At 56.1% G+C, this 285,311-nt stretch overlaps 1 protein-coding gene across 1 annotated transcript; it reads right to left on the bottom strand.

Annotated features, from left to right (window-relative positions):
• Positions 1-134,596: 134,596 nt before the first annotated feature.
• LOC134429068 (Fc receptor-like protein 5) lies at positions 134,597-263,667 on the bottom strand. The gene is made up of 11 exons (XM_063176158.1): positions 263,637-263,667; positions 262,952-262,972; positions 262,633-262,863; positions 255,734-255,750; positions 179,736-179,982; positions 171,542-171,811; positions 171,151-171,453; positions 170,985-171,071; positions 163,064-163,125; positions 157,212-157,323; positions 134,597-134,763 (listed from the first exon to the last, which is right to left on the bottom strand). The coding sequence occupies exons 1-11, from the start codon at positions 263,665-263,667 to the stop codon at positions 134,597-134,599; spliced, it is 1,548 nt and encodes a 515-aa protein (XP_063032228.1).
• Positions 263,668-285,311: the final 21,644 nt, after the last annotated feature.

Below are 285,311 nucleotides of genomic sequence, written 5' to 3'. Positions count from 1 at the left end.
GACAAGTATGTGGCAGAAGAAGCCTTGGGGCTTGGGGACTGTGGGAATAGGGACAGGGGAACAGGGATACTGGGACATGAATGTGGCCATGTAACAATGCAGATGTCACCTGGCCATGGGGAAAGGTGCCATTGGAATGGGATCATGGGCACAGGACCATGGGACTTCGCCGTGGGGACAGGTGCTGTAGGGCTGGTGGAGGTGGGCAGTGCAAACATAGGGTGTCCACAGTGTCCCCATGACCCTCACCAGCCCTGTCCCTTTTCCCTTCCAGCCCAGACCCTCAGCCTCGCTTGTGAGTCCTCGGGGATGCCATGGCCCCACCCCACTGTCCCCAACCCTGCAACAGCCCTGGCAGGCTGGTGTCCCCTGTCACTCGCAGGTGCCCAGACCACCCAGCTCCTGGTGGATCCCCCCTGGAGGCCGGCGGTGCTGTGGGACCGGGTGACACTGACCTGCCAGGGCTCGGGGACTGCTGGTGACACCACCTGGTACAAGGATGGGCAGCGCTGGGGGCAGGAGGGAGGCAACAACTTCCCTGTCACTGAGAATGGCACCTACACGTGTGAGAGACCTGAAAGTGGGTGCAGCACACCCGTGATTGTCTCAGACGGTGAGGGTTGTTTGTGTCCTCAGCTTTGCACCCACGGGAACCCCGGGGATGCTGGATGAGCTCTACTCCATGGGTCACCCTCTGGTGTGACCAGAGCCTGTCCCCTACAGAGGGGGACATCCCAGAGCATCCCACTATGGGGGGACCCTAGTGTTGAAATTGGGGAAACCTTGTGTGCTGGCTTTGATCCAATATGGGGGTCCTGATGATATCAGAACCCTCCAGACCCCTGTGATGCGACAGCACCCCTCTGCCCCCCAGACCAGGTGGTGCTGCAGGTGCCAGCACGGACACTGCTGGAGGGGGAAACGTTGACACTGCGCTGCCGGTACAGGCAGGAAAAGTCGGCAACTCCGGTGTTCTACCGCGAGGAGACAGAACTGAGAGTGCTCCACAATGGGACCGAGCTGTCCCTGTCCCCTCTGCAGCGGAACCACAGCGGCCGCTACCACTGCAAGGCCTGGGTATCACAGGGATGGGAGGAGTCAGTGCCGGTGACAGTGACAGTGCATGGTGAGCACCTCACAGCCGCCACCCCGACAGCCCCATAGCGCCTCCCCAGGGATTCAGGGTCACTGTTTCCAAAGCCCCCCAATTCCTGCCCTGAGCTTGTCCGGGGACCAGTGCTGGAGGGTCCCCCCGAGCCCACCCAGGGGTCCTCGCTCACTCTCAACTGCCTCAGCACCCCCAGACCCCTGTGGCCCCGAGCTCCCCTCCTGCACGTGTTCTACTGGGATGGGCAGGTGGTGGGGGGCCTGCAGGGGTCCCCGCAGCTGCTGGTGCCCGTTGTGGGGGTCTCCCACTCAGGGAATTACAGCTGCCAGGTGCACTCCCAGGGGGGCCGTGCGGAAAAGCAGAGCCCAGCTCCGTGTGACGGTGCCCAGTGAGTGCGGGGATGGGCACGGGGAGCCCTCAAAGCCTCCTCTAGTCTCCTTTCCTGGGCATCTCCATGTCCCTCAGACACCATGCTTGTTTCCTCCGCCTCTGCTCTGTGTCCCCTCACCCCTCTGTGGTGTGACCCCATCCCCAACATCCCCCATCACACCCACCCCCCTTGTCCCTACCCACCCACACCAGCTGCCAGCCCCTTATGTGCTCTCAGCCCAGTCTCTGTCCCCACAGTGCCCGTGGCCAATGCCACCATCACCCTTGGCAGCCTATCACACCAGGTGTGTGCAGGTGACCCCGTGACCCTGCGCTGCTTGGTGCAGGTAGGCTCAGCCCCTGTCACCTTCACCTGGCTGCACAATGGGCAGCAGGTGTCCCAGGGTCCCCTCCTGGAGCTCAGGGCAGTCGATGTGGGACATTCGGGCACCTACCAGTGCATAGCCACCAACGAGCTGGGACAGGACGGACACCATGTGTTCCGGGCACACAGCCAAGAGTTGGCCCTGTTGGTGAAACCGTGGGGACATAGGGACAAAGGTAAGGTCACACAGGGTCATTCGGGGTCGAAGGACCCTTGGGGTTCTGGGTGATCCTGATGTGTACCCCTCTGTTTCTTGCAGTGGCCGCAGGTGTTGGTTGGGCCCTTTTCTTCCTGCTGCTGCTCGTGGGTGTCATTGTGGCCTGGCACCGGTGGCACCGTGTGGGTTGGTGACAATGGGGGGACAGGGGGTCCTAGGGAGCTGTAGAGGGCCCCAGAGTGTGGGCATGATAGGGCAGCACCCATAGCCCCAGAACTGTCACCTTGCCTGGGGGCCCTGTAGGGTTTGGGGAGGTGCTGGAGGATCCTGCAAGGATGTTGGGGGTTCTTTCAGGGGCCCTGGCAGTGTTTGGAGCATGTCTGATCCTACTGAGCTTTGAATTCTTGAGGCTGAATTGGCCCAGGGCACTGGGGAGGCTCATAAACTGGGGGGCTTTAGAAATGCGTGGGGGTTTTGAGAGGAATTGAGGGTCCTGTGGGGGTTCAGGAATCCTGAGAGGAGGCAGGGCCCTGGGATCCCACAGTCACCCCTACCCTCTTTCCTTTGCAGCTGTCAGGAACCAGCAGAAAAGGTGAGTGGGTTCTTCAACCATGAGTCCCCTTTCTCCCACATGTCCCAAGTCTCCATCGCCTCCCACACATTGTCTTTTTCCTCACAGCCCCCCACCCCGAACCCCTGGCCCTCCCAGAGGAGGGAGAGGTTGTGTACACCCACGTTGTGAGCACCAAACATGTGCAGCGTGAGTACTGTGGACTGGGGGGACAGGGACAGTGGTGTCACCCCTTCCACTTTGGTCCCCCCAACCATTCTGTCCTGCAGGGCCATCAGGCATCACTGACCACCAGTAACCCTGGGTGGCCTACGTGGAGCTGCGGGGATCCCAAGGACGACCAAGAAATCCCAGTGACATCAATGAGGTTGTGCTGTGACACTGGGGGCAACTGGGGTGCACTGGGTGTCCCCACCCATGGGCGCCCACTCGTGTGTGTGCTGCCACTAACAACTGCCCTCCCTGTGGAGGCACAAAGATCCCAAAGGGCTGAGAGAAGAACAATTTCCTGAAACAGCAGAGAGAGAGAATAAAACCAAAAGCTACAGCAACAATGTTCAGATTCCAAATTTTCACAAAAAGATCAATTTCCTTGGGAAGTCCCCAAAAGGAACAAACCCTGGAAACTCTCCCCTTCACAATTCCTCCACCAGAGGAACCTGCAACTTGCAACTTCCTTGCTCTGATGGCCAAAGTGGCCTTCAGGAGGCTCTGGATTCTCTTGTGCCTTGTCCCAAACTCCTCCTCTGCCCTGTTGCCCCCACAAGGATGTCACAAATGCCCTGTGGGGGTTCCAGAGCCTCCCCCTTCTTCAGAGCAGGTCAGGATCCGGCCATGGCACAGGGTGGGATGTCAGAGACAAGAACAGTTTGATGTCTGGAGACATTGTGGAACAGCTGTGTGTGGCAGGGATGGGTCAGACTTTGCTTTTGGTGAGATAGGGCCCCATCTGTCCATCAGTCTGTCAGCCGTGGCACACTGGGGACAGTGTGAGGCTCTGCCAAAGCCAGCTCCTGAGTGGCCGGGTGACAGAAGTGCCACATGGAGAGAGGGACCTTGGTAGCCAAACTGGCTTACAAAGCAGAGCATGAGGTTGCCAAATCCCAGACCCTGTCTTTCTTGGGATGTCTGTCTCATCCCCGGAGTTGACAACTCATTTAAATGAGAAATGTCTGCCAAGGAAAGTGGGAACTGTCCTGGAATGAAAAGAAGACCCATGCTAAAACTTTTATTGATTTCAAAAATGATGGGGCTTCCAGGCAAAAGTGTAGAAAAAGGAATAACAGCTCTTTAGTAGGAAATTTATAAACCAGAACAGAACAAACAACACAAACCCAGAACTTTCCCTCCCACTCAGCGCTGTTGGTTTTTGTGGCAGTTATAACCGCGGCCAGCAAGGGGCGCTGCAGGGAGAACTCCCGGCCAGCAGGGGGTGCCCCGGTCCAGCTCCATACCCTCAGGGGCCATAGCGGCCTCGGGCAGGAGGGAGGAGGGGAAATCGCTCCTTTTGCAAACTCATGGACACCAATCGCTCCCGGCGCCACCACCGGCAGTGGGCAGAAGCCGCCAAGGCAGCAGGTTGGATCCCAGTGCCCACTGGCAGCGTAGCAGTGTCCCGGGGCAGGCATACACCCTGCACAACACCCAGGACCACTCTCCATGATCCTGAATGGAAGGAAGGCAGCACCTGACCCCAGGCAGGTCTCAGGTCCACAGCAGCACCTCTGGTGGCTTTACACCACAATTTCTGCAAACTCTCAGCCTTTCAGTCAGGTGAGGAGGGCAGGGATGGAGCAGCTTTGAGACCACCTGGAATCCAGACAGGGTCACTCCCCACAGCCCCACCATGGCTGTGGGTGAGCGCTGTTCGATATTTCCACACTGTTCCCTCATATCTAGCAGCCATGGTCAGAACCCAAAGATTCTTCTCAGGCTGTTACAAAGGGCTGCAGGTTTGAGACAGGAAGGATAATAGACCTGATCAGGTTTTTGAACAGATTGTTGTTGCCTTTGAAGGGTATTTGGGGCTCTCTCAGAACCTTGGGCAAAGGGAGAAAATGATCAATTGCTGCATTTCTGGACTGGTTCTCCCACAGCTGCCCCTGCAGGGGTTTTTCCAGCCAGGCCTGCTCTAAAAACCATCAGAGGCCCTCGCAGAACCGCTGCATGGGCTCCCTTTGGATTTTGTGTTTCTTGCAGGGTTGAGCAAACCACAGGGATGCCTTTTTCCCCCACAGAATTCTCACCTCTGCAGCAGCTTCACAGATTCAGAGCCCCTTGGAATCTGTCTGGGGTGACACCCTGACTGCTGGCACCTTGTGGAGGCTGTGCTGGGCCATGAGTCTCCCAAAAATCTGAGGCACCCAGGGAAGGACCCTGAGACCCATGGGTCGCCCCAGCCACTGCCCATCCCTGGGACTTCCATTCCCTTGGAAATCAAATCTTGGGAGTCCCATTCCTATATGTTCTGCATTGCATGGGACCTCTACCCCATTCCCCAGGATCTCTATGGCCCAGTATCCCATTCCAAAAGAACCCTCTCCTACTCATTTCATCCCCTGAAATCCTCCTTTCCCCAGGACCTTGATTCTCCAAGGACCCCAGTTCCTACGGGACCCCACATTCCCCCAGCATCCCAATTGCATGAACCCCAAATCCTGGAGCCCACATTCCCCTTGGACTCCCATCTCTGAGTCCTCCCATCCCTGGGGACCCCCATTCCCGTGGCACCCCCTGTCCCTGGTGATTCCCCCTCTTCAGGATCCCCATTCCCATGGACCCCATCCCTGGGACCCCACATTCCCCTGGACACCCAGACCTGGCTCCCAAAACTCTCTGAGCCCTCCACTCCTGAGAACCCCATGTCCCACTGTGTCACACCCAGGCTTGTCCCTATCCTGTCCCCACCCTGCCCACAGCCCAGGCCCAGCTTGTGGCCACCCTGCCCCCACCAGGTGCCACCTAGGCCTGGGGATGAGACCTGACCTTGCTTCCTTCCCCTTTGGCCAAAGAGCCACCACCCAGGGGATAGACAGTCCCGGCAGCAGTGACAGCCAGTCCACATGGCTGGGGACACCCGGATGGCTGGGAAGGTGGCGCTTCTTCTGTGAGGTGAGTACCCCATACATAGGCCTGACACCCCGGGGATGGGGAGGGGACGGGGCACAGGGGGCAAAGGGCTCCCTGAGCTCCCCAATGCCAGCAGAGCCAGTCCATGTTTCTCACAGCAGACCTTGATGGGACTCTGACTGATGTAGGATTTTGGGAATGGGGATGTGGGAGACAGGAATGTGGGGACTGGAACCTTTGGGCTCAGGTAGCTCTGGGTATAGGGACAGGGAAACTGGGATGTGGGGACAGAAGGGGACAAGAACAGTAAAGTTGTGGCTATGGGATGTGATCATGGTGATGGGATCATGAGCTGGTGGGGGTGACCTGGGCCAGCATGGGCTGTGTCTGTGGTGTCCTTATTCTCAGGGTGTTCTCAGTGCCCCCATGCTCTGACTCAGCCCAGGCTTCAGTGTCCCTGCTCCCAAGGTGTCTGTGCCACATGGACTCAGTGCATGGGTGGCTGTGACACAGACATGTCTCCCTGCTTCAACAAATAACTTTTGGGGACCACCATCACACGCTTTCCCAGTGGGAGCTGCTGTCCCCATGGGGATAGCTTGGGGAAGCCATCATGACCTGTGCCCCAGGTGACTCTGTCCCCACAGTTCCATCCCCACTGAGCCCTGTCCCTTCTCCCTTCCAGCCCAGGCCCTTGGCTAGCTGGTGAGTCCTCAAGGGATGCCATGGCCCCACCTCGCTCTCCCCAGCCCCACGCTGGCCCTGACAGGCTGGTGTCCCCTTTCACCTGCATGTGCCCAGACCACCCAGTTCCTTGTGGAGCCCCCCTGGAAGCCGGCGGTGCTGTGGGACTGGCTGACACTGACCTGCCAGGGCTCAGGGACAGCTGGTGACACTACCTTGTACAAGGACAAGCAATGCCTATAGCAGGAGGAATGCGACCACTTCACTGTCAACATGGAACCACCCACATCTGTGACAGACCCGGCACTCGGTGCAGCCCCCCCATGGCAGTTTCAGACAGTGAGGGGTTTTAGGTGTCCCCAACCTGGCACTCATGGGGACCCCAAGGGCTCTGGGTGGTCTCTGCTCCATAGGTAATCTCCTGAGTGACCAAAGCCCGTCCCCTGCTCTGTGGGCATCCCAGAGCATCCCAGTGTGGAGAACCCCATGTTGGAATTGGGTACCTGATGAAGTGAAGGGAGACGACCCATCCTCTGATCAGCATCGAACTCCGATTCATTGATCCACCAGGCACATTTTATAACAGTGTTAATTAAGCTCATACATATTGCAAAACCCGAGCTCATCATAGGTTACAGATTAAACATTAATCCCTCCTTTTGTTTTCAATACCTGTGGCTTGTTATTGAAGCCAAGATTTGTGTTTTCACCCTGATATGAATGGTTCTCAAGGCCTCCATGTTTGTCACTTTTGCTTTCCGTAACAGCCAAGGACAGAATGTTTACCTGTTATGAAAAAACAGCCTGAGAACTCTGCTGTTTATAGAAATGTGCCTTAGAAACAGGCTTGAGACCTAGCTGCTTACAGCTGCCTTTTACTTTTCCATCAGCTGTATATTTTCATGGCCTTTTTTCCTTCAAGCCATGTCTGAGCAAAATTCTCCAAAAGGTACCCCTGGTGCCCTGGGTGTGACCCAATGGGGGGACCCTTATGAAAACGGGAGCCCTGGTGTGACGAGACCCCTGTGTCCCGCAGCCCGTTTGGTGCTGCAGGTGTTGGCATGGGCACTGCTGCAGGGAGACACGGTTACACTGCACTGCCGGTGCTGGCGGGACATGACACTCACAGAGGTGCAATTCAACCATGGGGACAAGGAGGTGGGGAGGTCCTGCTATGGGGCCAAGGTGTGCCTGTCGATTCTGCAGCTGCACCACAGTGGCCACTACACCTGTAGGGGCTGGGTGGACACCGAAATGTCAATGTGGGCACAGTCGGTGCCAGTGACAGTGACAGTGCATAGTGAGCACCCCCACGGCTGCAACTCCAATATCTTGACACTCCCAAAGTCACTTCCCAGCAGACTCAGTCACAGTCCTCACCTCCCCTCTCCTTCCCTGAGCTCTTCTCTGTGCCGGTGCTGGAGGGTCCCCCGAGCCCACCGTGGGGTCCCCCCTGACTCTCAGCTGCCTCAGCACCCCCAGCCCCCTGCAGCCCTGAGCCCCCCTCCTGCACGTGTTCTACCGGGACGGGCAGGTGGAGGGGGGCTGGCAGGGGTCCCTGCAGCTGCTGGTGCCCGTTGTGGGGGTCTCCCACCTGGGGAATTACAGCTGCTAGGTGCGCTCGAAGGGTGGGGCCGTGTGGAAGAGCAGCGCCCAGCTCCGTATCACGGTGTGCAGTGAGTGTGGGGATGGGCACGGGGAGACCCCACAGCCTCCTTCGGCCCCCAGCACTGCATGGGGACTCCCAGCGCTCCCTGACACCTGCCCTGTGGCCCTAACCTTTCCCAGATCTGTCCCTGGCTCCCCTCCTTTCTCGGGTCTTTCCCCTGATCCCCCAGCCCTACATGGATACCCCCATCCTTCCCTGACATCTTTTCCATGTCCTGCCCTCCCTGCCCCAGGTCCCTCCCCAGGTGCCCCATTCCTCACCCATGTCTCCCTATCCCTCACCGGGTGCCTTCAGTCCTTCTTGCTTCCCCCCACCCCTCTCTGAGGTCCCCGCACGTTCCCCAGGTCCCTCCATCCTCTTCCTGTGTCCCCATACCGTCCCTGGTGTTGCCCCACTCCCTCTCCAGGTGTCTCCCCTCCTGAACACCCCATTCCCCTGTTTCCAAGCCTTCCCATCTGTGTGCCCCCTCTCCCACACTGGGGTCCTGCTGCCCCTCTCTGACTGCCCCGGGTCCCTCACTGTCTTCTGCTGTCCCCCCGTCCCACAGGAGTCCTGCCCTCGGGGGTGTTCCTGTCAGCACAGCCCCCCAGGATGACAGGTGGCACTTGGGGAAAGCCTGGTGCTCGGCTGTGTGGTGGGGACAGGTCCCCTGTCCTTCTTCTGGAACCAGGAGGCCTCAGCGGCACTGCTGGGCACTGGCCCCCACCTGGAGCTGTGCCACATTGGGGACAATGACAGCTGCCAGTACTGGTGCCGGGTCAGCGACGGGGACAGCGTGGCTGAGAGTGACTCCCTGAATGTCACCGTCCTGGGTGAGCAGGACCCTCGGGCTGGGGGTGACCCCTCCCATGGCACCCCCATCCGACCTCGCTCAGTGCCAGCCTTGTCTGTGACCCCACAGTGCCCGTGGCCAATGCCACCATCACCCCCAGTCCCCTGTAACATCAGGTGCATGCAGGTGACAACATGACCCTGCACTGCTCAGTGCAGGTGGGCTCAGCCCCTGTCACCTTCACCTGCACAATGGGCAGCAGGTGGCCCGGGGTCCCCTCCTGGAGCTCAGGGACATTGATGTGGGACATTCAGGCACCTATAAGTGCGTGGCCACCAACCAGCTGGGACAGGACGGGCACCGCGTGTTCTGGGCACTGACCCCAAAGCTGGCCCTGGATGTGACACCTGGCTCATCCTGGGTCACAGGTGGGGTCACACAGGGTCACCGGGGTGTTACTGACCCCCATGGTTCAGGGTCACCTCAGTGTGTCCCACTCTATTCCCAGCAGTGGCTGTGAATGTTGGCAGGACCCTCCTGCTCCTGCTCCTGCTCCTGGCTGTTATCGGGGGCTGTCACTGGTGGCACCGCATGGTTGGTGACAATGGGGGCATGGGGGGTCCTGGAGTGAGGGGGAGACCCCAGAGTGGAGTCAGAGTTTGGCAGCACCCAGGGCCCCTGAGCTGAGGGAAATTGAGCCTGCAGTGACCTCGGCTGGAGGTCTTGGGCATGTGGGGGGAATTTGGAGGGTCTTGGTTGTGCTCCAGGGTCATCGCTGGGTGGGCTTTGAGGAACATTGGAGTGGCACTGGGAGCTCCTGGAGAGTTTGGCAAGCTCCTGGAGGGCTGTGCAGGGATGTTGGAGGACCTTTTTGGGTCCTGGGGGAGTTTGAAGATGCCCCTCCCTCCCAGGCTTGGGGTTCCAGGGACAAAGAGGGTTTGGGGCACCAGGGGATTAGGGTCCTGCGGTGGTGCAGAATTTCTGGGGGAAATTTCTGGAGCTGCTGAGATCCCAGGAAGGTTCAGGGGTCCCAGTGTCCCCTCGGTCCCCTCGGGGTCCCAGTGTCCCCTTGGTCACCCCCTCCCGTTTTCCTTGTTGCCACCAGGAAGCTCCAGGACAGGTGAGTGGGAGGCTCAGGCTGGGACTCCCCTTTCCCCCTCCCCAGACACCACCAGCACCCCCCCTTATCCCCACAGGACCCCCCAGGAGGAGGGGGCTGTGCTCAGTAACCATATCGTGGGCACCGAGTGAGCGAGGACTGAGCATGGGGGGGCAGGGACTCATTTGTTTTGTGGAGAAAAGAAAAAGTACTCCACAACTTCTTGAAAGTGTTAAAGCTGGTATGTTTCTTACAGTGCTGGATGCATGCAGAGATTGCTCTCCTCAAAAAAGGCATGTGGACCTCTGAGAACTTCAGGTCTCCTTTTATCTCCCTCTCAAATACATATGCATACAGTTTCACAATATGGTTTATGGGTTTTGTGGGACATTTGCCTCTAGTTCCTTTTTATCAGAAAGAATTCCGAGGTCAGGCTGACTTGCCCTTACAGCAGTCCCTGTCTCTCTCTGTCATCTTCTGTCTCCCCCCCTTTATCTCTGTCCTTCGCTGAAATAACTTCACTGAGCTTAGGCCTTGCAGTCTGGCTAAATAACTACAGTTTCTAAATGCAGACTTTACTAAAAAATGTACATGTCACCTAAATTAAAATGAATTTCTATCTTGGAAAATTTTCATTTTGCCTCATTCTCCCCTTGCCTAAAAGGGGGAAGTTAATGCTTTTACTTTGTTCAAATTCTTATTTGTACAAAGTAAAAGAACAAGTGTACTTTAGTGCTTTACCATGTACGTTTCATAATGGATAATCTTAAACTTATTCTAACTAATATTAACAAAACTACACTAGGATGACACAACTTATTAAAGATTCTATTTGCAGTTGGTGACTACTTAAAGACCACATCTCACCAGTGATGATCTGCATTTTGCATTACTCTGCAGAATTCTAGCTATTTCTTTTTGTATCACATTGGACAGTTCTCTCTGCTTCTTTGAGTTTTTCTTTAGGATCTTTAGTAGGTCTTGGTGCTTAATTAATTGTTTTACTAATCTAAGGTCCATTCTAATAGGAGTAGGTGATAGTCTGTGATTCATTGTGTAATTGCTTTCAATCAGCTGGTGGGATGTCACTCGGTCTAAGTACGAAAAACTACACTTGATAATCTTAACAAATTACAAATACAGAAATTAGAATGATTTCTACTAGACAAAATAACATCATTGCTATCAATTTTTACAGCAGCACAAGCAGTTCTCAGGCACACACACTCTTTTCTAGCATATACGAGCACTGTTTTTGGTCAGTGACTGGATGAACTTCGAAGTGACAAATACTCTGTTCACTGTCTAAACACACATCCTGGGCATTAATAGTATTGCTTTCACAAATGAATCTCATCTGTTCTCTAGTAATGCAGGATTCTAAGTTTACTGTCTGCACTTTTCATTCATCTTTTGTGCCCACACTCTATGTTCTGAAGGGTAGAGTATTGTTTTTTCATGGTTTAATCTTAGTGCAATGATGGGATGGATAACTGTCGTGGGTTGACAGCCTTTATCCCAATATAGTGTGTTGTGTCTGGCAGCTGTGCCTTTTCTCTCTTCCCCCCCCCCCGGCCGTCTTGCTGCGGCGGGGCGGGGAAGAGAGGACGGAGTGTGACCGGGCACTTTCGCTTTTGGCTTTTGGCTGCTTGGCTTGGCTAGCTGCTTGCTTGCTTGCTTTCTGCTTTTTTGCGCTGTTTTTTTCCTTTTCTTTTGTTCCCTCTTTCTTACCCTCCCCTGAAGATACTGGACCGGCTCCGGACCTGACCTGAGACGTCCAGGACACCCAGAGCTTGTGAGAGAAGCTCAGCGCCCTTCACAACACAGTCTGGTTTTCTTTTCTTTTCTTGTGTTGGGGAGTGTTCTTCTGTTACTTGTAAATAAATAGGTTTTGTTTTCCACTTTGCTCCTCCGAGAAATTTCTTCCCGAACCCGGTGTTGGGGGAGGGGCGGTTGGAGGTTTGTTTTGTTATGGGGGCTCCCTTTTGGAGATTTCCCCTAATTTGTCCTAAACCAGGGCAATAATATAATGCCAATAAACAGTGGCATTACATATAGTAAGCACAAAGGCAGTGGCCACATTAGAAGCAGGATCATAGGTGAAATTCACCAGTCTACCAGGATTGAAACTTCCTTTCAAAATCAATTGCATTATCTCAAACAATTTTCTAAATTTCTGCAGGAAAATTACTTTCACCCCTTTCCCGTATGATCAGAGCTGCTGTTGTTTGCATCTATAACTGTGCTTGTATACAACTGAAAGCTAAAGACACATTATCCTGAACTGTACTAAGTGCTTTTGCTATTAACTTGTAGTCTTGGTCCCTGGCTTTTTCATACTTTCTTACTTTGGCAGTACTTTTGAAATCTGCCACTGGCTAGTTCTTAATGCCAATAGAGATGACTGTAAGGGCTGCTTCAATTTTGTTAGGCTACCTGCTGCAGTGGTCAGTTTATTCATCAGTATTTTTGAATCAATTCCATTTAAAACTGTTAATCTTGTCCTTAATATCTCAGTTAGATCTTTTCTTATTCTGCTCTGGAGATATAGTTGTCTTTGTAACTTCGTTGTCTAGCCTTCAAAGGATGTTTTTAGGAAGGAGGAGCAGGCTGGTTGGATTTTTGAGATGTTAATTTGCATTAGCAACTCAACACTTTTGAGAGACCATTCTGGATTGAATAATAGTTGTTGTTCTCTTACATTCTTTACTACGTAGGGGCCTATTTAATACACTTTAGGTTCAAAATTGGGGGAGAGTCTGAACTATTTGAGTCCTAGTATGGATTGTATAAGGCCCTGCTGTTGTAAAAAGTGCAGTGTCTACTTTGAATTTAAATGAAAGTCTGATAGCAACTCGAGCTCAAAGGCAGGTCACTTCTACAGGCTGTATTAAGGTGAAATTACACCAACAGTCTGATTGACTTAGGCTATCACGAACTTCCTGTTCATATACACCGGGAGAGGTTGAGTCACTAATTGCATCTGGTCTCTCATAAGCCATCTTATTGATGACCTGGCACCTTACTTTGATTTCTTCTCCTCTGATTCTTTGAAGTGCCCATAGTTCTCATTCCTGTCATTCTTGCTTCTCATATACGCGATTCCCGTGGATTACTACAGTAGATACATTTGAATCTTTTATCTCAGGAAGTTCTCTCATGGATCCAGTATACTGATTAAAAGCCTGGGACCAAGGCCATTCAGCATTGCTTTGGATAGAGGTACTCTCTAGTTCTGAAACTTCAGTTATAATTACATACAAAACAATTCTGTAAACTGTGGTTCCAAAGTCATCTCTGTAAGAGACTTAACATATACATCATCCCCAGGCTAACTCCTTGCTCTGAGTTCCAGCCACATGTTTCTCAAATTCTCTGAGTTATTTGCTTAAAGCCACCATGTAGGTGGCCAGTGTTATCACCCTAATGTGGGTGGACCTTCCTTTGGTATTCCATATGGTCTTCTATAAGGCATTTCAAAAGGATTCAGCATTCCTTTAGCTCAAGTTTTAGTTCAAATTCACAATAGTGCCAGTGGAAGAGCTTGGGGCTAGGGTAGATGAACTTCTTGTCCCAGTCTTACAATCTGCTGCTTAATCAAATGATTCATTTTCTCTACCTGGCTACTTGATTGGAGCGGTATGGAGTGTGAAGTTCCTAATCTATGCCCAGGTGGCTACTAATGTGTTGCACTGCTTTGGAAATGAAATATGATTGTCTCTCTGAGGATATTGTGGCTGGAACTCTGAAGCGTGGTATTATTTCTTGTAACAATACTCTGGGCACCTCTTGAGCTTTGGCAGTTCTGGTGGGGAATGTTTCTGGCCACCTTGAAAATGTATCTATCAATACTAGTAAATAATGATACCCCCCTTTCCTTTGGGAGTTCTGAAAAGTTAATTTGCCACTGCTGTACAGGCCCGTGGCCTCTCTCAGTCTGACTGAATTTTGGCCTGGGGTATTTTTGGGGCTAGTCTGGAGGCAAGGATAACATTGTCGGCTTACCTGAGTGATAGTGGCATATAAATTCCTGACAACAATAAATTCTTTCAATCAGATGTATGTTCTAGAAAGCCTGTGGAAATTACTACTTCAAAGTCAACACTTCATTTCAATGCACTCTGTATCACTGGCAGCCTTGGTCATTTTGGGAAAGGAGCCACACTCTATAAAAAGCTTTTAAGCAGTTAGGCCCTAGTGTGTTTTGTAGTGCTCTTCTTTCACTAGTAACCATGAAAATGGGAAGGGATTACTAGCTCTCTTTCAATGGTAGCCCATCCCTTGTAGTTGTATGTCTCTTTTGATTAGTATTATTGTATTATGGCTTACCTTTGAGGAAAATCTGTCTATAATTACCTCACCCTTTGCTGCTTTCTTTGCCTCTCCATCTGCCAGCTCATTTCTTTCTTCAAATTTTAAGCTCACTCTCTGGTGTGCCTTAATATGCTTTTTTAGGTAGCTGAACTGCTTCCAGCAGCCGCATTGTCTCTTCTTCCCTTGTGAGGTTAGCAGTCCCCTCTCCTTCCAGATGGCTCCATGTGCGTGCACAACTCTGAATGCCTTTTGCTGTTTCTAAGGCATGGGTCAATGCATTTATCTCAGCCTTCTGTGCAGAGGTACCTGTTGGTAAGGGTCCAGACTCTATTACCTCTCTGCAGGTTGTCACTGTGTACTTTGCATGTTGCTTTCTGCTGGCAATGTAGCTCCTCCTGTCAGTGAACCAGGTCTCGGCATCATCTAAAGGAGTGTCCTTTAAGTCTGTGCGGCTGGAGAAGGTAGCTTCAATGGTTTCTAGGCAATCATGGTGTACTGCTTCTCTTTGATTCCACTGAGAAAAGAAGCTGGGTTGACAATATTAGTCACCACTATCTCTACATCATCTTGCTCTACCATGATGGCCTAGTATTTCAGAAACATCTGTGGTGAAAGCCAGTGACCACCCTTTACTTCCAGTACTGTGGACACTGTGTGGGACACTAGCAACAGTCATTTTTGTCCTAGGGTAGAATTGGGTGCCTCTTGAATATTCAGCACAATTGCTGCTACACCTCTGGGGCAACCTGGCCATCCTTTGACGGTTGCATCTAGTTACTTAGAGAAGTAAGCAACTGCCCTTTGGTATGGACCCAAGTCCTGTACCAGTATTCCCAGGGCAATTCCTTGCATGGAAAAATAGAAAGGATGGTTTACTTACATCTGGAAGTCTCAAAGCTGGAGCTGACATGAGGGCACTCTTTAACTGGTGAAAGGCCCATGTGGCTCCTTTTGTCCACTGGAGATCTCTGTTTCCATTGGCAAGAAGAGCATAAAGGGGTCTGACGAGCAGTCTGTGATTATAAACCCACAGCTGACACCACCTTGCCATGCTTAAGAAGGTTCGGAGTGCCTTTGTTGTCTGGGGTTTTGGGGTTTGGCATATGGCTTCCATGCCTTAAAGTCTGCTGCTCAACACTCACTTCTTTCTCCAGGTAGATTACTTTCTGTTTCACTACCTGTGCCTTTTTCTTTGATATCTGTAGCCTTGGAGTCCTAGGAAATACAAAAGGCTTACCATCCAGGCTTCCCTTGTCCAAGTGGTGACTAGAAGATCATCTATGTACTGCAACAGCCTCCTTTCCTCTTGTGGATCTTCCCGGGACTCTGGGTCTTTGCAAGCTGTTCTCCAATTGGAGTGGGGAATTTTTGAAGCCTTCGGGCACATGGACCATGTGAGCTGTGTTTGAATGCAAAAATTTTCTGGCTGGCTTTGTGGATAGGGAGGCAAAAGAAGGCATCTCTTAGGCCTAAAACAGGGAACCAGGTTAGCTCAGGTGTTAAACAAGTTAGTAAAGTATATGGATTTGCTACCACAGGGTATAAATTCTGTGTTATCTTATTGACAGCCCTCAATCCAGTGCTATCAATTATTGGGCTGATTCCTTCCTTATCTTCCTTTTGAGGGTACTGCTCAATTCTCACTGGTTGTGTTCTTTCCTTAAGCTTGATTACTATGTGGGGGCATTTTTCACCGTCCCTGGTACAGCAGAGGCCCATACCCTCGAAAACACTTATTTACTTATTCTAATATCTCTTTACTAATGTCTTTCTTAATTTCAATGGCTGTTAATGTTAAGCCTAACCTCTTTATATCATTTGCCTCCAGAGTAACCTTTCTCATTTGAGACTGTTTAGCGAATTGAGCTGAATTGTACAAAAGCTTCTAAGTACATATAGTACACATGTTACTTTAAAGGTTTGCAAAAGTATTCCTTCTCAGACTGGCCAGTTGTTCCCCACACTACAGCATAAACATTCTCCACAGGTACTAAAGCTTTATTTAAAACTGAATATGTGGCTCTTGCATTGACTAAAATACTACCCTTTTCTTTCTTCTGATCTCACTGCCCCCTCTAACAGGGGTCTTTTACCTCCTGGTTCTGGATGAAATTGAACTGCCAGGAGGGGGATGGGTTCGAGTGGGTATACTTTTGGAGCCTAAGTCTTCTTCCCTTTTGGGGAGGTCATCTTTATCCTTCCTCCCTTACCTTAGGAGGAGCCTTTAACAAATCATATGTACTCATTTTACAAACTGTAATTGCTTTGCTTTTCAGCATGATAATCTTTGTCTAACTTCATACATTGCTATCTTATGCTGCATGCTGAACAACACGTTTGATTTGCTTTCTCTTTGCCTTGTTTTCCTTTTCAAGGGCCAAGACCAGAGGGCGGTCTGATCTCACAGTCTCTGCCATTCTGGTTGTTTTCTTAAAACAAAAACACATATCAGCAACCTTCCTATTTTAAAACAGTTTAACTGCAATGAAATATTATAAATCTTATTTTCCGAGCTGCTCCTACTGGCAGCCTTCTCCCAGTCAGCCCTCCTAAAAGGGGCTAATTTTGGAACCTCTTTGCTCTGGTCAGTTCTCATTATCTCTTTCTCCTTGCCCTATCTCACTTCCACCCCAACTTCTCTTTACAAAACTTCACAGCAGTTTCTTAGTCTTCCTCCCACTCTCCCAAAAACAGCTCCAGGTAGCAGGTATCAGATGTGATTTCTCACACATGAGCTTTGAGATCTTAGGCTTTGAATCAGCTTGATCAGAAAACTTTAATTTAGACTTAGGGCATGTGCCCTGACGCGTATTAGAACAGCAATACCAGCGTCTCCCATAAACTCTGCACTGCAATAATACTAACGCAGCGTGACAGCCTCTTGATCCACCAAAGGCTCTCAGGAATTGCCTGCAGAGGCAGGTTATTCTGTTTATTACAGAGAACTCTAAATCCCCTACGGCAGGCTGCTCCCAGTCCAGACTTGCTATAGTACCAGCTGAAGTCTACAAACTCTTTCATGTCCTCTGTCTAAACTCTGTTTTACAAAATATCAGTCTTTTCTAGTTCTCTCCTTGCACAATCTAATTAAGCACTGTGTCTACTTACCCTCGTTTTACTGCCTTGCAAAAAGGCTGTGCTTGTCACAGCAGAAACTATGATATGCCCACAGACACAGACACATGCACCCCCCCCCTCCCCCCTTATCTCAAATTCACTAGAGCAAGGCTTGAATTGCTGTGGAGGGGAGAATTCTTGGAATTCCTTTAATTTGCTTTACCATAGTTAAACATAAATCACCATACCATAGTTCTTCTGTGTAAAATGCTACCCTTGTTTCAAACAAAATCTTAAAATCTCCACAAACACCACTATATAATTCGAGAATCAAATTGCCACAATGCAGTGGAAGAAAATCACCACACAAAATCACTGGGAAAGGGCATATCTCTCAAAGTGCCCACTTTTCTCAACACAACACATCATACGATAATGCAGCATTTACTCCCATCGGTTTTCCCTGGACACAATCAAAATAACAGCACACAGTCCAGAGATCAAGTCCAAACATCCAGGGTAAAGGAACTCTCTGAGCTCGTACTCATGGTTAAAATATACCAAATCTACACAAATCACTGCATTTAAACACAATAAATACTGTCACTGATGTTCATCCACTCGTTCCGCTTCTCTGCGGGGCAGTACCCCCCCACACCCTGCTGCAGCTGGCACCTCAGGCCTCACTCAGCTGCTCAAACATGGGTAGTACTCACATCCCCGCGCCATGGGTGACCTCACTTGTTTGCTTTCTCTTTCACATACCACACACTCACACAATTACAGACACATTCACATTAACCACACAATACATTAGCCATATAATGACACAGTCTCTGACACACATACGCACATAGAGATTCACTCGACCCACCCCCAGGGTCCACCCTATCAGTCAATGAACCCCTGTCGCTAATCCAGCTGCTCCATCAACTGCATCCATAGGCTGAGCACCCAGACGTCTCTGAGTGATTTACTCCCTAGCTCACTTGTCCCCTGGGGGCCCCTCAGTACATAATGTATCTGCCACAGGCCAGCAGGTCCTTGTCTGTCCTCACAGGAGGCAAGTCGAGATGAGCAGAGCCCCACCAAGACAAAAAACCCTAGGGCGTGCCTTGGAGGTCTGTCTATCTCCCCTGCCCCTGCGGGGACAGAGAAGTCCCATCTGGGGTGCCATAATGTTTTGCGGAGAAAAGAAAAAGTACCCCACAACTTTGTAAAAGTTGGATCCCAGTGCCTACTGGCAGCGTTGCAGTGTCCCGGGCTCAGGCACACGCCCTGCACAACACCAGCGACTGCACTCCATGAGTCCAAATGGAAGGAAGGCAGGGCCCGAGGCCAGACAGGTCTCAGGTCCACAGCAGCACCTCTGGTGGCTTTATGCCACAATTTCTGCAAACCCTCACCCCTTCAGTCAGGTGAGGAGGGCAGGGATGGAGCAGCTTTGGGGACACCTGGAATCTACACAGGGTCACTCCCCACAGCGCCACCATGGCTGTGGCCAGAGCCCCTGCTTGGTATTTCCAAACTTTTCAATCCTTTCTGCTGGCCATGGCCTGAAGCCAAACATTCTTTCCATGAGGTTCCAGAAGGCTGCAGGTTTAGTTCAAGAAAGAGGGTCCTGGTCAGGTTGTTGAGCTGAGTGTTGTGGATTGTGCAGTAGTTTTGTGGTTCTCTCGGTACCTTACAAAGAGGAACAAATGCACAATTGCTGCATTTCCAGACTGGTTCCCTCTCAGCTGCCACTGCATGGGCGGTTTCCAGCCAGCCCTGCTCTGAAAACCAAGGAGAGACTCTCAAAAGAGCCACTCCTTGGGCTCCCTTTGGAGTTTGTGCTTCTTGCAGGGCTGAGCAAACCACAGGCAGGCCTTTTTCCGCCATCGAATTCTCACCTCTGCAGCAGCTCCACAGCATAAGAGCCTCTTAGAATCTGTCTGGAGTCATACCCAGTCTGCCAGCAACTTATGGGGGCTGTGCTGGGCCCTAGGTCACACCAAAATCTGAGGCATTGAGGGAAGGAGTTGAGACCCATGGGTCCATCCAGGCACAACCCATCCCTGGCACTCCTATTCCCCTGGAAACCAAATTATAGGAGTCCGATTCCTTAGGTCCCACCATACCTGGGACTCCCATCATAGTCCTCAAATTCCCCAGGATCTCCATGGCCCAGGACCCCATTTCAAGGAACCCACTCCTGTTCATTAAAACATTTGAAATCTCCCTTTCCCCACAACTTTGATTCTCCCAGGACCCTCATTCCCACGGGACCCCTCATTTCCCCGGTATCCTCATCCCATGACCCCAAATCTCGGGAATCCCATATTCCCCTGGGACTCCCATCCCTGAGTCCCCTCAGCCCAGGGGAACCTCATTATCATGGCAACCCCATCCCTGGTGACTCCCCTGTCGCAGACATTTTTCCACAGAAATCCTTTCTTTCAGATTTCTGTGTCTTCTGGAAGGCAGAGGCCTCCGAAGAGAAGGTAAACAATTATTATCAGATGCTGTGGAATGCAACAGGGACACCTTGATTGGCTCATTTTCTATGTTTATAATTAAGGGCCAATCACCAGTGCAAGCCAGGGGACTGAGTCCCTGGACACAACTTTGTTTGAGATTCTTTTCTATCTATTCTTAGCTTAGCTAGCAGCTCTGCAAACCTCTCTCTATATTCTATTTAGTATAGTCTTAATGTATTATATATAATATCTTAATAAATCAGCCTTCTGATCAAGATACAAGATTCACCGTCTCTCTATCATCAGCTGCGACCCACACAGGTCGCTGTAATATCTGGTGACCCCTCGTGTCAGGGCAAAAATTAATCTAATAAGACCAGAGGAGCAAAATTGCTGCACTGGGTAAAAATCCTGTATGTGTGGCATTTGATGGTTGCTTTGAAGTGACCACAAAAGTGGATTCAAGCCAGGAGCTGAAGAACTGAAGATTTGGATAGAGTTCACAGCCAAGGCTGACCACAACAGAACTTTCTTCTGGAAAACCATCAGGAAAGATGATGGAAAAGAACAGCAGACCTGTGGAGCTGGCCAGAGAAAGCTGGACTCTTTCAAAAGGTACTGTTCACTTTTCTATCCCTGATGAACCACCCCTTCGTAGCTTGTGGCTGTTCGTATGGCAGACCCATGCCTTGCCAGAAGAGATTCAATTCTCCCCTTCAGAGGAGAAAGTCATGGCCCTCTGGAAACATTGGTGTAGAGAAGATGGTTTCTTTTTGTCAAAAACAGATATCTATGAATTCTTTCGATGGGCAAAGCTTTTTGGGTTCTTTGCTGATGTCTTATATGCTTTAGATGTTTTTGTCTGGGAGTGCATGGACTCGCTTATCCAGCGCGTCTTCAGTAAGGGACGCGTGTTGCCTTCTATCTACCCAGCATTTATAAAGCTTTTCCCAGTCCTGAAACGCAGAGCAGCTTGTTTTCAATGGATCTCTAATTGTTATGGCCAAGCTCCGTTTCCACCACCTTTGGCAGAAGACCCCGTGGGTGATGATTTTGGGCTTTTTTCCCCCCCCTGCTTCGCGGCGGGGGGGGCTGAAACTTCGCGGCGCGAAGAAGTTTTTTTTACTCTTGCTCCGGAGCATGCTCAGATGGAGTCTTCTCCTTCCCCCCCCTTCTCTCTCTCCGGGGGGATGGGAGTGGCCGCTCAAGCCAGCGCCGGCCTCTCAGACTCCGCCTTCAGACATGGGGCCGGCACCGGTCTCTGAGGCTTCCTCCACGCCCCTGCTAGAGCCGTCACTCCAGGAGATCCCGTCTCCGCCTCTCCAGGAGGTCCCGCCTGCGGTTTCACCGGCCGCCCTGCCCTCGCCTGTGTCGGAGACTGAAGAAGCACTTTCAGCGAATGACCTGTGTCTAAGCAACAGTGACGCTCCGCCGCTCCTCCCAGCTCCGCTGGTGCCCGTGCCGTGCCCGCCGCCGCTTTCAGAGCCAAGGGACGCAGCAAAAGCGTGTTCCCTCGCATCCCCGCCGCCTCCGCAGTGGACCCCAGAGTCAGCGGCAGAAAACGGCGTTGAGCCTGCGGGACCCTCGGAGCAGCCCGCGGCGGATCCCACGGTTCCCTCCCCAGTTCCGGCTCCCCCCCCGCTGCTTCCACCGGACGTCCCAGCGGCTTTGCCATTGTCAGAGACTGCCCCGGCGGGGGGTCTCTCCTTCCGTGGAGCGGGGGCTGCCCGCCAGCTCACTGTTGTGGCAGTCCAGCTGCCTGTTTTTAAGATCAGCATTCTCGGCGGTTTGGGGGGTGGTTTTTCGGGGATTGTCCCATGGAGGCCGCCGCCTCTCTTGTGCTCTGGTGGCATGGGGGGGCAGGTGCATCCAGAGAGTTCTGCCTCTGATCCCCAGCCCGGAGGGGATGGGGATGATGCCATGGGGCGGATGAGAGACAAACCCGATGCATTGCAGAAGGAGAGGGCACAGCTGGAGGAGACCATAGCTGGTTTGCTGTGGGAGACAAACATCTCCAGACCCCAGATGGGATTGCTGGGGAAGGCTTCTATTTCCCTGCTGCAGGCATGCCTCAGTGGTTTAGGGGAAAGGAAGTGTCTCACTACCCGTGCTGCCATTGTGCTGGCAGCAGGGTTCAGGCCTGTGGATATGCACAGCCTTCCTTATGAGTTTGGCCTGGGCCGTTGGGCTCAGGAGGTTCCTGGGCCAGGGCCATCACTTGGCCTCCTTATGTTTTTGGGGATTCTGGTTTGTCCTACCGGTCCGGGTCCCCCTGTGTGAGCCAGTTTTGGGGTTCCTGGTCCAGCAGGGCCTTTCCTTCTTTGGCACTGCTCTGCCTGGCTGCTGCTCTTTTGTTTTTCGATCAAAAAAAAAAAAATTAAAAAATTAAAAAAAAAAAAGATTGAAAATAGTGGGCAGCAGCTCTGAAGCGCTGAAGCACTGAAAGGCCAGAAAGGACATTTCAAAATTGTACAAATTGTTTAAAATTGTATTTAGACTGTCAATGGTTTTTGATAACTATTGATGGAACTCTTTTGCAGAAGTCTGTTTCAGGAACAAAAGGACTCTCACATATTCCAAAAGAAACAACTTCAGCTGATGGACTGTTCCTGAAATTCATCTGCATGGACTCAAATTCTCTTTACATTGTATTTTGCATTTTTCTTATATTATAGCATTGTTTTAGTGATTTGTTAGTTATTGTATATTTTATAGGTGAAGGAATTTCCTGTTCATTCCACATCAGCATTTTTCTTTTATTTTATACAATTTAGAAAGGTGAGATGTCGCAGACATTTTTCCACAGAAATCCTTTCTTTCAGATTTCTGTGTCTTCTGGAAGGCAGAGGCCTCCGAAGAGAAGGTAAACAATTATTATCAGATGCTGTGGAATGCAACAGGGACACCTTGATTGGCTCATTTTCTATGTTTATAATTAAGGGCCAATCACCAGTGCAAGCCAGGGGACTGAGTCCCTGGACACAACTTTGTTTGGGATTCTTTTCTATCCTTAGCTTAGCTAGCAGCTCTGCAAACCTCTCTCTATATTCTATTTAGTATAGTCTTAATGTATTATATATAATATCTTAATAAATCAGCCTTCTGATCAAGATACAAGATTCACCGTCTCTCTATCACCAGCTGCGACCCACACAGGTCGCTGTAATACTCCCCCACTTCAGGATCTCCATTCCCAGGGACCCCATCCCTGGGACTCCCTATTCCCCTGAATATGAATCCCTGGCTCCCTAAAGCCACTGAGCCCCCCACACCTGGGAACCGCATGTCCCACTGTGTCACATCCAATCTTGTCCCCATCCTGTTCCCACCCTGCCCACAGACTGTGCCCAGCTTGTGGCCACCCTGCCCCCACCAAGGGCCACCTACACATGAGGGTGAGACCTGACCTCGCTTCCTTCCCCTTTGGCCAAAGAGCCACCACCCAGGGGACAGCCACCCCCAGCAGCAAGTCACAGCCAGTGCACATGGCTGGGGATACCGGGATATGGCTGGGAAGGTGGCGCTGCTCCTGTGGGGTGAGTGCCCCATGCATGGGCCTGACACGCTGGGATGTGGAGGGGAGGGGGCACAGGGGGGCTGCAGGGTCCACTGAGGTCCCCAATGCCAGCAGAGCCAGTTCATGGTACCCAGAGTGGACCTTGGTGGGGCTGGGGATGTAGGGTGGCTTTGGGGACAGGAAGACGGGGCAGGAATTTGGGGATGGGAATGTGGGGACAGGAATGTGGGGACTAGCACCTTTGGGCTTAGGGAGCTCTGGGCATAGGGACAAGGGAACTGGGATGCAGGGACAGAAGAGGACAGGAAGATGGGGCAGGAATTTGGGGATGCGGATGGGATCATGGGGATGGGATCATGAGCTGGTGGGGGTGACCTGGGCCAGCATGGGCTGTGTCCGTGGTGTCCTCGTGCCCGGGGTATCCACAGTGTCCCCATATTCTGCCTCAGCCAAGGGTGGCCTTGGTGTCCCTGTTCCCAAGGTGTCTGTGCCACAGGGATGTGGTCCACAGGTGGCTGTGACACAGACATATTCCCCCTGTCTTTCAAAACCTTTTGGGGTCCACCCACACATATTTTCCCATAAGAACTGCTGTCCCCACGGGGACAGTTTGGGGACAGCCCCCACCCCCTGTGCCCCATGTGTCTCTATCCCCACAGAGGTACCCCCACTGACCACTGTCCCTTCTCCCTTCCAGCCCAGACCATTGGCCTCGCTAGTGAGTCCTCAGGGGATGCCATGGCCCTACCCCGCTGTCCCCAGCCCCACAGTGGCCCTGGCAGGCTGGTGTCCCCTGTCACCCACAGGTTCCCAGACCACCCAGCTCCTGGTGGAGCCCCCCTGGAGGCTGGCGGTGCTGTGGGACCGGGTGAAACTGACCTGCCAGGACTCGGGGACCACCAGTGCCACCACCTGGTACAAGGATGGGCAGCACTGGGCGCAGGGACATGACAACGTCACTGTCACCGAGAGTGGCATCTACAAGTGTGACAGACCTGGCACAGGGCACAGCTCCCCCGTGAGCATTTTATATGTTGAGAGGATGTTTGGCTGTCTCCAACCTGGAAACTGTGGGGACCCTGAGGGTTCTAGGTGGGCTCCTCTGCATGGGTCACCTCCTGTGTGACCAGAGCCCATCCACTGCTCTGGGGACAGCCCAGAGCATCTCAGTGGGGGGGGGGATCCCCTTGTTGGATTTGGCGATCCCTGGTGCTCTGGGTGTGACCCAATGGGGAGTCCTGGTGCCATCAGGTGTGTAAGGACCCGTCTGTCCCCCAGACTCGCTGGTGCTGCAGGTGCCGTTGGGGGCGCTGCTGGAGGGGGACACGGTGACACTGGGCTGCCAGGGTTGGCAGAACCGCACGGTCAAATTGATGTCCTTCTACCTCGAGGGGAAGAAACTGGAAGGGGCTCGGCGATGGGACCAAGCTGTCCCTGTCACGTTTGCAGCTGAACCACAATGGCCACTATCACTGCGGGGGCTGGGTGAGGTCCTGGTTCTGGGAGGTTCAGTGCCGGTGACAGTGACAATGCAGGGTGAGCATCCCAGAGCATCTCAGTGTGCGAGGACTCGTGTTGTAATTGGGGATCTCTGGTGTGCTGCGTGTGACCCAATGCGGGGATCCCCATGAAAATGGGATCCCCAGTGTGACAGGACACCCATGTCCCACAGCCTGGTTGGTGCTGCAGGTGTTGTTGTGGGAGCTGCTGGAGGGGGACACGGTGACACTGCGCTGCCAGCACTGGCAGGACATGTCAGTCACTGGAATGTGACGCTACCGTGGGAACAAGGAGGTGAGGAGGTCCCTCAATGGGAATGAGCTGTCATTATCCCACCTGCAGCTGCACCACAGCAGTGCTACAGCTGCAGAGGGCTTGGTGGACTCTGAAATGTCACCATGGGCACAGTCGGCACCAGTGAAAATGACAGTGCATGGTGAGCACCCCCACGGCTGGAACTCCAATCTCCTGCAATCCCAAAAGCCACTTCCCAGCAGATTCAAAGTCAGAGTCCTCACCTCCCCTCTCCTTCCCAGAGCTCTTCTCGGTGCCGGTGCTGGAGGGTCCCTCTGAGCGCACCATGGGGTCCCCCCTGACTGTCAGCTGCCTCAGCACCCCCAGGCAACTGTGGCCCTGAGCGCCCCTCCTGCACGTGTTCTACCGGGACGGGCAGGTGGTAGGGGGACCTCAGGGGTCCCCACATCTGCTGGTGCCTGCCGTGGGGGTCTCCCACTCGGGGAATTACAGCTGCCAGATGCCCTCTGAGGGAGGGGCCGCTCGGAAGAGCAGTGCCCAGCTCTTTGTCATGGTGTGCAGAGAGTGCAGGGACGGGCACAGGGAGCTCCGACAAGCACGCTGGATCCCCTGCTTGGGCACCTCCATGTCCCCCTGACACTTTTTGGGGTCCCTCCACCTCTGCCCTGCGTCCCCTCACCCCTCCCTGGTGTGACCCCATCCCCAACATCCCCCATCACACCCATCCCCCCCACCCCTATCTCCCCACACCGGCTGCCAACCCCTTCCTGTGGCATCAGCCCTGTTTGTGTCCCCACAGTGCCCGTGGCCTATACCATCATCACACCCATATCCCTGTCACACCAGGTGTGTACAGGTGACAACGTGACCCTGCACTGCTCAGTGCAGGTGGGCTCAGACCCTGTCACCTTCACCTGGATGCACAACGGGCAGCAGGTGGCCCAGGGTCCCCTCCTGAACCTCAGGGACATCGATGTGGGACATTTGGGAACCTACCAGTGCATGGCCACCAACCAGCTGGGATAGGATGGGCACCGCGTGTTCCAGGCACTCAGTCTTGAGCAGGCCCTGGAGGTGACACGTGGGTCACCCGGGGTCACAGGTGGGGTCACACAAGGTTGCTAGGGTGTTCAGGGCCCCTGTAGTTCAGGGTGACCACAGTGTGTCCCCCTCTGTCCCCAGCAGTGGCTGTGAATGTCGGCAGGACCCTCCTGTTCCTGCTCCTGCTCCTGGCTGTCATCAGGGGCTGCCACTGGTGGCACCACTGGGGTGGGTGACAATGGGGGAATGGGGGCCCTGGAGTGATGGGGAGCTCCAAGAGTGGGGGCAGAAATCAGCAGCACCCAGGGCCCCTGAGCTGGGGAACACTGAGCCTGCAGTGACCTTGGCTGGGGGTCCTGGGGATTTGGGGCATATTTGGAGAGTCTTGGTTGGGCTCCAGGGCCATCCCTGGCTGGGCTTTGAGGCAATTGTGGTGCACTGGGAGCTCCTGGAGGGTTTGAGAAGCTCCTGTAGGGCTGTGCAGGAAAGTTGGAGGATCTTTTGGGATCCTGGGGGAGTTTGGGGATCCCCCTCTCTGCCATGCTTGGGGTTCTGGGAGCTCAGAGGGTTGGGTGAACCAGGGGGTTGGGGTCCTGGGGTGGTGCAGAAGTTCTGGGGGCTTCAGGACCCCCGTGACTACGAGAGTGTGCTGTGACACTGGGGGTACTGGGGGGAACTGGAGGGCACTGGGGGCCATTGGGGGCATCGATTTCCCTCAGGGGTCTCTTCATCCTTTTCACTGCACCCCATGGGGCTCCTCATTCCCCCTACCAGTTTTGAAGGAGCACACAATGTTTTTCTGTCTTATTGTACTCAAAATTTTTTGGTCAAACTGTGTGAGAAACAAGGCTCACTCTGTAAATTTCTTAAATGTTTAATAAGGGATAAAAGGGTCAGTAAACAGCATGCTGGGAGCTTGGCAACTGCCAGAGGCACATGGATAACTACAGCAATTCTTCTTACATACCTTTTCATTGTATTGGCGAAATACATACTCAGGAGTGTTATACATATTCAAACATTCTTTCCAGTTCACATGTTCTGGGAATTCTTATGCTTGGTTTGGTCTTGATTCATTTTCATGAAGTACATGCCAAACTGAAGATTAAATTTATATATTTCATGTCCTCACAAGGCTCCCCTGTTCTGTGGTTTGACAGTTCGTGATAGCCCAAGAGTCAGTGGTAAATTCCTCTTTGCATTCTCTTTTTGGATGTTTATTTATTTGCTACTTTTCAATGTGTTCTTCTCATACAGATGAGATACTCCTCCAGTACCTTAAATGAACAATATCTATTTCAAAAATTATCTGAGTTATTCTCACCGTTGTCACTTAGTTACACAAAAAAAGGCATTAGCTACTTATGCAACAGTTAATGTTGCAATGCACATTGTCTCTATCTTGATATTTTGGGAGAGCCTAAACTACAATGTATTTATCACACTAAAATATATGTTCTACACAGGGATTAGGGTAAACAGGCTGACAAATTGTCAAATCAAAAGCAGTGAAAAACTGATTCCAACCTGTATTATATCAAAATAATTTGGAAAAACCAATAGAATAGGGAAAACAAAACACTACAAAATTATTCATAACAGGGAGAAGGTACATGGAAGGGTTTATTTGACTTCTCCTTATCCTGTTCTGATTATGTCAGCAATAAATTCAATTCATATCTCTAATTCTGAGGCAGTTTTACACGTGACAGGATTTGATGAGTGATCTCTCCTGGTCCTTGTCTCAACCCAGGAACCCTTTGCTCAATTTTCTCTCCCCATCCAGGTGTGGAGGGCAGTGAGAGAGCGGCTGTGGTGGGTGTGGGGCACCCGGCCACTGTCCATGCACGGCAAGGCAGGGAGGAGGAGTAGGGTCCAGGTCAGGTTGTTGAGCAGATTGCTGTGGGATTTGCAGTAGTTTTGTGGTTCTCTTAGTCCCTTAACAAGAGGAGCACATGATCTGTATGGAGCTGTATTTCCAGAGCCACTGTTTGGGCTCCCTTTGGGTTTTGTTCTTCTTTCATGGCTGAGCAAACCACAGAGAGGCCTTTTTCCCTCCCACCGAATTCTCACCTCTGCAGCAGCTCCACACACCCAGAGCCCCTAGGTATCTTTCTGGGGTGACCCCAGGCCACCAGCACCTTGTGGGGGCTGTCCTCAGCCCTGGGTCACCCCAAAATCTGAGGCACTCTGGGACGGAGCTGGGACCTATGGGCCCATTCAGCCACTGCCCATCCCTGGCACCACCATTCCCCTTGAAATCAAATCATGAGTACCCCATTTCTTATGTCCACACTCTCTCTGAAACCCATATCCCAGTACTGACATTCCCCAGGAACTCCATGGCCCAGGAGCCCTCATTCCCATGGAACCCTCTCCTACTCATTCCATCCCCTGAAATCCTCCTTTCCCCAGGACCTTGATTCTCTCTGGAACCTCCCATTCCCACAGGAACTCCCATTCCCCCAGCATCCACATCCCATGACCCCAAATCCCTGGAGCCCACGTCCCCATGGGACTCCCATCCCTGAGTCCCCTCAGCCATGGCAACCCCATCCCCAGTGACTCCTCCTCCTCCGCACCCCCATTCCCAAGGACCCCAATTCCTTAGGGACCCCCCATTCTCCTGGACACCCATTCCTGGGACCCCAAACCCCCTGAGCCCAACATTTCTTGGAATCCCATGTCACACTTTGTCACATCCAGATTTGTCCCCATCCTCTGCCCTCCCTGCACACAGCCTGTGCCCAGCTTTTGGCCACCCTGCCCCCACCAAGGGCCACCTACGCATGACGTGACCTCGCTTCCTTCCCCTTTGCCCAAAGAGCCACCATCCAGGGGATAGCTGCCACTGGCAGTGAGTGACAGCCAGTCCACATGGGTGGGGACACCCAGATGGCCGGGAAGGTGGCGCTGCTCATGTGCGGTGAGTGCCCCAGGCACGCGCCTGACATCCCGGGGATGGGGAGAAGAGGGGGCGCAGGGCTGGCTTGGCGGTCCCCTGAGGTCCCCAATGCCAGCAGTGCCAGTCCATGTTACCCACAGTGGACCTGAGTGGGAACAGGGAAGGAGGGTGGCTTTGGAGACAGGAACAGGGAGGCAGGAATTTGGGGATGGGGATGTGGGGACAGGAATATGGGGACTAGCACCTTTGGGCTCAGGGAGCTCTGCGGATAGGGAGAAGTGAACGGGAATGCAGGGACTGGAAGGGACAAGAACAGTGAGGATGTGGCCATGGGGGTGGGATCATGGGGATGGGCCAGCATGAGCTGGTGGGGGTGACCCGGGCCAGCATGGGCTGTGTCCTTGGTGTCCTTGTGCCCGGGGTGTCCACAGTGTCCCCATATTCTGCCTCAGCCCAGGGTGGCCTCAGTGTCCCTGCTCCCAAGGTGTCTGTGCCACATGGACATGGTGCACGGGTGACTGTGAAGTAGACATGTCCCCCTGCCTCACTAACTATTTAGGGGAGCACCACCATGCACTTTCCAACAAGAACTGCTGTCCCCACGGGGACAGTTTGGGGACTGTCCTCACACCCTGTACCCCTGTGCTGCTGTCTCCCTGGTTCCACCCTCACCCAGCCCTGTCCCCTCTCCCTTCCGGCCCAGACCATCGGCCTCACTGGTGAGTCCTTGGGGGATGCCATGGCCCTACCATGCTGTCCCCAGCCCCACGCTGGTCCTGGCAGGCTGGTGTCCCCTTTCACCCACAGGTGCCCAGACCACCCAGCTCCTGGTGGAGCCCCCCCTGCATGCTGGTGGCACTGTGGGACCGGGTGACACAGACCGCCAGGGCTTGGGGACCGTCAGTGCCACCACCTGGTACAAGGACAGGCAGGACTGGTGGCAGGGACAGAACACCGTCCGTGTCACCAAGACTAGCCACTACACGTGTGACAGACCCGGCAGTGGGCTCAGCCTCCCCGTGAGAGTCTTAAACGGTGAGGGGATGTTTGGGTGTCCCCAGGCTGGCACACGCAGGGACTCCGAGGGCTCTGGGTTGGCTTCGCTCCATGGGTCACCTCCTCTGTAACCAGATCCTGTGCCCTGCTCAGGGGACATCCCAGAGCATCCCAGCGTGGGTGGAACTCATTTTGGAATCGGGGAGCCCTGTGCACAGGGTGTGACCAAATGGGGGTGTCCCAGTGCTCTCCCCCAGAATGGCTGGTGCTGCAGGTGCCAGCACAGGCACTACTGGAGGGGGACACGGTGACACTGCGCTGCCGGGGCAGGTGGGAAAGCACGTTTTCCTTGGCGTCCTTCCACCGAGAGGAGATGGAACTTGAGGGTGCTCTGCGGTGGGACCGAGCTGTCCCTGTCCCCTCTGCAGCTGAACCACAGTGGCCACTAAAGGTGCAGGGGGTGGGTGGGATCCTGGGGGTGGCAGGAGTCAGCACCAGTGCCAGTGACAGTGCAGGGTGAGCACCCTACAGCCACCACCCTGACACCCCCAGAGCCCCTCCCCAGGCACTCGGGTTCTCCAATTCCCCTCTCCTCCCCTTCCCAGAGCTCTTCTCGGTGCCGGTGCTGGAGGGTCTCCCTGATCCCACCATCGGGTCCCCCCTGACTCTCAGCTGCCTCAGCACCCACAGCCCCCTGCGGCCCTGAGCCCCCCTCCTGCACGTCTTCTACCGGGATGGGCAGGTGGTGGGGGGCCATCAGGGGTCCCTGCAGCTGCTGGTGCCCGCTATGGGGGGCTTCCCCTAGAAGAATTACAGCTCCGAGGGCAGGGCTATGTGGAGCAGCACCTCTCGGCTCTGCATCACGTTGCCCTGTGAGTGTGGGGATGGGCACGGGGAGCGTCCAGAGACCTCCCAGGTCCTCTGGTTCTGCACCTCCATGTCCCCCAGAAGTATTTCTTTTGTCCCCCCACATCCCCAGAAGTATTTATTTTGTCCCCCCACATCTGCCCTGGGTCCCCTCAACCCTCTGTGGTGTGACCCCATCTCCAACATCCACCAGCACACCCATCCTCCCGTCCCTATCCCCTCACACTTGCTGCCCTCCCTCCAGCCTCAGCCCTGTCTCTGTCCCCGCAGTGCCTGTGGACAATGCCACCATTATCCCCAGTGTCCTGGAGGTGACACCGCTGGAGACAGGGAAGCACAGGGACACAGGTGGGGTCACTCAGGGTCACCAGGGAGTGCAGGACCCCTGGGGTGATGGGTGACCCTGATGTGTCCCCCCCTGTTTCCTGCAGTGGCTGCAGGGGTTATTGGGGCCCTTGTGTTCCTGCTCCTGCTCGTGGCTGTCATTGTGGCCTGGTACCATTGGCACCGTGTGGGTGGGTGACAATGGGGGGATGAGGGTCGTGGAGAGAGGTGGCAAAGCCGCCAGAGAAGGGGGGCCATAGGGCGGCACCCACGGCCCCTGACTTGGGAGGAGCTGAGCCCCCAGTGACCACAGCTAAAAGCTGTTGCAGGTTTCTGCAGGGATGTTGGGGGTTTTCTCAGGGGTCCCCCTCCCTGCTGGGCTTGGGTTTCTGGGGGCTCAGGGTGTTGGTGCAAGTGGGGTGGGTTAGGGATACTGCAGGGGCATCAGGGATACTGGGGTGCCTGGGGAGAATTGTGTGTCTGGTGGTGGGTCAGCATTCCCAAGAGTGGATGGAGGCCCCTGGGTCTCCAAAGTCACCCCTCCAGTTTTCCTCTGCAGATGCCAGGAAGCACCAGAAAAGGTGAGCGCAGCCTCCAGCCATGATACACCTTTTATCCAAACTCCCTGCACCTCCCATCCCCTTCCACACACCCCCTTATTCCCACAGGGCCCCCCAAGACCCCCTGGCACCCCCAGTGGAGGATCCTCAGGCAACGTACATGGAGCTGCAAAGACAACCTTGGGAACCCAGTGACATCTATGACAATCTACACCAAATGTTGTGATGCTCTGGGAAATGGGAGGCACTGGGTGACACTGGGGGTGCTCCCTCCATGCCTCCTGTGATTGCCCATCCTTCCAAGGGAGGTGGTCATTGGTCAGTGGGAGGCTACACAGGGCGTCCTGTGCTCCCCATTTCCTCTCCCAGTACTCCTAAGGACCCACCATCCCTTTGCTCGTACTTGCAGGAGCCCCAGCCCCATCCAAGTGCTCAAGTACCCTCAGGGACTGCCCCATTCTCTCCCCACTACCGTGCTTGCAGTACACCCAGGGCTTCCCCATTCCCCCTCCCACTACCCCTGTCTCATCCCGCTGTAAAAGGGGGAGTCGGGGAGGATTCTTGCTGAAAGGTTTCTAAGGTGAAAATGAAACACAAACATGGCAACATTATATCTGAGAACTCTTTATTGATGAAGGAGGGTAAGTGTTCTTACTGAATGTAGAGAGAAGGGAGTAGAGAGGGAAAAGGATAGAGACAGAAACAGAAGACAGGGATAGCATTACCGCAAGGAGCCCGGGAACTCTGTCAGCATTAGTTGGGCAGATGGAGTGTGTGTGCTGCAAGCCAGGGTGAGCCCACATGGCTTTTGTGAGTGGCTGGGCGTGATTTCCAAGGACGGCACCTGCATGTCTCTGGCATGGGCGAGCGATGGCTGCAGGCTGGCTGCTGCGGGCTGGCTGTGGGCTGGTGCTGTGGCACTGGTGGCTCTGGGCTGGCTGCTGCGGGCTGGGGCTGCGGTGGGCAGGTGCAGCAGGCTCGGTGCTGTGGGCAGCATGGGAAACATGGCAGAGGCAGTGGGTGGGTCCAGGCAGCATCCACTCTGTAGGGGAGGCAATGAAGGAATGTCCAGGATGAGTAGGAATGAGCTTCCTCGGGGAAGCAGCGATGCAGGGAAGAATGGATGCAGGGAGGGAAGAAGGAGCACCGGAGGAAAACGCAAGGGACGGGAGTATCGATGATATTTTTACCACATGTCCAGGAGGAACGATGCATCTAACTCCATCTTATCAGAAGGCTTTTTAAGTACTTTATTATGCAATATTATTCTATATTATATTCCATTACATCTAAACTGAATCTGCCAAGCACTCAACTGCACTCCACTGCACACAATCTCGTGACTGTCAGCCAACAGTCCCCACACACACACCTCAATTAAATTGGTCAGTGAATCAAAACACTCACACCAGAATCCAATTACCAATTCCCTTCAGGTAAACAATCTTCCACAATGCATTCCACGTGTGAACAACACAGGAGCAGAAAATGAGAAAAGATTTATTTGGATCATTCTTTGTTTTTTTCACTGCTTCTCCCAGGTTCGGAGATGTCAATCCCACAGGGGAGGAGGGCCAAACTGACCCTCTGTGCAAGCCCCTGATCCCTGCAAGAAACCCAAAGGAAAACGCTCCTGTTGTGTCACAGTTTGCTGCTTTTATTTGTAAAGTCTCTTCTCACAGCCCAATTTCCTGGGAACTTTTCCCCATACATTTTTCCCAGGCCTCTGTCCTACGAGCCAGTGCGTGTCACAACCACAGAGTCATTTTTCACCTCATGTGTAGCATATGTTGAGACATAAATCAAAATCAGATTTGTTCCTCTTACCTCCCTGTGCTTAGTAGCTCTGCAATCCCCCTCCCAGTGCTCCCACTAAAGTGGCTCACATGTGCCCATCCCAGTTCCAAGAGGGCACAGAATCTGGTTCCTTGCTCCTGGGACAAAAATGCAGCTCTTTGGTTAAACTGGCAGAAATGGTGTTTCTCTTTTCAGCTGAGTCAAGGGAGGTGGGAACCTCCCTTGCAATGGAAAATACGACCCCCTTCTCTCTGACCTATTATAACTTTGAAATTATGGGGCTTTTAGGAAAAGATGTGGGAGGAGGAATAACTAGTTCTTTACTAGTATATATTGAAAGATACAAGATATTGGAAGTTGATTTTCGCTGGATATTATATGAATTGGTATTATGTTATTGATTATACTGTTTATTAAATATAGCAATATTGTTCGGATAGTGAAAAATATTGTGGAGTGGCAGATGTTGTTGGAGTGGCCATCCAAGGGTGGGGCCCAGCCATGGCCCAGCCCCACTGCACAGGGATGGCCACTACACAGCCCTGCTCTGTCCAGACCCAGGTGGCAGCCAGCACCTGAGGATCCCCCCTGCCCCTTTGGCTTTGATTCTGGCAGCTTTAGAGCTGCTGCAGAGGTGAGAATTCTGTGGGTGGAAAAAGGCCTGCCTGTGGTTTGCTCAGTTCTGCAAGAAGCACAAAGCCCAAAGGGAGCCCAAGCAGTGGCTCTGTGAGGGCTTTGGTGGTTTTCAGAGCAAGGCTGGCGGGAAATCGCCCCTTGCAGGGGCAGCTGTGGAGGAACCAGTCCAGAAATGCAGCTATTGATCATTTTGTCTCTTGCGCAAAGGGTCTGAGATAGCCCCAAAAACCTTGCATATACTGCAGCAATCTGCTCAACAAACTGACCGGTCCCTGCTCCTTCCTGCCTCAAACCTGCAGCCCTTTAGAATGGCCTGGGAAGAATGTTTGGCTTTTGTGCGTGTTTGCCAGACAAGAGGGAAAAGTGTGGAAATATTGAGTTGTGGCTCTGGCTGCAGATGTGGTGGGGCTGTGGGGAGTAATCTTGTGTGAATTCCAGGTTTCCCCAAAGCTCAATCCCTTCCCTCCTCACCTGAGCGACAGGGTGAGGCTTTGCAGGAATTGTTGTGTCAAGCCACCAGAGGTGCTGCTGTGGACCTGAGAACTGCCTGGGGTCAGGCGCAGCCTTCCTTCCATTGAGGATCATGGAGAGCAGTCGCAGGTGTTGCGCTGGGTGTGTGCCTGGCCCTGGGACACTGCTACGCTGCCAGTGGGCACTGGGATCCAACCTGCTGCCTTGGCGGCTTCTGCCCGCTGCTGGTGGTGGTGCTGGGAGCGATTGGTGCCCTGGAGTTTTCAAAAGGAGCGATTTCCCCTCCTGCCTCCCGTCCGAGGCCGCCATGGCCCCTGAGGGGATGGAGCTGGACCGGGGCGCCCTCTGCTGGCCGGGAGTGCTCCCTGCAGCGCCCCCTGCTGGCCAGGAGTGCTCTCTGCAGCCCCCCCTGCTGGCCACGGTTATAACTGCCACAAAAATTTATAGCGCTGAGCCGGGGGGATAAGAGCTGGGTTTGTGCGGTGTGTTCTGCTGTTTTATAAATTTCCCAGGAAAGAGCTGTTATTCCTTTTCCTTCACTTTTGCCTGGAATCTCCATTATTTTGGAAATCAAAAAACATTTTAGGCATGGGTCTTGTGTCTGTTCCAGCAACATTCCCAGTTTCCTTTGCAGACATTTCTCATTTAAATGAGTTGTGAACTCCTGGGTTCCAGAGCGGATAGGACAGACACCCCAAGAGGAGACACGGTCAAGGCCTTGGCCATGTCATGCTCTGCCTTTTAAGCCAGTTGGGACATCAAGGGCCCTCTCTCCAGGTGGCACTTCTGGTTACGCGGACGCTAAAGAGATGGCTTTGGCAGAGCATCACACTGCCCCCAGTGTGCCATGGCTGGCAAACTGATGGACAGACAAGGCCCTGTCTCACCAAAAGCAAGGCCTGACCCACTCCTGTGCCATGGCCTTATGCTGGCAAAGGGCAGAGGCTGGCAAAGGGAGAGGCTTTGGAACCCCCACAGGGCCATTTTTACGTCTTCGTGTGGGGAACACAGCAGAAGGTGGTTAAGGATAGGGGACAAGAGAGTCCAAAACCTCCTGGAGGCCACTTTGGCCATCAGAACAAGGTAGGTCCAGGGCCCTGCAGGTGGAGAAAAGATGGCGGTACAGTCATCTGGGAGTTGCCTCTGTTTTGGGGGCTTTCCCAGGAAATCATTCATTTTCTGACCCTTAGAACTCTGAACCTTGTTGCTGTTGCTTTTGGTTTTATTCTCTCTCATTGCTGTTTTAGGAAATAGTTGTCCTCTCAGCCCTTTGGAATATTTTTGCCTCCATGGGGAGGGAGTAGAGCAGTTTTTGGTGGCAGCACACACACAAGTGGGTGCCCATGGGTGGAGACCCCCAGTGCTCCCCACTTCCCCCCAGTGTCACAGCACATTCCCGTAGATGTCACCAGGTTCCCGCGGTCACCCCTGGGGCTCCCACAGCTCTGTGTAGGTCACCTGCGGATCCTCGAGGATGGTGGCACGGGGGGACACTGCAAGAGACACAGGCTGCGGGGACTGGGTGGGGTGACACTCGTGGGTGATGTTTCCCTCTGCATGTGTCTCCTCCGTACTCATCCCCTCTCCTCTTGGTGACCATGACGTGGGTGTACAGCACCGCCCCTTCATCTGGGGGGGGGGGGATCTGGAGGGGGGCCTGAGGGAATAAAGGGGATGTGAGGGAGGGAATGGGAGGTCTTGGGGGTTGGGGTAAAAGGGGAGAGTGTGGTTTGAGCCTCCCACTACCCTTTCCCATTCCTTTCTGGCAGCTGAAGGGAAGAGAGGGTAGGGGTGACTGTGGGGTTCCAGGGCCCTGACCCGTCTCAGGATTCCTGAACTACCATGGGATGCCCAAGCATCCCTGAAGCACCCCAGAATTTATTAACCTCGCCAGTTCCCCCAACCAACTCAGCCTCAAAAACCCAAACCCAGCTGGGACAGAGACCCCCCAAACACCTCCAAGGCCCTTGACAGAACCCCCAACAGCAACTACCCAAGCCCTATAGGGCCCCCAGCCAAGGTCACAATATTGGGGATTTGGGTACTGTCCTATCGTTCCCCAACTCTGGGGGCCTCTGAATCTCCCTGGGACCCCCGTCCCCCCATTGTCACCCACCCACACTGTGCCCTTAGTGCCAGGCCACAATGGCACCCACAAGCAGGAGCAGGAACAAAAGGGCCCAACTGACCCATGAGGCCACTGCAAGAAACAGAGGGAGACACATCAGGATCACCCATCACTCCAGGGCTCTTGCACCCCTGAGTATCCCTGTGTTACCCCACCATTGACCCTGTGTGTCTCTGTGTCCTGTGCTGTCACCTCAAGGGCCAGCTCTGGGCTCAGTGCCCAGAACTGGCGGTCCCCGTCCTGTCCCAGCTGGTTGGTGGCCATGCACTGATAATTGACTGAATGTCCCACATCGATGTTCCTGATGTCCAGGAGGGGACCCTGGGCCACCTCCTGCCCGTTGTGCAGCCAGGTGAAGGTGACAGGGCCTGAGCTCACCTGCACTGAGCAGTGCAGGGTCACGTTGTCACCTACACGCACCTGGTGTGCCAGGGGACTGGCGGTGATAGTGGCATTGGCCACAGGCACTGTGGGGACAGGGGTGGCACTTGGCAAGGTGGGATGGGGGTGCAGTGGGTGGGGTCACCACCAGCCTGAGGGTCCCGCTCACCCAGGATGGTGACATTAAGGGGGTCACTCCTGGTCACACTGACCAGTACCATTTCGGACCTGGCATTGGTACTGGCCACTGTCGCTGTCCCCAAAGTGGTGCAGCTCCGGGTGGGATCTGGTGCCCAGCAGTGCCCCCGAGCCCTCCCGGTGCCAGAAGAAGGACAGAGGACCTGTCCCCACGGCCACCTCACAGCTCAGCACCAGGCTGTCCCCAAGTGCCACCTGTCCCCTGGGGGGCTGCACTGACAGGGACACCCCCGAGAGTGGGACCCCTGCGGGAGCGGGGAAAGAGAAGGAGACAGTGAGGGACCCAGGGATCAGTGAGCAGGACAGGGATCCCAGTGAGGGAGAGGGGGTGCAGAGATTGGGAAGGCTTGAAAGCGACTCCAAGGAAGGACTAGGGGTTCAGGGAGGGGACACCTGGTAAGGAGGGGGCTGACACTGGAGAGGGTACAGGAATCCAAAGGAGGGGACGGTGAGTCCTGGGGAATGTGATGGGACTACAGATAGCGGTGAGGTGACCTAGGGAGGTATAAGGGACTCAGTGTGGGATGGGGTCTCCTGGGACACATGGAGGTCCCCAGATGGTGATGGGGGACCCTAGAAGACTGTGAGGGCTTCCCGTGCCCATCCCTGCACTCACTGTGCACCCTGACATGGAGCCAGGCTCTGCTCTTCTGCATGCCCCCCCACCTCCCACCTGCCCATCCCAGTAGAACACGTGCAGGAGGGGCGCTTGGAGCCGCAGGGGGCTGGGGGGGCTGAGGCAGCTGAGAGTCAGGGGGGACCACTCGGTGGGCATGGGGGGACCATCCAGAATCAGTGCCATGAAGAGCTCAGGGAAGGAGAGGGGAGGTGAGGACTGTGACTTTGAGTACGCTGGGTAGGGGCTTTGCAGGTGTCAGGAGATTGGAGTTCCAGCCTTGGGGGTGCTCACTGTGCCCTGTCACTGTCACTGCTGCTGACCGTGACATAAAGAACCTCATCAAGCCCATGCAGCTGTAGTGACCGCTGTGGTGCAGCTGCAGAGGGGACAGCAAAAGCTCGGTTCCCCTGAGGGAACCCCTCAGATCCTTCTCCACATGGTAAAATCGCACCCTGGTGACTGTGTTGTCCTGCCGGTCCCAGCAGTGCAGTGTCACCGTGTCCCCTTCCAGCAGTGCCCATGCTGACAGCTGCAGCACCAGCTCATCTGTGGGACAGGAGGGTCCCATCTCACTGAGGGGCTTGAGACAGGTCCAAGGAGGGTGCTCATGGCACTGGGAACATGTGGGTGCACTGGGATGAACTGGGATGTTACTGTATGCCGTGCACCACACAAGGGGTGTGAGGCCACCCATGGAGTGGAGCCCACCCCGATCTATCAGCGGCCACCCAGATGATTTAAGATCTCCACTCACCATCTAAGACTCTAAAGGGGGGGCTATGCCCACTGCCAGGTCTCTAATATGTGTAGATGCCATGCTTAGTGACAGTCAGGTGGTTGTGTCCCTGCTGCCCCCAGCGCTGCCCATCCTTATACCAAGTTGCGGCACCGGTGGTCCCTGAGCCCTGGCAGGTCAGTGTCACCCGGTCCCACAGCACCACCGGCCTCCAGGGAGGCTCCACCAGGAGCTGGGTGCTCTGGGCACCTGTGGGTGAAAGGGGACACCAGCCTGCCAGGGCCACCATGGGGCTGGGGACAGCAGGGTGGGGCCTGACATTCCCTGAACACTGACTAGCGAGGCCGAGGGTCTGGGCTGGAAGGGGGAGGGGACAGGGCTGGGTGGGGGTGGCACAATGGGGACAGAGGCACACCAGGTTCCGGGGTGTGGGGGCTGTCCCGAAACTGTCCTTGTGTGACATGGACACCTTGGGGTCAGGAAAACCTCAACCACCCCTTATTCAGGCACGACACAGGGACACTGTGGACACCCCTGAACTGGGGACGCTACGGCCACCTTGTGCTGGTGCAGGTTACCCCCACCAGCCCCATGATGCCACCCCAAATCTCGGTCCTCCTATTATTGTCCCCACATTCCTCTCTCCTCTCTCCTGTCCCCACAGCCATGCCATGCCTCCGGTCACATCATTCTCTGCACTGCTGGCATTGGGGAACCCATGGGACCCCACAGTCCCCCTGTGCCCCCTCCCCATCCCCAGGGTGTCAGGCCTGTGCCCGGGCCACTCACCCTACAGGAGCAGTGCCACCTTCCCGGCCATCCCGGTGTCCCCAGCCATTTTCACTGGCTGTCACTCGCTGCTGTGGCCTCCCCTGGCTGGTGGCTCTTTGGATGAAGGGGAAGGAATTGAGGTCACGTCAGTCCCCATGTGTAGGTGGCCCTTGGTGGGGGCAGGGTGGCGACAAGCTGGGGACAAGCTGGGGACAAGGGTGGGTGGGACAAGGTGGGACATGGGGTTCCCATGAGTGGGGGACTCAATGGGTTTGGGGAGCCTGGGATGGGTGTCCAGGGGAATGGGGGGTCCCAGCGATGGGGTCCCTGAGCAATGGGGGTCCTGAAGAGAGGGAGTCACCTAGGATGGGGTGGGGAGGGGCATGGGAATGGGGATCCCCAGAGCTGGGGAGACTCAGGGATGGGAATCTCAGGGGAACGTGGGCTCCAGGGATTTGGGGTCATGTGGTGGGGGTTGTCCGGATGTGGCAGGTTGGGGAATGGGGGTCCTGAGAGAATGAAGGTCTGGGGGAAGGGAGAATTCAGGGGTTGGAATGAACAGGAGAGGGTTCCTTGGGAATGGGGTCATGGGCCATGGAGATCCTGGGGAATGTCAGTACAGGGATGGGGCACTCAGGCAAGGTGGGACATACGGCATGGGGGTCACATGGTGGGGTTCCCAGGGGAACGGAGGTTCCAGGAATGGGCAGTTGCTCGATGAACACAGGGATCTCAGCTCCTTCCCTGGGTGTCTCAGATTTTGGGGTGACTAAGGGCCAAAGACTGTCCCGCTGGGGTGCTCATTTCCTTGGTAGGCATCACATGGGGGTCCTGGATAGATCTGCCTCTGTGCCCTCCCCTGCCCTTGAAATTTTCCACTCTTTATTTCTTTTTTTTCCTTATTTTTCTCACTTTGAGCCAGTTTCCCTCACTCCTAGTTCCTGGATAAGCAGTCCTGGAGAGCACCTGAGCAGGAAATGGATTGGGGGGAGCCAGGGCAGGGGGAAAATGGGGAGCAGGATGGGAAGGGTGGGGAGGCTGTGGGGGAAGGAGGTGTTGGGCTGTGCCCCCTCAACCCTTTCACTTTCCTTTTCCTGAACAGGAAGGAAGAGGCTGTTTGTGCTGAGAGTCAGATGGGAAAGGGAGGGTTCTGTCCTGGGGAGGCACATCCAGGGGGGTCCTGTCCTGGGAGGATCCTGTCCCAGGGGGTGACACATCCTGGCATGGGGGGTCCTATCCAAGAGGGGGACGGTTCCAGAAATGTCCCTGAACATTCCTGGCTGGGTACCTGTCCCAGGGGTGGCACATCCTGGGGACCCCTGTAAATGCAAGGGTGGGGCCCAGCCATGGCCCAGCCCCACTGCACAGGGATGGCCATTGCCCAGCCCTGCTCTGGCCAGCCCCAGGTGGCAGCCAGGACCTGAGGGCCCCCCATTTCCCCCTTGGCTTTGATTCTGGCAGCTTTAGAGCTGCTGCAGAGGTGAGAATTCTGTGGGTGGAAAAAGGCCTGCCTGAGGTTTGCTCAGCCCTGCAAGAAGCACAAAACACACAAAGGGAGCCCAAGCAGTGGCTCTGCAAGGGCCTTTGATGGTTTTCAGAGCAGGGCTGGTTGGAAATCCCCTCTGCAAGGGCAGCTGTGAGGGAACCAGTCCAGAAATGCAGCAATTGATCATTTTGTGCCTTTACCCAAAGGACTGAGAAAACCATAAAACTACTACAAATTTAACAACAATCTGCTCAACAACCTGACCTGGACCCTCTTTCTTGAGGGAAACTCCCAGAGAGAATGTTTGTGTCCTGCATGTGCACACCAGAAGAGAGGGAAAAGTGTGGAAATATTGAGCAGAGGCTGCACATGAGTGGCTGGGGAACAGGGGTGTCACAGCAGGAGCAGGGAGTGCCCAGGCAGGGGAATTCAGGGCAGGCTGGAGTGGATTTACCAGGGAATCAGACCCTGAGGCACACATGGGCATTTCCACAGATTCCTGTGCACTGTCCCAAGGATGGACAGTGCCTCCCTTCCTCCCTTCTTCCATGGGAATTCAGTCAAGTTTCAGGGTGGGAATGAGAAAAATGGGAAGAGTTCCTAAATGTGGCCCCAAGAAAAAGCTTCATTTAAGGCTGGGTTACTGCCAAGCAGGCAGGGAACAATCCCATGGAGCTGTTGGACACTCAGGGAGATTCCACACTGTGTTATCCACAAGCAAATACTGCTGTGGGATGTACCAATGGGCTCCTAAAGGGAACAAGAAAGTCTCATTTTTTTGGGATTTGTTTTTGTGTATATTGTGCTAGATTGGTTGGGAAAGTAATGGATTCTCTAAACCAGAGCATTTTATACCTTGTCAGTTTTATTTTTGCTGAGTTTGTTCTTTATTGGGAAAATAAGTGGTGTGGGAAACATTTTTGCTTTTAGTCAATGGATGTGTAATTTTGTGTCAAGCAATTGGGCATCCAATGTTTCATGGGATGGCTGACTCAGGAAATGGGGGTACCTCACCCAGGGGTGTGTGGGGCAGGGACACAGAGACTCCCAGGGCAGCCCTGGGGTGCCCTAGTCTGGGGACTGTGCTGGGCTCTGGGTCATCCCAAAATCTGAGGCATCCCATGAAGGAGCTGTGACCCCTGTGCCCACCCAGCCGCTGCCCATCCCTGGCACCCCCATTCTCCTGGGAAGTCAACTTGGGACCCCTATTGCCTTGGTCTCTCCTCCCTGGGCACCCCTATCCCAGGACTGCCATTGCCCACCACCACCATTGCCTTGATCCCATCCCATGGGCTGCTTCTTCCCTCAGAACCCCTATTCCCGAAGGTCCCCTTTTTCCCCCTGCACTCCCAACCCTGGCACCCACATGCCATGACCCCAAATCCCTGGGGACCATGTTCCCACAGCACCCCCATCCCTGAATGTCCCCAGGCATGGAGAACACAATTCCCCTGGACCCCCATTCTCCTCAACACCCATCCTTGGTTCCCCTCATTCCCTGAGACCCCTACTCCTGGCAGCACCAACCCCAACCATGTCCCCCGACTATCCCATCATGTCCTCAGCCTGTACCCAGCTTGTGGCCACCCCGCCCCCACCAAGGGCCACCTACATGTGGGGACAGACGTGACCTCGCTTCCTTCCCCTTCATCCGTAGAGCTGCCAGCCAGGGGAGTGGTGGCCACAGCAGCGAGTGACAGCCAGTGCACATGGCTGGGGACACCAGGATGGCCGGGAAGGTGGCGCTGCTCCTGTGGGGTGAGTGCCCAGGGAATGGGCCTGACACCCCGGAGATGGGGAGGGGAGGGGACACAGGGGGGCTGCAGGGTCCCCTGAAATCCCCAATGCCAGCAGAGCATGGAGACCAGTATGACCAGATTTGTGGGGTGGCTTAAGAGCCACAGGAAGAGTGGAACCGAGATGTGAGGACAGGGAGAGGAGGATGGAGTTGTGAGGACAAGGATGGGGCAGAAGGACCCTTGGGGCTGGGGCAGCTGCGGGAACAGGGACAGGGACACAGGCGTTCAGAGGCAGGGACAAGGGGACAAGTACCATGTGTTTTTACCATGGGACAGGTGCCAATGGAATTGGACCATGGGCACAAGGCCATGTGTGTGTGGCTGTGGCGCCGGTGGGGATAACATGTGTGAGCATGGGGAACCCGTGCCTTAGTATGGGTTGGCTGCTGTGTCCCTGTCCTTGAGACATCTGTGCCACACCAGTGCCCCCACTGAGACCTTTCAGGGGCAGCCCCCATGGCCAGGTTCCCCATGCTGCTGTCTCTGCAGTGCCACCCCCACTGAGCCCTGTCCCTTCTCCCTTCCAGCCCAGACCCTTGGCCTTGCTGGTGAGTCCTCGGGGGATGCCATGGCCCCAGCTCACTGTCCCCAGCCCTGCACTGGCCCTGGCAGGCTGGTGTCCCCTGTCACCCACAGGCACTCAGAACACCAAGATCCTCGTGGAGCCCCCCTGGACACCACCTGTGCTGTGGGACCGGGTGACACTGACCTGCCATGGCTCAGGGACTGCCAGTGCCACCACCTGGTACAAGAACGGGAAGCGCTGGTGGGAACCAGGACTCGACCACCTCACTGTCACCCTGAGTGGCACCTACACTTGTGACAGACCCGGCAGTGCACTCAGCCCCCCTGTGAACATCTCAGATGGTGAGGGTGTTTGGGTGTCCCCAGCCTGGCACCCACGGGGACCCCGAGGGCCCTGGATGGGCACCACTCCATGGGTCACCTCCTGGAGTTACCAGAGCCCATCCCCTGCCCTGAGGACATCGCAGAGCTTCCCAGTGTGGGGAAAACCACGTGGGAACTGGGGTCCCCTGTGTGACCTAATGGGGGCGTCCCAGTGCCATCAAGTGTGACAGGACCCCTCTGTCCCCCAGACTGGCTGGTGCTGCAGGTGCCAGCACGGACACTGCTGGAGGGGGACACGGTGACACTGCGCTGCCGGGGCTGGCGAAACAACCCAATCACCTCAATGTCCTTCTATCATGAGGAGAAGGAACTGCGGGTGGTCTCCAATGGGACTGAGCTGTCCCTGTCCCCTCTGCAGCTGAACCACAGCGGCAGCTATCACTGCAAGGGCTGGGTGAATCCCTGGGGGTGGCAGAAGTCAGCACCAGTGACAGTGACAGTTCAGGGTGAGCACCCCACACCCCCCACCCCGACACCCCCAGAGCCCCTCCCCAGGCACTTGGGATCATCAATCCCCTTCCCCTCTCCTACCCTGAGCTCTTCCTGGTGCTGGAGGGTCCTCCCAGTCTCTCTCAGTGGTCCCCCTCTTACTCTCAGCTGCCTCAGCCCCCTGCGGCCCCAAGCCCCCCTCCTGCACATGTTCTATCAGGACGGGCAGGTGGTGGGAGGCCTGCGGGGGTCCCCGCAGCTGCTGGTGCCCACCGTGGGGGTCTCCCCCTCAGGGAATTACAGCTGCCATGTGCGCTCCGAGGGTGGGGCCGTGTGGAAGAGCATCGCCCGGCTCCATGTTGTGGTGTGCTGAGAGTGCGGGGATGGGCACAGGGAGCCTCCATAGCCTCCTTGAGTGCCCTGTCTGGGCACCTCCATGTCCCCCAGACACCTTTACCAGGTCCTGCCATCACTCCTTGTGTCCCCTCGCTCCTCCATGGTGTGACATCATCCCTGACATCCCCCACCACACCCATCCCCCTTTCCCTATTATCCCATTCCTGGCTGCCAGTCCCTCCTTGTGGCATCAGCCCTGTCTGTGTCCCTGCAGTGCCTGTGGACAATGCCACCATCACCCCCAGTGTCCTGGAGGTGACACCGCCGAAGACTGCGACACACAGGGACACAGGTGGGGTCACACAGGGTCACCAGGGTGTCCAGGACCCCTGAGGTGATGGGTGACCCTGATGTGTCCCCCTCTGTTCTTGCAGTGGCTGCAGGGGTCGGAGGGGCCCTTTTGTTCCTGCTCCTGCTCATGGGGGTCATTGTGGCCTGGCACCGGTGGCACCGTGTGGGTGGGTGACACAGGGGGAATGGTGGTGCCAGGGAATTGTAGAGGTCCCCAGAACTGGTCAATGATATGGTGGCATCCACAATCCCAGAGTTGTGATGTGTTCTGGGGATGCTGCAGAGCTTGGGGAGATTCTGGAGGGTCCTGAAGGGATGTTGGGGGTTTTTTCAGGGGCCCTGGGGAGTGTTTGTGGGGAGGGTCTCTGTCCCTGATGGGCTTTGGATTTTTGAGTTTGAATTGATTTGGGGAACTGAGGATGTTCATGAATTCTGGGGTGCTCTAGGGATTCTTGGAGGACCTGTGGAAGACTGAGGGTCCCATGGGAGTTCAGGAATCCTGAGATGGGTCAGGGCCCTGGGGACCCCACAGTCACCCCTCTCCTCTTTCCTCTGCAGCTGCCAGGAAGAAACAGGAAAGGTGAGTGGGGGACTCAAACCACACTCTCCCATTTTACCCCAATACCCAAGACCTCCCATTCCCTCCCCTACATCCTTTTTATTCCCTCAGGGCCCACCCATTTCCACCAGCCCCTCCAGAGGAGGGGGAGGTGCTGTACACCCATGTCGTGGTCACCAAGAGGGCAGGGGGTGAGTACAGGGGGGGACACGAGCAGAGGGACACGTCACCCACGAGTGTCAGACCACCCAGATCCCAAAGCTTGTGTCTCTTGCAGTGTCCCCGCATGCCACCACCCTCCAGGATACCCAGGTGACCTACATGGAGCTGCAGGGGCCCCAGGGGCGACCGCGGGAACCCGGTGACATCTACGGGAATGTGCTGTGACACTGGGGGGAACTGGGGGGCACTGGGGTTCCCCACCCATGGGCACCCACTCGTGTGTGTGTGCTGCCCCTAAAAACTGCCCGACTCCCTCCCCATGAAGGCACAAAGATTCCAAAGGGCTGAGAGAAGAACAATTTCCTGAAACAGCAACGAGAGAGAATAAAACCAACAGAAATAGTAACGAGGTTCAGAGTTCAAATTGTCACACAAGGAACGATTTCCAGGGAAAGCTCCCAATAAGGAACAAATCCCAGACATTTCCCCCTGCACGTTTCCTCCACCAGATGAACCTGGCAGGGCTCTGGACCTTCCTCACTCTGATGGCCAAAGTGGCCTTCAGGAGGCTCTGGATTCTCTTGTCCCCTGTCCCAAACCCCTCCTCTGCTGTGTTCCCAAACCAGGATGTCACAAAGGCCCTGTGGGGGTTCCAGAGCTTCCCCTTTCCCAGGGCAGTCGGGATCAGGCCATGGCACAGGGCAGGGTGTCAGAGAAAGGAAAAATTTGAAGTCTGGAGACATTTTGGAACACCTGTGTGTGGCAGGAGTGGGTCAGGCTTTGCTTTTGGTGAGACAACGCCCTCAGGGTCTGTCCATCATCTGTCAGCCATGGCACACTGGGGACAGTGTGACACTCTGACAAAGGCAGCTCTTGAGTGGCTGCGGGACCAGAAGTGCTAATTGGGGAGAGGACTCTTAGTGACCCATCTGGCTTAGAAGACAAAGCATCAGGCGGCCAAGTCCTTGACTATAACTTCTCTTAGGGTGTCTATCACATGCACATTGGAACCTGGGAGTTGGCAACTCATTTAATTGAGAACTATCATCCAAGGAAAGTGGGAACATTCCTGGAATGGAAAGAAGACCCATGTCAAAATTGTTTTATAATTTCAAAAACTATGAGGCTCCTAGGCCAAAGTGTAGGCAAAAGAATAACAGCTCTTTACTAGGAAATTTATAAACCAGAACAGAACAACACAAACCCACAACTTTCCCTCCCCCTCAGCGCTGTTGGTTTTTGGGGCAGTTATAACCGCGGCCAGCAGGGGACGCTGCAGGGAGCACTTCCGGCCAGCAGGGGGCGCCCCGGTCCAGCTCCATCCCCTCAGGGGCCATGGCGGCCTCAGACAGGAGGGAGGAGGGGGAATCGCTCCTTTTGCAAACTCACGGGCACCAATCGGTCCTGGCACCACCACTGGCAGCGGGCAGAAGCCGCCAAGGCAGCAGGTTGGATCCCAGTGCCCACTGGCAGTGTAACAGTGTCCTGGGGACAGGCATACGCCCTGCACAACACCCACAACAGCTCTCCATGATCCCAAATGCAAGGAAGGCAGCACCTGACCCCAGGCATGTCTCGGGTCCACAGCAGCACCTCTGGTGGCTTTGTGCCACAATTCCTGAAAACCCTGAGCCTTTCGCTTCTTTTTCCTTTTTCAGCCTTGGTAGAGCATCTCTGGGATTGTTGAATTGCCCTGGGGCATTGAGAAAGGCTGGTGCTCGGTGCTGACTCTGCCAGAGCTCATTTGGACTTCCTGCTCTTCCTTGGCCACTGCTGATCCCCACACAGTAGCCCCAGCTGAAGGAGGAGAAGGAGTGCAGAGCCACAGCCCCGAGGGCTCTGCAGCTGCAGCTGGAGCACAGGGAAAGCCCAGAATGGGAGCATTGCCTTGGGACGACAAAATGGGGCAAAATTGGATCTGTTTCGGTCAATACCCCTGTTATGCTCTGGGAGCTGCAGACCCTTACAGTGTTGTTGTAATTAGGGACGGGATTCCTATAGTTTAGCCATTCTCCTGAAGCATCCCTGTGCACAAACACACAGCTCTGCTGCCTCTCCTGGGGATTTTGGGATCCCATGGCTGAGGCAGGAGCGGCTGGAGCAGGTGGCCCACGGGAACAGCACCTGGCCATGCAGCTGGAGCAGAAGCACTGGGAATTCTGCAGGGCACTGCAGGAGAGGCCGGGACAGGCCATGGTGGGGCATCACTTGCCATTCCTGCTCTCCCCAGATTTTGGGACAGAGCAGTGACACCCATCGGGCTCCCAAACCCCTCAGGGCTCAGGCGCAGCCTCATAGGAGGTCACGGCCCAGGCTTTGGGGATGATTCAGGTGCTCCTGGGCTCATTCCTGACCAAGGGCAGCCCTCCAGGAGCGGTCGGCACATCCTGAGGGAGCAGCCCGGGGCTGCTGGAGCCCGAGTGCTGTGGGCAAGGACGGTGTGAGGGAGCAGGGCCTCGCTCAGCTGGCGCTGCCCCAGGAATGTCTCATCCTGCAGGGCCTCGGCAGCCTCTGCCGGTGCCGGCCCCGGGGCTGTTGGGGGGCGCGGCCGGAGGGGCCGGGGGGCAGCGGGTGGGAGGGGCTGGGATGGAGGGACCGGGACCCCACTGGGGAGCCCCGAGCATGGAGGGAGCGAAACGGCGGAGGGGAGACACCGGAACAGGGGGGAGCAGAGACCGTGTGGTGGGGTCTGTGGAAAGGAGGGACAGCAATGGTGGTCCCAGAGCACCAGGAAGGGGCCCAGCTGCCATCGTGCTGCGAGTGCCGGGATGGTCACAGGGTGTCCGAACCGACTATGGCAGCGTCCAAAGCCACTGTCGCGACGTGTCGCGACCGAGTGTTGCCAGGGTAAGGGCCCCACAGCTCCGGTAAGTGGAGGGGTACCCTGAAAGGGGTGCAGCTGGTATGGGGCAGAGCCCTGCTTATTCCCTATGCCCTGTGCAGGTGAGGAGGGCAAGGATGGAGCAGCTTTGGGAACACCTGGAATCCAGACAGGGTCCCTCCCCACAGCCCCTTCACAGACATAGGGCAGAGCCACTGCTCAATATTTCCCACATTTCCCACTTACCTGGCAGCCGAGCCAGAACCCAAACTTTCTTTCCATGACGTTCCAAAGGGCTGCAGGTTTTGTTCAAGAAGGAAGACCAAGTCAGGTTTTTGAGCAGATTGTTGTGGAATTTGCAGTAGTTATCGGGCTCTCTCAGTCCCTTGGAGACAGGGATTAAATGATCAATTACTGCATTTCAGGACTGGTTCCCTCACAGCTGCCCCTACAGGGGGTGGTTTCCAGCCAGCCCGGCTCTGAAAACCATCAAATGCCCTCACAGAGCCACTGCTTGGGCTCCCTTTGGGTTTTGTGCTTCTTGCAGAGCTGAGCAAACCACAGCCAGGCCTTTTTGCCCCCAAAGAATTCTCACCTCTTTAGCAGCTCTAAAGCTGCCAGAATCAAAGCCCAGGGGACAGGGGGGACCCTCAGGTGCTGGCTGCCACCTGGGGCTGGCCAGGGCAAGGCTGCGCAATGGCCATCCCTGTGCAGTTGGGCTAGGCCGTTGTTATAGGTAAAAGTTAAGTTAAAATAGGATATAGTTCAATTATATTGTATTAATTATGTTATGTTATTTGTATTATGTTAAAGGGGGGAGGGCTTATTAGAATGTGCTAGAAGGGTCCAGGGTTTGGTGAAACAGGGGTCTGATGGGGCAAGGCAAGGTCGAAGAGAGATTGGATGAAACTTCTGGCCAATCATTCGAAGTCCTGCAGAAACGACTGGTCCAGAATGAATGGTGGTAAAGACCAATGAGAAGCCTGGAAATGGACCAATCATCATGAGGATCCAAAATGCACTAATCCTGGACTCGAGGGGGACTACAAATGTGGGGAGTTCGTTTGGGTCGGGGCTCTTCTTCTTTTGGGATATCTGTTGTTTGGGAGAACCCATTGCACTTGGGGTGAGCGCACTGTTGTCGTTTTTGGCTCACTGTGTGGGTGCCTGGGCTTATCCTGGGCACTCCGTTCCTTGTAGCTATTTTAATAAACGAGAACCTCTTTGTCTGGAGAAAGTTTGGCCTCGTTCGTATCCATAATACCATGGCTGGGCCCCACCCTTGAATGGCCACTGGCTTCAAGGAGCAGGAGTTTGGGAGCTCCTTCCTGCCCCAGGTCTCCATTCCCCAGCTGCTCTTGCAGGCTCAGATCCTGCAGGGGACGAGCAAGAATGGAGAAATCTGGACCACCCCTCTGGAGCTGCCATCCCCCAGGAATGGACCCCCTTGTCCATCATGTGTCCCCCCAGGACAGGATCCCCACAGGACAGAACACCCTCCCCACCCCCCCCGTGTGACACTCAGTACAAATGGCCTCTTCCTTCTTCGGCAGGACAGAAAAAATGAAAGTGTTGGGGGGCACAGCCAGACGCCCTCATCCCCCACAGCTTCCCCAGCCCTCTCTGTAGACCCCTCACTGTTACTTGCCCCACTGTGGGGTTCCCCCAACCCATTCCCTACTCAATTGTTTCCCAGAATAATCAAGGAACAAACTGGGGAGTTGTGAAATTGAGGAATCAAAGGGAGGAAATGGAAATGAAGAGTGGAAAAAGCCCCTGGGAGCTGGGGGCACACTGACTCAGAGCCCCTCGGAATCTCCCTGGGGTGACCCCCAGGACATCGGAACACTTTGGGGGCTGTCCTGAGCTGTGGGTCACTCCAAAATCTGAGGCACTCAGGGAAGGGGCTCCAAATCACGGACCCACCGAGCCACTGCCTATCCCTGGCACCCCCATTCCCCTGGGAACCCAACCATGGGACCCCCATTCCTTCAGTCCCCATGTCCCAGGGACCCCACGCCAGTACTCACATACCCCAGGATCTCCATGGGCCAGGACCTCATTCCCAAGGAACCCTCTCCCATTCATTCCATCCCCAGAAATCCCTCTTACCCCAGAACCTTGATTCTCCCAGGAACCCCCATGCCCACTGGATCCTTCATTCCCCTGGTACCCTCATCCCTAGGACAACCATCCCTTGACCCCAAATCCCTGGAGCCCTCATTGTTCTGTGACTCCCATCCCTTAGTTCCCCCAGCCCTGGGCACCCCCATTCCCATGGCACCTCCATCCCCGGTGACACCCCCTCCTCGGAAACCCTATTCCCAGGGACCCAATCCCTTGGGCTCCCCATTCCCCTAGAACCCATCCCTGGCTCTCCAAACACTCTGTGCCCCTCACTCCTGCTAAGCCCATGTCCCACCTTCTGCCACTCTGTCCTGTCTCCATCCTGTCCCCTCCCTGTTCACAGCCTGTCCCCAGCTTGTGGTCACCCTGCCCCCACCAGGTGCCACCTACGCATGAGGATGAGACCTGACCTCTCTTCCTTCCCCTTTTGCCAAAGAGCCACCACCCAGGGGACAGCCACCCTGGCAGCGAGTGACAGCAAGTCCAGATGTATGGGGACACCGGGATGGCCGGGAAGGTGGCGCTGCTCCTGTGTGGTGAGTGCCCTGGGCATGGAGCTGACACCATGGGGATTGACCCCAGTGAGGCAGAGACCACTGGGGAGGGGGCACAGGGAGTGGGAGAACATGTCAGTCACTGAGGTACGATTCTGCTATGAGGACAAAGAGGTGTAGGGGTCCCTCAATGGGACTGTGCTGTCCCTTTCCCCTCTGCAGCTGAATCACACTGGCCGCTACTGCTGTGGGGGCAGGGTGAGCTCCAACGCGTGCTCGTGGGCACTCTCAGTGCCAGTGACAGTGACAGTGCACAGTGAGCACCCCACGACTGGAGCTCCAATCTCTGGACACCACCACCACCTCCCAGCAGACTCACAGTCACAGTCCTTAGCACCCCTCTCCTTCCCAGAGCTCTTCTCAGTGCCAGTGCTGGAGGGTCCCCCAAGATCACTGTGGGGTCCCTCCTGACTCTCAGCTGCCTCAGCACCCCCAGCCCCCTGTGGACCTGAGCCCCCCTCCTGCACGTTCTACTGGGACGTGCAGGTGGTGGGGGGCCCGCAGGGGTCCCCGCAGCTGCTGGTGCCCGCCGTGGGGTCTCCCACTCGGGGAATTACAGCTGACAGGTGCGCTCCGAGGGGGGGCTGTGCGGAAGAGCAGCGCTCGGCTCCACATCACGGCGCACAGTGAGTGCAGGGATGGGCACGGAGAGTCCCCAGAGACCTCCCGGGTCCCCTTCCTGGGTACCTCCATGTCCCCCTGACACCTTTATTGTGTCCCTTCACCTCTGCCCTCAGTCCCTTCACTCCTCTGTGGTGTGACCCCATACCCAAAGTCCCCCATCACACCAATCCCCCCGTCCCTATCCCCCCACACCAGCTGCCAGCCCCTCCCTGTGCCTCAGCCTTGTCTTTGTCCCCACAGTGCCCATGGCCAATGCCACCATCACCCTAAGTCCCCTGTCACATCAAGTGCACGCAGGTGACAACATGACCCTGCTCAGTGCAGGTGGGCTCAGCCCCTGTCAGCTTCACCTGGCTGCACAACGGGCAGGAGGTGACCCAAGGTCCCCTCCTGGAGCTCAGGGCTGTTGATGTGGGACATTCGGGCACCTGCCAGTGCGTGGCCACCAACCAGCTGGGACAGGATGGACACCAGGCTCTCAGCCCTGAGCTGGCCCTGGAGGTGACACCTGGCTCACCTTGGGTCACAGGTGGGGATCACACAGGGTTACTGGGAACCCCAGGGTTCAGGGTGATCCTGGTGTGTCCCCTCTGTCCCCAGCAGTGGCTGTGAATGTTGGCAGGACCCTCCTGTTCTTGCTCCTGCTCCTGGCTGTCATTGGGGGCTGTCACTGGTGGCACCACCAGGATGGGTGACAATGGGGGGGGGGGGGGGGGATTGGGATCCTGGAGTGAGGAGGAGCTCCCAGAGTAGGGGCAGAGATCAGCAGCACCAAGGGCCCCTGAGCTGGGGAACACTGAGCCTGCAGTGACCTCGGCTGGGGGTCCTGGGGGGAATTTGGAGAGTCTTGGTTGGGCTCCAGGGCCATCTCCGGATGGGCTTTGAGGAACACTGAGGTGGCATTGGGAGTTCCTGGAGGGTTTGGAGAGCTCCTAGAGGGCTGTGCAGGGATGTTGGAGGATCTTTTTGGGTCCTGTGGGAGTTTGGGGATCCCCCTCTCTGCCATGCTTGGGGTTCTGGGAGCTCAGAGGGTTGGGGGCACCAGGGGGGAGTTGGGGCACTGCAGTCATACAGAAGTTCTGGGAAGTTCAGGGGTCATCAGAGTGTCCTGGGGGAATCAGGGGTCCAGTGGGAATCAGGGCTGCGGTGGGGATTTGGGCGTCCCGTGGGTGGTTGGAGCTGCCAAGGTCCCAGGAAGAATCAGGGGTCCCGGTGTCCCCACGGTCACCCCCTCCCCTTTCCCTTGCAGCCGCCAGGAAGCTCCAGGACAAGTGAGTGGGGGGCTTCGGGTGGGACTCCCCTTTCCCCCTCCCCAAACACCATGCAGACCCCCCATCCCCACCGGATCCCCCCGGAGAAGGGGGCTGTACTCAACACCCACATCATGGGCACTGAGTGGGCAGTGGGAGAATTCCAGGGGGGTACAGGGACACATCACCAACATGTGTCACCCCCCCTACCAGGTCCCCACAACCGGTGTCACTCTCAGGGCCCCCACAGGTGTCCCCCAGCCCTGCACCACCTTGGGATCCACAAGTGACCAATGCAGAGCTGTTGGGACCCCAGAAGTGACAACAGGACCCACTTGACTACAAGAGTGTGCCGTGACACTGAGGGCACTGGGGGGAAGTGGAGGGCTCTGGGGGGCACTGGGGGCATCGATTCCCCTCAGGGGTCTCTTCTTCCTTTTCACTGCACCCCATGGGGCTCCTCATTCCCCCTGCCAGTTTTGAAGGAGCACACAACACTTTTCCATCTAATTGTACCCAAAATTCAGTTTTTGGTCAAACTATGTGAGAAACAAGGCTCACTCTTTATATTTCTTAAATGGTTAATAAGGGATAAAAGGGTCAGTAAACAGCGTGCTGGGTGCTTGGCAACTGCCAGAGGCACATGGACAACCACAGCAATTCTCCTTACATACCTTTTCATTGTATTGGTGAAATACATACTCAGGAGTGTTATACATATTCAAACATTTTTTCCAGTTCACATGTTCTGGGAATCCCTTTTGCTTGGTTTGACCCTTGATTCATTTTCATGAAGTACATGCCATAGTGCAGATTAAATTTCTTTATTTCATGTCCTCACAAGGTCCCCCTGTTCTGTGGTTTGACAGTTCTTCATAGCCAAAGAGTCAGTGGTAAATTCCTTTTGCATCCTTTCATTTGATGTTTATTTCTTTGCTACTTTTCAATGTGTTCTTCTCATACAGATGAGATACTCCAGCAGTACATTAAATCAACAATATCTATTTCACAAATTATCTGAGTTATTCTCACCGTTGTCACTTAGTGACACAAATAAAGGCATTAGCTACTTCTGCAACAGTTAATGTTGCAATGCACATTGTTTCTGTCTTGATATTCTGGGAGAGCCTAAACTATAATGTATTTATCACACTAAAATAGATGTTCTCCACAGGGATTAGGGTAAACAGGCTGACAAATTGTCAAATCAAAAGCAGTGAAAAACTGATTACAATTTGTATTATATCAAAATAATTTGGAAAAACCAATAGAATAGGGAAAGCCAATGACTACATTGTTATTCACAACAGGCAGAAGGTGTATTGATGGGTTTATCTGACTTCTCCTTATCCTGCTCTGATTTTGTCAGCAATAAATTCAATTAATATATCTCATTTCCGAGGCAGTTTTGCCCATGAAAGGATTTGATGAGTGATCACTCCTGGTCCTTGTCTCAACCCAGGAACCCTTTGCTCAATTTTCTCTCCCCATCGAGGTGTGGAGAGCAGTGAGAGAGCGATTGTGGTGGGTGCAGGGCATCTGGCCACTGTCCATCCATGGCAAGGCAGGGAGGAGGAGGAGGGTCCAGGTCAAGATGTTGAGCAGATTGGTGTGGGATTTGCAGTAGTTTTGTGTGGGATCTCAGCACCTCAGGATGAAGGTGCAGAGTGACCGAGACCACCCTTGGGGGGCTCGAGAGTCCTGGAATGTTGCCAGAAGTGTCTGGTGGCTGGACTTTGATCCTACACAGGAGATGACATCTGTATGAGGACTGGGAGGATTTTACTGGGTGAATGGTGAAGGGATAAGTTAGTTAGAGTATAAAACACAGGGTTTAGGATTTCTGTACAGGGGGGTCTAGAGAAGTAAGATGGAGGAATTGGGGCGTGTCCTTCCTTCTTCTTCTTCTTCTTGGCCTCCATCTTCTGTGGTGATGGTGGCACTTTGGGATTGGTCTTTACTAGAAGTGCACCGGTTAATAAGAGTAGAAGGTATTGGGGAAAAATTATAAATATTGTATACGTAACTTCGGGTATAAAGATAAGTGACCGCCCCGGGGGCTCGCAGTGTGCCCATGGCTGACTTGCTGTGCAGACCTCTGTCGGGCTGAAAGAAAATCTTTTAGATAAACAATTAATAAACACCGAGACCGAAACAAGATCAGAAGTCTCTCCTCGTCCTTTGAAGCGCTGGGCTGCCCAAGGCCACTCTGGGCCTTTCCAGGCCACCTGAACAGCCGAGAAACCGAGCAAGTGGCATCCCTGAGCTATCTCCGGTCATAAATCAGCCTAAATCAGCAAAGAGAAACATGGAAATCGACAGTTTTGTGGTACTCTTAGTCCTCTACCAAGAGGGGCAAATTATCAATTGCTGCATTTCCAGACTGCTTCCGCCACAGCTGCACCTGCAGGGGAGGTTTCCAGCCATCCATGCTCTGAAAACCATCTGAGGCCCTCACAGAGCCACTGCTTGGGCTCCCTTTGGGTTTTGTGCTTCTTGCAGGGCTCAGCAAACCACAGCCCGGCCTTTTTCCACCACAGAATTCTCACCTCTGCAGCAGCTCCACACACCCAGAGCCCTTCAGAATATGTCTGGGGTGACCCCCAGGCAACGAGCATCTGGTGAGGGCTCTGCTCAGCCCTGGGTCACCCTAAAATCTGAGGCACTCAGGGAAGGAGCTGGGAGCTATGGGTTCACCCAGCCACTGCTCATCCCTGGCACCACCATTCTCCTTGAAATCAAATAATGAGTACTCCATTTCTTATGTCCTTACCCTCTCTGAAACCCATATCCCAGTAGAGATATTCCCCAGGAACTCCATGGCCCAGGAGCCTCATTCCCAAGGAACCCTCTCCTACTCATTCCATCCCCTGAAATCCTCCTTTCCCCAGGACCTTGATTCTCTCTGGAACCTCCCATTCCCATGGGAACTCCCATTCCTCCAGCATCCCCATCCCATGACCCCAAATCCCTGGAGCCCACGTCCCCCTGGGACTCCCATCCCTGAGTCCCCTCAGCCATGGCAACCCCATCCCCAGTGACTCCTCCTCCTCCGCACCCCCATTCCCAAGGACCCCAATTCCTTAGGGACCCCCCATTTCCCTGGACACCCATTCCTGGGACCCCAAACACCCTGAGCCCCACCCTCCTGGGAACCCCATGTCCCACTGTGTCACCTCCAGCTTTGTCCCCATCCTCTCCCCTCCCTGCCCACAGCCTGTGCCCAGCTTGTGGCCACCCTGCCCCCATCAAGGGCCACCTATGCATGACGTGACCTCGCTTCCTTCCCCTTTGGCCAAAGAGCCACCACCGAGGAGACAGCCACCCCCGGCAGCGTGTGACAGCCAGTCCACATGGCTGGGGACACCGGGATGGCCGGGTAGGTGGCGCTGCTCCTGTGGGGTGAGTGCCCCAGGCACGGGCCTGACACCCCAGGAATGGGGAGGGAAGGGGGCATAGGGGGGCTCTGGGGTCCACTGACGTCCACAATACCAGCAGTGCCAGTCCATGTTACACACAGTGGACCTGAGTGGGAACAGGGATGTAGGGTGGCTTTGGGTACAGGAACAGGGAGGCAGGAATTTGGGGATGGGGATATGAGGACAGGAATTTGGGGACTGGCATCTATCGGCTGAGATATCTCTGTGGATAGTGAGAAGTAAACGGGAATGCAGGGACTGGAGGGGACAAGAACAGTGAGGATGTGGCCATGGGGATGGGTTCATGAGCTGGTGGGGCTGACCTGGGCCAGCATGGGCTGTGTCTGTGGTGTCCTCAGACCCCATGTTCTGCCTCAGCCCAGAGTGGCCTTGGTGTTCCTGCTCCCAAGGTGTCTGTGCCTCATGGATGTGGTGCACGGGTGGCTGTGACACAGACATGTCCCCCTGCCTCTCAAAATCTTTTGGGGACCACCTCCATGCACTTTCTCAAAAGAACTGCTGTCCCCATGGGGACTGTCCTCACACCCTGTACCCCTGTGCTGCTGTCTCCCTGGTTCCACCCTCACGCAGCCCTGTCCCTTCTCCCTTCCAGCCCAGACCCTTGGCCTTGCTGGTGAGTCCTTGGGGGATGCCATGGCCCCACCATGCTGTCCCCAGCCCCACGCTGGTCCTGGCAGGCTGGTGTCCCCTGTCACCCACAGGTGCCTATACCACCCAGATCCTGGTGAAGCCCCCTGGAGGCCAGCGGAGCGGAGGGACCCGGTGACACTGACCTGTCAGGGCTCGGTGGTCGCCGGTGCCACCACCTGCTACAAGGACAGGCAGGACTGGTGGCAGGGACAGAACACCGTCCGTGTCACCGAGACTAGCCACTACACGTGTGACAAACCCGGCAGTGGGCTCAGCCTCCCCGTGAGAGTCTTAAACGGTGAGGGGATGTTTGGGTGTCCCCAGGCTGGCACACGCAGGGACCCCGAGGGCTCTGGGTTGGCTTTGCTCCATGGGTCACCTCCTCTGTAACCAGATCCTGTGCCCTGCTCAGGGGACATCCCAGAGCATCCAAGTGTGGGTGGAACTCGTTTTGGAATCAGGGAGCCCTGTGCACAGGGTGTGACCAAATGGGGGTGTCCCAGTGCTCTCCCTGAGACTGGCTGGTGCTGCAGGTGCTGGCACAGGCACTACTGGAGGGGGACACGGTGACACTGCGCTGCCGGGTCTGGTGGGAAAGCACATTTACCTTGGTGTACTTCCACCGAGAGGAGATGGAATTGAGGGGTGCTCTGCGGTGGGACCGAGCTGTCCCTGTCCCCTCTGCAGCTGCACCACAGTGGCCACTAAACGTGCAGGGGCTGAGTGGGATCCTGGGGGTGGCAGGAGTCAGCACCAGTGCCAGTGACAGTGCAGAGTGAGCACCCTACAGCCACCACCCTGACACCCCCACAGCCCGTCCCCAGAGACTCGGGTTCTCAAATTCCCCTCTCCTCCCCTTCCCAGAGCTTTTCTCGGTGCCGGTGCTGGAGGGTCTCCCTGATCCCACCATCGGGACCCCCCTGACTCTCAGCTGCCTCAGCAGCCCCGGCCCCCTTCAGCCCCAAGCCCCCCTCCTGCACGTGTTCTACCGGGACGGGCAGGTCGTGGGGGGCCATCAGGGGTCCCTGCAGCTGCTGGTGCCCGCTATGGGGGGCTTCTCCTCGAAGAATTCCATCTCCGAGGGCAGGGCCATGCCGAACAGCAGTGCCCGGCTCTGCATCTCGGTGCCCAGTGAGTGCGGGTATGGGCACGGGGAGCGCCCAGAGAGCCCCCAGGTCCTCTGGTTGGGCACCTCCATATCCCCCTGAAATATTTCTTTTGTCCCCCCCACCTCTGCCCCGGGTCCCCTCACTCCTCTGCGATGTGACCCCATCTCCAACATCCACCACCACACCCATCCTCCTGTCCCTATCCCCCCACATCAACTGCCAGCCCCTCCCTGTGCTCTCAGCCCTGTCTGTGTCCCCGCAGTGCCCGTGGACAATACCACCATCACCCCCAGTGTCCTGGAGGTGACACTGCCGGAGACAGGGACACACAGGGACACAGGTGGGGTCACTTAGGGTCACCAGGGAGTGCAGGACCCTTGGGGTGATGGGTGATCCTGATGTGTCCCCCTCTGTTTCTTGCAGTGGCTGCAGGGGTCAGTGGGGCCATTTTGTTCCTGCTTCTGCTCGTGGCTGCCATTGGGGACTGGCACCGGTGGCACAGTGTGGGTGGGTGACAATGAGGGATGGGGGTCATGGAGAGGGGTGTGAAGGTCCCCAGAGAAGGGGGGCCCATAGGGCAGCACCCACAGCCCCTGACTTGGGAGGGGCTGAGCCCCCAGTGGCCATGGCTCAGAGCTGTTGGAGGGTCCTGCAGGGATGTTGGGGGTTCTATCAGAGGTCCCCCTCCCTGCCAGGCTCGTGGTTCTGGGGGCTCAGGGTGTTGGTGCAAGTGTGGTAGGTCAGGGATAGTGGGAGGGCATCATGGATACTGGGGGGGCATGGGGAGAATTGTGTGTCTGGTGGTTCAGCAATGCCAAGGGTGGATGGGGGCCCCTGGGTCTCCAAAGTCACCCCTCCAGTTTTCCTTTGCAGATGCCAGGAAGCACCAGGAAAGGTGAGTGCAGCCTCCAGGCATGATACACCTTTTACCCAAACTCCCAGCACCTTCCATTCCCTTTCCCACACCCCCTTATTCTCACAGGGCCCCCCAAGACCCACTTGCACTCCAAGTGGAGGATCCTCAGGCGATGTATGTGGAGCTGCAAAGACAACTGTGGGAACCCAGTGACATCTATGACAATCTACACCAAATGTTGTGATGCTCTGGGAAGCGGGAGGCACTGGGTGACACTGGGAGTGCTTCCTCCATTGCTCCCATGATTGCCCATCCTTCCAAGGGAGGTGGTCAGGGGTCAGGGGAAGGCTACACAGGGCACCCTCTGCTCCCCATTTCCTCTCCCAGTACTCCTAAGGGCCCACCATCCCTTTGCTCGTACTTGCAGGAGCCCCAGCCCCATCCAAGTGCCCAAGTACCCTCAGGGACTGCCCCATTCTCTCCCCACTACCGTGCTTGCAGTGCACCCAGGGCTTCCCCATTCCCCCTCCCACTACCCCTGTCTCATCCCGCTGTAAAAGGGGGAGTCGGGGAGGATTCTTGCTGAAAGGTTTCTAAGGTGAAAATGAAGTACAAACATGGCAACATTATATCTGAGAACTCTTTATTGATGAAGGAGGGCAAGTGTTCTTACTGAATGTAGAGAGAAGGGAGTAGAGAGGGAAAAGGATAGAGACAGAAACAGAAGACAGGAACAGCTTTACCGCAAGGAGCCCGGGCACTCTGTCAGCATTAGCTGGGCAGATGGAGTGTGTGTGCTGCAAGCCAGGGTGAGCCCACATGGCTTTTGTGAGTGGCTGGGCGTGATTTCCAAGGACGGCACCTGCATGTCTCTGGCATGGGCAAGCGATGGCTGCAGGCTGGCTGCTGCGGGCTGGCTGTGGGCTGGTGCTGCGGCACTGGTGGCTCTGGGCTGGCTGCTGCGGGCTGGGGCTGCAGTGGGCAGGTGCAGCAGGCTCGGTGCTGTGGGCAGCATGGGAAACACGGCAGAGGCAGTGGGTGGGTCCAGGCAGCATCCACTCTGTAGGGGAGGCAATGAAGGAATGTCAAGGATGAGCAGGAATGAGCTTCCTCGGGGAAGCAGTGATGCAGGGAAGAATGGATGCAGGGAGGGAAGAAGGACTACTGTGAGGAAAAGGCGGTGTGAGGGCAGTATCAGTGGTATTTTTGCCCAACGACCAGGAGGAATTATGCAGCTGACTCCATCTTTTCAGAAGGCTAATTAATGACTTTATTGTACTATATTATTGTATATTATATTCCATTACATCTAAACCGAATCTGCCAAGCACTCAGCTGCACTCCACTGAACACAATCTCATGACTGTCAGCCAACAGTCCCCACACACACACACATCTGGATTCAACTGGTCAGTGAATCAAAACACTTACACCAGAATCCAATCACCAATTCCCTTCAGGTAAAGAATCTTCCACAATTCATTCCACATGTGAACAACACAGGAGCAGAAAATGAGATAAGAATTGTTTAGATCATTCTTTGATTCTCTCACTGCTTCTCCCAGGTTCAGAGAATGTGAATCCCACAGGGGAGGAGGGCCAAACTGACCCTCTGAGCGAGCCCCTGATCCCTGCAAGAAACCCAAAGCAAAACACTCCTGTTGTGTCACAGGTATCTGCTTTTATTTGCAAAGGCTCCTCCCACAGCCTGATTTCTGGGGCATTTTTTCATAGATATTTTTCCTCAGGCATCTGTCCCACCAGCCAGTGGGGGTCACTCATAGCCTGATCAGCTTTCTCTCCGCTGATCATCTGTTGTGTGAAGCCTTGCCAGGGACAGGATTCCCAGCACATGTACAACCCACAGAGTCATTTTTCACCTCATGTGTAGCATATGTTGAGACATAAATCAAAATCAGATTTGTCCTTCTTAACCCCCATGTGCTTAGTGGCCCTGCAATCCCCATCCCAGTGCTCCCACTAAGGGGGCTTACTGGTGCCCATCCCAGTTCCAAGGACGCACAGGACCTGGTTCCCTGCTCCTGGGACAAAAATGCAGCTTTTTGGTTAAACTGGCAGAAATGGTGTTTCTTTGTTCAGCTCTGTCAAGGAAGCTGAACCAGGTGGGAACGTCCCGTGGAATGGAAAATACGATCCGCTTCTCTCTGAACTATTATAATTTTTAAATTACAGGGCTTTTAGGTAAAGATGTGGGAACAGCAAAAACAGTTCTTTACTGGTATATATTGACAGAAACAAGTTAATGGAAGTTGACTTTTACTGGAGATTATATGAATAGATATTACATTATTGATTATACGGTTGATTAAATACTGCGATGCTGTTCAGATAGTGAAAAGTATTGTGGAGTGGCTGATGTTGTTGTTGTGGCCATCCAAGGGTGGGGCCCAGCCATGGCCCAGCCCCCCTGCACAGGGATGGCCATTGCCCAGCCCTGCTCTGGCCAGCCCCAAGTGGCAGCCAGCACCTGAGGGTCCCCCCTGCCCCCTTGGCTTTGATTCTGGCAGCTTTAGAGCTGCTGCAAAGGTGAGAATTCTGTGGGTGGAAAAAGGCCTGCCTGTGGTTTGCCCAGCCCTGCAAGAAGCACAAAACCCAAAGGGAGCCCAAGCAGTTGCTCTGCAAGGGCCTTTGATGGTTTTCAGAGCAGGGCTGGCTGGAAATTCCCCCCTGCAGGGGCAGCTGTGCAAGAAACCAGTCCAGAAATGCAGCAATTGATCATTTTGTTCCTTGCAGCAAGGGTCTGAGATAGCCCCAAAAGCCTTGCATATCCCGCAACAATCTGCTCAACAACCTGACCAGGTCCCTGCTCCTTCCTGTCTCAAACCTGCAGCCTTTAGAATGTCCTGGGAAGAGTGTTTGGCTTCTGGCCATGGCTGCCAGACAAGAGGGAAAAGTGTGGAAATATGGAGATGTGGCTCAGGCTGCAGCTGTGGTGGGGCTGTGGGGAGGGATCCTGTGTGGATTCCAGGTTTCCCCAAAGCTGCTCCATCCCTGCCCTCCTCACCTGAGCGAGAGGCTGAGGGTTTGCAGGAATTGTGGTGTAAAGCCACCAGAGGTGCTGCTGTGGACCCGAGATGAGCCTGAGACCAGGCGCTGCCTTCCTTCCATTGGGATCATGGAGAGCAGCCACGGGTGTTGCGCAGGGCGTGTGCCTGCCCCTGGGACACTGCTACGCTGCCAGTGGGCACTGGGATTCAACCTGCTGCCTTGGCGGCTTCTGCCCGCTGCCGGTGGTGGTGCTGGGACCGATTGGTGCCCGTGAGTTTGCACAAGGAACGATTTCCCCTCCTCCCTCCCGTCCGAGGCCGCCATGGCCCCTGAGGGGATGGAGCTGGACCGGGGCGCCCCCTGCTGGCCGGGAGTGCTCCCTGCAGAGCCCCCGGCTGGCCTCAATTATAACTGCTACAAAAGGCAACAGCGCTGAGTGGGAGGGAAAGTTCTGGGTTTGTGTGGTTGGTTCTGTTCTGGTTTATAAATTTCCCCCTGAAGAGCTGTTATTCCTTTTTCTACAGTTCTGCCTAGAAAACCCATCATCTTTGAAATTATAAGGAGTTTGTGATATGGGTCTTCTTTCCTTTCCAGGAATGTTCCCACTTTCCTGGGCACACAATTTTCATTTAAAGGAGTTGCTAACTCATGCATTTCAGTGTGGATGGGACAGACACCCGAGGAGAAGAAACAGTCAGGGACTTGGCCACCTCATGCTTTGTCCTTTAAGCCAGTTGGACCACCCAGGGCCCTCTCCCCAGGTGGCACTTCTGGTCACCTGGCCACTCCAGAGCTGGCTTTGTCAAGCGTCACACTGTCCCCAATGTGCCATGGCTGACAGACTGATGGACAGATGGGGCCCTGTCTCACCAAAAGCAAGGTCTGGCCCGGCCCTGCCACACATAGCTGTTCCAAAATGTCTCCAGACATCAAATTTTTTCTGGTTTCTGAAACTGCACCCTGTGCCATGGCCTGAACCCAACTGTCCTGGAAAAGGGGGAGGCTCAGGGACCCCCTCAAGGCATTTGTGAGATCCTGGTGTGGGGAACATGGCAGAGGAGGGGTTTGTGACAGGGGACAAGAGAATCTAGAGCCACCTGAAGGCCACTTTGGCCCTCAGAGCAAGGAAGGTCCAGGGCTCTGCCAGGTTTCTCTGGTGGAGAAAATGTCATGGGCGGGGGTGGGGGGGAAGTGTTTGGGGATTGTTCTTTGTTGGTGACTTTCCCTGGAAATCGTTCCTTGTGTGACAACTTGGAGTCTGAACCTTGTTGCAGTTGCTGTTGGTTTTATTTGCTCTCATTGCTGTTTCAGGAAATTGTTCTTCTCTCAGCTCTTTGGGATCTTTGTGCCTCCATGGGGAGTGGTAGGGAAAGGGGCAGCAGCCCCTGGTTTTTAGTGGCAGTGCCGAACTGGAGAATCCCATTCCTAAAGGCCGACGAAGCTGAACAAACACCATCTCTGCCAGTTTAACCAAAGAGCTGCATTTTGGACTAAATAAGAAGGAAATGGGTCAGGTGCTCCCCGGAACTGGGAGGAGCCTGGGAATCCATGGGTATACTGGGAGCACTGGGAGGGGGAAAGGGGAGCACTGGGGGCCCTGTGCAGCCCCCCTGACCCGTGATCAGCACCCCAGGCAGGATGGGCCACCACGGGAGCCATGGGATGGGGACTCCCATTGTACCCCATTGTCACAGCGCATTCCCATGGATGTCACTGGTGTCCTGCAGTCACCCATGTGGGCCTGGCAGCTCTGCTTGGGTCACATGGGGGTCCTTGGGGGGGACAGTAAGAGACACCTGGCTTGGTGTGACACGCATGGGTGACATGTTCGTGTCCCCACCCATCCCCCATACTCACCCCCTGCCCCCTCATGTCCAGCCCCTCCCCCACCTCCAGGGGATAAGGGGGTTCTGGGGGCCCCTGTGGGGATAAGGGGGGGTCTGAGGGGTGTCTGGGGAAGGGGTCAGGGAAGAGCCATGGCTGGAACTCCCATCTCACCTGTCCTGGGATTCCTGAGAGCTGCAAGAAAAAGAAGATGGGGTGATCATGGGGTCCCCTGGGATCCAACCCCACCTGGGACATTTAAATGCCCACTGGACCCCTGAACCCCCACCAGACACTGATTTCTACTGGACTCCCAGGCCCCTGCACCCCAAAGCACTCCTGAGGAGCCCCAGAACACCTGAGGCTCCCAGGTACTCCAACCCCCTCCCCAGGAACCCTGAACCCCTGAGCACCCCTCAAGCCTCAAGGAACCCCAAAAATGGAATGCAGGGAAGACCCCAAACTGCTCCAGGATCCCTCAAGAGCTCTTAACATCCCTGCACAGCTCTCCAATACCACCCTAAAAGCCCCCAGGAGATCCCAGTCTCACCCCAATATTCCTCAAGGCCCTTCCTGGGACAGCCCAGGACCCTCCGAAAGGCCCCCAAAGCAGAGGTCACTGGGAGCTGAGCTTCCTCCAGCTCAGGGGCTTTGGGTGATGCTCCAATGGCCCCCCCAGTGTATGGGGCATTCCCCCGATTCTTGTAGGACCTTGTGCCACCCCTATTGTCACTCACTCCGTTGTTACCACCAGTGCCAGCCCCCAATGACAGCCAGGAGCAGGAGCAGGAACAGAAGGGTCCTGTCAACATTCACAGCCACTGATGGGGACAGAGGGGACACATTGGGGTCATCCTGAACTGCAGGAGTCCTGACCACCCTGGTGACCGCATGTGACCCCACCTGTGACCCAGGGTGAGCCAGGTGTCACCTCCAGGGCCAGCTCAGGGCTGAGTGCCCGGAACACCGGTGCCCGTCCTGACCCAGCTGGTTGGTGGCCACGCACTGGTAGGTGCCCGAATGTCCCACATCGATGTCCCTGAGCTCCAGGAGGGGACCCCAGGCCACCTCCTGCCCATTGTGCAGTCAGGAGAAGGTGACAGGGCCTGAGCCCACCTGCACTGAGCAGCGCAGGGTCACGTTGTCACCCACATGCACCTGGTGTGCCAGGGGGCCGGGGGTGATGGTAGCATTGGCCACGGGCACTGTGGGGACAGAGATGGTGCTGGCACCGTGCCAGGTGGGATGGGGGTCCCATGAGTAGGGTCACCCCCAGCCTGAGGGTCCCGCTTTCCCAGGATGGTGACATTCAGGCGGTCACTCTTGGCCACACTGTCCCCGTTACTGACCCGGCACCGGTACTGGCCGCTGTCATTGACCCCAATGTGGCACACCTCCAGGCGTGGGCCCGTTCCGTGCACTGCCCCTGAGCCCTCCCGGTGCCAGGAGAAGGACAGAGGACCTGTCCTTGTGGCCACCATGCAGCTCTGCACCAGGCTGTCCCCGAGTGCCACCTGTCCCATGGGGGGGCTGGGCTGACAGGGACACCCCCGAGGGTGGGACCCCTGCAGGAGCGTGGGGACAGCTGTGGACAGTGAGGGACCTGGGTGGTCCGGGAGGGGCAGGAGGATACCAGTGAGGGAGAGGGGGGACAGAGATAGGGGGGGATTGGAAACAGGGGGATTGGGGGTTCTGGGAAGGGAATCCTTAAGAGGGATGGAGGTTATCTCCGGGAGGGTTTGAGGACACAGGGAGACCATGGTCGGACCTGGGAAATGTGTGGGGACCTCAGAGAGGGGTGGAGGGATGCAGGGAGGGGTCAGGGGACCCAGTGAGGGATGGGTGGACACAAGCCAGAAATGGAGGGACCTGAGGAGGGACCCGGGTCAGCAATGGCAGGACACGGAAAAGGTGCCAGGGAAGGATGGGGGTACCCATGTGGGATCTGGGGAGGGACCAGAGAAAGGAACAGGGAAGCCAGGGAGGGACCCGGAAACTTAGGTGCCACAGGTCATGTGTCAGGGAGGACTGGGAGTCCCCAGGCAGGGCTGGGGGAGCCGTGGAGGCCGTGGGGGCTCCCTGTGCCCATCCCCACACTCACTGCGAAATGTGATACGGAGCCGTGCACTGCTCTTCTGCACGGCCCCACCCTCGGATTGCACCTGGCAGCTGAAATTCCCCGAGTGGGAGACCCCCACGGCGGGCACCAGCAGATGCGGGGACCCCTGTGGGCCCATCACCACCTGCTCATCCTGGTAGAACACGTGCAGGAGGGGGGCTTGGGGCCACAGGGGGCTGGGGGTGCTGAGGCATCTGAGGGTCAGGGGGAACCCCATGGTGAGCTTGGGGGGACCCTCCAGCACTGGGACCGAGAAGAGCTCTGGGAAGGAGAGGGGAGGGGCATTTGTGAGCCTGAATCCCTGGGGAGGGGCTGTGGGGGTGTCGGAGTGGGGGCTGTGGAGTGCTCACCCTGCACTGTCACTGTCACCGGCACTGACTGCCACGACTTCTCTGATGTCCCGAATTTCACCCCGCCCTCGCACCTATTTCTGCCACTGTGGTTCAGCTTCAGAGGGGGCAGGGACAGCTCAGTGCCATCAAGGAGCCTCCCCAGTTCCTTTCCCTCTCGATAGAAGGACGCTGAGGTGACAGTTCTGTTCCACGAGCTCCGGCAGTGCAGTGTCACTGTGTCCCCCTCCAGCAGCGCCCGCCCCGGCACCTGCAGCCCCTACCAGGCTGGGGGACAGAGGGGACCTGTCACATTTGATGGCACCAGGATCCCCGTATTGTGTCACACCCAGCACACCAGGGGTCCGCAGTTACCACAAGGTTTCCCCTACTCTGGGATGCTCTGGGATGTCCCCAGAGCAGGGACAGGCTCTGGTCACACAGGAGGTGCTCCATGGAGCGGAGCCCACCCAGAGCCATTGGAGTCCGCCTGGGTGCCAGGCTGGGGACACCCAAACCCCCCTTACGTTGTAAGACTGTCAGGAGGGGGCTGTGTCCGGTGCCGGGTCTGTCACACCAGTAGGTGCCAATCTCGGTGACAGTGACGCGCTCCTGTCCCTCCTGCCACAAGCGCTGCCTGTCCTTGTATCAGGTGGTGGCACTGGTGGTCCCCGAGCCCTGGCAGGTCAGTGTCACTCGGTCCCACAGCACCGGTGGTGTCCAGGGGGGCTCCACCAGGAGCTGGGTGGTCTGGGCAGCTGTGGGTGACAGGGGACACCAGCCTGCCTGGGCCACCAGGGAGCTGGGACAGCAGGGTGGGGCCATGGCGTCTCCCGAGGACTCACCAGTGAGGCCGAGGGTCTGGGCTGGAAGGGAGAAGGGACAGGGCTGGGTGAGGGTGACACTCCTGGGACAGCAGCACGGGGGCATGGAGTGTGGGGCAGTTCCCGAAAGGTCTCAGTGGGGGCAATGGTGTGGCAGAGATGTCTTGGGGACAGGGACACAGCAGCCAACCCTTGCTCAGGAATGGGGACCCTGTGCTGGCACAGGTCATCCCTGCCAGCCCCACAGCCACCTCCCCATGGCCCTGTGCCCATGGTCCATTTCCGATGGCACCTGTCCCCATGGCCCATCAACATAGTGTTTGTCCCCTTGTCCCTGTCCCTGCATTCCTGTGTTCCTGTCCTGGTCCCCACAGATGTCCCAGCCCCAAGGTTCCTTCTGCCACATCCTTGTCCCCACATCTTCATCTCCCTGTCCCCACATTCCTGTCTCCTGTTTCTGTCCCCAGAGCTAACCCACAACTCTGGTCACACTGGGCTCCATGCCCTGCTGGCATTTTGGGACCTCAGGGGACCCTGCAGCCCCCCTGTGCCCCCTCCCCTCCCCATCCCCGCGATGTCAGGCCCTTGCCCGGGGCACTCACCCCATAGGAGCAGCGCCACCTTCCCTGCCATCCCGGTGTCCCCAGCCATGTTCACTGGCTGTCACTCACTGCCAGGGGTGGCTGTCCCCTGGGTGGTGGCTCTTTGGCCAAAGGGGAGGGAAGTGAGGTCAGGTGTCACCCTCATGTGTAGGTGGCACTTGGTGTGATCAGGGATGCCATAAGCTGGGGACAGGCTGTGGGCAGGGTGGGGATAGGATGGGGACAAGGCTGGGTGGGACACAGTGGGACATGGGGTTCCCAGAGGTGTGGGGAGGCTCAGGGGGTTTGGGGATGTGAGGATGGGTGTCCAGGGAAATGGGGGGTCCCAGGGATGGGTTCCTTGGGAATGGGGGTGCTGAGGAGGGGGAGTCACTTGGAATGGGGGTCCCCACAGCTGAGGGGTCTCAGGGATGGGAGTGCCAGATGAACATGAGTTCCAGGGATTTGGGGTCATGGGATGGGGATGCTGGGGGAATGGGGGATCCTGTGGGAATGGAGGTCCTGTGAAAATCCAGGTCCTGTGGGAAGGGACTTTTAGGGATGGGATGAACAGCAGAAGGTTCCTTGGGAATGAGGTGTCCTGGGCCATGGAGATCCTGGGGAATGTTAGTACTGGGATATGGGTTCCAGAGAGGGGGAGACATAAGAAATGGGGTACCCATGATTTGATTTCCAGGGGAATGGAGGTGCCAGGGATGGGCGTGCCTGGGTGGGCCCATGGGTCTCAGCTCTTTCCCTGGGAGCCTCAGATTTTGGGTGATCCAGAGCCCAGCACAGCCCCCACAAGGCGCCGGCAGCCTGAGGGTCACCCAAAACAGATTCTGAGGGGTTCTGGGTCTGTGAAGCTCCTGCAGCAGAGGTGAGAATTCTGTGGGGGAAAAAGGCCTGCCTGTGGTTTGCCCAGCCCTGCAAGAAGCACAAACTCCAAAGGGAGCCCAAGCAGTGGCTCTGCGAGGGCCTTTGATGGTTTTCAGAGCAGGGCTGGCTGGAAACCCCCCCGGGAGGGGCAGCTGTGGGGGAACCAGTCTGGAAATGTGGCAATTGATCATTTGTTCCTCTTTGTAAGGGACAGAGAGAACCACAAAACTATGGCACAATCCACCACATTCTGCTCAACATCCTGACCTGGACCTTCCTTCTTGAAGAATACCTGCAGCCTTCTGGAACCTCATGGAAAAATATTTGGGTTTGGGATGTGCCCGCCTGATAAAAGGGAAAAAATGTGGAAATTCTGGGCAGGGGGTCTGCCCCATGGCCGTGGTGGGGCTGTGGGGAGGGATCCTGTGTGGATTCCAGATGGCCCCAAATCTGCTCCATCCCTGCCCTCCTCACCTGAGTAAAAGGCTGAGAACTTGCAGGAGTTGTGGTGTAAAGCCAGCACAGGTGCTGCCGTGCACTTGAGACCTGCCTGGGGTCAGGCGCTGCCTTCCTTCCATTCGGGATCATGGTGAGTGGCTGTGGTTGTTGCGCAGGGTGTGTGTCTGGCCCCGGGATACTGCTACGCTGCCAGTGGGCGCTGGTATCCAACCTGCTGCCTTGGCGGCTTCTGGCCATTGCCGGTGGTGGTGCTGGGACCAACTGGTGGCCGTGAGTTTGCAAAAGGAGCGATTTCCCCTCCTGCCTACCATCTGAGGCCGCCATGGCCCCTGAGGGGATGGAGCTGGACCGGGGCGCCCCCTGCTGGCCGAGAGTGCTCCCTGCAGCGCCCCCTGCTGGCTGGGAGTGCTCCCTGCAGCGCCCCCTTCTGGACGCGGTTATAACTGCCACAAAAACCAACAGCGCTGAGTGGGAGGGAAAGTTGCGGGTTTGTGTTGTTTGTTCTGTGCTGGTTTATAAATTTCCCAGTAAAGAGCTGTTATTCCTTTTCCTGCACTTTTTCCTGGAAGCAACATCATCTTTGAAATTAAAAAAATTTTGGACATGGGTCTCCTTTCCATTCCAGGCACCTTCCCGCTTTCCTTGGCAGATAATTCTCATTTAAACCAGACTCCAGCTCCTGGGTTCCAATGTGCATGGGTCAGACACTCCAAGAGAAGACAGGTTCAGAGACTTGGCCACCTCATGCTCTTTCTTTTAAGCCAATTGGGCCACCCAGGGCCCTCTCCCCAGCTGGCACTTCTGCTTACCTGGTCACTCAGGACCTGACTTTGGCAGAGCATCACACTGTCCCCAGTATGCCATGGCTGACAGACTGGTGGACATTTGGGGCCCTGTCTCAGCAAAAGCAAGGCCTCACCCACCCTTGCAACACAGCTGTTCCAAAATGTTTCCAGACATAAAACGTTTCCTGTCTCTGACACCTGGTCCTGTGCCATGGCCTGATCGTGACTGCCCTGGAAAAGTAAGAGGCTCTGGAACCCCCACAGGTCCTTTGTGAGATCCTTGTGTGGGGAACAGGGCAGAGGACGGGTTTGGGACAGGGGACAAGAGAATCCAGAACCTACTAAGGCCACCTTCGCCATAAGAGCAAGGAAGTTCCAGGGCCCTGCAAAGTTCTACTGGTGGAGGAAACGTGCTTAGGGGAAATATCTGGGGGTTGTTCCTTATTGGTGGCTTTCCCTGATAATTGTTCCTTGTGTGACAATTTTGACTCTGAACCTTGTTGCTGTCACTGTTGGTTTTATTCTCTCTTGTTGATGTGTCAGGAAATTGTTCTTCTCTCAGCTATTTGGGATCTTTGTGCTTCCATGGGGAGGGAGAGGCACAGTTTTTAGTGGCAGCACACACACGAGTGGGTGCCCATGGGTGGGGACCCCCAGTGCCCCACAGTTCCACCCAGTGGCACAGCACATTCCTGTAGATGTCACCGTGTCCCGCAGTCGCCCCTGGGGTCCTCGCAGCTCTGTGTAGGTCACCTGGGGATCCTGGAGGGTGGTGGCACGGGGGGACACTGCGAGAGACGTGGGCTGTGGGATCTGGATGGGGTGACCCTTGGGGTGTCCCTCATGACGTGTCCCTCTGTGTGTGTCCCCCCTGTACTCACCCCCTGCCCTCTAGGTGAACACGAGGTGGGTGTACAGCACCTCCCCCTCCTCTGGGGGGGGGGCCGAGGGATCCGGAGGGGCCATGAGGGAATAAAGGGGATGTATGGAAGGGGATCGGAGGTCTTGGGGGTTGGGGTAAAATGGGAGAGTGTGGTTTGAGCCCCACACTCACCTTTCCTGCTCCTTCCTGGCAGCTGCAATGGAAGCAAGGGAGGAGTGACTGTGGGGTCGCATGGTCCTGAACCCTCTCAGGATTCCTGTACTCCCATGGGGCCCCAAAGTATCCCTGAAGCCCCCCAGAATTCATGAACCTCCCTAGTGCCCCCACCCAAATCAGCCACAAAAGCCCAAAGCCTGCTAAGGACAGAGACCCCCAAGCACCCCCAGGGGTCCTTAAAGAACCCCCAACATCCCTGCAGGACCCTCCAGCTCCTCCCCAAACTCTACAGCACCCCCAGATAAGGTCACAGTTCTGGGGCTGTGGATGTTGTCCTATCGCTCCCAAATTCTGTTGGCCTCTACAGCTCTCTGGGACCCCCGTCCCCCCATTGTCACCGACCCACGGTGCCACCAGTGCCAGGTCACAATGACACCCAGGAGCAGCAACAGGAAGAAAAGGGCCCCACTGACCCCTGCTACCACTGCAAGAAACATAGGGGGACACATCAGCGTCACCCATCACCCAAGGAAGTCCTGCACTCCCTGGTGACCCTGAGTGACACCACCTGAGTCCCTCTTTGTCCCTTTGTTCAATAGAGTCACCTCCAGGGACAGCTCTGGGCTGGGTGCCCGGAACACGCAGTGCCCGTCCTGTCCCAGCTGGTTGGTGGCCACGCACTTGTAGGGGCCCAAATGTCCCACATTGATGTCCCCGAGCTCCAGGAGGGGACCTTGGGCCACCTCCTGCCCATAGTGCAGCCAGGTGACAGGGGCTGAGCCCACCTGCACTGAGCAGCGCAGGGTCACGTTGTCACCCGCATGCACCTGGTGTGCCAGGGGGCCGGGGGTGATGGTGGCATTGGCCACGGGCACTGTGGGGACAGAGACAGGGCTGAGGCCACAGCGCAGGACTTGCAGCCGGTGTGGAGAGATAGGAACGTGGGGATTGTTGTGATGGGGGATGTTGGGGATGCGGTAACACCATGGAGGTGTGAGGGGACAAAGGGTGTGATGGAAGGGTCATGGAAAGGTGTCTGGGGGACATGGAGGTGTCCAAACAGGGGACCCTAGAGGGCCCTGGGATCTCGCTGTGCCCATCCCTGCACTCACTGCACACTCTAACGCAGAGCCGGGTGCTGCTCTTTCACACGCCTCCCCACCCCCCCACCACCCCCACTCCGGAATGCATCTCAAAGCCATAATTGCCCAAATGGGAGACCTCCATGATGGTCAACAGCAGCTGCAGGACCTCTGCATGCCCCTCCTCTCCCCCACCACCACCTGCCCGTCCCAGTAGAACACGTTCAGGAGGGGGACTCAGGGCCACAGGTGGCTGGGGTGCTGAGGCAGCTGAGAGTCAGGTGGCACTCAACGGTGGGCTTGGGGGGATCCTCAAGCACTGGTACTGAAAAGAGCTCTGAGAAGGAGAGGAGAGGTGAGGACTGTGACTCTGAGTCCACTAGGAAGGGGCTTTGGGGGTGTCAGGAGATTGGAGTTCCAGCCGTGGGGCTGCTCCCTGTGCACTGTCACTGTCACTGCTGCTGACCGTGACTGCCAGGACACCACCAAGCCCTCACATCTGTAGCGGCCGCTGTGGTGCAGCTGCAGAGGTAAAAGGGACAGCTTGGTCCCTCTGAGGGACCCCCCGAGATCTTTCTCCTCCCGGTAAAATCGCACCCTGGTGAGATGGTTGTCCTTGCCGGCACCGGCAGCGCAGTGTCAAGGTGTCCCCCTCCAGCACTGCCTGCGCTGGCACCTGCAACACCAGCTGGTCTGTGGGACAGGAAGGTCACATATCAGTGATGAAACTGTTCGGAGGTGGGTGCCCATAGCACCGGGAACATGTGGGTGCTCTGGGGTGCTCGGGGATGCACTGTGATGTCCCTGTGTGCAAGTCACAGGCTCTTGTCACACGAGGGGTGTGAGGCCATCCATGGAATGGAGCCCACCCTTACCGCTCTGGGGCCCCCATGATTATTCAAGGTCTGCCCTCAACATCTAGGACTGTCAAGGGGGGGCTGCGCCCAGTGCCGGGTCTGTCACATGTGTAGGTGCCACTCTTGGTGACAGTGAGGCGGTTGTGTCCCTCCTGCCACCAACGCTGCCCGACCTTGTACCAGGTGGTGGCACCAGCAGTCCCCGAGCCCTGGCAGGTCAGTGTCACCTGGTCCCACAGCACCGCTGGCCTCCAGGGGAGCTCCAGCAGGAGCTGAGTGGTCTGGACACCTGTGGGTGACCGGGGACACCAGCCTGCCAGGGCCAATGTGGGGCTGGGGACAGCAGGGCGGGGAAATGCCATCCCCCGAAGAGTCACCAGTGACGCCGAGGGTCTGGACTGGAAGGGAGAAGGGACAGGGCTCAGTGGGGGTGTCACCATGGGGACATAGGCACATGGGGTACAGGGTGTGGTGGCTGTCCCCAAACTGTCCTAATGGGGAAAGATGCTCTTGTGGGAAAGTGTGTGGGTGGTCCCTAAAAGTCTGGACGGGCAGGGGGATATGTCTGTGTCACAGCCACCCGTGTACCACATCCATGTGGCACAGACACTTTGGGAACAGGGACATCAATGCCACCCCGGGCTGAGGCAGAATATGGGGACACTGAGAACAGCCCGGGCACAAGGACACCACGCACACAGCCCATGCTGGCCCAGGTCACCCCCACCAGATCTTGATCCCATCCCCATTATCCCATCCCCATGGCCACATCCTCACAATTCTTGTCCCTGCATCCCAGTTCCCTTGTCCCTATCCCCAGAGATACCTGAGCCCAAAGGTGTCAGTTACCACATTCCTGTGTCCACATCCCCATCCCCGAATTCCTGCCCCTCTTCCTGTCCCCAAAGCCACTCTACATCCCCAGCCCTACCCAGGTCCACATGGACTGGCTCTGATGGCCTTGGGGACCTCAGGGGACCCCACAGCCCCCCTGTTCCCCTCCCTATGCCTGGCGTGTCAGGCCCGTGCCCAGGGCACTCACCCCACAGGAGCAGCGCCACCTTCCCGGCCATCCCGGTGTCCCCAGCCATGTGCACTGGCTGTCACTCGCTGCTGTGGCCACCGCTCCCCTGGCTGGTGGCTCTTGGGATGAAGGGGAAGGAAGCGAGGTCAGGTCTCGACCTCATGCGTAGGTGGCCCTTGGTGGGGGCAGGGTGGGCACAGGCTGGGGACATCGGAGGGTGGGACAAAATGGGATGTGGGGGTTCCCAGGAATGGGGAACTCGGTGGTTTTGGGGAGGCAAGGATGAGGTCACTGGTAAATGGGGTCCTGAGGAGGGGGAATATCCAGCAATGGGGGTGCCATGTAAGTGGGCATCTCCATACCTGGGGGGACACAGGGATAGGAGTTCCAGGGGAATGTGGGCTCCAAGGATTTAAGTTCATGGGATGGGAGAATTGTGGGTCCTAGGAAGATTTCAGGGGATGGAATGAACGGGAAGGGGTTCCTTGGGAATGGGGTGCTGGGCCATGGAGATCCTAGGGAATGTCAGTGTTGAGATGGGGGCTGCAGAGAGAGTGGGACATAAGGAATGGTGGTCCCATGTTTCCGTTCCTGGGGGAATGGGGATTCCAGGGATGGGCAGTGGCTGGGTGAGCCCATGGGTTGCAGCTCCTTCCCTGGGTGCTTCAGATTTTGGGGTGACCCAGAGCCAGCACCAGCCCCACATGGTGCTGGTGTCCAGGGGGTCACCCCAGACAGATTCTGAGCTGCTCTGGGTCTGTGTCCCCCAGCCTCCAGTGATTTTTCCCTCTCTTTATTCCATTTCCATCATTTTACCCCTCAATTTCACATCCCCCCAGTTCGTGCCTTGATGGTCCTTAGGGGGCATCTGGAGCAGGGAACAGATTGGGGGAAGCCCAGGGTGGGGAAAGCCCAGGGTGGGGGAAGCAGGGGTGAGGTGTCTGCAGGGAGGGCTCGGGAGGCTGTGGGTGGTGGGGGAGTGCAGCTTTTACCCCCCAACACTTTCACTTTCTGTCTCCCGCAGAAGAAGGAAAAGGATGTTTAACACCTTTCTCACATAGGGGGGAAGGGTTCCGTCCTTAGGGGACACATCCAGGGGGCTCCTGTCCCGGAGGGATCCTGTCCCAGGGGGGACACATGCTGAGGAAGAGGGTCCTGTCCTGGAGCTTGGTAGCTTCGGAGGGATCCAGACTTCTCCATTCTTGCTCGTCCCCTGCTGGATCGGAGCCAGCAAGAGCAGCTGGGGAATGGAACCCTGAGCAGGAAGGAGCACCCAAACTCCTGCTCCTTGAAGCCAGTGGCCATCCAAGGGTGGGGCCCAGCCATGGCCCAGCCCCACTGCACAGGGATGCCCATTGCCCACCCCTGCTCTGGCCAGACCCAGGTGGCAGCCAGCACCTGAGGGTCCCCCTTGCCCCCTTGGCTTTGATTCTGGCAGCTTTAGAGCTGCAGCAGAGGTGAGAATTCTGTGGGGGCGGAAAAGGCCTGGCTGTGGTTTGCACAGCTCTGCAAGTAGCAGAAAACCCAAAGAGAGCTCAAGCAGTGGCTCTGCAAGGGCCTTTGATGGTTTTCAGAGCGGGGCTTGCTGGAAACCCCCCCGGCAGGGGCAGCTCTGGGGGAACCAGTCTGGAAATGCAGCAATTGATCCTTTGTTCCTCTTTGTAAGGGGAAGAGAGAATCACAAAACTACTGCAAATTGCACAACAATATGCCAACAACCTTCCTGGGAACCTCCTTCTTGAACAAAATCTGCAGCCTTGAGGAACCTCATGGAAAGAATGCTTGGATTCCCACTTTGCCCACAAAAATAGAGAGAAAAGTGTGGATGTATTGGTCAGTGGCTCTACCCGTGGCCATGGTGGGGCTCGGTGGAGTGACCCTGTGTGGATTCCAGGTGGCCCCAAAGCTGCTCCATCCTTGCCCTCCTCACCTGAGTGAAAGGCTGAGGGTTTGCAGGAATTGTGGTGTAAAGCCACCACAGGTGCTGCTGTGCACGCAAAACCTGCCTGGGGTCAGGTGCTGCCTTCCTTCCATTGGGGATCATGGAGAGCAGTCATGGGTGTTGTGAAGGGCATGGGCCTTGCCGCGGGACTCTGCCAGTGGGCACTGGGATCCAACCTGCTGCTTTAGCGGCTTCTGCCCGCTGCCGGTGGTGGTGCCGGGAGCGATTGGTGCCCGTGAGTTTGCAAAAGGAGCGATTTCCCCTCCTCCCTCCTGCCCAAGGCCGCCATGGCTCCTGAGGGGATGGAGCTGGAGCGGGGTGCCCCCTGCTGGCCGGGAGTGCTCCCTTCCGCGCCCCCCGCTGGCCACGGTTATAACTGCCACAAAAACCAACAGCGCTAAGTGGGAGGGAAAGGTCTGAGTTTGTGTTGTTCATTCTATTCTGCTTTATAAATTTCAGAGTAAGGAGCTGTTATTCCTTTCCTTGCACTATTGCCTTGAAGCCCCATGATTTTTGAAATTTAAAAAATTTTAGAGATAGGTTTTCTTTCTATTCCAGGAATGCTTCCAATTTCCTTTGCAGCTATTTTTCATTTAAATTAGTTGTCAAATCCTTGCTTCCAGACTGGATGGGACAGACACCTTTAGAGCAGGCATGGTCAGGGACTTGGCCACCTTTTAAGCCAGCTGGGCCACCAAGAGCTCTTTAACCAAATGGTACTTCTGGTCATGTGATTGCTCAGGAGATGGCTTTGTCAGAGGGCACACTGTCCCCAGTGTGCCATGGCTGACAGACTGGTGGACAGACAGGGCCCTCTCTCACCAAAAGCAGGGCCTGACCCACCCCTGCCACACACAGGTGTTGCAAAATGTCTCCAGATATTAAACTTTTCCTGTCTCTGACAACCCAACCTGTGCCATGGCCTTATCCCAACTGCCCTGTGAAATGCAGAGGCTCAGCAACACCAACAGTGCCTTTGTGTCATCATCTTGTGGGAAACAGGGCAGAGAATCCAGAGCCTCCTGAAGGCCACTTTGGCCATCAGAGCAAGGAAGGTCCAGGGCCTTGCCAGGTTCCTCTTGTGGAGGGAAACATGCTGGGGACAGTGTCTGGGATTTGTTCCTTTTTAGTGGTTTTCCCTGAAAATCGTTCCTTGTGCAGCAATTTATACTCTCAACAATGCAGCTGTTGCTGTTGGTTTTATTCTCTCTCATTGCTGTTGGGATCTTTGTGCCTCCACGGGGAGTGGGAGGGGCAGTATTTTCTGACAGCACACACGAGTGTGTGCCCATGGGTGGGGACCCCCAGTGCCCCCCAGATTCCCCCAGTGTCACAGCACATTCCCATAGACGTCACCAGGTTCCTGCAGTTGCCCCTGGGGTCTCCGCAGCTCTGCGTAGGTCACCTGGGGATCCTGGAGGGTGGTGGCATGGGGGAACGCTGCGAGAGACACGGGCTGTGGGATCTGGGTGGGGTGACACTCGTGGGTGACGTGTCCCTCTGCTTGTTTCCCCCCCGTATTCAACTCCTGCCCTCTTGGTGACCACGATGTGTGTGTACAGCATCTCCCCCTCCTCTGGGGGGGTCAGGGGATCTGGGGGGGCCCTGAGGGAACACAGGGGATGTGGGGAAGGGAATGGGAGGGTTTGGGAGATTGGGATAAAAAAAAGAGAATGTGGTTTGATCCCCCTACTCACCTTTTCTGCTGCTTCCTTTCAGCTGCAGAGGAAAGAGGGGAGGAGTGACTGTGGGGTCCCCAGGGCTCTAAATCCTCTCAGGATTCTGGAACTCCCATGGGACCCTCAATTTCTCACAGACCCTCAAGCTTCTCTGAAGCCCTCAAGAATTCATGAACCTCCCCAGTGCCCCCAACAAACTCAGCCTCGAGAACTAAAAATTGTCCTGGTTTAGGGCAAATTTGTTAAAGAATCTGCAAAGGAGGGCCCCTCCAGAAAGAAAAACCCACAGGGCCCCTCCCCTCAACCGGTTCGGGAAAAAATTCCTTGGAGAGAGGTGAAAAGAACCTGTTTATTTCAGGCACAGCACCCCCCAGCACACAAAATGAACAATACCCGATGACACCACTCTGAGAAAGATGACAAAATCAGAAAGTCTCTTTCGGGGATGGTTGCTCTGTTCTCAGTCCCTCCGGCACTGGGCAGCTGCTGCAGCCAAACGGTGCAAACCCTCGGTGTTTCCCAGGTCCCAGTCTGGAGCAGATTCGAGACGGTCACAGAAACAGGAGAGGAGAAACAGTCTAGGAAGGATTGTGGACTGTTTAGCTAGAACTAGCTAATAAGCAGAGGCCAAAGCAGAGCAGAATTGAGAGCAGAAAAGAGAGCAAGCAAAGCAGCAAGCTGAAAGCAAGAAGCAAAAACAGCCCTATGTACTGCCCGTCTCTGTGTCCCTGATAAGAGAAACCCAAACAAAACTTCCACTCTTCAGAGCCGGTCTTAAAGGCACAGAACAGATGAATGGGGATACAAGCATCATAACGTCACCCCAGGACATTCCACCCCTTATCCCCATATCATCAACATACTACAACACAACGTGCATTATTCATACAAAATTTCCATCTGTTCCCCCAAAATTACAAGCAATACCCATCATGCCTTCATCACATCCCCACACTGGACCACTGAATCCATGCCCTATAATATAGAGCTGCAGGATTCCCCCTTTTCACTTTAGTCACTTAAAGCTTCATCTATCACTTTCTCAGACCTTTGACACTTACACATTTCCTTCTCCACCTTCCACTTGCCCGGACCTTCAACACTTACACATTTCCTCCTATCTCATGTCTGTATGGTTTAATGTACAGACAATGGCAGTAACATCCAATGAACAGTGATATTGCACATCATTCTTAACCCACAATCAGATCTCCCTGAGGTACACATCGTGTTGTTCCATCTCTTTGCATTATCCACCACGTGCAACCTGGTCCCTGAGCAAAGACAACCCCACGAATGGGTTTGTCTGTACTCGAGGCAGAATTGATCCACACAGTCTTCCCTAACAAACCTCTGATGTGTACCACTGGGTCTTTGTCTCCTTCTATTATATTCAGGGACTCAGACTGGGCAGGACCTGCTTGGTTGGTGGAACCTCGGGTATTGACTAACCAGGTGGCCTTTGCTAAATGCTGCTCCCAATTTTTGAAAGATCCCCCACCCAAAGCTTTCAACTGGGTTTTTAGTAGTTCATTGTACCTCTCCACCTTTCCTGCAGCTGGTGCATGGTAGGGGATATGGTACACCCACTCAATGCCATGTTCCCTAGCCCAGGTGTTGATAAGGCTGTTCTTAAAATGAGTCCCATTGTCGGACTCGATCCTCTCAGGGGTGCCATGTCTCCACAGAACTCGCTTTTCAAGGCCCAGGATGGTGTTCCGGGCTGTAGCATGAGACACAGGGTAGGTTTCCAACTATCCAGTGGTGGCTTCCACCATGGTCAGCATGTAGCGCTTGCCCTGGTGTGTCTGGGGTGTGTCTTCACTTGCTTGCCTGCACACGTCTCACAGTCATGGATAACCTGAGAAATACTGTCCATGGTTATATCCACCCCTCGGTCTCGTGCCCGTTTATAGGTGGCATCTCTGCCCTGGTGGCCTGAGGCATCATGGGCCCATCGAGCTAGGAATAACTCTCCCTTATGTTCCCAATCTAGGTCTATTTTGGACACCCCTATCTTTGCAGCTTGGTCTACCTGCTCATTGTTTTGGTGCTCCTCATTGGCCCTACTCTTGGATACATGGGCATCTACATGGCGGACTTTCACAGGTAGCCTCCCTATCCTGGTAGCAATGTCTTTCCACTCATCAGCAGCCCAAATTGGCTTCCCTCTACATTGCCAGTTAGCCTTTTCCACCTCTCCAGCCATCCCCACAGAGCATTGGCTCCCATCCATGAATCAGTGTAGAGGTAGAGCTTTAGCCACTTCTCTCTCTCAGCAATGTCTAGGGCCAGTTGAACATCTTTGAGTTCAGCAAGTTGGCTCGATCCACCTTCTCCTTCGGTAGCTTGTGCAACCTGTCGTGTGGGGCTCCATACGGCTGCTTTCCACTTCCGGTTCATCCCTACGATGCGACAGAAACCATCAGTGAAAAGAGTGTAGCGTGTTTCCTCTGGTGCCAGTTGGTTATAGGGAGGAGCCTCTTCAGCACGTGTCACTGGTTCTTGTTCCTCTTCATCTGTGACACCAAAATTCTCACCTTCGGGCCAATTTGTAATTACCTCCAAAATCCCAGGGCGATTCAGTTTACCTATACGGGCGCGCTGAGTGATAAGAGCAATCCACTTGCTCCATGTAGCACTGGTGGCATGGTGAGTGGAAGGAACCTTGCCTTTGAATATCCATCCCAGCACCGGTAGTCAGGGTGCCAGGAGGAGTTGTGCTTCAGTGCCTATTACCTCCGAGGCAGCCTGAACTCCTTCATAGGCAGCCAAGATTTTCTTCTCTGTTGGAGTGTAGTTGGCTTCAGACCCTCTGTAGCTTTGACTCCAAAATCCCAGTGATCGACCCCGAGTCTCCTCAGGCACCTTCTGCCAAAGACTCCAGGACAAGCCATGGTTCCCAGCTGTTCTTTACCTCTGGTCCTGTCCTGACCGGGCCAAGGGCTACTGAATGAGCAATCTCCTGCTTGATCTGGACAAAGGCTTGTTGCTGCTCAGGGCCCCACTGGAAATTGTTCTTCTTGCGGGTGACCTTTGTTGAGGTAAAGAGGGCTCACAATCTGACTGTACTCAGGAATATGCATCCTCCAAAAACCTATTGCACCCAGGAAAACTTGTGTCCCTTTCTTATTGGTGGGTGGAGACATTGCTGTGATCTTGTTGATGACATCTGTAGGAATCTGACGCCGTCCATCTTGCCACTTCACTCCCACGAACTGAATCTCACGAGCCGGTCCCTTTACTTTACTCTTTTTAATGGCGAAACCGGCTCCCAGGAGGATCTGGATGATTTCCTTCCCTTTCTCAAACACTTCCGCAGCTGTGTTCCCCCACACAATGATGTCATCAATACACTGCAAATATTCTGGAGCCTCACCCCTTTCTAGTGCAGTCTGGATCAGTCCATGGCAGATGGTGGGGCTGTGCTTCCACCCCTGAGGCAGTCGGTTCCAGGTGTACTTCACTCCCCTCCATGTGAAGGCAAACCGAGGCCTGCATTCTGCTGCCAGAGGAATGGAGAAAAATGCATTGGCAATGTCTATAGTGGCATACCACTTTGCTGCCTTGGACTCAAGCTCATACTGGAGCTCTAATATGTCTGGCACAGCAGCACTCAGTGGTGGAGTCATTTCATTCAAGGCACGGTAGTCCTCAGTCAATCTCCATTCTCCTGCAGATTTTCGCACAGGCCAAATGGGGCTGTTGAAGGGTGAGTGGGTCTTGCTGACCACCCCTTGGCTCTCCAGCTCTTGGATCATCTTATGGATGGGGATCACAGCATCTCAAGTGGTCCTATGCTGTCGTCAATGCACTATGGAAGTGGCAATTGGCACTCGTTGCTCTTCTCCCGTCAGGCGTCCTACTGCAGATGGATTCTCAGACAACCCAGGCAAGGTGTTCAATTGCTGGATGCTCTCTGTCTCTACAGCAGCTATTCCAAATGCCCATCTGAGTCCTTTTGGGTCTTTGAAGTACCCACTTTGAAGGTAGTCTATGCCCAAAATATATGGGGCCTGTGGGCCACTCACAATAGGATGCTTCTTCCACTCATTTCTCGTTAGGCTCACATCAGCCTCCACCAAAGTGAAATCCTGGGATCCCCTGTCACATCAGCAATAGAAACAGACTCTGTCCCCACATGTCTTGATGGGATTAATGTGCATTGCGCACCAGTATCGACCAAAGCTTTGTACTCTGTGGTTCCGATGTGCCAGGCCAACGAATCCACACAGACCAGAAAACACGATTTTCCCTGGCCTCTACCTGCCTAGAGGCAGGGCCCCTCTAAGCCTGGTTATCCTTCTTTCTCTGGGCATATGTTTTGGATGTTCCTTCAAGGGGGATCAGACATGTCATCATCATCATACCTGGCCGTTCGGCTACGGGCAACTGGAGCTGCTTTCCTCCTGGTGGCTTCCTTCAGTTCAAGCACCCATCGTGCCAGAACAGCAGTAGGTTTCCTATCCCACCTTCTCATGTTTTCCCCACAATCACACAGGTAAAACCACAGCTCAGCTCGTGGGGTGTACCTTCTCTCACCATCTGGGAAACGTCTGCCTTGGATACCAGAACCTCGGATCTGTACTGCTGAAATTTGGAGAAGGTCTTCTTTAATCTCCTCTCTAAGCTTCTTATGATTCTCCTCTATCTTATCCTCTAAATTCTGCAGACGTGTTTCTACTGCTGCGATTCTGGCATGTGTCGGGCCATGTACAGCATCTGCATGTGCTCGGAGCTTCCTTGCCCTGTCAAGCACAGTCTCATCCCTCTCATCCCTCTTCATGATGGCTAAGGCAGAAGCATATTCGTGTGGCCCAAGTCGTACAAGTTTTCGCCACATCACAGACATGCATGGTACTAAGTCTGGGTTCCTAGTTGTTACATCATCTGAGAAGATAATCTCTGCCACTGCCATTTCTCTCAGGCGTTGGATCCCTTGCTCTATTGTCTTCCACTGAGTTTGCTGCATATAGAGATCGTCTGCGTACAGGTATCTTTCTGCTACACTTCTTAGGAACCATTCCCAGAGGCTGTGAGAGTTAGCCCCCCTCATCATTCCTTGGTAGATAACAGGATCCTGTGACAGGGATCCCAAATGCCTGGCTTCAGTGCCGTCCAGAATTGTAGCCTCACCTGCAGCATCCCAGAGACGGACCAGCCAACTAATTATGGATTCATCAGATCTTCGAGTGTAATCCTTCCGTAGGCCATGAAGGTCCTTCAGGGAAAAGGACTCAATATTTGCATCTGATCTTGCACCTGCTGCTTTGACTCCTGATTGTATGTCAGGAGGCATTGAGGTTTCTTCTCCTTCATCATCATCATCATCCTCCACTGGTCGATTGGTCTTGTCCGTGCATTTCCCACTTCTAGTGCTGGTAGCAACAGCCATGGGTTTAGATGCTGGCTTTGAGCCTGGGCTGTTGGCTGCAGCCTGAGTCACCGGGACAGTTGCTGATTTATCTCCCTGCCCCCCTGCCTCTTTCTGCTGCGTGACAGTATCTAGCAGTGTGCGATAAGCATATGCCAGGGCCCAGCTCACTGCAATGACCTTCCTCTCCTTAGGCTCATCCTGGTACTTCTCTTTCAGATATTTCCCCACTGTCCTGTTCTCGACTGTTTTTGATGGCCTGGAAAGGCTCGGGATGGCCTTGGGACAGCCCGCGCTCCAAAGGACGAAAAGAGTCTTCAGGCTTTTTCTCGGTCTTCAGTGTTTATTAGTTTTTATCTACAAAATTTTCTCTCAGCCCGACAGAGGTCCACACAGCACGTCGGCCATGAGCACACTGAGAGCCCTCGGGGCAGTCACTTATCTTTATACCCAAAACTACGTATAAGATATTTACCTATTTTCCCCAATGCCTTTTACCCTTATTGACAAGTGCACTTTTAGTAAGAACCAATCCCAAAGTGCCACCACCACCACAGAAGATGGAGGCCAAGAAGAAGAAGAAGGAGGACAGAACACGCCCTAATTCCTCCATCTTGTTTCTCTAGACCCCCCTGTACTGAAATTCTAAAACCTGTGTTTCACACTATAATTAACCTATCCCTTCACCATTTATCCCCGTGTGATCCTCCCATCCTCATACAGGTGTCGTCTCCTGTGCAGGATCAAAGTCCAGCCACCAGACACTTCTGGCAACATTCCAGGACCTCTGAGCCCCCCAAGGGTTATCTCGGTGACTCTGCACATCAGGACTGATGTGCTGAGATCCCACACCCCACCTCAGCTGGGTTCTGGATTTGTTCATGGGGAAAATCCCAGACTATAGGCTCAGAGAATTCCTTCAGGATTTGGCCGATATCCTCCCATTTCCCACACCACTTAGAATTTTCCACACCGGGGTTTACTCCTGAGTCAGGGGTCTCATCAGCCCATCTAGAAATCTCAGCCCACATTCTAGAGAAGCAGCAGGCTGTATAGAGAACGGTTACCAGATTGAATACCAGGAAGATGGTTTCTTTAACATTGAGGGGAAACTGAACATCCTTCACTAGTGATGCAACTGATTCATAGGAGTGTTGGAAAAGAAATGAAATTTAGCAAAATCTTTAATTATAGTGAGTTGTGTGTGAACTGGTTTGTTAAAAAGTAGTTTTGTAGCCGTTGAAAGTGTGTTGGGTTTTGTGTGTAACCTAGCAGGTAGTCTTAGGGATTTAATAAATAATTAAACTAGTTCAGGAAAGTAAGAATGCTAACCTGTCTGGAGGCAGCATACAATGCTCTTAGACTAAGATAAGCAGAGGATTAATGATCTTGTTTGTGAACCAAGGAATGTATCACAAGGGGTCTGTGACTAGGCAAGGGGAACGGGGAACTGTTTCTTGGAGACTTTGTTGTGAATTGCATGTATAAGAGGGAAGCACTCATACGTGAATTTGGGGGCTCGGACTTTGGGACGTGAGTCCCCCAGTTCCCCGGGCCCTTAATAAAGCACCCACAAAACTTATCCGAGTTTTGTGTCATTTATCAATCGGGCAACAGTTTTCTGGTGACCGCGGCAGGACTCCAAAGGCTGCTGGGGCGGTTCGCGTCTCGATCCACTCCAAGCCGGCACCGAGCACTTCTCGGGGAGACATCGGTCGTGCCCGACCCCCTTGCGCCTGTTGGACAACTGCCAAGGTAAGCCCGAAGGTGCTTTATATTGGAAAAAGGTGATAATTGGATTTGGATTTGGTGGTTGGTAAAAAAGCCTAGTCTCCGGCCATAAGACGTCTAAAGACGCAGGACCGGAACTCGCCTCCTGTTTGTTTTAGGGAAGGACGGCGAGAAGGTATATTGGTTTAAGGTATATTGGTTTATTGGGATTAAAGGTGGAATTAAAGGCTGTAATATGATGTCTTTTAAAACTTTTAAAACCTTAGTGCAAGCCAATGGTAAAATACCTGGAAATACACCATTAGGTTGTATATTGAAATGGTGGAAAAGTGAAGGGTATTCCAGAAGAAATTGAGCAGGCTGTAGTACCCTGGGTATGGGAGTCAGGGGTCCCCGGAAAATCTAAAGCTGCGCAGCCAGTAAAGGTGGAACTAAAGGAAGGGGCCTGACCAGTGAGGATAAAGCAATACCCCTTGAAGCTTGAGGCAAGGAGGGGAGTAGCCCCGTTAATTAAACAATTTTTGGTTCAAGGAATATTACAGGAATGTGAATCGGAGTATAATACTCCAATTTTTCCAGTAAAGAAACCTAATGGTAAGTACCGTTTGGTACAGGACTTAAGGGCTATTAATGAAATAGTGAAAGACATACATCCAGTTGTTGCTAATCCTTATACCTTGTTAACATCTCTATCGGAGGAGTTTAAATGGTTCTCAGTGATTGACCTTAAAGATGCCTTCTTCTGCATCCCACTGGCAGTAGAGAGTAGGAAATATTTTGCCTACGAGTGGGAAAGTCCTGATTTTGGGAGAAAGAAGCAGCTTACGTGGACCAGAATCCCACAGGGATTTAAAAACAGCCCTACTATTTTTGGAAACCAACTGGCCAAGGAGCTGGAGGAATGGAAGATAACCCAGGTAACAATATCCCCATCCTTGTATGTAGTCCTGCAGTACGTGGACGACATTTTTCTGGCTACTAAGGAAAGGGAAATGTGTGTGGAATTAACAATTAAATTACTCAACATGCTTGGCCAAGCAGGGTATCGGGTTTCTAAGGAAAAAGCTCAATTGGTCAAAAATAGTGTTATTTACCTCGGTTGTAAGATCACACAAGGGCAAAGACGTTTGGGAGTAAACCGAATAGAGGCAATATGTGCTATTCCTTTGCCTCGTAACCATCAGGAATTGAGATCTTTTCTAGGAATGGTGGGATAGTGTCGACTGTGGATCATGAATTTCGGTCTCCTAGCCAAGCCACTGTATGAGGCCTTGAAGCAGCATCGGTTGGAGTGGACGACACAGCAAAAGAAGGCCTTCCAGGAATTGAAGCAGGCACTAAAGGAGGCCCCAGCCCTAGGACTCCCTGACCTGACCAAGGAATTCCAGTTGTACGCGAATGAGAGGCAAAAACTGGCATTGGGGGTCCTCACCCAGAAGGTGGGATCCTGGAAGAGGCCAGTGGGATACTTCTCTAAACAACTGGATTTGGTAAGTTCCGGGTGGCCCTCGTGTTTACGAGCCGTGGCGGCAACAATAATTCTTATTCAAGAGGCCCGGAAATTGACTTTGGGGGCAAAAATGAAAGTGTTTGTTCCCCATATGGTCATGGCCGTTTTGGAGCAAAAGGGGGCTCACTGGCTATCATCCAGTCGAATGTTGCAATACCAGGCCATCCTGAGAGAACAGGATGATATTGAAATAAGGACTACTAATCATGTTAATCCAGCAGAGTTTTTACGCAGTGACCAGGAGGCTGGGGGACTGGTGCACGATTGCGTAGAGGTAATTGAACAAGTATATGCCAGCAGACCCGACCTAAATGATGAACCATTGGAAGAACCTGAATGGGAACTATACACTGATGGATCCAGTTTTGTCGAGAATGGGACTCGCTATGCTGGGTATGCAGTGGTAACATTGGATCAGGTAATAGAGGCAAAGGCTTTGTTACCTGGAACTTCGGCCCAGAAGGCAGAGGTGATTGGACTCACCAGAGCCCTGTATTTGAGCAAAGACAAAAGGGTTAATATCTGGACAGATTCTAAATATGCCTTTGGTATGGTTCATGTACATGGGGCATTATGGAAGGAAAGGGGGCTTTTGAATTCACAGGGAACCAACATCAAGCACCGGGAAGAAGTGCTACAGCTACTGGATGCGATACACAGTCCCAAAGCAGTTGCAGTAATGCATGTTGAGGACATCAGACTGCGGAAGCAGATGTTTACAGAGGAAATCGATTTGCTGATGTTACAGCACGGCAAGCTGCACGGGAAGTATGGACTCAAATGGCATTGGTACCGGTAAGAACAAATCCGGCTACCCCATACCTGAATCAGGAGCCCAAATATTCAATAGAAGATGGAAAACTTGCTAGGGGCACAGAGGAATCAACTTGGGTGGTACGTTACACCAATGGGACAAATAGTGGTACCTACCCACATAATGAAATTTATTTTGGAATCAGAACATAATAAATGTCATTGGGGGGCAGAAGTATTGGTAAAATTTTTGAAGAATGAGATAATCTCTAATCAGATGTTAACAATGGCAAAAAGTGTTAATGCAACGTGCCCGGTATGTTTGAAAAATAATCCAGTAGTTAGGAGACAAATACAAATGGGAAAGTTGCAAGTCAGGCCACAACCAGGAGATTACTGGCAAGTTGATTTTTCTGAATTGCTTAGGGCACAGGAATACAGATACCTGTTAGTGTACGTATGTATGTTCTCAGGGTGGCCGGAAGCTTTTCCATGTAGAACTAATCAGGCTAAGGAGGTGGTAAAAACCTTATTAAAAGAAATAATACCAAGATTTGGAGTACCTTTAGGATTGTCATCAGATAGGGGTCCGCATTTTATAGCTGGGGTAGTGCAGGAATTAGCGCAAATGTTAGATATAACCTGGAATTTGCATACCCCCTGGAGACCTCAGTCTAGTGGACAGGTGGAAAGGATGAATCAAACCCTGAAAGGACAAATCAAAAAGATTTGCCAGGAAGTTAAACTGCACTGGCCTCAAGCTTTGCCTTTGGCCCTACTCAGGATTCGAATTAAACCAAGGGAAAAGGTAGGCGTAAATCCATATGAGATATTATATGGCAAACCATATCATGCAACTGTATTAAAAGGGGAGGTACATGTGAGTGGGGACCAGGCGATTGCAGAGTATGTTATGTCACTTAATAAGATCTTGAATTCTTTAAGAAATACGTTACAGTGGAATAGACCGCTCACGCTGGAGAATTCTGTCCATGACATCCAGCCTGGGGACCAGGTGTACGTCAAGAAGTGGATCACGGATCCGCTACGGGAATCATGGAGTGGACCCCACCAGGTGATGATGACGACCTACATGGTGGTGAAGGTCCAGGGGATGGATGCTTGGATCCATTACACCAGGGTAAAGAAGGCACCGTTCCAATGGGAAACCCAGATAGTGTCTCCAGCCTGGATGATCTTCCGCACAAAGCTGCCTTCTTAATTATATTACTGCTAGTGATCATGAGACTAGTACCCGTTCAAGGATCTACTCTAGTACAGGTTGAAGAAACAAAGGTTACAGTCATGGAAGGGATGGATGTTCAATTAACTTGTGTTATCTTTGACAGCCAGAAAGTTGAGGCTGGTGAAGTTATTGCAATATGGCAACGGGGGGCTGAAAGAAGCCGAGGCAAGATAGGAGTCGGTTGGGATCAGGTTAAACAATAAGGAAACACGGTACTGAATCTTACCAAAGTAACCACAAACGATACGGGAGAATTTACATGTTTGGTCAAAATACGGGATAGTTTTGATTACAAAAGAGTGAGTATGAGGGTTTTGCCATGGACAGGGGATCATGCTGAAAACATAAAGGTTAATCCAGTATCAATGGCAGTGGACATGTGGGATGGGCCACCTCTCAGAATAAATTGTTCCTTCCTAGCAAGATCAAGATATCAAAGGAACCTTTGGGTCAAATGGTGGAAGCAAAATAGGGAACTGACCTGGGACAGAATAGGGGACAGGACCAGTTGGTGGGAGAAGGAAGGCAAAGGTTGTGGGTGGTTGAGTGTCACTAATCCTAGAATAGGAAATGCATGGTGGAGGCATGACAGAATGATGTTATCCTTACAGAGACACAGTAGAAGGAGTAGACGGGAGGTTAATGATACAATAGAACGAAATACTGAGCAGGAAAACTTAGTGGTAGGATTAATCAGAGATTTTGGGATCATGCAGAATGTGACTAAAATAACAGCTTGCCTGCCATTACCACAGGCTGCAGGTGAACCAATTCCCTGGGGAATAATACCGGTAACCAAAATGCCTGAAACATTCAAGAATGTTTCATGGTCCTGCCAGTCAGTTCCCAAACCAGTAGATGTATGGAGGGATTTGTGTATGACCATTCGGGCTATGACTAGAGAGGAATGTGAAAAGAAATCCAATCATTATGGTTGGATTCAAAATACCAGGAGGTGTTTAATTGCAACCCCAATAGATGAGCCATGCAATACAGTACGAATAAGAACGAAATCCCAATGAAATTAGATGAGTTGTCAGAATGTCACACAGAATTTTGACACCTGGAATAGTTGGAAGACATTATGGGGACCGAGTGTTTTGGAACACTATAATTACCTTGGGGAAGTACAATGGTGCATCCAATGGTCAGGAGTAAAGAATCAGTCACATTATAGGGCCCTTATCACGTCTACATCTTCCCGAGAGTTCAGACCGCAGAAAGAGGATTGGAATTATACTGAAGTTTTTACATGTGATACACCGGAAGACCGAATCGGATTGGTACCAGTGAAAATGGCATTAAAGTGGGGATGCGAGTGTAGGGGGTATGATCACACGGTTAGCAGAGAGTCCATGGATGGACCTATAGATTGCAGATATACTACTGTGCATAGCCCTGGAAATTTAGTCTGGGTGTTGGGACATGGACAGTGGACCACGCATTTACCTCTAGATGGATCAGTAACACAAATCACACTAGGGGTTCCCACATTGTGTCCATACTGGAAACAGAATAGATTGATCCAAAGGAAAGGACTCAGAAAGAGGGAAGAATCCCTAGAGGAGCAGTGGCATGAACCTGGCTCAGGAGTACAATTTGGATGGATATTGGAGTCATTATTCCCTCCGGTAGCGACATATCGAAACAGGGAAATGCTCAACAATTTGTTAGGACAGACAGAAAGGTTGGCAGCAGCTACTAAGAAGGGATTTAAAGATCTAAATTTGCAATTTCAAGCTACATCAAGAATGACCCTACAAAACAGAATGGCATTGGATTTGCTACTGTTAAAGGAACATGGAGTTTGTGGTTACCTGAGTAGGAGAATAGATCATTGTTGTGTACACATTCCAAATGTTACACTTGAAGTTGAGAAAGATATTTCTCAACTGGCAGAAGTGGAAACAAAAACCAAGGAAATTGAAAAGGATGCACAGCATAATTGGATAGGAGCAGTATTTGATTCTTTGGGGCTTCACCTGTCTGGCTGGATTACGTCTGCTATACAATATGTACTAATGTTTTTAGTATTTCTCGTGACTATATGGATTGTATATAGATGCCTCTTAGGGGTGATCGAAAAGGAAAAGAGGCGATCTCTCCGGTCGCTGAAGGCGATGACCCGCGGGCGGCAGAATGAAGAACACTCCCCACCTCATTATGAAGATGTTACTGTCAATACTGTTGATTGAGCATCCTTGCAGCAGGACTGAAGGATGCTCAAAAGGGGGGGAAATGTTGGAAAAGAAATGAAATTTAGCAAAATCTTTAATTATAGTGAGTTGTGTGTGAACTGGTTTGTTAAAAAGTAGTTTTGTAGCCGTTGAAAGTGTGTTGGGTTTTGTGTGTAACCTAGCAGGTAGTCTTAGGGATTTAATAAATAATTAAACTAGTGCAGGAAAGTAAGAAAGCTAACCTGTCTGGAGGCAGCATACAGTGCTCTTAGAATAAGATAAGAAGAGGATTAATGATCTTGTTTGTGAACCAAGGAATGTATCACAAGGGGTCTGTGACTAGGCAAGGGGAACGGGAAACTGTTTCTTGGAGACTAAGCAAGGAGAACGGGGAACTGTTTCTTGGAGACTTTGTTGTGAATTGCATGTATAAGAGTGAAGCACCCATACGTGAATTTGGGGGCTCGGACTTTGGGACGTGAGTCCCCCAGTTCCCCGGGCCCTTAATAAAGCACCCACAAAACTTATCCGAGTTTTGTGTCATTTATCAATCGGGCAACAGGAGAAGAAGGAAAGCGGAGGCTGAAAAACCTCATTCTCTCCTGCTCCTCCTGCAAAAATCTGGATGCATAACCATAGCCATGAACCATTCATACCTGGAGCAGACCCTAGCATGTTTATAAACTTCTTGCACATCATTGCCACCAAGCCCAGCAGGATAGCTCCTCTGGTCACTGCCCCTCTGATGTAAAAACTACATATTAGGGACAATAGTAAAGCTATTTCTGGATAAGAAAATAAACCTAGTGACCAGAGAGGTATTAAAATCTCAAAAAACCCTAGTGACCAGAAATGCATGCAAACCTTCACCGCAATAGACATTATGAATTCAAAAGGCATGGCTATTAGCTGATTTAAATGAACACAGAGTAATAGCAACCAAAATGCAGTCAAAACTGGGTTTTTCCACTCTCTCTCGAGCCCCACGTTGGGTGCCAATATTTTGTCCTGGTTTAGGGCAAATTTGTTAAAGAATCTGCAAAGGAGGGCCCCTCCAGAAAGAAAAACCCACAGGGCCCCTCCCCCCAACCGGTTCGGGAAAAAATTCCTTGGAGAGAGGTGGAAAGAACCTGTTTATTTCAGGCACAGCACCCCCCAGCACACAAAATGAACAATACCCGATGACACCGCTCTGAGAAAGATGACAAAATCAGAAAGTCTCTTTCGGGGATGGTTGCTCTGTTCTCAGTCCCTCCGGCACTGGGCAGCTGCTGCAGCCAAACGGTGCAAACCCTCGGTGTTTCCCAGGTCCCAGTCTGGAGCAGATTCGAGACGGTCACAGAAACAGGAGAGGAGAAACAGTCTAGGAAGGATTGTGGACTGTTTAGCTAGAACTAGCTAATAAGCAGAGGCCAAAGCAGAGCAGAATTGAGAGCAGAAAAGAGAGCAAGCAAAGCAGCAAGCTGAAAGCAAGAAGCAAAAACAGCCCTATGTACTGCCCGTCTCTGTGTCCCTGATAAGAGAAACCCAAACAAAACTTCCACTCTTCAGAGCCGGTCTTAAAGGCACAGAACAGATGAATGGGGATACAAGCATCATAACATCACCCCAGGACAGGACAGTGTCTGGGATTTGGTCCTATTTAGTGGTTTTCCCTGAAAATCATTCCTTGTGTGACAATCTATACTCTCAACAATGCAGCTGTTGCTGTTGGTTTTATTCTCTCTCATTGCTGTTGGGATCTTTGTGCCTCCACGAGGAGTGGGAGGGGCAGTTTTTTCTGACAGCACACACATGAGTGTGTGCCCATGGGTGGGGACCCCCAGTGCCCCCCAGATTCCCCCAGTGTCACAGCACATTTCCATAGATGTCCCTGGGTTCCTGCAATCGCCCCTGGGGTCCCCGCAGCTCAGTGTAGGTCACCTGGGGATCCTGGAGGGTAGTGGCATGGGGGGACACTGCGAGAGACAGGGGCTGTGGGATCTGGGTGGGGTGACACTCGTGGGTGACATGTCCCTCTGCTTGTGTCCCCCCCGTACTCAACCCCTGCCCTCTTGGTGAATACGATGTGTGTGTACAGCACCTCCCCCTCCTCTGGGGGGGGTCAGGGGATCTGGGGGGGCCCTGAGGGAACACAGGGGATGTGGGGAAGGGAATGGGAGGGTTTGGGAGATTGGGATAAAAAAAAGAGAGTGTGGTTTGATCCCCCCACTCACCTTTCCTTCTGCTCCTGGCAGCTGCAGAGGAAATAGGGGAGGAGTGACTGTGGGGTCCCCAGGGCTCTAAATCCTCTCAGGATTCCGGAACTCCTATGGGACCCTCAATTTCTCACAGGATCCCCAAGCTTCTCTGAAGCCCTCAAGAATTCATGAACCTCTCCAGCACCCCCGACAAACTCACCCTTGAGAACCCAAAGCCCGGTTGGGACAGAGACCCCCAGACACGCCCAGGGCCCCTGAAAGAACCCCCAACATCCCTGCAGGACCCTCCAGTGTCCCCCCAAACCTTCCAGGACCCTCAGGCAAGGTCACATCTCTGGGGCTGTGGGTGCTGCCCTATCGTTCCCCAACTCTGGGGGCCTCTACAGCTCCCTAGGACCCCCTGTCCCCCCATTTTCACCGACCCACACGGTGCCACTGGTACCAGGCCACAATGACATCCTCAAGCAGGAGCAGGAAGAAGAGGGCCCCACCGACCCCTGCGGCCACTGCAAGAAACAGACTCTGATGTGTCCCCCATTCCCCCATGGGTCCTGCATTCCGGGTGACCTTGTGTGATCCCACCTGTGTCCCTGTAACACTGTGTTTTCACCATCAATTCCAGCTCAGGGCTGAGTGCCTGGAACACCCGGTACCCGTCCTGTCCCAGCTGGTTGGTGGCCACGCACTGGTAGGTGCCCGTATGTCCCACATCAATGTCCCTGAGATCCAGGAGGGGACTCTGGGCCACCTCCTGCCCGTTGTGCAGCCTGGTGAAGGTGACAGGGGCTAAGCCCACCTGCACCATGCAGCGCAGGGTCACGTTGTCACCTGTGTGCACCTGGTGTGACAGGGGACCAGGGGTGATGGTGGCATTGGCCACGGGCACTGTGGGGACACAGACAGGGTTGAGGCCATAGGGAGAGGTTGGCAGCCAGTGAGGGGGGATAGGGACAATGGGGATGGGGGTGATGGGGAATGTTGGGGATGGGGTCACATCAGGGATGAGTGAGGGGACTGAGGCAAAGGTGGGGGCACACAAGAAAGGGGGACATGGACGTCCCCAGCCATGGAACCCGAGGCATCTGTGGGGGCTCCCCATGCCCATCCCCGCACTCACTGTGCACAGTGATGTGGAGCCGGGTGCTGCTCTTCTGCATGGCCTCACCCTTGGAGTGCACTTGGCAGCTGTAATTCCCATAGTGGGAGACCCCCACGGTAGGCACCAGCCGCTGCAGGGATCCCTGCGGGTCCCCCACCACCTGCCCGTCCCGATAGAACATGTGCGGGGGGGGGCTCGGGATCGCAGAGGGCTGGGGGTACTGAGGCAGCTGAGAGTCAGGGGGGACCCCTCAGTGGGCTGGGAGGTCCCCCCCAGCACTGGGACCATGAAGAGCTCAGGGAAGGAGAGGGGAGGTGAGGACTGTGACTCTGAGTCCATTGGGAAGTGGCTTTGGGGGGGTGTCAGAAGATTGAAGTTGCAGCCGTGGGGGTGCTCACCATGCACTGTCACTGTCCCTGGTGCCGACTGTGCCCACGGTGACACTTTGGAGTCCACCCAGCCCCTGCAACTGTGGGGGCCACTGTGGTGCAGCTGCAGGGGGGACAGTGACAGCTCGGTCCCATTGAGGGACCTTCCCACCTCCTTGTCCCAGTTGTAGAATTGCACTCCAGTGACCAGCATGTCCCGCCAGCGCCGGCAGCGCAGTGTCACTGTACACCCCTTCAGCAGCTCTCACGACGACACCTGCAGAACCAACTGAGCTGCCAGACACGGGGGTCCTGTCACACCGGGGGTCCCAATTTCATGGGGATCCCCCCATGGGATCACACTCAGAGCACCAGGGATGTCCAATTCCAACATGGGTTCCCGCACACAGGAATGCTCTGGGATGCTCACCATGCACTGTCCTTGTCACTGGTGCGGACTCCTCCCACTCCAAATATCCCACCTGGCCCTTGCAGTTTTATCGGCCACTGTGGTTCAGTTGCAGAGGGGAGAGGGACAGCTCAGTCCCATTGTGGAGCTCTTCCAGTTCCTTCCCCTCACGGTAGAAGGACACCGAGGTGACCGGGTTGTTCCATCGACCCCGGCAGCGCAGTGTCACCGTATCCCCCTCCAGTAGTGCCCGTGCTGGCACCTGTAGCACCAGCCAGTGTGGGGGACAGAGAGGGCCTCTCAGACCTGATGGCACCGGGATCTCCCTATTGTGTCACAACCAGTGCATCAGGGGTTCCCAATTACCACATATTTTACTCAACTCTGGGATGGTCTGGGATGTCCCCAGAGCAGGGGACAGGCTCTGGTCACACAGGAGGTGACCCATGGAGCAGAGCACACCCAGAGCCCTTGAGGTCTCTGTGGGTGCCAGGCTGGGGACACCCAAACCCCACTCACCATCTAAGAAGTTCACAGGTGGGCTGAGCCCAGTGCCGGGACTGTCACACCTGTAGGTGCCACTCTGGATGACAGTGACATGGTTCTGTCCCTGCTGCCCCCAGCGCCGCCCATCTGTTGTACCAGGTGATGGCTTTGGCAGTCCCCAAGCCCTGGCAGGGCAGTGTCACCCGGTCCCATAGCCCTTGCAGGTCTCCAGAGGGGCTCCAGCGGGAGCTGGGTGGTCTGGGCACCTGTGGGTGACAGGACACCAGCCTGCCAGGGCCAATGTGGGGCTGGGGACAACGGGGGTCAGGCCATGGCATCCCCTGAGGACTCACCAGCGAGGCCGAGGGTCTGGGCTGGAAGGGAGAAGGGACAAGGCTCAGTGGGGATGGCACCATGGGGACAGCACTTCTTGCGGGAAAGTGTGTATGGGTGGTTTCCCAAACAATTTTGAGTGGAGGGGGACATGCATGTGTCACAACAACCTGTGCCCCACATCCCTGTGGCACAGACATCTTGGGAACAGGGACACTGAGGCCACCCTGGACTGAGGCAGAACATGGGGACACCGTGGACCCCCTGGGCATGAGGACTCCACAGACACAGCCCATGCTGGCCCCGGTCACCCCCACCAGCTCATGATCCCATCCCCATGATCCCATCCCCATGGCCACATCCTCACTGTTCTTGTCCCCTTCTGTCCCTTCATCCCAGTTCCCTTGTCTCTATCCCCAGAGCTCCCTGAGCCCAAAGGTGCCAGTCCCCACATTCCTGTCCCCACATCCCCATCCCTGAATTCCTTCCTCCCTGTTCCTGTCCCCAAATCCACCCTATATCCCTAGTTCCACCCAGGTCTCTGTGTAACATGGACTGGCACTGCTGGCTTTGGGGACTTTAAGGGACCCCACAGGCCCCCTGTTCCTCTCCCCTCCCTATACCTGGGGTGTCAGGCCCGTGCCCGGGGCACTTACCCCACAGGAGCAACGCCACCTTCCCGGCCATCCCGGTGTCCCCAGCCATGTGCACTGGCTGTCACTCGCTGCTGTGGTCACCGCTCCCCTGACTGGCGGCTCTTTGGATGAAGGGGAAGGCAGAGAGGTCACATCTCAACCTTATGCGTAGGTGGCCCTTGGGGGGGCGGAGTGGGGACAGGCTGGGGACACGGTGGGGACAAGGCTGCGTAGTCTGAGGACATTATGGGGGATGGTGTTGCCAGGAGTGGGGGGCTCAGGGGATGTGGGGAACCAAGGATAGGTGTCCAGGAGAATGGTGGTCCAGGGGAATTGGGTCTCCATGCCTGGGTGTTTCCAGGGCTGGGGGTGCTGTGGAAACATGTTTCCCAGGGATTTGGCGTCATGGCATGTGGGTACCAGGGTTTGGGGTTCAGAGGGAAAAGGAGATCCTCAGGAACAGGGGTTCTGGAGGAAGAAGTAGCCCATGGGATGGCATAAAGGCAATGGAGGTGCTGGGCAAATGCACTCCTGGGATGGGGGTCTTCAGGGACAAGAGACCAAGGCAATGGCGGTCCCATGGTTGGGTTTCCAGGAGAATGGGGGTGCCAGGGATGGGCAATGTCTGGGTGGGCACAGGGATCAAAGCTGCTTCCGGGATTGCCTCAGATTTTGGGGTGACTCAGAACCCAGCACATTCCCCACAGTGCTCATGGCCAGGGGGGCAACCAAAGGTTGTCCTGGGAGGTTGTCGATCTCTGCCCCACACACTCCTGGGCTTTTTCCTGTCACTCCCATTTCCTGGCTCAGCGACCTCAGCAAACATGTGATGACCATTTGGCTGAGACAAAATTACACATCCATAGAATAAAAGCAAGAATCTTTTCCCATACCATTATTTTCCCAATACAAAATAAATCAAACTCACAAGGTCTAAAATTAGCTGGTTTATAGAATACTTTGAATCATTGCTTTCCCAACAAGTCACTCACAATGAAAACACAAACAAATCACAAAGAAATGAGATTTTTTTTTCTCCCTGTAGGAGCCCCTTGCTGCATCCAACAGCAGCATTTTTCTTGTGGATACCACAGAGTGCGTGGAATCTCCCTGAGTATCCAACAGCACCATGGGATTGTTCCCTGCCTGCTTGGCAGTAACCCAGCCCTTAAGGAAGCCTTTTGTTGAGCCATATTTAGGAATTATCCCAATTTATCTCATTCCCACCCTGAAACTTGAATGCCTTCCCATGGATTCAGCTCCCAAAAGGGGAGAAGCTCTGTCCATCCTTGGACAGTGCACAGGAATCTGTGGAAATGCCCCTGTGTGTCTCAGGGTCTGATTCCCTGGTAAATCCACTCCAGCCTGCCCTGAATTCCCCTGCCTGGACACTGCCTGCTCCTGCTGTGACACAACTGTTCCCCAGCTCCTCGTGTGCAGCCCCTGCTCAATATTTCCACACTTTCTCCTCTCTTCTGGTGTGCACATCCAGAATGCAAACATTCTTTCTTGAAGGTCCCAAAGGGCTGCAGGTTTTCTTCAAGAAGGAGGGTCCAGGTCAGGTTGTTGAGCAGATTGTTGTTGTCTTTGCAGTAGCTCTGGGGCTCTCTCAGTCCCTTGCCGAGAGGGAAAAAATGATCAATTGCCACATTTCTAGACTGGTTCCCACACAGCTGCCCTTGCATGTCCAGCCAGTCCTGCTCTGACAACCATCAAAGGCCCTCACAGAGCCACTGCTTGATCTCTATTTGGGTTTTGCGCTTCTTGCAGGGCTGAGTAAACCACAGGAAGGCCGTTTTCCCCCACAGAATTCTCACCTCTGCAGCAGCTCTAAGGCTGCCAGAATCAAAGCCAAGGGGGCAGGGGGGACCCTCAGGTGCTGGCTGCCCCCTGCGGCTGGCTAGAGCAGGGCTGGGCAATGGCCATCCCTGTGCAGTGGGGCTGGGCCATGGCTGGGCCCCAGCCTTGCATTGACAGGGGTCCTCAGGATGTGCCACCCCTGGGACAGGCACCCGGCCAGGAATGTGCAGGGACATTTCTGGAACTGCCACACCCGGAACAGGACACCCTATGCCAGGTTGTGTCACTCCCTGGACTGGTTTCCCCCATGTAATCCCCACAACAGGGACCTCACAGAGAAGGACCCTCCCGGATGTGCCCTCCCATGACAGACACTGCCTCCCTTTCCCATCTGACTCTCAGCACAAACTGCCTCTTCCTTTTTGTCTAGGAAAAAGAAACTGAAATTGTTGAGGGAGCACAGCCCAACACCTCCATCCCCCACAGCCTCCCCATCCTTCCCTGCAATCCTTGCTCCCAATTATCCCCCTCCCCTGGCTCCCTCCAATGCGTTCCCGGCTCAGGTGCTTCCTGGGATTGCTGAGCCAGGAACTGGGGTTGAGGGGACATGGCATAAAAGTGAGGAAAATAAGGAAGAAAACAGAAATAAAGAAAGAAAAATTCAAGGGCAGGGGAGGGCACAGAAGCAGAGCTACCCAGGACCCCCATGTGATACCTGCACAAGGAATGAGCATCCCAAGGGGGCAGCACTTGGCCACGGGTCACCCCAAAATCTGAGGCATCCAGGGAAGGAGCTGTGACCTCCATACCCCCCCAGCCACTTCCCATCCCTGGCACCCCTATTCAGTTGGGACCCCAATCATGGGAATCTGATTTCCTTTTGTCCCTCCTTCCCTAAGACCCCTTCCCTGGACTGCAGTTCCTCACGATCTCCTACCCCAAAGAACCCCATCCTGGTAATTCCAGTCCCTGGGAGCCTCATTCCCTTGGGGACATTGATTCCACCAGGGCCCCCATTCTCACAGGGTTCCCCTTTCCCCTGGCACCCCCATCCCTTGGCCCCCATCCCATGATCACAAATCCCTGGAGGGCACATTGTTCTGGCACCCTCATCCCTAAGTCTGAGTCCATCCATCCACTGGGACCCCCATTCCCATGGGACACCCATACCTGGGCACACCATTCCTCTGGACACCTATTTCTGTCTCCCTACACCACCTCAGTCTCCAAATTTTGGCCCCACCCTGCCCTCATCCTCTCCCCAGCCTGCCCCCCCCCAAGGGCCACCTACATGTGGGTACGGACGTGACCTCGCTTCCTTCCCCTTCATCCGAAGAGCCACCAGCCAGGGGAGTGGTGGCCACAGCAGCGAGTGACAGCCAGTCCACATGGCTGGGGACACCGGGATGGCCGGGAAGGTGGTGCTGCTCCTATGGGGTGAGTGCCCTGGGCACGGGCCTGACACCCTGGGGATGGGCCCTGGTGAGGCAGAGACCGGTGGGGAGGGGGCACAGGGAGGCTGTGGGGTGCCCTGAAGTCCCAAAAGGCCGCAGAGCCAGAGCATGAGGTGACCAGGGCTGTGGAGACAGGAGAGGGGGGACAATAACGGGGGGATTTGGGAAACTATCATGGGGCTGGTGGGGGTGACCACTGCAACCACTGCTGAGTCTCCATTTCTGGGTGTCCAATGTGTCCCCATATCCTAACTGAGCAAGGGCTAGTCACTGTGTCTCTGTCCCCAAGGGGTCCTTGCCACACTATGACAGTTTATGGACAGCCCCCACACCCAGTCCCTCCCTTCCAATGTCCCTGTGATGCCATCCTCACTGAGCCCTGTCCCTTCTCCCTTCCAGCCCAGACCCTCGGCCTCGCTGGTGAGTCCTCAGGGGATGCCATGGCCCTACCCCGCTGTCCCCAGCCCCACACTGGCTCTGGCAGGCTGGTGTCCCCTGTCACCCGCAGGTGCCCAGACCACCCAGCTCCTGGTGGAGCCCCCCTGGAGGCCAGCGGTGCTGTGGGACCGGGTGACACTGACCTGCAAGGGCTCGGGGACTGCCGGTGCCACCACCTGGTACAAGGCCGGGCAGCGCTGGGGGCAGCAGGGACCCGACCACTTCACTGTCACTGAGAGTGGCACCTACACGTGTGACAGACCCCGCACCGGGCTCAGCCCCCCCATGACAGTCTCAGATGGTGAGAGGGGTTTGGGTGTCTCCAGTCTCGCACCTGCGGGGACCTCAAGGTCTCTGGGTGTGCTCTGCTCCATGGGTCACCTCCTGGTGTGACCAGAGCCCATCCCCTGTACACGGGGAGATTCCAGAGCATCTCAGAGTGGAGGGACCCCAGTTCTGGATTCAGGGAACCCTGCTGCACTGGATGTGTTCCAGTTTTAGGGCCCTTGAGAAAACTGAATGCCACAGGTGTCCTAAGACTCCCATGTTCCACAGCCCGACTGGTGCTGCAGGTGCCGGTGCAGGAGCTGCTGGAGGGGGACACGGTGACACTGCGCTGCCGGCGCTGGAAGAACATGTCGGTCACTGGGGTGCGATTCTACTATGGGGACAAGGAGGTGGAGAGGTCCCTCAGTGGGACCGAGCTGTCCCTGTCCCCTCTGCAGCTGAACCACAGTGGCCGCTACAGCTGCGGGGGCCATGTGGATTCCAAGGTGGCACCATGGGCGCACTCGGCTTCAGTGACAGTGACAGTGCATGGTGAGCACCCCACAGCCACCACCCTGACACCCTCACAGCTCCTCCCCAGGGACTCAGGCTCACAAAGCCCCCTCCCCTCTCCTTCCCAGAGCTCTTCTCAGTGCCGGTGCTGGAGGGTCCTCCTTATCTTACTGTGGGATCCCCCCTGACTCTCAGCTGCCTCAGCACCCCCAGCCCCCTGCGGCCCCAAGCCCCCCTCCTGCACGAGTTCTACCAGGACGGGCAGGTGGTGGGGGGCCCGCAGGCATCCCCGCAGCTGCTGGTGCCCGCCGTGGGTGTGTCGCACTCCGGGAATTACAGCTGCCAGGTGCAATCCAAGTGGGGTGCCGTGCGGAAGAGCAGCGCCCAGCTCCGTGTCATGGTGTGCTGTGAGTGTGGGGATGGGCACAGGGAGCCCCCACAGCCTGCTCAGGCACCCCTGCCCCGTCTGGGGATCCCCATAACTACCCGGGTCCCCTATCCTTTTCTGGGTACTTCACCAGATCCCCTAGCCCTATGTGGGTACCCCCATCTTTCTGGTAATCTTTTTCCACATCCCCTCATTCCTGCTTGGGTCACCCTCTGTGTCCCCCCATTCCGCACTGGGATCCCTTCATCTGTCCCTGATTCAACCTCAGCCCTCTCTGATCTCCCTCCATGGTCCTCAACTCTCACCATTCCCTCTCTGGTTTTACATACTCTTCCTGGTGTCTCCCCGTCTTCCTCTCCAGGTTACTCATCCTTGAGGCCTCCATCATTCCTTGGGGTCCCGTTCCAAGCCCACCTCCTATCTCTGTGCCTCCTTTTCCTCATTGGGGTCCCACTTCCCCTCTCCCATCCCTCCCCACCACGGGTCTCTCACTGTTCCCTGGTGTCCCCTTATCCAAGGGGTCCTGCCCTTGAAGGGTGTCCCTGTCAGTGCAGCCGCCGGGGGACAGGTGGCATGCAGGGACTGACTGGTCCTGAGCTACTTGGTGGCTGCGGGTCCCCTGTCCTTCTCCTGGCACCGGGAGGGCTTGGGTTAGGGTTAGGCTTAGGGTTACGGTGCCAGGTCAGCGACAGGGACAGCGTGGCTGAGAATGACCCCCTGAATGTCACCGTCCTGGGCAAGCAGGACCCTCGGACTGGGGGTGACCCCTCCCATGGCACCCCCATCCCACCTGCCCAGTGCCAGCCCTGTCTCTGTCCCCACAGTGCCCGTGGACAATGCCACCATCACCCCCGGTACCCTGTCACACCAGGTACATGACGGTGACCCCATGACCCTGCGCTGCTCAGTGCAGGTGGGCTCAGCCCCTGTCACCTTCACCTGGCTGCACAACGGGCAGGAGGTGGCCCGGGGTCCCCTTCTGGAGCTTGGAGCTGTTGATGTGGGACATTCGGGCACCTACCAGTGCGTGGCCACCAACCAGCTGGGACAGGACGGGCACCACGTGTTCCGGGCACTCAGCCCTGAGCTGGTCCTGGAGGTGACAGCGCGGAGACACAAGGACACAGGTGGGGTCACACTGGGTCACACAGGGGGTGCAGGACCCCTGGGCTTCTGGGTGACACCAATGTGTCCCTCTCTGTCCCCAGCAGTGGCTGTAGGGCTCAGTGGGTCCCTGCTGTTCCTGCTCCTGGCTGTCATCGGGGGCTGTTACCAGTGGCACTGCTGTGGTGGGTGACAATACGGGGGGATGGGGTTCCCAGGGATTGGGGTGAAGCCCCCCAGGGTATAGGGGCCATAGAGTGTCACCAACAGCTCCTGACTTGGGAGAAACTGAGCCTGTAGAGACCTCAGCTTGGGGTCCTGGGGGATTTGGGGAGGTTGTGCGGGGTTGTACAGGGAAGTTGGGGGTTCTGTTATGGGTTTTGGGGGAGTTCTTGGGACTCTGGGGTCTCAGTGGTTTAAAAGGTTGGTTTAAGGTATTTTGGGACTTTCAAAGATGCTTGAGGGTCCCAGGGACAGTCAGGGGTCCCGATGGTGTTCAGAAGCCCTGAGAACCCCAGAGTCACCCCTCATGCTTTTCTTTTGCAGCCCTCAGGAAACAGCAAGAAAGGTGAGTGAAGGACTCCAGGTTTGAACCTCCATTTTACCCCCACAACAAAACGCTCCCATGCCCACAGACACCCCCTTATCCCTGCAGGCCCCCCCCAGAGCCTGCGGCCCCCCCAGAGGCGGGGGAGGTGCTGTACATTGATGTCGTGAGCACCAAGAAGGCAGGTGGTGAGTACAGATGGGACACGGGGGACATCACCCATGGGTGTCACCCTCAATCCAGGTCCCACAACCGGCGTCTCTCACAGGGACCCCCCGCGCCACATCCCCCCAGGTGACCTACGCAGAGCTGCCAGGACCCCACAGGAGGCAGCAGGACACCAGTGACATCTGCAAGAACATGCTGTGACACTGAGGGCACAGGGAGCACTGGGGTCCCTGTCCAAGGGCATCCCCAGCTCCAATGGGTGCCCATCGTGCCCAGGGAGTGGCCACGAGTGGGGCCTCCCATGTGGGGCTGCCAGGCTCCCTGTTCAAGTGCTCCCAGTGCTCCCAGTACCCCCAGGGGCTCCCCATTTCCTCCTCTACTACCAGGAGGCACAGGACCCTTGTCCCTTTTACTGAACCTAAATATCAGCTTTTTGATTAAACCAGAAGAAACGGTTTTTGTTTGTTTAGCTCTGCCCTGTTTGGCTCAGGAAGGAGGAGGGTCCCGCCTGGTTGTTGAACCAATACTTCTCAGTTCTCAAGATTCAGAATTCAAAGGGTCACAAAAGGAACAATTTCCAGGGAAAGCACCCAACAAGGAACAAACCCCAGAGGTTGCCTCTGGCATGATTCCTCCACCAGGAGGAGCCTGGCAGGTCCCAGAACTTCACTGCTCTGATGGCCAAAGTGGCATTTAGGAGCTTCTGGATTCTCTTGTCCTGTCCCAAACCCCTCCTCTGCTGTGTTTGCCCAACAATGATGTCAGAAAGGCCCTGTGGGGGTTCCAGAGCCTTCCCCTTTGCCAGGGCAGTCAGGATCAGGCCATGGCACAGGGTGGGGTGTCAGAGACAGGAAAAGTTTGATGTCTGGAGACATTTTGGAACACCTATGTCTGGCAGGGGTGGGCCAGACCTTGCTTTTGCTGAGACAGGGCCCCATCTGTCCATCAGTCTGTCAGCCATGGCACACTGGGGACATTGTGACACTCTGCCAAAGCCAGCCCCTGAGTGGCCAGGAGACCAGAAGTGCCAGCTGGGGAGAGGGCGCTTGGTGGCCTAACTGGCTTAAAGGGCAGAGCATGAGGTGGCACAGTTTCTGACCCTGTCTTCAGTTGAGGTCTCTGTCCCATCCACACTGGAACCCAGGATTTGACCACTTGTTTAAATGAGAAATATTTGCCAAGGAAAGTGTGAATATTCCTGGAATTGAAAGACGACCCATGCCTAAAACTTATATTAATTTCAAAAATGATGGGTCTTCCAGGCCAAAGGGTTGGAGAATGAATAACAGCTCTTTACTGGGAAATTTATAAACCAGAACAGAACAAACAACACAAACCCAGAACTTTCCCTCCCGCTCAGCGCTGTTGGTTTTTGTGGCAGTTATAACTGCGGCCAGCAGGGGGCGCTGCAGGGAACACTCCCGGCCAGCAGGGGGCGCCCCAGTCCAGCTCCATCCCCTCAGGGACCATGGCGGCCTCGGACGGGAGGCAGGAGGGGAAATCGCTCCTTTTGCAAACTCACAGGCACCAATCAGTTCCGGCACCACCACGGGCAGCGGGCAGAAGCCGCCAAGGAAGCAGGTTGGATCCCAGTTCCCGCTGGCAGTGTAGCAGTGTCCCGGGGCCAGGCACGTGCCCTGCACAAAAGCCGCAACCACTGTCTATGATCCCGGAGGGAAGGAAGGCAGCGCCTGACATGTCTCAGGTCCACAACATCACTTCTGATCGCTTTACAGCCTTTCATTCCCTTTCCTCCTTCAGCCTGGGCACAGCAGCTCTGGGAATGTTGAATTTCCCTGGGATGCTGAGGAAAGCTCGTGCTCGGTGCTGACTCTGCCAGGGCTCCTCAGGTGGCTGCAGAGTGCATTTAGATTTCCTGCTCCTCCTGGGCCACTGCTGGTTCTGACACAGCTGCTGCAGGGGAGGAAGAGGAGAGTAGAGGCACAGCCCTGAGGGCTCTGCAGCTGCAGCTGGAGCACAGAGATAGCCAGGGCTGGGAGCTGTGCCTTGGGAGGGCAAAATGGGGCTAAACTGGAGCTGTTTGGGCCAATGCCCCTGTTCTGCTCCAGGTGCTGCAGACCCTTCAGGAGGTGTTGTAATTATTGTTGGGATTCCTGAAGGTCTGCTGTGTTCCTAAAGCATCCCTGTGCACAAACAGAGGGCTCCGCTGCGTCTCCCAGGGATTTTGGAATTCTGTGGCTGAGGAGGGAGCGGCTGGAGCAGGTGGCCCACGGGAACAGCACCTGGCCATGCAGGTGGAGCAGGAGTTCCAGTAATTTCTCATGGTGCTCAGGTGAGGCCCACGGGGCAGGGACATGTTGGGGCACCACTTGCCATTCCTGCTCCCTCCAGATTTTGGGACAGAGCAGTGACACCCATAAGGCTCCTAAACCCCACAGGGTCTAGGCGCAGCCTCACAGGAGGTCCCAGCCGAGGCCTTGGGGATGATTTGGATACTCCCGGGCTCGTTCCTGACAAACGGCAGTGCTCCAGGAGCAATCAGCACATCCCGAAGGAGCAGCCCAGGGCTGCTGGAGCCCGAGTGCTGTAGGCAAGGATGGCGTGAGGGATCCGGGCCCTGCTCAGCTGGCGCTGCCCCAGGAATATCTCATCCAGCAGGAGCTCGGCAGCCTCTGCCGGTGCTGGCCCCGGGGCTGTCGGGGGGTGCGGCCGGAGGGGCCGGGGGGCAGCGGGTGGGAGGGGCCGGGATGGAGGGACCGGGACCCCACTGGGGAGCCCCGAGCATGGAGGGAGGGAAACGGTAGAGGGGAGATCCCGGGACAGGGGGAAGCAGAGACCCTGCGGTGGGGTCTGTGGAAAGGGGGGACAGCAATGGTGGTCCTGGAGCACCAGGAAGGGGCCCAGCTGCCATCGCACTGCGAGTGCCGGGACGGTCACAGGGTGTTCAAACCGACTGTGGCAGCATGTCCAAAGCCACTGTCGCGATGTGTCGGGACTGAGCGTTGCCAGGGTAAGGCCCCCACAGCTCCGGGAAGTGGAGGGGTACCCTGGAAGGTGTGCAGCAAGGGTGGGGCAGAGCCCTGTCTATTCTCTATGCCCTGTGCAGGTGAGGAGAGCAGGGATGGAGCAGCTTTGGGGACACCTGGAATCCAGACAGGGTCCCTGCCCACCATGGCCGCGGGTTAAACCCCCTGCTCGACATTTCCATCCTTTTCTCTCTTGTATAAAGACTGAGCCAGAACCCAAAAATACTTTCTGGGATGTTCTAAAGGGCTGCAGGTTTGAGACAGGAAGGAGGAGGAGGGTCCTGGTCAGATTGTTGAGCAGATGGTTGTTGTCTTTGCAGGATTTTCGGGTCTCTTCCAGTCCCTTGCCTAGAAGGACAAAGTGATTAATTGCTGCATTTCTAGACTGGTTCTCCCACAGCTGCCTTTGTAGGGCGAGTTTCCAGTCAGTGCTGCTCTGGAAACCACCAAAGGCCGCCTCAGAGCCACTGCTTGGGCTCCCTTTGAGGTTTGTGCTTCTTGCAGGGCTGAGCAAACCACAGGCAGGCCTTTTTCCCCCACAGAATTCTCATCTTTGCCATATGTGAAAAATATCTTCTCTCTCCCGTGAAAATTTTAGAAGTTTAAAAAAGGTCAATAGGAGGCAAGGACCATAGAACAAAGACCAAAGTTTGTTATGGGCGGGTGCATTTTGAGCACACTGTTCTCTTCGGTGATACCTCTTAGATACCTTTTCCCTTACATCAGCCTGTTGCATATTCATCTACACTTTGCCATGGTTTTGGCCTGGCACAGAGCCAGTGCCCCCATGAGTATACCTTCTCCCTGGTGTCTGCTGTGAGATTTGACCAGGAATAAGCAAAGCAGGTTCCAGCTTAAACATAAAGAAAACTTTATTACCTAAACTACAAGAAAGGAAAGAAAAAAAAACTATAAGAGAAAAAATTGAAAACCTTACAAAAAACACTTTCCTCCTCCCCACCACCAAAATTTCCCAATCCGATACATTCCCCCAAATCACCAACTGCCCAGTCTGGCACCACCCTTTAGAATACTCAAACTTCAGTCCATGAAGAGGAGAGGAGTCTTTCTTGCACCATAGGTTTCCCCTGGAAACTCGTTGAAACCTCGTGTGCTTCCATGTCACTCGGAACCCCCTGGAAAAAGTCTTTTTGCCGCTTGTGACATCTTCCTTCCATGCCCAGTGCTCTCACCACTGTGCATGGACCAGAGCTGCTTTTAGGGTTGTCTTTTAAGGATGCCTTGTCTCACTCCAAAAAGGCACAGTCTCGGCTTTGGGACATCTGTCCCCCCCATTTTTTTCCAACCACCTGGGGCCGAGGGGTACCCACAATGAACCCTCCTGGTTCTGAGGCACTGCCTCCCCCTAAGTGCAGTCTCTGTGTCACAGGAATAAAACTGAGTCTATGGCTACACAAGAAAAGTCCAGCCAAAAGGCCACTCCAATCATCTCTCTCTCCACTCAGCCAGCCTTCTCCACGTCCTTTGGGCCAGGTCCTTGGTTATCTCATCTCTCATCTCTCTTCTTATCCAGCTCTGAGGAGGATCAGCATTTTTGCGAGGTCTCAATCATGAAAGAAAGGGGTTAAAAATTCAGTCTCTGCCTGTCCCAGAGCTCCGGCACTCCCACACTCGCTGCTGCTCCGGCCGGGCACCTCCTCCCTTGCTGCATTCCCCCCCTTTCTCCTCCTGGGCTGGCTGCTATCACATTCGTTGTCGCCGGCTCTCCCTCTCTCTCTCCTGGGGGGGGTACTGCCCGATGTCTCCTGAGGCTCCTCCACCCTTCCATCCTCAAGGGCCTCCTCAGCCCCCCATCTCTGTCCAGGCCCAGGCCTACCACATGGCTGCTCCTCCCCCGCCCAGCAGCAGTGGCTGGACGAGGGAGGGCGATCCGTCCTCTTTGCCTCGAAGTCCCAAGAGAGCCTCCCAGGGCCGAAGCTCTGGTTTTAACCCCTGTGTGTTCTCGGAGGTGTGTCCAAACCTAACTGGCCACACCAGGTGCCAATATCAAAATCCGAGCACCCATTGGTTTCACCACAGCATCCCAGAATTCCCACTTCTTCCTGGTCAAACCACCACACACTTATGCACAGAAAACTTTTTCCCCAAACTAATTTACATTCCAAGAATTGTTTAGCATGGTTCATCCTTGGATCCGCCTTTTTAGAGCATTATTCCTTGGTTGTGCTTTTAGCTGTTTCTTATCATCATCTTCATTTGTGGGCCTGGGTCCACACTGTCTTCGGTCGGTGGGTGCTGACGGTTGGCATATCTGTAGCAGGTGTACTTATCCTGTGTTTATCAGATGTTATCCCATCCAAGCAGGCATTTTAACACAAGCATCCTTATATCAGCTGTTTCACAAAGCTTAATTAACAACAGAAATAAAAACTATATCTTTGTAACAAAGTTACTTTAACATTACAGATATAAATTCCATTTTAACGTTTGTGAAAATTCAGTAATATATCTATGTATTTACAATACTTGGTGTGCTGGTTTGACCAGGAAGAAGTGGGAATTCTGGAATGCTGTAGTCAAACCAATGGGTGCTCGGATTTTGATATTGGCACCTGATGTGGCCAGTGGGGTTTGGACACACCTCCGAGAACACACAGGGGTTAAAAGCAGAGCTTAGTTCCTGAGAGTTTCTCTTGGGACTTTGAGGCAAAGAGGTCGGATCTCCCTCCCCCGTCCAGCTGCTGCTGCTGGGCGGGGGAGGGGCAGCCATGTGATAGGCCTGGGGCTGGACAGAGATGGGGGGGGTGAGGAGGCCCTTGAGGATGGAAGGGTGGAGGAGCACCAAGAGACATCGGGCAGCCATCTTCCCCCCCCAGGAGAGAGAGAGGGAGAGCCGGCGACGGAATGTGATAGCAGACGGCCCAGGAGGAGAAGGGGGGAGTGCGGTGAGAAGGTGCCCTGCAGGGCAGTGTGGGAGTGCCGGAGCTCTCCGAGATAATGAAATTTTTAACCCTTTCCTTACATGATTGAGACCTTGCAAAAATGCTGATCATCCTGGAGCTAAATAAGAAGAGAGATAAGAGATGAGGTAACAAAGACTAGGCCCGAGGGAAGTGGAAAAGACTGGCTGAGTGTAAGGAGAGATGACGGAGTGGCCTTTTGGCTAGACTTTTGTGTAGCCATAGACTGAACCATTCTTATTCCTTTGACACAGAGACTGCATTTAGAGGGAGGCAGTGCCTCAGAACCAGGAGGATTCAGTGTGGGTACCCCTCAGCCCCAGGGGGTGAAAAAAATTGGTGGGGACAGATGTCCCAAAAGAGAGACTGTGCCTTTTTTGGAGTAAGACAAGGCATACTTAAAAGACAACCCTAAAAGCAGCTCTAGTCCATGCACAGGGGTGAGAGCACTGGGCATGGAAAGAAGATGTCACCATAGGGCAAAAGGACTTTCCAGGCGGTGCTGAGTGACATGGAAGCACATGAGGTTTCAGCGTGTTTACAGGAGAAGCCTATGGTGCAAGAAGGACTACTCTCCTCTTCATGAACTTAAGATTGAATGTTCTAAAGGGTGGTGCTGGACTGAGAGTTAGTGATTTGGGAGAATGTATTGATTTAGGAAATTTGATGGGGGGAGGAGGAGGAAAGTGCTTTTGTAAGGTTTACATTTTTTTTTCCGTTGTAGTTTTTTCCCTCTTCTTTTCTTGTAGTTTAGTTCATAAAGTTTTCTGTATTTCAAAGCTGCAGCCTGCTTTGCTTATTCCTAGTCACATCTCACAGCAGACACCAGAGAGAAGGTATTCTGGTAAGAACACAAGCTTTGTGCCAAGCCTAAACCACGACACTTGGTGAGAGGGACAAAGTGATCAATTGCTGCATTTCCGGACTGGTTGCATGACAGCTGGCCCTGCACAGGGGCTTTCCAGCCAGCCCCGCTCTGAAAACCATCAAAGGCCCTCACAGAGCCGTTGCTTGGGCTCCCTTTGGGTTTTGTGCTTCTTGCAGGGCTGAGTAAACCACAGGCAGGCCTTTTTCCCCCACAGAATTCTCACCTCTGCAGCATCTCTAAAGCTGCCAGAATCAAAGCCAAGGGGGCAGGAGGGACCCTCTGGTCCTGGCTACTACCTGGGGCTGGCCAGAGCAGGGCTGGGCAATGGCCATCCCTGTGCAGTGGGACTGGGCCATGGCTGGGCCCCACCCTTGGATGGCCACTGGCTTCAAGGAACAGGAGTTTGGGAGCTCCTTCCTGCCCGGGGCTCCATTCCCCAGCTGCTCTTGCTGCCTTAGATCCTGCAGGGGACGAGCAAGAATGGAGAAGTCTGGAAACACCAGGAGCTGCCATCCCCCAGGACAGGAGCCCCTTGTCCAGCATGTGTCCCACCTGGGACAGGATCCCCCCAGGACAGGAGCCCCCTGTATTTGCCCCCCGCCAGGGTAGAACCCTCCTCCCATGTGACATTCAGCACAAACGGCCTCTTCCTTCTGCTACAGGAGAGAGAAAGTGAAAGTGTAGGCAGGGGGAAAGCTGCATTCCTCCATCCCCCACAGCCTCCCCAGCCCTCCCTGCAGACGCCTCACCCCTGCTTCCCCCACCCTGGGCTTCCCCCAACTTGTTCCCTGCTCACAAGCTCCCCAGGATCATCAAGGCATGAACTGGGAGGTTGTGAAATTGAGGGATAAAAGGAAGGAAATGGAAATGAAGAACGGGAAATGCCCCTGGAGATTGTGCTGGCATAGACCCAGAGCACCTCTGAATCACCTCTTGTTGCCCCCCCAAATCACGGGCAACCCAGCAGGCAGCTCTAGCCCCTGAGTCTTCCCAAAATCTGAGGCACCCAGGGAAGGAGCTGTGACCCACATGCACATCCCATCACAGTCCATCCCTGGAAAACTCATTCCCCTGGGAAGCTGACCATGGGACCCCCATTCCTTCTCTCTCCCCTTCCCTGGGACCCCCATACTGGAGCTGTCATTGCCCAGGATCTCCATGGCCCAGGACCCCATTCCCAAGGAACCCTCTCCCATTTATTCCTTCCCCTGAAATCCCCCTTTCTACTGGGACCTTAATTCTCCCAGGTGCCCCCATTCCCCCTGCACCCCATCCCTGGAACAAAAATCCCCTGATGAAGGATTTATTACTAATAAATGTATTACAATTAAAATTTTTTCTATATACCCTTTTAAACTTTTTAATCTACTTTTCCTTTCTCCTAGTCTCATCTCAAAACAAAAAAGAAATAAATATTTTCTGATAAATGCACTAATAATTAACCAACACTGAACCCACAACATTAATTATTACATTAACTGAAATATCTCAAATTAGCAAACAAAAAACATGACACCAAATCCCTGAAGCCCACCTTCCCCTGGGACTCCCATCCCTGAGTCTCCCCAGGCCTGCGTACCCCCATTCTCATGGCATCCTCCTCCCCTGTGACTCCCCCTCCTCACGACCCCAATTCTCCATGGACCCATTCCCTGGACCCCCATTCCCTGGACTCCCATTCCCCTGGACACCCATCCCTGGCTCCCCAAACCACCTGAGCCCCCCTGCTCCTGGGAAGCCCATGTCCCACTGACCCAGAGACAGCCTCGTCCCCAGCATGTCCCCACCCTGCCCAGAGCCTGTCCCCAGCTTGTGGCCACCCTGCCCCCACTAGGTGCCACCTACACATGGGGACGAGATGTGACCTCGCTTCCTTCCCCTTCATCCGAAGAGCCGCCAGCCAGGGGAGCGACCACAGCAGCGAGTGACAGCCAGTGCACATGGCTGGGGACACCGGGATGGCCGAGAAGGTGGCGCTGCTCCTGTGGGGAGAGTGCCCTGGGCACAGTCCGCACTGGTAGTACCCCGGGGATGGGCGTTGGTGAGGCAGAGAGTGGTGGGGAGGGGGCACGGGGGAGCTGCAGGATTCCCTGAGGTTCCCAATGCCAGAAGAGCCAGAGCATGAAGTGACCGGGGTCATGGGGTGGCCGTGGGGACAGGAGAGGGTGAACAGGGCTGGAGGGATAGGAATGTGGGCAGAGGCATCCTGGGGCTAGGGCAGCTGTGGGGACAGGGACACGGGGATGCAGGGATGCAGGGACAGGGAGAAGAAGACAAGCACAATGTGGATGGGCCATGGAGACAGAGGCCATGGGGCTGGCGGGGGAGACCTGTGCTAGCAGAGTGTCTCCATGGAGACATCTGTGCCACACCAATTCCCTCAGGGGGACAGTTCAGGGGCATTCCACAGTGAGTGTGGCACAACTGTCCCCATGGTGCCACACTCACTGAGCCCTGTCCTTTCTCCCTTCCAGCCCAGACCCTTGGCCTCGCTGGTGAGTCCTCGGGGGATGCCATGGCCCAACCCCGCTGTTCCCAGCCCCACACTGGCCCTGGCAGACTGGTGACCTATGTCACCTGCAGGTGCCCAGACCACCCAGCTCTGGGTGGAGCCCCCCTGGAGGCCGGCGGTGCTGTGGGACCGGGTGACACTGACCTGCCAGGGCTCGGGGAACACTGGTGTCACCACCTGGTACAAGGACGGGCAGTGCTGGAGGCAGGAGAGACACAACCGCCTCACTGTCACTGAGAAAGGCAACTACATGTGTGAGAGACCCAGCACTGGGCTCAGCCATCCTGTGACAGTCTCAGATGGTGAGGGGAGTTTGGGTGTCCCTATCCTGGCACCAACATTGACCCCGGGGCTCTGGGTGGGCTCTGCTCCATGGGTGACACACCTCCTGTGTGACCAGAGCCTGTCCCCTACTCTGGGGGCATCCCAGAGCATCCCAGTGCTGGCAGACCCTGTTTGTGGATTTGGGGATCCCTGGTGTGCTGTGTGTTAGCCAATATGGGGGTTGTGGTGGCACTGGGACCCACCAGGTCCCCGCAGTGTAACAGGACCCTTTTGTCCCACAGCCCCATTGGTGCTGCAGGTGCCGGCACAGGCACTGCTGGAGGGGGACAGAGTGACACTGCGCTGCCGGCGCTGGCGGGACAACCCGGTCAGCTCAGTGTCCTTCTACCACGAGGAGAAGAAACTTCAGGAGCTCCATGATGGGACTGAGCTGTCCCTGTCCCCTCTGCAGCTGCAACACAGCGGCTGCTACAGCTGCAGGGGCTGGGTGAAATCCATGGTATCACGAGGATGGGAGAAGTCAGAATCAGTGACAGTGACAGTGCATGGTGAGCATTCCACAACTGTCACTCCAGCCCCCCCACAGCCTGTCCCTAGTGACTCGGGCTTGCAAATCTCCCTCCCCTCTCCTTTCCAGAGCTTTTTATGGCACCGGTGCTGGAAGTTCACTCTGAGCCCACCAATGGTTCCCCCCTGACTCTCAGCTGCCTCAGCACCCCCAGCCCCCTGCCGCCCCGAGTCCCCCTCCTGCACCTGTTCTACCGGGACGGGCAAGTACTGGGGGGCCAACAGAGGTCCCCACAGCTGCTGGTGCCCACCGTGGGGGTCTCCCACTCGGGGAATTACAGCTGCGAGGTGCGCTCCGAGGGGGGGACCATGCGGAAGAGCAGCGCCCGGCTCCGTGTCACGGTGCGCAGTGAGTGCAGGGATGGGCACGGGGAGCCCTCACTGCCTCCTCGGGTGCCCCGCCTGGGTACCTCCATTACTACCCCATTCCCCCCATCCCTCACTGCGTCCATTCACCCATCTCTGAGTCAAACCCACCCCTCTCTGCTGTTTTCCCGCAGTCCCCAAGTCCCACCATACCCTCTCTGGGTCTCCAAACCCGCACTGGGGTCCTCCCATCTCCTGCTCCATGTGTCCCCTCATTAAACTCCCCATCCTTCCTTGGGGTACCTATCCAAGCCCCTCCCCCCCGCAGCTCTGCACCTCCTCTTGTCTCCCTCACCGGGATCTCCCTGCCCCTCCCTGACCTTCCCCCAAGTCCTTCAATGTCCCTGGTGTCACCCCCTCCCGCAGGGGTTCTGCCCTCGGGGGTGTCTCTGTCAGCACAGCCTTGTGGTGAGCTGCACGGTGGCCACAGGGACAGGTCACCTGTCCATTTCCTGGTACCCGGGAGGGCTCAGGGGCACCACTTGGCACGGGCCCCACCTGGAGCTGCACCACACTGGGGACAATGGCAGTGGCAACTGCCAGTGCGGGGACAGCATGGCTGAGAGTGTCCCCCTGAATGTCAGTGTCCTTTGTGAGCGGGACCCTCAGACTTGGGTGATCCCACCCATTGCACCCCCATCCACCTCACCAGGTGCCCTCAGCCCTGTCTGTGTCCCCACAGTGCCCGTGGCCAATGCCACCATCACCCTCAGTCCCCTGTCACACCTGGTGCGCTCAGGAGACAACGTGACCCTGCGCTGCTTGATGCAGGTGGGCTCAGCCCCTGTCACCTTCACCTGGCTGCACAATGGGCAGGTGGTGGCCCAGGGTCCCCTCCTGGAGCTCAGGGACATCGATGTGGGACATTCGGGCACCTACCAGTGCATGGCCACCAACCAGCTGGTGGGACATGATGGGCTCCGTGTGTTCCGGGCACTCAGCCCTGAGCTGGCCCTGGAGGTGACAACTGGCTCACCCTGGATCACAGGTGAGGTCAGAGGTGGGGTTACCAGGGAGTCCAGGACCCCTGGGGTGATGGGCGATCCTGATATGTCCCCCTCTGTTTCTTGCAGTGGCTGCAGGGGTTGGTTGGGCCCTTTTGTTCCTGCTCCTGCTCGTGTGTGTCATTGTGGCCTGGCACTGGTGGCACTGTGTGGGTGGGTGACAATGGGGGATGAAGGTTGTGGAGAGAGGTGGGAACGCGCCCAAGAAAGGGGGCCATAGGGCGGCACACAGAGCCTGTAAACTGGGAGACGCTGAGCCCACAATTACCATTGCTCAGAGCCCTGGGAGCTGTTGGAGGGTCCTGCAGGGATGTTGGTGATTCTATCAGGGGTCTCCCTCTCTGCCAGGCTCATGGTTCTCAGGGCTCAGGGGGTTGGTGCAAGTGGGGTGGTTCAGGGATAGTTGGGGGGCATCAGGGATACTGGGGTGCCTGGGGAGAATTGTGTGTCTGGTGGTGGTTCTGCATTCCCAAGGGTGGATGGGGGCCCCTGGGTCTCCAAAGTCACCCCTCCAGTTTTCCTTTGCAGATGCCAGGAATCACCAGGAAAGGTGAGTGCAGCCTCCAGCCATGATACGCCTTTTACCCAAACTCCCAGCACCTCCCATCCCCTTCCACACACCCCCTTATTCCCACAGGGCACCCGCAGACCCCCTGGCATGCACAGTGGAGGATCCTCAGGCGACGTACATGGAGCTGCAAAGGCAACTGTGGGAACCCAGTGACATCTATGACAATCTACACCGAAAGTTGTAATGCTCTGGGAAATGGGAGGCACCTGGTGACACGGGGGGTGGTCCCTCCATGGCTCCTGTGGTTGCCCATCCTTCCAAGGGAGTTGGTCAGGGGTCAGGGGAAGGCTGCACAGGGCACCCTGTGCTCCCCATTTCCTCTCCCAGTACCCCCAAGGGCTCCCCCATCCCTTTGCTCGTACCTGCAGGGGCTCCCCAGCCCCATCCAAGTACCCAAGTACCCTCAGGGACTGCCCCATTCTCTCCCCACAGTGCTTGCAGTACACCCAGGGCTTCCTCATTCCCCCTCCCACTACCCCTGTCCCATCCCGCTGTAAAAGGGGGAGTTGGGGAGGATTCTTGCTGAAAGGTTTCTCGGGTGAAAATGAAGCACAAAGATGGCAATATTATATCAGAAAACTGTTTATTGATAAAGGAGGGTAAGTGTTCTTACTGCATGTGGAGAGGGGAGCAGAAGGGGAAAAGGATAGAGAGAGAAACAGAAGACAGGGACAGAGTTACCACAAGGAGCCCAGGCGCTGGGTGGGCATCAGCTTGGCGGATGGAGTGTGCGTGCTGCAAGCCAGGGCGAGCCCACATGGCTTCTGTGAGTGGCTGGGCATGATTTCCAAGGACGGCACCTGCGTGTCTCTGGCATGGGCGAGCGATGGCTGCAGGCTGGCTGCTGAGGGCTGGCTGCAGGCTGGTGCTGCGGCACTGGAGGCTCTGGGCTGGCTGCCGTGGGCTGGGACTGCGGTGGGCAGGTGCAGCAGGCTCGGGGCTGTGGGCAGCATGGGAAACGCGGCAGAGGCGGCGGGTGGTGCAGGCAGCATCTGCTCCATTGGGGAGCAATGAAGGAACGTCCAGGACGAGCAGGAATGAGCTGCCTCGGGGAAGCAGCAAAGCAGGGAAGAACAGATGCGGATAGGGAAGAAGGAACACCGGGAGGAAAAGGCGGTGGGGGGGGAGTGTCTGTGATATTTTTGCCGGATGACTGGGAGGAATGGTGCATCTGACTTCATCTTTTCAGAAGGCTAATTAAGTACTTTATTATACCATATTAGTCTATATTATATTCCATTACATCTAAACTGAATCTGCCAAGCACTCAGCTGCACTCCACTGCGCACAATCTCATGACTCAGCCCACAGTCCCCACACACACACACCTGGATTCAATTGGTCAGTGAATCAAAACACTCACACCAGAATACAATTACCAATTCCCTTCAGGTAAACAATCTTCCACAATGCATTCCCTGTGTGAAAAACAGAGGCGCAGAAAATGAGATGAGAATTGTTTGGAGTAGTCTTTGCTTCTCTCACTGCTTCTCCCAGGTTCAGAGAATGTGCATCCCACAGGGGAGGAGGGCCAAACTGACCCTCTGTGCAAGCCCCTGATCCCTGCAAGAAACCCAAAGCAAAACGCTCCTGTTGTGTCACAGTTTGCTGCTTTTATTTGCAAAGGCTCCTCCCACAGCCTGATTTTCTGGGCGTTTTTTCATAGATATTTTTTTCTCGGGCATCTGTCCCACTAGCCAGTGTGGGTCACTCATAGCCTGACCAGCTTTCTCTCCCCTGATTCTCTGTTCTGTGAAGCCTTGCCAGGGACAGGGTTCCCAGCACATGTACAACCACAGAGTCATTTTTCACCTCAGATGTAGCATATGTTGAGACATAAATCAAAATCAGATTTGATCCTCTTAACCCCAGTGTGCTTTGTGGCTCTGCAATCCCCCTCCCAGTGCTCCCAATGAGACGGCTTACTGGTACCCATCCCAGTTCCAAGGAGGCACAGGGCCTGGTTCCCTGCTCCTGGGACAAAAATGCAGCTCTTTGGTTAAACTGGCAGAAATGGAGTTTCTTTGTTCAGCTCTGTCAAGGAAGCTGAACAAGGGGGGAACCTCTCTTGGAATGGAAAATGCAATCCCCTTCTCTCTGAACTATTATAATTTTTAAATTACAGGGCTTTTTGGTAAAGATGTGGGAACAGGAATAACAGTTCTTTACTGGCATATATTCACAGAAACAAGTTAATGGAAGTTGACTTTTACTGGATATTATATGAATTGATATTACATTATTGATTATACTGTTGATTAAATACTGCAATGTTGTTCAGATAGTGAAAAGTATTGTGGAGTGGCTGATGTTGTTGTGGTGGCCATCCAAGGGTGGGGCCCAGCCATGGCCCAGCCCCACTGCACAGGGATGGCCATTGCCCAGCCCTGCTCTGCCCATCCCCAGGTGGCAGCCAGCACCTGAGGGTCCCCTCTGCCCCCTTGGCTTTGATTCTGGCAGCTTTAGAGCTGCTGCAAAGATGAGAATTCTGTGGGTGGAAAAAGGCCTGCCTGTGGTTTGCTCAGCCCTGCAAGAAGCACAAACCCCAAAAGGAGCCCAAGCAGTGGCTATGTGAGGGCCTCTAATGGTTTTCAGAGCAGGGCTGGCTGGAAATCGCCCCTTGCAGGGGCAGCTGTGAGAGAACCAGTCCAGAAATGCAGCAATTGATAATTTTGTCCCTTGCAGCAAGGGTCTGAGATAGCCCCAAAAGCCTTGCATATCCTGCAACATTCTGCTCAACAACCTGACCGGTTCCCTCCTCCTTTCTGCTTCAAACATGAAGCCCTTTAGAATGTCCTGGGAAGAGTGTTTGGCTTTTGGCTGTGGTTGCCAGACAAGAGGGAAAAGTGTGGAAATATTGAGTTGTGGCTCTGGCTGCAGCTGTGGTGGGGCTGTGGGGAGTGATCCTGTGTGGATTCCAGGTGTTCCCAAAGCTGCTCCATCCCTGCTCTCCTCACCTGAGGGAAAGGCTGAGGGTTTGCAGGAATTGTGGTGTAAAGCCACCAGAGGTGCTGCTGTGGACCTGAGACCTGCTGGGGTCAGGCGCTGCCTTCCTTCCATTTGGGATCATGGAGAGCAGCCACGGGTGTTGTGCAGGGTGCGTGCCTGGCCCTGGGACACTGCTACGCTGCCAGTGGGCACTGGGATCCAACCTGCTGCCTTGGCGGCTTCTGCCCACTGCCGGTGGTGGTGCCGGGACCGATTGGTGCCCGTGAGTTTGCAAAAGGAGCGATTTCCCCTCCTCCCCCCTGCCCGAGGCCGCCATGGCCCCTGAGGGGATGGAGCTGGACCGGGGCGCCCCCTGCTGGGCGGGAGTGCTCCCTGCAGCGTCCCCTGCTGGCCGCGGTTATAACTGCCACAAAAACCAACAGTGCTGAGCGGGAGGGAAAGTTGTGGGTTCATTTTGTTTGTTCTGTTCTGGTTTATAAATTTCCCAGGAAAGAGCTTTTATTCCTTTTCCTTCACTTTGGCCTGGAAGCCAGAACATATTTGAAATAAAAACATGTTTCTGAGATGGTTTTCTTTCCATTCCAGGAATTTTCCCCAGTTTCCTTTGCTGATATTTCTCATTTATATGAGTTGCCAACTACTGGGTTCCAGCGTGGAACAGACACCCCATGAGCAGATAGGGCCAGGGACTTGGCTACCTCATGCTCTGCCTTTTAAGCCAGTTGGGTCACCAAGGGCCCTCTCCCCAGGTGGCACTTCTGGTCACCTGGCTACTCAGGAGCTGGGTCTGGCAGAGTGTCACACTGTCCCCAGTGTGCCATGGCTGACAGATGATGGACAGACGGGGCCCTGTCTCACCAAAAGGAAAGTCTGACCCATCCCTGCCACACACAGCTGTTCCAAAATGTCTCCAGACTTCAAATTTTTTCTGTCTCTGACACCCCACCTTGTGCCATGGCCTGATTCTGACTGCCCTGGGAAAGGGGGAGGCTCAGGAACCTCCTCAGTGCCTTTGTGAGATCATCGTGTGGGGAACACGGCAGAGGAGGGGTTTGGGACAGGGGACAAGAGAATCCAGAGCCTCCTGAAGGCCACTTTGGCCATCAGAGCAAGGAAGGTCCAGGGCTCTGCCAGATTCCTCTGGTGGAGGAAACGTGATGATGGGGGGGGGGGGGAGTGTTCGGGGATTGTTCTTTGTTGGTGGCTTTCCCTGGAAATTATTCCTTGTGTGACAATTTGGACTTGTTTCTGTTGCTGTTGGTTTTGTTCTCTCGTTGCTGATTCAGGAAATTTTTCTTGTCTCAGACTTTTGGAATCTTTGTGCCTCCATGGGGAGGGAAAGGAGCAGCAGCCCCTTGTTTTTTATGGCAACCCAGAACTGGAGAATCCCATTCCTAAAGCCCCACAAAGCTGAATAAACACCATCTCTGCCAGTTTAACCAAGCAGCCTCATTTTAGACTGAATAAAAAGGAATGGGTCCAGTGTCCCCTGGCACTGGGAGGAGCCAGGGAAGCCATGGGTGTACTGGGAGCACTGGGAGGGGGAAAGGGGAGCACTGGGTGCCCTGTGAAGCCCCCCCTGACTTGACGCCATCACCCCAGGCAGGATGGGCCACCATGGGAGCCATGGGATGGGGACTCCCAGTGTCCCACATTGTCACAGCACGTTCCCATGGATGTCACTGGTGTCCTGCAGTCGCCTGTGCGGTCCTGGCAGCTCTGCGTGGGTCACCTAGGGGTCCTTGGGGGGGACAGTAAGAGACACCTGGCTTGGGGTGACATCCATGGGTGACATGTCCATGTCCCCACCCATCCCCCATAGTCACACCCTGCCCCCTCATGTCCAGCCCCTCCCCCACCTCCAGGGGTAAGGGGGTTCTAGGGGCTCCTGTGGGGATAAGGGGGGGTCTGTGGGTTGTCTGGGGAGGGGGTCAGGCAGAGTCATGGCTGGAACTCCCCACTCACCTGTCCTGGGATTTCCTGAGAGCTGCAAGAAAAAGAGGATGGGGAGATCATGGGGTGTCCCCTGGGCCCCAACCCCACCTGGGACCTTTAAATGCACACTGGACCCCTGAGCCTCCACCAGACACTGATTTCTACTGGACTCCCAGGCCCCTGCACCCCAAAGCACCCCTGAGGAGCCCCAGAACACCTGAGGCACTCAGGTACTCCAACCCCCTCCCCAGGAACCCTGACCCCCTGAGCACCCCTCAAGCCTCCAGGAACCCCAAGAATGGAATGCAGAGAAGCCTCCAAACTGCTTCAGAATCCCTGAGGAGCTCTTAACATCCCTGCACAACTCTCCAACACCTCCCTAAAAGCCCCCAGGAGATCCCAGTGTCACCCCAATATTCCTCAAGGCCCTTCCTGGAACAGCCCAGGACCCTCCAAAAGACCCCCAAGCAAAGGTCACTGGGGGCTCAGCTTCCTCCATATCTGAGGCTTTGGGTGATGCCCCAACTGCCGCCCCCAGTGTGTGGGGCTTCCCCCCAGTCTCTGTAGGAACTTGTGTCACCCCCATTGTCACCCACCCCGGCGGTGCCACCAGTGACAGCCACCAATGACAGCCAGGAGCAGGAGCAGGAACAGGAGGGTTCTGCCGACATTCACAGCCACTGCTGGGGACAGAGGGGACACACTGGGGTCATCCTGAACTGCAGGAGTCCTGAACACCCTGGTGACTCCATGTGACCCCACCTGTGATCCAGGTTGAGCCAGGTGTCACCTCCAGGGCCAGCTCAGGGCTGAGTGCCCGGAAAACGCGGTGCCCGTCCTGTCCCAGCTGGTTGGTGGCCACGCACAGGTAGGTGCCCGAATGTCCCACATCGATGTACCTGAGCTGCAGGAGGGGACCCCGGGCCACCTCCTGCCCATTGTGCAGCCAGGTGAAGGTGACAGGGGCTGAGCCCACCTGCACTGAGCAGCGCAGGGTCACGTTGTCACCTGCATGCACCTGGTGTGGCAGCCGGTCAGGGGTGATGGTGGCATTGGCCACGGGCACTGTGGGGACACAGACAGGGCTGGCACCTGGTGAGTTGGAATGGGGTGCTGTGGGTGGGGTCATCCCCAGCCCGAGGGTCCCGCTCACCCAGGACGGTGACATTCAGGGGGTCACTGTCGGCTACGTTGTTCCCGTCACTGACCCGGCACCGGTACTGGCCGCTGTCATTGTCCCCAACGTGGCGCAGCTTCAGGTGGGGGCCGGTTCCTGGAAGTGCCCCCGAGCCCTCCCGGTGCCAGGAGAAGGACAGGGGACCTGTCCCCGCGGCCACCTCACAGCTCAGCAACAGGCTGTCCCCGAGTGCCACCTGTCCCCCCGGGGGCTGCGCTGAGAGTGACACCCCCGAGGGCGGGACCCCTGCGGGAGAGTGGGACACCAGGGGACAGTGAAGGACCCGGGGGGGTGTCAAGGAGGGGCAGGGGAATTCCAGTGAGGGAGAGGGGGTGCAGAGATTGGGGGAGGGAGGGTGCAGAGATTGGGGGAGGGGGGCTTAGAAATGAACACCGAGGGATGATAAGGGGGTCAGGGAAGGAACACCTGGAGAGGGAGGTGGGCAACACCAGGAATGGTACGGGGACCATGGCAGGGGATGGTGAGACTTGGGCAATGTGCAGAGACCTCAGAGAGGGGTGGAAGGACCCAGGGATAAGGGCGGGGACCCAACGAAGGATGGAGGGAAACACAAGCCAGGAATGGGGGGACCTTAGGAGCAACCCGGGGCAGCGATGGCAGGACACAGAAAATGCACCAGGGAAGGATAAGGGTACGCATGAACGGATTGGGTGTCCTGGGGAGAGACGCGAGAAAGGATGGGGGAGGCAGGGAGGGATCTGGAAAAGGTTGGGTGCCCCAGAGCAGGCGTCAGGGAGGGCTGGAGGGTGCCAGGCAGTTTGGGGGACCCGAGGCATCTGGGGGGGCTCCCCGTGCCCATCCCCACACTCACTGCTCACCGTGATGCGGAGCCGGTTGCTGCTCTTGTGCACGGAACCCCCTTCGGAGCGCACCTCACAGCCATAATGCCCCGAGTGGGAGACCCTCACAGTGGGCACGAGCAGCTGAGGGGACCCCTGCGGGCCCCCCATCACCTGCCCATCCCGGTAGAACACGTACAGGAGGGGGGCTCGGGGCCGCAGGGGGCTGGGGGTGCTGAGGCAGCTGAGAGTCAGGGGGGACCCATCAGTGAGCTCACGGGGACCCGGACCCTCCAGCTCTGGGACCGAGAAGAGCTCAGGGCAGGAGAGGAGAGGTGAGGACTGTGAGTCTGAGTGCACTGGAAGTGGCTTTGGGTTTGTCAAGATATTGGAGTTGCAGCCGTGTGGGTGCTCACCTTGCACTGTCACTGTCACTGCTGCTGACCGTGACTGCCAGGACCCCACCAAGCCCTCACATCTGTAGCGGCCACTGTGGTGCAGCTGCAGAGGTGAAAGGGACAGCTTGGTCCCCCTGTGGGACCCCCTGATTTCCTTCTCATCCCGGTAAAATCGCACCCTGGTGAGATGGTTGTCCTGCCGGTACCGGCAGCGCAGTGTCAAGGTGTCCCCCTCCAGCAGTGCCCGCGCTGGCACCTGCAGCACCAGTGGGTCTGTGGGACAGGAAAGTCACATCTCACTGATGAGACTGTTCTGAGGTGGGTACCCATAGCACCGGGGACATGTGGGTGCCCTGGGGTGCTCTGGAGTGCACTGGGATGTCCCTGTGTACAGGGGACTGGCTCTTGTCACACGAGGGGTGTGAGGCCACCCACGGAATGGAGCCCACCCTGACCGCTCTGGGGCCCCCATGATCATTAAAGGTTTCCCCTCACCATCTAAGACTGTCACGGGGGGGCTGCGCCCAGTGCCGGGTCTGTCACATGTGTAGGTGCCACTCTCGGTGACAGTGAGGCGGTCCTGTCCCTCCTGCCACCAATACTGCCCGTCCTTGTACCAGGTGGTGGCACCGGCAGTCCCTGAGCCCTGGCAGGTCAGTGTCACCCGGTCCCACAGCACCACCAGCCTCCAGGGAGGCTCCACCAGGAGCTGGGTGGTCTGGGCACCTGTGGGTGACAGGGGACACCAGCCTGCCAGGGCCAGCGTGGGGCTGGGGACAGCAGGGTGGGGCCATGGCATCCCCTGAGGACTCACCAGCAAGGCCGAGGGTCTGGGCTGGAAGGGAGAAGGGACAGGGCTCAGAGGGAGTGTCACCATGGGGACAGAGGCACATGGGGTACAGGGTGTGGTGGCTGTCCCCAAACTGTCCCCATGGGGACAGATGCTCTTGTGGGAAAGTGTGTGGGTGGTCCACAAAAGTCTGGACAGGCAGGGGGACATGTCTGTGTCACAGCCACCCGTGCACCACATCCCTGTGGCACAGACACTTTGGGAACAGGGGCGCCGAGGCCACCCAGGGTTGAGGCAGAACATGGGGACACTGAGAACACCCTGGGCACGAGGACACCATGGACACAGCCCATGCTGGCCCAGGTCACCTCCACCAGCTCATGATCCCATCCCCATGACCCCATCCCCATGGCCACATCCTCACTGTTCTTGTCCCCTTCTGTCCCTGCATCCCAGTTCCCTTGTCCCTATCCCTGAAGCTGCCTGAGCCAAAGGTACCATTCCCTACATTCCTGTCCTCACATCCCCATCCCCAAATTCCTGCCCCCTCTGTCTGTCCCCAAAGCCACCCTACATTCCCAGTCCCACCAAGGTCCACTGTGGGTAACATGGACTGGCTCTGCTGGCATTGGGGACCTCAGGGGACCCCACAGCTCCCCTGTGCCCCCTTCCCTCCCCATCCCTGGGGTATCAGGCCTGTGCCCAGGGCACTAACCCCACAGGAGCAGCGCCACCTTCCCAGCCATCCTGGTGTCCCCAGCCATGTGCACTGGCTGTCACTCGCTGCTGTGACCACCGCTCCCCTGACTGGCGGCTTTTTGGATGAAGGGGAAGGAAGCGAGGTGACGTCTGTCCCCACTTGTAGGTGGCCCTTGGTGGGGGCAGGGTGGAGACAGGCTGGGGACATGGGTGGGTGGGACAAAATGTGTCATGGGGTTCCCAGGATTGGGGAATTCGGTGGTTTTGGGGAGGCAGGAATGGGGTCACTGGTAAATGGGGTCCTGAGGAGGGGGAATATCTGGCAATGGGGGTGCCATTGGAATGAGTGTCTCCATACCTGGGGGGACTCAGGGATGGGAGTCCCAGGGGAATGTGGGCTCCAAGGATTTGAGTTCATGGGATGGGAGAATGGTGGGTCCTAGGAAGATTTCAGGGGATGGAATGAACGGGAAGGGGTTCCTTGGGAATGGGGTGCTGGGCCATGGAGATCCTAGGGAATGTCAGTGTTGGAATGGGGGCTGCAGAGAGAGTGGCACATAAGGAATGGAGGTCCCATGTTTCTGTTCCCAGGGGAATGGTGGTGCCAGGGATGGGCAGTGGCTGGGTGAGCCCATGGGTTGCAGCTCCTTCCCTGGGTGCTTCAGATTTTGGGGTGACCCAGAGCCAGCACCACCCCCACATGGTGCCGGTGTCCAGGGGGTCACCGCAGACAGATTCTGAGCTGCTCTGGGTCTGTGTCCCCCAGCCTCCAGTGATTTTTCCCTCTCTTTATTCCATTTCCATATTTTACCCCTCAATTTCACAAGCCCCCAGTTTGTGCCTTGGTGGTCCTTGGGGGCACCTGGAGCAGGGAACAGGCTGGGGGAAGCCCAGGGTGGGGGAAGCCCAGGGTGGGGGAAGCCCAGGGTGGGGGAAGCTCAGGGGTGAGGGGTCTGCAGGGAGGGCTGGGGAGGCTGTGGAGGATGGGGGAGTGCAGCTTTTAACCCCCAAACACTTTCAGTTTCTGTCTCCCGCAGAAGAAGGAAAAGGCCGTTTGACACCTTTCTCACATGGCGGGGAAAGGTTCTGTCCTTAGGGGGCACATCCAGGGGGATCCTGTCTTGGGGGGATCCTGTCCCAGGGGGGACACATGCTTGGGAAGAGGGTCCTGTCCTGGAGCTTGGCAGCTTCGGAGAGGTCCAGACTTCTCCATTATTGCTCATCCCCTGCTGGATCTGAGCCAGCAAGAGCAGCTGGGGAATGGAACCCTGAGCAGGAAGGAGCTCCCGAACTCCTGCTCCTTGAAGCCAGTGGCCATCCAAGGGTAGGGCCCAGCCATGGCCCAGCCCCACTGCACAGGGATGGCCATTGCCCAGCCCTGCTCTGCCCAGCCCCAGGTAGTAGCCAGCACCTCAGGGACCCCCTGCCCCCTTGGCTTTGATTCTGGCAGCTTTAGAGCTGCTGCAGAGGTGAGAATTCTGTGGGTGGAAAAAGGCCTGCCTGTGGTTTGCTCAGCCCTGCAAGAAGCACCAACGCCAAAGGGAGCCCAAGCAGTGTCTCTGTGAGGGCCTTTGATGGTTTTCAGAGCAGGGCTGGCTGGAAATGCCCCTGCAGGGGCAGGTGTGGGGGAACCTGTCTGGAAATGCAGCAATTGATCATTTTGTGCCTTTGCCCAAGGGACTGAGAGAGTCCCATAACTACTGCAAAGGCAACAACAATTGGGCTCCCTTTGGGTTTTTGTGCTGCTTTAAGGGATGAGGAAACCACAGGCAGGGCCTTTTTCCCCTCACAGAATTCTCACCTCTGCAACAGCTCTAAAGCTGCCAGAATCAAAGCCAAGGGGGCAGGGGGGACCCTCAGGTGCTGGCTGCAACCTGGGGCTGGGCAGAGCAGGGCTGGGCAATGGCCATCCCTGTGCAGTGGGGCTGGGCTGTGGCTGGGCCCCAGCCTTGCATTGACAGGGGTCCCCAGGATGTGCCACCCCTGGGACAGGCACCCAGCCAGGAATGTGCAGGGACATTTCTGGAACAGCCACCCCTTGGGACACGACCCTCCCATGCCAGGATGTGTAACCCCCTGGGACAGGATCTCCCCAGGAACAGGACCCTCCTGGATGTGCCCCCCAGGACAGAAGCTCCCCCTTTTCCCATCTGACTCTTAGCACAAATGGACTCTTCCTTCTTGTCCAGGAAAAAGAAAATGTAGAGAGGGCACAGCCCAATGCCTCCATCCCCAAAATCTCCCCCTCCCTCCCTGAAGCCACTGCTCCGCATTTTCCCTCTCCCCTGGGTGCCCCCAACCCCTTCCTTGCTCAGGTGCTTCCCGGGATTGCTGAGCCAGGAACCGGGGGTGAGGGGACATGGCACAAACGTGAAGAAAAAAAGGAAAAAAGAGAAATAAAGAGAGGAAAATTCAAAGGCAGGGGAGGGCGCAGAAGCAGAGGTACCCAAGACCCCCATGTGATGCCTGCCCAGAAAAGGAGTACCCCAGGAGGGGCAGTGCTGGGCCCTCGGTCACCCCAAAATCTGAGGGATTCAGGGAAGGAGCTGAGACACCTGTGCCCATCCAGAAACTGCTCATCTCTGGCAACCCCCTTCCCCTGGATACCAACCATGGGCTCCCCATTCTTTAAGTCCCACCTTGACTGGGACCCCCATCCCAGTACTGACATTCCCCAGGATCTCCATGGCCCAGCACCCCATTTCCAAGGAACCATCTCCATTTCATTCCATTCCCTGAAATCCTCTTTCTCCCAGGACCTTGATTCTCCCAGGATCCCCATTCCCACGGGACTCCCATTCCCCCAGCGTCTCCGTCCCATGGCCCCAAACCCCTGGAGCCCACGTTCCCCCAGGACCCCATCCCTGAGTCCCCCCAGCCCTGGGCACCCCCATTCCCTTGGCCCCCCATCCCCAGTGATTCCCCCTCCTCAGGACCTCCATTTCCCAGGACACCCATCCCCACGTCCTCAAACCCACCAAGCCCCCCACTCCTGGGAACCCATATCGCACCTTGCCCCACCCAGCCTTGTCCCCATCCTGTCCCCAGCTTGTGGCCACCCTGCCCCCACCAAGGGCCACCTACGCGTGAGGTCGAGACCTGACCTCGCTTCCTTCCCCTTCATCCGAAGAGCCGCCAGCCAGGGGAGCAGTGGCCACAGCAGCGAGTGACAGCCAGTGCACATGGCTGGGGACACCGGGATGGCCAGGAAGGTGGCACTGCTCCTGTGGGGTGAGTGCCCTGGGCACAGGCCTGACACCCCTGGGATGGGGAGGGGAGGGGGCACAGGGGAGCTGTGGGGTCCCCTGAGGTCCCCAATGCCAGCAGAGCACAGAGCCCAGTGTGACCAGAGTTGTGGGGTGGCTTTGGGGACAGGAACACAGAACAGGAACAAAGAACTCAGATGTGGGGACAGTGGGATGGAATGTGGGGACGAGGATGTGGCAGAAGGAACCTTGGGGCTTGAGCAGCTGTGTGGACAGGGACACAAAGATGTAGGGACAGGGACAACAGGACCGGTACCATGTGCTTGGGCCATGAGTCCAGGTGCCATTGGAACGCAACGATGGGCACAGGGCCATGGGGATGTGGGTATGGGGCTGGCATGGGTAACCTGTGCCAGCATGGGGCCCCATGCATGAGCATGGCTTGACTGCTGTGTCCCTGTCCTTGAGACATCTGTGCCACACCAGTGCCCCCACACAGACTGTTTGGCAACAGCCCCTAAACCCCATGCCCCTGTGCCTCTCTCCCTGCAGTGCCATCCCCAACCAGCCCTGTCCCTTCTCCCTTCCAGCCCAGACCCTCGGCGTCACTGGTGAGTCCTCGGGAGATGCCATGGCCCCACCCTGCTCTCCCCAGCCCCACACTGGCCCTGGCAGGCTGGTGTCCCCTGTCACCCACAGGTGCCCAGACCACCCAGCTCCTGGTGGAGCCTCCCTGGAGGCCGGGGTTTTGGGGTCCCTTTGGAGGGTCCTGGGGGGTTTTGGTGGGGTCTCCTGAGAGAGTTTTGGGGTCCTTTTAGAGGGTCTTGGGGAGGTTTTGGGCCTGCTTTGAGGGTCCTGGATAACTTGGTGTCCCCTTGCTGAGTCCTTGGGAGATTTTTGGGGGTCCTGTGAGAGTTTTGGGGTCCTTTAGGAGAGTCTTAGGGAGGTTTTGGGGTCCCCTTGGAGGTATTTGGGGGTCCCTTAGTAGGGTCCTGGGAAGATTTGGGATGTCCTGGGGGGATTTTGGGGTCCCGTTTTGGGGTCCTGAAGGGATTTTGGGGTTCCACTGAGGGCTCCTCAAGGGGTTTTGGGGTCCTTTTTAGGGCATCCTGAGTGGATTTGGGGGTTCCTGGAAGTGATTTTCGGGTTCCTGGGGGTGATTTTTGGGTTTCTGGGTGAATTTTATGGTCACCCCAAAATGTTGGGGTGCCCCAATTCCCTCTCCTGCAGGCTCTGCTCCGGCCCCACAGCCCCCATTTAGGACTATGTCACCAGCCACGTCCGGAACCAGCGGTGAGGGGGGACCCCAAAACTCAGGAGGGTGAAAAAACCCCAAAATTAAAAGGGGACCCCAAAATTTAAGGGGTAGGAGCCGGAGATGCTTTCCGGAACTACAGCTCCCATCATGCCCCGCAACACCCATTTGGCCCCATTGGATGCGCGCATACAAATCCCATAACCCCCTGAGCCCCATTGGGTTTTATTATAACTGAGTCTACAACTCCCATCATCCCCCGCGCGCCTTTGGGCCTAATTGGACGTGCACATAGAACTCCCATGATCCCTTGCGCCCCATTGAGTTCCATTATAGCCATGCCTACAGCTCCCATCATCCCCCACGCCCCATTGAGTTCCATTATAGCCAAGCCTACAGCTCCCATCATCCCCCACGCCCCACGGAGTTCCATTATAGCCAAGCCTACAGGTCCCATCATCCCCCGCGCTTCATTGAATTCCATTATAGCCGAGCCTACAGCTCCCATCATCCCCCGCGCCCCACTGAGTTCCATTATAGCCAAGCCTACAGCTCCCATCATCCCCCGCGCCCCATTGAGTTTCATTATAGCCGAGCCTACAGCTCCCATCATCCCCCGCGCCCCATTGAGTTTCATTATAGCCGAGCCTACAGCTCCCATCATCCCCCGCGCCTCATTGAGTTCCATTATAGCCAAGCCTACAGCTCCCATCATCCCCCACGCCCCACGGAGTTCCATTATAGCCAAGGCTACAGCTCCCATCATGCCCCGCGCTCCATTGGGTTCCATTATAGCCGAGCCTACAGCTCCCATCATCCCCCGCGCCCCATTGAGTTCCATTATAGCCGAGCCTACAGCTCCCATCATCCCCCGCGCCCCATTAAGTTCCATTATAGCCAAGCCTACAGCTCCCATCATCCCCCACGCCCCACGGAGTTCCATTATAGCCGAGCCTACAGCTCCCATCATCCCCCGCGCCCCACTGAGTTCCATTATAGCCAAGCCTAGAGCTCCCATCATCCTCCGTGCCCCATTGAGTTCCATTATAGCCAAGCCTACAGCTCCCATCATCCCCCGCACCCCATTGAGTTCCATTATAGCCGGGCCTACAGCTCCCATCATCCCACACGCTCCATTGAGTTCCATTATAACCAAGCCTACAGCTCCCATCATGCCCCGCGCCCCATTGAGTTCCATTATAGCCGAGCCTACAGCTCCCAGCATGCCCCGCGCCCCATTGAGTTCCATTATAGCCAAGCCTACAGCTCCCATCATCCCCCGCGTTCAATTGAGTTCCATTATAGCCGGGCCTACAGCTCCCATCATCCCCCGCGCCTCATTACGTTCCATTATAGTTAAGCCTACAGCTCCCATCATGCCCCGCGCCGCCCATAGAGCATCATTGCAGGCCCACACCTCCCGAAATACACTTCCCATCATCCCCCGCGCCCCATTGAGTTTCATTATAGCCGAGCCTACAGCTCCCATCATCCCCCGCGCCTCATTGAGTTCCATTATAGCCAAGCCTACAGCTCCCATCATCCCCCACGCCCCACGGAGTTCCATTATAGCCATGCCTACAGCTCCCATCATGCCCCGCGCCGCCCATTGAGTTCATTATAGCCGAGCCTACAGCTCCCATCATCCCCCACGCCCCACTGAGTTCCATTAAAGCCAAGCCTACAGCTCCCATCATGCCCTGCGCCGCCTATAGAGCATCATTGCAGGCCCACACCTCCCGAACTACAGCTCCCATCATCCCCCACACTCCTTTGAGTTCCATTATAGCCAAGCCTACAACTCACATCATCCCCCGCGCCCTATTGAGTTCCATTATAGCCGAGCCTACAGCTCCCATCATCCCCCACGCCCCATTGTGTTCCATTATAGCCGAGCCTACAGCTCCCATCACCACCCACGCCCCATTGAGTTTCATTATAGCCAGGCCTACAGCTCCCATCATCCCCCGCGCCCTACTGAGTTCCATTATAGCCAAGCCTACAGCTCCCATCATCCCCCACGCCCCATTTTGTTCCATTATAGCCAAGCCTACAGCTCCCATCATCGCCCACGCCCCATTGAGTTCCATTATAGCCAAGCCTACAGCTCCCATCATCTCCCGCGCCCCACTGAGTTCCATTATAGCCATGCCTACAGGTCCCATCATCCCCCGCGCCCCACTGCGTTCCATTATAGCCGAGCCTACAGCTCCCATCATCCCCCACGCCCCACTGAGTTCCATTATAGCCAAGCCTACAGCTCCCATCATGCCCCGCGCCGCCTATAGAGCATCATTGCACGCCCACACCTCCCGAACTACACCTCCCATCATCCCCCGCGCCCCATTGAGTTCCATTGTAGCCGAGCCTACAGCTCCCATCATCCCCCATGCCCCATTGCGTTCATTATAGCCAAGCCCACAGCTCCCATCATCCCCCGCGCCCCACTGAGTGCCATTATAGCCAAGCCTACAGCTCCCATCATGCCCCGCGCCGCCCATAGAGCATCATTGCAGGCCCACACCCCCCGAACTACAGCTCCCATCACGCCCCGCGCCGCTTTTCCCGCTCTTTTTCCCGGTTCTTCCCTCACGGAATTTTTGGGGTCTCCCCGCAGGAACGCAAAGAAGATTCGAGGAAATCTGCGCTTGTGTCCGAAATTTTGGGGGTTCCTGGGATGGAAAATTCTGGAAACCCCAAAATTTGGGGTGGGGGTGCCCAAATTTGGGGGCTGAACCTTCAATTGAAGGGGAGATTTTTGGGGGATCCCCAAATTGTTCCTTAACTCGGGGTTCAGGTGCGGGCACCTGCAGGAGCTGGAGGTGAGGGGGGACCCCAAAACCTGAGGGGGAATTGGGGTCACATTTGGGGTGGGGAACCCAAAATTTGGGGGTTTCCTTCAGATCTGGGGAAATTTGGGGATTTTTGGCCAATTTTCAGGAATTTTAAGGGAATTTTTGGGATTTTGGGGGATTTCTTATGATTTTTTTGGAGGGGATTTGAGGGAATTTTGGGGGGTCCTGGGGGGTTTTGGAGCTTGAAATGGGATTTTTTTTGTGGGCGAAATGGAATTTTTGGGGAAATTTTTTGGGATTTGTGGAATTTTGGGAGGGATTTGGGGAGTTTGGGGCATTTAAAAGGGATTTTTGGGGGAATTTTGGGGATTTTTTGGGAAAATTTCTGGGGAGAATTTTGGGTGATTTTTGGGGGGATGTTTTGGGTTTTTTGGGAATTTTTGGGATTTTTTTTAATTTTGGGGGAATTTTGGGGGAGTTTTGGATATTTTTTGGGATTTTTCAGGATTTTTGGGGGAATTTTGGAAAAGATTTTGGGATTTTTTTGACAATCTCAGGGATATTTGAGGGAATTTTGGAGTGAATTCAGGAGGATTTGGGGTCCATGTTGAGCCTCATTTTTGTGGGATTTTGGGGAATTTTAGGGGGGAATTTTGGGGTTTTTGGGGGGAATTTTAGCTTTTTTTGGGATTTTTTAGAGGAATTTTGTGGATTTTTGGGGGAATTTTTGGGTTTTTTTGGGGGGATCTTTGGTGGAATTTTTGGGGAAGTTTTGGGATTTTTGTTGGGGCAATTTTGGATTTTTTAGAGGAATTTTGTGGATTTTGGGGGGCAATTTTGGGGCTTTTTGAAGGAAATTTCGGGGTTTTTTGAGGGAAATTTTAGGGTTTTTTTGGGATGTTTTAGAGGAATTTTGTGGATTTTTGGGGGGAATTTTGGGGAGTTTTTGGGGAATTTTGGGGATTTTTTTCGGGGAATTTTTGGGAGTTTTTTGGAGGATTTGGGTCCATTTTGAGCCTCGTTTTTGTGGAATTTTGGGGATTTTGGGGAGATTTTTTGGGATGTTTTGCGGGAATTTTGGGGGGAATTTTGGGGGATTTTTCAGGGAGTTTTTTTTTTGGGAATTTGGGGATTTTTTAGGGGAATTTTGGGGATTTTTGGTGGAATTTTTGGGATTATTTTGGGGCAGATTCGGGTCCATTTTGAGCCTCATTTTTTTGTTTGAATTTTGGGGATTTTGGGGGGAATTTTTTTGGATTTTTCAGGGAATTTGGGGATTTTTGGTGGAATTTTTGTTGTTTTTTTTTGGGGGGGGATTTTTAGGGGAATTTTGGGGATTTTTTTGGGAGTTTTTGGGGAGTTTTTGGGGAAATTTTGTGGATTTTAGGGGGGAATTTTGGGGATTTTTTGGAGGATTTGGGTCCATTTTGAGCCTCGTTTTTTTGTTTGAATTTTGGGGATTTGGGGGGGAATTTTTTTTTTATTTTTAAGGGAATTTGGGTATTTTTGGTGGAATTTTTGGTTTTTTGGGGGGTATTTTTAGGGGGATTTGGGGGATTTTTTTGGGGAGTTTTTGGGGAGTTTTTGGGGGGGATTTGGATCCATTTTGAGCCTCGTTTTTATAAAATTTTGGGGGATTTTTTGGGGATATTTTGGGGGAATTTTGGGGCAATTTGGGGATTTTTTAGGGGAATTTTGGGGATTTTTGGGGGAATTTTTGGGGGAATGTTGGGGATTATTTCGGGGTGAATTTTGGGTGAATTTGGGCGGATTTGGGTCCATTTTGAGCCTCGGTTTTTTTGAGTTTTGGGGATTTTTTTGGGATTTTTTGGGGGGAATTTTTGGGATCTTTTTCGGGGAATTTTTTGGGAGAATTTTAAGCCTCATTTTTGTGGAATTTTGGGGGGGTTTTTTGTGGGATTTTTTAGGGGAAATTTGGGGATTTTTCAGGGAATCTTGGGGAATTTTAGGGGGGAATTTTGGGGGATTTTTTCAGGGAATTTTTGGGGCATTTTGGGGCAATTTTGGGGATTTTGGGGGGAATTTTGGGGAGATTTTGTGGGGCAATTTTAGGGGGATTTTTTTGGGATTTTTTCGGGGAGGTTTTGGGGATTTTTTTGGGGGGGAAATTTTGTGGATTTTGGGGGGGGATTTGGGGGATTTTTTGGAGGATTTGGGGTCAATTTTGAGCTTCATTTTTGTAAAATTTTGGGGGTTTTGTGGGATTTTCTCGATACTTTGTGAGAATATTGAGTATCATGAGAACCCCGGGCACAATCTCAGGGATATTGGGGTGAATTTGGGCAGATTTGGGTCCATTTTGCGCCTCGTTTTTGTGGAATTTTGGGGATTTTTGGGGTTTTTCTCAATATCTTGAGAGCTTTTGGCGTCGTGAGGACGCTGGGCACACTCTCAGGGATATTGGGGTGAATTTTGAGGTGAATTCGGGTGGATTTGGGCCAATTTTAACCCTCGTTTTTGTGGAATTTTGGGGGGTTTTTTGTGGGATTTTTTTCCATTTTTCTGGGAGTTTTGGGCGTCGTGAGAACCCTGGGCACACTCTCGTGGACATTGGGGTGAATTTTGGGTGAATTTTGGGTGAATTCTGTCGATTTTGTGCCGTTTTTGGCCCAGGCTCTGCCGGGGGCCCTGCAGGGCCTGGGGGACGCCATTGCGGACGCACAGGAAACGGCGCAGCGCCTCGGTGCATCCGGCCGGAAACGCGGCCCCCGCACAAAGGTTCCTACAGCCAAAACCTCCATGTCGGGGGCTCCCCACCCCCAAATTTTGGGGTCCGCGCCATTTTTGGGGTTTCGTGACCCCCCTAAGTCCCAATTTTGGGGTCCTCACCACAAATTTGGGATCCTTGGCCCTCTCAAAGCCCCAAATTTGGGATCCCCTGACCCCCCCCGCCCCAAGCCCTGTTTTGGGGTCCCCACCCCCAAATTCTCGGGACCCTCCCCCAATTTTAGGGTGCCTGACTCCCCCCAACCCCCAAATTTGGGGTCCCTGACCCTCCCTTTCCCAATTCTGGGGTCTCAGACCCCCCCAAACCCCAATTTTGGGGTCCCTTCCCCATTTTTACGGGTTCTGATCCTCCCCAAACCCCAAATTTGGAGTCCCCAACCCGATTTTGGGGTCCCAGGACTCCATAAACCCCAAATTTTGGGGGCCCCTTCCCCATGTTTGGGGTCCCCTCCCTAATTTTGGGGTCCCTGACCCCCCCCAAACGCCACATTTGGTGTCCCCACCCCTAAACCCCAAATTTGGGGTCCTTGACCCTCCTCACATCCCAATTTTGGGGTCCTCACCCCCAAATTTTGGGGTCCCTTCCCCATTTATAGGGTCCCAGACCCTTCCTAAACCCCAAATCTGGGGTCCCTGACGCCCCCAAACCCCAAATTTGGGGCCCCTTCCCCATTTTTAGGGGTCCAGACCCCCCCTAAACCCCAACTTTGGGATCCTCACCCCAATTTCTGGGTCCCCTCCCTCAATTTTGGGGTCCCAGGCCCCCCCAAACCCCAAATTCGGGGCTTCTCACCCCAAAATTTTGGGGTCCCCGTTTCCCCCTCAGAGGCCTCGCTGGAGGCGGCGCAGAGCCGGCGGTGGGCGGGGCTTCGGTGAGGGGCGGAGCTTCGGCTAATGGGGGCGGGGCTTCAGCGAGGGGCGGAGCTTCGGCTATGGGCGGAGCTTCGGCTGATGGGGGCGGAGCTTCAGCTGTTGGGGCGGGGCTTCGGTTAGGGGCGGGGCTTCTTCAGCTGCGGGGGCGGAGCTTCATCGAGGGGTGGAGCTTCAGCTGATGGGGGCGGCGCTTCGGCGAGGGGCGGGGCTTCTTCAGCTGCTGGGGGCGGAGCTTCATCGAGGGGCGGAGCTTCGGCTGCTGGGGCGGAGCTTCGGCAAAGGGCGGAGCTTCGGCGAGGGGCGGAGCTTCGGCTGCTGGGGGCGGAGCTTCGGCGAGGGGCGGAGCTTAGGCTGATGGGGCGGAGTTTCATCGAGGGGCGGAGTTTCGGCGAGGGGCGGAGCTACTTCAGCTGCTGGGGGCGGGGCTTCGGCGAGTGGCGGAGCTTCGGCGAGGGGCGGAGTTTCAGCTGCTGGGGCGGAGCTTCGGCGAGGGGCGGGGCTTTGGCGAGGGGCGGAGTTTCTGATGCTGGGGGCGGGGCTTCGGCTAATGGGGGCGGGGCTTCGGCGATGGGCGGAGCTTCGGCTGATAGGGGCGGAGCTTCATCGAGGGGCGGAGCTTCGGCTGATGGGGGGGAGCTTCATCGAGGGGCGGAGCTTCTGCTGCTGGGGGCGGAGCTTCATCGAGGGGCGGAGCTTCATCGAGGGGCGGAGCTTCAGCGAGGGGCGGAGCTTTGGCTGCTGGGGGCGGAGCCGGGCCCGAGGGGGCGCTGAGGGCAACCCATAAAAGGTAAAAGGGGCGGAGCCCAGAGGGGGCGGGGCCAAAGCGGCCGGGCCTCGCGGTATTTCCTTATATGGGCAAAGGGGTGATTTCCAGGATTTTTCCATTTTTTTTCCTCCCTGCCTGAATTTTGGGGCCCTTCAGGGGATTTTGGGCGGTTTCTGAGGGGATTTCGGAGGATTCTGTGGGATTTGGGAGGATTTTGAAGCGTTTTCAAGGCATTTTATTGTGTCGCTCGTGGATTGTGAGGAGATTTTGGGACATTTTGAGGAGAATTTGGGGGTGCCTGAAGCGTTTCTTGGAGGATTTTGGGTTCCTGAGGGGATTAGGAGACAATTTGAAGGATTTTTGAGGGGATTTTTGGGGCCCTGATAGGATTTTGATGAAATTTTGTGGGATTTCGAGAGGATTTCGGGTGGGTTTTGAGGTAATTTGGAGGATTTTTGAAGGATTTTGGGGCACTGAGGGGGATTTGGAGTTAATTTTGAGATCTTGAGGACATTTTGGGGTCCCTGAGGGGGTTTTGAGGAGATTTTGGGAGAATTTCAGGAGATTTTTGGTTCCTGAGGGGATTTGTTGGGGATTTGAGGGAATTTGTGGGGATTTGAGGAGAATTTCATGAGGTTTTGAGGAGATTTTGGAATTCCTGAGGGATTTGGGGGATTTTAAGGGAAATATTGGAGTCTCTGAGTGGATTTCAGGGAGATTTTTGGGGAATTTGAGGAGACTTTGGGTTCCTGAGGGGATTTTTGGGGAATTTGAGGGGATTTTGGGGTCCCTGAGCAGATTTTGGGGGATTTTAAGGGAATTTTGGGGGAATTTGAGGAGATTTTGGGGGCCCTGGCGAGAATGTTGAGATTTTGGGAGAATTCAAGAAAATTTTGAGGGATTTTGTGGCAACTTTGGGGCTCCTGAGGGGATTTTGGGGGAATTTGAGATTTTTGGAGATTTGGAGGGGATTTTGGGGCATTTTAAGGGAATTTTGGGGTCTCTGAGGTGATTTTGAGGGGATTTTCTGTTCCTAATGGGATTTGGGGAAAATTTGAGGGGTTTTGAGGAGATTTTGGGCTCCGTGAGGGGATTTTTGTAGAATTTTGGGTTCCTGAGGAGGTTTTTGTGGGGATTTTGGCTTCCTGAGGGGATTTTGAGTGAATTTGGGGGATTTTGAGGAGATTTTGGGGAATTCTGAGGAGATTTTGGCCTCCCTGGGGGATTTTAAAGACTCTGAGTTAATTTCGGGGTCCCTGAGGGGAATTTTGAGATTTTGGGGGATTTTAAGGGAATTCTAAGGAGATTTTTGGCTCCCTGAGGGGATTTTTAGGGGGAATTTGAGGAGATTTTGAGGTCCCTGGTGGAAATGTTGAGATTTTGGGGAATTTGAAGGAAATTTTGAGGGATTTTGAGGCAATTTTGAAGGTCCTGAAGGGATTTTGGGGGAATTTTAGGTGGTTTTGGGTTTCTGAGGGGATTTTTGGGGAAATGTGGGAATTGGAGGCGAGTTTGGGGGATTTTGGGGAATTTGAGGGGATTTTGAGGAGATTTTGTGGTGCCTGAGTGAATTTTGAGGTCTCTGAGTTAATTTTGAGCTTCCCGAGGGGAATTTGAGGAGATTTTGGGAGATTTTGAGGCGATTTTGGGTTCCTGAGGGGATTTTTGAGGGAATTTGAGGAGATTTTGGGGTCTCTGAGAGGATTTTGGGGCATTTTGAGATGATTTTGGGTCTCTGAGGTGATTCTGAGGAGATTTCGAGGTCCCTGGTGAAAATGTTGAGATTTTGGGGCATTTTAAGGGAATTTTGAGGAAATTTTGGGGTCCCTGAGGGGTTTTGCAGCGATATTGGGGTTTCTGAGGGGATTTTGGGGTCCCTGGGGGATTTTTGGGGGGATCTGGGGGGATTTTGGGGGGATTTTGTGTCCTTAAGGGGATTTGGGGGAATTTTGAGAAAAGTTTGAGGGATTTTGAGGAAATTTTGGAGCATTGGAGGAGATTTGGGGTTCCTGAGGGGATTTTTAAGGGATCTTGGGGGTTCTGAGGGGATTTGGGGGGATTTTTAGGAGATTTTGGGATCGCTGAGGGAATTTTCAGGATTTTAAGGGAATTTTGAGGTCTCTGAAGGGATTTTTGAGGGATTTTGAGAGGATTTTGTGGTCCCCCATTGGAAAAAAAGGCTCCCAATATTACCAGTTAGATTGTGCCTGGGCCAGTCTGACCCTCGCGGCTGGGCCAAAGGCAGCAACTGTGGTGTATCACCCCAGAGATACCTTGGCTTGCTGGTGGTTGCAGCTGGGCACTGAACAAGTCCAGGCTTGTTAGGACCCCATTTCCTCAGGAGGAATAGTTTCAAGTGATGGTGAAGAGAAAAAGGAGATGGATTCTGCTGGAGGGTTTAATGTCCAGAGGTTTATTCCATGGTTACAGAGGTCTGAACGTGAGCAACTGCTCCAACAGTGCCCGGCCGCATGGTCTGATCACCTTTTTAAGCTCAGGGACAGGGGGAGGGGAGGTACAGGTGAGCCACCAACCAGGTGAGAGGGGCAGGGTCTCAGGGGAAGATGACACCCAGACAGGCCAATGACCTCTGGGCATAGGGGCATCCTTTAAACTTGACCAACCACACGACGCCTTGCTGGAATGTTCAGCCTGATTGACAGGACTCACTCAGCATGGGGGCAAGGGGGAAGGGATAGACGTATAGGCACACCTGGGGAAGTGACCTGGAAGGCCAAAATGGGACATCACAGCACACCACATCTCCCCCTAGTTTTGTTTAAAAAGAAGAGGACTATGTTTGTGGTGCAGAATGATTGCCAAACCATGGTTGGTAAATCAGTTCTTCCTCTCCATGAGGGTCAATGTTTTCCACTGAGGCTTCCAGGTCATCTATTGGAGCACTGAGGGCTTCCAAATGGTAGACTTCAGGAGGGGGAGATGAGCTTGAAATTAACTTGAGCACCATGCGTTTGATTAGTCCAAAAACAATGCTATAAACTACAATAACTAAAATAAACAGCACTAAAAACACAGTTTTCAGAATAGATCCCAACCAGCCCGAGAGTCCCCAGCCTTTGAACAGTCCATTCAGCCAGTTGTCAGTTTCTCTGTTGATGTCCGGGAGCCTTTGTCAAGGTAGTCCATATGCGGTTTGGGCTGAGGAACTATGCAGGAGGTCACAGGTGGGATGATTACGAGTAGGATGAGAAGCAGGCTCGGTCTCATGGTGTCTCGAGGCTACACACGAACAGTGGGATCTAAACTGGTACAAAAACTTGAAACAAATATATATTATAAACTATTCCAGATAGGAGGCTTAAATGGAATTTCCTCCAGAGAACGCATGCAGCGTTTTCTTCTCCAGGCAGCATGAGCAACCTGGGGTGCTTCTGTGGATTTCTCTGAGACCTTGGGAACACAGGCCTTTACCCATTTGGAAGGAACCCACCTTAAACCAGAGGGGGTGGACACACAGGCGTATCCACGTCCCCAAGTAACCAATTTGTAAGGTCCCACCATTTTCCAAGTCTCAGGGTCCTTTACTAAAACTGGAGGTTTTTCTTTCATTAACCTATGATTGCTCCCCCCAAAGTGGTATAGGATGGGTGGGTTCAGGCTGTCAAAAGAACAATTCAGGAAATTGATTGTGAATAGCGCCCTGGATAACCGGATGTGGGGAGGTTCCACCTTCAGAACCTGTTGTTGCTGGTCCAGGACTCTTTTAATATCACGGTGAGTTCTTTCTACAATGGCTTGACCTGTAGGGGAGTAGGGGATGCCAGTTTGGTTCTCTACTCCCCATTGCTGCAGGAAGATCCCGAATTCCTTGGATTTGTAAGCAGGCCCATTATCAGTTTTCAGCTCCTTGGGGATGCCCATGAAAGAAAAAGCCTGTAAGAGGTGCTTAATAGCATCAATAGATGATTCTCCTGTGTGGGCAGAAGCATAGACTGCTCCAGAAAAGGTATCTACACTAACATGAACATATTTCTGCCGTCCAAAAGACTGTGTGTTACATCTGATTGCCACAGTTCACAACTGTTCAGTCCCCTTGGGTTTGCTCCCATACTCACTGTAGGGAGTGCATGTTGCTGGCAATTTGGGCATGTGGCCACAATCGCTTTGGCCTGTTCTCGAGTGATGTTAAACTGACGAACCAGGCCAGGTGCATTTTGGTGGAAAAGCTGGTGGCTGATTTTTGCCTGTTCAAAAACATTTGGGAGAGTGGCCATCACTGCAGGTGCAACAAGAGCATCTGCCCTTCTGGTGCCTTCAGCGATAAACCCTGGCAAGTCAGTGTGTGACCTGACATGCATCACATAAAATGGTTGCTCTCGGTGAGTGACTAACTTTACCAGTTTTGAGAGCAATTTGAAAAGTGTGATGTTAGACACATCTTGCAGTATTGCTTGATCTGCCCTGGATACTACTCCTGCCACATATGCAGAGTCTGTAATCAGATTAAATGGTTCTGAGAACCTTTCAAAAGCCCTAACAACCGCAGCCAATTCAGCAACCTGAGGTGAACCTTCCACCTCAGCAATGTCTGTCTCCCACTGCTGGGTTTGAGGATCCTGCCAAGTCATAACAGACTTGTGGGACCTCCCAGACGCATCTGTAAAGACAGTCAGAGCCCTTTTTAAAGGTCTCCTACTTAGAGCACTTCTCAATTTTAAGGTAAATTAAACATCTTGTTTGAATAATTTGTGACCGGGCCGCGCTACCGAAATTTGTCCTGAGTAGGAATCCAGAGCAAACTGCAACACTTCATTTTCTTGAAACAATTGTTCCAGTATTTTCATAGTATTTTGACCTGATTTTAACTCAACTGGAATGTGAATACACTTGAAATCACATCCTGCTAACTCCCTGATCCGGGTCCTTGCTTTTCGGATCAGTTCTGCTACCAGCTCCTGAGGCTTTGTCAGTCTCTTGGACCTTTTGTGACTGAGGAAAACCCATTCTATGATCAAGAGAGGGTCCCTCTGGTCCCGGTCCTTTTTTGGTGTGTTCTTTGCCTTAGGTGTTTGTTTTTCCTCCCACTGGAAAATAATTCCATGGAGGTGTGGCAACTTACCTAGAATGATAAATTTGAATGGCAGGTCAGGCCGGCATCGGTTGGCCTGTCTTGTGGACATTGCAATCTGAACCTTTTCTAGAGCTTTCCGCGCCTCTGGGGTAATAGACCTAGGAGCACCTGGGTCCTCTCCCCCTTTCAATAAATTGAAAAGAGGGGCAAGGTCTTCGTTAGTCAGACCGAGCCATGGTCTTACCCAATTCAAAGACCCACACAACTTGTGGACATCTGCAAGGGTCTTGATCTTTGGATTGATTTCTAGTTTTTGAGGAACAATGGTCCTATTTCCAATTTCTAAGCCCAAATACTTCCAAGGTGGCATCTTTTGAATTTTCTTTTCCTTGAGCTCGAACCCTGCAACAATCAATGCATCGATTGTTAGGTCAAGCGCATGTGTGAGTAAATCATCACTGGGGGCACACACAAGGATATCATCCATATAATGATAGATGATGGCCTTCTCTGCGGCTGCACGTACTGGGGAAAGCAGGGAAGACACATACCACTGGCAGATAGGTGGAGATACCTTTAATCCCTGAGGAAGAACGGTCCAGTGGTACCTTTTCATAGGGGATTCCATATTAATAGAAGGAACTGAGAATGCAAAACGCGGTGCATCGTCAGGGTGCAAGGGGATTTGGAAAAAACAATCCTTAATATCAATAACAGCTAATTTCCAATCTTGGGGAAGCATTGTTGGGGATGGCATACCAGGTTGGGGAGAACCCATATCTTCAATTACATTATTAATTTGTCGGAGGTCGCAGAGGAGCCGCCATCTCTTTTTGTCAGCTTTTTGGATGACAAACACTGGGGAGTTCCATGGGGACATGGTCTCTACAATGTGGCCCTTTTTTAGTTGCTCTTCCACTAGTTCCTGAAGCACCTTTATTTTTTGTTTACTGAGCGGCCACTGTTTCACCTGAACTGGTTTGTCTGTTTTCCACTTCAGTTTTTGGGTGGGGCGCTGTTGTTCAATGACTGCTGTGCAAATATGCTGTGGAGAGTCTGGAATATCAATTGTGACACCCCACTGGGCCATTAAATCTCTCCCTAACAAAGGTTCTGAATAATCCAACACAAATGGACGGATATTAGCCAATTGTCCGTTTGGTCCCTCAAATTGAATAATGCTTTTGGATTGTCTTGCCAATTGCAGACCTCCTACACCTTGAAGGTGACCGGCAACATTTTGCAAAGGCCAATGTGCTGGCCAGTCTTGTACTGGAATCACTGTGCAGTCTGCACCTGTGTCTACAAGCATCTCAATGCGTTTAGACTCCCCACCCCCACTGACATTACACCATAATTTGGGTTTGTCTTTCCCAATAACTTGTACCAGGGCGACTGTGGGCCCTTGTTTTTTGATATTTTCAGGTAAAGATGGCACAGGGATAGCTTGTGCAACAATTTGTCCCTTGGGAAGAAACAGGGGTGGGTGGAAACAATGCAGGCCAAGAACGAATTGCTCAGGATCTGATGTTGTCATTCCTGGAGCACTTTCGATCTCTTGTGGTGTGTATTTGGTGTCCCCAATGACAATGTACTTACAACAAATCCGGTTCCAAGTACCTTTCTGTTCAGGATTTACAGACACAAAATGCCAATCAGTGTCCTCCAGATGGAGTGACTCAGTCAGCTGCAACCTGTAAGGCTCATTGACAGAAGACGTGGTTAACACAGGATCACCTAAATCATACACAGTCTTTGAAGCACCTGCTTCACTTACACAAACATTAATATTATCGCGCGCTTGATTTGTTTTGCTACCCTTATTCCCTTGGCCTGCTCTTTTTGTGTCTGCGCGCCTGGCAGGCCGGCGCTCTCTCTTCAGTTTTTTTGTTGTTGTTGACACCCAGGGAGGGCTTGTAGTTCTCCTCCCCTGCCGTTTCTAAATTCATCAAATTCCCTTTTCAGGGGGCACCGGTTACTCCAGTGCCCTAGGTTGTTACAAAGCAGGCATGGTTTTGTGGGCTCAGCCATTGCTGGTCTCCGCTGCTGCCCAGGGTACTGCTGTGCTGAGGGGAAAAGGCGCAGGGCTGGCAACGGTGACGCGCTGAGGTGGTCTTGGCAGCAGCCTTGGTCTGGTGTCTTCAGCCACACTCATCAGAGGCACTTTCCTGTTACAGACTAGAAGCATGTCTTTTATGGTGGCGGGAGGTTCTATAGGAAGGCTCAGGATTGCCGCTTGACACTGTTCATTTGCATTTGTAAATGCCATTTCCTCTAAAATTGCTTCCCTAGCAATCTCTTTTTTAACTTGTATTTCAATAGCTCTAGTTAACCTTTCTACAAATTTCAAAAAAGGCTCTGATGGTAGCTGTTTAATTTTACTATAGGGTTCAAAAGGCCCCTCAGGTTGTAGGGAAAAGAATGCTTTTTCAGCTGCTTCTTTTACTTTCTCGAGTGTTTCTGCAGGAATTGCAGTAGCTTGGATTGAGGGAGAAGACCATTGGCCCTCACCACAGAGGTGCTCAATGGTGATAGGGTTACCACTGTTGTCTTTGGCTGTGTTTGGATCAGCATGCAAGCCTGGGAGAGCATCATTCAGCATTTGTTTCCATGCTATTTCCCATAATTTGAATTCCGTGGAGGTCATGAGACAGGAAAAAAGCTGTTTTAAATCACGTGGAATCACTACAGTCCTACTCAGTTCAGAATTTAAAAGGCCACGGAAATATGGACTGTGTGGACCATATTCTTTATGAGATTTACAGATCTCTTTAATTAATTGTCGTCCAAAAGAACTCCAATTAGCAGTTGGAGCTGCTCCCCCCTGAGCTGCAGGCTGAAAGGTAACAGGAGCCAATGAAATCATGGGACTATGCATTGAATCTGCTGTTCCCTGCTCTGTATCCCTTGAAACAGAAGCATTGGGATCACAGATACAGGTTTGGGGAATGGCAGTGGGTGTGTCCCCACCGTGGGTACCCGGGGAGGGGGCGGGGACACAACGGGTGCAGGGGGTGGGGACAGGGGGCCGGCAAGGGGCGGGGAAACCATGGGAACAGGGGCGGGGTCAGGGGGCAAGCAGGGGGCGGGGACACCTGGTGACATCACGTCAGCAGATGCCCCCTGGGAGGAATAGAGGGGTGGAGCCGAGAGTACTGCAGGAAAGGGAAGTAGCGGGGGGAAGGTGTCACGAGGAACAGGAGGAGAGGGGGATGGGGCTGGAGTTTCCGGATGCTTAAGAGGATTTTGGGAAGAAGAAGAACAGGTTTGGGAAGATGCCACGTGGCATCCACCATCTTGTGGACCCCCTAGGGACTGGGGGCCATTTTGGGCACCACTGCTCTCTGGAAAGCTGACACGTGCTGTGGGTTTCAGAGGGAGGGACATAGGGGATTGGGAAAGGTTCCATGCAGCCTGGCCAGGGCCTTGTGGACAGGGCAACTCAGGCATTTCAACAGACTCCAGGAGTCGACTTCCCAATGAGTGTGCTCTCTTTAAAATGCCAAGTTTTGGAGAAAGAGGTTTAGCGGTTTTAGAGCTAGGAGAGGGAGAAACAGGGAGAGCAGAGGTACATGGCTTTACATTTAGCTTTTTCTCCATTTCCTTTTGTTTGAGCAATGCTGTTAGAATTTGTAAACTCCAAAACACAAATTTAGCTGAGGGTGCATTGCTAGATATTCCTAAGGTTCCCAACTTTATCCCAGAATTGAATATTGTGGATTTCTTCAGGGGATATTTGTGGAAGTGGAGGAAAAGCCATCTTACAAACTGTTTCAATTTTCATTTAGAGAACTTAACATTACCACTGTCCAAAATGCTTACAATATTTTAATACACTCCTTTTTGTACAATGCTGAGTTTCAAACCCATGTTAGATGTAAAAAGTAAAGTACTAAATCCCGTCTGACCAAAAACAAAGCCAAAATCAGCTACCGATTTCTAAAAAAAAACACAGATAGGAAAGCGATAACGAGCCGACAAAAGCTTCACAATGCAGCTGTATATACTGTTTTTAAAATTCCCGGGCAGCAGCAGCAGGGCACGCCCTGCCGAGCTGAGGCAGAAACAAAGCCTCCCCCGCTGTGGAATGCAGCCCCCTGCGGAGCAGAGAGAGCAGCCACGCCACGTGGCAAGCCGAAACCGGGGCCCCCCGCGCCGCGTGTGCAGAGAACCCCCCCTTCCTCCACAGAGAGAGAGAGAGAGAGGGATCCCCCACGGCAAGAGAGCCGAGAGCCCCCCCTCCCCCGCACAGAGAGAGAGAGAAAGATCTCCCGACCACGTGGAGAGAGCCGAGCCTGCAGAGCCGGGGGGAAGGGCAGAGAGCTCCCGCGCGAATTCCAAAAGACAGCAAAACACGCGGCAGAAAGCTAATAGCTAGAAATCAATGAATTCCCGTCTGTGGGGCTGCACAGCCAAAAATACAAATGCAGAAAGGAACAGAACTCACGGCAGAGTCTGTTTTTGAGCTCCTGCCCTACCGAGAGCAGAGATACTCACCCAAAATGGAAGCTGTAGCTGGCTGGGAACAGGCAGGTCTCTTCACTGGAACAGGACCTCTCTTGGGCGAGAGAGGCTACCCTGTCCTCCCTCTGGAAAATCTGCTCACCAGAAAGGAGCTGGGCTTTCCAGAGGCGCCAAACAGTCCACGAAACTTCTTCTGGGAATATTCCCAAAGTCTCTAGCTGAGGGCGATGCAACCAAAGCCCTTTTCAGCTGGATGCACGGCTGCCAGAAGCTTCTCCGAGGTGCTGCGGGTCCGTCTCGGGCTGCAGAGTCGCTTTGCCCACCTCAAGGACGCCAAATATTGGAAAAATGCTCCCAATATTATCAGTTAGATTGTGCCTGGGCCAGTCTGACACTTGCTGCTGGGCCAAAGGCAGCAACTGTGGTGTATCACCCCAGAGATACCTTGGCTTGCTGGAGATTGCAGCTGGGCACTGTACAAGTCCAAGCTTGTTAGGAACCCCGTTTACCTCAGGAGGAGTAGCTTCAGGCGATGGTGAAGAGAAAAAGGAGATGGATTCTGCTGGAGGGTTTAATGTCCAGAGGTTTATTCCATGGTTACAGAGGTCTGAACGTGAGCAACTGCTCCAACAGAATATCGGCCGCATGGTCTGATCACCTTTTTAGCTCAGGTTCAGGGGGAGGGGAGGTACAGGTGAGCCACCAACCAGGTGAGAGGGGCAGGGTCTCAGGGGAAGATGACACCCAGACAGGCCAATGACCTCTGGGCATAGGGGCATCCTTTGAACTTGACCAACCACATGACGCCTTGCTGGAATGCTAAGTCTGAGTGACAGGACTCACTCAGCATGGGGGTAAGGGGGAAGGGAAAGAGTATAGGCACACCTGGGAAAGTGACCCGGAAGGCCAAAATGGGACATCACAGCACACCACAACAAAAGACTGTCCCCCTGGGGTGCTCATTTCCTTGGTAGGCAACACATGGGGGTCCTGGATAGATCTGCCTCTGTGCCCTCCCCTGCCCTTGAAATTTTCCACTCTTTATTTCTTTTTTTTCCCTATTTTTCTCACTTTGAGCCAGTTCCCCTCACTCCTAGTTCCTGGATAAGCAGTCCTGGAGAGCACCTGAGCAGGGAATGGATTGGGGGGAGCCAGGGCAGGGGGAAAATGGGGAGCAGGATGGGAAGGGTGGGGAGGCTGTGGGGGAAGGAGGTGTTGGGCTGTGCCCCCTCAACCCTTTCACTTTCCTCTTCCTGAACAGGAAGGAAGAGGCTGTTTGTGCTGAGAGTCAGATGGGAAAGGGAGGGTTCTGTCCTGGGGAGACACATCCAGGGGGGTCCTGTCCTGGGAGGAACCTGTGCCAGGGGGTGACACATCCTGGCATGGGGAGTCCTATCCAAGAGGGGGACGGTTCCAGAAATGTTCCTGCACATTCCTGGCTGGGTACCTGTTCCAGGGATTGGCACATCATGGCAACCTCTGTCAATGCAAGGGTGGGGCCCAGCCATGGCCCAGCCCCACTGCACAGGGATGGCCATTGCCCAGCCCTGCTCTGGCCAGCCCCAGGTGGCAGCCAGCACCTGAGGGTCCCCCCTGCCCCCTTGGCTTTGATTCTGGCAGCTTTAGAGCTGCTGCAGAGGTGAGAATTCTGTGGGGGAAAAAGGCCTGCCTGTGGTTTGCTCAGCCTTGCAAGAAGCACAAAGCCCAAAGGCAGCCCAAGCAGTGGCTCTGTGAGGGCCTTTGATGGTTTTCAGAGCAGGGCTGGCTGGAAATCCCCTCTGCAAGGGCAGCTGTGAGGGAACCAGTCCAGAAATGCAGCAATTGATCATTTTGTGCCTTTACCCAAAGGACTGAGAAAACCATAAAACTTCTACAAATTCAACAACAATCTGCTCAACAACCTGACCTGGACTCTCTTTCTTGAGGGAAACTCCCAGAGAGAATGTTTGCATTCTGGATGTGCACACCAGAAGAGAGGGAAAAGTGTGGAAATATTGAGCAGGGGCTGCTCATGAGTGGCTGGGGAACAGGGGTGTCACAGCAGGAGCAGGGAGTTTCCAGGCAGGGGAATTCAGGGCAGGCTGGAGTGGATTAACCAGGGAATCAGACCCTGAGGCACACAGGGGCATTTCCATAGATTCCTGTGTACTGTCCCAAGGATGGACAGTGCCTCCCTTTCTCCCTTCCTCCATGGGAATTCAGTCAAGTTTCAGTGTGGGAATGAGAAAAATGGGAAGAGTTCCTAAATGTGGCCCCAAGAAAAACCTTCCTTTAAGGCTGGGTTACTGCCAAGCAGGCAGGGAACAATCCCATGGGGCTGTTGGACACTCAGGGAGATTGCACACTCTGTGTTATCCACAAGCAAACACTGCTGTGGGATGTACCAATGGGCTCCTAAAGGGAACAAGAAAGTCTCATTTTTTTGGGATTTGTTTTTGTGTATATTGTGCTAGATTGGTCAGGAAAGTAATGGATTCTCTAAACCAGAGCATTTTATACCTTGTCAGTTTTATTTTTGCTGAGTTTGTTCTTTATTGGGAAAATAATGGTGTGGGAAACATTTTTGCTTTTATTCTATGGATGTGTAATTTTGTGTCAAGCAATTGGGCATCCAATGTTTCATGGGATGGCTGACTCAGGAAATGAGGGGACCTTACCCAGGGGTGTGTGGGGCAGGGACACGGAGACTCCCAGGGCAGCCCTGGGGTGCCCTAGTCTGGGGACTGTGCTGGGCTCTGGGTCATCCCAAAATCTGAGGCATCCCATGAAGGAGCTGTGACCCCTGTGCCCACCCAGCTGCTGCCCATCCCTGGCACCCCCATTCTCCTGGGAACTAAACTTGGGACCCCCATTGCCTTGGTCTCTCCTCCCTGGGCACCCCTATCCCAGGACTGCCATTCCTCGCTACCACCATTGCCTTGATCCCATCCCATGGGCTGCTTGTTCCCCCAGAACCCCTATTCCCTAAGGTCCTCTTTTTCCCCCTGCACTCCCAGCCCTGGCACCCACCTGCCATGACCCCAAATCCCTGGGGACCATGTTCCCACAGCACCCCCATCCCTGAATGTCCCCAGGTATGGAGAACACAATTCCCCTGGACCCCCATTCTCCTCGACACCCATTCTTGGTTCCCCTCATTCCCTGAGACCCCTACTCCTGGTTGCACCAACCCCAACCATGTCCCCTGACTATCCCAACATGTCCCCAGCCTGTACCCAGCTTGTGGCCACCCTGCCCCCACCAAGGGCCACCGTCACGTGGGGACGGACGTGACCTTGCTTCCTTCCTTTTCATCTGAAGAGCTGCCAGCCAGGGGAGCGGTGGCCACAGCAGCGAGTGACAGCCAGTGCACATGGCTGGGGACACTGGGATGGCCGGGAAGGTGGCGCTGCTCCTGTGGGGTGAGTGCCTGGGGAACGGGCCTGACACCCCGGAGATGGGGAGGGGGCACAGGGGGGCTGCAGGGTCCCCTGAAATCCCCAATGCCAGCAGAGCATGGAGACCAGTATGACCAGAGTTGTGGGGTGGCCGAAGAGCAACAGGAAGAGTGGAACCGAGATGTGAGGACAGGGAGAGGAGGATGAAGTTGTGAGGACAAGGATGGGGCAGAAGGAACCTTGGGGCTGGGGCAGCTGCGGGGACAGGGACAGGGACAGGCATGCAGGGGCAGGGACAAGTGGACAAGTACCATGTGTTTTTACCATGGGACAGGTGCCAATGGAATTGGACCATGGGCACAAGGCCATGGGTGTGTGGCTGTGGCGCTGGTTGGGATAACATTTGTGAGCATGGGGAACCCGTGCCTTAGTATGGGTTGGCTGCTGTGTCCCTGTCCTTGAGACATCTGTGCCACACCAGTGCCCCCACTGAGACCTTTCAGGGGCAGCCCCCATGGCCAGGTTCCCCATGCTGCTGTCTCTGCAGTGCCACCCCCACTGAGCCTTGTCCCTTCTCCCTTCCAGCCCAGACCCTTGGCCTTGCTGGTGAGTCCTCGGGGGATGCCATGGCCCCATCCCACTGTCCCCAGCCCTGCACTGGCCCTGGCAGGCTGGTGTCCCCTGTCACCCACAGGCACTCAGAACACCAAGATCCTCATGGAGCCCCCCTGGACACCACCTGTGCTGTGGGACCGGGTGACACTGACCTGCCATGGTTCAGGGACTGCCAGTGCCACCACCTGGTACAAGAACGGGAAGCGCTGGTGGGAACCAGGACTCGACCACCTCACTGTCACCCTGAGTGGCACCTACACTTGTGACAGACCCGGCAGTGCGCTCAGCCCCCCTGTGAACATCTCAGATGGTGAGGGTGTTTGGGTGTCCCCAGCCCAGCACCCACGGGGACCCCGAGGGCCCTGGATGGGCACCACTCCATGGGTCACCTCCTGGAGTTACCAGAGCCCATCCCCTGCCCTGAGGACATTGCAGAGCTTCCCAGTGTGGGGAAAACCATGTGGGAACTGGGGTCCCCTGTGTGACCTAATGGGGGCGTCCCAGTGCCAAGAAGTGTGACAGGACCCCTCTGTCCCCCAGACTGGCTGGTGCTGCAGGTGCCAGCACGGACACTGCTGGAGGGGGACACGGTGACACTGCGCTGCCGGGGCTGGCGAAACAACCCAATCACCTCAATGTCCTTCTATCATGAGGAGAAGGAACTGCGGGTGGTCTCCAATGGGACTGAGCTGTCCCTGTCCCCTCTGCAGCTGAACCACAGCGGCCGCTACCACTGCAAGGGCTGGGTGAATCCCTGGGGGTGGCAGGAGTCAGCACCAGTGACAGTGACAGTTCAGGGTGAGCACCCCACACCCCCCACCCCGACACCCCCAGAGCCCCTCCTCAGGAACTCGGGATCATCAATCCCCCTCCCCTCTCCTGCCCTGAGCTCTTCCTGGTGCTGGAGGGTCCTCCCAACCCCTCTCAGTGGTCCCCCTCTTACTCTCAGCTGCCTCAGCACCCCCAGCCCCCTGCGGCCCCAAGCCCCCCTCCTGCACGTGTTCTATCAGGACGGGCAGGTGGTGAGAGGCCTGCGGGGGTCCCCGCAGCTGCTGGTGCCCACCGTGGGGGTCTCCCCCTCAGGGAATTACAGCTGCCAGGTGCGCTCCGAGGGTGGGGCCATGTGGAAGAACATCACCCGGCTCTACGTTGTGGTGTGCTGAGAGTGCAGGACTGGACACAGAGAGCTCCCACAGCCTCCTTGAGTGCCCTGCCTGGGCACCTCCATGTCCCCCAGACACCTTTACCAGGTCCTGCCATCACTCCTTGCGTCCCCTCGCTCCTCCATGGTGTGACGCCATCCCGGACATCCCCACCACACCCATCCCCCATTCACTATTATCCCATTCCTGGCTGCCAGCCCCTCCTTGTGGCGTCAGCCCTTTCTGTGTCCCTGCAGTGCCTGTGGACAATGCCACAGTAACACCTGGTGTCCTGGAGGTGACACTGCCGGAGACTGCAACACACAGGGACACAGGTGGGGTCACACAGGGTCACCAGGGTGTGCAGGACCCCTGGGGTGATGGGTGACCCTGATGTGTCCCCCTCTGTTCTTGCAGTGGCTGCAGGGGTCGGAGGGGCCCTTTTGTTCCTGCTCCTGTTCATAGGGGTCATTGTGTCATGGCACCGGTGGCACCGTGTGGGTAGGTGACAATGAGAGGACAGGGATCATGGAGAGAGGTGGGAAGGCCCCCAGAGAAGGGGGGCCAAAGGCCAGGACCCACAGCCCCTGACTGGGGCAGGGCTCAGCCCCCAGTGACCATGGCTCAGAGACCTGTGGATCTGTTGGAGGGTCCTGCAGAGATATTGGGGATTCTATCAGGGGTCCCCCTCCCTGATGGGCTCGGGGTTCTGGGGATTCAGGGTGTTGGTGTAAGTGGGGTGGGTTAGGGATACTGGGGGGGCATCAGGGATACTGGGGTGCCTGGGGAGAATTGTGTGTCTGGTGGTGGTTCAGCATTCCCAAGGGTGGATGGGGGCCCCTGGGTCTCCAAAGTCACCCCTCCAGTTTTCCTTTGCAGATGCCAGGAATCACCAGGAAAGGTGAGTGCAGCCTCAATCCATGATACACCTTTTATCCAAACTCCCAGCACCTCCCCTCCTTTTCCACACACCCCCTTATTCGCACAGGACCCACCCAGACCCCCTGGCACCCCCAGTGGAGGATCCTCAGGCGACGTACATGGAGCTGCAAAGGCAACCATGGGAACCCAGTGACATCTATGACGATCTACACCAAAAGTTGTGATTCTCTGGGAAGCAGGAGGCACTGGGTGACACTGGGGGTGCTCCTTCCATAGCTCCTGTGGTTGCCCATCCTTCCAAGGGAGGTGGTCATGGCTCAGGGGAAGGCTACAAAGGGCACCCTGTGCTCCCCATTTCCTCTCCCAGTACCCCCAAGGGCTCCCCCCCTTCCTTTCCTTGTACCTGCAGGGGCTCCCCAGCCCCATCCAAGTGCCCAAGTACCCTCAGGGACTGCCCCATTCTCTCCCCACAGTGCTTGCAGTACACACAGGACTTCCCCATTCCCCCTCCCACTAGCCCAGTCCCATCCCGCTATAAAATGGGGAATTGGGTAGGATTCTTGCTGAAAGGTTTCTTGGATGAAAATAAAGCACAGACGTGGCAGTATTACATGAGAGAACTGTTTATTGAAAAAGGAGGGTAATGGTTCTTACCAAAGGGGGAGAGAAAGGAATAGAAAGGGAAAAGGATAGAGAGAGAAACAGAAGTCAGGGACAGTGTTACCACAAGAAGCCTGGGTGCTCTGTGGCCATCAGCTGGGCAGATGGGGTGTGTGTGCTGCAAGCCAGGGCGAGCCCACATGGCTTTTGTGAGTGGCTGGGCATGATTTCCAAGGACGGCATCTGCGTGTCTCTGGCATGGGCGAGCGATGGCTGCAGGCTGGCTGCTGCGGGCTGGCTGCGGGCTGGTGCTGCGGCACTGGTGGCTCTGTGCTGGCTGCCGCAGGCTGGGGCTGTGGTGGGCAGGTGCAGCAGGCTCGGGGCTGTGGGCAGCACGGGAAACGCGGCAGAGGCGGCGGGTGGGTGCAGGCAGCATCTGCTCCATTGGGGAGCAATGAAGGAATGTCCAGGACGAGCAGGAATGAGCTTCCTCGGGGAAGCAGCGAAGCAGGGAAGAACAGATGTGGATAGGGAAGAAGGAACACCGGGAGGAAAAGGCGGTGGGTGGGGAGTGTCTGTGATATTTTTGCCGGATGACTGGGAGGAATGGTGCATCTGACTTCATCTTTTCAGAAGGCTAATTAAGTACTTTATTATACCATATTAGTCTATATTATATTCCATTACATCTAAACTGAATCTGCCAAGCACTCAACTGCACTCCACTGCACACAATCTCATGACTCAGCCCACAGTTTCCACACACACACACCTGGATTCAATTGGTCAGTGAATCAAAACACTCACACCAGAATACAATTAGCAATTCCCTTCAGGTAAACAATCTTCCACAATGCATTCCGCATGTGATCAACACAGGAGCAGAAAATGAGATGAGAATTGTTTGGAGTAGTCTTTGCTTCTCTCACTGCATCTCCCAGATTCAGAGAATGTGCATCCCACAGGGAAAGAACGCCAAACTGACCCTCTGAGAGAGCCCCTGATCCCTGCAAGAAACCCAAAGCAAAACGCTCCTGTTGTGTCACAGTTTGCTGCTATTATTTGCAAAGGTTCCTGCCACAGCCTGATTTTCTGGGCATTTTTTCATAGATATTTTTTCCCGGGCATCTGTCCCACTAACCAGTGGGGGTCACTCATAGCCTGACCAGCTTTCTCTCCCCTGATTGTCTGTTGTGTGAGGCCTTGCCAGGGACAGGGTTCCCAGCACATGTACAACCACAGAGTCATTTTTCACCTCAGATGTAGCATATGTTGAGACATAAATCAAAATCAGATTTGATCCTCTTAACCCCAGTGTGCCTAGTGGCTCTGCAATCCCCCTCCCAGTGCTCCCAATGAGATGGCTTACTGGTACCCATCCCAGTTCCAAGGGGGCACAGGACCTGGTTCCCTGCTCCTGGGACAAAAATGCAGCTCTTTGATTAAATTGGCAGAAATGGTGTTTCTTTGTTGAGCTCTGACAAGGAAGCTGAACAAGGGGGGAACCTCCCTTGGAATGGAAAATACGACCCCCTTCTCTCTGAACTATTATAATTTTGAAATTACAGGGCTTTTCGGTAAAGATGTGGGAACAGGAATAACAGTTCTTTACTGGCATATAGTGACAGAAACAAGTTAATGGAAGTTTATTTTAGTGGATATTATATGAATTGATATAACATTATTGATTATACTGTTGATTAAATACTGAGATGTTGTTCAGATAGTGAAAAGTATTGTGGAGTGGCTGATGTTGTTGTGGTGGCCATCCAAGGGTGGGGCCCAGCCATGGCCCAGCCCCACTGCACAGGGATGGCCATTGCCCAGCCCTGCTCTGGCCAGCCCCAGGTGGCCAGCCAGCACCTGAGGGTCCCCCCTGCCCCCTTGGCTTTCATTCTGGCAGCTTAAGAGCTGCTGCGAAGGTGAGGATTCTGTGGGGGGAAAAAGGCCTGCCTGTGGTTTGCCCAGCCCTGCAAGAAGCACAAAACCCTAAGAGAGCCCAAGCAGTGGCTCTGTGAGGGCCTCTGATGGTTTTCAGAGCAGGGCTGGCTGGAAATCCTCCCCTGCAGGGGCAGCTGTGCAAGAAACCAGTCCACAAATGTGACAATTGATCATTTTGTCCCCTGCAGCAAGGGTCTGAGATAGCCCCAAAAGCCTTGCATATCCCGCAACAATCTGCTCAACAACCTGGCCGGGTCCCTGCTCCTTCCTCTCTCAAACCTGCCGCCCTTTAGAATGGCCTGGGAAGAATGTTTGGATTCTGGCCGTGGCTGCCAGACAAGAGGGAAAAGTGTGGAAATATGCATCTGTGGCTCTGTCTGCAGCTGTGGTGGGGCTGTGGGGAGTGATCCTGTGTGGATTCCAGGTTTCCCCAAAGCTTCTCCATCCCTGCTCTCCTCACCTAAGCGAGAGGTTGAGTGTTTGCAGGAATTGTGGTATAAAGCCACCAGAGGTGCGCTGTGGACTTGAGATGAGCCTGAGATCAGGCGCTGCCTTCCTTCCATTCAGGATCATGGGGAGCGCTCGTGGGTGTTGGGTAGGGCATGTGCCTGGCCCCGGGACACTGCTCCGCTGCCAGTGGGCACTGGGATCCAACCTGCTGCCTTGGCGGCTTCTGCCCACTGCCAGTGGTGGGGCCGGGACAGATTGGTGCCCAGGAGTTTGCAAAAGGAGCGATTTCCCCTCCTGCCTCCCGTCCGAGGCCGCCATGGCCCCTGAGGGGATGGAGCTGGAGCGGGGCGCCCCCTGCTGGCCGGGAGTGCTCCCTGCAGCGGCCCCCGCTGGCCGGGAGTGCTCCCTGCATCGCCCCCTGCTGCCCGCGGTTATAACTGCCACAAAAACCAACAGCGCTCAGCGGGAGGGAAAGTTCTGGGTTTGTGTTTTTTGTTCTGTTCTGGTTTATCAATTTCCCAGGAAAGAGCTGGTATTCCTTTTCCTTCACTTTGGCCTGTAAGCCAGAACATATTTGAAATTAAAAAAAATTTGGAGATGGGTTTCTTTCCATTCTAGGATTTTTTCCCAGTTTCCTTTGCAGATATTTCTCATTTAAATGAGTGGCCAACTTCTGGGTTCCAGCGTGGAGGCGAGAGTTACCCCATGAGCAGATAGGGTCAGGGTCTTGGCTACCTCATGCTCTGCCTTTTAAGCCAGTTGTGTCACCAAGGGTCCTCTCCCCAGCTGGCACTTCTGGTCACCTGGCTACTCAGGAGCTGGCTTTGTCAAAGCGTCATGCTGTCCCCAGTGTGCCATGGCTGACAGATGATGGACAGACGGGGCCCTGTCTCACCAAAAGCAACGCTTGACCGACCCCTGCCACACACAGCTGTTCCAAAATGTCTCTAGACTTCAAATTTTTCATGTCTTTGGCACCTCACCCTCTGCCATGGCCTGATCCCAAATGCCCTGGGCAAATGGGAGGCTCAGGAACATCCTCAGGGACTTTGTGACATCCTGGTGTGAGGAACATGGCAGAGGAGGGGTTTGGGACAGGGGACAAGAGAATCCAGAGCCTCCTGAAGGCCACTTTGGCCATCAGAGCAAGGAAGGTCCAGGACTCTGCCAGATTCCTCTGGTGGAGGAAACGTGATGGGCGGGAAGTGTTTGGGGATTGTTCTTTGTTGGTGGCTTTCCCTGGAAATCATTCCTTGTGTGATAATTTGGCCTTGTTGCTGTTGCTGTTGGTTTTGTTCTTTCATTACTGATTCAGGAATTGTCAAACTGTTGGGATCTTTGTGCCTCCATGGGGAGCGGTAGGGAAAGGGGCAGCAGCCCTTGGTTTTGGTGGCAACACAGAACTGGAGAATGCCATTCCTAAAGCCCAACAAAGCTGAACAAACACCATCTCTGCCAGTTTAACCAAAAAGCTGCATTTTGGACTAAATAAGAAGGAAATGGGTCCTGTGTCCCCTGGCACTGGGAGGAGCCTGGGAAGCCATGGGTGTACTGGGAGCACTGGGAGGGGGAAAGGGGAGCACTGGGTGCCCTGTGCAGCCCCGCTGACTCGTGGTCATCACCCCAGGCAGGATGGGCCACCACGGGAGCCATGGGATGGGGACTCCCAGTGTCCCATATTGTCACAGCAGGTTCCCATGGATGTCACTGGTGTCCTGCAGTCGCCCATGTGGTCCTGGCAGCTCTGTGTGGGTCACCTGGGGGTCCTTGGGGGGGACAGTAAGAGACACCTGGCTTGGTGTGACACGAATGGGTGACATGTCCATGTCCCCACCCATCCCCCATACTCACCCCCTGCCCCCTCATGTCCAGTCCCTCTCCCACCTCCAGGGGATAAGGGTGTTCCAGGGGCTCCTGTAGGGATAAGGGGGGGTCTGAGGGGTGTCTGGGGAGGGGGTCAGGCAGAGTCATGGCTGGAACTCCCCACTCACCTGTCCTGGGATTTCCTGAGAGCTGCAAGAAAAAGAGGATGGGGTGATCATGGGGTCCCCTGGGCTCCAACCCCACCTGGGACATTTAAATGCCCACTGGAGCCCTGAGCCTCCACCAGACACTGATTTCTACTGGACTCCCAGGCCCCTGCACCCCAAAGCACCCCTGAGGAGCCCCAGGACACCTGAGGCACCCAGGTACTCCAACCCCCTCCCCAGGAACCCTGAACCCCTGAGCACCCCTCAAGCCTCAAGGAACCCCAAGAATGGAATGCAGGGAAGCCTCCAAACTGCTTCAGAATCCCTGAGGAGCTCTCAACATCCCTGCACAACTCTCCAACACCTCCCTAAAAGCCCCCAGGAGATCCCAGTGTCACCCCAATATTCCTCAAGGCCCTTCCTGGGACAGCCCAGGACCCTTCAAAAGACCCCCAAGCAAAGGTCACTGGGGGCTCAGCTTCCACCATATCTGAGGCTTTGGGTGATGCCCCAACTGCCGCCCCCAGTGTGTGGGGCTTCCCCCCAGTCTCTGTAGGACCTTGTACCCGCCGCATTGTCACCCACCCCGGCGGTGCCACCAGTGACAGCCCCCAATGACAGCCAGGAGCAGGAGCAGGAACAGGAGGGTCCTGCCGACATTCACAGCCACTGCTGGGGACAGAGGGGACACACTGGGGTCATCCTGAACTGCAGGAGTCCTGAACACCCTGGTGACTCCATGTGACCCCACCTGTGATCCAGGGTGAGCCAGGTGTCACCTCCAGGGCCAGTTCAATGCTGAGTGCCCGGAACACGCGGTGCCTGTCCTGTCCCAGCTGGTTGGTGGCCACGCACTGGTAGGTGCCCGAATGTCCCACATCGATGTCCCTGAGCTCCAGAAAGGGACCCTGGGCCACCTCCTGCCCATTGTGCAGCCAGGTGAAGGTGACAGGGGCTGAGCCCACCTGCACTGAGCAGCACAGGGTCACGTTGTCACCTGCACGCACCTGGTGTGACAGGGGATGATGGCTGATGGTGGCATTGGCCACGGGCACTGCGGGGACAGAGACGGTGCTTGTACCTGGTGAGTTGGAATGGGGTTGCTTTGGGTGGGGTCATCCCCAGCCCGAGGGTCCTGCTCACCCAGGATGGTGACATTCAGGGGGTCACTCTTGGCTGTGCTGTTCCCGTCACTGACTCGGCACCGGTACTGGCCGCTGTCATTGTCCCCAACATGGCGCAGCTCAAGGCGGGGGCCAGTGCCCAGCAGTGCCCCTGAGCCCTCCCGGTGCCAGGAGAAGGACAGGGGACCTGTCCCTATGGCCACTGCACAGCTCAGCACCAGGCTCTCCCCGAGTGCTACCTGTCCCCCAGGGGGCTGCGCTGACAGGGACACCCCCGAGGGCGGGACCCCTGCGGGAGAGTGGGACACCAGGGGACAGTGAGGGACCCGGGGGGTGTCAAGGAGGGGCAGGGGAATTCCAGTGAGGGAGAGGGGGTGCCGAGATTGGGGAGAAGGGCTTAGAAAGGAACCCCGAGGGATGATAAGGGGGTCAGGGAGGGAACACCTGGAGAGGGAGGTGGGAAACACCAGGAAGGGTACGGGGACCATGGGAGGGGATGGTGAGACTTGGGCAATGTGCAGAGACCTCAGAGAGGGGTGAAGGGACCCAGGGATGGGGGAGGGAACCCAACAAAGGATGGAGGGAAACACAAGCCAGGAATGGGGGGAGCTTAGGAGCAACCCGGGGCAGCGATGGCAGGACACAGAAAATGCACCAGGGAAGAATGGGGGTACACATGTACGGGCTGGGGGCCCCAGGGAGAGACCCGAGAAAAGATGAGGGAGGGGCAGGGAGGGATCTGGAAAAGGTTGGGTGCCCCAGAGCAGGCGTCAGGGAGGGCTGGAGGGTGCCAGGCAGTGTGGGGGTCCCGAAGCATCTGTGGGGGCTCCCCGTGCCCATCCCCGCACTCACTGCACACTGTGATGCGGAGCCGGTTGCTGCTCTTCCGCACGGACCCCCCCTGGGAGTGCACCTCACAGCCATAATGCCCCGAGTCGGAGACCCTCACAGCGAGCACCAGCAGCTGCGGGGACCCCTGTGGGCCCCCCACCACCTGCCCATCCCGGAAGAACACGTACAGTAGGGGGGCTCGGGGCCGCAGGGGGCTGGGGGTGCTGAGGCAGCTGAGAGTCAGGGGGGACCCCTCAGTGAGCTCACGGGGACCCTCCAGCACCGGCACTGAGAAGAGCTCTGGGAAGGAGAGGAGAGGTGAGGACTGTGAGTCTGAGTGCACTGGGAAGTGGCTTTGGGGTGTCAAGATATTGGAGTTCCAGCCGTGTGGGTGCTCACCATGCACTGTCACTGTCACTGCTGCTGACCGTGACTGCCAGGACCCCACCAAGCCCTCACATCTGTAGCGGCTGCTGTGGTGCAGCTGCAGAGGTGAAAGATACAGCACAGTATCCTTGAGGGACCCCCTGAGATCCTTCTCCTCCCGGTAAAATCGCACCCTGCTGAGATGGTTGTCCTGCCAGCACCGGCAGCGCAGTGTCAAGGTGTCCCCCTCCAGCAGTGCCCGCACTGGCACCTGCAGCACCAGCTGGTCTGTGGAACAGGAAGGTCACATCTCACTGATGAGACTGTTCTGAGGTGGGTGCCCATAGCACCGGGGACATGCGGGTGCTCTGGGGTGCTCTGGGGAGCACTGGGATGTCCCTGTGTGCAGGGGAGTGGCTCTTGTCACACGCGGGGTGTGAGGCCACCTAGGGAATGGAGCCCACCCTTAACGCTCTGGGGCCCCCATGATCATTAAAAGTCTCCCCTCACCATCTAAGACTGTCAAGAGGGAACTGCGCCCAGTGCCTGGTCTGTCACATGTGTAGGTGCCACTCTCGGTGACACTGAGGCGGTCCTGTCCCTCCTGCCACCAACGCTGCCGGTCCTTGTACCAGGTGGTGGTACCGGCAGTCCCCGAGCCCTGGTAGGTCAGTGTCACCCGGTCCCACAGCATCGCCGGCCTCCAGGGGGGCTCCACCAGGAGCTGGGTGGTCTGGGTGCCTGTGGGTGACAGGGGACACCAGCCTGACAGGGTCAGTGTGGGGCTGGGGACAGCGGAGTGGGGACATGGCATCCCCTGAGGACTCACCAGCGAGGCCGAGGGTCTGGGCTGGAAGGGAGAAGGGACAGGGCTCAGTGAGGGTGTTGCCATGGGGACAGAGGCACATGGGGTACAGGGTGTGGTGGCTGTCCCCAAACTGTTCCCGTGGGGACAGATGCTCTTGCAGGAAAGTGTGTGGTTGGTCCCCAAAAGTCTGGACAGGCAGGGGGACATGTCTGTGTCACAGCCACCCGTGCACCACATCCCTGTGGCACAGACACCTTGAGAACAGGGATGTCGAGGCCACCCCGGGCTGAGGCAGAACATGGGGACACTGAGAACACCCCAGGTACGAGGACACCACGGACACAGCCCATGCTGGCCCACATCCCCCCCACCAGCTCATGATCCCATCCCCATGATCCCATCCCCATGGCCACATCCTCATGGTTCTTGTCCCTGCATCCCAGTTCCCTTGTCCCTATCCCTGGAGCTGCCTGAGCCCAAAGGAGCCAGTCCCCACATTCCTGTCTCCACATCCCCATCCCCATCCCCAAATTCCCGCCCCCTGTTCCTGTCTCCAAAGCCACTCTACATCCCCAGTCACACCCAGGTCCACTGTGGGTAACATGGAATGGCTCTGCTGGCATTGGGGACCTCAGGGGACCCCACAGACCCCTGTGCCCCCTTCCCTCCCCATCCCCAGGGTGTCAGGCCTGTGCCCAGGGCACTCACCCCACAGGAGCAGCACCACCTTCCCGGCCATCCCGGTGTCCCCAGCCATGTGCACTGGCTGTCACTCGCTGCTGTGGCCACCGCTCCCCTGGCTGGCAGCTCTTCGGATGAAGGGGAAGGAAGCGAGGTCAGGTCTCGACCTCATGCGTAGGTGGCCCTTGGTGGGGGCAGGGTGGGGTCAGGCTGGGGACACGGGTGGGTGGGACAAAATGGGTGATGGTGTTCCCAGGAGTGGGGAACTCGGTGGTTTTGGGGAGGCAGGAATGGGGTCACTGGTAAATGGGGTCCTGAGGAGGGGGGATATCCAGCAATGGGAGTGCCATTGGAATGGGCATCTCCATACCTGGGGGGACTCAGGGATGGGAGTCCCAGGGGAATGTGGGCTCCAAGAATTTGAGTTCATGGGATGGGAGAATGGAGGGTCCTAGGAAGATTTCAGGGGATGGAATGAACGGGAAGGGGTTTCTTGGGAATGGGGTGCTGGGCCATGGAGATCCTAGGGAATGTCAGTGTTGGGATGGGGGCTGCAGAGAGAGTGGGACATAAGGAATGGAGGTCCCATGTTTCTGTTCCCGGGGGAATGGGGGTGCCAGGGATGGGCAGTGGCTGGGTGAGCCCATGGGTTGCAGCTCCTTCCCTGGGTGCTTCAGATTTTGGGGTGACCCAGAGCCAGCACCACCCCCACATGGTGCCGGTGTCCAGGGTGTCACCCCAGACAGATTCTGAGCTGCTCTGGGTCTGTGTCCCCCATCCTCCAGTGATTTTTCCCTCTCTTTATTCGATTTCCATCATTTTACCCCTCAATTTCAAAACCCCCCAGTTTGTGCCTTGATGGTCCTTGGGGGCACCTGGAGCAGGGAACAGGCTGGGGGAAGCCCAGGCTGGGGAAAGCCCAGGGTGGGGGAAGGCCAGGGTGGGGGAAGCCCAGGGGTGAGGGGTCTGCAGGGAGGGCTGGGGAGGCTGTGGGGGATGGGGGAGTGCAGCTTTTACCCCCCAACACTTTCACTTTCTGTCTCCTGCAGAAGAAGGAAAAGGCCACTTGACACTTTTCTCACGTGGTGGGGAGGGTTCTGTCCTTAGGGGGCACATCCAGGGGGCTGCTGTCTTGGGGGTATCCTGTCCCAGGGGGGACACATGCTGGGGAAGAGGGTCCTGTCCTGGAGCTTGGCAGCTTCAGAGGAGTCCAGACTTCTCCATTCTTGCTTATCCCCTGCTGGATCTGAGCCAGCAAGAGCAGCTGGGGAATGGAACCCTGAGCAGGAAGGAGGCCCCAAACTCCTGCTCCTTGAAGCCAGTGGCCATCCAAGGGTGGGGCCCAGCCATGGCCCAGCCCCACTGCACAGGGATGGCCATTGCCCAGCCCTGCTCTGGCCAGCCCCAGGTGGCAGCCAGCACCTGAGGGTCCCCATTGTCCCTTTTGTTTTGATTCTGGCAGCTTTAGAGCTGCTGCAGAGGTGAGAATTCTGTGGGGGGAAAGGCCTGTCTGTGGTTTGCTCAAACCTGCAAGAAGCACCAATGCCAAAGGCAGCCCAAGCAGTGTCTCTGTGAGGGCCTTTGATGGTTTTCAGAGCAGGGCTGGCTGGAAACCGCCCCTGCAGGGGCAGGTGTGGGGGAACCAGTCTGGAAATGCAGCAATTGATCATTTTGTGCCTTTGCCCAAGGGACTGAGAGAGTCCCATAACTACTGCAAAGGCAACAACAATTGGGCTCCTTTTGTGTTATTGTGCTGCTTTAAGGGGTGAGGAAATCACAGGCAGGGCCTTTTCCACCCACAGAATTCTCTCCTCTGCAGCAGCTCTAAAGCTGCCAGAATCAAAGCCAAGGGGCAATGGGGACCCTCAGGTGCTGGCTGCCCCCTGGGGCTGGCCAGAGCAGGGCTGGGCAATGGCCATCCCTGTGCAGTGGGGCTGGGCCCCACCCTTGCATTGACAGGGGTCCCCAGGATGTGCCACCCCTGGGACAGGCACCCGGCCAGGAATGTGCAGGGACATTTCTGGAACCGCCACCCCCTGGGACAGGACCCCCCCATGCCAGGATGTGTAACCCCCTGGGACAGGATCCCCTCAGGACAGGACCCTCCTTGATGTGCCCCCCAGGACAGAAACTCCCCCGTTTGCCATCTGACTTTTCGCACAAATGGCCTCTTCCTTCTTGTCCAGGAAAAAGAAAGTGTAGAGAGGGCACAGCCCAATGCCTCCATCCCCAAAATCTCCCCCTCCCTCCCTGAAGCCACTGCTCCGCATTTTCCCTCTCCCCTGGGTGCCCCCAACCCCTTCCTTGCTCAGGTGCTCCCCGGGATTGCTGAGCCAGGAACCGGGGGTGAGGGGACATGGCACAAATGTGAAGAAAAAAAGGAAAAAAGAGAAATAAAGAGAGGAAAATTCAAAGGCAGGGGAGGGCGCAGAAGCAGAGGTACCCAAGACCCCCATGTGATGCCTGCTCACAAAAGGAGTACCCCAGGAGGGGCAGTGCTGGGCCCTCGGTCACCCCAAAATCTGAGGGATTCAGGGAAGGAGCTGAGACACCTGTGCCCATCCAGAAACTGCTCATCCCTGGCAGCCCCCATTGTCCTGGAAACCAACCATGGGCGCCCCATTCCTTAAGTCCCACCGTGCCAGGGACCCCCATCCCAGTACTGACATTCCCCAGGATTTCCATGGCCCAGCACCCCATTTCCAAGGAACCATCTCCACTTCTCTCCATTCCCCGAAATCCTCTTTCCTCCAGGACCTTGATTCTCCCTGGATCCCCATTCCCACGGAACTCCCATTCCCCCAGCGTCCCTGTCCCACGGCCCCAAACCCCTGGAGCCCACGTTCCCCCAGGACTCCCATCCCTGAGTCCCCCCAGCCCTGGGCACCCCCATTCCCTTGGCCCCCCCAACCCCAGTGATTCCCCCTCCTCAGGATCTCCATTTCCCTGGACACCCATCCCCACGTCCTCAAACCCACCAAGCCCCCCACTCCTGGGAACCCATATCGCACCTTGCCCCACCCAGCCTTGTCCCCAGTCTGTCCCCAGCTTGTGGCCACCCTGCCCCCACCAAGGGCCACCTACGCATGAGGTCAAGACCTGACCTCGCTTCCTTCCCCTTCATCCGAAGAGCCGCCAGCCAGGGGAGCGGTGGCCACAGCAGCGAGTGACAGCCAGTGCACATGGCTGGGGACACCGGGATGGCCGGGAAGGTGGTGCTGCTCCTGTGGGGTGAGTGCCCCAGGCATGGGCCTGACACCCTGGGGATGGGGAGGGGAGGGGGCACAGGGGAGCTGTGGGGTCTCCTGACGTCCCCAATGCCAGCAGAGCACAGAGCCCAGTGTGACCAGAGTTGTGGGGTGGCCTTGGGGACAGGAACACAGAACAGGAACAAAGAACTCAGATGTGGGGACAGTGGGATGGAATGTGGGGACGAGGATGTGGCAGAAGGAACCTTGGGGCTTGAGCAGCTGTGTGGACAGGGACACAAAGATGTAGGGACAGGGACAACAGGACCGGTACCATGTGCTTGGGCCATGAGTCCAGGTGCCATTGGAATGCGACGATGGGCACAGGGCCATGGGGATGTGGGTATGGGGCTGGCAGGGGTGACCTGTGCCAGCGTGGGGCCCCATGCATGAGCATGACTTGACTGCTGTGTCCCTGTCCTTGAGACATCTGTGCCACACCAGTGCCCCCACACAGACTGTTTGGCAACAGCCCCTAAACCCCATGCCCCTGTGCCTCTGTCCCTGCAGTGCCACCCCCACCCAGCCCTGTCCCTTCTCCCTTCCAGCCCAGACCCTCGGCCTCTCTGGTGAGTCCTCGGGGGATGCCATGACCCCACCCCGCTGTCCCCAGCCCTGCAACGGCCCTGGCAGGCTGGTGTCCCCTGTCACCCACAGGTGCCCAGACCACCCAGCTTGTCGTGGAGCCCCCCTGGAGGCCGGCGGTGCTGTGGGACCGGGTGACACTGACCTGCCAGGGCTCAGGGACTGCTGGTGCCACCATCTGGTACAAGGATGGGCAGCGGTGGGGGCAGGAAAGGCGCGATCACGTCACTGTCACTGAGATTGGCACCTACACGTGTGAAAGACCCGGCACCGGACTCAGTTCTCCCGTGAGAGTCTCAGACGGTGAGGGGGATTTGGGTGTCCCAAGCCTGGCACCCACGGGGTTTCTGAGGTCTCTCCTCCATGGGTCACCTGCTGTGTGACCAGAGCCCGTCCCCTGCTCTTGGGACATGCCAGAGCATCCCAGTGTAGAGGGACCCCCATGTTGGAACTGGGGACCCCTGGTGCTCTGGGTGTGACATAATGGGGGGGTCCTGGTGCCATTGGGTGTGACAGGACCCCTCTGTCCCCAGACCCGCTGGTGCTGCAGGTGCCGGCGTGGACGCTGCTGGAGGGGGACACGGTGACACTGCGCTGCCGGGGCCGGTGGAACAACACGGTCACCTCGGTGTCCTTCTACCACAAAGGGAAGAAACTGGAGGGACTCCGTGATAGTATAAAGCTGTCCCTGTCCCTCCTGCAGCTGAGCCAAAGCGGCAAGTACAGCTGCAGGGGCTGGGTGAGATTCTGGGGGCAGCAGGAGTCACCGCAGGTGACAGTGACAGTGCAAGGTGAGCATCCCAGAGCATCCCAGAGTGGGGGAACCGGTGTTGGAACTGGGGACCCCTTGTACACTGGGTGTGACCCAATGGGGGGATCCCCATGCAAACGCGACCCTGTTGTGACAGGACCCCCCTGTCCCACAGCCCGGTTAGAGTTGCGGGTGTCAGCACGGGAGCTGCTGGAGGGGGACACGGTGACACTGCGCTGCCAGCGCTGGCGGGACTATCCTGTCACCAAGGTGCGATTCTTCCATGGAGACAAGGAGGTGGAGGGGTCCCATAGCGGGACCGAGATGTTGTTGTCCCTTCTGCAGCTGCACCACAGTGGAAACTACAGCTGCAGGGGCTTGGTGGATTCCGAAATGTCATCGTGGGCACAGTCATTGCCAGTGACAGTGACAGTGCACGGTGAGAATCCCCATGGCTGGAACTCCAATATCCTGACACCCAAAAAGCCACTTCTGAGCACACTCAGAGTCACAGTCCTCGCCTCCCCTCTCCTTCCCAGAGCTCTTCTCAGTGCCTGTGCTGGAGGGTCCCCTCGAGCCCATCGTGGGGTCCCCCCTGACTCTCAGCTGCCTCAGCACCCCCAGCCCCCTGCGGCCCCGAGCCCCCCTCCTGCACGTGTTCTACCAAGATGGGCAGGTGGTGGGGGGCCCTCAGGGGTCCCCACAGCTGCTGGTGCCCACCTTGGGGGTCTTCAACTCGGGGAATTACAGCTGCCATGTGCACTCTGAGGGGGGGTCCGTGTGAAAGAGCAGCACCTGGATCCACATCACGGTGCGCAGTGAGTGTGGGGATGGGCACAGGAAGCCCCCAGAGACTCCCCGAGTGCCCTGGCTGGGGACCTCCAGGTCTCCCTGACACCTTTCTTGGGTCCGGCCACCTCTCTCCTGTGTCCTTCACCCCTCCTTGATGTGACCCCATCCCCAACATCCCCCATCCCCTTGTCCCTATCCCCCCATACCAGGTGCCAGCCCCTCCCAGTGGCCTCAGGCTTGTCTCTGTCCCTGCAGTACCCGTGGCCAATGCCACCATCACCCCCGGTCACCTGTCACACCAGATACATGCAGATGACAACGTGACCCTGCGCTGCTCAGTGCAGGTGGGCTCAGCCCCTGTCACCTTCACCTGGCTGCACAACGGGCAGGAGGTGGCCCGGGGTCCCCTCCTGGAGCTCAGGGACATCGATGTGGGACATTCAGGCACCTACCAGTGCGTGGCCACCAACCAGCTGAGACAGGACGGGCACTGCGTGTTCCACGCCTTTAGCCCTGAGCTTCCCTGGAGGTGACACCTGGCTCACCCTGGGTCACAGGTGGGGTCACATGGGATCACCAGGGAGTGTAGGAACCCTGGGGTGATGGGTGATCCTGATATGTCCCCCTCTGTTTCTTGCAGTGGCCGCAGGGGTCGGTGGGGCCCTTTTGTTCCTGCTCCTATTTGTGGCTGTCATTGTGGCCTGGCACCGGTGGCACCGTGTGGGTGGGTGACAATGGGGGCACAGGGAAGCACCCACAGCCCTTGACTTGGGAGGGGCTGAGTCCTCAGTGACCATGGCTCAGAGCTGTTGGAGGGTCCTGTCAGGATGTTGGGGGTTCTGTCAGGGGTCCCAATCCCTGCCAGGCTCGGGGATCTGGGGGCTCAGGGTGTTGGTGCAAGTGGGGTGGGTCAGGGATACTGGGGGCATCAGGGATACTGGGGGTGCCTGGGGAGAATTGTGTGTCTGGTGGTGGTTCAGCATTCCCAAGGGTGGATGGGAGCCCCTGGGTCTCCAAAGTCACCCCTCCAGTTTTCCTCTGCAGATGCCAGGAAGCACCAGGAAAGGTGAGTGCAGCCTCCAGCCATGATACACCCAAACCCCCAGCACCTCCCATCCCCTTCCATACACACCCTTATTCCCACAGGGCCCACCCAGACCCCCTGGCACCCCTAGTGGAGGATCCTCAGGCGACGTACATGGAGCTGCAAAGGCACCCATGGGAACCCAGTGACATCTATGACAATCTACACCAAAAGTTGTGATGCTCTGGGAAGCGGGAAGCACTGGGTGACACTGGGGGTGCTCCCTCCATGGCTCCTGTGGTTGCCCATCCTTCCAAGGGAGGTGGTCACGGGTCAGGGGAAGGCTACACAGGGCACCCTGTGCTCCCCATTTCCTCTCCCAGTATCATCAAGGGCTCCCCCATCCCTTTGCTCGTACCTGCAGGGGCTCCCCAGCCCCATCCAAGTGCCCAAGTACCCTCAGGGACTGCCCCATTCTCTCCCCACAGTGCTTGCAGTACACCCAGGGCTTCCCCATTCCCCCTCCCACTACCCCTGTCCCATCCTGCTGGAAAAGGGGGAGTCGGGGAGGATTCTTGCTGAAAGGTTTCTCGGGTGAAAATGAAGCACAAACGTGGCAATATTATATCTGAGAACTGTTTATTGATAAAGGAGGGTAAGGGTTATTATCGATGGGGGAGAGAAGAGAGTAGAAAGGGAAAAGGATAGAGAGAGAAACAGAAGACAGGGACAGCGTTACCACAAGGAGCCCGGGCGCTGGGTGGCCATCAGCTGGGCAGATGGGGTGTGTGTGCTGCAAGCCAGGGCGAGCCCACATGGCTTTTGTGAGTGGCTGGGCATGATTTCCAAGGACGGCACCTGCGTGTCTCTGGCATGGGCGAGTGATGGCTGCAGGCTGGCTGCTGCGGGCTGGCTGCGGGCTGGTGCTGCGGCACTGGTGGCTCTGGGCTGGCTGCCACGGGCTGGGGCTGTGGTGGGCAGGTGCAGCAGGCTCGGGGCTGTGGGCAGCACGGGAAACGCGGCAGAGGTGGCGGGTGGGTGCAGGCAGCATCTGCTCCATCGGGCAGCAATGAAGGAACATCCAGGAGGAGCAGGAATGAGCTGCCTCATGGAAGCAGCGAAGCAGGGAAGAACGGGTGTGGAGAGGGAAGAAGGAGCACCTGGAGGAAAGGGCAAGTGGGGGTAGTATCAGTGGTATTTTTGCCCAACATCTGGGAGGAATGGTGCATCTGACTTCATCTGATCAGAAGGCTAATTAAGTACTTTATGATACGGCATTATTCTATATTATATTACATTACATCTAAACTGAATCTGCCAAGCACTCAACTGCACTCCACTGCACACAATCTCATGACTGTCAGCCCACAGTTCCCACACACACACACCTGGATTCAATTGGTCAGTGAATCAAAACACTCTCACCAGAATCCAATCACCAATGCCCTTCAGGTAAACAATCTTCCACAATGCATTCCACGTGTGAAAAACACAGGAGCAGAAAATGAGATGAGAATTGGTTGGATCATTCTTTGCTTCTCTCACTGCTTTTCTCAGGTTCAGAGAATGTGAATCCCACAGGGGAGGAGTGCCAAACTGACCCTCTGAGAGAGCCCCTGATCCCTGCAAGAAACCCAAAGCAAAACACTCCTGTTGTGTCACAGCTAGCTGTTTTTATTTGCAAAGTCTCCTCCCACAGCCTGATTTCTCGGGCATTTTTTCATAGATATTTTTCTTCGGGCATCTGTCCCACCAGCTAGTGGGGGTCACTCACAGCCCGATCACTGAAGCTTTCTCTCCCCTGATTCTCTGTTGTGTGAAGCCTTGCCAGGGACAGGGTTCCCAGCACATGTACAACCCACAGAGTCATTTTTCACCTCAGGTGTAGCATATGTTGAGACATAAATCAAAATCAGATTTGTTCCTCGTAACCCCCATGTGCTTAGTGGCTCTGCAGTCCCCATCCCACTGCTCCCAATGAGGTGGCTTACTGGTGCCCATCCCAGTTCCAAGGAGGCACAGGACCTGGTTCCCTGCTCCTGGGACAAAAATGCAGCTCTTTGGTTAAACTGGCAGAAATGGTGTTTCTTTGTTCAGCTCTTTCAAACAAGCTGAACAAGGTGGGAACTTCCCTTGGAAGGGAAAATACGACCCCCTTCTCTCTGAACTATTATAATTTTGAAAAACAGGGCCTTTAGGTAAAGATATGGGAACAGGAATACCAATTCTTTACTGGCATATATTGACAGAACCATGTTAATAGAAATTGACTTTTACTGGATATTATATGAATTGATATTACATTATTGATTATAATGTTGAATAAATATTGCAATGTTGTTCAGATAGTGAAAAGTATTGTGGAGTGGCTGATGTTGTTGTGGTGGCCATCCAAGGGTGTGGCCCAGCCATGGCCCAGCCCCACTGCACAGGGATGGCCATTGCCCAGCCCTGCTCTGGCCAGCCCCAGGTGGCAGCCAGGACTTGAGGATTTCCCTGCCTCCTTGGCTTTCATTCTGGCAGCTTTAGAGCTGCTGCAGAGGTGAGAATTCTGTGGGAGAAAAAAACCTCCCTGCAGTTTACTCAGCACTTCAAGAAGCACAAAGCCCAAAGGGAGCCCAAGCAGTGTCTCTGTGAGTGCCTTTGGTGGTTTTCAGAGCCGGGCTGGCTGGAAATCGCCCCTGCAGGGGTAGCTGTGTGGGAACCAGTCCAGAAATGCAGCAATTGATCATTTTGTCCCTTGCAGCAAGGGTCTGAGATAGCCCCAAAAGCCTTGCATATCCCGCAACAATCTGCTCAACAACCTGACTGGGTACCTCCTCCTTCCTGCCTCAAACCTGCAGCCCTTTAGAATGGCCTAGAACGAGTGTTTGGCTTTTGGACATGGCTGCCAGACAAGAGGGAAAAGTGTGGAAATATTGAGCTGTATCTCTGACTGCAGCTGTGGTGGGGCTGTGGGGAGTGACCCTCTCTGGATTCCAGGTGTCCCCAAAGCTGCTCCATCCTTGCCCTCCTCGCCTGACTGAAAGGCTGAGGGTTTGCAGGAATTGGGGTGTAAAGCCACCAGAGGGGCTGCTGTGGACCACAGACCTGCCTGGGCTCAGGTGCTGCCTTCCTTCCATTTGGGATCATGGAGAGTGGCCATGGATGTTGTGCAGGGCGTGTGTCTTGTCCTGGGACACTGCTACGCTCCCAGTGGGCACTGGGATCCAACCTGCTGCCTTGGTGGCTTCTGTCCGCTGCCCGTGGTGGTGCCGGGACCGATTGGTGGCCGTGAGTTTGCAAAAGGAGCGATTTCCCCTCCTCCCTCCCGTTCGAGGCCGCCATGGCCCCTGAGGGGATGGAGCTGGACCGGGGCGCCCCCTGGTGGCCGGGAGTGCTCCCTGCAGCTCCCCTGCTGGCCGTGGTTTTAACTGCCAGAAAAACCAACAGCGCTGAGCGGGAGGGAAAGTTCTGGGTTTGTGTTGTTTGTTCTGTTCTGGTTTATCAATTTCCCAGAAAAGGGGTGGTATTCCTTTTCCTACACTTTGGCCTGGAAGCCAGAATATATTTGAAATTAAAGACAGTTTCTGAGATGGTTTTCTTTCCATTCCAGGAACTTTTCCCAGTTTCCTTGACAGATATTTCTCATTTGTATGAGTTGCCAACTTCTGGGTTCCAGTGTGAAGGGGACAGACACCCCATGAGGAGATAGGTTCAGGGACTTGGCCACCTCATGCTCTGCCTTTTAAGGCAGTTGAGCCACCCTGGGCCCTCTCCCCGGCTGGCACTTCTGGTCACCTGGCCACTAAGGAGCTGGCTTTGTCAAAGCGTCGCACTTTCCCCAGTGTGCCACAGGTGACAGACTGATGGACAAATGGAGCCCTGTCTCTTCAAAAGCAAGGCCTGACCCATCCCTGCCACACACAGGTATTCCAAAATTTCTCCAGACTTCAAATTTTTCCTGTCTCTGACACCACACCTTTTGCCATGGCCTGATTCCAAATGCCCTGGGCAAATGAGGAGGCTCAGGAACCTACTCAGGGACTTTGTGAGATCCTGGTGTGGGGAACATGGCAGAGGAGGGTGTTGGGACAGGGGACAAGAGAATCCAGAGCCTCCTGAAGGCCACTTTGGCCATCAGAGCAAGGAAGGTCCATGGCTCTGCCACATTCCTCTGGTGGAGGAAACGTGACGGCGGGGGAAGTGTTCGGGGATTGTTCTTTGTTGGTGGCTTTCCCTGGAAATTATTCCTTGTGTGACATTTTTGAGTCTGAACCTTGTTGCTGTTGTTTTTGTTCTTCCATTGCTGATTCAGAAACTGTCAGACTTTTGGGATCTTTGTGCCTCCATGGGGAGCGGTAGGGAAAGGGGCAGCAGCCCCTTGCTTTTAGTGGCAACCCAGAACTGGAGAATCCCATTCCTGAAGCCCAACAAAGCTGAACAAACACCATCTCTGCCAATTTAACCAAACAGCTGCATTTTGGACTAAATAAGAAGGAAATGGGTCCAGTGTCCCCTGGCACTGGGAGGAGCCTGGGAAGCCATGGGTGTACTGGGAGCACTGGGACAAGGAAAGGGGAGAACTGGGTGCCCTGTGAAGCCCCCCCCAACTCGTGGTCATCACCCCAGGCAGGATGGGCCACCACGGGAGCCATGGGATGGGGACTCCCAGTGTCCCCCTGTGTCACAGCACGTTCCCATGGATGTCACTGGTGTCCTGCAGTCGCCCATGTGGTCCTGGCAGCTCTGCGTGGGTCACCTGGGGGTCCTTGGGGGGGGACAGTAAGAGACACCTGGCTTGGTGTGACACCCATGGGTGACATGTCCGTGTCCCCACCCATCCCCCATACTCACCCCCTGCCCCCTCATGTCCAGCCCCTCCCCCACCTCCAGGGGATAAGGGGGTTCTGGGGGGCCCTGTGGGGATAAGGGGGGGTCTGAGGGGTGTCTGGGGAGGGGGTCAGGCAGAGTCATGGCTGGAACTCCCCACTCACCTGTCCTGGGATTTCCTGAGAGCTGCAAGAAAAAGAGGATGGGGTGATCATGGGGTCCCCTGGGCCCCAACCCCACCTGGGACATTTAAATGCCCACTGGAGCCCTGAGCCCCCACCAGACACTTGATTTCTACTGGACTGCCAGGTCCCTGCACCCCAAAGCACCCCTGAGGAGCCCCAGAACACCTGAGGAACCCAGGTACTCCAACCCCCTCCCCAGGAACCCTGACTGCCTGAGCACCCCTCAAGCCTCCAGGAACCCCAAGAATGGAATGCAGGAAAGCCTCCAAACTGCTTCAGAATCCCTGAGGAGCTCTTAACATCCCTGCACAACTCTCCAACACCTGCCTAAAAGCCCCCAGGAGATCCCAGTGTCACCCCAATATTCCTCAAGGCCCTTCCTGGGACAGCCCAGGACCCTCCAAAAGACCCCCAAGCAAAGGTCACTGGGGGCTCAGCTTCCTCCAGCTCAGGGGCTTTGGGTGATGCCCCAATGGCCCCCCAGAGTGTGGGGCTTCCCCCCAGTTCCTGTAAGACCTTGTACCCGCTGCATTGTCACTCACCCCGGCGGTGCCACCAGTGACAGACCCCGATGACAGCCAGGAGCAGGAGCAGGAACAAGAGGGTCCTGCCGACATTCACAGCCACTGCTGGGGACAGAGGGGACACATTGGGGTCACTCTGAACTGCAGGAGTCCTGAACACCCTGGTGACCCCCTGAGACCCCACCTGTGACCCAGGGTGAGCCAGGTGTCACCTCCAGGGCCAGCTCAGGGCTGAGTGCCCGGAACACGCGGTGCCCGTCCTGTCCCAGCTGGTTGGTGGCCACGCACTGGTAGGTGCCTGAATGTCCCACATTGATGTCCCCGAGCTCCAGGAGGGGACCCCGGGCCACCTCCTGCCCATTGTGCAGCCAGGTGAAGGTGACAGGGGCTGAGCCCACCTGCACTGAGCAGCGCAGGGTCACATTGTCACCTGCATGCACCTGATGTGACAGGGGACGATGGCTAATGGTGGCATTGGCCACGGGCACTGCGGGGACAGAGACGGTGCTTGTACCTGGTGAGTTGGAATGGGGCGCTGTGGGTGGGGTCATCCCCAGCCTGAGGGTCCTGCTCACCCAGGATGGTGACATTCAGGGGGTCACTCTCGGCCACGCTGTCCCCGTCACTGACCCGACACTGGTACTGGCCGCTGTCATTGTCCCCAACGTGGCGCAGCTCCAGGTCGGGGCCGGTGCCCAGCAGTGCCCCTGAGCCCTCCCGGTGCCAGGAGAAGGACAGGGGACCTGTCCCCACGGCCACTGCACAGCTCAGCACCAGGCTCTCCCCGAGTGCCACCTGTCCCCCAGGGGGCTGCACTGACAGGGACACCCCTGAGAGTGAGACCCCTGCGGGAGAGTGGGACACCAGGGAACAGTGAGGGACCCGGGGGGTGTCAGAGAGGGGCAGGGGAATTCCAGTGAGGGAGAGGGGGTGCAGAGATTAGGGGAGGGGGGCTTAGAAAGGAACCCCGAGAGATGATAAGGGGGTCAGGGAGGGAACACCTGGAGTGGGAGGTGGAAAACACCAGGAAGGGTACGGGGACCATGGGAGGGGATGGTGAGACTTGGGCAATGTGCAGAGACCTCAGAGAGGGGTGGAGGGACCCAGGGATGGGGGAGGGGACCCAACGAAGGATGGCGGGAAACACAAGCCAGGAATGGGGGGAGCTTAGGAGAGGCCCGGGGCAGGGATGGCAGGACACAGAAAATGCACCAGGGAAGGATGAGGGTACCCGTGTACGGGCTGGGGGTCCCGAGGAGAGACCCGAGAAAGGATGGGGGGGGGCAGGGAGGGATCTGGAAAAGGTTGGGTGCCCCAGAGCAAGCGTGAGGGAGGGGTGGGAGATGCCAGGCAGTGTGGGGGTCCCGAGGCATCTGTGGGGGCTCCCCGTGCCCATCCCCGCACTCACTGCACACCGTGACGCGGAGCCGGTTGCTGCTCTTCTGTACGGACCCTCCCCTGGGAGCGCACCTCACAGCCATAATTCCCTGAGTGGGAGACCCTCACAGCGGGCAGCAGCAGCTCCGGGGACTCCTGTGGGCCCCCCACCACCTGCCCGTCCTGGTAGAACACGTGCAGGAGGGGGGCTCGGGGCCGCAGGGGGCTGGGGGTGCTGAGGCAGCTGAGAGTCAGGGGGGACCCCTCAGTGAGCTCACGGGGACCCTCCAGCACTGGGACCGAGAAGAGCTCTGGGAAGGAGAGGAGAGGTGAGGACTGTGAGTCTGAGTGCACTGGGAAGTGGCTTTGGGGTTGTCAAGATATTGGAGTTCCAGCCGTGTGGGTGCTCACCATGCACTCTCACTGTCACTGCTGCTGACTGTGACTGCCAGGACCCCACCAAGCCCTCACATCGGTAGTGGCCGCTGTGGTGCAGCTGCAGAGGTGAAAGGGACAGCTTGTTTCCCTTGAGGGACATCCTGAGATCCTTCTCCTCCCAGTAAAATTGCACCCTGGTGAGATGGTTGTTCTGCCGGCACCGGCAGCGCAGTGTCAAGGTGTCCCCTTCCAGCAGTTCCTGTGCTGGCACCTGCAGCACCAGTGGGTCTGTGGGACAGGACGGTTACATCTCACTGATGAGACTGGTCTGGGGTGGGTGCCCATAGCACCGGGGATGTGTGGGTGCTCTGGGGTGCTCTGGGATGCACTAGGATGTCCCTGTGTGCAGGGCACAGGCTCTTGTCACACGAGGGGTGTGCGGCCATCCACGGAATGGAGCCCACCGTTACCGCTCTGGGGCCCCCATGATCTTTCAAGGTCTCCCCTCACCGTCTATGACTGTCAATGGGGGGCTGCGCCCAGTGCCTGGTCTGTCACATGTGTAGGTGGCACTCTTGGTGACAGTGAGGCGGTCCTGTCCCTCCTGCCACCAACGCTGCCCGTCCTTGTACCAGGTGGTGGCACCGGCAGTTCCCGAGCCCTGGCAGGTCAATGTCACCCGGTCCCATAGCACCGCCGGCCTCCAGGGGGGCTCCACCAGGAGCTGGGTGGTCTGGGTACCTGTGGGTGACAGGGGACACAAGCCTGCCAGGGCCAGTGTGGGGCTGGGGACAGCAGGGTGGGGCCATGGCATACCCTGAGGACTCACCAGCAAGGCCGAGGGTCTGGGCTGGAAGGGAGAAGGGACAGGGCTCAGTGGGGGTGTCACCATGGGGACAGAGGCACATGGGGTACAGGGTGTGGTGGCTGGCCCAGAACTGTCCCTGTGGGGACAGATGCTCTTGTGGGAAAGTATGTGGGTGGTCCCCAAATGTCTGGACAGGCAGGGGGACACGTCTGTGTCACAGCCACATGTGTACCACATCCATGTGGCACAGACCCCTTGGGAACAGGGACGCCGAGGCCACCCCGGGTTGAGGCAGAACATGGGGACACTGAGAACACCTCGGACATGAGGACACCATGGACCCAGCCCATGCTGGCCCATGTCACCCTCACCTACTCATGATCCCATCCCCATGATCCCATCCCCATGGGCACATCCTCACAGTTCTTGTCCCTGCATCCCAGTTTGCTTGTCCCTATCTCCGGAGCTACCTGAGCCCAAAGGTGCCAGTCCCCACATTCCTGTCCCCACATCCCCATCCCCAAATTCCTGCCCCTCTTCCTGTACCCAAAGCCACTCTACAACCCCAGTCCTACCCAGGTCCACTGTGGGTAACATGGACTGGCACTGCTGGCATTGGGGACCTCAGGAGACCCCACAGCCCCCTATGCCCTCTTTCCCTCCCCATCCCAGGGGTGTCAGGCCTGTGCCCAGGGCACTTACCCCACAGGAGCAGCGCCACCTTCCCGGCCATCCCGGTGTCCCCAGCCATGTGCACTGGCTGTCACTCGCTGCTGTGGCCACCGCTCCCCTGGCTGGCGGCTCTTCGGATGAAGGGGAAGGAAGCGAGGTCACGTCTCGACCTCATGTGTAGGTGGCTCTTGGTGGGGGCAGGGTGGGGACAGGCTGGGGACAGGCTGGGGACACGGGTGGGTGGGACAAAATGGTATGTGGGGTTCCCAGGAGTGGGGAACTCGGTGGTTTTGGGGAGGCAGGAATGGGGTCACTGGTAAATGGGGTCCTGAGGAGGGGGAATATCCAACAATGGGGGTGCCATTGGAATGAGCGTCTCCATACCTGGGGGGACTCAGGGATGGGAGTCCCAGGGGAATGTGGGCTCCAAGAATTTGAGTTCATGGGATGGGAGAATTATGGGTCCTAAGAAGATTTCAGGGGATGGAATGAATGGGAAGGGGTTCCTTCGGAATGGGGTGCTGGGCCATGGAGATCCGAGGGAATGTCAGTGTTGGGATGGGGGCTGCAGAGAGAGTGGGACATAAGGAATGGAGGCCCCATGTTTCTGTTCTTGGGGGAAATGGGGGTGCCAGGGATGGGCAGTGGCTGGGTGAGCCCATGGGTTGCAGCTCCTTCCCTGGGTGCTTCAGATTTTGGGGTGACCCAGAGCCAGCACCACCCCCACATGGTGCCGGTTTTCAGGGTGTCACCCCAGAGAGATTCTGAGCTGCTCTGGGTCTGTGTCCCCCAGCCTCCAGTGATTTTCCCCTCTCTTTATTCCATTTCCATCATTTTACCCCTCAATTTCACATCCCCCCAGTTCGTGCCTTGATGGTCCTTGGGGGCACCTGGAGCAGGGAACAGACTGGGGGAAGCCCAGGGTGGGGGAAGGCCAGGGTGGGGGAAGCAGGGGTGAGGGGTCTGCAGGGAGGGCTGGGGAGGCTGTGGGGGATGGGGGAGTGCAGCTTTTACCCCCCAACACTTTCACTTTCTGTCTCCTGCAGAAGAAGGAAAAGGCCATTTGACACCTTTCTCACATGGGGGGGAATGGTTCTGTCCTTAGAGGGCACATCCAGGGGGCTCCTGTCCTAGGGGAATCCTGTCCCAGGGGGGACACATGCTGGGGAAGAGGGTCCTGTCCTGGAGCTTGGCAGCTTTGGGGGGGTCCAGACTTCTCCATTCTTGCTCGTCCCCTGCTGGATCTGAGCCAGCAAGAGCAGCTGGGGAATGGAACCCTGAGCAGGAAGGAGGCCCCAAACTCCTGCTCCTTGAAGCCAGTGGCCATCCAATGGTGGGGCCCAACCATGGCCCAGCCCCACTGCACAGGGATGGCCATTGCCCAGCTCTGCTCTGGCCAGCCCCAGGTGGCAGCCAGCACCTGAGTGTCCCCATTGCCCCCTTGCCTTTGATTCTGGCAGCTTTAGAGCTGCTGCAGAGGTGAGAATTCTGCGTGGGCGGAAAGGGCCTGGTTGTGGTTTGCACTCCTCTGCAAGAAGCAAAAAACTCAAAGAGAGCCCAAGCAGTGGCACTGTGAGGGCCTTTGATGGTTTTCAGAGCAGGGCTGGCTGGAAACCCCCCCTGGAGGGGCAGCTGTGGGGGAACCAGCCTGGAAATGTAGCAATTGATCCTTTGTTCCTCTTTGTAAGGGACAGAGAGAACCACAAAACTAGTGCAAATCGCACAACAATATGCCAACAACCTTCCTGGGAACCTCCTTCTTGAACAAAATCTGCAGCCTTGAGGAACGTCATGGAAAGAATTCTTGGATTCTCACTTCGTCCACAAAAATAGAAAAGTGTGGAAGTATTGGTCAGCGCCTCCACCGGTGGCCGTGGTGGGGCTGTGGGGAGTGACCCTGTGTGGATTCCAGGTGCCCCCAAAGCTGCTCCATCCCTGCCCTCCTCACCTGAGTGAAAGGCTGAGGATTTGCAGGAATTGTGGTGTAAAGCCACCAGAGGTGCTGCTGTGCACTCAAAACCTGCCTGGGCTCAGGCGCTGCCTTCCTTCCATTGGGATCATGGAGAGCGGTCGCAGGTGTTGTGCAGGGCGTGTGCCTGGCCCCGGGACACTGCTACGCTGCCAGTGGGCACTGGGATCCAACCTGCTGCCTTGGCGGCTTCTGCCCGCTGCCGGTGGTGGTGCTGGGACTGATTGGTGCCCGTGAGTTTGCAAAAGGAGCGATTTCCCCTCCTCCCTCCCATCCGAGGCTGCCATGGCCCCTGAGGGGATGGAGCTGGACCGGGGCGCCCCCTGGTGGCCGGGAGTGCTCCCTGCAGCGCCCCCTGCTGGCCGGGAGTGCTCCCTGCAGCGCCCCCTGCTCGCCGGGAGTGCTCCCTGCAGCGCCCCCTGCTGGCCGCAGTTATAACTGCCACAAAAACCAACAGCGCTGAGCGGGAGGGAAAGTTCTGTGTTTGTGTTGTTTGTTCTGATCTGCTTTGTAAATTTCCCACTACAGAGCTGGTATTCCTTTTCCTACACTTTTGCCTGATATCCCCAAAATCTTGGAAATTAAAAAGGAGGGTTAGAGATGGGTCTTCTTATTCCAGGAAGGTTCCTACTTTCCTTGGCAGATATTTCTCATTTAAATGAGGTGCCAACTCCTGGGTTCCAGCGTGGATGCGACAGACACCCGAAGAGGAGACACGGTCAGGCACTTGCCCACCTCATGCTCTGCCTTTTAAGCCAACTGGGACACCAAGGGCCCTATTCTCAGGCGGCACGTCTGGTCACTCGGCCACTCAGGAGCTGGCTTTGGCAAAGCGTCACACTGTCCCCAGTGTGCCACGGCTGACAGACTGATGGACAGATGGAGCCCTGTCTCACCAAAAGCAAGGCCTGACCCATCCCTGCCACACATAGGTGTTCCAAAATGTCTTCAGACATGAAACTTTTCCTGTCTCTGACACCCCACCCTGTGCCCTGCCCTGATCCTGTCTGTCCTGGAAAAGGGGGAGGCTTTGGAACCCCCTCAGGGCCTTTGTGTCATCCTGGTGTGGGGAACATGGCAGAGGAGGGGTTTGGGACAGGGGAGAAGAAAATCTAGAGCCTCCTGAAGGCTGATTTGGCCATCAGAGCAATGCAGGTCCAGGACAATGCTGGGTTCCTCTGGTGGAGGAAACGTGGTGGGGGAAATTTCTGGGAAATCCCAGTTCCTTATTGGTGGCTTTCCCTGGAAGTCGTTCTTTGTGTGACCATTGGGACTCTGAACCTTGTTGTCTGTTTCAGTTGGTTTTATTCGCTCTCATTGCTGTTTTAGGAAATTGTTCTTCTCTGAGCACTTTGGGATTTTTTGCCTCCACAGGGAGGCAGAGGAGCAGTTTTTAGTGGCAGCACACACACGAGTGGGTGCCCATGGGTGGGGACCCCCAGTGCCCCAGAGTTGCCCCCAGTGTCACAGCACATTCCTGTAGATGTCACCAGGTTCCCGTGGTCACCCCTGGGGTCTCCGCAGCTCCGTGTAGGTCACCTGGGCATCCTGGAGGGTGGTGGCACGGGGGGACGCTGCGAGAGACACGGGCTGTGGGATCTGGGTGGGGTGACACTGGTGGGTGACGTGTCCCTCTGCGTGTGTCCCCCCTGTACTCACCCCCTGGCCTCTTGGTGACCACGACGTGGGTGTACAGTACCTCCCCCTCCTCTGGAGGGGTCACGGGATCCGGGGGGCCCTGAGGGAATAAAGTGGTTTTGGGGGAGGGAATGGGAGGTCTTGGGGATTGGGGTAAAATGGGAGAGTGTGGTTTGAGCCCCCCACTCACCTTTCCTGCTGCTTCCTGGCAGCTGCAGAGGAAAGAGGGAAGAGGTGACTGTGAGGTCCCCAGGGCCCTGACCCCTCTCAGGATTCCTGAACCCCCACTGGACCCTCAATTCCCCTCAGGACCCCCAAGCATCCCTGAAGCCCCACAGAATAATTGAACATCCCCAGTGCCCTCGACCAACTCAGTCTCAAGAGCGCAAAGCCCAGCAGGGACAGAGGCCCTCAGATACCCCCAGGACTCCTGAAAGAACCCTCAACATTCCTGCAGGACCCTCCACGGTCTCCCCAGTTGCTTAAGGACCCTAAGGCATGGTCACAATTCTGGGGCTGTGGGTGCTGCCCTATCGCTCCTCACCTCTGGGGGCCTCTACAGCTCCCTGGGAGCCCTGTCCCCCCATTATTACCCACCCACACGATGCCAAGGGTGCCAGGTCACAATGACACCCACAAGGAGGAGCAGGAAGAAAAGGGCTCCACCAACACCTGCTGCCACTGCAAGAAACAGAGGGGGATACATCAGGGTCACCCATTAGCCCAGGAGACCAGCACTCCCTGGTGACCCCATGTGACCCCACCTGTGACCCAGGGTGAGCCAGGTGTCACCTCCAGGGCCAGCTGAGGGCTGAGTGCCTGGAACACGCAGTGCCCGTCCTGTCTCAGCTGGTTGGTGGCCACGGACTGGTAGGTGCCCGAATGTCCCACATCAACAGTTCCTGAGCTCCAGGAGGGGACCCCTGGCCACCTCCTGCCCGTTGTGCAGCCAGGTGAAGGTGACAGGGGCTGAGCTCACCTGCACTGAGCAGGACAATGTCACGTTGTCACCTGAACATACCTGGTGTGGCAGCGGGCCGGGAGTGATGGTGGCATTGGCCACGGGCACTGTGGGGACAGAGACTGGGCTGGCACCTGGTGAGTAGGAATTGGGGTACCGTGGGTGGGGTCATCCCCAGCCCGAGGGTCCCACTCACCCAGGACGGTGACATTCAGGGGGTCACTCTCGGCCACCCTGTCCCCGTCACCGACCCGGCACTGGTACTGGCCGCTGTCATTGTCCCCAACGTGGTGCAGCTCCAGGTGGGGGCTGGTGCCCAGCAGTGCCCCTGAGCCCTCCCGGTGCCAGGAGAAGGACAGGGGACCTGTCCCTATGGCCACCTCACAGCTCAGCACCAGGCTGTCCCGAGTGCCACCTGTCCCCCAGGTGGCTGCACTGACAGGGACACCCCCGAGAGTGGGACCCCTGTGGATGGCCACAGAAGGGATTGGGGACTCAGGAAGGGTGGGAGACACAGGAGGGGAAAGAGGGGATTAGAAGGGCACAGACAGGATCCCCGTTAGCAGAAGGGGACCCTGGGAGGCAGGTTGGGACCTAGGGATATTGGTGAGACCCCATGGAAAAGTACAGAGACCCAGGCAGGGATGGGGAACCACAAGAGAGACTGAGGAGTCTCAGGGAATGATTTGGGGTTTATAGATAGGCCAGAGGACCCATGGAAGGAAGGGAGAGCAGAGGGTGGAGCAGAGACCTTGGGAAGGGTGGGGAATCCAGGGAGGAATGGGAAGGACAAAGAGAGGGATGAGGGATCCGGAGGGGGAACTGGGCAGTCATGGGGGAAACCAAGAGGGACGTGGGAAATTTTGTATGACCCAGGGAGGAGTAAAGGGAGGGATGAAGGATTCAGGCAGGGATAGGAAATCCTTGGAGGATGTCGGGCTTCCCTGTCCCCATCGTTGCACTCACTGTGTACTGTCACTGTAACCCTCTTTGACACACTCCACTTTGACACCACTTTGCTCACCCAGCCCTCACATTGGTAGTTGCCACTGTGGTGCTGCTGCAGAGGGGACAGGGACAGATCGGTGCCATCATGGAGCCCCTCCAGTTTCTTCCCCTTGTGGTAAAATGACACCAAGGTGATTGTGTTGTTCTGCCAGCTCCGGCAGTGCAGTGTCACCGTGTCCCCCTCCAGCAGCGTCCGTGCTGGCACCTGCAGCACCAGCCCGTCTAGGGGACAGAGAGGTCCTGTCGTACCTGATGGCACCAGGATCCCCCCATTGGGTGCACCAGGGGTCCCCAGTTCCAACAAATGGTTTCCCCACACTGGGATGCTCTGGGATGTCCCCAGAGCAGAAGACAGGATCTGGTCACACAGGAGGTGACCCATGGAGGGGAACCCACCCAGAGCCCTTGGGGTCCCTGCAGGTGCCAGGCTGGGGACACCTGAAGCCCCCTCACCATCTAAGACTCTCTCAGCAGGCCTACGCCTGGTGCCGGATCTGTCACAGGTGTAGGTGCCAATCTCGGTGACAGTGAGGCGGTCAGGTCCCTGCTGCCCCCAGCGCCGTCCGTCCTTGTACCAGGTGGCGGCAGTGGCAGTCCCCGAGGCCTGGCAGCTCAGTGTCACCTCGTCCCACAGCACCCTCGGCCTCCAGGGGGGCTCCACGAGAAGCTGGGTGGTCTGAGCACCTGCAGGTGACAGGGGACACCAGCCTGCCAGGGGCAGTATGGGGCTGGGGACAGCAGGGTGGGGCCATGGCATCCCCCGAGGACTCACCAGCGAGGCCAAGGGTCTGGGCTGGAAGGGAGAAGGGACAGGGCTCCGTGGGGGTGGAACTGCAGGGAAAACAGCACAGCGGCAAGGGGTGTGGGGGCTGTCCCCAAACTGTCCCTTTGGGGACAGCATTTCTTGTGGGAAAGTGTTTCTGGGTGGTCCACAAAAGATTCAGAGTTGCAGGGGGACATGTCTGTGTCACAGCCACCCGTGCACAACATCCATGTGGCACAGACACCTTGGAACCATGGACACTGAGGGCACCCCGGGCTGAGGCAGAACATGAGGACACTGTGGATACCCCAGGCATGAGGACACCACAGACACAGCCCATGCTGGCCCAGGTCACCCCCACCAGCTCATGATCCCATCCCCATGATCCCATCCCCATGGCCACATCCTCACAGTTCTTGTCGCCTTCTGTCCCTGCATCCCAGTTCCCTTCCCCAATCCCCAGAGCTCCCTGAGCCCAAAGGTGCCAGTCCCCACATTCCTGTCCTCACATCCCCATCCCTAAATTCCTGCCCCCTCTTCCTGTCCCCAAAGCCACCCTACATCCCCAGTCCCACCAAGGTTCACTGTGGGTAACATGGACTGGCACTGCTGGCCTTGGGGACCTCAGGGGACCCTGCCGCCCCCCTGTGCCCCCTCCCCTCCCCATCCCTGGGGTGTCAGGCCCATGCCCGGGGCACTCACCCCACAGGAGCAGCGCCACCTTCCCAGCCATCCCAGTGTCCCCAGCCATGTGCACTGGCTGTCACTCGCTGCTGTGGCCACCGCTCCCCTGGCTGGCGGCTCTTCAGATGAAGGCGAAAGGGTGAGGTCACATCCATCCCCATGTGTAGGTGGCCCTTGGTGGGGGCAGGGTGCCCATGAGCTGGGCACAGGCTGGGGACATGGTGGGGGATGCTGTTGCAAGAGTGGGGGGCCCAGGGGATGTGGGGAACCAAGGATGGATGTCCAGGAGAATGGGGGTCTCCATGCCTGGGGGGATTCAGGGATGGGGGTGCTGTGGGAACATGGTCCCCAGGGATTTGGGGTCGTGGGATGTGGGTCCCAAGTTTGGGGTTGCAGGGGAAAAAGGGGACCCTTGGGAATAGGGGTTCTGAGGGAAGAAGCAGCCCATGGGATGGGATCAAGGCAATGGTGGTGGCGGGCAATGGCAGTCCTGGGATGGGGGTCCCATGGTTGTGTTCCCATGGGAATGGGGGTCCCATGGTTGGGTTCCCATGGGAATGGGGGTCCCATGGTTGGGTTCCCACGGGAATGGGGGTCCCATGGTTGGGTTCCCACGGGAATGGGGGTGCCAGGGATGGGCAGTGGCTTGGTGGGCATGGGGGTCACAGCTCCTTCCCAGGGTGCCTCAGATTTTGGGGTGACTCAGAGCCCAGCAAAGCCCTATCCCTGAAGCACCCCAGGGCTGTCCTGGGAGTCTCTGTGTCCCTGCCCCCCACACACCCCTGGGTCAGGTCCCCCCATTTCCTGGCTCAGCAATCCCAGGCAACACTTGAAAACCAGTTGGTTCAGACCAAAGGCACAGAATAAAACCAAAAATCTTTCCCACACCATTATTTTCCCAATATGTAAAAACTCAGTGAAAATACAACTGGCAAGGTATAAATGCTCTGCTTTATAGAATCCATTGCTTTCCCAATAAGTCACTCACAAAAAACCCGCAAACAAATCATAATGAAATGAGAGTTTTCAGTTCTCTATAGGAGCCATTGGTACATACCACAGCAGCGTTTGCTTGGGGATAACACAAAGTGGGGAATCTCCCTGAGTGGCCAACAGCTCCATGGGATTGTTCCCTGCCTGCTGGGTAGCAATCCAGCCCTGAAGGAAGCCTTTTCTCGGGCCATCTTTAGGAACTCTCCCCATTTTGCTCATTCCCACCCTGAAACTTAATTGACTTCCCTTGTAGGAAGGGGAAAAGCTCTGTCCATCCCTGGGACAGGGCACAGGAATCTGTGGAAATGCCTGTGTGTGCCTCAGGGTCCAAATGATTAATTGATGCATTTCTGGACTGGTTCCTTCGCAGGTGCCCCTGCAAGGGTTTTTCCAGCCAGCCCTGCTCTGAAAACCATCAAAGGCCCTCGCAGAGCCACTGCTTGGGCTCTCTTTGGGGTTTTGTGCTTCTTGCAGGGCTGAGCAAACCACAGCTCAGCTCATCCTGTGGGGGGGCCTTTTTCCACCCACAGAATTCTCACCTCTGCAGCAGCTCTAAAGCTGCCAGAATCAAAGCCAAGGGGGCAAGGGGCACCCTCAGGTTCTGGCTGCCACCTGGGGCTGGGCAGAGCAGGGCTGGGCAATGGCCATCCCTATGCAGTGGGGCTGGGCCATGGCTGGGCCCCAGCCTTGCATTGACAGGGGTCCCCAGGATGTGCCACCCCTGGGACAGGCACCCGGCCAGGAATGTGCAGGGACATTTCTGGAACTGCCACCCCCCGGGACAGGACCCCCCATGCCAGGATGTCTCAACCCTGGGGCAGGATCCCCCAGCTGAACTCCAGAGGAGAGACCTTAGAGGACAGATGCCCCCTGTATGTGCCACCCTAGAAACAGAGAATGCCCCCTTTTCCCATCTGACTCTCAGCACAAACAGCCTCTTCCCTCTCCTCCAGGACAAAGAAAGTGAAAGTGTTGGGCATGCACAGCCCAGCAGCTCCATCCCCCAAATCCTCCTCACCCTTCCCTGAACACCCTGCTCTCCATTTCCCCCCTCTCCTGGGTCCCCCAACCCATTCCCTGCTCAGGTGCACCCCAGGATTTCTGAGTCAGGAACCGGGGGTGAAGGGATATGGCAAAAAGTAAGAAGAATAAGGAAAAAAAAGAGAAATAAAGAGAGGAAAATGTCAGGGGCAGGCGAGGACACAGAGGTCGAACTACCCAGGACCCCATGCAATGTCTGGCCAGGAAACGAACACCCCAGGGGTGATTATGTGGGGCCTAGGCTCACCCCAAAATCCAAGGCGCCCAGGGAAGGAGGTGTGACCCCCATGTTCCCCCCCACACTGCCCAACCCTGGCACACCCATTCCTCTGGGACCCCAACCTTGGAACCCAATTTCCTTCTGCCACCCCTTCCCTGAGACCCCCATCCCTGGACTGCAATTCCCCAGGATTTCCAACCCCAAGGAACACCATCCCAGTAATTCCAGACCGTGGGACACCACTGCCCTTGGAGACCTTGATTCCCCCAGGACCACCATTCTCACAAGGTCCCCCTTTCCCCTGGCACCCCCATTTCATGATGACAAATCCCAGGAGGCCACATTGTTCTGGGACCCTCATCCACAAATCTGAGTCTACCCAACCCTCGGGACACCCATTTACCTGGGACCCCATCCCTGGGCACCCCATTCTCCTGCACACTCATCCCTGGCTCCCTACACAGCCTTAGACTCCAAATTGTGGAAACACTATGTCCCCACCATGTCCCACCATCCCCCACCATGTCCCCAGACTATGCAGCCTTGTCCCCAGCCTGTCCCCAGCTCGTAGCCACCCTGCCCTCACCAAGGGCCACCTACACGTGGGGACAGATGTGACCTCGCTTCCTTCCCATTCATCCGAAGAGCCGCCAGCCAGGGGAGCGTTGGCCACAGCAGCGAGTGACAGCCAGTGCACATGGCTGGGGACACCGGGATGGCCGGGAAGGTGGCGCTGCTCCTGTGGGCTGAGTGCCCCGGGCACGGACCTGACACCCTGGGGATGGGCCCTGGTGAGGCAGAGACTGGTGGGGAGGGGGCACAGGGGGGCTGTGCGGTCCCCTGAGGTCCCCAAGGCCAGCAGAGGCAGAGCAGAGCATGGAGCTCAGTGTGAGCAGAGATTTAGGTTGGCTTTAGGGACAGAAATAGGGGAACTGGGATGTGGAGACAGGAAGAGGGGGATAGAGATGTGGGGACAAGTATGTGGCAGAAGGATCCTTGGGGCTTGGGGACTGTGGGGATAGGGACAGGGGAACAGGGATACTGGGACATGGAATGGGGCCATATAACAATGCAGATGTCACCTGGCCATGGGGAAAGGTGCCATTGGAATGGGATCATGGGCACAGGACCATAGGACTTGGCTGTGGGGACAGGTGCTGTAGGGCTGGTGGAGGTGGGCAGTGCAAACATAGGGTGCCCACAATGTCCCCATGACCCTCACCAGCCCTGTCCCTTCTCCCTTCCAGCCCAGATCCTCAGCCTCGCTGGTGAGTCCTCAGGGGATGCCAGGTCCCCACCCTGCTGTCCTGAACCCTGCAACAGCCCTGGCAGCCTGGTGTCCCCTGTCACTCACAGGTGCCCAGACCACCCAGCTCCTGGTGGAGCCCCCCTGGAGGCCGGCGGTGCTGTGGGACCAGGTGACACTGACCTGCCAGGGCTCGGGGACTGCTGGTGACACCACCTGGTACAAGGATGGGCAGCGCTGGGGGCAGGAGGGAGGCAACAACTTCACTGTCACTGAGAATGGCACCTATACGTGTGAGAGACCTGGAAGTGGGTGCAGCCCACCCGTGATTGTCTCAGACGGTGAGGGTTGTTTGTGTCCTCAGCTTGGCACCCATGGGAACCCCGGGGATGCTGGATGGGCTCTATTCCATGGGTCACCCTCTGGTGTGACCAGAGAGTGTCCCCTATAGAGGGGGACATCCCAGAGCATCCCACTATGGGGGGACACTCGTGTTGAAATTGGGGAAACCTGGTGTGCTGGCTTTGATCCAATATGGGGGTCCTGATGATATCAGGACCCTCCAGACCCCTGTGATGCGACAGCACCCCTCTGCCCCACAGACCAGGTGGTGCTGCAGGTGCCAGCGCGGACACTGCTGGAGGGAGAGACGCTGACACTGTGTTGCCGGTACAGGCAGGAAAAGTCTGTCACTCCGGTGTTCTACCGCGAGGAGACGGAACTGAGAGTGCTCCACAATGGGACCGAGCTGTCCCTGTCCCCTCTGCAGCGGAACCACAGTGGCCGTTACCACTGCAAGGCCTGGGTGAACAATGGGGTATCACAGGGATGGCAGGAGTCAGTGCCTGTGACAGTGACAGTGCATGGTGAGCACCTCACAGCCGCCACCCTTACAGCCCCATAGCGCCTCGCCAGGGACTCGGGGTCACCGTTCCCAAAGCCCCCCATTTCCTGCCCTGAGCTTGTCCGGGGACCAGTGCTGGAGGGTCCCCCCGAGCCCACCCAGGGGTCCCCCCTCACTCTCAACTGCTTCAGCACCCCCAGCCCCCTGCGGCCCCGAGCCCCCCTCCTGCACGTGTTCTACTGGGATGGGCAGGTCATGGGGGGCCTGCAGGGGTCCCCGCAGCTGCTGGTGCCCGTTGTGGGGGTCTCCCTCTCAGGGAATTACAGCTGCCAGGTGCGCTCCCAGGGGGGCCGTGCGGAAAAGCAGCGCCCAGCTCCGCATCATGGTCCGCAGTGAGTGCGGGGATGGGCACGGGGAGCCCTCACAGCCTCCTCTAGTCTCCTTTCCTGGGCATCTCCATGTCCCTCAGACACCATGCTTGTGTCCTCCGCCTCTGCTCTGTGTCCCCTCACCCCTCTGTGGTGTGACCCCGTCCCCAACATCCCCCATCACACCCACCCCCCTTGTCCCTACCCACCCACATCAGCTGCCAGCCCCTCCCTGTGCTCTCAGCCCAGTCTCTGTCCCCACAGTGCCGTGGCCAATGCCACCATCACCCTTGGCAGCCTATCACACCAGGTGTGTGCAGGTGACCCCGTGACCCTGCGCTGCTTGGTGCAGGTGGGTTCAGCCCCTGTCGCCTTCACCTGGCTGCACAATGGGCAGCAGGTGGCCCGGGGTCCCCTCCTGAAGCTCAGGGCAGTCGATGTGGGACATTCGGGCACCTACCAGTGCATGGCCACCAACGAGCTGGGACAGGACGGACACCGTGTGTTCCGGGCACTCAGCCCTGAGTGTGCCCTGTTGGTGACACCGTAGGGACATAGGGACAAAGGTAAGGTCACACAGGGTCATTCGGGGTCGAAGGATCCTTGAGGTTCTGGGTGACCCTGATGTGTCCCCCTCTGTTTCTTGCAGTGGCCGCAGGGGTCGGTTGGGCCCTTTTGTTCCTGCTCCTGCTCGTGGGTGTCATTTTGGCCTGGCACCGGTGGCACCGTGTGGGTGGGTGACAATGGGGGGACAGGGGGTCCTAGGGAGCTGTAGAGGGCCCCAGAGTGTGGGCATGATAGGGCAGCACCCATAGCCCCAGAACTCACCTTGCCTGGGGGTCCTGTAGGGTTTGGGGAGGTGCTGGAGGGTCCTGCAAGAATGTTGGGGGTTCTTTCAGGGGCCCTGGCAGTGTTTGGAGCATGTCTGTCCCTGCTGGGCTTTGAATTCTTTAGGCTGAGTTGGCCCAGGGCACTCATAAACTGGGGGGCTTTAGAAATGCTTGGGGGTCGTGAGAGGAATTGCGGGTCCTGTGGGGGTTCAGGAATCCTGAGAGGGGGCAGGGCCCTGGGACCCCACAGTCACCATTACCCTCTTTCCTTTGCAGCTGCCAGGAAGCAGCAGAAAAGGTGAGTGGGGTCTTCAACCATGAGTCCCCTTTTTCCCGCATGTCCCAAGTCTCCATCACCTCCCACACATTGTCTTTTTCCTCACAGCACCCCCCCTGATCCCCTGGCCCTCCCAGAGGAGGGAGAGGTTGTGTACACCCACGTTGTGAGCACCAAACATGTGCAGTGTGAGTGCTGTGGACTGGGATGACAGTGACAGTGGTGACACCCTTTCCCCTTTGGTCGCCCCAACCGTTCTGTCCTGCAGGGCCCTCAGGCATCACCGACCACCAGTAACCCTGGGTGGCCTACGTGGAGCTGCGGGGATCACAAGGGCGACCAAGAAATCCCAGTGACATCATTGAGGTTGTGCTGTGACACTGGGGGCAACTGGGGGGCATTGGGTGTCCCCACCCATGGGCACCCACTCGTGTGTGTGCTGCCACTAAAAACTGCCCCTCCCTGTGGAGGCACAAAGATCCCAAAGGGCTGAGAGAAGAACAATTTCCTGAAACAGCAAAGAGAGAGAATAAAACCAAAAGCTACAGCAACAATGTTAAGATTCCAAATTTTCACAAAAAGATCAATTTCCTTAGGAAGTCCCCAAAAGGACCAAACTGTGAAAACTCTCCCCTTCACAATTCCTCCACCAGAGGATCCTGCAACTTGCAACTTCCTTGCTCTGATGGCCAAAGTGGCCTTCAGGAGGCTCTGGATTCTCTTGTGCCCTGTCCCAAACTCCTCCTCTGCCTTGTTGCACCCATGAGGATGTCACAAAGCCCTGTGGGGGTTCCAGAGCCTCCCCCTTCTTCAGAGCAGGTCAGGATCCGGCCATGGCACAGAGTGGGATGTCAGAGACAAGAAAAGTTTGATGTCTGGAGACATTGTGGAACAGCTGTGTGTGGCAGGGATGGGTCAGACTTTGCTTTTAGTGAGATAGGGCCCCGTCTGTCCATCAGTCTGTCAGCCGTGGCACACTGGGAACAGTGTGAGGCTCTGCCAAAGCCAGCTCCTGAATGGCCGGGTGACCAGAAGTGCCACCTGGAGAGAGGGCCCTTGGTAGCTAAACTGGCTTACAACGCAGAGCATGAGGTTGCCAAATCCCAGACCCTGTCTTTCTTGGAATGTCTGTCTCATCCCCGGAGTTGACAACTCATTTAAATGAGAAATGTCTGCCAAAGAAAGTGGGAACTGTCCTGGAATTAAAAGAAGACCCATGCTAAAACTTTTATTGATTACAAAAATGATGGGCTTCCAGGCCAAATTGTAGAAAAAGGAATAACAGCTCTTTACTGGGAAATTTATAAACCAGAACAGAACAAAAACCACAAACCCAGAACTTTCCCTCCCGCTCAGCGCTGTTGGTTTTTGTGGCAGTTATAACCGCGGCCAGCAGGGGGCGCTGCAGGGAGCACTTCCGGCCAGCAGGGGGCGCCCCGGTGCAGCTCCATCCCCTCAGGGGCCATGGTGGCCTCGGACGGGAGGGAGGAGGGGAAATCGGTCCTTTTGAAAACTCGCGGCCACCAATCTGTCCCGGCACCACCACCGGCAGCGGGCAGAAACCGCCAAGGCAACAGGTTGGATCCCAGTGCCCACGGGCAGTGTAACAGTGTCCTGGGGCAGGCACACACCCTGCACAACACCCACAACCACTCTCTATGATCCTGAATGGAAGGAAGGCAGCACCTGACCCCAGGCAGGTCTCAGGTCCACAGCAGCACCTCTGGTGGCTTTACACCACAATTCCTGCAAACCCTCAGCCTTTCACTCAGGTGAGGAGGGCATGGATGGCGCAGCTTTGGGACCACCTGGAATCCAGAGAGGGTCACTCCCCACAGCCCCACCATTGCTGTGGGTGAGCCCCTGTTCGATATTTCCACACTGTTCCCTCATGTCTAGCAGCCATGGTCAGAACCCAAAAATTCTTCTCAGGCTGTTACAAAGGGCTGCAGGTTTGAGACAGGAAGGATAATAGACCTGATCAGGTTTTTGAACAGATTGTTGTTGCCTTTGAAGGGTATTTGGGGCTCTCTCAGAACCTTGGGCAAAGGGAGAAAATTATCAATTGCTGCATTTCTGGACTGCTTCTCCTGCAGGTGCCCCTGCAGGGGCGGTTTCCAGCCAGGCCTGCTCTGAAAACCATCAGAGGCCCTCGCAGAACTGCTGCTTGGGCTCCCTTTGGGTTTTGTGTTTCTTGCAGGGTTGAGCAAACCACAGACAGGCCTTTTTTCCCCAACAGAATTCTCACCTCTGCAGCAGCTCCACAGATTCAGAGCCCCTTGGAATCTGTCTGTGGTGATGCCCTGACTGCCAGCACCTTGTGGAGGCTGTGCTGGGCCACGAGTCTCCCAAAAATCTGAGGCACCCAGGGAAGGACCCTGAGACCCATGGGTCCACCCAGCCACTGCCCATCCCTGGGACTTCCATTCCCTTGGAAATCAAATCATGGGTGTCCCATTCCTATATGTTCTGCATTGCATGGGACCTCTACCCCATTCCCCAGGATCTCTATGGCCCAGTATCCCATTCCAAAAGAACCCTCTCCTATTCATTTCATCCCCTGAAATCCTCCTTTCCCCAGGACCTTGATTCTCCAAGGACCCCAGTTCCTAAGGGACCCCACATTCCCCCACCATCCCAATTGCATGAACCCCAAATCCCTGGAGCCCACATTCCCCTGGGACTCCCATCTCTGAGTCCTCCCAGCCCTGGGTACCCCCATTCCCATGGCACCCCCTGTCCCTGGTGATTCCCCCTCTTCAGGATCCCCATTCCCAGGGCCCCCATCCCTGGGACCCCCCATTCCCCTGGACACCCAGCCCTGGCTCCCAAAACTCTCTGAGCCCCCCACTCCTGAGAACCCCATATCCCTCTGTGTCACATCCAACCTTGTCCCCATCCTGTTCCCGCCCTGCCCACAGCCTGTGCCCAGCTTGTGGCCACCCTGCCCCCAACACAGGCCACCTACACATGAGGATGAGACCTGACCTTGCTTCCTTCCCCTTTGGCCAAAGAGCCACCACCCAGGGGACAGCCACCCCCAGCAGCAAGTCACAGCCAGTGCACATGGCTGGGGACACAGGGATGGCCGGGAAGGTGGCACTGCTCCTCTGGGGTGAGTGCCCCAGGGTCTGACAGCCCAAGGATGGGGAGGAGAGGGGGCACAGGGAGGCTGTGGGGTCCCCTGAGGTCCCCAATACCAGCAGAGCCAGTTCATGGTACCCACAGTGGACCTTGGTGGGGCTGGGGATGTAGGGTGGCTTTGGGGACCGGAAGAAGGGGCAGGAATTTGGGGATGGGGATGTGGGGACAGGAATTTGGGGACTAGCGCTTTTGGGCTTAGGGAGCTGTGGGCATAGGGACAAGGGAATTGGGATGCAGGGACAGAACGGGACAAGAATGGTGAAGATGTGGCCATAGAGATGGGATCATGAGCTGGTGGGGGTGACCTGGGCCAGCATGGGCTGTGTCCGTGGTGTCCTCGTGCCCGGGGTATCCACAGTGTCCCCATGTTCTGCCTCAGCCAAGGGTGGCCTTGGTGTCCCTGTTCGCAAAGTGTCTGTGGCACAGGGATGTGGTGCACGGGTGGCTGTGACACAAACATGTCCCCCTGCCTCTCAAAATGTTTTGGGGTCCACTCACACACATTTTCCCATAAGAACTGCTGTCCCCACGGGGACAGTTTGGGGACAGCCCCCACCCCCTGTGCCCCATGTGTCTCTATCCCCACGGAGGTACCCCCACTGATCACTGTCCCTTCTCCCTTCCAGCCCAGACCATCGGCCTCGCTGGTGGGTCCTCAGGGGATGCCATGTCCCCACCTCGCTGTCCCCAGCCCCACTCTGGTCCTGGTAGTCCCCAGCGTGGGGCTGGGGACAGCAAGGTGGGACATGGCAGTTTTCCCCTGTCACCAACAGGTTCCCAGATCACCCAGCTCCTGGTGGAGCCCCCCTGGAGGCCGGCGGTGCTGTGGGACCGGGTGACGCTGACCTGCCAGTTCTCGGGGACCACCAGTGCCACCACCTGGTACAAGGACGGGCAGCACTGGGGGCAGGGACATGCCAAGGTCACTGTCACCGAGAGTGGCACGTACAAGTATGACAGACCTGGCACAGGGCACAGCTCCCCCGTGAGCATTTTATATGTTGAGAGGATGTTTGGGTGTCTCCAACCTGGAAACTGTGGGGACCCCGAGGGTTCTAGGTGGGCTCCTCTGCATGGGTCACCTCCTGTGTGACCAGAGCCCATCCACTGCTCTGGGGACAGCCGAGAGCATCCCAGTGCGGGGGGATCCCCTTGATGGATTTGGGGATCCCTGGTGCTCTGGGTGTGACCCAATGGGGAGTCCTGGTGCCATCAGGTGTGTCATCCCTCTGTCCCCCAGACTCGCTGGTACTGCAGGTGCTGTTGGAGGTGCTGCTGGAGGGGGACATGGTGACACTGCGCTGCCAGCGCTGGCAGAACTGCACGGTCAAATTGATGTCTTCTACCACGAGAGGAAGAAACTGGAAGGGGCTCGGCGATGGGACCAAGCTGTCTCTGTCACGTTTGCAGCTGAACCACAATGGCCACTATCGCTGCAGGGGCTGGGTGAGGTCCTGGTTCTGGGAGGTTCAGTGCCGGTGACAGTGACAATGCAGGGTGAGCATCCCAGAGCATCTCAGTGTGGAGGACTCGTGTTGGAATTGGGGATCCCTGGTGTGCTGCATGTGACCCAATGCGGGAATCCCCATGAAAATGGGATCCCCAGTGTGACAGGACACCCATGTCCCACAGTCTGGTTGGTGCTGCAGGTGTTGTCGTGGGAGCTGCTGGAGGGGGACACGGTGACACTGCGCTGCCAGCGCTGGCAGGACATGTTGGTCACTGGAATGCGATTCTACAGTGGGAACAAGGAGGTGGGGAGGTCCCTCAATGGGAATGAGCTGTCACTATCCCACCTGCAGCTGCACCACAGCGGTGCTACAGCTTCAGGGGGCTTGGTGGACTCTGAAATGTCACCATGGGCACAGTCGGCACCAGTGAAAGTGACAGTGCATGGTGAGCACCCCCACGGCTGGAACTCCAATCTCCTGACAACCCCAAAAGCCACTTCCCAGCAGATTCAAAGTCAGAGTCCTCACCTCCCCTCTCCTTCCCAGAGCTCTTCTCAGTGCCGGTGCTGGAGGGTCCCTCTGAGCCCACCAATGGATCCCCCCTGACTCTCAGCTGCCTCAGCAGCCCCAGCCAACTGTGGCCCCGAGCCCCCCTCCTGCACATGTTCCACCAGGACGGGCAGGTGGTGGGGGTACCGCAGGGGTCCCCGCAGCTGCTGGTGCCCGCCGTGGGGGTCTCCCACTCAGGGAATTACAGCTGCCAGGTGCCCTCTGAGGGAGGGGCCACGCGGAAGAGCAGCGCCCGGCTCTTTGTCATGGTGTGCAGTGAGAGCAGGGATGGGCACGGGGAGCTCCGACAAGCACGCTGGATCCCCTGCTTGGGCACCTCCATGTCCCCCGGACACTTTTTGGGGTCCCTCCACCTCTGCCCTGTGTCCCCTCACCCCATCCCCAACATCCCCCATCACACCCATCCCCCCCACCCCTATCCCCCCACACCGGCTGCCAGCCCCTTCCTGTGGCATCAGCCCTGTCTCTGTCCCCACAGTGCCTGTGGCCAATACCATCATCGCACCCATACCCCTGTCACACCAGGTGCATGCAGGTGACAACGTGACCCTGCACTGCTCAGTGCAGGTGGGCTCAGCCCGTGTCACCTTCACCTGGCTGCACAACGGACAGGAGGTGGCCCAGGGTCCCCTCCTGAACCTCAGGGACATCAATGTGGGACATTTGGGCACTTACCAGTGCATGGCCACCAACCAGCTGGGACAGGATGGGCACCGCGTGTTCCGGGCACTCAGTCATGAGCAGGCCCTAGAGGTGACACGTGGGTCACCCGGGGTCACAGGTGGGGTCACACAAGGTTGCTAGGGTGTTCAGGGCCCCTGTAGTTCAGGGTGACCACAGTGTGTCCCCCTCTGTCCCCAGCAGTGGCTGTGAATGTCAGCAGGACCCTCCTGTTCCTGCTCCTGCTCCTGGCTGTCATTGGGGGCTGTCACTGGTGGCACGGCCGGGGTGGGTGATAATGGGGGTGATGGGAGCCCTGGAGTGATGGGGAGCTCCAAGAGTGGGGGCAGAAATCAGCAGCACCCAGGGCCCCTGAGCTGGGGGACACTGAGCCTGCAGTGACCTTGGCTGGGGGTCCTGGGGAATTTGGGGCATATTTGGAGAGTCTTGGTTGGGCTCCAGGGCCATCCCTGGCTGGGCTTTGAGGAAATTGTGGTGCACTGGGAGCTCCTGGAGGGTTTGAGAAGCTCCTGTAGGGCTGTGCAGAAAAGTTGGAGGATCTTTTGGGATCCTGGGGGAGTTTGGGGATGCCCCTCCCTGCCAGGCTTGGGGTTCTGGGGACAAAGAGGGTTGGGTGCACCAGGGGGTTGGGGCCCTGCGGTGGTGCAGAAGTTCCGGGGGCTTCAGGACCGTGCTGTAACACTGGGGGCACTGGGGGGAACTGGAGGGTACTGGGGGTCATTGGGGGCATCGTTTCCCCTCAGGGGTCTCTTCTTCCTTTTCACTGCACCCCATGGAGCTCCTCATTCCCCCTCCCAGTTTTGAACGAGCACAAAACATTTTTCCGTCTTATTGTACTCAAAAATTTTGTTCAAACTGTGTGAGAAACAAGGCTCACACTGTAAATTTCTTAAATGTTTAATAAGGGATAAAAGGGTCAGTAAACAGCATGCTGGGTGCTTGGCAGCTGCCAGAGGCACAGGGATAACTACAGCAATTCTTCTTACATACCTTTTCATTGTATTGGTGAAATACATACTCAGGAGTGTTATACATATTCAAACATACTTTCCAGTTCACATGTTCTGGGAATTCTTATGCTTGGTTTGATCTTTGATTCATTTTCATGAAGTACATGCCTAAGTGCAGATTAAATTTATATATTTCATGTCCTCACAAGGCTCCCCTGTTCTGTGGTTTGACAGTTCTTGATAGCCCAAGAGTCAGTGGTAAGTTCCTCTTTGCATTCTCTTTTTGGATGTTTATTTATTTGCTACTTTTCAATGTGTTCTTCTCATACAGATGAGATACTCCACCAGTACCTTAAATGAACAATATCTATTTCAAAAATTATCTGAGTTATTCTCACCGTTGTCACTTAGTTACACAAAAAAAGGCATTAACTACTTATGCAACAGTTAATGTTGCAATGCGCATTGTCTCTATCTTGATATTTTGGGAGAGCCTAAATTATAATGTATTTATCACACTAAAATATATGTTCTACACAGGGATTAGGGTAAACAGGCTGACAAATTGTCAAATCAAAAGCAGTGAAAAACTGATTACAATCTGTATTATATAAAAATAATTTGGAAAAACCAATAGAATAGGGAAAGCCAATGACTACATTGTTATTCACAACAGGCAGAAGGTGTATTGAAGGGTTTATCTGACTTCTCCTTATCCTGCTCTGATTTTGTCAGCAATAAATTCAATTCATATCTCTAATTCCGCGCAGTTTTATCCATGACAGGATTTGATGAGTGATCTCTCCTGGTCCTTGTGTCAACCCAGGACGCCTTTGCTCAATTTTCTCCCCCCATCCAGGTGTGGAGGGCAGTGAGAGAGCAGCTGTGGTGGGTGCAGGGCATGCGGCCACTGTCCATCGACAGCAAGGCAGGGAGGAGGAGGAGGGTCCAGGTCAGGATGTTGAGCAGATTGCTGTGGGATTTGCAGTTGTTTTGTGGTTCTCTTAGTCCCTTTTCAAGAGGAGCAAATGATCAATTGCTGCATTTCCAGACTGGTTCCCTCACAGCTGCACCTGCAGGGGGGCGTTTTCAGCCAGCCTTGCTCTGAAAACCATCAAAGGCCCTCACAGAGCCACTGCTTGGGCTCCCTTTGGGTTTTGTGCTTCTTGCAGGGCTGAGGAAACCAGAGCCAGGCCTTTTTGCCCCACAGAATTCTCACCTCTGCAGCAGCTACACGCACCCAGACCCCCTAGGTATCAGTCTGGGCTGACCCCCAGGCCACCAGCACCTTGTGTGGGCTGTGCTGGGCCCTGGGTCACCCCAAAATCTAAGGCAGTCTGGGATGAAGCTCGGACCTATGGGCCCATAAAACCACTGCTCATCCCTGGCACCACCATTCTCCTTGAAATCAAATCATGAGTACTCCATTTCTTATGTCCCCACCCTCTCTTAAACCCATATCCCAGTAGAGATATTGCCCAGGAACTCCATGGCCCAGGAGCCCTCATTCCCAAGGAACCCTCTCCTACTCATTCCATCCCCTGAAATCCTCCTTTCCCCAGGACCTTGATTCTCTCCGGAACCTCCCATTCCCACGGGAACTCCCATTCCCCAAGCATCCCCATCCCATGACCCCAAATCCCTGGAGCCCACGTTCCCCTGGGACTCCCATCCCTGAGTCCCCTAAGCCATGGCAACCCCATCCCCAGTGACTCCTCCTCCTCAGCTCCCCCATTTCCAAGGACCACAATTCCTTAGGGACCCCCCTTTCCCCTGGACACCCATTTCTGGGACCCCAAACCCCCTGAGCCCCACCCTCCTGGGAGCCCCATGTCCCACTGTGTCACCTCCAGGTTTGTCCCCATCCTCTCGCCTCCCTGCCCACAGCCTGTTCCCAGCTTGTGGCCACCCTGCCCCCACCAAGGGCCACCTACGCATGATGTGACCTCGCTTCCTTCCCCTTTGGCCAAAGAGCCACCACCCAGGGGACAGCCACTCCTGGCAGTGTGTGACAGCCAGTCCACATGGCTGGGGACACCCGGATGGCTGGGAAGGTGGCACTACTCCTGTGAGGTGAGTGCCCCGGGCACAGACATGACACCCCAGGGATGGGGAGGAGAGGGGGCACAGCGTGGCTTAGCGGTCCCCTGAGGTCCCCAATGCCAGCAGTGCCAGTCCATGTTACCCACAGTGGACCTGAGTGGGAACAGGGATGGAGGGTGGCTTTGGAGACAGGAACAGGGAGGCAGGAATTTGGGGATGGGGATGTGGGGACAAGAATGTGGGGACTGGCACCTTTGGGCTCAGGTAGCTCGGCGGATAGGGAGAAGTGAATGGGAATGCAGGGACTTGAGGGGACAAAAACAGTGAGGATGTTGCCATGGGGATGGGATCATGGGGATGGGATCATGAGCTGGTGGGGGTGACCTGGGCCAGCATGGGCTGTGTCCGTGGTGTCCTCATGCCCAGGGTGTCCACAGTGTCCCCATGTTCTGCCTCAGCCCAGAGTGGCCTCAGTGTCCCTGCTCCCAAGGTGCCTGTACCACATGGACATGCACGGGTGGCTGTGAAGCAGACATGTCCCCTTGCCTCACTAACTCTTTAGGAGAGCACCACCATGCACTTTCCAACAAGAACCTCTTTGTTCACAGGGACAGTTTGGGGACTGTCCTCACACCCTGTACCCCTGTGCTGCTGTCTCCCTGGTTCCACCCTCACCAGCCCTGTCCCTTCTCCCTTCCAGCCCAGACCCTCAGCCTCACTGGTGAGTTTTCGGGGAATGCCTGGCCCACCCCGCTGTCCCCAGCCCCACACTGGCCCTGGCAGACTGGTGTCCCCTGTCACCCACAGGCACCCAGACCACCCAGCTCCTGGTGGAGCCCCCCTGGATGCCAGCAGTGCTGTGGGACTGGGTGACACTGACCTGCCAGGGCTTGGGGAGCGCCGGTGCCACCACCTGGTACAAGGTACAGGCAGCATTTATGGCAGGGACACAACACTGTCCGTGTCACCGAGAGTGTCATCTACAAGTTTGACAGACCTGGCAGTGGGCTCAGCCTCCCCGTGAGAGTCTCAAACAATGAGGGGATGTTTGGGTGTCCCCAGGCTGGCACACGCAAGGACCCCGAGGGCTCTGAGTGGGCTTCGCTCCATGGGTCACCTCATGTGTCACCAGATCCTGTCCCCTGGTCTGGGGACATCCCAGAGCATCCAAGTGTGGGTGGAACTCATTTTGGGATCGGGGAGCCTGGTTCACGGCTTGTGACCCAATGGGGGTGTTGTGGTGCTCTCCCCCAGACTGGCTGGTGCTGCAGGTGGCCAGCACAGGCACTACTGGAGGGGGACACGGTGACAGTGTGCTGCCGGGGCTGGTGGGACAGCACGTTTTCCTCGACGTCCTTCCACCAAGAGGAGATGGAACTGGGGGGGTCCTCTGCGGTGGGACCAAGCTGTCCCTGTTCCCTTTGCAGCTGCACCACAGTGGCCACTAAAGGTGCAGGGGCTGGGTGGGATCCTGGGGGTGGCAGGAGTCAGCACCAGTGACAGTGACAGTGCACGGAGAGCACCCTACAGCCCCCAACCCAACACCCCCACAGCCCCTCCTCAGACACTCGGGTTCTCAAATTCCCCTCTCCTCTCCTTCCCAGAGCTCTTCTCGGTGCCGGTGCTGGAGGGTCTCCCTGATCCCACCGTGGGGTCCCCCCTGACTCTCAGCTGCCTCAGCACCCCTAGCCCCCTGCGGCCCCGAGCACCCCTCCTGCACGTGTTCTACTAGGACGGGCAGGTGGTGGGGGGCCATCAGGGTTCCCCGCAGCTGCTGGTGCCTGGTATGGGCGGCTTCTCCTCGAAGAATTCCATCTCCGAGGGCGGGGCCATGCGGAACAGCACCGCTCGGCTCTGCATCACGGGGCCCAGTGAGTGTGGGGATGGGCACGGGGAGCACCCAGAGACCCCCCATTTTCCCTGGTTGGGCACCTGCATGGCCCCCAGAAATATTTCTTTTGTCTCCCCACATCTGCCCTGGGTGCCCTCACCCCTCTGTGGTGTAACCCCATCTACAACATCCACCACGACACCGATCCTCCCGTCCCTATCCCCTCACACTTGCTGCCCTCCCTGCGGCCTCAGCCCTGTCTCTGTCCCCGCAGTGCCCGTGAACAATGCCACCATCATCCCCAGTGTCCTGGAGGTGACACTGCCAGAGACAGGGACACACAGGGACACAGGTCTGGTCACTCAGGGTCACCAGGGAGTGCAGGACCCCTGGGGTGATGGGTGACCCTGATGTGTCCCCCTCTGTTTCTTGCAGTGGCCGCAGGGGTCGGTGGGGGCCTTTTGTTCCTGCTCCTGCTCGTGGGTGTCATTGTGGCCTGGTACCAGTGGCACCATGTGGGTGGGAGACAATGGGGGGATGATGGTCAAGGAGAGAGGTGGGAAGGCCCTCAGAAAAGGGGGGCCAGAGGGCGGCACCCACGGACCCTGACTTGGGAGGAGCTGAGCCCCCAGTGACCATGGCTCAGAGCCCTGGGAGCTGTTGGAGGTTCCTGCAGGGGTGTTGGGGGTTCTGTCAGCGTCCCTCCATGCTAGGGTCGGGGTTCTGGGGGCTCAGGGTGTTGGTGCAAGTGGGGTGGGTCAGGGATAGTGGGAGGGCATCAGGGATACTCGGGGGGCCTGGGGAGAATTGTGTGTCTGGTGGTGGTTCAGCATTCCCAAGGGTGGATGGGGGCCCCTGGGTCTCCAAAGTCACCCCTCCAGTTTTCCTTTGCAAATGCCAGGAATCACCAGGAAAGGTGAGTGCAGCCTCCAGCCATGATACACCTTTTACCCAAACCCCCAGCACCTCCCATCCCCTTCCATGCACCCCCTTATTCCCACAGGGCCCACCCAGACCCCCTGGCACCCTCGGTGGAGGATCCTCAGGCGACGTACATGGAGCTGCAAAGGCAACTGTGGGAACCCAGTGACATCTATGACAATCTACACAAAATGTTGTGATGCTCTGGGAAATGGGAGGCACTGGGTGACACTGGGGGTGGTCCCTCCATGGCTCCTGTGGTTGCCCATCCTTCCAAGGGAGTTGGTCATAGCTCAGGGGGAGGCTACACAGGGCACCCTGTGCTCCCCATTTCCTCTCCCAGTACCCCCAAGGGCTCCCGCTTTCCTTTCCTTGTACCTGCAGGGGCTCCCCAGCCCCATCCAAGTGCCCAAGTACCCTCAGGGACTGCCCCATTCTCTCCCCACTACTGTGCTTGCAGTACATCCAGGGCTTCCTCATTCCCCCTCCTACTACCCCTGTCCCATCCCACTGTAAATGGGGGAGTCAGGGAGGATTCTGGCTGAAAGGTTTCTCGGGTGAAAATGAAGCACAAAAGTGGCAATATTATATCTGAGAACTGTTTATTGATAAAGGAGGGTAAGTGTTCATACCAAAGGGGGATAGAAGGGAGCAGAAAGGGACAAGGATAGAGACAGAAACAGAAGACAGGGACAGCATTACCACAAGGAGCCCGGGCGCTGGGTGGGCATCAGCTGGGCGGATGGAGTGTGTGTGCTGCAAGCCAGGGCGAGCCCACATGGCTTTTGTGATTGTCTGGGCGTGACTTCCAAGGACGGCACCTGCGTGTCTCTGGCATGGGCGAGCGATGGCTGCAGGCTGGCTGCTGCAGGCTGGCTGCGGGCAGGTGCTGCGGCACTGGTGGCTCTGGGCTGGCTGCCGCGGGCTGGGGCTGCGGTGGGCAGGTGCAGCAGGCTCAGTGCTGTGGGCAGCACGGGAAACACGGCAGAGGCGGTGGGTGGGTGCAGGCAGCATCTGCTCCATTGGAGAGCAATGAAGGAATGTCCAGGACAAGCAGGAATGAGCTGCCTCGGGGAAGGAGCACTACAGGAAAGAATGGATAGAGGCAGGGGAGAAGGACCACTGAAAGAAAAGGCAAGGGAGGGGATTGTCGATGGTATTTTTACCAGATGTCCAGGAGGAATGATGCATCCGACGCCATCTTATCAGAAGTCTTATTAAGTACTTTTTAATACTATATTATTCTATATTATATAACATTACATCTAAACTTAATCTGCCAAGCACTCAGCTGCACTCCACTGAACACAATATCATGACTGTCAGCCGACAGTCCCAACACACACACACCTGGATTCAAATGGTCAGTGAATCAAAACTCTCACATCAGAATCCAATCACCGATTCCCTTCAGGTAAACAATCTTCCACAATGCATTCCGCATGTGATCAACACAGGAGCAGAAAATGAGATAAGAATTGTTTAGATCATTCTTTGCCTCTCCCACTGTTTCTCCCAGGTTCAGAGAATGTGAATCCCACAGTGGAGGAGGGCCAAACTGACCCTCTGAGCGAGCCCCTGATCCCTGCAAGAAACCTAAAGCAAAACACTCGTGTTTTGTCACAGTTATCTGCTTTTATTTGCAAAGTCTCCTCCCACAGCCTGATTTCCCGGGTGTTTTTTCACAGATATTTTTCCTCAGGCATCTGTCCCACCAGCCAGTGGGGGTCACTCACAGCCCGATCACTGAAGCTTTCTCTCCCCTGATTCTCTGTTGTGTGAAACCTCGCCAGGGACAGGGTTCCCAGCACATGTACAACCCACAGAGTCATTTTTCACCTCATGTGTAGCATATGTTGAGACATAAATCAAAATCAGATTTGATTCTCTTAAGCTCAGTGTGCTTAGTGGCTCTGCAGTCCCCATCCCACTGCTCCCACTAAGGTGGCTTACTGGTGACCATCCCAGTTCCAAGGGGACACATGAACTGGTTCCCAGCTCCTGGGACAAAAATGCAGCTCTTTTAAACTGGCAGAAATGGTGTTTCTTTGTTAAACTGGCAGAAATGGTGTTTCTTTGTTCATCTCTGTGAATGAAGCTGAAGAAGGTGGGAAGCTCCCTTGGAGTGGAATATACGACCCCCTTCTCTCTGAACTATTATAACTTTGAAATTACAGGGCTTTTAGGTGGGAATACGAGTAACAGTTCTTTACTGGTATATATTGACAGAAACAAGTTGATGGAAGTTGACTTTCACTGGATATTATATGAATTGATATTACATTATTGATTATACTGTTGATTAAATATTGCCATGTTGTTCAGATAGTGAAAAGTATTGTGGAGTGGCTGATGTTGTTGTGGAGGCCGGGAGTGCTCCCTGCAGCGCCCCCTGCTGGCCACGGTTATAACTGCCACAAAAACCAACAGCGCTGAGCGGGAGGGAAAGTTCTGGGTTTGTGTTGTTTGTTCTGTTCTGGTTTATCATATTCCCAGCAAAGAGGTGTTATTCCTTTTCCTACACTTTAGCCTGGAAGCCAGATCATCTTTGAAATTAAAAAACTTTTCTGAGATGGGTTTCTTTCCATTCCAGGAATTTTCTCCAGTTTCCTTGGCAGATATTTCTCATTTAAATGAGTTGCCAACTTCTGGGTTCCAGTGTGAAGGGGACAGACACCCCAAGAGCAGATAGGGTCAGGGACTTGGCTACCTCATGCTCTTCCTTTTAAGCCAGTTGGGTCACAAAGGGCCTTCTCCCCAGCTGGCACTTCTGGTCATCCAGCCACTCAGGAGTTGGCTTTGTCAAAGCGTCACACTTTCCCCAGTGTGCCATGGCTGACAGATGATGGACAGACTGTTGTGGTGTGCTGTAATGTCCCATTTTAGACTTCCAGATAACTTCCCCAGGTGTGCCTGTACCTCTCTCCCTTCCCCCTAGCCCCCATGCTGAGTAAGTTCTGTCAATCAGGCTCAACATTCCAGCAAGGCGTTGTGTGATTGGTCAAGTTCAAAGGATGCCCCTCAGGCCCAGGGGTCATTGGCCTGTCTGGGTGTCATCTTCCCCTGAGACCCTGCCCCTCTCACCTGGTTGGTGGCTCACCTGTACCTCCCCTCCCCCTGTCCCTGAGCTTAAAAGGTGAATCAGATCATGCGGCAAAGATTTCTGTTGGAGCAGTTGCTCACGTTCAGACCTCTGTAACCATGGAATAAACCTCTGGACATTAAACCCTCCAGCAGAATCCTTTCCCTTTTCTCTTCACCATCACCTGAAGCCATTTCTCCTGAGGTAAACGGGGTTCCTAACAAGCCTGGACTTGTTCAGTGCCCAGCTGCAATCTCCAGGAAGCCAAGGTATCTCTGGGGTGATACACCGCAGTTGCTGCCTTTGGCCCAGCAGCAAGGGTCAGACTGGCCCAGGCACAATCTAACTGGTAATATTGGGAGCCATATTCCAATATTTGGCGTCCCTGAGGCGGGCTAAGTGACTCTGCAGCCCGAGACGGACTCGCAGCTCCTCAGAGAAGCTTCTGGCAGCCGTGCATCCAGCTGAAAAGGGCTTTGGTTGCATCGCCCTCAGCTAGAGACTTTGGGAATATTCCCAGAAGAAGTTTCGTGGACTGTTCGGCGCCTCTGGAAAGCCCAGCTCCTTTCTGGTGAGCAGATTTTCCAGAGGGAGGACAGGGTAGCCTCTCTTGCCCATAGAGAGGTCCTATTCTGGTGAGGAGACCTGCTTTAGACCCCAGCCAGCTACAGCTTCCATTTCGAGTGAGTATCTCTGCTCTCGGTAGAGCAGAAGCTCAAAAACAGACTCTGCCGTGAGTTCTGTTCCTTTTTTTTGCCTTTGCATTTTTGGCTGCGCAGCCCCACAGACGGGAATTCATTGCGTTCTAGCTTTTAGCTTTCTGCTGCGTGTGTTACTCTCGTTTGGAATTCGCGCTGGAGTGGGAGTGCTCTCTGCCCTTCCCCCCGGCTCTGCAGCGCAGCGTGCTCGGCTCTCTCCACGTGGTCGGGGGATCCCTCTCTCTCTCTCTCTCTCTCTCTCTCTCTCTCTCTCTCTCTCTGTGTTTTGGGGAGGGGAGGGCTCTCAGCTCTCTTGCCGCAGGGGACTCTCTCTCTCTCTCTGTGCGGGGAAGGGGGGGTTCTCTGCACACGCGGCGCGGGGGGCCCCGGTTTCGGCTTGCCACATGGCGTGGCTGCTCTCTCTGCTCCACAGGGGGGGCTGCATTCCACGGCAGGGGAGGCTTTGTTTCCACCTCAGCTGGGCAGGGCGTGCCCTGCTGCTGTTGCCCGGGAATTTTAAAAGCAGTATATACAGCTGCATTGTGAAGCTTTTGTCTGTTCGTTATCGCTTTCCTATCTGTGTTTTTTTTTTTTTTTAGAAATCGGTAGCTGATTTTAGCTTTGTTTTTGGTCAGGCGGGATTTAGTACTTTGGTTTTTTACATCTAACATGGGTTCGAAACTCAGCATTGTACAAAAACGGATGTATTATAATGTTGTTAGCATTTTAGACAGTGGTAATATTAAATTCTCAAAGGGAAAATTGAAACAATTTATAAGATGGCTTTTCCTCCACTTCCCACAAATCTCCACTGAAGAAATCCACAATATTCAATTCTGGGATAAAGTTGGAAATGAATTGATAACCTTAGGACAATCTGGCAATGCACCCTCAGCTAAATTTGTGTTTTGGAGTTTACAAATTCAAACAGCATTGCTCAAACAAAAGGAAATGGAGAAAAAGCCAAATGTAAAGCCATGTACCTCTGCTCTCCCTGTTTCTCCCTCTCCTAGCTCTAAAACCCCTAAACCTCTTTCCCCAAAACTTGGTATTTTAAAGAGAGCACACTCATTGGGAAGTCGACTCCCAGAGTCTGTTGAAATGCCTGAGTTGCCCTGTCCACAAGGCCCTGGCCAGGCCGCGTGGAACCTTCCCCAATCCCTTGTGTCCCCTCCTCTGAAACTCACAGCACGTGTCAGCTTTCCAGAGAGCAGTGGTGCCCAAAATGGCCCTTAGTCCCTAGGGGGTCCACAAGATGGTGGATGCCACGTGGCATCTTCCCAAACCTGGTCTTCTTCTTCCCAAAATCCTCTTAAGCATCTGGAAACTCCAGCCCCATCTCCCTCTCCTCCTGTTCCTCGTGATACCTTTCCCCCTCCCTTTCCTGCAATACCCTCAGCTCCACCCCTCTCCTCCTCCCAAGGGGGCATCTGCTGACATGATGTCACCAGATGTCCTCGCCCCCTTCCTGCCCCTTGACCCCGCCCCTTGTTCCCACGGTGTCCTTGCCCCCTGCTTTCCCCCTGACCCCGCCCGCTGTTCCCACGGTTTCCCCGCCCCTTGCCGGCCCCCTGTCCCCGCCCCCTCCCTGGGTTCCCACGGTGGGGACACCCACTGCCATTCCCCAAACCTGTAGCTGTGATCCCAATGCTTCCAATTCAAGGGATACAGAGCAGGGAACGGCAGACCTAATGCATAGTCCCATGTTGTCACTGGCTCCTGTTACCTTTCAGCCTGCAGCTCAGGGGGGAGCAGCTCCAACTGCTAATTGGAATTCTTTTGGACGACAATTGATTAAAGAGATCTGTAAGTCTCATAAAGAATATGGTCCACACAGTCCATATTTCCGTGGCCTTTTAAATTCTGAACTGAGTAGGACTGTGGTGATTCCACATGATTTAAAACAGCTTTTTTCCTGTCTCATGACCTCCACGGAATTCAAATTATGGGAAATAGCATGGAAACAAATGCTGAATGATGCTCTCCCAGGCTTGCATGCTGATCCAAACACAGCCAAAGACAACAGTGGTAACCCTATCACCATTGAGCACCTCTGTGGTGAGGGCCAATGGTCTTCTCCCTCGATCCAAGCTACTGCAATTCCTGCAGAAACACTCGAGAAAGTAAAAGAAGCAGCTGAAAAAGCATTCTTTTCCCTACAACCTGAGGGGCCTTTTGAACCCTATAGTAAAATTAAACAGCTATCATCAGAGCATTTTTTGAAATTTGTAGAAAGGTTAACTAGAGCTATTGAAATACAAGTTAAAAAAGAGAATGCTAGGGAAGCAATTTTAGAGGAAATGGCATTTACAAATGCAAATGAACAGTGTCAAGCGGCAATCCTGAGCCTTCCTATAGAATCTCACCCCACACTAAAAGATATGCTTCTAGTCTGTAACAGGAAAGAGCCTCTGATGAGTGTGGCTGAAGACACCAGACCAAGGCTGCTGCCAAGACCACCTCAGCGCGTCGCCGTTGCCAGCCCTGCGCCTTTTCCCTCAGCACAGCAGTACCCTGGGCAGCAGCGGAGACCAGCAATGGCTGAGCCCACAAAACCATGCCTGCTTTGTAACAACCTAGGGCACTGGAGTAACTGGTGCCCCCTGAAAAGGGAATTTGATGAATTTAGAAATGACAGGGGAGGAGAAGTACAAGCCCTCCCTGGGGGTCAACAACAACAAAAAAACTGAAAGGGGAGCGCCGGCCTGCCAGGCGCGCAGACACAAAAAGAGCAGGCCAAGGGAATAAGGGTAGCAAAATAAATCAAGCGCGCGATAATATTAATGTTTGTGTAAGTGACGCAGGTGCTTCAAAGACTGTGTATGATTTAGATGATCCTGTGTTAACCACGTCTTCTGTCAATAAGCCTTACAGGTTGCAGCTGACAGAGTCACTCCACCTGGAGGACACTGACTGGCATTTTGTCTCTGTAAATCCTGAACAGAAAGGTACTTGGAACCGAATTCGTTGTAAGTACATCGTCATTGGGGACACCAAACACACACCACAAGAGATCAGAATTGCTCCGGGAATGACAACATCAGATCCTGAGCAATTCGTTCTCGGCCTGCATTGTTTCCACCCACCCCTGTTTCTTCCCAAGGGACAAATTGTTGCACAAGCTATCCCTGTGCCATCTTTACCTGAAAATATCGAAAAACAAGGGCCCACAGTCGCCCAGGTCCCACTTATTGGGAAAAACAAACCCAAATTATGGTATAATGTCACTGGAGGTGGGGAGTCTAAACGCATTGAGATGCTTGTAGACACAGGTGCAGACTGCACAGTGATGCCAGTACAAGACTGGCCAGCACATTGGCCTTTGCAAAATGTTGCAGGTCATCTTCGAGGTGTAGGAGGTCTGCAATTGGCAAGACAATCCAAAAGCATTATTCAATTTGAGGGACCAAACGGACAATTGGCTAATATCCGTCCATTTGTGTTAGGTTTTTTGGAACCTTTGTTAGGGAGAGATTTAATGGCTCAGTGGGGTGTCACAATTGATATTCCAGACTCTCCACAGCATATTTGTACAGCAGTCATTGAACAACAGCGCCCCACCCAAAAACTGAAGTGGAAAACAGACAAACCAGTTGATGTAAAACAGTGGCTTCTCAGTAAACAAAAAATAAAGGTGATTGAAGAACTAGTGGAAGAGCAACTAAAAAAGGGCCACATTGTGGAGACCATGTCCCCATGGAACTCTCCAGTGTTTGTCATCCATAAAGCTGACAAAAAGAGATGGCGACTCCTCTGCGACCTCCGACAACTTAATAATGTAATTGAAGATATGGGTTCTCCCCAACCTGGTATGCCATCCCCAACAATGCTTCCCCAAGATTGGAAACTGGCTGTTATTGATATTAAAGATTGTTTTTTCCAAATCCCCTTGCACCCTGACGATGCACCGCGTTTTGCATTCTCCGTCCCTTCCATTAATATGGAATCACCTATGAAAAGGTACCATTGGACCGTTCTTCCTCAGGGATTAAAGGTATCTCCAGCTATCTGCCAGTGGTATGTCTCTTCCCTGCTTTCCCCAGTACGTGCAGCTGCAGAGAAGGCCATCATCTATCATTATATGGATGATATCCTTGTGTGTGCCCCCCATGATGATTTACTCACACATGTGCTTGACCTAACGATCGATGCATTGATTGTTGCAGGGTTCGAGCTCCAGGAAAAGAAAATTCAAAAGATGCCACCTTGGAAGTATTTGGGCTTAGAAATTGGAAATAGGACCATTGTTCCTCAAAAACTAGAAATCAATCCAAGGATCAAGACCCTTGCGGTTGTCCACAAATTGTGTGGGTCTTTGAATTGGGTAAGACCATGGCTTGGTCTGACTAACGAAGACCTTGCCCCTCTTTTCAATTTATTGAAAGGGGGAGAGGACCCAGGTGCTCCTAGGTCTGTTACCCCAGAGGCACGGAAAGCTCTAGAAAAGGTTCAGATTGCAATGTCCACAAGACAGGCCAACTGATGCCGGCCTGACCTGCCATTCAAATTTATCATCCTAGGTAAGTTGCCACACCTCCATGGAATTATTTTCCAGTGGGAGGAAAAACAAACACCTAAGGCAAAGAACACACCAAAAAAGGACCGGGACCAGAGGGACCCTCTCTTGATCATAGAATGGGTTTTCCTCAGTCACAAAAGGTCCAAGAGACTGACAAAGCCTCGGGAGCTGGTAACAGAACTGATCCGGAAAGCAAGGACCCGGATCAGGGAGTTAGCAGGATGTGATTTTAAGTGCATTCACATTCCAGTTGAGTTAAAATCAGGTCAAAATACTGTGAAAATACTGGAACAATTGTTTCAAGAAAATGAAGTGTTGCAGTTTGCTCTGGATTCCTACTCAGGACAAATTTCAGTAGCGCGGCCCGCTCACAAATTGTTCGAACAAGATGTTCAATTTACCTTAAAATTGAGAAGTGCTCTAAGTAGGAGACCTTTAAAAAAGGCTCTAACTGTCTTCACAGATGCATCCGGGAGGTCCCACAAGTCTGTTATGACTTGGAAGGATCCTCAAACCCAGCAGTGGGAGACAGACATTGCTGAGGTGGAAGGTTCACCTCAGGTTGCTGAATTGGCTGCGGTTGTTAGGGCCTTTGAAAGGTTCTCAGAACCATTTAATCTGATTACAGACTCTGCATATGTGGCAGGAGTAGTATCCAGGGCAGATCAAGCAATACTGCAAGATGTGTCTAACATCGCACTTTTCGAATTGCTCTCAAAACTGGTAAAGTTAGTCACTCACCGAGAGCAACCCTTTTATGTGATGCATGTCAGGTCACACACTGACTTGCCAGGGTTTATCGCTGAAGGCAACAGAAGGGCAGATGCTCTTGCTGCACCTGCAGTGATGGCCACTCTCCCAAATGTTTTTGAACAGGAAAAAATCAGCCACCAGCTTTTCCACCAAAATGCACCTGGCCTGGTTTGTCAGTTTAACATCACTCGAGAACAGGCCAAAGCGATTGTGGCCACATGCCCAAATTGCCAGCAACATGCACTCCCTACAGTGAGTACGGGAGCAAACCCAAGGGGACTGAACAGTTGTGAACTGTGGCAAACAGACGTAACACACATACAGTATTTTGGACGGCAGAAATATGTTCATGTTAGTGTAGATACCTTTTCTGGAGCGGTCTATGCTTCTGCCCACACAGGAGAATCATCTATCGATGCTATTAAGCACCTTTTACAGGCTTTTTCTTTCATGGGCATCCCCAAGGAGCTGAAAACTGATAATGGGCCTGCTTACAAATCCAAGGAATTTGGGAGCTTCCTGCAGCAATGGGGAGTAGAGCACAAAACTGGCATCCCCTACTCCCCTACAGGTCAAGCCATTGTAGAAAGAACTCACTGTGATATTAAAAGGGTCCTGGACCAGCAACAACAGGTTCTGAAGGTGGAACCTCCCCACATCCGGTTATCCAGGGCGCTATTCACAATCAATTTCCTGAATTGTTCTTTTGACAGCCTGAACCCACCCATCCTACGCCACTTTGGGGGGAGCAATCATAGGTTAATGAAAGAAAAACCTCCAGTTTTAGTAAAGGACCCTGAGACTTGGAAAATGGTGGGACCTTACAAATTGGTTACTTGGGGACGTGGATACGCCTGTGTGTCCACCCCCTCTGGTTTAAGGTGGGTTCCTTCCAAATGGGTAAAGCCCTATGTTCCCAAGGTCTCAGAGAAATCCACAGAAGCACCCCAGGTTGCTCACGCTGCCTGAAGAAGAAAACGCCGCACGCGTTCTCTGGAGGAAATTCCATTTAAGCCTCCTATCTGGAATAGTTTGTTATATATGTTTGTTTCAAGTTTTTGTGCCAGTTTAGGTCCCACTGTTTGTGTGTAGCCTCGAGACGCCGTGAGACCGAGCCTGCTTCTCGTCCTACTCGTGATCATCCCACCTGTGACCTCCTGCATAGTTCCTCAGCCTAAACCACATATGGACTACCTTGGCAAAAGCTCTCGGACATCAACAGAGAAACTGACAACGGGCTGAATGGACTGTTCAAAGGCTGGGGACTCTCGGGCTGGTTGGGATCTATTCTGAAAACTGTGTTTTTAGTGCTGTTTATTTTAGTTATTGTAGTTGTTAGCATTGTTTTTGGACTAATCAAACGCATGGTCCTCAAGTTAATTTCAAGCTCATCTCCCCCTCCTGAGGTCTACCATTTGGAAGCCCTCAGTGCTCCAATAGATGACCTGGAAGCTTCAGTGGAAAACACTCACCCTCCTGTAGAGGAAGAACTGGTTTGCCAACCATGGTTTGGCAATCATTCTGCACCACAAACACAGTCCTCTTCTTTTTAAACACAACTAGGGGGAGATGTTGTGGTGTGCTGTAATGTCCCATTTTAGACTTCCAGGTCACTTTCCCAGGTGTGCCTGTACCTCTCTCCCTTCCCCCTTGCCCCCATGCTGAGTGAGTCCTGTCAATCAGGCTTAGCATTCCAGCAAGGCGTCGTGTGGTTGGTCAAGTTCAAAGGATGCCCTTATGCCCAGAGGTCATTGGCCTGTCTGGGTGTCATCTTCCCCTGAGACCCTGCCCCTCTCACCTGGTTGGTGGCTCACCTGTACCTCCCCTCCCCCTGTCCCTGAGCTTAAAAGGTGAATCAGACCATGCGGTGAAGATTCTGTTGGAGGAGTTGCTCGCGTTCAGACCTCTGTAACCATGGAATAAACCTCTGGACATTAAACCCTCCAGCAGAATCCTCTCCTTTTTCTCTTCACCATTGCCTGAATCCATTTCTCCTGAGGTAAACGGGGTTCCTAACAAGCCTGGACTCGTTCAGTGCCCAGCTGCAACCACCAGCAAGCCAAGGTATCTCTGGGGTGATACACCGCAGTTGCTGCCTTTGGCCCAGCAGCGAGGGTCAGACTGGCCCAGGCACAATCTAACTGGTAATATTGGGATTTATATTCCAATAACAGACGGCGCCCTGTCTCACCAAAAGCAAGGCCTGACCCACCCTGCCACACACAGCTGTTCCAAAATGTCTCCAACTTCAAATTTTTCCTGTCTCTGATACCCTGCCCTGTGCCGTGGCCTGATTTTGACTGCCCTGGGAAAGGGGGAGGCTCAGGAACCTCCTCAGTGCCTTTTTGAGGTCCTCGTGTGGGGAACATGGCAGAGGAGGGGTTTGGGACAGGGGACAAGAGAATCCAGAGCCTCCTGAAGGCCACTTTGGCCATCAGAGCAAGGAAGGTCCAGGGCTCTGCCAGATTCCTCTGGTGGAGGAAATGTGATGGGGGGGGAAGTGTTCGGGGATTGTTCTTTGTTGGTGGTTTTGCCTAGAAATCGTTCCCTGTGTGACAATTTGGGCTCTGAACCTTGTTGCTGTTGCTGTTGGTTTTGTTCTTTCATTGCTGATTCAGGAAATTTTTCTTCTCTCAGACTTTTGGAATCTTTGTGCCTCCATGGGGAGCGGAAGGGAAAGGAGCAGCAGCCCCTGGGTTTTAGTGGCAACACAGAACTGGAGAATCCCATTCCTAAAGCCCCACAAAGCTGAACAAACACCATCTCTGCCAGTTTAACCAAAAAGCTGCATTTTGGACAAAATAAGAAGGAAATGGGTCCAGTGTCCCCTAGCACTAGGACGAGGCTGGCAAGCCATGGGTGTACTGGGAGCACTGGGAGGGGGAAAGGGGAGCACTGGGTGCCCTGTGCAGCCCCCCTGACTTGTGGCCATAACCCCAGGCAGGATGGGCCACCATGGGAGCCATGGGATGGGGACTCCCAGTGTCCCCCATTGTCACAGCACGTTCCTATGCATGTCACCAGTGTCCTGCAGTCGCCCATGTGGTCCTGGCAGCTCTGCGTGGGTCACCTAGAGATCCTTGGGGGGGACAGTAAGAGACACCTGGCTTGGGGTGACATGCCCATGTCTCCACCCATCCCCCATACTCCCCCCCTGCCCCCTCATGTCCAGCCCCTCCCCCACCTCCAGGGGATAAGGGGGTTCTAGGGGTTCCTGTGGGGATAAGGGGGGTCTGAAGGGTGTCTGGGGAGGGGGTCAGGCAGAGTCATGGCTGGAACTCCCCACTCTCCTGTCCTGGGATTTCCTGAGAGCTGCAAGACAAAGAGGATGGGGTGATCATGGGGTCCCCTGGGCCCCAACTCCACCTGGGACCTTTAAATGCCCACTGGACCCCTGAGCCCCCATCAGACACTGATTTCTACTGGACTGCCAGGCCCCTGCCCCCCAAAGCACCCCTGTGGAGCCCCAGAACACCTGAGGCACCCATGTACTCCAGCCCCCTTCCCAGGAACCCTGAAGCCCTGAGCACCCCTCAAGCCTCCAGGAACCCCAAGAATGGAATGCAGAGAAGCCTCCAAACTGCTCCAGGATCCCTGAGGATCTCTTAACATCCCTGCACAACTCTCCAACACCTCCCTAAAAGCCCCCAAGAGATCCCAGTGTCACCCCAATATTCCTCAAGGCCCTTCCTGGGACAGCCCAGGAGCCTCCAAAAGACCCCCAAGCAAATGTCACTGGGGGCTCAGCTTCCTCCAGCTCAGGGGCTTTGGGTGATGCCCCAACAGACCCCCAGTGTGTGGGGCTTCCCCTCAGTCTCTGTAGGACCTTGTACCTCCCGCATTGTCACCCACCCCGGTGGTGCCACCAGTGACAGCCCCCGATGACAGCCAGGAGCAGGAGCAGGAACAGGAGGGTCCTGCCGACATTCACAGCCACTGCTGGGGACAGAGGGGACACATTGGGGTCACTCTGAACTGCAGGAGTCCTGAACACCCTGGTGACCCCCTGAGACCCCACCTGTGACCCAGGGTGAGCCAGGTGCCACCTCCAGGGCCAGTTCAATGCTGAGTGCCCGGAACACACGGTGCCCGTCCTGTCCCAGCTGGTTGGTGGCCACGCACTGGTAGGTGCCTGAATGTCCCACATCGATGTCCCTGAGCTCCAGAAGGGGACCCCGGGCCACCTCCTGCCCATTGTGCTGCCAGGTGAAGGTGACAGGGGCTGACCCCACCTGCACTGAGCAGTGCAGGGTCACGTTGTCACCTGCACTCACCTGGTGTGACAGGGGACTGAGGGTGATGGTGGCATTGGCCACGGGCACTGCGGGGACAGAGGCGGTGCTTGTACCTGGTGAGTTGGAATGGGGTGCGGTGGGTGGGGTCATCCCCAGCCCGAGGGTCCTGCTCACCCAGAATGGTGACATTCAGGGGGTCACTCTCGGCCACGCTGTTCCCGTCACTGACCCGGCACCAGTACTGGCTGCTGTCATTGTCCCCAATGTGGCGCAGCTCCAGGTGGGGGCTGGTGCCCAGCAGTGCCCCCGAGCCCTCCCGGTGCCAGGAGAAGGACAGGGGACCTGTCCCTATGGCCACCTCACAGCTCAGCACCAGGCTGTCCCCGAGTGCCACCTGTCACCCAGGGGGCTGTGCTGACAGGGACACCCCCGAGGGTGGGACCCCTGCGGGAGAGTGGGACACCAGGGGACAGTGAGGGACCCGGGGGTGTGTCAGGGAGGGGCAGGGGAATTCCAGTGAGGGAAAGGGATGCAGAGATTGGGGGAGGGGGGCTTAGAAAGGAACCCCGAGGGATGATAGGGGGGTCAGGGAGGGAACACCTGGAGAGGGAGGTGGGCAACTCCAGGACGGGTACGGGGACCATGGCAGGGGATGGTGAGACTTGGGCAATGTGCAGAGACCTGAGAGAGGGGTGGAGGGGCCCAGGGATGGGGGAGGGGACCCAACGAAGGATAGAGGGAAACACAAGCCAGGAATGGGGGGAGCTTAGGAGCAACCCGGGGCAGCGATGGCAGGACACAGAAAATGCACCAGGGAAGGATGAGGGTACCCATGTACAGGCTAGGGGTCCCGAGGAGAGACCCGAGAAAGGACGGGGGGGGCAGGGAGGGATCTGGAAAAGGTTGGGTGCCCCAGAACAGGCGTCAGGGAGGGCTGGGAGATGCCAGGCAGTGTGGGGGACCCGAGGCATCTGTGGGGGCTCTCCGTGCCCATCCCCACACTCACTGCACACCGTGACAAGGAGCCGGTTGCTGCTCTTCTGTACGGACCCTCCCCTGGGAGCGCAACTCACAGCCATAATTCCCTGAGTGGGAGACCCCCACAGCGGGCACCAGCATCTGCGGGGACCCCTGTGGGCCCCCCACCACCTGCCCATCCTGATAGAACACGTGCAGGAGGGGGGCTCGGGGCCGCAGGGGGCTGGGGGTGCTGAGGCAGCTGAGAGTCAGGGGGGATCCCACGGTGAGCTTGGGAGGACCCTCCAGCACTGGGACCAAGAAGAGCTCTGGGAAGGAGAGGAGAGGGGAGGACTGTGACTCTGAGAGCACTGGGAAGTGGCTTTGGGAGTGTCAAAATATTAAAGTTCCAGCCATGGGCGTGCTCACCATGCACTGTCACTGTCACTGGTGCTGAACGTGATTGCCAGGACCCCACCAAGCCCTCACATCTGTAGCTGCCGCTGTGGTGCAGCTGCAGAGGTTAAAGGGACAGCTTGTTCCCCCTGAGGGACCCCCCGAGATCCTTCTCCTCCAGGTAAAATCGCACCCTGGTGAGATGGTTTTCCTGCCGGCACCGGCAGCGCAGTGCCAAGGTGTCCCCCTCCAGCAGTGCCCGCGCTGGCACCTGCAGCACCAGCTGGTCTGTGGGACAGGAAGGTCACATCTCACTGATGAGACTGTTCTGAGGTGGGTGCCCATAGCACTGGGGACATGTGGGTGCCCTGGGGTGCTCGGGGATGCACTGGGATGTCCCTGTGTGCAGCTGACTGGCTCTTGTCACACGAGGGGTGTGAGGCCACCCAGAGAATGGAGCCCACCCTTACCGCACTGGGGCCCCCATGATCATTAAAGGATTCCCCTCACCATCTAAGACTGTCAAGGGGGAACTGCGCCCAGTGCTGGGTCTGTCACATGTGTAGGTGCCACTCTCGGTGACACTGAGGCAGTCCTGTCCCTTCTGCCACCAACGCTGCCCGTCCTTGTACCAGGTGGTGGCACCGGCAGTCCCCGAGGCCTGGCAGGTCAATGTCACCCGGTCCCATAGCACCGCCGGCCTCCAGGGGGGCTCCACCAGGAGCTGGGTGGTCTGGGTACCTGTGGGTGACAGGGGACACAAGCCTGCCAGGGCCAGTGTGGGGCTGGGGACAGCAGGGTGGGGCCGTGGCATACCCTGAGGACTCACCAGCAAGGCCGAGGGTCTGGGCTGGAAGGGAGAAGGGACAGGGCTCAGTGGGGGTGTCACCATGGGGACAGAGGCACATGGGGTACAGGGTGTGGTGGCTGTCCCCAAACTGTCCCCGTGGGGACAGATGCTCTTGTGGGAAAGTGTGTGGTGGTCCCCAAAAGTCTGGACAGGCAGGGGGACATGTCTGTGTCACAGCCACCCGTGCACCAAATCCATGTGGCACAGACACCTTGGGAACAGGGACGCTGAGGCCACCCAGGGCTGAGGCAGAACATGGGGACAGTGTAGACACTCTGGGCATGAAGACACCACAGACACAGCCCATGGTGGCCCAGGTCAGCCCCACCTGCTCATGATCCCATCCCCATGTCCACATCCTCATGGTTTTTGTCCCTGCATCCCAGTTCCCTTGTCCCTACCCCCGGAGCTGCCTGAGCCCAAAGGTGCCAGTCCCCACATTCCTGTCCCCACATCCCCATCCCCAAACTCCTGACCCCTCTTCCTGTACCCAAAGCCACCCTACATCCCCAGACACACCCAGGTCCACTGTGGGTAACATGGACTGGCTCTGCTGGCAATGGGGACCTCAGGGGACCCCACAGACCCCTGTGCCCCCTTCACTCCCCATTCCTGGGGTATCATGCCTGTGCCTGGGGAACTCACCCCACAGGAGCAGCGCCACCTTCCCGGCCATCCCAGTGTCCCCAGCCAAGTGCACTGGCTGTCACTCGCTGCTGTGGCCACCGCTCCTCTGGCTGGCGGCTCTTCGGATGAAGGGGAAGGAAGCGAGGTCAGGTCTCGACCTCATGCGTAGGTGGCCCTTGGTGGGGGCAGGGTGGGGACAGGCTGGGGACACAGGTGGGTGGGACAAAATGGGTCATGTTGTTCCCAGGAGTGGGGAACTCGGTGGTTTTGGGGAGGCAGGAATGGGGTCACTGGTAAATTGGGTCCTGAGGAGGGGGAATATCCAGCAATTGGGGTGCCATTGGAATGAGCGTCTCCATACCTGGGGGGACTCAGGGATGGGAGTCCCAGGGGAATGTGGGCTCCAAGGATTTGAGTTCATGGGATGGGAGAATGGTGGGTGCTAGGAAGATTTCAGGGGATGGAATGAAAGGGAAGGGGTTCCTTGGGAATGGGGTGCTGGGCCATGGAGATCCGAGGGAATGTCAGTGTTGAGATGGGGGCTGCAGAGAGAGTGGGACATAAGGAATGGAGGTCCCATGTTTCCGTTCCTGGGGGAATGGAGGTGCCAGGGATGGGCAGTGGCTGGGTGAGCCCATGGGTTGCAGCTCCTTCCCTGGGTGCTTCAGATTTTGGGGTGACCCAGAGCCAGCACCATCCCCACATGGTGCCGGTGTCCAGGGGGTCACCCCAGACAGATTCTGAGCTGCTCTGGGTCTGTGTCCCCCAGCCTCCAGTGATTTTTCCCTCTCTTTATTCCATTTCGATCATTTTACCCCTCAATTTCACATCCCCCCAGTTCGTGCCTTGATGGTCCTTGGGGGCACCTGGAGCAGGGAACAGGCTGTGGGAAGCAGGGGTGAGGGGTCTGCAGGGAGGGCTGGGGAGGCTGTGGAGGATGGGGGAGTGCAGCTTTTACCCCCCAACACTTTCACTTTCTGTCTCCTGCAGAAGAAGGAAAAGGCCATTTGACACCATTCTCACATGGGGGGGAAGGGTTCTGTCCTTAGGGGGCACATCCAGGGGGCTCCTGTTCTGGGGGGATCCTGTCCCAGGGGGGACACATGCTGGGGAAGAGGGTCCTGTCCTGGAGCTTGGCAGCTTTGGAGGGGTCCAGACTTCTCCATTCTTGCCCGTCCCCTGCTGGATCTGAGCCAGCAAGAGCAGCTGGGGAATGGAACCCTGAGCAGGAAGGAGGCCCCAAACTCCTGCTCCTTGAAGTCAGTGGCCATCCAAGGGTGGGGCCCAGCCATGGCCCAGCCCCACTTCACCGGGATGGCCATTGCCCAGCCCTGCTCTGGCCAGCCCCAGGTGGCAGCCAGCACCTGAGTGTCCCCATTGCCCCCTTGGCTTTGATTCTGGCAGCTTTAGAGCTGCAGCAGAGGTGAGAATTCTGTGGGGGCAGAAAAGGCCTGCCTGTGTTTTGCTCAGCTCTGCAAGAAGCACACAACCCAAAGGGAGCTCAAGCAGTGGCTCTGTGAGGGCCTTTGATGGTTTTCAGAGCAGGGCTGGCTGGAAACTGCCCTTGCAGGGGCAGCTGTGGGGGAACCAGTCTGGAAATGCAGCAATTGATCATTTTGTGCCTTTGCCCAAGGGACTGAGAGAGTCCCATAACTACTGCAAAGGCAACAACAATTGGGCTCCTTTTGTGTTATTGTGCTGCTTTAAGGGGTGAGGAAACCACAGGCAGGGCCTTTTCCACCCACAGAATTCTCACCTCTGCAGCAGCTCTAAAGCTGCCAGAATCAAAGCCAAGGGGGCAGGGGGGACCCTCATGTGCTGGCTGCAACCTGGGGCTGGCCAGAGCAGGGCTGGGCAATGGCCATCCCTGTGCAGTGGGGCTGGACCATGGCTGGGCCCCACCCTTGCATTGACAGGGGTCCCCAGGATGTGCCACCCCTGGGACAGGCACCCGGCCAGGAATGTGCAGGGACATTTCTGGAACCGCCACCCCCTGGGACAGGACCCCCCCATGCCAGGATGTGTAACCCCCTGGGACAGGATCCCCTCAGGACAGGACCCTCCTTGATGTGCCCCCCAGGACAGAAACTCCCCCGTTTGCCATCTGACTTTTCGCACAAATGGCCTCTTCCTTCTTGTCCAGGAAAAAGAAAGTGTAGAGAGGGCACAGCCCAATGCCTCCATCCCCAAAATCTCCCCCTCCCTCCCTGAAGCCACTGCTCCGCATTTTCCCTCTCCCCTGGGTGCCCCCAACCCCTTCCTTGCTCAGGTGCTTCCCGGGATTGCTGAGCCAGGAACCGGGGGTGAGGGGACATGGCACAAACGTGAAGAAAAAACGGAAAAAAGAGAAATAAAGAGAGGAAAATTCAAAGGCAGGGGAGGGCGCAGAAGCAGAGGTACCCAAGACCCATGTGATGCCTGCTCAGAAAAGGAGTACCCCAGGAGGGGCAGTGCTGGGCCCTCGGTCACCCCAAAATCTGAGGGATTCAGGGAAGGAGCTGAGACACCTGTGCCCATCCAGAAACTGCTCATCCCTGGCAGCCCCCATTGTCCTGGAAACCAACCATGGGCGCCCCATTCCTTAAGTCCCACCTTGACTGGGACCCCCATCCCAGTACTGACATTCCCCAGGATCTCCATGGCCCAGCACCCCATTTCCAAGGAACCATCTCCACTTCTCTCCATTCCCCGAAATCCTCTTTCCTCCAGGACCTTGATTCTCCCAGGATCCCCTTTCCCACAGGACTCCCATTCCCCCAGCGTCCCCGTCCCATGGCCCCAAATCCCTGGAGCCCACGTTCCCCCAGGACTCTCCTTCCTGAGTCCTCCCAGTTCTGGGAACTCCCATTCCCTTGGCCCCCCCTCGATCCCCATTGATTCCCCCTCCTCAGGACACCCATTCCCCAGGACACCCATCCCCACGTCCTCAAACCCACCAAGCCCCCCCCTCCTGGGAACCTCTATCACACCTTGCGCCACCCAGCCTTGTCCCCAGCTTGTGGCCACCCTGCCCCCACCAAGGGCCACCTACACATGGGGACGGACATGACCTCGCTTCCTTCCCCTTCATCCGAAGAGCCGCCAGCCAGGGGAGGGGTGGCCACAGCAGCGAGTGACAGCCAGAGCACATGGCTGGGGACACCGGGATGGCTGGGAAGGTGGCGCTGCTCCTGTGGGGTGAGTGCCCCGGGCATGGGCCTGACACCCTGGGGATGGGGGAAGGGAGGGGGCACAGGGGGGCTGTGGGGTCCTCTGATGTCCCCAATGCCAGCAGGGCACAGAGCCCAGTGTGACCAGAGTTGTGGGGTGGGTTTGGGGACAGGAACACAGAACAGGAACAAAGAACTCAGATGTGGGGACAGCGGGATGGAATGTGGGGACAAGGATGTGGCACAAGGAACCTTGGAGCTTGAGCAGCTGTGGGGACAGGGACACAAAGATGTAGGGACAGGGACAACAGGACCGGTACCATGTGCTTGAGCCATGGGTCCAGGCGCCATTGGAATGCGATGATGGGCACAGGGCCATGGGGATGTGGGGATGGGGCTGGCAGGGGTAACCTGTGCTAGCATGGGGCCCCATGCATGAGCATGGCTTGACTGCTGTGTCCCTGTCCTTGAGACATCTGTGCCACACCAGTGCCCCCACAGAGACTGTTTGGGAACAGCCCCTAAACCCCATGCCTCTGTGCCTCTGTATCTGCAGTGCCACCCCCACCCAGCCCTGTCCCTTCTCCCTTCCAGCCCAGACCCTCGGCCTCGCTGGTGAGTCCTCGGGGGATGCCATGGCCCCACCCCGCTGTCCCCAGCCCCACACTGGCCCTGGCAGGCTGGTGTCCCCTGTCACCCACAGGTGCCCATACCACCCAGCTCCTGGTGGAGTCCCCCTGGAGGCCGGCGGTGCTGTGGGACCAGGTGACACTGACCTGCAGGGCTTGGGGACTGCTGGTGCCACCATCTGGTACAAGGATGGGCAGCGGTGGGGGCAGGAAAGGCGCGATCACTTCACTGTCACTGAGATTGGCACCTACACGTGTGAAAGACCCGGCACCGGGCTCAGTTCTCCCGTGAGAGTCTCAGACGGTGAGGGGGATTTGGGTGTCCCAAGCCTGGCACCCACGGGGTTTCTGAGGTCTCTCCTCCATGGGTCACCTGCTGTGTGACCAGAGCCCGTCTCCTGCTCTTGGGACATGCCAGAGCATCCCAGTGTAGAGGGACCCCCATGTTGGAACTGGGGACCCCTGGTGCTCTGGGTGTGACATAATGGGGGGGTCCTGGTGCCATTGGGTGTGACAGGACCCCTCTGTCCCCCAGACCTGCTGGTGCTGCAGGTGCCGGCGTGGGCGCTGCTGGAGGGGGACACACTAACACTGCGCTGCCGGGGCCAGTGGAACAACACGGTCACCTCGGGTGTCCTTCTACCACAAAGGGAAGAAACTGGAGGGACTCCGTGATAGTATAAAGCTGTCCCTGTCCCTCCTGCAGCTGAGCCAAAGCGGCAAGTACAGCTGCAGGGGCTGGGTGAGATTCTGGGGGCAGCAGGAGTCACCGCAGGTGACAGTGACAGTGCAAGGTGAGCATCCCAGAGCATCCCAGAGTGGGGGAACCGGTGTTGGAACTGGGGACCCCTTGTACACTGGGTGTGACCCAATGGGGGGATCCCCATGCAAACGCGACCCTGTTGTGACAGGACCCCCCTGTCCCACAGCCCGGTTAGAGTTGCGGGTGTCAGCACGGGAGCTGCTGGAGGGGGACACGGTGACACTGCGCTGCCAGCGGTGGCGGGACTATCCTGTCACCAAGGTGCGATTCTTCCATGGGGTCAAGGAGGTGGAGGGGTCCCGTAGTGGGACCGAGCTGTTGTTGTCCCTTCTGCAGCTGCACCACAGTGGAAACTACAGCTGCAGGGGCTTGGTGGATTCCGAAATGTCATCGTGGGCACAGTCGGCACCAGTGACAGTGACAGTGCATGGTGAGAACCCCCATGGCTGGAACTCCAATATCCTGACACCCAAAAAGCCACTTCTGAGCACACTCAGAGTCACAGTCCTCACCTTACCTCTCCTTCCCAGAGCTCTTCTCAGTGTCTGTGCTGGAGGGTCCCCTTGAGCCCATCGCAGGGTCCCCCCTGACTCTCAGCTGCATCAGCACCCCCAGCCCCCTGCGGCCCCGAGCCCCCCTCCTGCACGTGTTCTACCAAGATGGGCAGGTGGTGGGGGGCCCTCAGGGGTCCCCGCAGCTGCTGGTGCCCACCGTGGGGGTCTCCAACTCGGGGAATTACAGCTGCCATGTGCACTCTGAGGGGGGGTCCGTGCGAAAGAGCAGCACCTGGATCCACATCACGGTGCGCAGTGAGTGTGGGGATGGGCACAGGAAGCCCCCAGAGACGCCCCGAGTGCCCTGGCTGGGGACCTCCAGGTCTGCCTGACACCTTTCTTGGGTCCCCCCACCTCTCTCCTGTGTCCTTACCCCTCCTTGATGTGACCCCATCCCCAACATCCCCCATCCCCTTGTCCCTATCCTCCCATACCAGGTGCCAGTCCCTCAGCCCTTTCTTTGTCCCTGCAGTGCCTGTGGCCAATGCCACCATCACTCCCGGTCACCTGTCACACCAGATACATGCAGGTGACAACGTGACCCTGCGCTGCTCAGTGCAGGTGGGCTCAGCTCCTGTCACTTTCACCTGGCTGCACAACGGGCAGGATGTGGCCTGGGGTCCCCTCCTGGAGCTCAGGGACATCGATGTGGGACATTGAGGCACCTACCAGTGCGTGGCCACCAACAAGCTGGGACAGGACGGGCACCGTGTGTTCCAGGCCTTTAGCCCTGAGCTTGCCCTGGAGGTGACACCTGGCTCACCCTGGGTCACAGGTGGGGTCACATGGGATCACCAGGGAGTGCAGGAACCCTGGGGTGATGGGTGATCCTGATGTGTCCCCCTCTGTTTCTTGCAGTGGCCGCAGGGGTCGGTGGGGCGCTTTTGTTCCTGCTCCTGTTTGTGGCTGTCATTGTGGCCTGGCACTGGAGGCACCATGTGGGTGGGTGACAATGGGGGCACAGGGAAGCACCCACAGCCCTTGACTTGGGAGGGGCTGAGTCCTCAGTGACCATGGCTCAGAGCTGTTGGAGGGTCCTGTCGGGATGTTGGGGGTTCTGTCAGTGGTCCCAATCCCTGCCCGGCTCGGGGATCTGGGGGCTCAGGGTGTTGGTGCAAGTGGGGTGGGTCAGGGATATTGGGGAGGCATCAGGGATAGTGGGGTGCCTGGGGAGAATTGTGTGTCTGGTTGTGGTTCCGAATTCCCAAGAGTGGATGGGGGCCCCTGGGTCTCCAAAGTCACCCCTCCAGTTTTCCTTTGCAGATGCCAGGAAGCACCAGCAAAGGTGAGTGCAGGCTCCAGCCATGATACACCTTTTACCCAAACTCCTAGCACCTCCCATCCCCTTCCATACACCCCCTTATTCCCACAGGGCCCGCCCAGACCCCCTGGCATGCACAGTGGAGGATCCTCAGGTGACGTACACGGAGCTGCAAAGGCAACCGTGGGAACCCAGTGACATTTATGACAATCTACACCAAAAGTTGTGATACTCTGGGAAGTGGGAGGCACTGGGTGACACTGGGGGTGCTCCCTCCATGGCTCCTGTGGTTGCCCATCCTTCCAAGGGAGGTGGTCATGGCTCAGGGGGAGGCTACACAGGGCACCCTGTGCTCCCCATTTCCTCTCCCAGTACCCCCAAAGGCTCCCCCATCCCTTTGCTCGTGCCTGCAGGGGCTCCCCAGCCCCATGCAAGTGCCCAAGTACCCTCAGAGACTGCCCCATTCTCTCCCCACAGTGCTTGCAGTACACCCAGGGCTTCCCCATTCCCCATCCCACTACCCCTGTCCCATGCCACTGTAAAAGGGGGAGTTGGGGAGGATTCTTGCTGAAAGGTTTCTCGGGTGAAAATGAAGCACAAAAGTGGCAACATTATATCTGAGAACTCTTTATTGATAAAGGAGGGTAAGGGTTATTATCGGAGGGGGAGAGAAGAGAGTAGAAAGGGAAAAGGATAGAGAGAGAAACAGAAGACAGGGACAGCGTTACTGCAAGAAGCCCGGGAGCTCTGTGGGCATCAGCTCAGCAGATGGAGTGTGTGTGCTGCAAGCCAGGGCGAGCCCACATGGCTTTTGTGAGTGGCTGGGCGTGATTTCCAAGGACGGCACCTGCGTGTCTCTGGCATGGGTGCGCGATGGCTGCAGGCTGGCTGCTGCGGGCTGGCTGCGGGCTGGTGCTGCGGCACTGGTGGCTCTGGGCTGGCTGCCGTGGGCTGGGGCTGCGGTGGGCAGGTGCAGCAGGCTCAGTGCTGTGGGCAGCACGGGAAACACGGCAGAGGCGGCGGGTGGTGCAGGCACCATCTGCTCCATCGGGGAGGCAATGAAGGAATGTCCAGGTAGAGCAGGAATGAGCTGCCTCGGAGAAGCAGCGAAGCAGGGAAGAACAGATGCGGATAGGGAAGAAGGACCACCAGGAGGTAAAGGCGAGGGGGGAGTATCGGTGATAATTTTGCTACATGTCTGGGAGAAATGATGCATCTGACTCCATCTTATCCAAAGGCTAATTAAGTACTTTATTTACTGTACTATTCTGTATTATATTCCATTACATCTAAACTTAATCTGCCAAGCACTCAGCTGCACTCCACTGCACACAATCTCATGACTGTCAGCCAACAGTCCCCACACACACACACCTGGATTCAAATGGTCAGTGAATCAAAACACTCACACCAGAATCCAATCACAAATTCCCTTCAGGTAAACAATCTTCCACCACGCATTCCACGTGTGAACAACACAGTAGCAGTAAATGAGAGAAGATTTTTTTGGATCATTCTTTGCTTCTTTCACTGCTTCTCCCAGGTTCAGAGAATGTGAATCCCACAGGGGATGAGGGCCAAACTGACCCTCTGTGCAAGCCCCTGATCCCTGCAAGAAACCTAAAGCAAAATGCTCCTGTTGTGTCACAGTTTGCTGCTTTTATTTGCAAAGTCTCTTCTCACAGCCTGATTTCCTGGGCACTTTTTCCCATACATTTTTCCCAGGCCTCTGTCCCACCAGCCAGTGGGTGTCACTCACAGCCCGATCACTGAAGGTTTCTCTCTCCTGATCATCTGTTGCCTGAAGCCTCACCAGGGACAGGGTTCCCACATGTACAACCACAGAGTCATTTTTCACCTCATGTGTAGCATATGTTGAGACATAAATCAAAATCAGATTTGTTCCTCTTAACCCCCATGTGCTTAGTGGCTCTGCAATCCCCCTCCCAGTGCTCCCACTAAAGTGGCTCACAGGTGCCCATCCCAGTTCCAAGGGGGCACAGGACCTGGTCCCTGCTCCTGGGACAAAAATGCAGCTCTTTGGTTAAACTGGCAGAAATGGTGTTTCTCTTTTAAGCTCAGTCAAGGAGGTGGGAACCTCCCTTGGAATGGAAAGTATGACCCCCTTCTCTCTGACCTATTATAACTTTGAAATTATGGGGCTTTTAGGCAAAGATGTGGGAGGAGGAATAACAGTTCTTTACTAGTATATATTGAAAGAAACAAGATATTGGAAGTTGATTTTCGCTGGATATTATATGAATTGATAATATGTTATTGATTATACTGTTTATTAAATATTGCAATATTGTTCGGATAGTGAAAAGTATTGTGGAGTGGCAGAGGTTGTTGTTGTGGCCATCCAAGGGTGGGGCCCAGCCATGGCCCAGCCCCACTGCACAGGGATGGCCATTGCCCAGCCCTGCTCTGGCCAGACCCACGGGGCAGCCAGCACCTGAGGGTCCCCCCTGCCCCTTTGGCTTTGATTCTGGCAGCTTTAGAGCTGCTGCAGAGGTGAGAATTCTGGGGGTAGAAAAAGGCCTGCCTATGGTTTGCTCAGTTCTGCAAGAAGCACAAAGCCCAAAGAGAGCCCAAGCAGTGGCTCTGTGAGGGCCTCCAATGGTTTTCAGAGCAGGGCTGGCCAGAAATCGCCCCTTGCAGGGGCAGCTGTGTGAGAACTAGTCCAGAAATGCAGCTATTGATCATTTTGTCTCTTGCGCAAAGGGTCTGAGACAGCCCCAAAACCTTGCATATCTTGCAGCAATCTGCTCAACAACCTGACCGGTCCCTCCTCCTTCCTGCCTCAAACTTGCAGCCCTTTAGAATGGCCTGGGAAGAGTGTTTGGCTTTTGGGTGTGGCTGCCAGACAAGAGGGAAAAGTGTGGAAATATTGAGTTGTGGCTCTGGCTGCAGATGTGGTGGGGCTGTGGGGAGTAATCCTGTGTGAATTCCAGGTTTCCCCAAAGCTCAATCCCTTCCCTCCTCACCTGAGCGAGAGGGTGAGGGTTTGCAGGAATTGGGTTGTAAAGCCACCCGAGGTGCTGCTGTGGACCTGAGAACTGCCTGGGGTCAGGTGCTGCCTTCCTTCCATTCAGGATCATGGAGAGCAGTCGCGGGTGTTGCGCAGGGTGTGTGTGCCTGGCCCTGGGACACTGCTACGCTGCCAGAGGGCACTGGGATCCAACCTGCTGCCTTGGCGGCTTCTGCCCACTGCTGGTGGTGGTGCCGGGAGCGATTGGTGCCCAGGAGTTTTCAAAAGGAGAGATTTCCCCTCCTGCCTCCCGTCCGAGGCCGCCATGGCCCCTGAGGGGATGGAGCTGGGCCGGGGCGCCCCCTGCTGGCCGGGAGTGCTCCCTGCAGCGCCCTTTGCTGGGTAGGAGCGCTCCCTGCGCCGTCCCCTGCTGGCCGGGAGTGCTCTCTGCAGCCCCCCCTGCTGGCCACGGTTATAACTGCCACAAAAATCTATAGTCCTGAGCCGAGGGCATAAGAGCTGGGTTTGTGCGGTGTGTTCTGCTGTTTTATAAATTTCCCAGGAAAGAGCTGTTATTCCTTTTCCTTCACTTTTGCCTGGAATCTCCATTATTTTGGAAATCAAAAAACATTTTAGGCATGGTTCTTTTGTCTGTTCCAGCAATATTCCCATTTTCCTTTGCAGACATTTCTCATTTAAATGAGTTGTAAACTCCTGGGTTCCAGAGCGGATAGGACAGGCACCCCAAGAGGAGACATGGTCAAGGCCTTGGCCATGTTATGCTCTGCCTTTTAAGCCAGTTAGGACATCAAGGGCCCTCTCCCCAGGTGGCACTTCTGGTCACGCGGACGCTAAGGAGATGGCTTTTGCAGAGCATCACACTGCCCCCAGTGTGCCATGGCTGGCAAACTGATGGACAGACAAGGCCCTGTCTCACCAAAAGCAAGGCCTGACCCACCCCTGCCACACACAGCTGTTCCAAAATGTCTCCAGACATCAAAGTTTTCCTGTCTCTGACACCCCACCCTGTGCCATGGCCTTATCCTGGCAAAGGGCAGGGGCTGGCAAAGTGAGAGGCTTTGGAACCCCACAGGGCCATTGTGACATCTTCGTGTGGGGAACACAGCAGAAGGTGGTTAAGGATAGGGGACCAGAGAGTCCAAAACCTCCTGAAGGCCACTTTGGTCATCAGAACAAGGTAGGTCCAGGGCCCTGCAGGTTGAGAAAAGATGGCAGTACAGTCATCTGGGATTTGCCTCTGTTTTGGGGGCTTTCCCAGGAAATCATTCATTTTCTGACCCTTAGAACTCTGAACCTTGTTGCTGTTGCTTTTGGTTTTATTCTCTCTCATTGCTGTTTTAGGAAATAGTTGTCCTTTCAGCCCTTTGAATATTTGTGCCTCCATGGGGAGGGAGTCGGGCAGTTTTTGGTGGCAGCACACACACGAGTGGGTGCCCATGGGTGGGGATCCCCAGTGCTCCCCAGTTTCCCCCAGTGTCACAGCACATTCCCGTAGATGTCACCAGGTTCCTGCGGTCGCCCCTGGGGCTCCCACAGCTCTGTGTAGGTCACCTGCGGATCCTCGAGGATGGTGGCACGGGGGGACACTGCAAGAGACACAGGCTGTGGGGACTGGGTGGGGTGACACTCGTGGGTGATGTTTCCCTCTGCATGTGTCTCCTCCGTACTCATCCCCTCTCCTCTTGGTGACCATGACATGGGTGTATAGCACCTCCCCTTCATCTGGGGGGGGGGGGATCTGGAGGGTTTCCTGAGGGAATAAAGGGGATGTGAGGGAGGGAATGGGAGGTCTTGGGGGTTGGGGTAAAAGGGGAGAGTGTGGTTTGAGCCTCCCACTACCCTTTCCCATTCCTTTCTGGCAGCTGAAGGGAAGTGAGGATAGGGGTGACTGTGGGGTTCCAGGGCCCTGACCCATCTCAGGATTCCTGAACTCCCATGGGATGCCCAAACATCCCTGAAGCACCACAGAATTTATTAACCTCGCCAGTTCCCCCAACCAACTCAGCCTTAAAAACCCAAACCCAGCTGGGACAGAGACCTCCCAGACACCTCCAAGGCCCTTGACAGAACCCCCAACAGCAACTATCCAAACCCTATAGGGCCCCCAGCCAAGGTCACAATATTGGGGCTTTGGGTGCTGTCCTATCATTCCCCAACTCTGGGGGCCTCTGAATCTCCCTGGGACCCCCGTCGCCCCATTGTCACCCACCCACACTGTGCCCTTAGTGCCAGGCCACAATGGCACCCACAAGCAGGACCAGTAACAAAAGGGCCCAACTGACCCATGAGGCCACTGCAAGAAACAGAGGGAGACACATCAGGATCACCCATCACTCCAGGGCTCTTGCATCCCCGAGTATCCCATTGACCCTGTGTGTCTCTGTGTCCTGTGCTGTCACCTCAAGGGCCAGCTCTGGGCTCAGTGCCCAGAACACGCAGTGCCTGTCGTGTCCCAGCTGGTTGGTGGCCATGCACTGATAATTGACTGAATGCCCCACATTATTGTTCCTGATGTCCAGGAGGGGAACCTGGGCCACCTCCTGCCCATTGTGCAGCCAGGTGAAGGTGACAGGGGCTGAGCCCACCTGCACTGAGCAGCACAGGGTCACGTTGTCACCTGCACACACCTGGTGTGCCAGGGGACTGGGGGTGAAGGTGACATTGGCCACGGGCACTGTGGGGACAGGGGTGGCACTTGGCAAGGTGGGATGGGGGTGCAGTGGGTGGGGTCACCACCAGCCTGAGAGTCCCGCTCACCCAGGATGGTGACATTAAGGGGGTCACTCCTGGTCACACTGACCAGTACCATTTCGGACTTGGCATTGGTACTGGCCACTGTCACTGTCCCCAAAGTGGCGCAGCTCCAGGTGGGATCTGGTGTCCATCAGTGCCCCCGAGCCCTCCTGGTGCCAGAAGAAGGACAGAGGACCTGTCCCCACGGCCACCTCACAGCTCAACACCAGGCTGTCCCCAAGTGCCACCTGTCCCCTGGGGGGCTGCACTGACAGGGACACCCCCGAGAGTGGGACCCCTGCGGGAGCGGGGAAAGAGAAGGAGACAGTGAGGGACCCAGAGATCAATGAGCAGGACAGGGATCCCAGTGAGGGAGAGGGGGTGCAGGGATTGGGAAGGCTTGAAAGCGACTCCAAGGAAGGACTAGGGGTTCAGGGAGGGGACACCTGGTGAAGGAGGGGGCTGACACTGGAGAGGGTACAGGAATCCAAAGGAGGGGACGGTGAGTCCTGGGGAATGTGATGGGACTACAGATAGGGGTGAGGTGACCTAGGGAGGTATAAGGGACTCAGTGTGGGATGGGGTCTCCTGGGACAGATGGAGGTCCCCAGATGGTGATGGGGGACCCTAGCAAACTGTGAGGGCTTCCCGTGCCCATCCCTGCACTCACTGTGCACCCTGACATGGAGCCAGGCTCTGCTCTTCTGCATGCCCCCCCACCTCCCACCTGCCCATCCCGGTAGAACATGTGCAGGAGGGGCGCTCGGAGCCGCAGGGGGCTGAGGGGGCTGAGGCAGCTGAGAGTCAGGGGGGACCACTCGGTGGGCATGGGGGGACCCTCCAGAATCAGTGCCATGAAGAGCTCAGGGAAGGAGAGGGGAGGTGAGGACTGTGACTCTGAGTACGCTGGGTAGGGGCTTTGCAGGTGTCAGGAGATTGGAGTTCCAGCCTTGGGGGTGCTCACTGTGCCCTGTCATTGTCACTGCTGCTGACCGTGACATAAAGAACCTCATCAAGCCCATGCAGCCGTAGCGACTGCTGTGGTGCAGCTGCAGAGGGGACAGCAAAAGCTCGGTTCCCCTGAGGGAACCCCTCAGATCCTTCTCCACATGGTAAAATCGCACCCTGGTGACTGTGTTGTCCTGCCGGTCCCAGCAGCGCAGTGTCACCGTGTCCCCTTCCAGCAGTGCCCATGCTGACACCTGCAGCACCAGCTCATCTGTGGGACAGGAGGGTCCCATCTCACTGAGGGGCTTGAGACAGGTCCAAGAAGGGTGCCCATGGCACTGGGAACATGTGGGTGCACTGGGATGAACTGGGATGTTACTGTGTGCCGTGCACCACACAAGGGGTGTGAGGCCGCCCATGGAGTGGAGCCCACCCCAATATATCAGCGGCCACCCAGATGATTTAAGATCTCCACTCACCATATAAGACTCTAAAGGGGGGCCTACACCCACTGCCAGGTCTGTAATATGTGTAGATGCCATGCTTAGTGACAGTCAGGTGGTTGTGTCCCTGCTGCCCCCAGCACTGCCCATCCTTATACCAAGTTGCGGGACTGGCGGTCCCCGAGCCCTGGCAGGTCAGTGTCACCCGGTCCTGATAGTGGAACCCTGGAAAAAGTTAAAGATAGAATCTAAAATGTTAGACTTTGTCCTTTCCCAGATCAACTGCACCTGCGTAAGCAGTATGATAAATTATATAATTGTTAGATGTGATGATTGTTTAGTAATTAAATGTAATTATTATATAACCATAAGAAGAATAGTGAGAAACTATGTTGGAAATTCAGAGAGGGGCTAAATTTATGTATACAATAGAACAATATAAGTTTAATAATTAACATGAAAGTTATGTAACGATAGAGTATAAAACATGATCATTTCAGATGTATGGTCGGAGTCAGATTTGGGTTGAATATACCCCGATTCCCAGAGCTCTTAATAAAAAGCACCGCATATAATCGCTCCGTGATTATGTGTTTTTGAACGCTAACAGTCCCACAGCACCACCGGCCTCCAGGGGGGCCCCACAAGGAGCTGGGTGGTCTGGGCACCTGTGGGTGACAGGGGACACCAGCCTGCCAGGGCCAGTGTGGGGCTGAGAACAGCAGGGTGGGGCCATGACATCCCCTGAACACTGACTAGCGAGGCCGAGGGTCTGGGCTGGAAGGGGGAGGGGACAGGGCTGGGTGGGGGTGGCACAATGGGGACAGAGGCACACCAGGTTCCAGGGTGTGGGGGCTGTCCCGAAACTGTCCTTGTGTGACATGGACACCTTGGGGTCAGGAAAACCTCAACCACCCCTTATTCAGGTACGACACAGGGAGACTGTGGACACCCCTGAACTGGGGACGCTACGGCCACCCCGTGCTGGCACAGGTCACCCCCACCAGCCCCATGATGCCACGCCAAATCTCGGTCCTCCTATTATTGTCCCCACATTCCTCTCTCCTCTCTCCTGTCCCCACAGCCATGCCATGGCTCCGGTCACCTCATTCTCTGCACTGCTGGCATTGGGGAACTCATGGGACCCCGCAGTCCCCCTGTGCCCCCTCCCCATCCCCAGGGTGTCAGGCCCATGCCTGGGGCACTCACCCCACAGAAGCAGTGCCACCTTCCCGGCCATCCAGGTGTCCCCAGCCATTTTCACTGGCTGTCACTCACTGCTGTGGCCTCCCCTGGCTGGTGGCTCTTTGGATGAAGGGGAAGGAAGCGAGGTCATGTCAGTCCCCACGTGTAGGTGGCCCTTGGTGGGGGCAGGGTGGCTACAAGCTGGGGACAGGCTGGGGACAAGGGTGGGTGGGACAAGGTGGGACATGGGGTTCCCATGAGTGGGGGACTCAGTGGGTTTGGGGACATGGGGATGGGTGTCCAGGGGAATGGGGGGTCCCAGCGATGGGGTCCCTGAGAAATGGGGGTCCTGAAGAGAGGGAGTCACCTAGGATGGGGCGGGGGGGGGGGGGCATGGGAATGGGGATCCCCAGAGCTGGGGAGACTCAGGGATGGGAATCTCAGGGGAACGTGGGCCCCAGGGATTTGGGGTCATGTGGTGGGGGTTGTCCGGATGTGGCAGATTGGGGAATGGGGGTCCTGAGAGAATGAAGGTCCTGGGGGAAGGGAGATTTCAGGGGTTGGAATGAACAGGAGAGGGTTCCTTGGGAGTGGGGTCATGGGCCATGGAGATCCTGGGGAATGTCAGTACAGGGATGGGGCACTCAGGCAAGGTGGGACATACAGCATGGGGGTCGCATGGTTGGGTTCCCAGGGGAACGGAGGTTCCAGGAATGGGCAGTTGCTCGATGGACACAGGGATCTCAGCTCCTTCCCTGGGTGTCTCAGATTTTGGGGTGACTAAAGGCCAAACACTGTCCCCCTGGGGTGCTCATTTCCTTGGTAGGCATCACATGGGGGTCCTGGATAGATCTACCTCTGTGCCCTCCCCTGCCCTTGAAATTTTCCACTCTTTATTTCTTTTTTTTCCTTATTTTTCTCACTTTGAGCCAGTTCCCCTCACTCCTGGTTCCTGGATAAGCAGTCCTGGAGAGCACCTGAGCAGGGAATGGATTGGGGGGAGCCAGGGCAGGGGGAAAATGGGGAGCAGGATGGGAAGGGTGGGGAGACTGTGGGGGAAGGAGGTGTTGGGCTGTGCCCCCTCAACCCTTTCACTTTTCTTTTCCTGAACAGGAAGGAAGAGGCTGTTTGTGCTGACAGTCAGATGGGAAAGGGAGGGGGTTCTGTCCTGGGGAGGCACATCCAGGGGGGTCCTGTCCTGGGAGGATCCTGTCCCCAGGGGGTGACACATCCTGGCATGGGGGGTCCTATCCCAGAGGGGAACGGTTCCAGAAATGTCCCTGCACATTCCTGGCCGGTGCCTGTCCCAGGGGTGGCACATCCTGGGGACCCCTGTCAATGCAAGGCTGGGGCCCAGCCATGGCCCAGCCCCACTGCACAGGGATGGCCATTGCCCAGCCCTGCTCTGGCCAGCCCCAGGTGGCAGCCAGCACCTGAGGGTCCCCTCTGCCCCCTTGGCTTTGATTCTGGCAGCTTTAGAGCTGCTGCAGAGGTGAGAATTCTGTGGGGGAAAAAGTCCTGCCTGTGGTTTGCTCAGCCCTGCAAGAAGCACAAAGCCCAAAGGGAGCCCAAGCAGTGGCTCTGTGAGGGCCTTTGATGGTTTTCAGAGCAGGGCTGGTTGGAAATCCCCTCTGCAAGGGCAGCTGTGAGGGAACCAGTCTAGAAATGCAGCAATTGATCATTTTGTGCCTTTACCAAAAGGACTGAGAAAACCATAAAACTACTACAAATTCAACAACAATCTGCTCAACAACCTGACCTGGACCCTCTTTCTTGAGGGAAACTCCCAGAGAGAATGTTTGCATTCTGGATGTGCACACCAGAAGAGAGGGAAAAGTGTGGAAATATTGAGCAGGGGCTGCTCATGAGTGGCTGGGGAACAGGGGTGTCACAGCAGGAGCAGGGAGTGCCCAGGCAGGGGAATTCAGGGCAGGCTGGAGTGGATTTACCAGGGAATCAGACCCTGAGGCACACACGGGCATTTCCACAGATTCCTGTGCACTGTCCAAGGATGGACAGTGCCTCCCTTTCTCCCTTCCTCCATGGGAATTCAGTCAAGTTTCAGTGTGGGAATGAGAAAAATGGGAAGAGTTCCTAAATGTGGCCCCAAGAAAAAGCTTCCTTCAAGGCTGGGTTACTGCCAAGCAGGCAGGGAACAATCCCATGGGGCTGTTGGACACTCAGGGAGATTCCACACTCTGTGTTATCCACAAGCAAATACTGCTGTGGGATGTACCAATGGGCTCCTAGAGGGAACAAGAAAGTCTCATTTTTTTGGGATTTATTTTTGTGTATATTGTGCTAGATTGGTCAGGAAAGTAATGGATTCTCTAAACCAGAGCGTTTTATACCTTGTCAGTTTTATTTTTGCTGAGTTTGTTCTTTATTGGGAAAATAATGGTGTGGGAAACATTTTTGCTTTTATTCTATGGATGTGTAATTTTGTGTCAAGCAATTGGGCATCCAATGTTTCATGGGATGGCTGACTCAGGAAATGGGGGGACCTTACCCAGGGGTGTGTGGGGCAGGGACACGGAGACTCCCAGGGCAGCCCTGGGGTGCCCTAGTCTGGGGACTGTGCTGGGCTCTGGGTCATCCCAAAATCTGAGGCATCCCATGAAGGAGCTGTGACCCCTGTGTCCACCCAGCCGCTGCCCATCCCTGGCACCCCATTCTCCTGGGAACTCAACTTGGGACCCCCATTGCCTTGGTCTCTCCTCCCTGGGCACACCTATCCCAGGACTGCCATTGCCCAGCACAACCATTGCCTTGATCCCATCCCATGGGCTGCTTCTTGCCTCAGAACCCCTATTCCCGAAGGTCCTCTTTTTCCCCCTGCACTCCCAACCCTGGCACCCACATGCCATGACCCCAAATCCCTGGGAACCATGTTCCCACAGCACCCCCATCCCTGAATGTCCCCAGGCATGGAGAACACAATTCCCCTGGACCCCCATTCGCCTGGACACCCATCCTTGGTTCCCCTCATTCTTGAGACCCCTACTCCTGGCAGCACCATCCCCACCATGTCCCCCGACTATCCCATCATGTCCCCAGCCTGTACCCAGCTTGTGGCCACCCTGCCCCCACCAAGGGCCACCTACACGTGAGGACAGACGTGACCTCGCTTCCTTCCCCTTCATCCGAAGAGCTGCCAGCCAGGGGAGCGGTGGCCACAGCAGCGAGTGACAGCCAGTGCACATGGCTGGGGACACTGGGATGGCTGGGAAGGTGGCGCTGCTCCTGTGGGGTGAGTGCCCCCGGGCACAGACCTGACACCCTGGGATGGGGAGGGGAGGGGGCACAGGGGGGCTGTGGGGTCCCCTGAGGTCCCCAATGCCAGCAGAGCATGGAGACCAATATGACCAGAGTTGTGGGGTGGCCGAACAGCAACAGGAAGAGTGGAACCGAGATGTGAGGACAGGGAGAGGAGGATGGAGTTGTGAGGACAAGGATGTGGCAGAAGGACCCTTGGGGCTGGGGCAGCTGCGGGGACAGTGACAGGGACACAGCCATGCAGGGGCAGGGACAAGGGGACAAATACCATGTGTTTTTACCATGGGATAGGTGCCAATGGAATTGGACCATGGGCACAAGGCCATGGGTGTGTGGCTGTGGCACTGGTGGGGATAACGTTTGTGAGCATGGGGAACCCATGCCTTAGTATGGGTTGACTGCTGTTTCCCTGTCCTTGAGACATCTGTGCCACACCAGTGCCCCCACTGAGACCTTTCAGGGGCAGCCCCCATGGCCAGGTTCCCCATGCTGCTGTCTCTGCAGTGCCACCCCCACTGAGCCTTGTCCCTTCTCCCTTCCAGCCCAGACCCTTGGCCTTGCTGATGAGTCCTCGAGGGATGCCATGGTCCCATCCCACTGTCCTGAGCCCTGCACTGGCCCTGGCAGGCTGGTGTCCCCTGTCACCCACAGGCACTCAGAACACCAAGATCCTCGTGGAGCCCCCCTGGACACCACCTGTGCTGTGGGACCAGGTGACACTGACCTGTCATGGCTCAGGGACTTCCAGTGCCACCACCTGGTACAAGAAGGGGAAGCGCTGGTGGGAACCAGGACTCGACCGTTTCACTGTCACCCTGAGTGGCACCTACACTTGTGACAGACCCGGCAGTGCACTCAGCCCCCCTGTGAACATCTCAGATGGTGAGGGTGTTTGGGTGTCCCCAGCCCAGCACCCACGGGGACCTCGAGGGCCCTGGATGGGCACCACTCCATGGGTCACCTCCTGGAGTTACCAGAGCCCGTCCCCTGCCCTGAGGACATCGCAGAGCTTCCCAGTGTGGGGAAAACCATGTGGGACCTGGAGTCCCCTGTGTGACCTAATGAGGGCGTCCCAGTGCCAAGAAGTGTGACAGGACCCCTCTGTCCCCCAGACTGGCTGGTGCTGCAGGTGCCAGCACGGACACTGCTGGAGGGGGACATGGTGACACTGCGCTGCCGGGGCTGGCGAAACAACCCAATCACCTCAATGTCCTTCTATCATGAGGAGAAGGAACTGCGGGTGGTCTCCAATGGGACTGAGCTGTCCCTGTCCTCTCCGCAGCTGAAGCACAGCGGCCACTACCACTGCAAGGGCTGGGTGAATCCCTGGGGGTGGCAGGAGTCAGCACCAGTGACAGTGACAGTTCAGGGTGAGCACCCCACACCCCCCACCCCGACAACCCCAGAGCCCCTCCCAGGCACTCAGGATCATCAATCCCCCTCCCCTCTCCTGCCCTGAGCTCTTCCTGGTGCTGGAGGGTCCTCCCAACCCCTCTCAGTGGTCCCCCTCTGACTCTCAGCTGCCTCAGCACCCCCAGTCCCCTGTGGCCCCAAGCCCCCCTCCTGCACGTGTTCTATCAGGACGGGCAGGTGGTGAGAGGCCTGCGGGGGTCCCCGCAGCTGCTGGTGCCCACCGTGGGGGTCTCCCACTCAGGGAATTACAGCTGCCATGTGCGCTCCGAGGGTGGGGCTGTGTGGAAGAACATCACCCGGCTCCACGTTGTGGTGCGCTGAGAGTGCAGGACTGGGCACAGGGAGCCCCCATAGCCTCCTTGAGTGCCCTGCCTGGGCACCTCCATGTCCCCCAGACACCTTTACCAGGTCCTGCCATCACTCCTTGTGTCCCCTTGCTCCTCCATGGTGTGACACCATCCCTGACATCCCCCACCACACCCATCCCCCTTTCCCTATTATCCCATTCCTGGCTGCCAGCCCCTCCTTGTGGCATCAGCCCTGTCTGTGTCCCTGCAGTGCCTGTGGACAATGCCACCATCACACCTGGTGTCCTGGAGGTGACACCGCCGGAGACTGCGACACACAGGGACACAGGTGGGATCACACAGGGTCACCAGGGTGTGCAGGACCCCTGAGGTGATGGGTGACCCTGATGTGTCCCCCTCTGTTCTTGCAGTGGCTGCCGGGGCTGGAGGGGCCCTTTTGTTTCTGCTCCTGCTCATGGGGGTCATTGTGACCTGGCACCGGTGGCACCGCGTGGGTGGGTGACACAGGGGGAATGGTGGTGCCAGGGAATTGTAAAGGTCCCCAGAATTGGTCAATGATACGGTGGCATCCACAATCCCAGAGTTGTGATGTGTGCTGGGGATGCTGCAGAGCTTGGGAGATTCTGGAGGGTCCTGAAGGGATGTTGGGGGTTTTTTCAGGGGCCCTGGGGAGTGTTTGTGGGGAGGGTCTCTGTCCCTGATGGGCTTTGGATTTTTGAGTTTGAATTGATTCGGGGAACTGAGGATGTTCATGAATTCTGGGGTGCTCTAGGGATTCTTGAAGGACCTGTGGAAGACTGAGGGTCCCATGGGAGTTCAGAAATCCTGAAATGGGTCAGGGCCCTGGGGACCCCACAGTCACCCCTCTCCTCTTTCCTCTGCAGCTGCCAGGAAGAAACAGGAAAGGTGAGTGGGGGACTCAAACCACACTCTCCCATTTCACCCCAATACTCAAGACCTCCCATTCCCTCCCCTATATCCTTTTTATTCCCTCAGGGCCCACCCAGATCCACCAGCCCCTCCAGAGGAGGGGGAGGTGCTGTACACACATGTCGTGGTCACCAAGAGGGCAGGGGGTGAGTACGGGGGGGACACGAGCAGAGGGACACGTCACACACGAGTGTCACCCCACCCAGATCCCAAAGCTTGTTTCTCTTGCAGTGTCCCCGCATGCCATCACCCTCCAGGATCCGCAGGTGACCTACACGGAGCTGCGGGGACCCCAGGGGCGACCGCGGGAACCTGGTGACATCTACAGTAATGTGCTGTGACACTGGGGGGAACTGGGGGGCACTGGGGTTCCCCACCCATGGGCACCCACTCATGTGTGTGCTGCCACTAAAAACTGCCCGACTCCCTCCCCATGAAGGCACAAAGATTCCAAAGGGCTGAGAGAAGAACAATTTCCTGAAACAGCAATGAGAGAGAATAAAACCAACAGAAATAGTAACGAGGTTCAGAGTTCAAATTGTCACACAAGGAACGATTTCCAGGGAAAGCTCCCAATAAGGAACAAATCCCTGACATTTCCCCCTGCACGTTTCCTCCACCAGATGAACCTGGCAGGGCTCTGGACCTTCCTCACTCTGATGGCCAAAGTGGCCTTCAGGAGGTTCTGGATTCTCTTGTCCCCTGTCCCAAACCCCTCCTCAGCTGTGTTCCCAAATCAGGATGTCACAAAGGCCCTGTGGGGGTTCCAGAGCTTCCCCTTTCCCAGGGCAGTCGGAATCAGGCCATGGCACAGGGCAGGGTGTCAGAGACAGGAAAAATTTGAAGTCTGGAGACATTTTGGAACACCTGTGTGTGGCAGGAGTGGGTCAGGCTTTGCTTTTGGTGAGACAGGGCCCTCAGGTTCTGTCCATCGTCTGTCAGCCATGGCACACTGGGGACAGTGTGACACTCTGACAAAGCCAGCTCTTGAGTGGCCGCGGGACCAGAAGTGCCACTTGGGGAGAGGGCTCTTAGTGACCCATCTGGCTTAGAAGACAAAGCATCAGGCGGCCAAGTCCTTGACCATAACTTCTCTTAGAGTGTCTATCACATGCACACTGGAACCTGGGAGTTGGCAACTCATTTAAATGAGAACTATCATCCAAGGAAAGTGGGAACATTCCTGGAATGGAAAGAAGACCCATGTCAAAATTGTTTTGTAATTTCAAAAACTATGAGGCTCCTAGGCCAAAGTGTAGGAAAAAGAATAACAGCTCTTTACTAGGAAATTTATAAACCAGAACAGAACAAACAACACAAACCCACAACTTTCCCTCCCCCTCAGCGCTGTTAGTTTTTGTGGCAGTTTTAACCGCATCCAGCAGGGGGCGCTGCAGGGAGCACTCCCGGACAGCAGGGGGCGCCCCGGTCCAGCTCCATCCCCTCAGGGGCCATGGGGGCCTCGGACGGGAGGCAGGAGGGGAAATCGCTCCTTTTACAAACTCATGGGCACCAATCAGTCCCGGCACCACCACTGGCAGCGGGCAGAAGCCGCCAAGGCAGCAGGTTGGATCTCAGTGCCCACTGGCAGTGTAACAGTGTCCCGGGGCCAGGCACACGCCCTGCGCAACCCCCACAACAGTTCTCCATGATCCCAAATGCAAGGAAGGCAGCACCTGACCCTAGGTAGTTCTCGGGTCCACAGCAGCACCTCTGGTGGCTTTGTGCCACAATTCCTGCAAACCCTGAGACTTTCACTCCTTTTTCCTTTTTCAGCCCTGGTAGAGCATCTCTGGGATTGTTGAATTGCCCTGGGACATCGAGAAAGGCTGGTGCTCGGTGCTGGCTCTGCCAGAGCTCATTTGGACTTCCTGCTCTTCCTTGGCCACTGCTGATCCCCACACAGTAGCCCCAGCTGAAGGAGGAGAAGGAGTGCAGATCCACAGCCCCGAGGGCTCTGCAGCTGCAGCTGGAGCACAGGGAAAGCCCAGAATGGGACCATTGCCTTGGGACAACAAAATGGGGCAAAATTGGATCTGTTTCGGTCAATACCCCTGTTATGCTCTGGGAGCTCCAGACACTTAGAGAGTTGTTGTAATTAGGGACGGGATTCCTATAGTTTAGCCATTCTCCTGAAACATCCCTGTGCACAAACACACAGCCCTGCTGCCTCTCCTGGGGATTTTGGGATCCCATGGCTGAGGCAGGAGCGGCTGGAGCAGGTGGCCCACGGGAACAGCACCTGGCCATGCAGCTGGAGCAGAAGCACTGGGAATTCTGCAGGGCACTCAGGAGAGGCCAGGCCGGGCCATGGTGGGGCATCACTTGCCATTCCTGCTCTCCCCAGATTTTGGGACAGAGCAGTGACACCCATCGGGCTCCCAAACCCCTCAGGGCTCAGGCGCAGCCTCACAGGAGGTCCTGGCCCAGGCCTTGGGGATGATTCAAGTGCTCTTGTGCTCATTCCTGACAAAGGGCAGCGCTCCAGGAATGGTCAGCACATCCCGAGGGAGCAACCCAGGGCTGCTGGAGCCCGAGTGCTGTGGGCAAGGACGGTGTGAGGGAGCCAGGCCCCGCTCAGCCGGCACTGCCCCAGGAACGTCTCATCCTGCAGGAGCTCGGCAGCCTCTGCCGGTGCCGGCCCCGGGGCTGTCGGGGGGCGCGGCCGGAGGGTCCGGGGGCAGCGGGTGGGAGGGGCTGGGATGGAGGGACCGGGACCCCACTGGGGAGCCCCGAGCATGAAGGGAGCAAAACGGTGGAGGGGAGGCCCTGGAACAGGGGGGAGCAGAGACCCTGCGGTAGGGTCTGTGGAAAGGAGGGACCGCAATGGTGGTCCTGGAGCACCGGGAAGGGCCCAGCTGCCATCGCGCTGCGAGTGCCGGGACGGCCACAGGGTGTCCGAACTGACTGTGGCAGCATCCAAAGCCACTGTCGCGATGTGTCGGGACCGAGCGTTGCCAGGGTAAGGCCCCCACAGCTCCGGGAAGTGGAGGGGTACCCTGAAAGGGGTGCAGCTGGTATGAGGCAGAGCCCTGTCTATTCCCTGTGCCCTGTGCAGGTGAGGCGGGCAGGGATGGAGCAGCTTTGGGAACACCTGGAATCCAGACAGGGTCACTCCCCACAGCCCCGTCACAGCCATAGGGCAGAGCCGCTGCTCAATATTTTCTACATTTCCCACTTATCTGGCAGCCGAGCCAGAACCCAAACTTTCTTTCCAAGACATTCCAAAGGGCTGCAGGTTTTGTTCATGAAGGAGGACCAAGTCAGGTTTTTGAGCAGATTGTTGTGGCATTTGCAGTAGTTATCGGGCTCTCTTAGTCCCTTGGAGACAGGGATTAAATGATCAATTGCTGCATTTCCAGACTGGTTCCTCCACAGCTGCCCCTGCAGGGGGGGTTTCCAGCCAGCCCTGCTCTGAAAATCATCAAATGCCCTTGCAGAGCCACTGCTTGGGCTCCCTTTGGGTTTTGTGCTTCTTGCAGAGCTGAGCAAACCACAGGCAGGCCTTTTTCCCCCCACAGAATTCTCACCTCTGCAGCAGCTCTAAAGCTGCCAGAATCAAAGCCAAGGGGACAGGGGGGACCCTCAGTTGCTGGCTGCCACCTGGGGCTGGCCAGAGCAGGGCTGGGCAATGGCCATCCCTGTGCAGTGGGGCTGGGCCATTGTTATAGGTAAAAGTTAAGTTAAGTTAAAATAGGATATAGTTCAATTATATTGTATTAATTATATTATTTGTATTATGTTAAAGGGGGGAGGGCTTATTAGAATGTGCTAGAAGGGTCCAGGGTATGGTGAAACAAGGGTCTGATGGGGCAAGGCAAGGTCGAAGAGAGATTGGATGAAACATCTGACCAATCATTCTAAGTCCTGCAGAAATGATTGGTCCAGAATGAACGGCGGTAAAGACCAATGAGAAGCCTGGAAATGGACCAATCATCATGAGGATCCAAAATGCACCAATCCTGGACTTGAAGGGGACTATAAATGTGGGGAGTTCATTTGGGTTGGGGCTTTTCTTCTTTTGGGATATCTGTTGTTTGGGAGAACCTGGTGCATGTGGGGTGAGGGCGCTGTTTTAGTTTTTAGCTTGCTGTGTGGGTGCCTGGGCTTATCTTGGGCACTCCGTTCCTTGTAGGTATTTTAATAAACGAGAACCTCTTTCTCTGGATAAAGTTTGGCCTTGTTCCTATCCATAACACCATGGCTGGGCCCCACCCTTGGATGGCCACTGGCTTCAAGGATCCGGAGTTTGAGAGATCCTTCCTGCCCCGGGTCTCCATTCCCCAGCTGCTCTTGCAGGCTCAGATCCTGCAGGGGACGAGCAAGAATGGAGAAATCTGGACCACCCCTCCGGAGCTGCCATCCCCCAGGAATGGACCCCCTTGTCCATCATGTGTCCCCCCCTGGGATAGGATCCCCACATGACAGAACATCCTCCCCCCCCCCTCCCCCCCGCCGTGTGACACTCAGTACAAATGGCCTCTTCCTTCTTTGGCAGGACAGAAAAATGAAAGTGTTGGGGGGCACAGCCAGACACCCCCATCCCCCACAGCCTCCCCAGCCCTCTCAGTAGACCCTTCACTGTTACTTGCCCCACTGTGGGGTTCCCCCAACCCATTCCCTACTCAATTGTTTCCCCGAATAATCAAGGAACAAACTGGGGTGTTGTGAAATTAAGGAATCAAAGGGAGGAAATGGAAATGAAGAGTGGAAAAAGCCCCTGGGAGCTGGGGGCACACTGACTGAGAGCCCCTCGGAATCTCCCTGGGGTGACCCCCAGGACATCAGAACACTTTGGGGGCTGTCCTGAGCTGTGGGTCACCCCAAAATTTGAGGCACTCAGGGAAGGGGCTCCAAATCACGGACCCACTGAGCCACTGCCCATCCCTGGCACCCCCATTCCCCTGGGAACCCAACCATGGGACCCCCATTCCTTCAGTCCCCATGTCCCAGGGACCCCATGCCAGTACTCACATTCCCCAGGATCTCCATGGCCCAGGACCTCATTCCCAAGGAACCCTCTCCCATTCATTCCATCCCCAGAAATCCCTCTTACCCCAGAACCTTGATTCTCCCAGGAACCCCCATGCCCACTGGATCCCTCATTCCCCCTGGTACTCTCATCCCTAGGTCAACCATCCCTTGACCCCAAATCCCTGGAGCCCTCATTGTTCTGGGACTCCCATCCCTTAGTTCCCCCAGCCCTGGGCACCCCCATTCCCATGGCACCTCCATCCCTGGTGACACCCTCTTCTCAGAAACCCTATACCCAGGGACCCAATCCCTTGGGCTCCCCATTCCCCTAGAACCCATCCCCGGCTCACCAAACACTCTGTGCCCCTCATTCCTGCTAAGCCCATGTCCCACCTTCTGGCACTCTGTCTTGTCCCCATCCTGTCCCCACCCTGCCCACAGCCTGTCCCCAGCTTGTTGTCACCCTGCCCCCACCATGTGCCACCTACACATGAGGATGAGACCTGACCTCTCTTCCTTCCCCTTTTGCCAAAGAGCCACCACCCAGGGAACAGCCACCCTGGCAGCGAGTGACAGCAAGTCCAGGTGTCTGGGGACACCGGGATGGCCAGGAAGGTGGCGCTGCTCCTGGGGGGTGAGTGCCCTGGGCATGGACCTGACACCATGGGGATTGACCCCAGTGAGGCAGAGACCACTGGGGAGGGGGCACAGGGAGAGGGAGAACATGTCAGTCACTGAGGTACGATTCTGCTATGAGGACAGAGAGGTGTAGGGGTCCCTCAATGGGACTGTGCTGTCCCTTTCCCCTCTGCAGCTGAATCACACTGGCCACTACTGCTGTGGGGGCAGGGTGAGCTCCAACGTGTCCTCATGGGCACTCTCAGTGCCAGTGACAGTGACAGTGCACAGTGAGCACCCCACAACTGGAGCTCCAATCTCCGGACCCCACCACCACCTCCCAGCAGACTCACAGTCCCAGTCCTTAGCACCCCTCTCCTTCCCAGAGCTCATCTCAGTGCCAGTGCTGGAGGATCCCCCAAGCTCACTGTGGGGTCCCTCCTGAATCTCAGCTGCCTCAGCACCGCCAGTCCCCTGCGGCCCTGAGCCCCTCTCCTGCACGTGTTCTACTGGGACGGGCAGGTGGTGGGGGGCCTGCAGGGGTCCCCGCAGCTGCTGGTGCCCAACGTGAGGGTCTCCCACTCGGGGAATTACAGCTGCCAGGTGCGCTCCGAGGGGGGGCTGTGCAGAAGAGCAGCGCCCGGCTCCACATCACGGTGCACAGTGAGTGCGGGGATGGGCACGGGGAGTCCTCAGAGACCCCCCGGGTCCCCGTCCGGGGTACCTCCATGTCCCCCTGACGCCTTTATTGTGTCCCTTCACATCTGCCCTCAGTCCCTTCACTCCTCTGTGGTGTGACCCAATACCCAAAGTCCCCCATCACACCAATCCCCCCGTCCCTATCCCCCCACAGCAGCTGCCAGCCCCTCCCTGTGCCTCAGCCTTGTCTTTGTCCCCACAGTGCCCGTGGCCAATGCCACCATCACCCTAAGTCCCCTGTCACATCAAGTGCACGCAGGTGACAACATGACCCTGCTCGGTGCAGGTGGGCTCCGCCCCTGTCACCTTCACCTGGCTGCACAATGGGCAGCAGGTGGCCCAAGGTCCCCTCCTGGAGCTCAGGGCTGTTGATGTGGGACATTTGGGCACCTACCAGTGCATGGCCACCAACCAGCTGGGACAGGATGGACACCAGGCTCTCAGCCCTGAGCTGGCCCTGGAGGTGACACGTGGGTCACCCTGGGTCACAGGTGGGGGTCACACAGGGTTACTGGGGTGTTCAGGACCCCCATGGTTCAGGGTGACCCTGGTGTGTCCCCTCTATCCTCAGCAGTGGCTGTGAATGTTGGCAGGACCCTCCTGTTCCTGCTCCTGCTCCTGGCTGTCATCGGGGGCTGTCACTGGTGGCACCACAGGGGTGGGTGACAATGGGGGAGGGGATTGGGGTCCTGGAGTGAGGAGGAGCCCCCAGAGTGGACGCAGAGATCAGCAGCACCAAGGGCCCCTGAGCTGGGGAACACTGAGCCTGCAGTGACCTTGGCTGGGGGTCCTGGGGGATATGGGGGGAATTTGGAGAGTCTTGGTTGGGCTCCAGGGCCATCCCAGATGGGCTTTGAGGAACATTGCGGTGGCATTGGGAGTTCCTGGAGGGTTTGGAGAGCTCCTAGAGGGCTGTGCAGGGATGTTGGAGGATCTTTTTGGGTCCTGTGGGAGTTTGGGGATCCCCCTCTCTGCCATGCTTGGGGTTCTGGGGGCTCAGAGGGTTGGGGGCACCAGGGGGACTGGGGGCACTGCGGTCATACAGAAGTTCCGGGAAGTTCAGGGGTCATCAGAGTGTCCTGGGGGAATCAGGGGTCCATTGGGAATCAGGGCTGCGGTGGGGATTTGGGGGTCCCGTGGGTGGTTGGAGCTGCCGAGGTCCCAGGAAGAATCAGGGGTCCCGGTGTCCCCACGGTCACCCCCTCCCCTTTCCCTTGCAGCCGCCAGGAAGCTCCAGGACAAGTGAGTGGGGGGCTCGGGGTAGGACTCCCCGTTCCCCCTCCTCAAACACCATGCAGACCCCCCCATCCCCACAGGATCCCCCTGGAGCAGGGGGCTGTGCTCAGCACCCACATCATGGGCACTGAGTGGGCAGTGGGAGAATTCCAGGGTGGTACAGGGACACATCACCAACATGTGTCACCCCCCCTACCAGGTCCCCACAACCAGTGTCACTCTCAGGGCCCCCACAGGTGTCCCCCAGCCCTGCCCCACCTCGGGATCCACAAGTGACTAACATAGAGCTGTCGGGACCCCAGGAGGGACAGCGGGACCCCTGTGACTACGAGAGCGTGCTGTGACACTGGGGGCACTGGGGGCCATTGGGGGCATCGATTCCCCTCAGGGGTCTCTTCTTCCTTTTCACTGCACCCCATGGGGCTCCTCATTCCCTCTACCAGTTTTGGAGGAGCACACAACGTTTTTCCGTCTTATTGTACTCAAAATTCAGTTTTTTGGTCAAACTGTGTGAGAAACAAGGCTCACTCTGTACATTTCTTATATGGTTAATGAGGGATAAAAGGGTCAGTAAACAGCGTGCTGGGTGCTTGGCAACTGCCAGAGGCACATGGATAACTACTGCAATTCTTCTTACATACCTTTTCATTGTATTGGTGAAATACATACTCAGGAGTGTTATACATATTCAAACATTCTTTTCAGTTCACATGTTCCAGGAATCCTTATGCTTGGTTTGAGCCTTGATTCATTTTCAAAAAGTACATGCCAAACTGCAGATTAAATTTATATATTTCATGTCCTCAAAAGGCCCCCCTGTTCTGCGGTTTGACAGTTCTTGATAGCCCAAGAGTCAGTGGTAAGTTCCTCTTTGCATTCTCTTTTTTGATGTTTATTTATTTGATACTTTTCAATGTGTTCTTCTCATACAGATGAGATACTCCACCAGTACATTAAATCAACATTAGCTATTTCACAAAATTATTTTACTTATTCTCACCATTGTCAGTTAGTTACACAAATAAAGGCATTAGCTACTTATGCAACAGTTAATGTTTCAAGGCACATTGTCTCTATCTTGATATTTTGGGAGAGCCTAAACTATAATGTGTTTATCACACTAAAATATATGTTCTCCACAGGGATTAGGGTAAACAGGCTGACAAATTGTCAAATCAAAAGCAGTGAAAAACTGATTACAATCTGTATTATATCAAAATAATTTGGAAAAACCAATAGAATCGGGAAAGCCAATGACTACATTGTTATTCACAACAGGCAGAAGGTGTATTGAAGGGTTTATCTGACTTATCCCGCTCTGATATTGTCAGCAATAAATTCAATTCATATCTCTAATTCCGAGGCAGTTTTACCCGTGACAGGATTTGATGAGTGATCTCTCCTGGTCCTTGTCTCAACCCAGGAACCCTTTGCTCAATTTTCTCCCCCCATCCAGGTGTGGAGGGCAGTGAGAGAGCGGCTGTGGGGGGTGTGGGGCATGCGGCCTCTGTCCATCCATGGCAAGGCAGGGAGGAGGAGGAGGGTCCAGGTCAAGATGTTGAGCAGATTGGTGTGGGATTTGCAGTAGTTTTGTGGTACACTTAGTCCTCTACCAAGAGGAGCAAATGATCAATTGCTGCATTTCCAGACTGGTTCCCTCACAGCTGCACCTGCAGGGGAGGTTTCCAGCCATCCTTGCTCTGAAAACCATCATAGGTCCTGGCAGAGCCAGTGCTTGGGCTCCCTTTGGGGTTTGTGCTTCTTGCAGGGCTGAGCAAACCACAGGCAGGCCTTTTTCCACCCACAGAATTCTCACCTCTGCAGCAGCTCCACACACCCAGAGCCCCTCAGAATATGTGTGGGGTGACCCCCAGGCCACCAGCACCTGGTGGAGGCTGTGCTCAGCCCTGGGTCACCCCAAAATCTGAGGCACTCAGGGAAGGAGCTGGGACCTATGGGTCCACCCAGCCACTGCTCATCCCTGGCACCACCATTCTCCTTGAAATCAAATCATGAGTACTCCATTTCTTATGTCCCCACCCTCTCTGAAACCCATATCCCAGTAGAGATATTCCCCAGGAACTCCATGGCCCAGGAGCCCTCATTCCCAAGGAACCCTCTCCTACTCATTCCATCCCCTGAAATCCTCCTTTACCCAGGACCTTGATTCTCTCCGGAACCTCCCATTCCCATGGGAACTCCCATTCCCCCAGCATCCCCATCCCATGACCCCAAATCCCTGGAGCCCACGTCCCCCTGGGACTCCCATCCCTGAGTCCCCTCAGCCATGGCAACCCCATCCCCAGTGACTCCTCCTCCTCAGCTCCCCCATTTCCAAGGACCACAATTCCTTAGGGACCCCCCCATTCCACTGGACACCCATTCCTGGGACCCCAAACCCCCTGAGCCCCACACTCCTGGGAACCCCATGTCCCACTGTGTCACCTCCAGCTTTGTCCCCATCCTCTCCCCTCCCTGCCCACAGCCTGTGCCCAGCTTGTGGCCACCCTGCCCCCACCAAGGGCCACCTATGCATGACGTGACCTCACTTCCTTCCTCTTTGGCCAAAGAGCCACCACCCAGGGCAGAGTCACCCCTGGCAGTGTGTGACAGCCAGTCCACATGGCTGGGGACTTCCGGATGGCCGGAAAGGTGGCACTGCTCCTGTGAGGTGAGTGCCCCGGACACGGGCCTGACACTCCAGGAATGGGCAGGGAAGCGGGCACAGGGGGGCTGTGGGATCCCCTGAGGTCCCCAATGCCAGCAGTGCCAGTCCATGTTACCCACAGTGGACCAGAGTGGGAACAGGGATGTAGGGTGGCTTTGGAGACAGGAACAGGGAGGCAGGAATTTGGGGATGGGGATGTGAGGACAGGAATTTGGGGACTGGCATCTTTTGGCTGAGGTATCTCTGTGCATAGTGAGAAGTAAATGGGAATACAGGGACTGGAGGGGACAAGAACAGTGAGGATGTAGCCATGGGGATGGGATTATGAGCTGGTGGGGGTTACCTGGGCCACCATGTGCTGTGTCTGTGGTGTCCTCAGGCCCAGGGTGTCCACAGTGACCCCATGTTCTGCCTCAGCCCAGAGTGGCCTCAGTGTCCCTGCTCCCAAAGTGTCTGTGCCTCATGCATGTGGTGCACGGGTGGCTGTGACACAGACATGTCCCCCTGCCTCTCAAAATCTATTGGGGAGCACTCCCATGCACTTTCTCAAAAGAACTGCTGTCCCCATGGGGACTGTCCTCACACCCTCTACCCCTGTGCTGCTGTCTCCCTGTTCCACCCTCACCCAGCCCTGTCCCTTCTCCCTTCCAGCCCAGACCCTCGGCCTTGCTGGTGAGTCCTTGGGGGATGCCATGGCCCTACCATGCTGTCCCCAGCCCCACGCTGGTCCTGGCAGGCTGGTGTCCCCTTTCGCTCACAGGTGCCCAGACCACCCAGATCCTGGTGGAGCCTCCTGGAGGCTGGCGGCGCTGTGGGACTGGGTGACACTGACCTGCCAGGGCTCGTTGGTCGCCGGTGCCACCACCTGGCACAAGGACAGGCAGCACTGGTGGCAGGGACAGAACACCGTCAGTGTCACCGAGACTAGCCACTACATGTGTGACAGACCCGGCAGTGGGCTCAGCCTCCCTGCATGAGTCTTAAACGGTGAGGGGATGTTTGGATGTCCCCAGGCTAGCACACGCATGGACCCCGATGACTCTGCGTGGGCTTCGCTTCATGGGTCACCTCCTGTGTTACCAGATCCTGTCCCCTGCTGAGGGGACATCCCAGAGCATCCAAGTGTGGGTGGAAATTGTTTTGGAATCGGGGAGCCCTGTGAACAGGGTGTGATCCAATGGGGGTGTCCCAGTGCTCTCCCCCAGACTGGCTGGTGCTGCAGGTAATGGCACAGGCACTACTGGAGGGGGACACGGTGACACTGCTCTGCCAGGTCTGGCGGGACAGCACGTTTACCTCGACGTCCTTCACCGAGAGGAGATGGAACTGGAGGGTGCTCCATGGTGGGACCGAGCTGTCCGTGTCCCCTCTGCAGCTGCACCACAGTGGCCACTAAATGTGCAGGGGCTGGGTGGGATCCTGGGGGTGAAAGGAGTCAGCGCCAGTGCCAGTGACAGTGCAGGGTGAGCACCCTACAGCCACCACCCTGACACCCCCACTGCCCTTCCCCAGAGACTCGGGTTCTCAAATTTCCCTCTCCTCCCCTTCCCAGAGCTCTTCTCGGTGCTGGTGCTGGAGGGTCTCCCTGATCCCACCGTCGGGTCCCCTCTGACTCTCAGCTGCCTCAGCAGCCCCGGCCCCCTGCAGCCCTGAGGCCCTCTCCTGCACGTGTTCTACTGGGACAGGCAGGTGGTTGTGGGCCATCAGGGGTCCCTGCCGCTGCTGGTGCCCACTATGGGGGGCTTCTCCTCGAAGAATTCCATCTCCGAGGGCGGGGCCATGCCGAACAGCAGCACTCGACTCTGCATCACGGTGCCCAGTGAGTGCGGAGATTGGCACGGGGAGCACCCAGAGAGCCCCCAGGTCCTCTGGTTGGGCACCTCCGTGTCACCCTGAAATATTTCTTTTGTCCCCCCACCTCTGCCCTGGGTCCCCTCACTCCTCCGCGATGTGACCCCATCTCCAACATCCCCCACCACACCCATCCTCCTGTCCCTATCCCCCCACATCAGCTTCCATCCCCTCCCTGTGCTCTCAGCCCTGTCTGTGTCCCCGCAGTGCCCGTGGAAAATGCCACCATCACCCCCAGTGTCCTGGAGGTGACACCGTTGGACACAGGGACACACAGGGACACAGGTGGGGTCACTTAGGTACACCAGGGAGCGCAGAACCCTTGGGGTGATGGGTGATCCTGATATGTCCCCCTTTGTTTCTTGCAGTGGCCGCAGGGGCCAGTGGGGCCCTTTTGTTCCTGCTCCTGCTCGTGGGTGTCATTGTGGCCTGGCACCGGTGGCACCGTGTGGGTGGGTGACAATGAGGGATGGGGGTCATGGAGAGGGGTGTGAAGGGCCCCAGAGAAGGGGGGCCCATAGGGTGGCACCCACAGCCCCTGGCTTGGGAGGGGCTGAGCCCTCAGTGGCCATGGTTCAGAGCTGTTGGAGGGTCCTGCAGGGAGGTTGGGGGTTCTGTCAGGGGTCCCCCTCTCTGCCAGGCTCAGGGTTCTCGGGGCTCAGGGTGTTGGTGGAAGTGTGGTGGTTCAGGGATAGTGGGAGGGTATCAGGGATACTGGGGTGCCTGGGGAGAATTATGTGTCTGGTGATGGTTCAGCATTCCCAAGGTTGGATGGGGGCCCCTGGGTCTCCAAAGTCACACCTCCAGTTTTCCTTTGCAGATGCCAGGAAGCACCAGCAAAGGTGAGTGCAGCCTCCAGCCATGATTCGCCTTTTACCCAAACTCCCAACACCTTCCATCCCCTTTCCCACACCCCCTTATTCCCACAGGGCCCCCCAAGACCCACTGGCACTCCAAGTGGAGGATCCTCAGGCATTGTACGTGGAGCTGCAAAGACAACCGTGGGAACCCAGTGACATCTATGACAATCTACACCAAAAGTTGTGATGCTCTGGGAAGCGGGAGGCACTGGGTGACACTGGGAGTGCTTCCTCCATTGCTCCCGTGATCGCCCATCCTTCCAAGGGAGGTGGTCATGGGTCAGGGGAAGGCTACACCGGGCACCCTGTGCTCCCCATTTCCTCTCCCAGTACCCCCCAGTACTCCCCCATTCTTTGCCGGTACCTGCAGGAGCTCCCCAGCCCCATCCAAGTGCCCAAGTACCCTCAGGGACTGCCCCATTCTCTCCCCACTACTGTGCTTGCAGTACACCCAGGGCTTCCCCATTCCCCCTCCCACTACCCCTGTCCCATGCCACTGGAAAAGGGGGAGTCGGGGAAGATTCTTGCTGAAAGGTTACTAAGGTGAAAATGAAGCACAAAGATGGCAATATGATATCAGAGAACTGTTTATTGATAAAGGAGGGTAAGTGTTCTTCCGGAGGGGGAGAGAAGAGAGTAGAAAGGGAAAAGGATAGAGAGAGAAACAGAAGACAGGGACAGCGTTACCGCAAGAAGCTCAGGCGCTCTGTGGGCATCAGCTGGGCAGATGGAGTGTGTGTGCTGCAAGCCAGGGCGAGCCCACATGGCTTTTGTGAGTGGCTGGGCGTGATTTCCAAGGACGGCACCTGCGCGTCTCTGGCATGGGCGAGTGATGGCTGCAGGCTGGCTGCTGCGGGCTGGCTGCAGGCTGGTGCTGCGGCACTGGTGGCTCTGGGCTGGCTGCCGCGGGCTGGGGCTGCGGTGGGCAGGTGCAGCAGGCTCGGTGCTGTGGGCAGCATAGGAAACGTGGCAGAGGCAGCGGGTGGGTGCAGGCAGCATCTGCTCCATTGGGGAAAGCAATGAAGGAACGTCCAGGACGAGCAGGAATGAGCTGCCTCGGGGAAGCAGCAAAGCAGGGAAGAACAGATGCGGACAGAGAAGAAGGACTACCGTGAGGAAAAGGCGGTGTGGGGGCAGTATCAGTGGTATTTTTGCCCAACGACCAAGAGGAAATATGCATCTGACTCCATCTTTTCAGAAGGCTAAAGTGTATTATATTACATTACATCTAAACCAAATCTGCCAAGCACTCATCTGCACTCCACTGCACACAATCTCATGACTGTCAGCCAACAGTCCCCACTCACACACACCTGGATTCAATTGGTCAGTGAATCAAAACACTCACACCAGAATCCAATCACAAATTCCCTTCAGGTAAACAATCTTCCACAATTCATTCCACGTGTGAACAACACAGGAGCAGAAAATGAGATAAGAATTGTTTAGATCATTCTTTGATTCTCTCACTGCTTCTCCCAGGTTCAGAGAATGTGAATCCCACAGGGGAGGAGGGCCAAACTGACCCTCTCTGCAAGCCCCTGATCCCTGCAAGAAACCCAAAGCAAAACACTCCTGTTGTGTCAGAGTTAGCTGCTTTTATTTGCAAAGGCTCCTCCCACTGCCTGATTTCCTGGGTATTTTTTCATAGATATTTTTCCTCGGGCATCTGTCCCACCAGCCAGTGGGGGTCACTCATAGCCTGATCAGCTTTCTCTCCCCTGATTCTCTGTTGTGTGAAGCCTTGCCAGGGACAGGGTTCCCAGCACATGTAAAACCCACAGAGTCATTTTTCACCTCATGTGTAGCATATGTTGGGACATAAATCAAAATCAGATTTGTTTCTCTTAAGCCCAGTGTGCTTAGTGGCTCTGCAGTCCCCATACCAGTGCTCCCACTAAGGTGGCTTACTGGTGCCCATCCCAGTTCCAAGGAGGCACAGGACCTGGTTCCTGCTCCTGGGACAAAAATGCAGCTTTTTGGTTAAACTGGCAGAAATGGTGTTTCTTTGTTCAGCTGTGTCAAGGAAGCTGAACAAGGGGGGAACCTCCTATGGAATGGAAAATACGACCCCCTTCTCTCTGAACTATTGTAATTTTGAAATTACAGGGCTTTTAGGTAAAGATGTGGGAACAGCAATAACAGTTATTTATGGGTATATATTGACAGAAACAAGTTAATGGAAGTTGACTTTTACTGGATATTATATGAATAGATATTACATTATTGATTATACTGTTGATTAAATACTGCGATGTTGTTCAGATAGTGAAAAGTATTATGGAGTGGCTGATGTTGTTGTCCAGGCCATCCAAGGGTGGGGCCCAGCCATGGCCCAGCCCCACTGCACAGGGATGGCCATTGCCCAGCCCTGCTCTGGCCAGCCCCAGGGGGCAGCCAGGACTCGAAGGTCCCCCCTGTCCCCTTGGCTTTTATTCTGGCAGCTTTAGATCTGCTGCAAAGATGAGAATTCTTCGGGTGGAAAAAGGCCTGCCTGTGGTTTGCCCAGCCCTGCAAGAAGCACAAAACCCAAAGGGAACCCAAGCAGTTGTTCTGTGAGGGCCTTTGATGGTTTTCAGAGCAGGGCTAGCTGGAAATTCCCCCCTGCAGGGGCAGCTGTGCAAGAAACCAGTCCAGAAATGCAGCAATTGATAATTTTGTCCCTTGCAGCAAGGGTCTGAGATAGCCCCAAAAGCCTTGCATATCCCGCAACAATCTGCTCAACAACCTGATCAGGTCCCTCCTCCTTCCTGCCTCAAACCTGCAGCCCTTTAGAATGTCCTGGGAAGAGTGTTTGGCTTCTGGCCATGGCTGCCAGACAAGAGGGAAAAGTGTGGAAATATTGAGCTGTGGCTCTGGCTGCAGCTGTGGTGGGGCTGTGGGGAGGGATGCTGTGTGGATTCCAGGTGTCCCCAAAGCTGCTCCATCCCTGCCCTCCTCACCTGATCGAGAGGCTGAGGGTTTGCAGGAATTGTGGTGTAAAGCCACCAGAGGTGCTGCTGTGGACCCGAGATGAGCCTGAGACCAGGCGCTGCCTTCCTTCCATTCAGGATCATGGAGAGCAGTCGCGGGTGTTGCGCAGGGCGTGTGCCTGCCCCCGGGACACTGCTACGCTGCCAGTGGGCACTGGGATCCAACCTGCTGCCTTGGCGGCTTCTGCCCACTGCTGGTGGTGGTGCCGGGAGCGATTGGTGCCCAGGAGTTTTCAAAAGGAGAGATTTCCCCTCCTGCCTCCCGTCCGAGGCCGCCATGGCCCCTGAGGGGATGGAGCGTGGCCGGGGCGCCCCCTGGTGGCCGGGAGTGCTCCCTGCAGCGCCCCCTGCTGGCCGCAATTATAACTGCCACAGAAACCAACAGCGCTGAGGGGGAGGGAAACTTCTGGGTTTGTGTGGTTGGTTCTGTTCTGGTTTATAAATTTCCCCGTGAAGAGCTGTTATTCCTTTTCCTACAGTTCTGCCTAGAAAACCCATCATCTTTGAAATTATAAAGAGTTTGTGATATGGGTCTTCTTTCCTTTCCAGGAATGTTCCCACTTTCCTGGGCACACAATTTTCATTTAAAGGAGTTGCCAACTCATGCATTTCAGTGTGGATGGGACAGACACCCCAAGAGAAGAAACAGTCAGGGACTTGGCCACCTCATGCTTTGTCCTTTAAGCCAGTTGGACCACCCAGGGCCCTCTGCCCAGGTGGCACTTAAGGTCACCAGGCCACTCCAGAGCTGGCTTTGTCAAGCGTCACACTGTCCCCAATGTGCCATGGCTGACAGACTGATGGACAGATGGGGCCCTGTCTCACCAAAAGCAAGGTCTGGCCCAGCCCTGCCACACATAGCTTTTCCAAAATGTCTCCAGAAATCAAATTTTTTCTGGTCTCTGAGACAGCACCCTGTGCCATGGCCTGAACCCAACTGTCCTGGAAAATGGGGAGGCTCAGGGACCCCCTCAGGGCATTTGTGAGATCCTGGTGTGGGGAACATGGCACAGGAGGGGTTTGTGACAGGGGACAAGAGAATCCAGAGCCACCTGAAGGCCACTTTGACCATCAGAGCAAGGAAGGTCCAGGGCTCTGCCAGGTTTCTCTGGTGGAGAAAACGTCATGGGGGAGGGGGTGGGGGGAGGGTTTGGGGATTGTTCTTTGTTGGTGGCTTTTCCTGGAAACTATTCCTTGTGTGACCATTTGGACTCTGAACCTTGTTGCTGTTGCTGTTGGTTTTATTTACTCTCATTGCTGTTTCAGGAAATTGTTCTTCTCTCAGCTCTTTGGGATCTTCGTGCCTCCATGGGAGCGGCAGGGAAATGGGCAGCAGCCCGTGGTTTTTTGTGTCAGTGCAGAACTGGAGAATCCCATTCCTAAAGCCCCACAAAGCTGAACAAAAACCATCTCTGCCAATTTAACCAAAGAGCTACATTTTGGAATAAATTAGAAGGAAATGGGTCAGGTGCTCCCTGGAACTGGGAGGAGCCTGGGAAGCCATGGGTATACTGGGAGCACTGGGAGGGGAAAAGGGGAGGACTAGGGGCCCTGTGCAGCACCCCTGACACGTGATCATCACCCCAGGCAGGATGGGCCACCATGGGAGCCATGGGATGGGGACTCCCATTGTACCCCATTGTCACAGCGCATTCTCATGGATGTCACTGGTGTCCTGCAGTCACCCATGTGGTCCTGGCAGCTCTGCGTGGGTCACCTGAGGGTCCTTGCGGGGGACAGTAAGAGACACCTGGCTTGGTGTGACACCCATGGGTGACATGTTCGTGTCCCCACCCATCCCCCATACTCACCCCCTGCCCCCTCATGTCCAGCCTGTCCCCCCCCCTCCAGGGGATAAGGGGGTTCTGGGGGCCCCTGGGGGGATAAGGGGGGTTCTGAGGGGCATCTGGGGAAGGGGTCAGGGAAGAGCCATGGCTGGAACTCCCCACTCACCTGTCCTGGGATTTCCTGAGAGCTGCAAGAAAAAGAGGATGGGCTGATCATGGGGTCCCCTGGGCCTCAACCCCACCTGGGACATTTAAATGCCCACTGGAGCCCTGAGCCCCCACCAGACACTGATTTCTACTGGACTGCCAGGCCCCTGCACCCAAAGCACCCCTGAGCAGCCCCAGAACACCTGAGGCACCCAGGTACTCCAACCCCCTCCCCAGGAACCCTGAACCACTGAGCACACTCAAGCCTCAAGGAACCCCAAAAATGGAATGCAGGGAAGACCCCAAACTGCTCCAGGATCCCTGAAGAGCTCTCCACATCCCTGCACAACTCTCCAATACCACCCTAAAAGCCCCCAGGAGATCCCAATGTCACGCCAATACTCCTCAAGGCCCTTCCTGGGACAGCCCAGGACCCTCTGAAAGGCCCCCAAAGCAAAGGTCACTGGGGGCTCAGCTTCCTCCAGCTCAGGGGCTTTGGGTGATGCCCCAATGGCCCCCCCAGTGTATGGGGCTTTCCCCCGATTCTTGTAGGACCTTGTGCCACACCTATTGTCACTCACCCCGGTGGTACCACCAGTGACAGCCCTCGATGACGGCCAGGAGCAGGAGCAGGAACAGGAGGGTCCTCCCAACATTCACACCCACTGCTGGGGACAGAGGGGACACATTGGGGTCATCCTGAACTGCAGGAGTCCTGACCACCCGGATGACCCCATGTGACCCCACCTGTTACCCAGGGTGACCCACGTGTCACCTCCAGGGCCAACTCAGGGCTGAGTGCCCGGAACACGCGGTGCCCGTCCTGTCCCAGCTGGTTGGTGGCCACGCACTGGTAGGTGCCCGAATGTCCCACATCGATGTCCCTGAGCTCCAGGAGGGGACCCTGGGCCACCTCCTGCCCCTTGTGCAGCCAGGTGAAGGTGACAGGGGCTGAGCCCACCTGCACTGAGCAGTGCAGGGTCACGTTGTCACCTGCATGCACCTGGTGTGCCAGGGGGCCGGGGGTGATGGTGGCATTGGCCACGGGCACTGTGGGGACAGAGACAGCGCTGGCACCGGGCCAGGTGGGATGGGGGTGCTGTGAGTGGGGTCACCCCCAGCCTGAGGGTCCCACTTTCCCAGGATGGTGACATTCAGGGGGTCACTCTCGGCCCCTGTTACTGTTTACTGACTGTTAACACTGTCCCCGTTACTGATCCGGCACTGGTACTGGCTGCTGTCATTGTCCCCAATGTGGCGCACCTCCAGGTGGGGGCCCGTTCCTGGCAGTGCCCCTGAGCCCTCCTGGTGCCAGGAGAAAGACAGAGGACCTGTCCTCGTGGCCACCGTGCAGCTCACCACCAGGCCATCCCCGAGTGCCACCTGTCCTCCGGGGGGCTGCGCTGACCGGGACACCCCCGAGGGCGGGACACCTGCAGGAGCGGGGGGACAGCTGTGGACAGTGAGGGACCTGGGTGGTCAGGGAGGGGCAGGAGGATACCAGTTAGGGAGAGGGGGGACAGAGATGGGGGGAGATTTGAAAAAGGGGGATGGGGGGTTCTGGGAAGGGAATCCTGAAGAGCGATGGGGGTGACACCAGGGAGGGTTTGGGGACACGGGGAGACCATGGTCGGACCTGGGGAATGTGTGGGGACCTCAGAGGGGGGTGGAGGGATGCAGGGAGGGGTCAGGGGATCCAGTGAGGGATGAGAGGACACAAGCCAAGAATGGAGGGACCTGAGGAGGGACCCAGGTCAGCAATGGCAGGACATGGAAAAGGTGCCAGGAAAGGATGGGGGTACCCATGTGGGGTCTGGGGAGGGACCAGAGAAAGGAACAGGGAAGCCAGGGAGGGATACGGGAAACTTAGGTGCCACAGGTCATGTGTCAGGAAGGACTGGGAGTCCCCAGGCAGGGTTGGGGGAGCCGTGGAGGCTATGGGGGGCCCCCGTGCCCATCCCCGCACTCACTGCGCACGGTGATATAGAGCCGGGCGCTGCTCCTCCGCACGGCCCCACCATTGGAGCGCACCTCACAGCTGTAATTGCCCGAGTGGGAGACCCCCACGGCGGGCACCAGCAGCTGCGGGGACCCCTGTGGGTCCCCACCACCTGCTCATTCTGGTAGAACACATGCAGGAAAGGGGCTCGGGGCCGCAGGGGGCTGGGGGTGCTGAGGCAGCTGAGGGTCACGGGGGACCCCTCGGTGAGCTTGGGGGGACCCTCCAGCACTGGGACCGAGAAGAGCTCTGGGAAGGAGAGGGGAGGGGGATTTGTGAGCCTGAATCCCTGGGGAGGGGCTGTGGGGGTGTCAGGGTGGGGGCTGTGGAGTGCTCACCATGCACTGTCACTGTCACCGGCACTGACTGCCATGACTTCTCTGATGTCCCGAATTTCACCCGGCCCTTGCAGCTGTTGCTGCCACTGTGGTTCAGGTGCAGAGGGGGCAGGGACAGCTCGGTGCCATCAAGGAGCCTCCCCAGTTCCTTTCCCTCTCGGTAGAAGGACGCTGTGGTGACCGTTCTGTTCCACGAGATCCGGCAGCGCAGTGTCACCGTGTCCCCCTCCAGCAGTGCCTGCCCCGCACCTGCAGCACCAGCCAGGCTGGGGGACAGAGGGGACCTGTCACACCTGATGGCACCAGGACCCCCGCATTGTGTCACACTCAGCACACCAGGGGTCTGCAGTTACCACACGGTTTCCCCCACTCTGGGATTCTCTGGGATGTCCCCAGAGCAGGGATAGGCTCTGGTCACACAGGAGGTGCTCCATGGAGCGGAGCCCACCCAGAGCCATTGGAGTCCCCGTGGGTGCCAGGCTGGGGACACCCAAACCCCCTTACGTTGTAAGACTATCACGAGGGGGCTGCGCCTGGTGCCGGGTCTGTCACACCAGTAGGTGCCACTCTCGGTGACAGTGAAGCGTTCCTGTCTCTCCTGCCACAAGCGCTGCCTGTCCTTATACCTGGCGGCAGCACTGGCGGTCCCCGTGCCCTGGCAGGTCAGTGTCACCCGGTCCCACAGGACCGGTGCTATCCAGGGCCTCCACCAGGATCTGGGTGGTCTGGGCACCTGTGGGTGACAGGGGACACCAGCCTGCCTGGGCCACCAGGTAGCTGGGGACAGAGGGGTGGGGCCATGGCATCCCCTGAGGACTCACCAGCGAGGCCGAGGGTGTGGGCTGGAAGGGAGAAGGGACAGAGCTGGGTGAGGGTGACACTCCAGGGACAGCAGCACAGGGGCATGGAGTGTGGGGCTGTTCCCAAAAGGTCTCACTGGGGGCAATGGTGTGGCACAGATGTCTTGAAGACAGGGACACAGCAGCCAACCCTTGCTCAGGCATGGAGACCTGTGCTGGGACAGGTCACCCCTGCCAGCCCCACAGCCACATCCCCATGGCCCTGTGCCCATGGTCCATTTCTGAGGGCACCTGTCCCCATGGCCCATCAACATGGTGTTTGTCCCCTTGTCCCTGTCCCTGCATTCCTGTGTTCCTCTCCTGGTCCCCACAGATGCCCCAGCCCCAAGGTTCCTTCTGCCACATCCTTGTCCCCACATCTTCATCTTCCTGTCCCCACATTCCTGTCTCCTGTTTCTGTCCCCAAAGCTACCCCACAACTCTGATCACACTGGGCTCCATGCCCGGCCGGCATTGGGGACCTCAGGGGACCCCACAGCCCCCTCTGCCCCCTCCCCTCCCCATCCCCGGGATGTCAGGCCCTTGCCCGGGGCACTCACCCCACAGGAGTAGCACCACATTTCCGGCCATCCCGGTGTCCCCAGCCATGTGCACTGGCTGTCACTCACTGCCAGGGGTGGCTGTCCCCTGGGTGGTGGCTCTATGGCCAAAGGGGAAGGAAGCGAGGTCAGGTCTCACCCTCATGCGTAGGTGGCACCTGGTGGGATTAGGGTTGCCACAAGCTGGGCACAGGCTGTGGGCAGGGTGGGGACAGGATGGGGACAAGGCTGGGTGGGACACAGTGGGACATGGGGTCTCCAGGAGTGGGGTCTCAGGGGGTTTGTGGATGTGGGGATGGGTGTCCAGGGAAATGGGGGGTCCCTGGGAATGGGGGTGCTGAGGAGGTGGAGTCACTGGGAATGGGGGTCCCCACACCTGAGGGGTCACAGGGATGGGAGTGCCAGAGGAACATGAGTTCCGGGGATTTGGGGTGATGGGATGGGGATGCTGGGGGAATGGGGGATGCTGTGGGAATGGGGGTCCTGTGAAAATCAAGGTCCTGTGGGAAGGGAATTTTAGGGATGGGATGAACAGCAGAGGGTTTCTTGGGAATGAGGTGTCCTGGGCCATGAAGATCCTGGGGAATGTGAGTACTGGGATATGGGTTCCAGAGAGGGGGAGACATAAGAAATGGGGTACTCATGATTTGATTTTCAGGGGAATGGAGGTGCCAGGGACGGGCAGTGGCTGGGTGGGCCTATGGGTCTCAGCTCTTTCCCTGGGAGCCTCAGATTTTGGGTGATTCAGAGCCCAGCACAGCCCCCACAAGGCGTCGGCAGCCTGCGGGTCACCCAAAACAGATTCTGAGGGGTTCTGGGTCTGTGAAGCTCCTGGAGCAGAGGTGAGAATTTTGTGTGGGGACAAAGGCCTGCCAGTGGTTTGCCCAGCCCTGCAAGAAGCACAAACTCCAAAGGCAGCCCAAGCAGCGGCTCTGGGAGGGCATTTGATGATTTTTAGAGCAGGGCTGGCTGGAAACCACCCCCTGGGAGGGGCAGCTGTGAGAGAACCAGCCTGGAAATGTGGCAATTGATCATTTGTTCCTCTTTGTAAGGGACAGAGAGAACCACAAAACTACTGCACAATCCACAACGTTCTGCTCAACATCCTGACCTGGACCCTCCTTCTTGAACAAAACCTGCAGCCTTCTGGAACCTCATGGAAAGAATGTTTGGGTTTGGGATGTGTCTGCCAGATAAGAGAATGAAGTGTGGAAACACCAAGCAGGGGCCATGCCAACAGCTGTGTTGGACCTCTGTGGAGTGACCCTGTGTGGATTCAAGGTTTCCCCAAAGCTGCTCCATCCCTGGCCTCCTCACCTGAGTGAAAGGCTGAGGGTTTGCAGGAATTGTGGTGTCAAGCCACCAGAGGTGCTGCTGTGGACCTGAGACCTGCCTGGGGTCAGGTGCTGCCTTCCTTCCATTCGGGATCATGGAGAGTGGTCGCTGGTGTTGCACAGGGCGTGTGCCTGACCCTGGGACACTGCTACGCTGCCCGTGGGCACTGGGATCCAACCTGCTGCCTTGGCGGCTTCTGCCCGCTGCCGGTGGTGGTGCCGGGACCGATTGGTGGCCATGAGTTTGCAAAAGGAGCGATTTCCCCTCCTCCCTCCCGTCCAAGGCCGCCATGGCCCCTGAGGGGATGGAGCTGGACCGGGGCGCCCCCTGCTGGCCGGGAGTGCTCCCTGCAGCGCCCCCTGCTGGCCACGGTTATAACTGCCACAGAAACCAACAGCGCTGAGCGGGAGGGAAAGTTCTGGGTTTGTGTTGTTTGTTCTGTTGTGGTTTATCAATTTCCCAGTAAAGAGCTGTTATTCACTCTCCAACACTTTGGTATCCCCAGATTTAATTTCCAAGATTATCTTGGAAATTAAAAGAAATTTAGATATGGGTCTTCTTTCCATTCCAGGAACATTCTCACTTTCCTTGGCAGATATTTCTCATTTAAATGAGTTGCCAACTCCTGGGTTCCAGCAGGGATGTGACAGACACCCCAAGAAGGGACAGGATCAGGGACTTGGCTACCTCATGCTCTGCCTTTTAAGCCAGTTGGGCCACCAAGGGCCCTCTCCTCAGATGGCACTTTTGGTCACCCGGTCACTCCGGAGCTGGCTTTTGTAGAGCATCACACTGTCCCCAGAGTGCCACAGCTGACAGACTGTTGGAAAGATGTAGCCCTGTCTCACCAAATGCAAGGCCTGACCCACCCCTGCAACACATAGGTGTTCGAAAATGTCTTCAGACATGAAACTTTTCCTGTCTCTGACCCCCCACCATGTACCATGGCCTGAACCCAACTGCCCTGGCAAAAGGGGAGGCTCCGGAACCCCCACAGGGCCTTTGTGACATCCTCGTGTGGGGAACATGGCAGAGGAGGGGTTTGGGACAAGGGAAAAGAGAATCCAGAGCCTCCTGAAGGCTGCTGTGGCCATCAGAGCAAGGAAGGTCCAGAGCCCTGCCAGGTTCCTCTGGTGGAGGAAACGTGCTTGGGGGAGTGTTTGGGGCTTGTCCCTTTTTGGGTGCTTTCCCTGGAAATCTTTCCTTGTGTGACCATTTGGAGTCTGAATCTTGTTGCTGTTGCTGTTGGTTTTATTCTCTATCGTTGCTATTTCAGGAAATTAATCTTTCAGCCCTTTGGGATCCTTGTGCCCGCACAGGGAGGCAGAGGGGCAGTTTTTAGTGGCAGCACACACACGAGTGGGTGCCCATGGATGGGGATCCCCAGTGCCCCCCAGTTCCCCCCAGTGTCACAGCACATTCCCATAGATGTCACCGGGTTCCCGCGGTCGCCCCTGGTGTCCCCGCAGCTCTGCGTAGGTCACCTGGGGATCCTGGAGGGTGGTGGCATGGGGGGACACTGCGAGAGACACGGGCTGTGGGATCTGGGTGGGGTGACACTCGTGGGTGACGTGTCCCTCTGCGTGTGTCCCCCCTGTACTCACCCCCTGCCCTCTTAGTGACCACGACGTGGGTGTACAGCACCTCCCCCTCTTCTGGGGGGGTCAGGGGATCCGGAGTGGCCCTGAAGGAATAAAGGGGATGTGGGGGAGGGGATGGGAGGTCTTGGGGTTTGGGGTAAAATGGGAGAGTGTGGTTTGAGCCCCCCACTCACCTTTCCTGGTTCTTCCTGGTGGCTGCAATGGAAGCAGGGGAGGAGTGACTATGGGGTCCCAGGACCCTGACCCCTCTCAGGATTCCTGGACCCCTTCAAGACCTCCCAGTATCCCTGAAGCCCCCCAGAATCCATGAGCCTCCCCAGTGTCCGCAAACAACTCACACTCAAGAACCCAAATCCCAGGAGGGACAGAGACTTCCCCAAAAACCCCCAGGGCCTTAGAAAGAATCCCCAACATCCCTGCAGGACCATTCAGCATCTCCCCAAACCCTGCAAGACCTCTAGCCAAAGTCACAATTGTGGTGCTGTGGGTATTTCCCTATGGTTTCTCCAATTCTGTGGGCCTCTACAGCTCCCTGGAACCCCCATGCCCCCATTGTCACCCACCCACACAGTGCCATCGGTGCCAGGTCACAATGACACCCACGAGCAGGAGCAGGAAGAAAAGGGCCCCACCGACCCCTGTGGCCACTGCAAGAAACAGAGGGGGACACATCAGGGTCACCCATCACCCCATTGGTCCTGCACTGCCTGGTGACCTCACTTGTGTCACCCCACCTGTGACCCAGGATGAGCCAGGTGTCACCTCCAGGGCCAGCTCTGGGCTGTGTGCCCGAACACGCAGTGCCCGTCCTGTCCCATCTGGTTGGTGGCCACGCACTGGTAGGTGCCCGAATGTCCCACATTGATGTCCCTGAGCTCCAGGAGGGGACCCTGGGCCACATGCTGCCCATTGTGCAGCCAGGTGAAGGTGACAGGGGCTGAGCCCACCTGCACTGAGCAGCGCAGGGTCACGTTGTCACCTGAACACACCTGGTGTGCCAGGGGACCGGGGCTGATGGTGGCATTGGCCACGGGCACTGCGGGGATAGAGACAGGGCTGGCACCTGGCGAGGTGGGATGGGGGTGCTGTGGGTGGGGTCATCCCCAGCCCGAGGGTCCCGCTCACCCAGGATGGTGACATTCAGGGGGTCACTCAGCCACGCTGTTCCCATCACTGACCCGGCACCGGTACTGGCCGCTGTCATTGTCCCCAAAGTGGCACAGCTCCAGGCGGGGGCCGGTGCCCACCAGTGTTCCCGAGCCCTCCCGGTGCCAGGAGAAGGACAGGGTACCTGTCCCTATGGCCACCTCACAGCTCAGCACCAGGCTCTCCCCGAGTGCCACCTGTCCCCCAGGGGGCTGCGCTGACAGGGACACCCCCGAGGGCGGGACCCCTGCGGGAGAGTGGGACACCAGGGGACAGTGAGGGACCCGGGGGGGTGTCAAGGAGGGGCAGGGGAATTCCAGTGAGGGAGAGGGGGTGCAGAGATTGGGGGATGGGGACCTAGAAATGAACCCCGAGGGATGATAAGGGGGTCAGGGATGGAAAACCTGGAGAAGGAGGTGGGCAACACCAGGAAGGGTACGGGGACCATGGGAGGGCATGGTGAGACTTGAGCAATGTGCAGAGACCTCAGAGAGGGGTGGAGGGACCCAGGGATGGGGGAGGGGACTCAACGAAGGATGGAGGGAAACACAAGCCAGGAATGGGGGGAGCTTAGGAGAGGCCCGGGGCAGAGATGGCAGGACACAGAAAATGCACCAGGGAAGGATGGGGGTACCCGTGTACGGACTGGGGGTCCCGAGGAGAGACCCGAGAAAGGATGGGGGGGGGGCAGGGAGGGATCTGGAAAAGGTTGGGTGCCCCAGAGCAGGCGTCAGGGAGGGCTGGGAGATGCCAGGCAGTGTGGGGGACCCGAGGCATCTGTGGGGGCTCCCCGTGCCCATCCCTGCACTCACTGCACACGGTGACAAGGAGCCGGTTGCTGCTCTTCTGCACTGACCCCTCCTGGGAGTGCACCTCACAGCCATAATTCCCCGAGTGGGAGACCCTCACAGCGGGCAGCAGCAGCTGCGGGGACTCCTGTGGGCCCCCCACCACCTGCCCATCCCGGTAGAACACGTGCAGGAGGGGGGCTCGGGGCCGCAGGGGGCTGGGGGTGCTGAGGCAGCTGAGAGTCAGGGGGGACCCCTCAGTGAGCTCGCGGGGACCCTCCAGCACTGGGACCGAGAAGAGCTCTGGGAAGGAGAGGAGAGGTGAGGACTGTGAGTCTGAGTGCACTGGGAAGTGGCTTTGGGGGTGTCAAGATACTGGAGTTCCAGCCGTGTGGGTGCTCACCATGCACTGTCACTGTCACTGCTGCTGAACGTGACTGCCAGAACCCCACGACGCCCTCACATCTGTAGCGGCCGCTGTGGTGTAGCTGCAGAGGTGAAAGGGACAGCTTGGTCCCCTTGAGGAACCCCCTGATTTCCTTCTCCTCCCGGTAAAATCGCACCCTGGAGAGATGGCTGTCCTGCCGGCACTGGCAGCGCAGTGTCAAGGTGTCCCCCTCCAGCAGTGCCTGCGCTGGCACCTGCAGCACCAGCGGGTCTGTGGGACAGGGAGGTCACATCTCACTATGAGACAGTTCTGAGGTGGGTGCCCATAGCACTGGGGACATGTGGGTGCCCTGGGGTGCTCGGGGATGCACTAGGATGTCCCTATGTGCAGGGGACTGGCTCTTGTCACACGAGGGGTGTGAGGCCACCTAGGGAATGGAGCCCACCCTTAACGCTCTGGGGCCCCCATGATCATTAAAGGTCTCCCCTCACCATCTAAGACTGTCACGGGGGGGCTGCGCCCAGTTCCGGGTCTGTCACATGTGTAGGTGCCACTCTCGGTGACACTGAGGCGGTCCTGTCCCTCGTGCCACCAACGCTGACTGTCCTTGTACCAGGTGGTGGCACCGGCAGTCCCCAAGCCCTGGCAGGTCAGTGTCACCCGGTTCCACAGCACTGCTGGCCTCCAGGGAGGCTCCACCAGGATCTGGGTGGTCTGGGCACCTGTGGGTGACAGGGGACACCAGCCTGCCAGGGCCAGTGTGGGGCTGGGGACAGCGAGGTGGGGACATGGCATCCCCTGAGGACTCACCAGCAAGGCCGAGGGTCTGGACTGGAAGGGAGAAGGGACAGGGCTCAGTGGGGGTGTCACCATGGGGACAGAGGCACATGGGGTACAGGGTGTGGTGGCTGTCCCCAAAGTGTCCCCGTGGGGACAGATGCTCTTGTGGGAAAGTGTGTGGGTGGTCCCCAAATGTCTGGACAGGCAGGGGGACATGTCTGTGTCACAGCCACCCGTGCACCACATCCATGTGGCACAGACACTTTGGGAACAGGGACGCCGAGGCCACCCAGGGCTGAGGCAGAACATGGGGACACTGAGAACACCCCGGGCACGAGGACACCATGGACACAGCCCATGCTGGCCCAGGTCACCCCCACCCTGCTCATGATCCCATCCCAGTGATCCCATCCCCATGGCCACATCCTCACCGTTCTTGTCCCGGCATCCCAGTTCCCTTCCGTCCCTATCCCCGGAGCTGCCTGAGCCCAAAGGTGCCAGTCCCCACATTCCTGTCCCCACATCCCCATCCCCAAATTCCTGCCCTGTCTTCCTGTCCCCAAAGGCACCCTACATCCCCAGTCACACCCAGGTCCACTGTGGGTAACATGGACTGGCTCTTCTGGCATTGGGGACCTCAGGGGACCCCACAGCCCCCCTGTGCCCCCTCCCCTCCCCATCCCCAGGGTGTCAGGCCCGTGCCCGGGGCACTCACCCCAAAGGAGCAGCGCCACCTTCCCGGCCATCCCGGTGTCCCCAGCCATGTGCACTGGCTGTCACTCGCTGCTGTGGCCACCGCTCCCCTGGGTGGCGGCTCTTCGGATGAAGGGGAAGGAAGCGAGGTCAGGTCTCGATCTCGTGCGTAGGTGGCCCTTGGTGGGGGCAGGGTGGGGACAGTCTGGGGACAGGCGGGGGACACGGGTGGGTGGGACAAAATGGGTCATGGGGTTCCCAGGAGTTGGGAATTTGGTGGTTTTGGGGAGGCAGGAATGGGGTCACTGGTAAATGGGGTCCTGAGGAGGGGGGATATCCAGCAATGGGGATGTCATTGGAATGAGCGTCTCCATACCTGGGGGGACTCAGGGATGAGAGTCCCGGGGGAATTTGGGCTCCAAGGATTTGAGTTCATGGGATGGGAGAATGGTGGGTCCTAGGAAGATTTCAGGGGATGGAATGAACGGGAAGGGGTTCCTTGGGAATGTGGTGCTGGGCCATGGAGATCCTAGGGAATGTCAGTGTTGGGATGGGGGCTGCAAAGAGAGTTGGACATAAGGAATGGAGGTCCCATGTTTCCATTCCTGGGGGAATGGGGGTGCCAGGGATGGGCAGTGGCTGGGTGAGCCCATGGGTTGCAGCTCCTTCCCTGGGTGCTTCAGATTTTGGGGTGACCCAGAGCCAGCACCACCCCCACATGGTGCCGGTGTCCAGGGTGTCACCCCAGACAGATTCTGAGCTGCTCTGGGTCTGTGTCCCCCATCCTCTAGTGATTTTTCCCTCTCTTTATTCCATTTCCTTTATTTTACCCCTCAATTTCACAAGCCCCCAGTTCGTGCCTTGAGGATCCTGTGTAGCCCCTGAGCAGGGCATGTGATGGGGGAAGCCCATGGTGGGGGAAGCCCAGGGTGGGGGAAGCCCAGGGGTGAGGGGTCTGCAGGGAGGGCTGGGGAGGCTGTGGGGGGTGGGGGAGTGCAGCTTTTACCCCCCAACACTTTCACTTTCTGTCTCCTGCAGAAGATAGAAAAGGCCATTTGACACCATTCTCACATGGTGGGGAAGGGTTCTGTCCTTAGGGGGCACATCCAGGGGGCTCCTGTCTTGGGGGTATCCTGTCCCAGGGGGGACACATGCTGGGGAAGAGGGTCCTGTCCTGGAGCTTGGCAGCTTTGGGGGGGGTGCAGACTTCTGCATTCTTGCTCGTCCCCTGCTGGATCTGAGCCAGCAAGAGTAGCTGGGGAATGGAACCCTGAGCAGGAAGGAGGCCCCAAACTCCTGCTCCTTGAAGCCAGTGGCCATCCAAGGGTGGGGCCCAGCCATGGCCCAGCCCCACTGCACAGGGATGGCCATTGCCCAGCCCGGCTCTGCCCAGCCCCCGGTGGCAGCCAGCACCTGAGGGTACCCATTGCCCCCTTGGCTTTGATTCTGGCAGCTTTAGAGCTTCTGCAGAGGTGAGAATTCTGTGGGGGAAAAAGGCCTGCCTGTGGTTTGCTCAGCCCTGCAAGAAGCACTAATGCCAACGGGAGCCCAAGCAGTGTCTCTGTGAGGGCCTTTGATGGTTTTCAGAGCAGGGCTGGCTGGAAATGCCCCTGCAGGGCCAGCTGTGGGGAACCAGTCTGGAAATGCAGCAATTGATCATTTTGTGCCTTTGCCCAAGGGACTGAGAGAGTCCCATAACTACTGCAAAGGCAACAACAATTGGGCTCCCTTTGGGTTTTTGTGCTGCTTTAAGGCAGCACAGGCAGGGCCTTTTCCACCCACAGAATTCTCACCTCTGCAGCAGCTCTAAAGCTGCCAGAATCAAAGCCAAGGGGGCAATGGGGACCCGCAGGTGCTGGCTGCAACCTGGGGCTGGGCAGAGCAGGGCTGGGCAATGGCCATCCCTGTGCAGTGGGGCTGGGCCATGGCTGGGCCCCACCCTTGCATTGACAGGGGTCCCCAGGATGTGCCACCCCTGGGACAGGCACCCGGCCAGGAATGTGCAGGGACATTTCTGGAACTGCCACCACCTGGACAGGACCCTCCCATGCCAGGATGTGTAACCCCCTGGGACAGGACCCCCCCATGCCAGGATGTGTAACCCCCTGGGACAGGATCCCCTCAGGACAGGACCCTCCTGGATGTGCTCCCCAGGACAGAAACTCCCCCTTTTCCCATCTGACTTTTCGCACAAATGGCCTCTTCCTTCTTGTCCAGGAAAAAGAAAGTGTAGAGAGGGCACAGCCCAATACCTCCATCCCCAAAATCTCCCCCTCCCTCCCTGAAGCCCCTGCTCCGCATTTTCCCTCTCCCCTGGGTGCCCCCAACCCCTTCGTTACTCAGGTCCTCCCCTGGATTGATGAGCCAGGAACCAGGGGTGAGGGGACATGGCACAAACGTGAAGAAAAAAAGGAAAAAAGAGAAATAAAGAGAGGAAAATTCAAAGGCAGGGGAGGGCGCAGAAGCAGAGGTACCCAAGGCCAGCATGTGATGCCTGCCAGAAAAGGAGTACCCCAGGAGGGGCAGTGCTGGGCCCTCGGTCACCCCAAAATCTGAGGGATTCAGGGAAGGAGCTGAGACCCCTGTGCCCATCCAGAAACTGCTCATCCCTGGCAGCCCCCATTGCCCTGGAAACCAACCATGGGCGCCCCATTCCTTAAGTCCCACCGTGCCGGGGACCCCCATCCCAGTACTGACATTCCCCAGGATCTCCATGGCCCAGCACCCCATTTCCAAGGAACCATCTCCATTTCATTCCATTCCCCAAAATCTTCTTTCCTCCAGGACCTTGATTCTCCCAGGATCCCCATTCCCACGGGAGTCCCATTCCTCCAGTGACCCCATCCCATGGCCCCAAACCCCTGGAGCCCCCGTTCCCCTGGGACTCCCATCCCTGAGTCCCCCCAGCCCTGGGCACCCCCATTCCCTTGGCCCCCCCATCCCCAGTGATTCCCCCTCCTCAGGACCTCCATTCTCCAGGACACCCATCCCCACATCCTCAAACCCACCATGCCCCCCACTCCTGGGAACCCATATCGCACCTTGCCCCACCCAGCCTTGTCCCCATCCTGTCCCCAGCTTGGGGCCACCCTGCCCCCACCAAGGGCCACCTACGCGTGAGGTCGAGACCTGACCTCGCTTCCTTCCCCTTCATCCGAAGAGCCGCCAGCCAGGGGAGCGGTGGCCACAGCAGCGAGTGACAGCCAGTGCACATGGCTGGGGACACCGGGATGGCCGGGAAGGTGGCGCTGCTCCTATGGGGTGAGTGCCCCAGGCATGGGCCTGACACCCTGGGGATGCGGAGGGGAGGGGGCACAGGGGAGCTGTGGGGGTCTCCTGACGTCCCCAATGCCAGCAGGGCACAGAGCCCAGTGTGACCAGAGTTGTGGGGTGGCTTTGGGGACAGGAACACAGAACAGGAACAAAGAACTCAGATGTGGGGACAGCGGGATGGAATGTGGGGACAAGGATGTGGCAGAAGGAACCTTGGAGCTTGAGCAGCTGTGGGGACAGGGACACAAAGATGTCAGGACAGGGACGACAGGACCGGTACCATGTGCTTGGGCCATGAGTCCAGGTGCCATTGGAATGCGATGATGGGCACAGGGCCATGGGGATGTGGGTATGGGGCGGGCAGGGGTAACCTGTGCTAGCATGGGGCCCCATGCATGAGCATGGCTTGACTGCTGTGTCCCTGTCCTTGAGACATCTGTGCCACACCAGTGCCCCCACAGAGACTGTTTGGCAACAGCCCCTAAACCCCATGCTCCTGTGCCTCTGTCCCTGCAGTGCCACCCCCACCCAGCCCTGTCCCTTCTCCCTTCCAGCCCAGACCCTCGGCCTCGCTGGTGAGTCCTCAGTGGATGCCATGGCCCCACCCTGCTGTCCCCAGCCCCACACTGGCCCTGGCAGGCTGGTGTCCCCTGTCACCCACAGGTGCCCAGACCACCCAGCTCCTGGTGGAGCCCCCCTGGAGGCCGGCGGTGCTGTGGGAGCGGGTGACACTGACCTGCCAGGGCTCAGGAACTGCTGGTGCCACCATCTGGTACAAGGATGGGCAGCGGTGGGGGCAGGAAAGGCGCGATCACTTCACTGTCACTGAGATTGGCACGTACACGTGTGAAAGACCCGGCACCGGGCTCAGTTCTCCCGTGAGAGTCTCAGACGGTGAGGGGGATTTGGGTGTCCCAAGCCTGGCACCCACGGGTAGTCTGAGGGCTCTGCGTGGTCTGTGCTCCATGGGTCACCTGCTGTGTGACCAGAGCCCATCCCCTGCTCTTGGGAAATCCCAGAGCATCCCAGTGTAGAGGGACCCCCATGTTGGAACTGGGGACCCCTGGTGCTCTGGGTGTGACATAATGGTGGGGTCCTGGTGCCATTGGGTGTGACAGGACCCCTCTGTCCCCCAGACCCGCTGGTGCTGCAGGTGCCGGCGTGGGCGCTGCTGGAGGGGGACACACTGACACTGCGCTGCCGGGGCCGGTGGAACAACACGGTCACCTCGGTGTCCTTCTACCACAAAGGGAAGAAGCTGAGGGGACTCCGTGATAGTATAAAGCTGTCCCTGTCCCCCCTGCAGCTGAGCCAAAGCGGCAAGTACAGCTGCAGGGGCTGGGTGAGATTCTGGGGGCAGCAGGAGTCACCGCAGGTGACAGTGACAGTGCAAGGTGAGCATCCCAGAGCATCCCAGAGTGGGGGAACCCGTGTTGGAACTGGGGACCCCTTTTACACTGGGTGTGACCCAATGGGAGGATCCCCATGCAAACGGGACCCTGTTGTGACAGCACCCCCTGTCCCACAGCCCGGTTAGAGTTGCGGGTGTCAGCACGGGAGCTGCTGGAGGGGGACACGGTGACACTGCGCTGCCAGCGCTGGCGGGACTATCCTGTCACCAAGGTGCGATTCTTCCATGGAGTCAAGGAGGTGGAGGGGTCCCGTAGTGGGACCGAGCTGTTGTTGTCCCGTCTGCAGCTGCACCACAGTGGAAACTACAGCTGCAGGGGCTGGGTGGGTTCCGAAATGTCATCGTGGGCACAGTCATTGCCAGTGACAGTGACAGTGCACGGTGAGAACCCCCATGGCTGGAACTCCAATATCCTGACACCCAAAAAGCCACTTCTGAGCACACTCAGAGTCACAGTCCTCGCCTTCCCTCTCCTTCCCAGAGCTCTTCTCAGTGCCTGTACTAGAGGGTGCCCTTGAGCCCATCGTGGGGTCCCCCCTGACTCTCAGCTGCCTCAGCACCCCCAGCCCCCTGCGGCCCCGAGCCCCCCTCCTGCACGTGTTCTACCAAGATGGGCAGGTGGTGGGGGGCCCTCAGGGGTCCCCACAGCTGCTGGTGCCCACCGTGGGGGTCTCCAACTCGGGGAATTACAGCTGCCATGTGCACTCTGAGGGGGGGTCCGTGCGAAAGAGCAGCGCCTGGATCCACATCACGGTGCGCAGTGAGTGTGGGGATGGGCACAGGAAGCCCACAGAGACTCCCCGAGTGCCTTTGTTGGAGACCTCCATGTCTCCCTGACACCTTTCTTGGGTCCCTCCACCTCTCTCCTGTGTCCTTCACCCCTCCCTGATGTGACCCCATCCCCAACATCCCCCATCCCCTTGTCCCTATCCCCCCATACCAGGTGCCAGCCCCTCCCTGTGGCCTCAGCCCTGTCTTTGTCCCCACAGTGCCTGTGGCCAATGCCACCATCACCCCTGGTCACCTGTCACACCAGATACATGCAGGTGACAACGTGACCCTGCACTGCTCGGTGCAGGTGGGCTCAGCCCCTGTCACCTTCACCTGGCTGCACAACGGGCAGGATGTGGCCTGGGGTCCCCTCCTGGAGCTCAGGGACATCGATGTGGGACATTCAGGCACCTACCAGTGCGTGGCCACCAACCAGCTGGGACAGGACGGGCACCGCGTGTTCCAGGCCTTCAGCCCTGAGCTGGCACTGGAGGTGACACCTGGCTCACCCTGGGTCATAGGTGGGTTCACACAGGGTCACCAGGGAGTGCAGGACCCCTGGGGTGATGGGTGATCCTGATGTGTCCCCCTCTGTTTCTTGCAGTGGCTGCAGGGGTCGGTGGGGCCCTTTTGTTCCTGCTCCTGCTCGTGGCTGCCGTTGTGACCTGGCACCGGAGGCACCGTGTGGGTGGGTAACAATGGGGGTATGGGTGTCCCAGGGAGCTGAAGAGGCCCCCAGATTTGGGGAGCGATAGGGAAGCACGCACAGTCTAAAAATTGTGACCTTGTCTGGGCATTCTGTAGAGTATGGTTAGGTGCTGGAGAGTCCTGCATGGATGTTGGGGTTCTTTCAGGGGCCCTGAGGGTGATGGGTTTTCCTGTCCCTGAACAGCCTCGCGTTCTTGAAGCTGACTTGGGTGGGGGGGTTTGGAGAGGTCCATGATTTCTGGGGGGCATTGGGGATGATTGCAGGCCCCATGGGAGTTCAGGAATCCTGAGAGGGTTCAGGGTCCTGGGACCCCACAGTCACCTGTCCACTCCTTCCTTTGAAGCTGCCAGGAAGAACCAAGAAAGGTGAGTGGGGAGCTCACACCACAGTCTTCCATTTTACCCCAATCCCCAAGACTCTCATTCCCTCCCCCACATTCCATTTATTCCCTCAGTGCTCCCCCGGATCCCCTGGCCCCCCCAGAGGAGGGGGAGGTGCTGTACACCCACGTCGTGGTCACCAAGAGGGCAGGGGGTGAGTACAGGGGGGACACACACAGAGGGACATGTCACCCACCAGTGTCACCCCACCTGAATCCGACAGCCCGTGTCTCTCGCAGCGTCCCCCCATGCCACCACCCTACAGGATCCCCAGGTGACCTACGCGGAGCTGCGGGGACCCCAGGGGCGACCGCTGGAGCCTGGTGACATCTACGGGAATGTGCTCTGACACTGGGGAGAACTGGGGGGCATTGGGGGTCCCCACCCAGGGGCACCCACTCGTGTGTGTGCTGTCACCAAAACTGTCCCTCTCCCTCCTTGTGGAAGCACAAGGATCCCAAAGGGCTGAGAGAAGAACAATTTCCTGAAACAGCAAGGAGAGAGAATAAAACCAACAGCAACAGCAACAAGGTTCCGAGTCCAAGTGGTCACACAAGGAATGATTTCCAGGGAAAGCCACAACAAGGAACAAACCCCAGATATTTCCCTCAGCATGGCCTGGACCTTCCTTGCTCTGAGGGCCAAAGTGGCCTTCAGGAGGCTCTGGATTCTCTTGTTCCCTGTCCCAAACCCCTCCTCTGCCATGTTCCCCTACACGATGATGCCACAAAGGTCCTGCGGGGGTTGCGGAGCCTTGCCCTTTTCCCAGGGCAGTCGGGATCAGGCCATGGCACAGGGTGGGCTGCCAGAGACAAGAAAAGTTTGATGTCTGAAGACATTTTGGAACAGCTGTGTGTGGCAGTGGTGGGTCAGGCTTTGCTTTCGGTGAGACAGGGCCCTGTCCGTCCATCAGTCTGTCAGCCATGACACACTGGGGACAGTGTGATGCTCTGCCAAAGCCAGCCTCTGAGTGGACGTGTGACCAAAAGTGCCACCTGTGGAGAGGGCTCTTGGTGGCCCAACTGGCTTAAAAGGCAGAGTGTGAGGTGACTAAGTCCCTGACCCTGTCTTCTCTTGAGGGGTCGGACCTGGAACTCAGGTTTTGGCAACTCGTTTAAATGAGAAATATCTACCAAGGAAAGTGGGAACGTTCCTGGAATGGATAGAACACCCATCTCTAAATTTTTTTTTCATTTCAAAAATGATTTGGCTTTCAGACCAAAAGTGTAGGAAAAGGACTACCAGCTCTTCACGGGGAAATTTATAAACCAGAACAGAGCAAACAACAAAAACCCAGAACTTTCCCTCTCTCAGCACTGTTGGTTTTTGTGGCAGTTATAACCGCAGCCAGCAGGGGGCGCTGCAGGGAGCACTCCCGGCCAGCAGGGGGCGCCCCGGTCCAGCTCCATCCCCTCAGGGACCATGGCGGCCTCGGACGGGAGGCAGGAGGGGAAATCGCTCCTTTTGCAAACTCATGGGCACCAATCAGTCCCGGCACCACCACGGGCAGCGGGCAGAAGGCGCCAAGGCAGCAGGTTGGATCCCAGTGCCCACTGGCAGCGGAGCAGTGTCCCGGGGTCAGGCACATGCCCTGCAAAACAGCCCGCAACCACTGTCTATGATCCTGAATGGAAGGAAGGAAACACCTGACCCCAGGCAGGTCTTGGGTCCACAGCAGAACCTCTGGAGGCTTTACACCACTATTCCTGCAAATCCTCAGCCTTTCACCCCCTTTTCCTCTTTCAGCCCTGTCACATCCACTCTGGAAATGTTGAATTGTCCTGGAATATTGAGGAAAGCTGGTGCTCAGTGCTGGCTCTGCCTGGGCTCCTCAGGGGCCTCCAGAGCGCATTTGGCATTCCTGCTCATCCTGGGCCACTGCTGGTCCCCACACAGCATCTGCAGAGGGAGGAAGAGGAGATGGAGAGCAGAGCCGCAGCTCCAAGGGCTCTGCAGCTGCCGCTGGAGTGCAGGGACAGCCTTGGCCGGGAGCTGTGCCTTGGGAGGGAAAAATGGGAAGAAAACTGGAGCTGGTTGCGCTAATGCCCCTGTTCTGCTCTGGGACCTGCAGGCCACTAAGGAGGTGCTATAATTGGTGCTGGGGTTCCTCAAGTTCAGCCGGGCTTCTAAAACATCCCTGTGCACAAACACAGGGTTCTGCTGCCTCTCCCAGGGATTTTGGGATCCTGCAGCTGAGGCAGCAGCATCTGGAGCAAGTGGGCCACTGGAACAGCACCTGGCCATGGAGAGGAGCAGGAGTGCCGGGAATTCCACAGGGTGCTCAGAAGAGGGCCAAAGGGCACCGCTTGCCATGCCTGCTTCCCCCAGATTTTGGGACAGAGCAGTGACACCCATCTGGCTCCCAAACCCCTCCGGGCTTGGGCACAACCTCACAGGAGGTCCCGGCCAGGCCTTGGGGATGATTTGGGTGCTCCAGGGATTGTTCCCAACAAAGGGCAGCGCTCCAGGAGCAGTGGGCACATCCCGAAGGAGCAGCCCGGGGCTGCTGGAGCCCGAGTGCTGTGGTGTGAGGGAGCCGGGCCCCGCTGAGCCGGCACTGCCCCAGGAACGTCTCATCCTGCAGGGGCTCGGCAGCCTCTGCTGGTGCCGGCCCCGGGGCTGTCGGGGGGCGCGGCCGGAGGGGCCGGGGGGCAGTGGGTGGGAGGGGCCGGGATGGAGGGACCGGGACCCCACTGGGAAGCCCCGAGCATGGAGGGAGTGAAACGGCGGAGGGGAGATCCCGGGACAGGGGGGAGCAGAGACCCTGCGGTGGGGTCTGTGGAAAGGGGGGACAGCAATGGTGGTCCTGGAGCACCAGGAAGGGGCCCAGCTGCCATCGCGCTGCGAGTGTCGGGACGGTCACAGGGTGTCTGAATCGACTGTGGCAGCGTGTCCAAAGCCACTGTCGTGATGTGTTGGGACTGAGCGTTGCCAGGGTAAGGCCCCCACAGCTCCGGGAAGTGGAGGGGTACCCTGGAAGGTGTGCAGCAGGGGTGGGGCAGAGCTCTGTCTATTCTCTATGCCCTGTGCAGGTGAGGAGAGCAGGGATGGAGCAGCTTTGGGAACACCTGGAATCCGGATAGGGTCCCTTCCCACCACGGCCGCAGGTTAAAACCCCTGCTCGACATTTCCATCCTTTTCTCTCTTGTCTAAAGACTGAGCCATAACCCAAAAATACTTTTTGGGATGTTCTAAAGGGCTGCAGGTTTGAGACAGGAAGGAGGAGGAGGGTCCTGGTCAGATTGTTGAGCAGATGGTTGTTGTCTTTGCAGGATTTTCGGGTCTCTTCCAGTCCCTTGCCTAGAAGGACAAAGTGATCAATTGCTGCATTTCAGGACTGGTTCCCCCACAGCTGCCTTTGTAGGGGAGTTTCCAGTCAGTCCTGCTCTGAAAACCACCAAAGGCCGCCTCAGAGCCACTGCTTGGGCTCCCTTTGAGGTTTGTGCTTCTTGCAGGGCTGAGCAAACCACAGGCAGGCCTTTTTCTCCCACAGAATTCTCATCTATGCCATATGTGAAAAACATGTTCTCTCTCCTGTGAAAATTTTTGAAGTTTAAAAAAGGACAATAGGAGGCAAGGACCATAGAACAAAGAGTAAAGGTTGTTATGAGCGGGTGCATTTTGGCACTCAGCCAAGAGCACACTGTTCTCTTCAGTGATACCTCTTAGATACCTTTTCCCTTACATCAGCCTGTTGCATATTCATCTACACTTTGTCATGGTTTTGGCCTGGCACAGAGCCAGTGCCCCCATGAGTATACCTTCTCCCTGGTGTCTGCTGTGAGAGTTGACCAGGAATAAGCAAAGCAGGCTCCAGCTTAAACATAAAGAAAACTTTATTGCCTAAAGTACACGAAAAGAAAAAAAAAAACAAAACTATAAGATAAAAAATTGAAAACCTTACAAAAATCACTTTCCTCCTTCCCACCACCAAAATTTCCCAATCCGATACATTCCCCCAAATCACCAACTGCCCGGTCTGGCACCACCCTTTAGAATACTCAAACTTCAGTCCATGAAGAGGAGAGGAGTCTTTCTTGCACCATAGGCTTCCCCTGGAAACACGTTCAAACCTCGTGTGCTTCCATGTCACTCGGAACCCCCTGGAAAAAGTCTTTTTGCCGCTTGTGACATCTTCCTTCCGTGCCCAGTGCTCTCACCACTGTGCATGGACCAGAGTCGCTTTTAGAGTTGTCTTTTAAGGATGCCTTCTCTCACTCCAAAAAGGCACAGTCCCTGCTTTGGGACATCTGTCCCCCCCAATTTTTTCCAACCACCTGGGGCCGAGGGGTCCCCACAATGAACCCTCCTGGTTCTGAGGCACTGCCTCCCCCTAAGTGCAGTCTCTGTGTCACAGGAATAAAACTGAGTCTGTGGCTACACAAGAAAAGTCCAGCCAAAAGGCCACTCCAATCATCTCTCTCTCCACTCAGCCAGCCTTCTCCACGTCCTTCGGGCCAGGTCCTTGGTTATCTCATCTCTCATCTCTCTTCTTATCCAGCTCTGAGGAGTATCAGCATTTTTGCAAGGTCCCAGTCATGAAAGAAAGGGGTTAAAAATTCAGTCTCTGCCTGTCCCAGAGCTCCGGCACTCCCACACTCGCTGCTGCTCCGGCCGGGCACCTCCTCCCTCGCTGCATTCCCCCCCTTTCTCCTCCTGGGCTGGCTGCTATCACATTCGTCCTCGCTGGCTGTCCCTCTCTCTCTCCTGGGGGGGGGTACTGCCCGATGTCTCCTGAAGCTCCTCCACCCTTCCATCCTCAAGGGCCTCCTCACCCCCCCCATCTCTGTCCAGGCCCAGGCCTACCACATGGCTGCCCCTCCCCCGCCCAGCAGCAGTGGCTGGACGGGGGAGGGCGATCCGTCCTCTTTGCCTCGAAGTCCCAAGAGAGCCTCCCAGGGCCGAAGCTCTGCTTTTAACCCCTGTGTGTTCTCGGAGGTGTGTCCAAACCCAACTGACCACACCAGGTGCCAATATCAAAATCTGAGCACCCATTGGTTTGACCACAGCATCCCAGAATTCCCACTTCTTCCTGGTCAAACCACCACACACTTATGCATAGAAAACTTTTTCCCCAAACTAATTTACATTCCAAGAATTGTTTAGCATGGCTCATCCTTGGATCTGCCTTTTTAGAGCATTATTCCTTGGTTGTGCTTTTAGCTGTTTCTTATCATCATCTTCATTTGTGGGCCTGGGTCCACACTGTCTTCGGTCGGTGAGTGCTGATGGTTGGCATATCTGTAGCAGGTGTCCTCATCCTGTGCTCATCAGATGTTATCCCATCCAAGCAGGCATTTTAACACAAGCATCCTTATATCAGCTATTTCACAAAGCTTAATTAACAACAGAAATAAATACTATATCTTTGTAACAAAGTTACTTTAACATTACAGATATAAATTCCATTTTAACATTTGTGAAAATCCAGTAATATATCTATGTATTTACAATACTTGGTGTGCTGGTTTGACCAGGAAGAAGTGGGAATTCTGGGATGCTGTAGTCAAACCAATGGGTGCTCAGATTTTGATATTAGCACCTGATGTGGCCAGTGGGGTTTGGACACACCTCCGAGAACACACAGGGGTTAAAAGCAGAGCTTCGTTCCTGAGAGTTTCTCTTGGGAGTTCGAGGCAAAGAGGTCGGATCTCCCTCCCCCGTCCAGCTGCTGCTGCTGGGCGGGGGAGGGGCAGCCATGTGATAGGCCTGGGGCTGGACAGAGATGGGGGGGGTGAGGAGGCCCTTGAGGATGGAAGGGTGGAGGAGCACCAAGAGACATCGGGCAGCCAGCCCCCCCCCCCCCCCCCAGGAGAGAGAGAGGGAGAGCCGGCGACGGAATGTGATAGCAGCCGGCCCAGGAGGAGAAGGGGGGAGTGCGGTGAGAAGGTGCCCGGCAGGGCAGTGTGGGAGTGCCGGAGCTCTCCGAGAGAATGAAATTTTTAACCCTTTCCTTACATGATTGAGACCTTGCAAAAATGCTGATCCTCCTGGAGCTAAATAAGAAGAGAGATAAGAGATGAGGTAACAAAGACTAGGCCCGAGGGAAGTGGAAAAGACTGGCTGAGTGTAGGGAGAGATGACGGAGTGGCCTTTTGGCTAGAGTTTTCTTGTGTAGCCATAGACTGAACCATTCTTATTCCTTTGACACAGAGACTGCATTTAGAGGGAGGCAGTGCCTCAGAACCAGGAGGATTCAGTGTGGGTACCCCTCGGCCCCAGGTGGCTGGAAAAAAATGGGGGGACAGATGTCCCATAGCAGAGACTGTGCCTTTTTGGAGAGACAAGGCATCCTTAAAAGACAACCCTAAAAGCAGCTCTGGTCCATGCACAATGGTGAGAGCACTGGGCATGGAAAGAAGATGTCACCATGGCAAAAGGACTTTCCAGGCAGTGCTGAGTGACATGGAAGCACATGAGGTTTCAGCATGTTTACAGGAGAAGCCTATGGTGCAAGAAGGACTACTCTCCTCTTCATGAACTGAAGATTGAATGTTCCAAAGGATGGTGCCAGACTGAGAGTTAGTGATTTGGGAGAATGTATTGCATTAGGAAATTTGGTGGGGGGGGAGGAGGAAAGTGCTTTTGTAAGGTTTACATTTTTTTTTTCCGTTAAAGTTTTTTCCCTCTTCTTTTCTTGTAGTTTAGTTAATAAAGTTTTCTTCATTTCAAAGCTGGAGCCTGCTTTGCTTATTCCTAGTCACATCTCACAGCAGACACTAGAGAGAAGGTATTCTGGTAAGAACACTAGCTTTGTGCCAAGCCTAAACCATGACACTTGGTGAGAGGGACAAAGTGATCAATTGCTGCATTTCCGGACTGGTTGCATGACAGCTGGCCCTGCACGGGGGCTTTCCAGCCAGCCCTGCTCTGAAAACCATCAAAGGCCCTCACAGAGCCATTGCTTGGGCTCCCTTTGGGGTTTGTGCTTCTTGCAGGGCTGAGCAAACCACAGGCAGGCCTTTTTCCCCCAGAGAATTCTCACCTCTGCAGCAGCTCTAAAGCTGCCAGAATCAAAGCCAAAGGGGCAGGAGGGACCCTCTGGTGCTGGCTACTACCTGGGGCTGGCCAGAGCAGGGCTGGGCAATGGCCATCCCTGTGCAGTGGGGCTGGGCCATGGCTGGGCCCCACCCTTGGATGGCCCCTGGCTTCAAGGGGCAGGAGTTTGGGAGCTCCTTCCTGCCCAGGGCTCCATTCCCCAGCTGCTCTTGCTGGCTCAGATCCTGCAGGGGACGAGCAAGAATGGAGAAGTCTGGAAACACCAGGAGCTGCCATCCTCCAGGACAGGAGCCCCTTGTCTAGCATGTGTCCCCCCTGGGACAGGATCCCCCCAGGACAGGAGCCCCCTGTATTTGCCCCCCGCCAGGGTAGAACCCTCCTCCCATGTGACACTCAGCACAAACAGCCTCTTCCTTCTGCTACAGGAGAGAGAAAGTGAAAGTGTAGGCAGGGGGAAAGCTGGACTCCTCTAAACCCCACAGCCTCCCCAGCCCTCCCTGCAGACGCCTCACCCCTGCTTCCCCCACCCTGGGCTTCCCCCAACTCATTCCCTGCTCAGGAGCTCCCCAGGATCATCAAGGCATGAACTGGGAGGTTGTGAAATTGAGGGATAAAAGGAAGGAAATGGAAATGAAGAACGGGAAATGCCCCTGGAGATTGTGCTGGCACAGACCCAGAGCACCTCTGAACCCTCTCTTGTTGCCCCCCCAAATCACGGGCAACCCAGCAGGCAGCGCCAGCCCCTGAGTCTTCCCAAAATCTGAGGCACCCAGGGAAGGAGCTGTGACCAACATGCACATCCCATCACTGTCCATCCCTGGCAAACTCATTCCCCTGGGAAGCTGACCATGTGACCCCCATTCCTTCTCTCTCCCCTTCCCTGGGACCCCTATACTGGAGCTGTCATTGCCCAGGATCTCCATGGCCCAGGACCCCATTCCCAAGGAACCCTCTCCCATTTATTCCTTCCCCTGAAATCCCCCTTTCTACTGGGACCTTCATTCTCCCAGGTGCCCCCATTCCCCCTGCACCCCATCCCTGGAACAAAAATCCCCTGATGAAGGATTTATTACTAATAAATTTTTTACAATTAAAATGTTTTCTATATACACTTTTAAACTTTTTAATCTACTTTACCTTTCTCCTAGTCTCATCTCAAAACAAAAAAGAAATAAATACTTTCTGATAAATGCACTAATAATTAACTAACACTAAACCCACAACATTAATTATTACATTAACTGAAATATCTCAAATTAGCAAACGAAAACCATGACACCAAATCCCTGAAGCCCACCTTCCCCTGGGATTCCCATCCCTAAGTCTCCCCAGCCCTGGGGACCCCCATTCCCATGGCACCCCAACCCCCGTGACTCCCCCTCCTCATGACCCCAATTCCCCATGGACCCATTCCCTGGACCCCCATTCCCTGGACTCCCCATTCCTCTGGACACCCATCCCTGGCTCCCCAAACCCCCTGAGACCCCTGCTCTTGGGAAGCCCATGTCCCACTGACCCAGAGACAGCCTTGTTCCCAGCATGTCCCCACCCTGCCCAGAGCCTGTCACCAGCTTATGGCCACCCTGCTCCCCCTAGGTGCCACCTACACATGGGGACAGACGTGACCTCGCTTCCTTCCCCTTCATCCGAAGAGCAGCCAGCCAGGGGAGCGGTGGCCACAGCAGCGAGTGACAGCCAGTGCACATGGCTGGGGACACCGGGATGGCCGGGAAGGTGGCGCTGCTCCTGTGGGGTGAGTGCCCCAGGCACAGGCCGCACTGGTAGTACCCCAGGGATGGGCGCTGGTGAGGCAGAGTGTGGTGGGGAGGGGGCACAGGGGAGCTGCAGGGTTCCCTGAGCTTCCCAATGCCAGAAGAGCCAGAGCATGAAGTGACCGGGGTCATGGGGTGGCCGTGGGGACAGGAGAGGGTGAACAGGGCTGGAGGGATAGGAATATGGGCAGAGGCATCCTGGGGCTAGGGCAGCTGTGGGGACAGGGACACAGGGATGCAGGGATGCAGGGACAGGGAGAAGAAGACAAGCACAATGTGGATGGGCCATGGAGACAGAGGCCATGGGGCTGGCAGGGGAGACCTGTGCTAGCACAGTGTCTCCATCGAGACATCTGTGCCACACCAATTCCCTCCGGGAGACAGTTCAGGGGCAGTCCCCATGCCCATTCCACAGTGAGTGTGGCATAACTGTCCCCATGGTGCCACACTCACTGAGCCCTGTCCCTTCTCCCTTCCAGCCCAGACCCTTGGCCTCGCTGGTGAGTCCTCGGGGGATGCCATGGCCCAACCCCACTGTCCCCAGCCCCACACTGGCCCTGGCAGACTGGTGACCTATGTCACCCACAGGTGCCCAGACCACCCAGCTCCTGGTGGAGCCCCCCTGGAGGCCGGCGGTGCTGTGGGACCGGGTGACACTGACCTGCCAGGGCTCGGGGAACACTGGTGTCACCACCTGGTACAAGGACGGGCAGCGCTGGAGACAGGAGAGACACAACCGCCTCACTGTCACTAAGAAAGGCAACTACACGTGTGAGAGACCCGGCACTGGGCTCAGCCCTCCTGTGACAGTCTCAGATGGTGAGGGGAGTTTGGGTGTCCCTATCCTGGCACCAACATTGACCCCGGGGCTCTGGGTGGGCTCTGCTCCATGGGTCACCTCCTGTGTGACCAGAGCCTGTCCCCTACTCTGGGGGCATCCCAGAGCATTCCAAGGCCTGCCAGACCCTGTTTGTGGATTTGGGGATCCCTGGTGTGCTGTGTGTGAGCTAATATGGGGGTTGCGATGGCATTGTGTCCCGCCAGGTCCCCGCAGTGTAACAGGACCCCTGTGTCCCACAGCCCCATTGGTGCTGCAGGTGCCGGCACAGGCGCTGCTGGAGGGGGACACGGTGACACTGCGCTGCCGGCGGTGGCGGGACAACCCGGTCAGCTCAGTGTCCTTCTACCACGAGGAGAAGAAACTGCAGGAGCTCCGCGATGGGACTGAGCTGTCCCTGTCCCCTCTGCAGCTGCAACACAGCGGCCGCTACAGCTGCAGGGGCTGGGTGAAATCCACGGTATCACGAGGATGGGAGAAGTCAGAATCAGTGATAGTGACAGTGCATGGTGAGCATTCCACAACTGTCACTCCAACCCCCCCACAGCCCGTCCCTAGTGACTCGGGCTTGCAAATCTCCCTCCCCTCTCCTTTCCAGAGCTTTTTATGGCGCCGGTGCTGGAAGTTAACTCTGAGCCCACCAATGGTTCCCCCCTGACTCTCAGCTGCCTCAGCACCCCCAGCCCCCTGCGGCCCCGAGTCCCCCTCCTGCACCTGTTCTACCGGGACGGGCAGGTGTTGGGGGGCCCACAGAGGTCCCCGCAGCTGCTGTTTCCCGCTGTGGGGGTCTCCCACTCGGGGAATTACAGCTGCAAGGTGCGCTCCGAGGGGGGGACCGTGCGGAAGAGCAGCGCTCAGCTCCATGTCACGGTGCGCAGTGAGTGCAGGGATGGGCACGGGAAGCCCTCACTGCCTCCTCGGGTGCCCTGCCTGGGTACCTCCATTACTACCCCATTCCCCCCATCCCTCACTGCGTCCATTCACCCATCTCTGAGTCAACCCCACCCCTCTCTGCTGTTTCCCTGCAGTCCCCAAGTCCCACCATACCCTCTCTGGGTCTCCATACCCGCACTGGTGTCCTCTCATCTTCCGCTCCACGTGTCCTGTCATTAAACCCCCCATCCTTCCTTGGGATACCTATCCAACACCCCCCCGCCCCAGCTCTGCACCTCCTCTCCTCTCCCTCACTGGGCTCTCCCTACCCCTCCCTTAGCTCCATCCAAGTCCCTCAATATCCCATGGTGTCACCCCCTCCAGCAGGGGTACCACTCTCGGGGGTGTCCCTGTCAGCGCAGCCTTGTGCTGAGCTGCACGGTGGCCACATGGACAGGTCACCTGTCCATTTCCTGGTGCCCGGGAGGGCTCGGGGGCACCGCTTGGCACTGGCCCTGCCTGGAGCTGCACCACACTGGGGACAATGGCAGCGGCCACTGCCAGTGCGGGGACAGCATGGCTGAGAGTGTCCCCCTGAATGTCAGTGTCCTTTGTGAGCGGGGTCCTCAGGCTGGTGGTGACCCCAACCACAGCACTCCCATCCCACCTCACCAAGGTGCCAGCCCAGTCTGTGTCCCCACAGTGCCCGTGGCCAATGCCACCATCACCCTCAGTCCCCTGTCACTTCAAGTGCATGCAGGTGACCCCATGACCCTGCGCTGCTCGGTGCAGGTGGGCTCAGCCCCTGTCACCTTCACCTGGCTGCACAACGGGCAGGCGGTGGGCCAGGGTTCCCTCCTGGAGCTTGGAGCTGTTGATGTGGGACATTCGGGCACCTACCAGTGTATGGCCACCAACCAGCTGGACGGGCACCAGGCACACAGCCCAGAGCTGGCCCTGGAGGTGACAGAACACACACCCTGTGTCACAGGTGAGATAACACATGCTCACCAGGGAGTGCAGGAACCCTAGGGTGATGGGTGACCCTGATGTGTCCCCCTCTGTTTCTTGCAGTGGCCGCAGGGGTCGGTGGGGCCCTTTTGTTCCTGCTCCTGCTCGTAGGTTTCATTGTGGCCTGGCACCGGTGGCACCATGTGGGGGTGGGACAGGGTTCATGTAGAGAGGTGGGAAGGACGCCAGGGAAGTGGGGCCATAGGGCAGCACCCACAGCGCTTGACTTGGGAGGGGCTGAGTCCTCAGTGACGATGGCTCAGAGCTGTTGGAGGGTCCTGCAGGGATGTTGGGGGTTCTGTCAGGGGTCCCAATCCCTGCCAGGCTCGGGGCTCTGAGGGCTCAGGGTGTTGGTGCATGTGGGGTGGGTCAGGGATACTGGGGGGGCATCAGGGATACTGGGGTGCCTGGGGAGAATTGTGTGTCTGGTGGTGGTTCAGCATTCCCAAGGGTGGATGGGAGCCCCTGGGTCTGCAAAGTCACTCCTCCAGTTTTCCTTTGCAGATGCCAGGAATCACCAGGAAAGGTGAGTGCAGCCTCCAGCCATGATACACCTTTTACCCAAATTCCCAGCACCTCCCATCCCCTTCCACACACCCCCTTATTCCCACAGGGCCCGCCCAGACCCCCTGGCACCCCCAGTGGAGGATCCTCAGGCGACGTACATGGAGCTGCAAAGGCACCCATGGGAACCCAGTAACATCTATGACAATCTACACCAAAAGTTGTGATACTCTGGGAAGCAGGAGGCACTGGGTGACACTGGGGGTGCTCCCTTCATGGCTCCTGTGGTTGCCCATCCTTCCAAGGGAGGTGGTCATGGCTCAGGGGGAGGCTACACAGGGCACCCTGTGCTCCCCATTTCCTCTCCCAGTACCCCCAAGGGCTCCCCCATTCCTTTCCTTGTACCTGCAGGGGCTCCCCAGCCCCATCCAAGTGCCCAAGTACCCTCAGGGACTGCCCCATTCTCTCCCCACAGTGCTTGCAGTACACCCAGGGCTTCTCCATTCCCCCTCCCACTACCCCTGTCCCATCCCACTGGAAAATGGGGAGTCGGGGAGGATTCTTGCTGTAAGGTTTCTAAGGTGAAATGAAGGACAAATATGGCAATATTATATCAGAGAACTGTTTATTGATAAAGGAGGGTAAGTGTTCTTACTGAATGTGGAGAGAAGGGAGTAGAAAGGGACAAGGATAGAGAGAGAAACAGCAGACAGGGACAGCGTTACCACAAGGAGCCTGGGCGCTCTGTGGGCATCAGCTCGGCAGATGGAGTGTGTGTGCTGCAAGCCAGGGCGAGCCCACATGGCTTTTGTGAGTGGCTGGGCGTGATTACCAAGGACGGCACCTGCGTGTCTCTGGCATGGGCGAGCGATGGCTGCAGGCTGGCTGCTGCGGGCTGGCTGTGGGCTGGTGCTGCAGCACTGGTGGCTCTGGGCTGGCTGCCGCGGGCTGGGGCTGCGGTGGGCAGGTGCAGCAGGCTAGGTGCTGTGGGCAGCATGGGAAACACGGCAGAGGTGGCGGGTGGGTGCAGGCAGCATCTGCTACATTTGGGAGCAATGAAGGAATGTCCAGGACGAGCAGGAATGAGCTGCCTCAGGGAAGTAGCAAAGCAGGGAAGAATGAGTGCGGACAGGGAAGAAGGACCACCGGAGGAAAACGCAAGGGAGGGGAGTGTCGATGATATTTTTACCGGATGTCCAGGAGGAATGATGCATCTGACTCCATCTTATCAGAAGGCTTATTAAGTACTTTGTTATACTATATTATTCTATATTATATTACATTACATCTAAACTGAATCTGCCAAGCACTCAACTGAACTCCACTGCACACAATCTCATGACTTTCAGCCAACAGTCCCAACACACACACCTTGATTCAATTGGTCAGTGAATCAAAACTCTCATACCAGAATCCAATTACCAATTCCCTTCAGGTAAACAATCTTCCACAATGCATTCCATGTGTGAACAACACAGGAGTAGAAAATGAGATAAGAATTGTTTGGATCATTCTTTGTTGCAGACATTTTTCCACAGAAATCCTTTCTTTCAGATTTCTGTGTCTTCTGGAAGGCAGAGGCCTCAGAAGGGAAGACGGTTTCCTTTTGTCAGAAACAAATATCTATGAATTCTTTCGATGGGCAAAGCTTTTTGGGTTCTTTGCTGATGTCTTATATGCTTTAGATGTTTTTGTCTGGGAGTGCGTGGACTCCATTATCCAGCGCGTCTACGTTGAGGGACGCGTGTTGCCTTCTACCTACCCAGCATTTATAAAGCTTTTCCCAGTCCTGAAACGCAGAGCAGCTTGTTTTCAATGGATTTCTAACTGTTATGGCCAGGCTCCGTTTCCACCACCTTTGGCAGAAGACGCGGTGGGGGAGGACATTTTTCTTCCCAGCTCCCCCTGCTTCGCGGCGGGGGGGGGGCGAAACTTCGCGGCGCGAAGAAGTTTTTTTTACTCTTGCTCCGGAGCATGCTCAGATGGAGTGATCTCCTTCCCCCCCTTCTCTCTCTCCGGGGGGATGGGAGTGGCCGCTCAAGCCAGCTCCGGCCTCTCAGACTCCGCCTTCAGACATGGGGGCGGCACCGGTCTCTGAGGCTTCCTCCACGGCCCTGCCAGAGCCGTCACTCCAGGAGATCCCGTCTCCGCCTCTCCAGGAGGTCCCGCCCGCGGTTTCACCGGCATCCCCGCCCCCGCAAGAGCCTGTGTTGGAGACTGAAGAAGCACTTCCGGTCCCTGAGCTGTTGCTAGGCGACGAGGATGCATCTCCAGCTTCCGGCTCAGCGTCGGAGAAGGCAGAAGAGACAGCACTTCCAGCGATTGACCTGTTGCTAAGCAACAGCGACGCTCCGCCGTCTCTCCTGGCTCCGCTGCTGCCGGTTTGCGCTGCAACGGAGACTGCGACTGCGCCTCCGCAGCAGATCCTGGAGTCAGCGGCAGAAAACGCCGCTGAACCTGCGGGACCCTCGGAGCAGCCCGCGGCTGATCCCACTCTCAGCGCGGTTCCCTCCCCAGTTCCGGCTCCCTCCCCGCTGCTTCCACCGGAGGTCCCAGCAGTCACCCCGGCGGGGGATCTCTCCTTCCGTGGAGCGGGGGCTGCCCGCCGGCTCACTGTTGCGGCAGTCCAGCTGCCTGTTTTTAAGATCAGCATTCTCGGCGGTTTGGGGGGTGATTTTTCGGGGATTGTCCCATGGAGGCCACCGCCTCTCTTGTGCCCTAGTGGCATGGGGGGGCAGGTGCATCCAGAGAGTTCTGCCTCTGATCCCCAGCCCGGAGGGGATGGGGATGATGCCACGGGGCGGATGAGAGACAAACCCGATGCATTGCAGAGGGAGAGGGCACAGTTGGAGGAGACCATAGCTGGTTTGCTGTGGGAAACAAACATCTCCAGACCCCAGATGGGATTGCTGGGGAAGGCTTCTATTTCCCTGCTGCTGGCATGCCTCAGTGGTTTAGGGGAAAGGAAGCGTCTCACTACCCGTGCTGCCATTGTGCTGGCAGCAGGGTTCAGGCCTGTGGATATGCACAGCCTTCCTTATGAGTTTGGCCTGGGCCGGTTGGCTCAGGAGGTTCCTGGGCCGGGGCCATCACTTGGCCTCCTGATGTTTTTGGGGATTCTGGTTTGTCCTACCGGTCCGGGTCCCCCTGTTGTGG

The sequence above is a fragment of the Melospiza melodia genome, chromosome 25, assembly GCF_035770615.1.
Source record: "Melospiza melodia melodia isolate bMelMel2 chromosome 25, bMelMel2.pri, whole genome shotgun sequence".
Classification (NCBI taxonomy): domain Eukaryota; kingdom Metazoa; phylum Chordata; class Aves; order Passeriformes; family Passerellidae; genus Melospiza; species Melospiza melodia.
Note: the sequence above shows the minus strand (reverse complement) of the source record. Positions and strands in the feature narration are given on the sequence as shown.

What these genes read in the sequence shown, in the direction of transcription:
- LOC134429068 (XM_063176158.1), bottom strand. Translation starts at nt 263,667, where the DNA reads ATGGCCGGGAAGGTGGCGCTGCTCCTTTGGG. An exon ending in CCAGACCCTCGGCCTTGCTG is followed by an intron (nt 262,864 to 262,951) that starts GTGAGTCCTCAG and finishes TGTCACCCACAG; the next exon opens with GTGCCCAGACCACCCAGATC. An exon ending in CCCCACCGCTGCCCATCCTT is followed by an intron (nt 157,324 to 163,063) that starts GTACCAGATGGT and finishes GGGTCCCCGCAG; the next exon opens with CTGCTGGTGCTCGCTGTGAG.